The following is a 288,358-nucleotide window of genomic DNA, read 5'->3' on the forward strand; positions in this document are numbered from 1 at the left end:
AACTTTCTAAAAAACTGAAAAAGAAAGTAAAAGCCAATTTTGAGGCCTTAGATGAAAGAACCCGGCCTAGAAAATTTGAATTTTTGGAGGCCCTATCAAACTAGGTTTTGTCAGCAATCCAATCAACTCCTCAAGATGTACGTCCACGTAAAATTTCAGCCCAATCGGACAACCAAGTCAAAAGTTATGACCTCGCAAAGTCTCTGCATCATTCTCCTCTGGTTGAAAAGAACGCAGCTCCTGCAAGTGGGTGTCCTCAAATTGTTGCCACTGACCTCAATCCAACTACTGCAATTCCCACTCTATAATCCATGTGCTCTCTGCTGGTGCTAATCCATCCCATTGTACCAAGTATCTATGGTATTCTCCTTGCCAAGTGCGAACAATCTTCTTGTCGAGAATTTGTGCAATCTTCTCCCGTTTCTTACTAGGGAGTGTCTGTTGCCAATCTACTTCCTCCTCACCGCCATCATCATGAATGTCACCATGAAATGTGTATAGATTAGAAATATTAAATACATGAGAGATATCAAGATCAGGTGGTAAATCGACCTGATAAGCATTGTCATTGATCTTCTTGAGAACCTTGCAAGGACCAACTTTCTTATATTTTAACTTGTGGTATGTGCCTGTAGGAAACCTCTCTTTCCGCAGATAAACCATTACTAAATCACCTTCCTTAAAGACTTGATGTCGTTGACCAACATTGACTATAGATTTGTACTTCGCATTACTTTCCTGCAACTTCTGTCTCACCTCTTCCTGCAATTGGTGAAGATGTTCTGCAAATGCTACTGCATCATCACTGATTCTTTCGCCAAGGGGCAACTGCACCAAATCTAGAACACCCTTAGGATTCCTACCATAAACAATTTGAAATGGGGATTTACCTGTAGATCTGTTCACTGAGCTATTGTAAGCAAACTCTGCTTGGGGCAATGCCAAATCCCACTGCTTGGGCTTCTCTCCAACAATGCACCTTAACAGGTTTCCCAAACTATGATTGACTACCTCTGTTTGCCCATCGGTTTGAGGGTGATAGGCACTGCTAAACTGCAATTTAGTCCCCATCTTCTTCCATAAAGTTCACCAAAAATGACTTAAGAACTTTGTATCTCTATCAGAGACAATGGTTTTTGGCACACCATGCAACCTAACAACTCCTGAAAAAAATAATTCAGCCACTCGTGTTGCATCACTAGTTTTCTTACAAGCAATAAAATGAACCATTTTTACAGAATCTGTCAACAACCACAAAATAGAATCATTACCTCGTGTATTTGGCAATCCCAAAACAAAGTCCATGCTCAAATCTGTCCATGGTTCTAGAGGTACGAGAAGTGGCATGTACAACCCTGTATTCTGTGAGTGTCCTTTAGCAACCTGACAGATCCTACACCTTGCCACATATCTGGTTACATCTCGTTTCATCTTTGGCCAGTAGTATTTATCTTCGATTAAGGCTATTGTCTTATCCTTGCCAAAATGTCCAGCCAAACCACTGCTATGAAATTCCTTGATGATATTCTCCCTCATGGAACCAACTGGAATGCACAACCGTTTCCCTTTGAAGAGATAGTCATCTTGCATAAAGTATTCACCTTGAATATCAGACATATGTCCAGCTATTGGGTTCTTCAACTGTTCCACAATCTCCCAGAAGTCATTGTTAAGACTCATACAAATCTTTGATTGCATCAAAACCAACTACCTCATTCTCCATTGTTGTTAGAAGTACAACGCGTCTGCTCAATGTATCTGCAACTTGGTTTTGCTTTCCTGATTTGTGTTTCAAAACAAATGTATAGCCTTGTAAGAATGAAACCCATTTCGCATGTCTGCTACTCAACTTCTTTTGTGTGTTCAGATATTTTAATGCGATGTGATATGTGAACAAGACAAACTCCTTTGGAACTAAATAATGCCTCCAATGCCGCAAGGCTTGCACAAGTGCATAAAACTCTAGATCATATGTGGAATAGTTCTTCCTTGCCTCATTCAACTTTTCACTAAAAAAGGCGATTGGTTTATCTGCTTGGCTAAGAACAGCTCCAATACCTACATGTGAGGCATCACAATCAACTTCAAACACTTTAGTCTGGTAATGCTAATATGGGAGCTTCAGTTACCTTCTTCTTTAGAAACTTGAAACTTTCTTCAGCCTCATTGGTCCACATGAATTCCTTTCCTTTGGTACAATTTGTTATGGGTGCAACAATACTGCTAAAATTTTGAATAAACTTTCGATAAAATGTGGCCAGACCATGAAAACTTCTTACCTCTGTTATGCTCTTAGGACTAGGCCATTCCAAAATTGCTCTAACCTTCTCTGAATCCATCTTGATACCTTCTGTAGAAACAATAAATCCTAGAAATACCTGACTCTCTTGCATAAAACTACACTTTTTCAGGTTTGCATAAAGTTTCTCTTTCCTCAACACATCCAATATGATCCACAAATGCTGCAAGTGCTCCTCTTTGCTCTTACTAAAAATTAAAATGTCATCAAAATAAACTACAACCAACTTATCAATGTAAGGTCGAAACACTATCGCATGAAGGTACTGGGTGCATTAGACAACCCAAATGGCATCACCATCCACTCATATAATCCATCTCTAGTCTTGAAAGCAGCCTTCCATTCATCCCCTTCTCGGATCCGAATTTGGTGATACCCACTTCTCAAATCAATTTTACTAAAATACTAGGCCCCTGCAAGAACATCCATCATGTCATCCAAGCGAGGTATAGGGAACCGGTATTTGATGGTAATTCTATTGATTGTGCGGCTATCTGTGCACATCCTTCATGTACCATCTTTCTTTGGTGTTAATAATGTTGGTACAACACATGGACTCATGTTTTCTCGCACAACACCTTTCTTCATAAGCTCCATCACCTGCTTGTTGAGTTATGCATGTTGTGTAGGGCTCATCCTATATGTTGCCTGATTAGGTAAAGATGCTCCCGGAATTAGATCAAGATGATGTTGAATATCTTGCTTCGGTGGAAGACCATCAGGTAGCTCATCAGGTATAACATCACTATATTCTTTGAGTACCTTTGCTACTTTAGCAGGTATTGGTATCCCTCCTCCTTCCTCCTTTTGTACCATTAATGCATAACAGAATCCTATCACCTTCATCTCCTTAACAAGCTCTCTTTCAGACAACATATTCTTAGCTTCCCCTACATCCTTAAGGGGTAATAAGATGACTTTTGATCCCTCCTTCCAAAATGTATATGTATTCCTTTCCCCATCATGCGTGACCTTTCTGTCATATTGCCAAGGCCTCCCTAATAATACATGACATGCATCCATTGGGATGACATCACACTAGACCTCATCTTTGTAAGTTTTGCCTATAGAAAACTTGATCAGGCACCTCTTATCAACAATAACTTCATTCCCCTTCTTAAACCATGCAGTACGGTAAGGGTGAAGATGTTTCTCACACTGTAAATTCAATTTATCTACCATCTCTCTGGAAACCATATTCTCACAACTACCGCTGTCAATAATAACTTGACATACCTTTCCTCCTGAGGTGCATCTGGTTCGAAAAATATTGGTTCGAAGCCATGAGTCATCAGAGCTTTGAATCTGTGTTTTCTCCTTCTTTGGGATTATCAAGATTCTCCTTATCATGAGGTTTTCTCCTACGTCTGGGAGAACTTCTAAATTTGCTCCATCATTTTCAAATTTAGCTAAAATCACCCTGGATGGTCCTCCTTGATTTCTATCTTGCATGTTAAAATTTGAGCACTCAAATTCTCTGTTGCCTTCTTCCCCACACCTAAAACAAGTGAATGGTCTCCTTTGGCTTTCCCATCTCTACCGCCACCATAACCTCTTCCTCTTTGAAACCCTCATCCTCGTTGTAGATTAGAGGACTCTGGGCGGGTATCATCTTGCTTCTCTACTCCTTGGGATGAATCTCCCCTACCATAACTTGAACCGCCACGTGAAGGAGATGAAGTACCCCTTCTTCCTCCTCTATTCCTTTGAAAATATTGTATGTTATGCTTTTCTTCCGCCTTTAGAGCCAGCTGATAGGCCTCTTCCATACTATCGATCTGGTGCATGCTTAATCCATCCTGAATTGAAAACTTCAATCGATTTACATACCTAACAGCCATTTGTTCATCAGATTCTTGATGCTCAACCCGAATGGACAATTGGTAAAATTCATCTGTGTAATCTTGTACAATAGATAAGTTTTGCTTCAGATTTTGAAATCTGCGAAGGAGAGTTTGTGCATAGTCTAAAGGCAAAATCTTTTTTCTTAATTTCTTCTCCATCTTGCTCGAGGTTTTGATCTTCTCTTTTTTTTTCCTCGTTCGCTCCTTTTGTAGATGATCCCACCAGATCATTGCATGACCCTTTAGCTTAGTGCATGAAAACTTAACTTTTTTTTCCTCTGTCATAGATTTCCACTCAAAAAATTTCTCCATCTCATTCAGCCAATCAATCAACTCCTCTGGTTTAAGATTACGAGCTCAAAATTAACTAAAAAACCAACTTTCTAAAACACTGAAAAAGAAAGTAAAAGCCAATTTTGAGGCCTTAGATGAAGGAATCCGACCTTGAAAATTTAAATTTTTGGAGGCCCTACTGAACTAGATTTTGTCGGCAATCCAATCAACTCCTCAAGATCTACGTCCACGTAAAATTTCAGCCCAATCGGACAACCGAGTCAAAAGTTATGACCTCGTGAAGTCCCTGCATCAGGTAGAACTTAATTAAATGAACAATTGTCCTTTCACACTAGTTAAAAATTATTAAATCACAATATTCCAAAATGTTTTATTTTATTTTTTCTCATTAATCTTTGTTAAACATCATATTATGAAATGAACTTCCACCTGCATCAAATAAATATTAGTTCATCATTCACCGGTGCTTTTTATGATTATCATGTTGAGATGCTTAATCTATGGTAGCAACAAGGGCATGTAATGTCTTGAGTTGAATTGGTTTGAATATGTTCACAAAAACCATTATGAAGCTGACATATGTAAGTTTTTATATAGAGAGTGTTGGCTTTTATGACTACTATGTCAAGACACTTAACCTACAATGGCAACAAGCTCAAGTATTGGCTTGAATGTGTTAACAAAAGCTATTGTGATGTTGAGTTGATGTGTGTATCTGAACACATACATGCATGCACATGCATTCACAAACATGAACACGTGAATTACAACAAAAGTGTTGGCCAAAGCTATTCTGGCTCCAAAATAGACCTTTCGTACAGCGTGATAGTGACGTGTTAGTCAATCGCAGCTGTTTATTGCAAATCGACGATGTAAAACGCATGACTAACACACGTGTTAGTCAATCCATACTATCGTTTTGGAGCCAGAATAGACGCGTCCCTCCAAAACAGACCTTTCGTACAACGTGTTAGTCAATCACAGCCGTTTATTGCAAAATCGACGGTGTAAAACGCGTGACTAACACGCGTGTTAGTCAATCCGTACTACCATTTTGGAGCCAGAATAGACGCGTCCAAAAGTGTTCAACACACACGAACACGGTAATTTCTTTCAATTATAAAATAACAAAAAAAAGGTATAGTTGTCTCTAATTGACATATGCCTTTGGTAGGACAATTTATGAGTTAGAGATACTAAAAACTTTTTTTAAATCTAATAGAACCAACATTTTTTAAATCTCATTATGGACCACCAACCATCAAGGGCCTTTTGTTTTACATTTTCTCCTTCAATTGTGCTTGTCTTTGGTCATCTATGTCGTGTCTCCATTCCAGATCTAATAAGTGTGAATTGATTATTAACCTATTTTAGTTTTTTGTGGGTTAATAGTAAATAATAAGGAAAATCATTTATTTAATCTTGACATTTCACATTTTACATGACTATTAACTAATAAGCTTAATATATCAGCAAGTGGGTACTTTGGAAATCTCTACAAGCATTTGACATTTATTTTAAATTTAAATGGAGCATCTTTTATGATAGTTGACATTCACTATTTTTGGCTGATGATTCAAATATTTTTCCCTCCAAACTAGGGTGAGATTTTGGGTGCCCAAGTTTGGCTAACAAAATGTAAAACTTCAAAAATATTTCATTTGAAATCATCATCTTATGCCAATTTATTTCCAAGTGCACTTAGTATTCAAGTTTCTTCTATAGATAAAAACCCATAGGAGATTGTGATTAGTGGAGGAAACCCATTGGTTGCAGGAATCAAAGAACGAAAACCCTTTGGTTCTTGAGGGTATTCTCATTCAGGGATTGCATTGGAATTTCATAGATTTGTAGGACCTTTTAGTCATCCAATATGTATTTGTTTGTTCTAGGTTGCAACTGAAGTCTGTGTTATTGGAGTGTAGCGTTTGTGTCAATTTGTTGTTTTGTGTATTGTTCTAAGATCCTTTGTTGCTATTCTTTTTGTTACCCTTGACTCTTTCCAGGTGTTGAGAATATCAAACTTTGTGGGGAAGAAAAAGCTTTTAGTGCGTTGTTGGGAGGGTAAGTTGAGCATTGTTGCTTTCAAATTTCGTGTTTGCTAATGTTACTATTGAAATGATTGTCACATCAACCCATTATACTATAAAAATTAGAATTATATCATGCATGAGTTTCTAATTTAATTTATGCAATTTTGTTTTGACTAGCTAGTTTTATTAGTGGTGTTGGTGTAGTTTGGTGAACCTTATTTTTTATGTTCAAATATGTTATTATCATTGAAAAATCCAATTCAAAATATTACTATGGTATCAGAGCCAAGATATTGCTAGCTTGTTGGGTAGATATGTTCATTGATGATTTCAAGTGACAAAAAAATCTGGCACCTAAAAAAAGAGCAAAAGAAGTTGTTAGAGCAAAGCCCCAATGATACAAAAAACATTTGTTATATAGATGTAAGTTAAATGGTAGACAACTTGATTTTATCAAACACACACACACACACACACACACACACACACACACACACACACACACACACACACACACATATATATATATATTTTGAGGTGAAGTTGTAAATTTAATTAATACGATTATTGTCTTATGCTACAAACATGATTATTCATAAAATGTATTTATGAATATTCGCATTATATAAATTATGAATATTGTTTTAATGAAAAGCCTATATATATATATAGAAAATGGTTATTAAAGAATTTGTTGACAAGTTTAATGTTTAATATATATATTAATGAAAAGTCATTAATTATATATATAAATATAAATAAATTAAAAACTAAAAATTTGAAATAATGATAAGGTGGCGGGTTAAAGAAAGTTATTAAAACAATAACTAGGGTGGCCGATAGTAATATCGACCACCCCCCTTAATTAAAGGGAGGGGTCGGTATTACCACCGACCACCCCTCCTCCCATTTAAATAAAAACTACGCCACATGGAGTTAAACACCGACCACTCCTCCTTTTTTTACGAACACCAACCACGTTGCAATATTAACACCAATCACTCTTTTTTTTAATGAAAGGACATAAACGTTGCAAGCTGCCAAACATGTGGCATGCGTTAATGATAATGTGGTTTACCAGCCCACGTAAAACCACCGATATCCACCGTGATCGACATGTATAAAGTTAGTTATATAACCTGCATGTTTTAAAGAAGTCATTTTTAGTAAAGTCGACTTAGTATTGGAGTTAAAGGCCACATGGATAATATATAATTATGGAATTAACAACTTTAGTGGTTTGGTGTCACTAAGTAGGTAATGGATAACGTTGCATGATGCACACATAAGAATTCAAAACCATTTAGGACTATTATGTTGCAATAAAACCATGAGTGGTGTCATTCAAAATCAATCTACCACTAGGAGAGATAGCCCGAAAGTAGGAAATAGGGTAGATGACAACCCTATATATAGACCATTGAGTTGGAAGAGAAGGGAGGGGGAGATGGAACGAAGGATTAGAGAATGGAATGAAGAAGAGAAGGTAGGAAAAGATATAGAGGAAGATAGCAAATAGCAAGTTGGAGCAAAGAGAAATAAAGAAAAAGAGAGCAAGATAGAGGAGAGCAAGAATGTAGAAGAGTGACAAGAGATTAGGGAGAATGGAATAGTGGAGATTTTGATGTGTTTACGATCAAGTCGTAAAAGATCAATGATGATCATCTCTGATTTAGTGTCGAACTTAGGGAATTACGCTGTTGAATGAGTGTTAATTACTTTATTATTTGTAAAGCGGAAAAATCGAACCCTAGTCGTTCTCCCCTCCCCAACTCCGAGGAGGGAGAAGGGAGAGTCACTAGGGTTGATGGTTTTCACTTAGGAGGGACTTTACATTCAAAAGAGGGGTTGAAACCCACAAGATCCAATTCCACGCAATGCAAGATTGGATTCTATATGAGTTTCAAGGGTTGTGATAGCAAGGATACCCTCTTTTGTAAAGAATGTAGATAGAAAGATTAAGCTAGGAATACATAGAAAGTGAGAAAGATTCGCTTATAAACTGAGTTAGGGATATAGGATGAAGCTGCGGACCTGGAATTAGCAGTAAAATGTCGAGACGACGCTGTCCTGCAAATTTGAGCAAAAGTTGACGGGACGATGGTGCCCGGCGTGCACACGGTCCTCCGAAAAATCCGCGAAACGAAGGGGGATCTGTTCGTCTCTGCACAAGGATTCCAGATCTTCAATTTCAGCCGCGTACCTGCAACCTACACACAGAAAAGCGAAGACGATTGGGGGGTTAGGGATTAGGGGTTTGCCCTTAGGTCAAACCCCGGTTTTGGAATTAACCAAGAAATGAGAAATGCTGTAAATGTAATGTAAAACAAGTACTAATACCTTGTTGTAAGGATGTTTGTATCCTTATATGCGAAGGTATAGATGTTGTTGTTTGTTGTATGTTGTATGTTGTAGCATGTAATGTGTTGTAAGTGATCTCCTCTTCAATGGTTGAATCCTTGTCTTGAATGCAACACTTAGCCTTGAATGGAGACTTAGAATGATCAATTGCTTGAAGGAATGCTTGAATGCTTGAATGCTTGAATGTTTGAATATCGTTTTCCCCTTTTTTCATCCTCTTCCTCAAATGAGAGAGGAAAAGTAGTTTATATACTTGCCAATTAGGGTTAAAAGACTGATTTTCCCGACTTTAGGCCGACCAGGAAATGTTATTTTCCAATTTGCAAACAAAAAGGCCCGAAGTCCCATAGGAGACCGGGCCCAAAATAGGGCCAGGGACCAGGGCGCTGCGCGCCGTAGTCCTGAAGGACCAGGGCGCTGCGCGCCGTAGTCCTGAAGGACCAGGGCGCTGCGCGCCGTAGTCCTGAAGGACCAGGGCGCTGGGCGCTCTGGTCCCACCTCCCGGGACAGCAGGGTGCAAGGAGGATCAGGCCAGGGTGCTGGAAAAATGCAGTTTTTGGTGTCATGAGCAAGTTTCGGGGTCTCCATTCAGGTTTAGTGTTGCGTCGCCATCGTGAAGACCCAAATGCGGTCGAAATTGCAAGTGTCACAATTTTAGGATGCTACATTTAGCCCCCACTTTAGTAGGAGTATAAGCGTACGCTCATACTTCCGGTAAAGTACAAGGAAACAACATTGAAAAACTTTCACCACGTCAAGGAGGCAAGATACACCAAGCCCCCAGTGGACTAAGGATCTTACGACTTCGATTGACAAAGTAAAAGGGAAGATCACGAGGGAGAACCATGACTGTCAGTAGTAAGGTTCCCTCACTATGAGTCATGCAAGAAAGATATCAAAAATCTTCAAGGCAAAATTTGTCAAGAAATTTTCAAGTATCTTGAAAAGATATGAACGGGATGTATGCCCCCCTACGTTAAAGCGATCGCACACGCCTCATCGGGGGTGATTTCTTTAAGGTAGTGATACATATAAGAAATGAGAAAGGAAAGGAGCACGTTATCGCAAGGATTTAGCCCCCAAGTGTGAGATAAGCCCAAGGATAATAGACACAAAACACAAAGCACGAGGTGACTTCGCTTTCCTCGGGGTCAGTATGTTGTATGATAATTCATGTATATCATATGTATGTATGCATAAATGTTCTTCATTCCCCAATCAAGGAAGGTCACCTAGAAGAAGGGAACACATGTGTCTTTTGAGTCAACATGAGAGAGATCGAGAGATCTCAATGCTTTACATCGTCCTCAAGTAGACAACACTAAGGACAACAAATAGAAGAATGAGAATAACACATAGAAGAAGTAACGAAAGAGAGGAGGAGAGAATCTGCTATGCTAATGAAACTAGTCTAGCACGTCATCTACCCCCCGATCTTGCTGATCAATATTTTGGGAAGGCAGGGAACACGCTAGAGGAGGAACATCCAACACAGCAGATGGAGCTATCACAAGATCCAAACAAGGACTATGTTCATATCCCAAGCCGCGGTGTTCTTGTCTAGGAGCTAGGATAAGTGTTTTAGAAAATTCATTAGATAGATAATTATCAACATCAACATGTTCATATTCACTATCAGAATGAACAGGAGAAGTAGCATTTTCATCATGAATAACATTTTCATCTATATCATCATCAAGATTTATAAAAATAGGATCTTTAACTCGCACAGGATCAAGACCATCATGCATCTTATGTTTAGGAGATTTCGGCTCAATCGTCGGCTGAGGAGAAAATGGAATAATGCTTGTTGAAGGTGTTTTTGGGGATTGCAAAGTTTGAGCTCTAAGACGACGCTTTCGCCGGCGTTCACGTGCAGAACGATTTCGTCTAGTCTTAGTAGGAAGTTGAGAAGATTGAGGAGGAGGAATGTTCTCCTCCTTATCACTTGGGTGTTTAGGTTGTGGTCTCTTAGGCTGAACAATAGGAGAAGAGGAAGGTCTCTTCTCTCCATAAGAGGAAGGAGGAGGAACTGCTCCATATAAAGGAGGATTATTTGGTTTTGGAAGGAGACCAAGTCCATCATGACGAGGATGGATAGGTCTACTTTTAGGAAGTTTATTAATCATAGGCATAGTCACATCCATAGGGATGGGTTGGGAATCTTCTTGAGGAAAGACATTAGTTTTATCTTTCAAAGGAAGAACTTCCTTCTCAAGAATGATAGGAATGTCAAGTTTGGGTGTTCTAGGTTCACTTAGAGATAGGATCATATCTGTTTTCCACTTTTGATAAGATTTGAAAAGATGATCACTTCGCGGAGGAAGAGATTGGAATTGTTTAGGCCAAAAGTAATCAATAGGAACGCTAGAAGTTCTTTCAGCTGGTTTAAAGAGACTATGATTGACAGTAACAACTTCACCATTATGGGGAAATTTCAAACACTTGTGAATAGGAGAAGCAATAGCTTTCATGGAAGATAGCCAAGGATAGCCTAGCTTCACACGAAATTGTTCGGAAGATGGAATAATAGCAAAGTTCACATCGAGGGATTTGTTACGGACTTCAATAGGTAATGTAATAGAACCAATTGCAGAAGAAGAAAATGCATCAAATAGTTTCACAACCACATCTATTTTGTCATAGATAACTTGATTCAATTGCAAAGTAAAAAGAAATTCTTCAGTAATGACATTAATTATACAAGAAAGATCAATAAGCACTCCACGGCAAGGTGTGTTCTTGACTTTTGCAACTATATATAAAGGACCATCAGGTGCCCTGATAGTTTCACTGGAATCAAATGTGATGGAAGGTTCTTTAGGGATTTTCTGCTGCTCCACAAAGTTAATCACATTCGGAGTCATAGACACAAGATCATCAGGTGAGACAGAGGAATCAGTAGTATCAATCGCATTAGAGGTATGAGAAGGCAATGGATCAGTAAAAATCTGAAGATTTTGGTTAGGAGGAGCTACAGATGTATTGCCTTTATCATTCACACCAGAAACAGAGATAGTATTATTATCAATCAAATCTTGAATTTTACCCTTTAAAGCAAAACATTTTTCAGTATCATGCCCAGGTTGACGATGAAATTGACAAAAAGATTTGTTATCAAAATAGGGTGAATTAATCTTTGCAGGATCAATTTGCCTTATAGGAGGAAGAGTAAGCACATTTTGTTCCAATAACTTATTCATAATACTATGCAATGATTCATTCAAAGGAGTAAACTTTCTTTCTTTCTTGAAAAACCTAGAAATAGGAGACACACCTGATGCTGCATTCACATTGTTGTTGATGATGTTTTCATTGAATTTAATGGACTCTCTGTTCGGTTTAAACTTCCCAAATGGTTGTTGACTACTATCACCCTTATCACTCGGAGTCATAGGATGTGATTGTTCCATTTGACTCACAGTCAGTTGATAATTGTGAAGAGTTGCGCACAACTGTTGGAAAGAAGTAAACTCAGAAAACAGGAGTTTTTCTCTAATGTCTTTTTGTAAATTAGAAATAAAGATTCTTTGAATATCATTGTCAGGCACTGGAAAAGAAATTTGAGCATACAAATGCTTATATCTACCAATGAAATCAGTCACTTTTTCTTTAACACCTTGTTTACAATGCATTAAATCAATCAAAGTAACTTTAGGACTTATATTGTTTTGAAATTGTTGAATGAAAGCATTTGCAAGTTGTTCGAAAGAAGTAATAGAATAGGAAGGCAATGAGCAATACCATTGTAGGGCTTTGTCTCTTAATGTTCTAGTAAACAATTTTGCAAGCAACCTTTGGTCATAAGCAAAATCAGTACATATTGTTTGAAAGGTCTTAACATGTGTTAGAGGATCACCCTTACCATTATAAAGCTCCAAATGCGGAATTTCAACATGTTTAGGGGGAATAGCTCGAACAATGTCAAGAGAAAGTGGACTCGCAGCATCAAATGTGGGCACACTAAACTTAGATTGATTCATAGAGGCAATTTGTTGCTGTAAAGAAGAGACAGTTTGTGCAAGATTGTTAATGGTCGCTTCAGTCAAAGAGTTCATATTAGACGTGTTAGATTGTGATGGAGGTGTTATGTTATTGAAAGAAGGTAGAGAGTAAGGTGGTGGGACACTATGATAGTTAGTCATAGGAGATGATTGGACAGGAGGAACACTACAAGGAGGAATGGAATGATTAAACGAGTTGCCCCCTTGCGTCATGTTCATTTGTGGTGATATAATAGGAACACTCATTGAAGGAATGAATGAAGAAGTTGGATTGAATGAAGGAAGAGGGTTAATTGAAGAAGAGGGATTGCCCCCATGACTGGTGATCATAGGAGGAATGTCTTGTGTTGAAGTAGTCATTATGTTTGATGTAAAAGTAGGTATACTAGCAATAGGAGTCGTCAAAGGAATATAATGATTGACTTGAGTAGGAGGTTGTGTATATCCTAAGGTTTCGGCACAACTTTTCATAGGCATCACATTTGAATCCACAATGTGTGCAATACCACGCAAAATATCAATTCCATTCTTATCACTTTGAAGCATACGTTTTAGACCCTCAATTAAAGGAAGAGCTTGACTATCAGGGTATTCTTGAGACATCCATTGTCGAAATCGTCAAATTGGTTATCCAATTTTGAAAGTTGTTCTACAGAAACCTCATGGAGAGCTTCTTCATCATTAAGAGGATTAGAGGAATTACCCATGTCCTCGTTAAAAAGACCATTCAAATTAGGTTCCATCTCCTCAGTAATTAAACCTTGGAAGGACTTAATTCTGAGGCTTCGTCTAACGGGAATAGTGTAAGTAGGACTTATTGTTGTAAAACTCATGCACTAAAGAGAGAGAGAAGATTTTGAATTTTAGAGGTAGCAAATTTCAGTAAAACCAGCCAATCTCCTAGATTTAAGCTGTTAAATACAATCAGGACAATCTCCCAAAATTTCGGAAAAAATGTCCGGGACCCTGGCGCTCGGGGTGCACACGGTCCTTGCAACTTTTTTCGAAATTTGCAGGGATGAAAGTTATGATGATTTTACAGCTAACCTGAAAAAATTGAGTGATTTTACGATCCGTAGATAGGCCAAATTAAAGTTGCAATCTCAAAATTGAACCCTACCAAGATTGTCGAAAAATGCAAAATTTGAATTTTGAAAAAGAGAGGGAAACTGAAATTTTGAATTTTATGATTTTAGAGGGAATACCAAAAGCAATGCAAGTTTTGAAATTTGAAAATTGACTCAATTTCACGCAAAATTCAATTCTGAAAGCGGAAATCAAAGTTGTTGTAATTAAGCACTTAATTTCAAAAGTCACAAATTGCAAAAATTTGAATAAATCACTGAAATTTCGAATGAATGCTAACACACTTTTCAGATTTAGGACTGTAAGAAACACAATTTTGACACAAATTTCAATTTCAACAATTTTTGAATGATTAGAAGCCTCAATCCAAGCAATCACTAGACCAACTTTGACTGTAATTTTGAAGGTGTTAAAATTGATAAAATCAGCCAAAATTCTGGATTTTAGTAGGAAAATACAGTAAGATCTCGCTCCCGAAATTTTGGAAAAAATGTCGGGGACGATGGTGCTCGGAGTGCACACGGTCCTCGCAACTTTTTTCCAAATTTTCAGGGATGAAAGATATTATGATTTTATTGCGGAATCCAAAGTTACAGCCGATTTGTAGATGTTTTGATCAGTGAAATTATCAGTCAAAGGTTGAATCAAGAGGGTTTCGAAAATTAGGGTTTTGACACTTAACCACTTAATTTTCAAAATCAAAGCACAAATATGAATTGATAATTTGTAATAGAAGGGCAGATCTGAAACAAGCATCAACAATTAAACATTTCACAAGTTTAATTACTTAAAAAGAAAATTTAGGGTTTTTATGTAATTAACCTCTAAAATTTTGCCAAAGATCAAACATGGAAATGTAATCAAGGAATCCAATTTTCAGATCTAACTATGAATAATCAGAAAGGATGTTCACGTCAGGTTCACCAAAATGTAAAGCGGAAAAATCGAACCCTAGTCGTTCTCCCCTCCCCAACTCCGAGGAGGGAGAAGGGAGAGTCACTAGGGTTGATGGTTTTCACTTAGGAGGGACTTTACATTCAAAAGAGGGGTTGAAACCCACAAGATCCAATCCCACGCAATGCAAGATTGGATTCTATATGAGTTTCAAGGGTTGTGATAGCAAGGATACCCTCTTTTGTAAAGAATGTAGATAGAAAGATTAAGCTAGGAATACATAGAAAGTGAGAAAGATTCGCTTATAAACTGAGTTAGGGATATAGGATGAAGTTGCGGACCTGGAATTAGCAGTAAAATGTCGAGACGGCGCTGTCCTGCAAATTTGAGCAAAAGTTGACGGGACGATGGCGCCCGGCGTGCACACGGTCCTCCGAAAAATCCGCGAAACGAAGGGGGATCTGTTCGTCTCTGCACAAGGATTCCAGATCTTCAATTTCAGTCGCGTACCTGCAACCTACACACAGAAAAGCGAAGACGATTGGGGGGTTAGGGATTAGGGGTTTGCCCTTAGGTCAAACCCCGGTTTTGGAATTAACCAAGAAATGAGAAATGCTGTAAATGTAATGTAAAACAAGTACTAATACCTTGTTGTAAGGATGTTTGTATCCTTATATGCGAAGGTATAGATGTTGTTGTTTGTTGTATGTTGTATGTTGTAGCATGTAATGTGTTGTAAGTGATCTCCTCTTCAATGGTTGAATCCTTGTCTTGAATGCAACACTTAGCCTTGAATGGAGACTTAGAATGATCAATTGCTTGAAGGAATGCTTGAATGCTTGAATGCTTGAATGCTTGAATGTTTGAATATCGTTTTCCCCTTTTTTCATCCTCTTCCTCAAATGAGAGAGGAAAAGTAGTTTATATACTTGCCAATTAGGGTTAAAAGACTGATTTTCCCGACCTTAGGCCGACCAGGAAATGTTATTTTCCAATTTGCAAACAAAAAGGCCCGAAGTCCCATAGGAGACCGGGCCCAAAATAGGGCCAGGGACCAGGGCGCTGGGCGCCATGGTCCTGGGGGACCAGGGCGCTGGGCGCTCTGGTCCCACCTCCCGGGACAGCAGGGTGCAAGGAGGATCAGGCCAGGGTGCTGGAAAAATGCAGTTTTTGGTGTCATGAGCAAGTTTCGGGGTCTCCATTCAGGTTTAGTGTTGCGTCGCCATCGTGAAGACCCAAATGCAGTCGAAATTGCAAGTCTCGCAATTTTAGGACGCTACATTATTATCAGAGAAATTCTCAAAATATAGAAAGGGTAAGGACTCGGAATAGAGATCTCGTGAGATAGAAGAGCGCCAAGGTGGAAAGTATTGGAACTAAGACGTATTGCAGACAGTTTGAAGTTATCAAGGATCGTAATAGCCATGGATCACGTTTCTTGAGGTAGGTTCAAATCTAGTATGTTTTGTTGAAAGGATTTAAGAGATTAAGAATGATCTAGATTTGTATTTATGAAATAGTTAGGGTCACAATATCAATCAATTCATAATTGTTTAAATTACGATCATGCAAGTATAGATGCATTAATGATATATTTCATGAAAGTTGGTTGATTAAACTTAGTGAAACTCTTAGAAATTGATCACCCAATCCTCTAGAAACAGAGTCAGAGGATAGAGAGAGAAACTCTGAAATTGAACTACGAAAAAGATGAAACATTAGGTTTATGACTTATTAAATAGTGTATTAATATAGTTGTAATTCTTATTTTCTAGAAGTCTTAATTTGAAAGCTATTTATGCATTTTGTTGTTTTAAGAAAAGATTGCTTGTATTAGGATCTTGTGTAAATGGTGTTTTCAGTCAAGTTTACATTTCGTTGCAATTCTGGTTGAGTTGTCATTGTGTCCTATGTTATTATATTTCCTTGGTCAGGTGTTGATGAATAACCTTATTGATGTGAGCCATTGTGTGTTTTGTCCAAATGGTCAATCTTTGGTTAGTGATTGTGTATCCTTCACCTATGGTTTGTCAGGATTAGGTATGGCTGTCTGTTTCACCATAGAGTTCTCGTAGAGAGACCTTTCCTATAGTGTCCTATTAGAGAGAGTGGCTTTCGAGCGAGGGTCGTGCTCGAAGTGGATGACAGGATTACCCGTCGGAAGTCAGATAAAAAGTGATAACCTAATAATTGATTAGGGGGTGGTTAGAATAAATATTAAATAAGATAATGTGCCTCGTGCATAGGTGTGGTGCTTGTACAGGGCTCATAATGTTACGAGAAGGCCTGGAATGGCAAACTTTCCACCTTGTCTTCATGAAAGGATTGGTAGGGTCCGCATGAGACTTAGTTGGAGCCGGAAGCCGAGAGAGGTTACCAGGACAGAGAGCCGGAACCTAGGAGGTTGTATCATGGTATCCATCTTAAGCTATGCGATGACACTCTCTCCTTAGAGTCACTAGTGTTTGTGAGTTGAGTCACATGGATGTTTGCGGAGTCTTGTAGTCCTTTCGTACTTGTCTTACTTTGCTTGCTTGAGGGTTTTCTACTATCTCCTAGCACGGTAAGGTGGTTCCATTTCGGGATCACATGGTCGGGTGGTAGTGCCACTTCCCATCGGATGTTCTAGAATGTATCTTCAGGCGAGGAAGGGCTTCATTGGTGTTCTTGATTCGTGGTTCATGTACCAGCTCATGTTCGTGATCATTGTTCAGTTGAGACCTTGTGGTCATTGTATCAAACTTTTATGTAACCTTGATACTATAACTTTGTAATTTGTGGTATTATTGGAACCCATGTATTTATGGATATTGTAAAAGGGAATCATTGGAATGCATGTTAATTCAGTTGCTTTAATATTTTGTGTATATGATCTATGGGAGATGAATGCATTGGAGTACTTTGATTCTTTCATTATGGAATTTAGATGTATGTGTAGATTTTATCTTAAGCAATTAATTTTCCTAATTAGCTAAACAATAGGATTAACTGTGGTGTTAATATAGTCTACGAAGTAATCTTTGTTGGAAACCCTTAGGAGATCATACGTTAGACTTCCGTTGTGTCATTAAATGTGGTGTTGATACAATTATGCACTTAATCTTTAAAAAAAATTATTACGCCCTTTTAGTGGCCTAGTTGTACTGTTTTCCTTTAGGGTTTCTGGCGGGGCATTACAAAATGTGAGGAGAAGAAAAAAAAAAAGGCTTAGTGTTGAAGATAGAGAAAAGTTCGTCCATGAAAATGTGATCAAAATGAAAGAGAGACAAGATGCATCAACCGCTTTAATGGCGAAAATATCATAAACCCTAAATCAATTGAAGAATGTACAATTAAGTCGAGCAACTTAGGGTGAAGGAATAACATCAAGAAATAGTAGATCTATGGGACATTCCATTCTAAAATCTTCAAGTCCAATGCTTCTAAGAAAGCAAAGAGTTCAAGAAGCTAATGAAGATCCTTATGGTGATGATCTTGAAAAAAACATTGAAGAATACAACCAAAAAACTTTAAGCTTTTAAAAGAAATGTATCATCTATCACTTCTTTGAAAAACTAAGATAACAAGGCTTCAAGAAGAAGACATCATAATGATCATTAGATTGATGAGAAGATCTCTAGTAAAGAAGTACAAAATTAAGTGCACCCATGTTGATGAAAGATAAAATTTGGGCAAGGGCTTGGCTACCAAAATTAAAGTCATTGTTTACGCTCAATCTCATGGTATAAGATACTATTCAATTTGCTACTTTGCATTTGGAGGGAATTGTTTATAATTGGTGACATCATGGATGAATTACCCAAGATAATGATCATGTGCAAACATTTGAGGAATTTTGTAAAATGATTCTAGATTGTTTTCAAAGGAAGGATGAAGATGAGAACTTTGTAGAGCTTGCAATGATTAAACATGATACAATTAAAGCATGTGGTTGAATTTTAGCATGTTATAATTATGGTACTTGATGTTTTAGAAAAAAGAAACACGTTCCTTTTTATTGAAGGTTTGGTTGAACCTCTCAAGGGAATTGTGAAGGCCTTTGCACTTATAGCATTGCAAGAAGTTATTAAGAGGGTTGTAACCTTAGAGCCATCTATATAGAAGACTACCTTTTCTCATCATTCCAAGGCATTCACCTCATGGTAGTTAAAAAAGGATTCTGAAGGAAAGATTTTCATGGCCAAGTCAAAATAAGTTTGCACGACCAGTTGCAACAAAAAAGATGGATGAAGAGATAAAAAATGGTCAAAAGATGGATGAAGAGATAAAAAATGGTCTTAGAAGAAAGAAGTTATGTTTATATTGTAGAGTGTCATAGACTCCTAGACATATGTGCTTGGGTGAAGGACAAGAACATTACATTGAACTAATGTCAGATAAAGATTCAAAGTTGGAGGATGAACCTAAAGTATTCATGTAGTGCCCTTTCGATTTGCATCTAGGAGATGTGTAGTGATCTTGGCATTGGTTTTATGATATATCTAGAGATGCACATGTTATGATTGTATTTTGCTTCTTAAGTGGTTATTCTATTCTATATTTAAGCATGCTTTTATGTATGTGGTGCATTTATGACTCATGATGTGTATGGACCACCTACATGTTCAAGATGGTGTTCCTCAACATGTCGGCCTTTAGTGTAATTTGCATTGAGATGTGTGCATAATATTGTGCCAAGTTCTTTGTAAGGAGTTGATGTATACTTTTGTGATGATATTTCATATGATGTATGTAAGGTCGTATTATGTTTGATTTTACCATGCTTAATTTAATGATGTTTGAAATATTGGCTAAATGTGGATTAAATATGACTGTCACATTAAATCCATGTTGAGATAAAATAGTAACGTGATGTTGATCTACTATGTGAGATACTAATGTTGATGTTAAAGTTAAATGCCAATATGTTTTAAATCAATTAAATGCAATAAATAAATATATGTGATATTGCACCCTTTTGAGAAATTGTATGTGCAAGTCAGCTATATATAGATATATATATATATATATATATATATATATATATATATATATATATATATATATATATATATATATATATATATATATATATATATCCACAAGTACCTTTGATGTGTGTTGAGTGGTTCCAAGTACCGAGTATCAACTTCACCTAGCTACACAAGTCTGAGTGTACCTTAATGATGGTTATAAGGGAGATGTCACATTGGTCGTAACTAAGAGCCCTTAGTTGTTGTACTTTGTTTGAGTATGTTTTTCTATGTGATTACCAATATTATACCCCAAATACCATGGTTGGTAACATTATGGAACCCTAACCCCTATGTAGATGCCCAATAAAAGAGTGCTTGAGTGCTTTGGTGCTAATTTATATTCCTTGTGAATTAAATTACAAAATTGAGTTGTATAGCTTAAATGACAATTTTCCGTAATTTAATGTTGAAATGAGCTTCATGGTTATTTTATGTTTCGAATGTTTAAAATGGCTTATTAGTACTTTTGGTTACGCTAGTACTATTGCAATCACTTTTTCTTAACTCATTATGATTTCTAAGTTTCTAAATTATAGAAAGAAAAAAAATCTCAAATCTAATTGGCTCAAAAATAGCTTCATGGTTATTTTATGTTTCAAATGTTTAAATATGACTTATTAGTACTTTTGGTTACGCTAGTACTATTGCAATCACTTTTTCTTAACTTGTTATGATTTTTAAGTTTCTAAATTATAGAAAAAAAAAATTCAAATCTAATTGGCTCAAAAATTTTACATCTTATTCTAAATACAATTTTTTAGATTGTTTTTATTAAAAATTTATTGTCTCGTTATTAAACTTTCACGCAAATTTCCTTTTTAATATATTTTACTTTCACAAGTTGTATAAAATTAACTTATTTAAAATATATAACAACCATTGTTTCATCAAATATGTCCTAAAATTTTAAGCTTATATATGACAAAGAAAAAAAATTGAATTTTTAAGATTTTATCTTATTAAATAATTTTATTTATCTTAAAATTACAAACTCTAATTGTATATGAATTTTAATATTAAATTTATGAAATTACATGTAAAAAAATATATATTTACTTTTAATTTAAAAGTTATTTTATTTTCCAAATAAATATCCTATTTTATTCTAGTCTAAATTATTAATAGATTCATGAACACATAAATAATTAAGTTGATAGATAAGAAAAAACATGAACACTATAAATAGTTATATAATATATTTTTCATGATTCAATTCATTTTTTATTTTTTTTAAATATATATCATTTTTATTAAAAAATAATAAAATTCACTTTTAAATTATTAGTTTACTTGCAAATATTTAGACAATTTTTTAGGATTGTAATAACATAACTAAAATGTAAATAAATGGAAATGGAAATTTTGTTACACAATTTTTTAATGCTTTTTATTATTACATTATAGTAATCTTTTTTATGTCTATATGATATAAGCTTCATCTTTGTTGCTTTATTATTATTATTTTTGGTTGGTTATTCAAATGTAAATTGGTATCTACATTATCGCAGGTAAATTGGTATCTACATTATCGCAAGTACAATTTTGGTTTCCTATTATCATAACTATTGTTCAATTTAACAATTTTAAGAGTTCAGATTCATACTTTGCTTTCAGTATATATTTTATTTTCCACTTTTCTCTCAATCTTATTCTTATGGTTAAAACACAAATAGTTAAATGTTTATCTCTAACTATTGATATTTTATAACTAATCTATTAGCTAAACAATTTTTTCTTTATTGCAATACTATAAAGATGACAAGTACTAGTTATATGTTGATGCCAATTTCCTTTACAATTGGCAAATGTTCCATTAATCACTTATAGATTTCAATTTGCCATTTTTGGTTTATATAATTTGACTATGGATTATTTTTATTTAAAATCTTAGATCAATATTATGACTATTACAAACTTCCAAATTTATTTGAAAGAGCTAAGTTGTTGCATTGTGCCTTCATTAAAGATAGTGAAGTGTTAAATACTCATAATAATATTGGATTCATTTTCATAAATTGAAAATAAAGTACAAATTGATATATAATTTTTTAAATAAAAATTAACATATTTATTGTTAAAATAGAAACATAATTTTAGCTAATGCTCTGCGAAATGGGGGAAGGTTTAGACTAGAACCTGTGGTGGAATAACACACAAAAAACACAAGAAACAATGATCAAAGTTAGTGTTATTCAATCAAAGACTAATCTAAGCAGACATATCAAAAGAGACACCAAAAACAAAGTAAAGCATTTAACTGCGAATGTAAATGCAAGAAGACATCTCCAAATGCCTTCTACCATGCTCTTAGCTCTTTCTCCTTTGTTCCTCTCCTCTCCAAGTTCCAAACTAGTGTAGCTCTCAGCAGCTTTTTGCACTATGGATGCTTATGGAGGTTCAAGATTGAAATGTTTACTCTAAAATACTATGCAAATGTGAATAAAAGCTAATATTAGATGCTATGATGCTAAAATGATTTATTTTAGGCCAAAATAACAAGATATTAGTGATTTATGCTAAATGCTCTCTAGAATTCTCTATAACTTAGATGCATACAAGTTTTCTTGGATTATGAAGAAATGGGCTCTATTTATAGGAAAAATGGAACAATGGATGGTTGAGATGACTAATCTCAACAAGGGTCAGGATTGAATGATATTCAATCCATGTGATGGATTTCAACCCAATCTCAGGATGACAAGTGTCCATATGAGATAGGTTGAGAGGAGAGGGAATAAGCATTAAATGCTTGACATAACCTGGGAGTTAACTTGGGAGTTAAGGTCAAGGTTAGGTTGAGTGAATAAATTCTTTATTCAAAGAATAAAGCTTTTATCCAATGGATAAACTCTTGTGCAAAGGCAAAAGGGATAACCATGGTCAAAGCAATAAATGCTTGAGGAGACACATGAGTGCAAGTTGAATTAACCATAAATGGTTATGTAAGAGCCATTAATGGTCATGTAAGAGCCATTAGTGGTTTGGAAGACTTTAGAGGTTAGATTGTTGAACACGCAAAGCATTAAATGTTTTTCAAAGAGTTTGAAGTCTTTGAGAAGTGACTCCAAGTTGCTTAGGAATGTGACAATAATTAGGGGATGAATTAGGTTAATTAGGAAGGGTTTAGAAGAATCTAGAAGGGGTTTTAGGAATGCAAGTGGATTTGGTGGGTGAGGGAAAATAGGATTTTAATTAAAATAAAATTCATTTATTTCAATAAATGTGTGCAAGTTGCATTTGTAGGAAAATGCAAGTGGGGGGGAATAAATGATTTAAATAAATGTTTTATTTAATTTATTTAAAAGAGAAAAAGGGGATTAAATGAAATTAATATGATTTATTCATTTAATTGATTTGTGAATTTGGTTGAATTAATTAATTAAAATAAATTGAATAATTTATTTAATTAATAAGAGAATGTTTGAAGATGAATTAATTAAATATTAAATTAATTAACTGATGGCTAGTGGGTTTTTAATCAAATAAATAGGAAATATTCATTTAATTAAACTAGACAGATTTATGTGACTACATTAGCTAATGACAAATAAAATGAAACATGTAATACATTTGCACCATCCTTTAAAAAATAGTCAAGCAAAAACATGTGAATATATATTTTAAGCAATGCTAACTTATAATGATCATTTAAATTGTATTATGACAACATTAAATTCTATAAGTGACTTAAAAATAATATTTATAAACTATCATTTCTAAAAACAATTATTAAACATGTTTCTCAAAAATTTACATAATTTCAATTCCCTTATATTATTTTACCTCAAAATAAATATTAGTGAATGGGTAATAAAATTCCTTATTTAGATTTCAATAGACTTCACAATTATAACTTTAATGTTTTTATGGAATTTGATCATTGGAGTTAAATTTGGACTTTGGAGAATTTAAGTTTAACTTCTAATTTATTTAATGTTGATATGATTTTTTTTGTGGCTTATTGGTTATTTAATGTTTTGAGAATATTTTTATGAGGTTTATTTATGCTCATTTTAATATGTGTTTAATTGGGGCGAATTTATAAATGTGGGAATTAAAAGTTTCATTTATTTGATCTAATTTTTTATTTTACTTTCAAAAAATGAAGTGGGTTTTATAAAGGGTAATTGGTCTTTTTGACACGGTCAATTTCGGAGTTTTTAAGAACATGAAACACTCTTTGTGCGTGAAATTTTGGATTTGAATTGCAAAGCCATTTTTGCATAGATTTGGATGAGATTTGTTGCAATGGGATAGGAATAGGAAGAAGTTTATGCTACTCCACAGATTTTGGCTTTTGTTTGGTATGCTTCGAGTATTTGTATTTTCAAATGTGGGGCAAAAGACAATTAATAATCTCATTTCCCCCTCTAGTCTCTTCCTTTTTGTTTCTAAATGGTTTTAAATGAATTGATTGATGAAAATAAGTATTTTGTTTGCTTCAATCATTTCATTTTAGTGATTGTGTAAATTGTGATAGACAAAATTTATGAGATTTCTAAAATATGGAGTTATTATGCCCAATTTTTTTAAAAATGATTGAAATGTGAATTTTATGTTTAAAAAGAAGCGTTGGGCACTTTTAGAACTGAAGGGCATTCTTAGATTTTTTAATTTTATTTTTGAAATTTTCATGGGTTTTTAAGCTATTTTAATGGTGGAATTTATTTATTCACTAGTTTTGAGAAATTTTTAGGAAATATTTAAGAAGTTGATTTGGTGTAAAACTTTGATGGAAATTTTATGGAATGATGGAATTATAGTATGCAATTTTTATTTGGATCAATTTGGATCTCGTTTCATGTGATTATTACATTTTGTGAAAATTGGTTGATATTATAAATATAGTGGGAAAAACTTGTGAAAAATTGAGAAATTTGCATTGTTTGATTTTGTGCCACATATGTTAATGAATGTGTTGAGCCTTAGATGTAGGTACTAGAGAGGGTTATGGGAGTGGATCCCAACATGACCCGACCCAAAGTGGCTGGTGTGGTTATCTCACGTGGGAGTCATTTAATCAAGTGAAAAATAAAAAAATATGGGTAATTAACTAATCAAGATAATGTATGCTACACACATACCTTGAGTTCTAATAAAGGCTAAAGATGTGATTGGGAAGACAAGTTCGCTCTAGGAGTTGTGATACTTGTATGATCAAACTTCCTCATTCGTATGAGAGGGTCTTCGATTCCACGTGTTAGGTAAGTTTGTGCTCCATGATGACACTACCTAACTAGCTCTCTAACATCTAGTCTTAGTATAGTTTGAGTAGCACCCAAAAGATGTATTATTCATTTCCTAACGGTATTGACTCCATTCTTTCTTGTTTAATGTTGTGTATTCTTCATGCTTGGATGTTCTTATATCTTCTCCCCGTGTTTCTTAAATGTGTGAGTGATTGGTTGTGCCATTGGTCATTTTGCCCAATGACAATGCATTATGTTCCTCCATTGGTGAATATGCCTAATGTGAGTGTTTGATTGTGTCATTAGTGTCCACACCCAATGAGGATTTGTACTTGTCACTTGATGTTATTGATGACTTCCTTGTATGATTTGTCTAAGCATGTATACTTTGTGTATGGTGTGTGTGTAAGCCCTCTCCCTATGTGTTTCGTGTGAGTGTTCTTGTGGCCAATGTGACTATATTCTAGCATAGAGGGAGTGGATCTTTTGATTGCATATGGTTGGGTGACATATATACCACAATTGGGGTCTAGAGGATAGTAGACTGAGATGCTTAGTGGATCTATTTCTCATGTTTTTGCTTATCCTCTTCAATTGGTTTAGTAAGTGTATAATGGTAGGACATTTAAGTCCTTTCACCATGTAATATTATTTCATGGACCTCTCTCATTCAAATCGATGCCATTTAATTGGATGCACCATAATAGTATATGTAAATTGGATTATATGGATCGATGTTGGAACCAAGCATGATTGTATAATGCTTGGTCAAGGTTCTTTTATTCTAATGGCAAGGTTGGTTAATGATTATAGGAACATTTATTTGGGTTTCAAATGAATCTCCTATCTATATCATTAAATCCTTTTAACACTATGTTCTCAGTCTAAAAAATAAAATTTGTCTAAGTGCTTTTGGCTTCAAGGTATGGGGTTGAGCCTCATAAAGTTAACCTAGGTAGGAACAAAGTATAGTGCACCCTTGACCCAAGTCTCTTCTTTGCCTTAAGTTTTCAAAGTGTATCGGGTTTCATGTATCAAACCTTTGTGCTTCGGAGTTCTTTTAGTGTGGATAATGTATAAAGAACCTTGACCCCTAAAACCATCTTCTCTAAGCATCAATTTTGTTAAGTGTGTCAGACATTGCGCATTGGGTTTTCATTGCTCAATTTTTGAACTTGGAAGGTCAAACCCCCCACCCTAATGCCTTATGAGAACCTATCAGGCATCAGACATCAGATGTCCTAGGTTTGTTGAACATCAGATGTTGGGCCTTCACAATTCCTTGTTCGATCTTTGGTATGTCAAACCCAAACCATCAATTGTCTTTCAAATATCAAACCTTGAGCTTCCTTGGGTTGAGTTTCCTTCTTGTAGCGAATGAGGTAAAGTGTATCCCCAACCTTCAAACTTCGATAGGGTTGAGAGGGGGGGAAGTCTCCCAGTTAGACAACCTATTGTATTGTAGGTTGACCCTTTATGTGAAAGATTATTTTAGTCCTATTGAGTGGACTAGAGGTGTCACTTTCCTTGTCCTTCTCCTTGTCTAAAAAATTGATTATGTCTTTATCTATTTGAGTTGTGTTAGCTCTTAGACAACCTTTGTTGGTGTTGGTTTTTAAGTGTCTAAAGTGTTTCTTAGTATGCCTTGGTATGGATTGGACGTTGATAATTCCCTCATACTATCATTGTGTGGTGTCATGAGAGAATGGGATTGTGAGTTTGTACCCTATCATCCTTTAGGCTTCTCTCTGGTAGTTTTGTCATGGTGGATTTGTCTAGAGACTATTTGATCTTCTGCTTATACCACCTTGTATGTGTGCTATCCAATTTTATTTTTTAAGAAAAATTGGTGTGACCCCGCAAATTTTTGGCCTATTTGTGGTTTTTGGCCTATTTGTCATCTCATGCGTGGTCGTCACTTGGTTTTTTCCCTTATTTTTGTTCAACTTTGATTTCAAGGTGTCAATCGGGCCTATAAACCTGATTTACACCAACCTTGAATTCTAGGTGTGAATCAGTCTATAGGCCTGATGTGCACCTCTATCTATCCCTTTTGCACTAAGGTGCAAATCAGGTTTGTAAACCTGAAATGCACCTTGACAAGTGTAAATCGTGTTTACAAACCCAATTAGCATCTATTTATGACACTTGAGTTATTAATTGTTTCTTTTAAAAGTTTGTTTATGATTCTTTCGCCATTATTTTAAAGTCTTTTTCTCTGCATTTAGTTTTGACTTTTCTTTTTGAGCTGAGCAGTGCGTGAGAGGGAGCTTAACTTTACAAATTCATAGTTTTCTTTCATAGTGGGTAAGTCTTCTTATCTTTTTCGTTTTGGTATTTTCCTTTAGATACGTCATCTTGTTTTATTAGGGTTTTTGGAAACCTTATTTTCTTATCACCATTAGCTTTCACTATTAAATATCTTTCCATTTTAGCTTGTTCGGGTTGATAAACTTGAACCACACCAAATGTGGTGGCGTTCGAGTTTATCAACTCGAACTTTCACTGCTTTTTCACTACTTTCCATAGTTTTTGGCGTCACCAACTATGGTGATGTTTAGGTTCGAAGGCCCGAACAACACTACTTTTGTGGCGTTGCTCGAGTCTATGAACCCGAACTACGCTATCCTTTGGTGGAGTTTGGGTCCATGAACCAACAATCCACCCCTTTACCATTGCCTTAAGTATATGAGCAATGTGTGTCGATGTTGTAGGCACGCCATGCACCATAAGCCATTGCTTGGTTCATGGCAGGTCTACATACCCGACCTGCACTGTAAGCCATTGCTTGGCGCATGGTGGGTCTACAAACCCAACTTGCACCGTAAGACATTTTGTGTATCGCCTTGGTGTATGGTGGGTTTGTGAACCCACCTTCACCAATAATCTTGCCATGGTGTATGGTGTGTTTATAAACCCACGTTACACCAAGTTTTGAGATCTTCCCCTTTTCAAGTGTATGGTGAGTTTATAAACCCACTTTGCACTTTGATCTACCTATTTTTGTGTATGGCGGACCTATAGGTTCGACCAACACCTAATTTTGATTTGTACTCATTAAGTGTAGTTCGGACCTATAAGTCCAAGCTACACCTAATCTTATCTTTTCCTATAAGTGTAGTTCGAGTCTATGAACCCAAACTACACCTATGAACCACACTTTGCTAAAAGCGTAATTTGGGCCTATGAACTCCAATTATGCTAATTGCACACACAGAAATAGGGTTCATAGGCCTAAATTACATTTGAATTGGCTTGATACAAGCAGGGGTTTTAAAACCTTAGTGACATCCAATGCATCTCATTCAGGAGCCTGTTCTGATTCAAAGTGAACATAATGTTTGATGTTTGCACTTCTCCAAGTACTGATGATTTTTCCCTGTTATAGTGTTATTATTGTACAAATGACCAAGGCATCTCCAAGCAAGAAGGCCACATGAAGTTCAAGAAGCAAGACCCACATTTGGTCTTCCCGCCTTCGCTAGTTTCATCAAACATAGACTAGATAAGGGACACTGAGATAGGCCATGTTAACCTAACTAATTTTATTAAAAGGATTGAGAAGCCTCCTCTATACTACAAGATGGATTCCATCATCAACATTGGTATCCATTTAGTTTGGTCTTTTCCCATGTCTGCTCAAGATCTAGAATTCATCATGGCAGATGCAAGTTACTTTGATCCTATTAGTAAGAGCATGAGGGACACTAGTGGTAAGAAGTTGATCAAACTGGATGAATATTTCTTTGACACTATCTTCAAGTGTCCAAATATTGAAAAATAATCAAATATAACTATGCAATGAACTCAAGCCTGCTATGATAAGAATTCTGACAAATGTAAAAGGAATATGAATGACAATCGGTTAAAGACCCCAAGGCCTACAATTGTCAGATGGTTGAAGACTTTTCCCATAAGTGATCTCATTGAAGAGGTGAATGATTTGGTAACTCTCTTGAGTAGGGTAAAAGGGCTTTCTACCTCTAACACCTATTATGAATCAACGTATCATTACATTCATGTCATTAGATATAATAAAGAGAAGATCTTTTAGGGTAAGCAAATCAATGATGCAATATGTGAGCAACTTACCAAAGTGCCCACCACTCTTAAGTTCTACATGACTACCTACATAGTATATGCAACAGCTTCAATGAGGCATTTTCTAGGACTATCTACACACATATCTACAATAAGAGACATGAGGTAGGCCGATGTATATGAGTATTACTCCCAATTGGTGTTGAAGAACAATTTCAATCATTTCCAGAGAGTGAATGATGTGTTCTTCGAATATCACATGTGCATGTTGAATAAAGACTTTATAACAAAAGAGTATTTGATCATGCTTGGGAAGTAGTGAATGAATATGGGTACATGTTCTTGCAATTCCCCACTTTTACATATCTCAAGGTAGGATGTTTCAATGGGGAACCCTTCATTCTCCTGAGATACCTGTCAAATAAAATTGTTTTGATGGAGTTGGCTCGTTGAACGATGGCAGTTCATGAAGCACAATCGAGTTCTCACAAACCAAGCTTATAGTTCTCTTTAACTATTAGTAGATATTCTATAAGCTTGATCTTCAAAGCTAGGGCTATGGAGGAAGAGATGAGGAGAGTAACTATGAAGTTCTTGAAAGCATCAAGAGACTTTGACTATAGGGGTATGAGGAAAAAATTAAAGAAGGCATATTTTCACGTTCATGGCATTGAAGATGTTTGGATTAATTGCACGATTGAACATGATGTTAGAAAACTTGATTACTGTCAACTCACAATAGATCAAATTTGAGAATTTGATCTTGCCAGATAAACTTGAAGAAGACGGTGATGTTCTTGATCTTACTTAGAGTGAAAGGAAAGTTTCATCAACCCCCTTGCCTCTTATTCAATGGTCATGGAAGGAGTCAACTTCAATTAGAGATAGATTCCAGAGTATTCTTGCAAATACTAATGTCTGGATTTCAAACAAGGGAATTCACTTGAAGCCTTTCTCTTTTAGTTCCACTGATGATACAGACCTATGGGAAGGAGATCAGAGATCATTACAAAGAACAAACATGATTTTTCTACTCCCTCTAAAGGTCCTAATTTGATGTTCATAGTTAGGGCAAACAAAGAAAAATCCCAAGGAGAATCATCCACTACGAATGTTCCAGAGACAAAATAGTCTAAATAAAAGATGAACAATTGGATGATTAAATATCCTGATCAGGAGCCCATCAATGATGATCATCTTCAAAATGAGCAAGAGGATAATGAAGAGCATGATGAGTATGATGAAGAAGGGTTGCCACAATCAGATAAGTCCCATGAATCCCTACCCCGGGTATATCTCTCTTCTTCTATTATGATGCATGCTCATGTTTCTACTACTGAGTCAGAACCCTTTGGCTCTACTGTTATATCAGTCCTAGCACAATTGTACATGCTTCTTTCACTAGTCCTAGTGATTTTTCCCTAGATACCCCGCATGACAATATTAAAAATGTTTTCTCCACTTTTCCAAGTTTGTATGAAGTGTCAGCCACCATGATGGATGATTTTGATAACTTCATGACGGAGACAGGTCCTAGACCCAATAAGTCATCATTAGAAAATCATTCCAATGTTGTTACCACAACTTCACCTATTGTGACTACTACCCCTCAAGAGCCAATGAATCCCTCTCAAGCTCTAGTTATCGGTGATGATGATGATTCTTCCTTGTTGCCATGGCTATTCATCAATGCTCCCAAGAGGAAGAAACAAGTTGTTTCTCCTGATGACTTTGATTTTAGTCAACTTGTTCCCACCAAGCCTAAGAACACCAAGAAAGCTAAGACTATATCAAGGGTGAAGGTGGATAAAGCTATAAATAAGTATGTAGAGATTGTCATTCCTCCTCCCTATAAAGATATTGATCAGATTCAAGAATCATATTACATCATTAACAGGATTGAATTGGGCAAACAGACTCATGATTCTACTTCAAGGGATGTTCAATCAACTTTGGATTCTCTTGTTTCTAGGTATGATGAAGACAAGATAAAAAAGGATAATCTCAAGGCACAGGTTGAGCAGCTTACCACTGTATTAATCAAGGTGACCAAGTCTTCAAAGGTCATTGAACCAATGACTTCATCACTGGATGAGCAAGTTATAAAAAGGGCTAAGCAAGTAGCATCACGAAGTAGAGCAGTGGGAGAATGGATGGACAGGATGCTCAGTTAAGGTACACGGCTCCTAAGCTCAACCTTCATTGTTGTCAGTAACCTTGATGTCGTAAAGAAAGAAGTGGACAACACCATATAAATCTTCTCTCAAGAATTAGAGGTGCAAGAAAAGGAATTTGATTCATGGTTGAAATCAGAAGATTAAGGTTTAAATGATCTTGTGCAAGATGGTGTCATTCCTTCTTGGCATATGCATGTGGAACAACAAGAAACTCTAGAACATCAAATGAACATTCAAGAGTGGCTTATCAATGATACGAGTAAAGCTTAAAAGTAATGTGTAGATAAAAATAAGGAAATTGTTGATAATATTTCAAAGACTCCATGTTCTTTCCTTGATGAGAATTAAAAGGTTCTTGATGTGGACATGATCATCAAGGAATTCAGTTTATTGTTAACTTTTGAGATTGAGAGAGAGGACTTCTCTTTGTCCTCTATTATCAAATTGCTTTATCTACAGTTTATTCTGGATTCACTTCTAAAGAAACATAAGAGATGTTGTGTTGATTTAGAAGATTCTATCACATGGGTCAAAGTTATTACCAGTCATACCCATGGACCCAATGAAGCTCAGATGAAGGTTATTCTACATAAATTTGAATACTTCTAGAAGTGAGATCAACATGAAGAAAATGATACATTCATTTTTGTGATTTCCTAGTGGCATTTTGTAATATCAAGCGACATCTTAAGTTCATTTTGTATATGTTGTAGTGCGCATGTAGGATTGCACATGTCCTAAGTCAAATAGGTCTCTACTATTGACTTAGTCACAATTAGTTGTACATTTTCCTAGTTTTATGCATCACCCCTCTTCTATATATATGAGGGTTTTTATTGTAATAAGGATCTATTTTTCCATCATTATTTAATGCAACAAAACTCTGCCAAAGTGAAAAACAAAGTGAGACTAGGTGTTCATATTGTGCATTTACAAACGTAATCAAAGAGAAGACAAGTTTTCCTTTCAAACTTTGTGTTGGAATCAATCTTTTGCATGATATATGTTCTTATGTCATTTATGTTGTACATGTGCTTATGTCTTTGTGTTACTTTGAGAATTCAAGAATAGGAGATTGGTGTGAATAATATTGGAAAGTATTTGAGCTTTTATTTATTATCTCTGAAGTTATATTAAGTGGATAAGAAGGTAAAGTCTTTGTTATATACTGAATTATCTTGTTAGAGTAGATAATCTTAAGATATATGTGAAAGTCTTTGAGCCAACAATATATCGATATTTGGGTCATAGTGGTTGATAGGACTTAGGTATTTGAAAGAAAATTTGAGTTCTTTATATACATAAGGCCCATCCTTAAGTCATTTTTAGAAAAGAGAAGTAACAAAAGACTTTGTTCTTTCATAGACACTTTACTTCCTAATTAATGTAGTTTTTGTATTACTGCAAATTTGAGTTGTTTAATTAAAGAAAGAAGAAATTTGTTCTAAATAAAGAATTGGATAAAACTTGTTTTGAAAAAATAGAACGAAGTTGTTGTGTCATCTAGAATTAGTGTAAACTTAGCAGGTAGGATAGGAAACATAGAAGTTGCAGTAGAAAGGGTGTGCCTTCCTTTATAATTAGGAGAGATTATACGTGGCCTTCTAGAAGTATTATCTCATGTACTGTCATGAAACTCACATTTTGTAAGCCTTCACCAATTTACAAAATTTTCACCCAACAATGTGCAATGGTGAGGCTATTCTAGTTGTCATCTCCATTGTGTCATAACAGTCTATATGATAGTTGTGTGCATATTGTAGTGCAATTTTAGTCAATAGTTGTTGTTTCAAAAAAAAAAAGTCGTTCCATTAGGTTTTGCCTTGGTCCTTCATATGGGGAATTATAATTTGAGGATTTAGTTGAACTTATAACTAAAGAGGTAAAGATTTATCTCACAAAATAGAGCATATGTGTTTATCTCTTAGGAGCTCCAATGTATTTTCCTTTTATAGTTCATGGAGTGTTAGCAAGATAGTGGATGACTATTCTCATTGATGATGTGGCTACCCACAACTTTATTGTTGAAGGTTTGGTGATGAAGAGAGGATTAAAAAACAAAATAATTTGAAAGTTTCAAATTTATAGTAGTTGGTGGACTCACCATTCCATGTACATAAGTAATCATGCAACTCAATTTAACTTTGGGAGACCATAAGGTATGTAGTAACTTTTATGTTGTTGGATTAGGAGATATTGATATGGTTTTGGATGTAAAATGGTTATATTCTGTTGGGTAGTATTTGTAGATTAATAAACTATGGAGCTAATCTTCATTGCAAATGAAAATAATATTATAATTGGAGAGATCTCAAATAGATGGAGAGAATATTTTGTAGAGGCTAAGTAGCATGGACAATAAGTTTTTTTATTGTTCCCTCAAAATATCCATTAAATAATAAAGGTACTACTCAACACATTGATATTCAAAGAGAATTAGATAAGCATTAGATGTTTTTCAATTATATACCTTCACAACTTGCATTGGATAGAAGATTCCAACATGTTATAAAGTTAGAACAAGGGGTTGAACCTATTATAACTACACCATACAATCATCCAAGAGGATAAAAATAAGATATTTAGAAGGATATCAAATAACTTTTTGAGATGGGCTTCATAAGACCTAGCTCAACTACATTTACATCTTTGGTAGTTCTTGTTAAGAAGGATGACACTACGTGGATGTGCATTGATTATAAGGCCTTAAACAAGAAGACCATCAAGAATATATATACTATTCCAAGGATAGATAATCTCATAGATCAATTCAATGGAGCCCTGTACTTCTTCAAGATTGATTTGAGATCAAGATACAATCAAATTCGCATGAGAGATAAAGAAGTTGAGAAGATAACTTTTGGTTGAAAATATGGATACTAAGAATTTTTCAGTCATTCCTTGTGGACTCGTTAATGCTCCAACCACTTTCTAATCATGCATGAACTAGGTATTTAGTAAGTAACTTAAAAAAAACTATGTTAGTTTTCTTTGATGATATCTTAATACATAGTAAAACGCAAGAGGAGTTTATGAAACATCTAGATACACATTTGGGTATTTTGGAGCAACAATCATTCTTTACAAAGTTGTACAAATGTGAGTTTGGTTTGATAGAGATTTATATTTGGGTCATGTTGTCAATAAAGGTGTTTAGATGAATCAACAAAATATCCAAGTTTTTTTAGATTATCCACCTTCCACCAACCTACCACAATTAAATGGATTCTTGAGATTATATTGTTATTACATGGGATTTGTGAAAAGGTTCTCTCAATTGGCTATTCCTTTGATTTATTGGAAAAAGAAGGGATCTTTTGAATGGTCTAACGATGTTGAAAAAACTTTTGAAAAGTTTTAAGGAGTTAATGAGCTTGTGCCTTGTTCTTGTTGTTCCTAGTTTTTTATTGCCTTTTTTTTTAAGTGTGATGCATCTAGAGAAGGTATTGGGTTTATCCTAACCCAAAAATGACACCACGTTGCATTTGAAAGAAAAAATGAGTAAATCGGTAAGGACTTGTTGGCAATAATGCAAGCAATGGAAAAGTTTAGGCAATACTTGGTTTGTAGGAGATTTGTTGTGAAGACTGATCATTATAGTCTTAAATTATTTTGAACCAAAAAGGTTTGAATAATGCAAACAAAATTTGGTAAGTTTCAATGTTATGAATTTGAAAGGGAAGAAATGAAATGTAAGAAAAATTTTGTGGGTGATGCACTCTCTAGAAGGCCCACTCTATGTTCTCTTTTTACTTTTTTAGTTGATTAAATTTTTTTCATGATTGTTGAGTATGTTGAAAACAAATTTATTATTGACATATCTGGTGAGGTTGTAAAAATTGGCAGAGATATTGTGATGGAGGTGTTGATCCTCCAGAAAATAGAATCTTTTGGTGATTGAATCTAAAATCATGTAAAATATCTTGAAAGCTTTCCCTGATACTCCACTAGGAGGATGCTAAGGGTATTGCAAAACAAGGGTATTACAAAAAATATAAGCATATATGATAAAGCAATGATAGTTGTTTAATTCCTTGTGGGTTTGGATGCTAGTGATGGTAATTAAATTATAACATTTCAACTACCTAAACAATATGCATGTTTTAAGCTAATTGTTGGAGTTGATTTATGTTTTTATTTTGCCCTATGAAATTCTAAATTAATATGAATCACAAATCCTTAGAATGGGTTGGACATGGAGGTCTACTTCTATCCACTAGGCTCTGTTTGAACCTCTTATTCATATATAATGAAAGGGGTAGGTGCTCCATCCACTTGTGTGTGCAACTTATTATGGAGTCAAATATTGAGAATATTACTTAGGTGGTGTTTTGTTTTCAATTAATGATTCTTTGTTGTATCATGATATTGAATTATTTTTCACAATGTAGGTGGCATATCATCAATAAATTTTTATTAAAGATGTGGTTATATATTTCACCTTGTGCGATATTTGACATACCTTATGGTTATTCAAGGTGATGTAGGGAAGGCTCTCAAATAGACTACAATGAAGATAATTTTACATGGAAAACTAGATGTCTTAAGGTCTTGGGAAAATCCACAGTGAAATTACAACATATACATTATAGGAAAACAAATGGGAATTATCACTATATTTGGTCGGCAAGACCTACAATTAAGAAAAAAATTTGGCTAGTCGGTGGTGATGTTTATAAGGTGGTGTGGATTTTCATTGTGTTGGTGTTTCCAACCGATTACTTCAAATCCCTCTATGAGAATCCAATGTCAATCTTCAAGGCCTCAGATCAGTGGACTAACTAATAGAGTAATGACTAGGGATAAGAAACTAGTCACTCTCTCTACACTTTAGGCCCTGTAAGACCTAGGTGGGTGTCCCTTTTAACAACACCATTGATATTTCAGATTTGTTTGATGCTGAAACATATATGTTCTCAGCCTATTATGTGATTCATTAAACTCTTAAAACCTTTAGGATGTAGCTTTCACCCATAGATAATTCTGATCACAATGAGAACTAATTATCCTAATTTTTTCAAAGTAAAATGAATAAAACAAAAACTATAATTGAATTGTTGATGAGATTTTCTTTCTACCATAATCAATTAATACAATACCATGATCAATGCTTTATCCATTGGGCTAGATGAACCATTATTGCAATATAAAATGTACAAACTCTGCACCATATTTTGCCTAGTATGACTGGTACCTGATATCAATCATAGCATAAAATGAATCTCCCAATTACAACTTATTACTTGCTCTCTACATAGAATCCCTTTGAACAGAGTTAAAAAATTTAATCTTCCACTTTAGAAGAAACTGAAATATAATCAAACTCAACAAAACAGTGTAGGCATATGAACCAAAAATCCTTAATTTTATTGATTCATATAAGATTTTAGCTAACAGGTAAAAGAAACAACTTGGAAATCATTGAATGTGATTTCAAGATGTTTATATAATTGAAAAGTCCTTGCACATATCTTTTGCAAAATTTACTACAAGTAGGAGATGGGACTAGATTACAGTACTGTATTGCAAAAAACTATGAACTTTTTTACATATTATTGACCCTTAGTGAATGAGTATACAAGCTTCTTTCTCAAAACTTAATAGTATTATCTATATCCTGAAGAAAAAAAAAATAAGGCCTTGATTATCCTCTTATATAAAAACTAAGGATGCAACAAGCTTCGAGACTTTTACAATGTCAAAAATTAGGTAACCGCCTAACAAGAAAAAGACAAACAAATTTTTGAGTTCTCTGAAAGGGACACACATTCCTCTATCTTCCTCCACATGTGGTAGCTACTGGAGATAATTTGGAAACCTCCTTTTCTTTGCTTGAACTCCCTTTATCAAGTTGAAAAGTGTAATAACCCTACAAACCTATTAAATGCACCTTGTCAGAGAGAAGCTTACAAATCCTTCTCAAGGACATGCATTTAATCGAAATGATAAAAATAAATATCTTCACAAAAATGTCATAGATTTGTCCTTCATTCAAGTGATACATCTTTTAAATCTTATTTCATTTGAATAGAAATAAAATAAATAATATTTTCAAAAAGACGGGAAACTAAAAATTCAAAAATTCAAAATTTTAAAAACTTCAGAAACAGAAGAAAGATGGATTAGGAGAATTCAAATCCTTTTCGATTGAACTCTTGTAGCTTCCCGATATGTTGTATGTAGCTATCATCTTCTATCTCCGATCTTGTAACCTCCATCTTTGTCATCCCACTATCAAAGATTGACAGTGCATCCATGTGTGACTGCATCTTCCCTTGTATTTGTGTCTCATCTGTGAAGATGTCAATCAATATTGGATCCAAAATTGCCCCAATTTTTTTTCCACTATCTTTGATCTCGACACCTTTCTTCCTTCTGTGCTGCTCTGTTCTCTATCAAATATGGTTGGCTTATGGCTTGTAACCAGGCACTGGAAACTTTTGAGTTCAAGCTTTATCCTACGAGTTTACATCTTATGAATAATAAAGATTTGCTTTATTATTTCAAACCTTCCACTAAACTGAATTAAAATGTCATACAAATAAGCAGGAAGAGGCTTGACCAAAGAAATCTCCAATACTGAAATTATTTTACACATAAAACAATGAGAAAGGCAAAAACTTTTGCCACTTTAGATGATCTTCAAGGAATCCCAACATCTCTCTATGCTCATCCCAAGAAGCATCAACATGGGCCAAGACTGTAACAATATTTGTTTAAAATAAAGACTGGACCATCTCAGTGGTTTCCCTCTTCTCTATCCTTGAGGTATCTTATTTCCATACCTCAATTTCATTATTCAATCTTTTTATGTCTATCCTAGCCTCATCCAAATCCTTTCTCAATCCCATTGCCTCATTAGAGGAATATTCTATCATACCAGGAGGTTTGTATGTTGGTCTTGCTTGCAATTGCTCTTGTAATGTCTACACTTTACCCCTTAGGATACAAACGTATTCATCCACCTTCATTGCAACCTTGTGGGCAAAATGCCACATTCAATGTCATAATTGTAGCCTCTTTAGTAGTAGTGTTTGATACTCACTTTATAAGAAAACCCCCAAATAACTAGTCCATCTCATGTCTTAGCCCTGGCCTCCTTGTAACAAGATGGAGCCACCAAACAACTCATTGATAAAAGTGATCATCGAAGATTGATCTTGAGAGCACCTTATTTCTTTGTTGTGGATCCATTATATCCAAATCAATGTCATGTCTTCTTCTTAAGGCATCAAATGCCACTGCTGAGTATATATCCCATCCTTCCAGGAGAAGCACACCACTTTTTTTCACGATTTGCCTTCCCATCTCAGGGGTCATGGTGGCCATTTGCTCCTTAGCAGCCTTGAGTAATTTATCCTTTAACCTAAATCTTTTATTATCACTTAGGCTATCAAGCCTAATTCCCTTCCTCCTTTCCAGTTCATCTACCATGTTCCTTATTACGAACTACCGAAACTCCCTTGTATTGATGAACTCATCATCATCCATGAAATAGTCATAGGAATTTAGCCTTATATCTTCATTGAGGTTACCCCCAAGCTTAAAAGCATCAAATGCCCACATTTGAGAGGTAATTTGAATCTTAACACCTAACCTGGTGTCAAACCTATGTGGAGTTAGAGGTGCATCCCCTTGATGTTCAAAACCCTCATAATTCTAAAAGGGAATATCTCTCCTTGGGGAGAGTGTGTGCAGTGGAGTGACAACTCTTGGGCTCTTTGGGTTTTGATACGATGAGCTTCTTGAAGATGGGGCAATCATTGGTTTTTTCATGGTAGCTTCTCCAAGAAACCTATGTGAAGGGAGGGGTTTTGATGTTACATGAACTAAAGTAGGGACAGATGGAGGCTCATTTGGGTCAAGTCAAGGAGATGATGTAGGGGAAACATGACCAATAGGGGAACCAATGGACTGAAGGGAGTTGGGTCTTTCCTCCTCTACCTCCTAAACTGGCGGTGCAATATCCAATCTAGGCCTCTCATGAGGCAAGGGGATCCTATCAACATCAAGATAAGCACCAAAGATGGCCTTTACTCTCACCTTTGGAACCAATAACATTTTCCATGATGGGGAATATGTGTTATCCTCCCTCTTTTTCTTGTGTTCCTCATATTGAATTTTATACCACCTTTCCTTCATTTTCAAAACATCATTATAATCCTCAACATTTCTTATAATATCTTCTTCATCATGCCACTCATGATTTTTAGGCTTTGTCACTCCAAGGCCTTGACTAAATCATTCAAAGTCGTAGTATTTGTATTCAGCCAGAGGAAGACGATACTTATTCAGCAAAGAGTCCAAAATTTTAGAGGCCTTTCTATTTGCAAAGTGGTACATCCCTATCACAACTTGTGATGGGAGTAATGAACTCTTCTTATGAGGCCCTTTGACTAGGGACTTCTCTACTTCGATCAATTGATGCATAATTTCAAGGAAAGAAACTCTATCCTAAAGAGTGATAGACAAAAACCTAGGAGTAACAGGGCTACCAAAAACCCTTATAATTGTGTGGTCCTTAAAATAGAACCATGATCCCCAGTTATGAGGAATTCCAAATTCAAGTGCTAGGTCTTTAGGCCTTAAGAAGTTCTTCACTTCCTTACTCAGACCCCACCTTACCTTTCCTTGGAGGATACTCAACAACTTTGTAACGAACAAATTTTCAAAATCCATATAGCTAGACTCATCCATATTCATATCCCAAATTAAGTCCATTCCTAAACTGGAAGCAATTCCCCTTTGCCTATAGTAGTAATATGTAATTCTTTAGGCCAAACCTTAAGACCTTTATATAAAAAGATATGCATCAATAAAGAATAATATCTGAAAACTATTATTTTTCCACTCTTAAAATCATAGAGGGCATTATGGAGGCCCTTTGCCACCAAGGTTGCATAATCAAATGGTCTATTAATGTCTCTTCTTTAGATATCCACACATAGCATCGACATCCAATTTAGAATCATGGTCCTTGCATCTGCAACACACACTTGACACAAAGCATAATATATGTTGTCAACAAAATAACCAACAAACAAATTGACATTATAAGGAGCAATTTGCCTTGAAGTTAAGGCTTGAAAGAAGCCAATTTGTCTTTGTACAACCCTTCATTATTCACTCCATTTCCAACTCTTCTAGATTAATAGGCCAATCCATAGTAGGGGTCAACACAAAGACTTCGTCAATGACATCCTTGGTGATGGCAGTTGGTCTACCTCCTCTGGCCAAGAATTCTTTGGTCTTTGATCTATAATTTATCTCAATAGAAGCAATTATCTCAATATTCACATATCTATTAGGGATTACCAATCTAGCCAGATTGCAATTCCATATGTTAGACATAAGAATTTGTTCCTTTTTCTTGTTGTATCCTCTTCTTCATAGGCTAAAACCCCGAGGTGGGATTAAAGCATCTCTACACTCGAAAAAATGGTCGATGACAAATTCTTTAGGTCTTGCCCCCAGCCTAGATCTTTTATGTGTTTTCATTGATCCTAGGAGTTGTGCCATTATCTCTTCAAAAAAATTCCTCTTACCCAGGCTAGAAGATTCTGCCATTTCTAAAATTAGGGTTTATGTAAGAAAGTATAAAACAATTAGGGTTTATGTGAATAAAGACTAAGGCCTAAAATAACCAAGTTTCTAAGACCATAAGTCATGAATTGAGCCTATAGTAATGCAAATGACTCAAACATAAGGCAATTTATAGATATAATTGATGCAACTCCTGTTTGCACATGAAACCCTGGAATATAAACCCTATAGCAGTGTCATGAATTTGCAAGAAAGATTCAAAATATTTTTAGAGTGTAGTAAGTGCAAGATTGAGCTGTAATGAAGCTAATATAGTTGAAATTCTAGATTGCAACAAGAATTTGGACACTTTAATTCTAGGCACGTAAGGTGGTTTGGTGGCGGGAGATAGCCGTTAGAATTCATATTTGAATGTTAGGGCCCCAACAACAAGATCCATGTCGATCAGTGGTGAATGAGAAATGAGCACGTGGAAAGCTTTATTATTTTTTATATTTACCACCACTTATAAAGTCTCTCGAAATTGCGAAGTTAACCTCTCCAATCACTTCCATCTAATCACTCAACCGCACAGAGATCATGATCATCAATCTCCTAAAAGTTAATCACTCATTAACTTGCCAAAGAGTCGAGAAACTTGGATCCACATGCTCACCACATCATTTATTCCTCCATATGTCATGCATTTAATGGTTCACCTATATGCCATCAGCATTGGTAGGGTCCACCTGCCATGTACACAGGCGTAGTTGCAGAGTTAGGCCTTATGAGCACTTTCAATTAATCCCACAACTCTGCAATGATCCAGGCCATCAGATGCATAGAAGACAATCATTCAATAGTGTGACATATGTTATAAAATCATCAGACCCACCTCCTCAATGTGTCCACTTATTGAAATGTGGCGACTGATCAGCAAAGTACTGTACACTCAGCAAGTATCCTTGCTGAGGTCCGGGCCCCAGGCGGGGGTTTGGGTGCAGCAGCCCCCAAAGCGGGCGAAACCTGCTACGGGGTTTCGGGGGTGGTAGCCCTCAAGAAAAAAAAATTTGCCATTTTTTGTTGATGAAAATTGACATTGTAATAAAACCCTAAAAAGGCCAACTTTGTTTGTTGCCCTAAAAAATGCATGTTATAAGCGGCTGGGATGCTTAAAGCATTGTAATGTTGATTTACTATTTTTGCTGGATAATAAGAAAGATTGGATGACTGTGTATGGTGGATGTAACCCATTTTTGGGTGAACCACGTTAAATCTCTGTGTTATCTGTGTCCTATTTTATTTCTTTATCTTTTGTATTTAAATTTGCATATAATTGTTAGTTCATATTTGCTTCGGATCTGCTTGAAACCCTAACACCACTAACATCCAAAAGACAAAAATTCATTGGTCCACCTAAAATGAGAAATGCTTGTGTGGGGCCCATGCACCAAGTAAGTAGGCAGGGTTGTGGGGTTAAGGTAAGATAACACTTTAGGTTAATCTCACAATCGCAAGATCATCTGGGCCATTGATCTTGCAGAAGATGTGCCACATGGTAATGGTGTAGAAGGCCAAGACAACCAAATGTCTAACGAAAGAGGCCTATCACGGGAACAACAAGATAGGCTCAATTCATAACTTAAGACATTGGGAACCAATTATTAGAAGTCCTTAAGCAGTTAAAACAAAAAGAAAGAAAATTAGCGATCGCTCATAGGGTTTAGGGTTTAGGGATTTTGGACTTAAAACATATAGAAGACCTAAACCCTAAACCATACTATAGAATCACACGAGACAAAATTTCAGGGCAAATCCCAACATGTTGATGGATTTAACTTTGATATAGACTGTGGAGGAAAATAAATAAATATTAAGCATGAATTTGAGATTTGAGTTGATGATTGGAAATTTAGGTTGAATGGGAGAATGTTGGACACATTGAAGGTTGGCAAAGGCTTTATTGGGTGGTTAGAAACATAATTTCCAACCTTGCATTGTGCCTTTGGATCTCCAAATTTAGAAAGTTGATAAAGACGTGAGTCTCCTTGAGCAAGCATTAGGGAGGCTAGGAAAGACCTTCTAGAGTCATTCCAATCAATAGCGTGCAAATTTTTTCTTGGCATAGCTTGATTCTTAAGCTATGCATCAATTTTATCGACAGTTGTTAAGTTCTTCCTTCTTCATAGGGATATTGATGGGGTGACAAACTAAGTGAATAATTTTGATGAAAGTACACTAGAGCATTTTTCAATTTCTTGAGGGCCAAAACAATCACCTATGGGTGTTCAAAGATCATAGAGGGAATTAAATTCAAGATTACAAATGATGTCATCATTGATAATATCTTATGTTGTGATGATAATTTAAATGATTAGTGTTAATAAGATGAGAGGGGGGGGTGAATCATACAAACTTAATCTTCAATATATTCAACAAATTCAACCTCGGTAGCTTTAACAGATATATGTAACCAAAACTGTAAAACATGTAAACTCATAAACAGATAACACCACAAAACATATAACACTAGATTTAACGTGGAAACCCAAATAGGGAAAAAAACCATTGTGGGATTTCGGACCCACTAAGAAATATACTCTTCTAGAGTATGCTCGATTAAAAGCAAATCTTGTTAAAGATTACAAACACATTGCTAGATGTGACCCGGTTAAGGGATTTCCCTTAGATCTGTTAGGATCTTCACCTTGTTAGAAGTGAACTTATTAAAGGGTTTCAAACATTCAATCAGAATGTCACCTTGCTAGAGGATTTACAAATAAGACTGTTAAGTCCACTCGGTTAAGAGATTTTCTGTCACTACAAATAAATAACAGTAATAAAATCTATCTGCAACTTCACATCTAAAATGCTAAAGTAGATTCTTATTTGCTCAATACAATCTAGTCATAGGACTTATCTTGTCCCTCTATTGGGCTCCTTGCTCTGCTATTCAAAGAGGTCTTCAAGCTTGTGTGCTCGGTAATCACTATGTAGAATCCTTGTGCTTACACTTGCCCGCATACATTGTTTATCAACAGTTCCTTATTTATAAACAATTTGCTAACCGCTTAATCTCCTTGATCACATTTCCCATGATCAATCATAGCCATTAGATCTTCAATCTTGACCAGGTTCAATGTATCCTTCGATCTGAAAATGTTTTACCTCGCCTTGGAACTTGCATACATTTCTTGGAACTTGTGCTAGGGTATTGCGGTTCAATATGAGTTGTAGATCTTCTTGTCGATCTTCCATTGTCATAGATCCTTAACAAACTTCATACACATTGTATCAATCATTTAATCATTTCCAGCTCATCAGCTTCCATCATTAAATAACGCATGCATTCATCCAATGCATTTTGTTATTACTCGGTTGCAACTCGGTAAATACTAAACTTCACTTGGTAGACATTCCGCCTTCATTAACCGATAGCGATAACCTTAGGGTTTACCGACTAGGTTCCTTAGGGTTTACCGACTAGGTTCCTTGCTTGGTAACATAGTATAGTATTTAACCTTACAAATAATAGCATATGTAGGATATCAAAACAATCTAAACATCATGATCTCATCATTGTCTAACTCGGTAATAGTTGCCCATTGAATAACTTATTCTTGCCCTTATTCATCACATTCTTTTTGTGTCTTTTACCGACATCTTAATTCTCTTCAAAACATACTTCTTAAGATATGGCAACATCATACTAAATCAGAAAATCAATTTCTTGACATCAATGACAAAATAATATTGTTAAGACAGTAAACATCCTTAATCAGTTATATCCATAATCATCAACAACCTTCTCAATATCCTTATTGAAATGCCAACAATCTTCTCTTGTCTGTTATAATGCTAACAATCTCCCCCTTTGGCATTGATGGTAAAACCAATTGATTTGACCTAAAAGATTCAAATTCAGATTGCTGTGATTGCTTAAATGCTCTCCCCCTTTCATTAGTCTTCTCCCCCATACATTAGTCTTCTCCCCCTTTGTCAACAATGCCAAAAGAAAACTAATACATAATTTCTTCCTATATGAAGTAATTCCTTTGTTGTTCGGTATCAACTCAGTCTCGGTCAGAGCATTTTGTCTTCAATTCATGTTCCCTATTATTGTTTCCTACACACCTTTAGAAAACCTCCTAAAGTGTGTAAATCAACATCAATTCCTAAAAGGTATTCTTTAGAGTCATCGAATTGATGCTTTCACCGAACTCGGTCAGTGAGTAGAAGACAGGGGTAGGACCCCTAACTTACTTCTGAGATACTCAAAAGTGTCCCTTGGCAGTGGCTTGGTGAAAATATCTTCTATTGGTTCCTTTGAGCTAACATATTCCAACGCCACTTTCTTCTCTTGAAGTTCTTCTCTAAGATAATGATATTTGATAGAGATGTGCTTTGTCTTAGAGTGCATTACAGGATTCTTTGAAATGTTAATGGCACTAGTATTGTCATAGAATATAGTTACTGGCTTGGTAAATTTCTCATTTATGCCTTCCAACAGTTGTTTGATCCATGCTTTATTGGTACAATTCAATGTTGTAGCAACATATTCAGCTTCTGTTGTTGACTATGAAATACATCCTTGTTTCTTGCTAAGCCAACTTACTAGTCTTTCTCCTAAAAAGAAAGCTCCTCCACTTGTGCTTTTCCTGTCATCAATGTTGCCTGCCCAATCAGCATCAGTATAAACTTTTAAATCAAAATTATTCCTTTTTTCATATACTAAGCCATAATCCTCAGTGCCTTCCAAGTATCTAAAAATTCTCTTGATTGTTGTCATATGTGTTTCCTCGAGATCTGCAGAAAATCTTGCAACTATACCTACTACATGTGCTATATATGGCCTGTTGTGAACAACATATTGCAACTTTCCAATCATAGATTGGTAAAGTGTCTCATCAACAGATGCAGATTCATCATTCTTTGATAGTTTACAGTTGGTAGTCATAGGAGTACTTACTGGTTTTGAATCCTCCATTCCAAATTTCTTCAAGAATTCCTTTATGTACTTGGATTGAGTAATGAAAATCTCATCTTTCATTTGCAGTATCTGTAGACATATAAAATACTTTATTTCACCGATTAATGACATCTCAAATTCTTTGCACATTTCATTTCCAAAGTTCTTGCATAAAGAGTCATTTCCACAAAATATAATGTCATCAACAAATATGGCTGAGATCAATATTCCATTATCCTCATCTTTCTTCATGTACATATTGTTGTTTTCACTTGTCCTTATAAAACCAATCTTGATTAAATAAGAGTGCAATCTTTCATACCATGCTCTAGGTGCTTGCTTTAGACCATATAAAGCTTTGTTCAGTTTACATACCTGGTCGTTATTCTCTCCTTCAACAAATCCTTCAAGTTGTTCAATAAAAACAACTTCTTCTAATATACCATTCAGAAATGCAGATTTGACATCCATTTGATATACTTTGAAATTCTTGTAAGCAGCATATGCCAACAATGTTCTTACTGCTTCAAGTCTTGCCATGGGTGCAAAAGTCTCACCATAATCAATTCCTTCTTCTTGAGCATAACCTTTGCAAACTAGTCTTGCTTTATTTCGAATGACCTCACCTTTGTCTTTCAGTTTGTTTCTGAAAATCCACTTTGTACCGATTACATTTTTGTCCTTCGGTCTTGGGACCAATGTCCATGTGTCATTCTTCTTGATTTGATCAATCTCTTCTATCATAGCATTTATCCAATCTTCACTGTTAAATGCCTCTTTCACTATCCTTGGTTCAAATTCAGATATCAGACATGTGTCCTATCTCAGTTTGTTCCTTGTCATCACTGGATCATTCTTATCTCCTATAATCTGACTTGATGCATGCTTTCTTCTGACATATTTGGCTAATATAGGCTCAGTAGGTTCTGTATGATCTTCTTCATCTCTCAGTAACTGGATATTCTCTTCATTTTCTTCTGCAGTTTTCTCGGTAGGACTTCTCGGTTGAACATATACAAATCCTTCATAATCTTCTGGTTCTTTGGAATTTCCTTCATCATTTCTTTCTGAAAATTCATCAATTTTCACATTTGCACTTTCTACTATTTTGTTAGATGATTTGATCAAACATTTAAATGCTTTGCTTCTAGAAGAATAACCAAGAAATGTTCCTTCTTCACTTTTCTGATCAAACTTACCATTTTTATCATCTTTGTGAACATAGCATCTACTTCCAAAGATTTTAAAGTAACTTACATCAGGTTTCTTGTCATACCAGATTTCATATGGTGTCTTCAAAGTTCCTTTCTTCAGTTGTACTCGATTCAGGGTGTAAATTGTTGTGCTTATTGCTTCTCTCCAAAATGTTTGTGGCACTTTCTTTTCAATCATCAGGGTTCTGGCACAATCCACAATAGATCTGTTTCTTCTCTCAGCAATTCCATTTTGTTGTGGAGTTCTCGGTGCAGAGACTTGTCTTTTTATACCATGATCATTGCAGAATAAGTTGAACTCATCAGAGGTGAACTCTCCTCCTCTATCAGATCTAAGACATTTCAGTTGTCTTCCTATTTCATTTTCAACTCTTACCTTGTACCATTTAAACATTTGAAAAGCTTTTGATTTTTCTTTTAAAAACATTACTGACATCATCCTTGAGTAATCATCCACAAATAATATGAAATGCTTATCACCATAATAACTCTAAACTTTCATAGGACCACAAAGATTAGTATGCACAAGATCTAAAATTCCCTTAGAAGTGTAGGAGTTACTTGTAAAGCTTGATCTTGTCATCTTACCCATCTGGCATCCTCGGCACATAGCATTCTTAGGTTTCTCAAGACTCGATAGACCTCTTACTTGGTGCTTCTTGCTTATTTTGATCAGATTATCAAAATTTACATGACAAAACCTTTTATGCCATAACCAGGTATCATCTATCTTTGCATAAAGACACTTGTTCCGAGTTGAGTCAAGATGAAATGTATTACCTTTTGTTTGTGTCCCAGTAGTTGCTAACTTTCCATGCTTGTCATGAACTTTGACAATTCCTTTTTGAAACTCTATTTGGTATCTTGTATTGTTTAGTTGTGCTACACTCAACAAATTGTATTTCAAACCTTCAACCCAATAAACATCATTACATTTAGCATTGTCAAGAAGTGTTATAGATCCTTTACCTCTTACTGGACATGGTGCATCATTACCAAATCTTACATAACCTCCATCATAATCTTCTAATATAACAAACTTGTGTTTGTCACCTATCACGTGATGTGAGCATCCACTATCTATGATCCAAGAATCATTAGTATTTATGTGAGATATTAAAGCTTTTTCTTCATACCTTTCTTCATCTGATCCATCTTTGATAGCCACATAAACAACTTCCTCTGTATCAGTTTCATCTGATTTAACATCATTAGATTCCTCATCAGCTATTAGACATGTCTTTTTATCTCTTCTTCTGAAGTCTTGGTGTCCTCTGTAATGATTATCTTTCTTTCTGTCATCTCGGTAATCTCTCTTTTCACTGGATTCTTTATCAGGACAATTAGAAGCCATATGTCCTATTCTATCACAGTTAAAACATTTCAAAGGCAACTTTCCTTTGTACTTACCTTTTCCTCTCGGTAGCCTTCTGGCTAATAGTGCTTCAAACTCTTCTTGCTTTCTGATTTCTTCATAAAGTTTGTGTACCTCCTCCATGTTTTTGCGAAATCTTTCACTTGCTCCACTGTGATTCCCTTCAGAATACTTATATTTTCTATCACTATAATCATCAGATTCATCAAGATGAAAATAACTAAATGCAAACTCAACTTTAGTTACCGAAGACCCATTGTTATCAAAGTTACTTAACTCAAATGCATGTAGCTTACCAATAGTAGCATCCAAAGAAACTGGCATATTGGGTACAGACCTCAATTCTTTGATTGTAGAGACTCGGATTGCATAAGTAGGTAGAAGGGTTCTTAATAACTTACTTGTGACATCCTTCTCTTCAATGGTTCTTCCTGTTCCTTTGATTTGATTGACAAACTCCTTTAACCTTGTACAGTACTGGGTTATGTTCTCACCTTCATTCATTCTCATAGATTCAAGTTGTCCTCTTAGACTATCCACTTCTGCTCTTTGAACATATTCATCACCACTATACACAAATATGAGCTTGTCCCACATTGCCTTGGCATCATTGCAGCCTTCTAGATCATTAAACTCTGAGTCGGTCAATGCAGATGTTATTTCAATCATTGCTTGAATATGTTCTTGCTTTGCCTTTATCTCTTCCATTGTCAATGGATAGGTGCTAGGTGTAATGAAATCATTCTCCAGATAATATACAACATATTCTCCAATTCCTGATAGGTGCAGCTTCATCCTTTTCTGCCATGTAGAGAAACTTGACTTGTTTAGCTTCGGTGCATCCCTCTTATACATCTTTGGATCTTTACCTCAAGTACCTTTAAACTTTTCTTCCAGAGTCCAAAGCTCTGATACCAATTGTTAATAAGATGAGAGGGGGGGGGTGAATCATACAAACTTAATCTTCAATATATTCAACAGATTCAACCTCGGTAGCTTTAACAGATATATGTAACCAAAACTATAAAACATGTAAACTCATAAACAGATAACACCACAAAACATATAACACCAGATTTCAACATGGAAACCCAAATAGGGAAAAAACCACTGTGGGATTTCGGACCCACTAAGAAATATACTCTTCTAGAGTATGCTCGGTTAAAAGCAAATCCTATTAAAGATTACAAACACATTGCTAGATGTGACCCGATTAAGGGATTTCCCTCAGATCTGTTAGGATCTTCACCTTGTTAGAAGTGACCTTGTTAAAGGGTTTCAAACACTCAATCAGAATGTCACCTTGCTAGAGGATTTACAAATAAGACTGTTAAGTCCACTCAGTTAAGATATTTTCTGTCACTACAAATAAATAACAGTAATAAAATCTATCTGCAACTTGACATCTAAAATGCTAAAGAAAATTCTTATTTACTCAATACAATCTAGTCATAGGACTTATCTTGTCCCTCTGCTAGGCTCCTTACTCTGTTATTCAAATAGGTCTTTAAGCTTCTGTGCTCGGTAATCACTATGTAGCATCCATGTGCTTACACTTGCCTGCATACATTGTTTATCAACAGTTCCTTATTTATAAACAATTTGCTAACTGCTTAATCTCCTTGATCACATTTCCTATGATCAATCATAGCCATCAGATCTTCAATCTTGACCAGGTTCAATGTATCCTTCGATCTGAAAATGTTTTACCTCGCCTTAGAACTTGCATATATTTCTTGGAACTTGTGCTAGGGTATTGCGGTTCAATATGAGCTGTAGATCTTCCTACCGATCTTCCATTGCCATAGATCCTTAACAAACTTCATACACGTATCAATCATTTAATCATATCCAGCTCATCAGCTTCCATCATTAAATAACGCATGTATTCATCCAATGCATTTTGTTATTACTCGGTTGCAACTCGGTAAATACTAAAATTCACTCGGTAGACATTCCGCCTTCATTAACCGATAGCGATAACCTTAGGGTTTACCGACTAGGTTCCTTAGGGTTTACCGACTAGGTTCCTTGCTCGGTAACATAGTATAGTATTTAACCTTACAAACAATAGCATATGTAGGATATCAAAACAATCTAAACATCATGATCTCATCATTGTCTAACTCGGTAATAGTTGCCCATTGAATAACTTATTCCTCCCCTTATTCATCACATTCTTTCTGTGTCTTTTACCGACATCTTAATTCTCTTCAAAACATACTTCTTAAGATATGGCAACATCATACTAAATCAGAAAATCAATTTCTTGACATCAATTACAAAATAATATTGTTAAGACAGTAAACATCCTTAATCAGTTATATCCATAATCATCAACAACCTTCTCAATATCTTTATTGAAATGCCAACAATCTTCTCTTGTCTTTTATAATGCCAACAATTAGTCCATATACAAAATAAAGACATATAAGTAATCTATAGAATCTTTTAAGGTGGAGTACAATGTTCTTGTGTAATTTTCCTCCCCAATCTAGGTTCTTTTTTTATATTTTCAAGGCTAAGAGGGAGGGCCCCAATAATTTGCCTTTCCATCACATTGAATTATACCATGTAGATTACAGAGAATATGGAAATAGTATAGATGGTGGTATAAGAAGAATATCAAGTAAACATAAATTTGTTTTCTTGTTGTTAACAATAGGATGGTTAAACCTTTTTGTGTAACTAATGATCATATGCTAGTAGAATCTTGCATTTCACATTATTTTTTGTAGCCCCTAGTGTCTAACCTAAGTTGTTATAACAAATATGTATAATATTATATACATATTAACTATAGATTATAAACATACATATGATATCCTTTTCGAGTATTAGGACAACTTTTGGTTGTCACAAAGAGAATAAAAAAACAAATCAAATGGAGAGCTACACAAGGCTTAGATTAGCCTAACTTAGCTAAATCCTATGCATATATTCAAAACTTAGTATACAAAAATGGTGCTCCTTGAGTGTTCATTTCTTTTATTGTCAATATTGGTATGGAATCTATCAACTAGTAGTTTGTTTATGTAGAACACATGTTTACTAGTGAGAGTGGGGAGGGTGAATCAATAGTAAATAAAAAAATTCTTATCTGATTAATTCCTTTTGTTAAATTGGTTTTAAACCAGAAACTGAAATGAAAGCACCAAACTGAAATCTGAGAGATACACCACACAAAGAAACCAATGCAAAAAAGATTACGTGGAAACCCAAGATGGGAAAACCACGGTGAGAAATGATGCTAGGATCTACTGTCCTAATCCAGCCTCATAGTTAAAAAAATTACAAAATTTTAGGGAACCAACCCAAGGAATCACCAAATCCCCTCTAAGAGCAGCAAATCTCTACACAAATCTCAACATATCAAACTAAGCACCAACTCAGTATCCTTGAACATCAAACAAAAGAAAGTTATATATCAACCACCTTATCAGTATTTTATAATCTGAATAATTATAATTATAGTACTGAATGTAGATACATGAGATTTTACAAACTTAATATTGGTCTAGTAAAATACTCTTAAATTCCTTTCACTTGATAATATTAGTATTCTACAAAACAAAATGTGTATGATCTAAAAACCATTTGTACCTTCAACAACCCTATCTACACAAACTTGAATCCAAAAGCATTAATAAAAAAGTCAATAAGTCACTGTTGTTATTCACACTTCTCAACAGTCTATATCTACATGCATGTATTGCTCAGTATAATTCTTAAACAATTCATATATGTCTTTTGAAACCGTCTCACAAATGAAATACGACTGCAAAAAACTTATCAAACATTCATGAATGATATTACCCTTATTTATACCGTTGTCAACTACAGAAAAGTTCTATCACGGTCATTGTATTTGAATCTCTTCAACAAACATTGCCACATGTTCCTTCTATTCGAAGCTATAAAGGCTTCCAATTACAAAAATGTCATCTCACCCATGTTACAACAACTCTTCTTAAAACAATGCCCAGTCAGTTGATAGTTATAAATTACTTTTGAAGGTAGTTTGCAACTATCTAAATAGTTATGGAAACTAATCAAACCAACTACTTTCATATGCTTTTCATAAAATAAATGAAATATATTCTTCTTTCATCAAACTTGAAATTAGCTCTAAAGTAGTTCTAAATGATTGGTTGGTTGATAGTTACAACCAACTCTTTAACCACTAAATTCTTTATCACTGGATATCTTCATTTGAAGAAGTAGTCATAAAATTATCAATTCCACCATAACCCAAGTTTATGAGAATGGTTTGAACATCATGAAAAAACACAGATAATCAATCTGAAATAATTCAAATATTAGAATACACAATATTTAGATCTGCATGTACAAAACCATGAGGTATACAAAAATCAATTGCAAACTAAGGTCCTTCACACACTAGAAATCATAGTCTAAAGCAACCTAGCGATATGTACAAAATAACAATTATTGCTATCAACAATATTAAGAACATAATTCGATGATACTCATGTGGTATTGATTGGTAAAATAAATGTCAACCCAAAAACTTTGATATAAAAAATCAATGCAAACAATGTGTGAAGAAATAGATACATTTATTTGGTCTGCTATTGTTTTGACATCAATGACAAGTTTGCTAACAATATCCTCCTTTGGCATTGATGTCAAAAAACAAAACTATGAAGCAACATAAACAAACCAAATACATCTACAAAACTTAGAAGTTACTAAAACTGATAAGAAACAATCATCAACACATGTACTGAAATACTGAACACTACAAAACATTCTCCCCCTTTGACATCAATGACAAAGGGTCGAGGGCAAGAAATATGAACAATAGAGGATTCCTCCTAAACAGATTCTGAAATGTGAACAAAATTAGAGTGAAGACAAAATTTTGGGCTTCCATCTATGTTGAAACCAACCTTCACCAATTTGCCCAAACAAATAGTGTACACCTTGTACCTCTCTTAAATCATAGATATTACTTTCTATTCTTGTCCCTTGAGCAACTAACCTGCTTGAATAAACCTTTTGATTGCACACCCATGAGCATTAAAGTTCACAAAATATCCATTGTCACATAATTGGTTGACACTTGGCAAATTATACTTCAAGTTCTCTACATACCAAACATTACAAGCATCGAAAGTATCATTAATACTTACAGAACCTTTACCTTGAATTTGTTTGGACGATTTATCACTAAAATTTACTACACCACCATTCCAATTAGTAAAGTTAATAAACTTACTCTTATCACCTTACATGTGATTCAAAGAACCACTATCTATGATCCAAAATTATGTCTATTCACATGGGGAGAAAACTGTGCAATCATGGAGTTTTCTGACTTGTCTTGTTTCTTCTTCCATACTTTCTTTGTTTCTATCCTGAAGATGTTGTTCCCAGTGCTTTTCTCTTTTGCAAAATCGAAATAACAATTCCTTGCAATATGACCCACATTCTAACAATCAAAACAGATTATATAGAAATCCTTCAAGGAATCAAAAGAATTCTGATTAACAAATTTGATTTTCCTTCTCGAGACAACCCTACAATTAATTGGCTTATGACCAAAGTAATTACACAGATTGAAATAATCTTAGAAGTAATAAAACCTATTTGTTATCCTTTTTCTTGTCGGAAGATGTCATTGTGGATACCCTTTATGTCACTGAACTTTAACAAACCCATCATTAGTATCCTTTTTATTGAAAGGGTTATTACAATTCTAACCTTCATCGAGACCTAAATATGATTTGTGCTTATCAAACCTCTGTCTAGCTAACATCTCATCCAACATTTTAGAACTTTTAACAAATTTGGCTTTTCTATCTGACTCACTTTTATATTTTTCTAAATCATGTTGTAATACCACTAATATATCTTCTAAAACCATAAATTCTTCAAATTTAGACATAAGTTTTGAATGTATTACCTCTTCCCTTTTCTTACCTTCTTCAATTTCATTTTTAACTTGATTATTGTTCGATTTCCTTCTTCAAGTTCATTCTTTAGGACTTCAACTTCTTTCAATACTAAATCCTTGTGCTGAGAGTTCTCCTTCTTCAATCTATTGATTTCTTCAAGGGCACATAATAGTTCTACATCAAGATCCATTTCACCTTCTCTGACATCATCTTCAGCACTCTGATTTGGTGAACTAATTGCCATGAACAATACGTCACCAACAAGATTCATTATTATCCTATCAGTTTGAAATTTCTTCATTAACACAGAAACTCTTCTTCTTCTTCAGGAACTTTCATTGTTTGTAGAAAGGTTTGCCTTTATTCTTCTTCTTGAAATATTCCTCATTCTCTCAATCATCTTTGGTATAGGGACACTTAGTAGCCAAGTGTCCATCTTTCCCACAATTGAAACACTTGAGGGGTAGTTTCTCTTTGTACTTTCTAAAACCCTTTTAAAGTTTCTTTATAAGTTCTGCAAGGTCTTCACTATCCGACTCTAAACTTTCTTCTTTTGCCTTCCTTGTTGCTTTGAATGCAGTTTCTCTTTTGGTAGTTTCTTCATCAATAGTTATCATCTCATAAGTAGTTAGTATTCCATGTAAATTATCAATAGTAAGTGTTTTACTATCCCTAGCGTCTTCTATAGTAGAAATATTATTATACCTTGAGGGTAATGACCTTAGTATCTTATGTACTATTTCTTTGTCCTCCACTTCTTATCCAATACCTTTAATAGAATTCACTATCTCATCCACTCTTAACAAATACTTTGTGATTTGTTCATCGTCTTTCATATTTAAACTCTCAAATCTAATTTTGTAGGTTTGTAGCTTGGCCTGTTTCACTTTGTCATCTCCTTCATAAATGCTCTTCAACTTGTCCTAAATCTCCTTGGTTGTTTTACAATGCATAACTTTAACAAATTTAGTGTTAGACAAACCACATAAAATAGCATTTTTAGCTTTGGCATTGTTTTCATAAACCCTTTTCTCTGCATGATCAATTAAAGGAAGTTTAGGCATAGTATAACCATTTTCTATCGCCATCCAAACATCAAACCTGAAGGAAGAAATTATAGCTTTCCATTCTAATGTTCTAGAATCCATAATTAGTGCCATCAAACAAAGGTTCCTTATTTGATGTAGAACCTTATAGATTATCCATGTGTTCTCTGGCATGATTTGCTTAGATTGATTGGGTCTTTTTAATAGGCATTGGCTTTGATATTGATTGTAGAACATAGGTTTACTATTGAGAGTGGGGGGGTGAATTTGTAGTAAATAAAACATAAATTATTATCCAATTAATTCCTTTTGTTAAGTTGGTTTTAAACTAAAAACTGGAATGAAAGCACCAAACCGAAATCTGAGAGATACAACGCACAAATAAACCAATGCACAAAAGATTACGTGGAAACCCTGTCGTGCCTGTGAAGTGTGATACCTGCAACTGCAACACAAAACACTCAATAGATCATTACAAGCATGGTTAGCAAATTTAAAACAAATAAAGATAAAACCATAGCAAAGTGATCAATCGCCTCCTAAGAGATGCGAGTGTGGATTTGCTCTTAGATCTGGATAAGCAAATTCTAGTGAATTGACTACACCTAGATGGAGGATTTGAAATGATAATGATGCAATTAAACTAGAAAAGATAATGATTAAGGTACATGATTCAACAATTATGCTAGAAAATGATCAAATTAAGCTAGATCTAAGATGCAATTGCCTATAGTAACAATTCTCAAATGATATGCTAAGAGATATATGCCTATAGTAACAATGCATAAGATGCAAATGAGATGGGATGATTATTGCTCCAAAATGGGGGATATTTATAGGATTTCCAAGGCCAGGGCTGAGGTGGCAGGAATCAACAGTCAAGATTGAGTCTGAAGATATCAACGGTGAAATTGGAGGAGGTCGGTGAAGAGGTTGGTGGAAAGGGAACATTTTCCATCTCTGTGGTGACAAGTGTCGAGAAGAATTGCTCGTGAGAGGGCAAGTGTCTAAGGAAAGGGGACATGTGGCCCAATAATGCCACGTGTCTCAAGGGAAGAGTATCCATGCCATAGGAGGTTAGGATAAGGAGGTTAGGATGTGCAAGCTAAGATAGGTTTAATTAAACCCAGAGTTAGATGGAATGGGTTAGGTTTAGAAGTGGTTAGGTTAGGTGGTTAGAAGTTAGGAGGCATGTGGGTAATTTGAATATAAAAATTCAAATAATAGGAAAAGACTAATTAACTTTCAACGACTCATAAATTGATTTGTTTTAATTATTTAGGGATTAGAAAAAATAAATTTAAATGGGGAGGGATTCAAAAATCAAAGGGGACTATTGAAATGAACCTATTAAATAAATTCTTAGATTTATTAATGAGTAGATGAGTGGAAGAATTTAATCAAATTGCTAATGAATTCAATTAAATTGGGGAGGGGGGATTAATTAAATAATTGCTTATTCAATTAATTATCTTCAGACAATTTTTAGGTGTATACATTTTGCCCCTCTTTGAAGCGAGGTGTGATGACGCGTTGATTCAAAGAATAATCTCATTTTGATGATAATATTGGTTTGATAGGATGCCCCAACTATTGATTGATAGATTGTGGTATGATGATGTCCCCTCAGGAGATCAATTGAGATAATTGACCTTTGGAGTTTTGCGATTTTTTGCGAAATTGATATCTCGATTAGAAATGATTTGATTTCTACAACTGTGTTTGATGAAAATGCGAGTTCTACAATCACGATGATGTGGTTCTTGATTATTGATAAATCTTGATTGATTAGATTGATAAGATCAAGATTCAGTCTGGTTTCAGGAATGACACCTCCTGTATAAGACAAAGATAATCAAAGCGTCTAGTTTCAAGAATGATATATCTTGTATAAGACATGATCAGAATGTCTGGTTTCAAGAAAGATACATCCTGTATAAGAAAAAGATAGAATCAATTAAATTTGATTTATTGATTGAATTGATAAGGTTAATTAGATAAAGAACTAGCAGTTTGTTGATATCAAGTTGCAGGAAGATTCAGATATGCTGATGTTGGTTCTGTTGAGAGGGTAGCATAAGATTTTCGTTGGGTCTACAATATCTGGAGAGATATGAGTCATCAGTCTGATTGCGTATACACTTGTGATGATACCTTGATGATTCCTGCGATAAATTTAACCTTGGATAAAATGAGCATGCGGGATCCCATGCAAGAATGAAATGCAATCTAAATGCAAAGCTACGACCGGACCAGTCATTGGATTATTGCATTTTTGTCATCATTGAGCTTTTTGAAATGTGGGAAGTGAGTGCAAACATCGATGGTATAATTAAACCATGATGACCTGAGCACTGCTTTCCTGGCTTTTGATATGGCAAGTTAGCACAAGCATCGAGGTATAATTGAACCGAGATGACCTGAGTGTTGCTTGCATAAAACAGACAGTATTAACCATTTTAATACGTAAATCGGAAATGTCTTCGATGATACTCCGATGATCATGTCTTGAGACAAATTTGCACATATTAATGATTAATTTATAGACAACAGACAAGAAAAATATCATGTTCCTTCCTTGTTCCTCTAGTCAAAGATGTCCTGGAGTCACTCAGAAATCATGATAGCGAAAATCAAGATAAAAAAGTTGAACAATCATGTTAAAATCATTATTCAAAAGATATCATCCATGCGTTTAGATTGACTTTGTGATAGTTTGATGGTTGATAATTTGATCTCGTGTTCAACGTTGGATGTGTCACAATTTTCGTTTGATAAGGGTTGTTTAACTGTTGTTCTACCTATTTGATTAAGCTCAAAATGATCAAGAATTTTGCCCCTAGCTAGGTGCAGGATTTTGCCCCAAGCCTAGAAACAAATTCGTTATGATATACTCAATGATCCAAACCATGGCGAGAGATTTGTTGGGATGCCTGCATATGTACAAAGGCTTCATGATGGATATGAACAACGTTGAATGAATGCAAGAGGAATGATGCACGAACTAATAGATGGAAAAGCTAGCGAACAGATAGCGCCTGTTTGCCAGGTTTTCACCATCTATTTTTATTGCACTTTTTCTCATATTTGCTTTTTCTTTTGGATTTTCTGCTTTTTCCCTTCTTCTTTTTTTTTTTTTGCTTTTTCACTATTTTTGATTTTTTTGCTTTTTCACTTTTTTTTCTGTTTTTTTCTGCTTTTTCAGACAAAATTTCTTCAGATGCATGCTATTGATGGGTTCGTCGAGCTGATCTCAGTCCTATGTTGATAGTTGATATTCTCCTGATCCAAATACTGTTGTGACCACAAACGAACCTAACCAGTTTGGTTCAAACTTTCATTTCTTTTCTCAATCTGCCTGGTTGCGTGGATTTTCCTTTAGTACTAGTTCCCCTACTTGAAATGTTCGTGGTTTGACCCTGTGATTATAACTCCGGTACATTCTTTGCTGATATAGCTTTAAATGATCAATTGCATTTTGTTTTCATTCATGGATCAATTCTAACTCCTGCAGTCTAGATACTCATTGTTCTTCATCTGGAATGAGACCTTTTAATGATACTCGTAGAGAAGGTATCTCTACTTCTATTGGCAATATTGTTTCTAATCCATAAACAAGAGAAAAAGGTGTGGCACTTGTTGCTGTGCAGATACTGGTACGGTAGGCCCATAGAGCAAGGTTTAATTGAATATGCCAATCTCTTCCAGCATCATTCACTATCATTTTGAGGATTTTCAAAATAGTTTTGTTTGATGCTTATTGCTTGCCCATTTCCTATGGATAGTAGGGTGTGGAGAATCTGTGTTGGATCTTGAATTTCTCACATAGCTCTTGTACATCCTGATTCTTGAATGGTCACCCATTATCAGTGACAATGGTCATGGGTATTCCATAGCGACAGATGATGTAATTCAAGATAAATGCATCAATTTGTTTTCCTGTGATATTTGTGAGAGGTACTGCCTCAATCCATTTTTTGAAATATTCTAAAGCTACAAGGATGAATTTGTGACCATTAGATGAAGAAGGATTTATCTTTCCTACTAGATCAAGACCCCATTGACAGAAAGGCCAAGATGTTGCTAAAGCACAAAGTTCTTGTGTTGGTGCATGAATCAAATTCCCATGGATCTGACATTGTTTGCATGTTCTAGCTATCTGAAAAGAATCTCGTTCCATAGTCGACCAATAATAGCCCAAGCGTATGAGTTTTTTCGAAAGGGTAAGACCACTTGAATGAGTTCCACAAATGTCGTTATAGACTTCATGTAAGGCTTTCTCAAATTCTTCTTGCTCGAGATATCTTAAAAGAGTACCGTCTAGACCTCGTTTAAACAGGGTATCCACGACAAGAGTAAAATGGAAGGATTGGCGAATAAAGCTTCTATTTTGATTTTTTGATAAGTCGAGAGGTAAGGTGTTATCTTTCGAGTATGTGTAAGTTTGGTCATAACGGGAGGAATCATGCCCAACAAGGTGACAAATAGTTTGGGAATTAAGACAATTATGAGCAGGGTACAACAACTCTTCCACCAGGAATTCATAACACTGTTGATTTTCCTGTGTCTGAAGGAGAGAAGCAAATGTAGCCACGGCATCTGCTGCTTTGTTGTCATTTCTTGGAATCCACTGAAAAGTTATTTCTAAAAAGTATTTCTTGATATCATCAACCATCTTTTTATAAGGCATCAATTTTTCGTCCTTTGTTTGATAATCATCATTAATTTGATTGATGACAAGCTGAGAGTCTCCAAATACTTGAAGTTGTGTAATGTTCCATTCTATAGCCATTTTGATACCTATTACCAAAGCTTCATACTTTGTTGTGTTGTTGGTGCATGGAAAGCTTAATTTGTATGTTTTTGGAATCGTATGACCTTGTGGTGTGATGAATAGAATGCCTGCTTCCGATCCATGTTGTGTATATGAACCATCAGTATAATTGCCATGTTTTGTGGTGACTGTTAGGATATCAGCATCAGGAAATTCAATCTATAAAGGATGATCATCTTGTAGTGGTGCCTCTACTAGTTGGTCTGCAATGACTTGTCCTTTTATAGCTTTTTCTATCAACATACTCAATATCAAACTCACTCAGGATCATGATCCATTTTGCTAATCGTCCTGTCAATGTTGCCTTATTGAGTAAATATTTCAGAGGATAGATTTTAGCTATTAACTTGATGGAGTGAGATAGTTGATAGTGTCATAATTTTTGAGAAGCAAAAACTACTGCCAAGCATGCTTTTTCCGTTGGTGAATAGTTGATCTCGTATCCTACTAGTGTTTTGTTGATGTAGTAGACAGCTCGTTCTTTTCCTTCATTGTCCTGTTGTGCGAGCAAAACTCCTAATGATGCTTCAGTGGTTGATACATAAAGTAACAATGGTTTTCCTGGAATTGGTGACATTAGGATGGGTGGTTGCATGAGATAGGCCTTGATCTTGTTGAATGCGTCCTCACATTGATGGTCCCACTTGAAATGAACATTTTTATGCAATAGATGAGTAAATGGTTGACATTTATCTGCTAGTTGAGCAACAAATCTTCTGATTGACTGGAGTCTTCCTTAGAGTGATCTTAGTTGATTGATATTATTGGGCGATGCCATTTCCATGATTTATTTAACCTTAGTTGGATCCACTTCGATACCTTGAGCTGAAACAATGTATCCCAATAGCTTGCCTGAAGTGACACCAAAGGCACATTTCTTAGGGTTTAGTCTTAGCTTGTATTGTTCTAACCTATCAAAGATCTTTTCTAGTATCCCTATATGTTCTTCTTTGTTGTATGATTTAGCCAACATGTCATCCACATAGTCTTCCATGAATGTATGCATCATGTCATGAAATATAGTTGTCATAGCTCTTTGATATGTAGCACCTATGTTCTTTAATCCAAACGACATGATGTTCCAGCAAAACGTACCCCATGGACATGTGAAAGTTGTCTTTTCTTGATCTTCAAGTGCTATTTTGATCTGATTGTATTCGAAGAAACCATCCATTAAAGAAAACATAGAGTGTCCAGCAGTTAAATCTACAATGATGTCGATGTTAGGCAAAGGAAAGTCATCCTTTGGACATGCATTATTAAGATCTCTGAAGTCTATGCATATTCTGATGCTTTTATCTGGTTTTGAAACATGAACAATGTTGGATACCCATTGAGGATATGCTACAGGTCTGATGAATCTGATATTCAATAATTTTTTTAGTTCTGCTTTGACTAGAATAGCGATATGTGGATGCATTTTCCTTAACTTATGTTTGATTGGTTTGGCTCATGGACTAAAATTTAAGTGATACATAATAAGATCTCGATCTAACCCTGGCATGTCTGCATATGACCAAGCAAAATTGATTTGTCGTTGTTTGAAGAATTCCATATATTGTTGCATTTCTTGCTCAGACAAAGAAGTCGTTGGATGAAGAATCTTTGGTTGCTCTGTTGTGCCAATATTAACTGCCTCTATTGGTTCGATCAAAATGGATGAACTTTCTTGATAGTGCTCAGGTAAAGTGTCAAATCTCCCCTCTTTTGGCACCTCAAGGAGGTTTTCACCGCTAGATGCGTCCTTTGTTTTTACTTTTTCCTGATCTAATGTTGCCAAGAAATGGTTTTCAGCATTAGACTTGATATTCTTTTTGTGATTTTCACTTTTGTGACGAGGAGATTTGGCACCCACCTGACTTGAAGATGTGTTGCTATAATTCCTAGTGAAATTTGTTACAGGTTTGATTGCATTAAGATATACAAATATGGCATGGTCATTCAAAAAGGTATCAATGGCAGTATGTCCTTCATTTTCCCAATCAATAAGCTCAGGGTGGAGTAGAGGTAGGGGGTCTTCGGGTTGAGATATTTTGAGGGTATCAAGGGTCATGATAGATGTATAAAAGTTTTCAATATGTATGTCGATGTCTAGAATGGTACTCTCATCAGAATGACCTCGCATAAGAAACTCATGATCGTCCTCGGTTAAGTCCAAGTCAGTCGAATGTGATTCTAATTCAAGTGGGCTAGTTCTTGATGTTTGCCCTGCATACGTGTGAACTACATCGACTCCTACATCTCCTTCAAAGAAATTTTATTTAGTTGATTCTTCAGAGTGATAGGAATCCCATTCCCATTCATTAGAATCTATATCAATTGCAACCTGCAATCTACAGATTTGTTCATATAGTATTTGATTTGTTTCTTCAGCTTTTCTTGTTATATCTTTTCTTCTTTCATATTCAACCTCTTCAGGACTGAGATTGAGTTCTGTCAACCTTGTTATGAGTTCTCCTTGACTTATATTAGCTTCTTTCTTGTTTTGATTGAGATTTAATGATGTTTGAGAGGTGCTTTTAGTTTGTTTTTCCCGTTGATTTGAAGCTTGCTTCTTTTCCCATTTCATGTGTTGCTTGTGTTTGTTGCTTAGCCGATGTTTCTTCTCTTTCAATTGCCAGTTGTTCTTGTCTGTTTTCATATTCCTCTTGTTGTTGACTAAAAGATGTGTCTTCTGGTAAAGTAACTTATCCATACCCTAAGCCTATTTTGTCTGTAGCCTGCTGAGTGTAAGGTTGGATAGGTTCTGAGATACCTTATTTTCTTTTTACTATAGGATCTATTCCAGTGTATCCCATTTTTCTGAGAATGTTAAATCCTTTTCCATACTTTTCTGTAGGTATGCGGACATTGTTGATCTTTTATTGAAATTCTTCGTCCTTGTATAGCCACTGTAGCACATCTTTGTCTTCTATTTCCTCTGACAAGGTTCCAACACTAACAAATGCTCCATCAAATATCAGAAGATGTTTTACAATTGGTTGTTGTTTAGAGTTTGATGGTTTTCCAAAGGATTTAGGAGAAAGTGGTAATTGTGATATTGAATATTCTCTATTCCCTCGTTCTCTTAGTTGCATTTGTTCTTCCATACTTGACAAAATAGAGGCAAATGATTGTTCCTTGGATTGTGTATTCGAAGATGATGCCTCCCTATTATGAGGAACAATGACTTCTTGAACTAGTTTAAGATTACTACAATACTGAAATGGATTTGAATCTGCTGAGATCATGATTTCCTGCCCATTGTAGGGAAACTTTAAGCACTGGTGGTATGTTGATGGAACAACTTGTATGTCATGTATCTAGGGTCTTCCCAAGAATATGTTGTATGATAAATCTAAGTCTAGAACTTGGCATGTTGTGTCTTTCTGCAAAGGTCCCACTCTGATTGGTAACATCACAATTCCTTTAGAGGAATGTTCTTCTTCATCATAGGATTTAATGGTGATCTTTTTCTGAGGATCAACTGCATCTTCTGAATAACCTAGAGCACAGACAAGACTCAAAGAGCAAATGTATAAACCAACTCCTCCATCTATTAGGACACGTTTAACCCATGTCTTATGAATGATGACTTTGATATGCAAGGAAGCGTTATGGGGATGTTGCAGGGACATGTCGTCTTCTTCAGTGAATGATAAGTAGTGAGGGGTTGTGAGGTGTCCCACCATGGTTTGGAATTGATCGATATCAAGATCTTTGGACATTGATGTATCTATTAATGCTCGTTCAAGAATTTCTTTGTGTGTGGGTGAAAGCTTTAAAAGTTCTAAGATGGATATTTGTGCGGGTGTTTTCTGCAATTGATCCACTAGATTGTATTGTTTGGTAGTGGATTATGTGTTTGTCGGAGGACTTGACGAAACAACTTTGGCTTTGCTTCTTGTGATAGCATGAGCAGGTTCTTGATTTTGCTTTTCTTTAACTACAATCATGTTTACCACATTATCATATGTATGAGCGTAGTTTACCTTCGCTTTACCCTTACCATTATTTGTTGTTGATGATTCACCTTTCCCATAGTTTGGAAGTGGAGTTTTAAAAGTTGTATGAGATTCATTTGTTGTATGTTCATCCATAGTTATTACTCCATTATCAATCAAATCTTGGATGACATGTTTTAACCCTTGACAATTATCTGTGTGATGTCCTTTGTTTCGATGGAAATCGCAATAATGGTTATTATTCCACCAAGGTGGTTTTATTTGAGGTTCGTAGTTCCTTTCTTCTAGAAAAGTGATCAATTTGTTTGCAAGAAGTGTCTTTAGTGCGGATCCAAGGGGTTCACCAATGTTTGTAAATTGCCTTCGAAATAAATTTTTAATAGTTGCTTTTTGGTGATGGTTGTTTTGTTGAGAATTTCTACTTCATCTCTTTTGGGAATGTAAGTTTCTTCATTGATTCGGTGTTACTAGGAATTGATGTGTCATTCATTTTGAGACCAAAAATATCCTCATATTGTTCATTACTAGGAGGAGGATCACTTTTCTTTTGTGTCAATTTGTTCACATCAAAATCTTGGGGGAGTGTAGCACCAGATTTTGCTAACATTAGGAAATATTTTTCTTTTTCTCCCTCCAATAATTTCTGCACAAGTTTATTGAATTGAGGATCCTTTTTGATGTCTCTGATATTTTGTTATGTTATTTCTCCTTCAACTTGTATTTCATCTTCATGTTTCATGGTTCTACGCTCTTTAGTTATTTCCAATGTTTCGATTTCCGTCTCTGCGATACTTCATCTCTGAGCTCTAGTTAGAATGGGCATACACATGTGTTAGATATTGTGCTAGAATTTGATTATCCATTTTTTTTTTTTGATAAGTGATCAATTGTCAATGTAAATGTGATAGCGTGATATGACATGAAAAGATGATTCAAGTGTTTAAAAGTTTGCAAGTTTTCCGATCTTCGGTTTTGGAGTGCAATGGTGATGATTTGATAAAAATCAAGTCCAATAGGAACGCTATATCCTACGAAGTGGGACAAGATTATTTTGACCAAAATTTTCAATTTCGTGATAAAGGATGATAGATCCTGATGAGAAACTATGTTTTGGATGATCAGTTTATCAAATAGGTTGATAATGCACTTCAAGATGTTTAGATCTTGAACTTGTTGAATGTGAGCACTTGAAAACCTTGAGGTGTTTATGTTCTAAAGTTTGATTTTAATAGATGATAACTTGACCAAGCGAACAAAGGAGACAATCCAAGCACATAATGATAGAGAATGTGTGTTTATGATTACTGTAAACTGACCGAGCAAATACGACAAACCTGAAAAAGATGTGCAAAAAGACAGTTCTGGACTAATAGAGATAGAATTTTGTATGATAGTTTAAGCAGCCTTAGACGACAATACGTATAAGCCCATACGACAAATCAAAAATTTCATATGACAAAGCACAGGCTCATATGACAATTCCCTCTAAGTCAAACGATAAACAAAAGGCCTCGTACGACACAACTTAATAAGCCATACGACAAAAGATTTTATGCTAATAGGCTCGTACGACAACTTTCACCGGCTCATACGACAAACTATATTCCTTGTACGACAAATAACAGAACAAAAAAAATATGCTTGTTTGGCAGAATTTTGATTAGTGAAGTTTGATTTTTTGCTTATGTTTTCTAGTCTCGAATGTCTGATTTTCTGTTTAAGGGATGAATACATAGCAAACACACGATATGATTAGTGACCTTCAAGCACATTATGCTACCTAAGGAAGTTGGTTGAGAGAGAAAACCTTTGCTTGCAAGCTTAGGTACACACCCAATAGCTAATCAGAATACGACCACTGATTCTCACGCAATGGATTCTCAACACTGTATTATCCGACTCCAAATGCTAATGGGGGCACGATATGAAAAGTGTCTTGGGAGAGTTACTATCTCTCTTGTACAAAGATTATCACCCTTTCGGAGGTGAATCAGGTAGCTTCTAATTTAACTGGAACTAGTAAGGGATCCATTTAGCGCGTCGGGGTATAATACTCAATTCAGAGGTCTCCCAGCCTTGAAAACCAAGGTTTGATATACCCGAAGGTACGGAGGAGAGCTATTCCTGAGCATTGTCGTTGACTTGATTTTCATCAAATCACATTTATTTTATAGTGGGTTGGATTACTTGGCATTAGTCATTCCCACTTAGGTCATTCCCCTCTCACTGGCCTTAATGGCTAAGAATTATTAGCTCCTCGGGAGGGTAGACCCGCTAAAGAAATGCACTAATGAAAGCAAAGGATGAGCCTAGCTTTCTGATCACCTAAGAAAAGTGAGAGCATACTCGCCTATCATCAAAACACATAAAATATGATTGTTCATTTCCATTAGCAAAATCAAGTGTGCCTAGAAAGATTAAAGAAGACATAGAGTTTAGTTGAGTCCTCCTAGGCAACCTGCAAAATAAATGCATTAGTAGTCATGATGTGTTTTGTTGAAATGAAGCTTTGACAAGCATAATCTTCGACAATCATCCTGCAAAAACTAGTCAGGCTGCCAAAAAACTCACAAACAGACCAGGGTTAGCATTAGTAATAATCGAATCAAAGCATGAAACCCCAAAAATGCAGTTTATTTTAAAAACATAGAAGCAGAATGTCGTACGACACGATTTACCTGTTCGTACGAGAATATTTTCGAGATCGTACGAGTGTAGAAGTAGGATCGTACGACAAATCAGAAGCTTGTACGAGTCAGGATGGATTGTCGTTTCAGTTCACAAAGGAGCTCGTACGAGCCAGAAAAGGAGCTCGTACGAGATTCTAATTCCAACCCGACCAAAAATGAAGATTTGATGATGTTTGAGAGGCCAAAAATCAGATTTTCGGCCCCACGATGGGCGCCAAAATGTCGTGCCTATGATGTGTGATACCTACAACTACAACACAAAACACTCAATAGATCATTACAAGCATGGTTAGCAAATTTAAAACAAAGAAAGATAAAACCATAGCAAAGTGATCTATCGCCTCCTAAGAGATGCGAGAGTGGATTTGCTTTCAGATCTGGATAAGCAAATTCCAGTGACTTGACTACACCTAGATGGAGGATTTGAAATGATAATGATGCAATTAAGCTAGAAAAGATAATGATTAAGCTACATGGTTCAACAATTATGCTAGAAAATTATCAAATTAAGCTAGATCTAAGATGAAATTGCCTATAATAACAATGCTCAAATGATATGCTAAGAGATATATGCCTATAGTAACAATGCATAAGATGCAAATGAGATGGGATGATTATTGATCCAAAATGGGGGATATTTATAGGATTTCCAAGGCCAAGGGTGAGGTGGCAAGAATCAACGATCAAGATTGAGTCTGAAGATATCAATGGTGAAATTGGAGGAGGTTGGTGAAGAGGTTGGTGGAAAGGGAACATTTGCCATCTCTATGGTGATAAGTGTTGAGAAGCTTTGCTCATGAGAGGGCAAGTGTCTAAGGAAAGGGGACATGTGGCCCAAGAATGCCACGTGTCTCAAGGGAAGAGTATCCACACCATAGGAGGTTAGGATAAGGAGGTTAGGATGTGCAAGCTAAGATAGGTTTAATTAAACCCAGGCTTAGATGGAATGGGTTAGGTTTAGAAGTGGTTAGATTAGGTGGTTAGAAGTTAGGAGGCATGTGGGTAATTTGAATTTAAAAATTCAAATAATAGGAAAAGACTAATTAACTTTCAACAACACATAAATTGATTTATTTTAATTAATTAAGGATTAGAAGAAATGAATTTAAATGGCGAGGGATTAATTAATTTGAATTAATTAATCAAAGGGGACTATTGAAATGAACCTATTAAATAAATCGTTAGATTTATTAATGAGTAGATGAGTGGAAGAATTTAATCAAATTGCTAATGGATTCAATTAAATTGGGGAGGGGGATTAATTAAATAATTGCTTATTCAATTAATTATCTTCAAACCATTTTTAGGTGTATGCAAACCCAAGATGGGAAAAATAGAATGAGAAATGCTACTAGGATATACTGTCCTAATCTATCCTCATAGTTAAAAAATTTACAAACTTTTAGAGCACCAACTCAAGGAATCACCAAATCCCCTTTAAGAGCACCAACTCTCTACACAAATCTCAACATAACAAATTGAGTACCAACTCAATATCCTTGAACATCAAACAAAAGAAAGTTATATATCACCCACCTTATTAGTATTTTATGATCTAAATAATTATAATTACAGTACTGAATGTAGATACACAAGTTTTCACAAACTGAATATTAGTTTCATAAAATACTCTTGAATGTCATTGCACTTGATAATATTAGTATTCTGCAAAACAAAATGTGTATGATCTGAAAACCGTTTTTACCTTCAACAACTGTGCAACAACCTTGTCTACACAAACTTGAATCCAACACCATTAATAAAAATGTTAATAAGTCACTGCTGTTATTCACACTTCTCAACAGTCTGTATCTACAAGCATGTATTACTCAGAATAATTCTTCAGCAATTCAGATATGTCTTTGGAAATCGTCTCACAAATAAAATATGACTACAAAATATTTATCAAATATTCATGAATGATATTATCCTTATTTATATTTTTGCTAGCTACAAAAAAATTCTATCACAACCATTGTATTTGAATAGATCTTCAACAAACATTGTCACCTGTTCCTTTTATTCGATGCTACAAAGGTTTGCAATTACAAAAAACATCATCTCACCCATGTTACAACAACTTCTTTGCCTAGTTGGTTGATAATTATAAATTAGTTTTGAAGGTAGTTTGCAACTGTCTAAACAATTATGGCAACTCATTGAATCAACTACTTTCATACACTTTTCATAAAATAAATGAAATACATTCTTCTTTCATCAAACTTTAAATTAGTTCTAAAGTAGTTCTCAACGGTTGGTTGGTTGACAGTTACAACCAACTCTTTAACCACTAAAGTCTTCATCGCTGAATATCTTTCTTTAAAGCAACAGTCATAAACTTATCAATTCCACCATAACCTAGGTTTATGAAAATGGTTTGAACATCATGAACAAAACATGGAGAATCAATCTGAAATAATTCGAATACCAAAATGCACAATATTAAGATCTGCATGTACAAAACCATGACCTGTATACAAAAATCAATTGCAAACTAAGGTCCTTCACACACTAGAAGTCATAGTCTGAAGCAACTTGACGATATGTATAAAATAACAATCATTGATATTAGTATATTAAAAAGAAAATCATTTGATGATACTCATGCAAGTATTTTTTGGTAAAACAAGTCTCAATGCAAAAACTTTCATATAAAAAATCAATGCAAACTGTGTATGAAGCAATAGATACATTTATTTGGTTTGCTACTGTTTTGACATCAATGACAAGTTTGCTATCAATCTCCCTGTTTGGCATTGATGTCAAAATCAAAATTATGAAGCAACTGTGGAGCAATCTAAACAAACCAAGTACATCTACAAAACTCAGAAGTTACTAAAACTGATAAGAAACAATCATCAACGCCTATACTGAAACACTGAACATTACAAAACATTTCTCCCCCTTTGACATCAATGGCAAAGGGTCAGGGGCAAGAAGTATGAACAATAGAGGACTCCCCCTAAACATATGCGAAAATATGAACAAAATTAGAAAGAAGATAAAATCTTGGGCTTCCATCTATGCTGAAACCAACCTTCACCAATCTGCCCAAACAAATAGTGTGCATCTTGTACCTCTCTTAAATAATAGATATTACCTTCTGTTCTTAAAAGTTCACAAAATATCCATCATCATATAATTGGCTGACACTTAACAAATCATACTTCAAGTTCTCTACATACCAAACTTTACAAGCTTCGAAAGTATCATTAATACTTACAAAACCTTTACCTTTAATTTGTATGGACGATTTATCACCAAACTTTGCTACACCACCATTCCAATTAGTAAAGGTAATAAACTTACTTTTATCACTTGACATGTGTTTTGAACAACCACTATCTATGATCCAAGGGTTTTGTCTACTCGCATGGAGAGAGAGATATATGTAGAGGGGAAAAGATTGAGAGATAAAGAAGGTGATAGAGACAAGTAATAGAGAAGGAGAGAGAGAGAGGGGGATAGAGATAGAGACAAAGATAGGGATGGAGAAACAATGTGTGTGTGTGTGTGTGTGTGTGTGTGTGTGTGTGTGTGTAAGAGAGATATAATATGTGATTTACATGACTATAAATATTTATACTAATAATACTTGGTTGATAACAATATAAATATTTGTGCGAAAAATACTTTTTTGACAAGACTATAAATATATTCCTCAACACCAATATTTTTGGTTTTGTTGGCCAAGTATTACACAAATATTTTGTTGATAAGACTACAATTATTTGTACCTACAGATTGTTTGATAGCAAATTTAGGCAAAAATATAGATAATCCACTAAATATAAGTTGAGATAACCATAAATATTGTACTAACAACTATTTAATAGTATTTTTAAAATATTTTTACTAATATAAATTATTAGAATTTTTTTTATATACTTATAGACATAACCATAATGATAGGAAGGAGTGGAATTGATGATGCAAACATGTTCACAAGAACTATTAAATTACTCACATAAAAAAAATTAAAATTAAAGAAATAATCATATATTTTAATAAAAATTAACAAATAACTATTTATTTTAGTAAAGAGAATAAAAAATATAATTTTTAAAATAATTATATAATTATAAAATATCTTTATATTACAATTGAAAATAAAATATATTCAATAAATAAAAAATATAACATATTTAATTAATTATATAGTTAAATATTGATAATATAATCAAATATTAATTTTTAAAATAGTTATATGATTATAAAATATCTTTATATTACAATTGAAAATAAAATATATTCAATAAATAAAAAATATAACATGTTTAATTAATTATATAATTAAATATTGATAATATAATCAAATATTAATTTTATTTAATTTATAAATATTTCAATGATTTAAATTTAAATTTTAAAAAATATAACATTATATACTAAATTTAATAACTCCCTAAATTAAAATAAAATAAATTTACTAATTTGAAATTTACTACATATCTTTCACTAATTGTAGCTTTAATACACAAGTGTATTACATAAGGCTCATGTTTTCAAGAAATACAAAATGTAAAGCCATTGAAATATTTTGCTTTGTGCTAGGGGAAGAAAAGTAAACATTTTTGTAATTTTTTTTTTCAATTTTTAATAAAAAAATTAAAAAAGTGAAAAAAATAGGAAGGATCAATAAAAAATAAAAATGAAAAAAATAATTTTAATAGAAAAATAATCTTTAATTATAGAATTACAAGAATAGCAAATAGCAAATGGTGATATGAAAACATCATCTCATGTCTCCATGTTGCCGTTCAATGCAATTTCTACTTAAAATTAAGCAACTAGCTTGTTCCCATGCAATTTTACTTTAAAGGGAGAGGGACTAATGCTGGGTCTCAAAGGAGAGAGCTTAGTAAAAAATAGAGCTGGAGTTGCTGAGATTTTTTAAGAAAATTTTAAAGTTGGTGGTAATTTTGTAGTGTAGGGGAAAGGACCTAGTAGTTGAGCACGTTCCAATTTTTGTGATAGAAGTTGTTGATTTAATGCCCAACCTTTGTATAACATTGCACCAATTGTTGTATGATAAGTACCAATAATTGAATGAAATATATCATTTGTTGTGAAAAGTAACCAATAATGCAAGTAAGCTGCATGATTAAAAATTTAAGTTTCGAAATCTAAGGACGCTGGTAGTCCCATGAATATAATATCTTTGTATGTGCATAACAAAAACAAATAAAAATACTTTATTTTTCTCTAAATCATTTTTTAATACAAATTAAACTTACCCATCTCTTTTTCACCAGCATTTCAAATAAAGACTTTTTAATTATGATTCTTTAAAAACAGAGCTTAAGCCCTCTTCCACAAAAACAAACAATTCAGAAAACACAGAGCCGCCGCAAAAGCGCAGCGGAGGGAAATCAGAATTTCTTTTCATTCTGAAAGGTATTCAAGTATCGTGGAAGAGAAAAAACATTCAAACTGGATACTCGTACATGAATGGCGTCTTCTCCAGCTTCTCCCCTTCCCATGTCTTTCAGTCCCCACTCTCACTCACAAGGCAAGCCCAAGCGTTCAAAACACAGATCAAATTCCCCTGCTAACGAGAATGAGAAGCACAAGCGAAAGAAAACCCCTTCTCCATCACTGGAATTGCCGTCAAAGGAACAGTTCGTCCAGCTTGTAGGCGTCTTGGCAGTTGCAGTGCTAGTCGCCACTTCCACCACTTATATAATCGACTGGTATTTCAAACCATTCTGCGACTCAGATGCCGAATTGCAGGTCTTGCCAGGTTAGGGCTTTAATCTAATGCAGTTCACAAATAAAGATATGCAGCTTCGATTTCTTTTTCTGTTTTCTTTGGATTTTCAAATGCGTATAGTATTGAACTATCATTTCATGTACTTTGTTCGTTTGTGGCTTGGGAATTTTAATTTCTTTTTTGATGTGTTAATTCTCTTCGGGGTTTCCTTCGGCGTAGCTGCATTTTTTTTCTAATTTTACCCATGACTTACATCTGTCTTTTCTATTGTGGTACTGTACATGTAAAACTGGACGTGGTAGTTTATTTGATTTAACATTTAAAAATATTGCATCCAGAATTGAATGTGTTTGTTCATCTGATGTAATTTTGTAACACTTAGGATGTGAGATAGTTTAGCCGAACTCGAGTACACCATACCCAGATTTGGTTGTGTTAGTTTATATTCATAAACATCTGGGTATGTCACACCAAAAACTACATGTTAACTAAATTAAACATTTGGGTATGCCAGACACAGAATTGAATGCGGTATTCAACATTTTTGTATTGGCAGATATAATATGTCTTGTGGTTATTTGAATACGGGTTTCCATTATAGAAACCTTATGATTTACCATAAGCATTCTTGTCAAAGAAAAAATTAGTCACAGCTTAGTCATTTAAGCAGCTGTAATGTTCTCTTTCAAAAGAAATTTATCAATGTTAAATTTTTTTCTTGCATTATTTATTTGAATTGCCAAGTGAGATTTGCAAAATCACAATCTTTTTATGTTCTAAAATTACTGAATGGTTAATTTAATCAAAGAAGTAAACATAATTATTTAAATTGAGTCAGTGAAACTTATATAAGCTTGTATATAAATAAAAATTATTGTGTAAAAGTTAAAACTGTAGTTAACCAGAAAATATAACCAACTAACATCTGCTTGAAATTTTGTTTCTAATATTAAACCTAAAACATGAAATACAGGATAAAGACTGTATATGTCAAATTTGAACTCTCAATATTGTAAATCTTAACAAGTTTCAACCACAAAAACCTTAGATCTACAATGAAACCCAACACAACATCAATGAAGAACCATAAAACATGCAAAATTATGAAATAAATCAAATGATATCTTCACACATTTAAATGGGTTTGATTTTCATTGTTCTCCTATCTCCATTGATTTTGCCTTTGATATGATTGCTCTCAGGTTTTTATGCTTGCACAAGAGCTCAATGGCAAATGGATGTTGTTGTGATGATGCAGCTTGATGTAGGCTAAAGTCAATTTGGCAGAATGTAAATATACTCCAAGGTTCCTATAAGGAAAGGAGAGGGGAGGACGTATCTTTTTATAGATAACATCCTAAAAACGAAGGGATAGGATTAAGAGGTGAAAAGTCAAATGGTTGGCTAGGATTAGAGGGTAGGTAAAGGAAATAATAAAATAAAGGAAGTGGCTAAGATAAATGAAGGGAAAAAGCTAAATGAATTAATTAAATAAACTTAAAAACTTAGTTAATTAATAGAGGGAGGGCCACATAAATTAAATAAATGAAATTTGGGAAAAGAGAATTTAAATAAATAAAAATATTAATTTAAATTAGGATAGAAAATGGGCTGAAAAAGGATAAGCGAATTGATTAAATAAATAAAAGTTCATTTAATTAATAGAAAAAAGAGAATAATATAAAAATATTTATTTAATTAGGTTAGGACAATTTTAGGTGTCTACAAAGACCATCAAATTGCAGGCCTAGTTCCATTATATGATTCTAATTGAATCTACGAGACAGAAAACATGTTTGTACCACATGTCATAAAGTTGCACCATCCACGCAGGTGTCTTTTTTACACATTTTTACCAAAAGGAATAGAGTGAGATTTCTAACATCCCTTTGACTGCTTTGGACAGGCAGATGTTTTGCTATTGATTGGGATCAAGAGTTCTCTTTTCTATTAATGACTTTTTAAATAGTTTTGACACGTAACCAAACTTTTCACTTTTCTATTATCAACATTTCAAATAGTTTTGACATACAGTAGACCTCTGTCAGTATAGCTAGCCCAGCTGAGTACTTGTTTTTTTCTGTTTTTTCTCTAGGATGTACTTACAGTCAGCTTCTTACTTTGGTTATATTGGAAGGTCTGGGCCATCTTAAAGGACCTTCAGTGTTGGATTAATATTCAACTTTCTGTCATCAACCACAAAGCTTAAACAGACCAATGATTCCCTTGTAAATTCATATTCCTCAAGTTGAGCAACAATCAATTGTTCTTAAATGTCTCCCATATTTGGTGCAAACGATGCATATATTCTTCCTGTATGCTGTTGCAAATGCAGATACCATCTAAGTACACTATCACACAATTATTGATGAATGGAAGGAGGATATCATTCATCAGTCACATGAATGTGGTAGGCATATTGTATAAAATGAACGGCAGTACAAGCCATTCATACAATCCTTGCTTTGTTTTACAAATTGTCTTCTCTATGGCCCCTTCTTTTACTCTTAACTTGATGGTAACTTGACTTGTAGTCTAGCTGTGTAAATAATTGGTATGTTGCAATTGTTTAAGAAAATTGCTGATCTTAGGTGGAGGGCACCTACTGTTGATGCTGATCTTGTTGAATGTTCTATAATCCTTTTGACAATTCAATTCCTTGTTTTTTGTTTTAACACGGAGTCATCTAATCATAGTACCTTTTTTAACCATTGTCACCAAATCTCGTGGGATCAGTCCTAGGTTCTTTAGCATCTAGATTTATCATATATTTGGAGTTGCTTTGGTCAGAACTGGATATTTGATTTTACTTCTCAATATTTATTTTTATTATTTAGGAAAAAATTAGGTAGACGGCAGGTGAATGTGGTGAAGACATCTTGAGTCTTTTATCTGACTAAGCTGCAAAAATTGAACTCATCACCAGGAAATTTGTTTTGAGTCTTTTGACAGATTTTTGTAAGAATGTGCCAATTTGGAGCGTTACACTTTTTCCTGGATGCTTGACTCAACATGATATACCAAAGCAGAAGACTTCTCTTAATGATGACCATATCAACGAGTCTCCTACTCAACAACAGATTTTGAGGCTTTTTATCTTGCTCTCATGGGGAATGCTACTTCATTTTTAACAAGAGTAACTGCACAACCCTCTGCGATGCACCATCAGTCATAAAAAATTGACAATTTTTATTGCCATATCCTCTTGGATCTCATTCTTCTATTTCCTCAAGTTTAGAGCATCCTCTTTGGTGGCAGATAAACCTACTATAGCCCATCCATTCGCTGCATCAGTTGGCTTCTTTTTGTTGATGATTATAAGGCTCTGCTCCACAATTACTGCAAGTTTGCAACTACAATCTCTTCATCATTTTGTACTGGAGTCGCAAATTGCATCCTTTATTATGAAAATAATTGTATAACCTTCTGGACAGTGAGTTCATTCTTTAAATAACTGGAAAGTTATATTTCATGATTGTTCTCAACTTCTCTCCTATTCATTTTCCCCAAGTTTGGAGCATCCTGTTTAGCGAGAGGTTATTGGTTTAGCATGACTCATCCAATCTTTTCTTGTGCATACCAAGGCCCATTTGCATTCACAGTCTCCCATCCTTCGGCAGCATTCATTTTGTTTTTTGTTATTATTTATGACATAACTGGATTATTGTTTTTTCCATTTGAAAGAGTGGATCTATTATGTATAATCTGGATAAAATCTGTTGTCTCTTGGGTTTGCAGCTTTTACATTTCACCTTTTCATGCTTCTCGTTTTACAGATTCTTGCATACCTTGTCCAAAGCATGGAAGATGTGGGGGAGGTAGGTTGGAATGTTTTCCAGGATTCATAAAGCAGGGGAGAACATGTAAAGAAAACAGAGAGCTTGATAAGAAAGCTCAAAAACTTGTATGTGGAATTTATTACTTAACAAGAAGTATGTAATGATGTTTTATAATTGCATGCAAAGCTATATATATTATAAAATAGGTTTTATATCCTGTCTTGATGTGCAGGCAGACTGGGTCAAAGACCATGCTTGTGGTTTATATGCTCAATCAATGTGTAACGGAGCTGGAATATTTTGGGTTGGGTTCTGCAACTGGATTCCCCGATTTTTATGAAGTTCTCATGAGCTGATAACTAAGAGATAGTAGTACTTATTATAAGGGAGTTTATATTGTTTCGAAGCAGTCAATTGAAGGGTTTCATCATTCCTGTTAAGTTTTTAACTTTTAATAACTTGATGCCAATCTTTGGCATTTCAGCTCCCTTGGGAGAACCTGAGACGAGAACTCAATCAGAACGACCTAATGGAAGAATTCAACTTGAAGGTTGATGAAATACCATTTCTGCAAGAGAAGGCAATGGATATTATCTATGGCTTGTTTGAGATGCGAACAACACTTGATGGGTTTGTAACTTATGTCAAAGCAATTTTCATGTACATTGGCTTATGGGAAATTGTTTGCATTTGACAATTGGTTATAAAGAAACACAGGTCTCATGTTTCATATTTTATGCAGTTTGGAGGAATTCAAGTGTCCTGATTGGTTGGCGGAAAAGTATAAACCACTTGGTTGTCGCACTCGAGAATGGATCTCCAATAATTATTTATTTTTATTTATAGTTTTTCCATTGGTATCATCTCCAATCTTGATGTATGCCCAGTTTTTAAATTTTAATCATTCTAGCTCTTAGATATTTGTTGGAAGTTCTCTATTTATTGGAAGAATCATCTGTTCTGCAATCTGCAGGCCTTGGTAGTTTTTAAATTTCTATGGGGATTATATAAAAGAAAAAGAACAATGGCTAGAGCTGAGCATCTATATCAGCAGGTAATGATACCAAATTCCAATCCTATGCTTTGCTCATTGTTTTTATTACTATCGGTAGTGTTTTTTCAACATATAATGCATCATAATGGAGGTACAATGGACCATAATATACTTTTCTTTTCTGTAAATGTACCTAGGTTTAGAGGACCCTAGACCTGGTAAATTGTTGGGTGTGAAGGGCACACAATATACTAAGAGGTGGGGAGGGGTGAATCAGTATATCCCAAATTTAACTTAGTTAAACATTAATCCCCATAAATAACTTCTCCAAGCACAAACCTTAAAATATTGATGCAGCTCATTCAAATCTTCTTAGTGATGTAGTAATTGAACAACACATGAAAACACACATTCACACAAAGAACACTAGATATAGATGGAAACCCAAGATAGAAAAAACCACTGTGAGAATAGCTGCTTGGATCTACTGCCCAAATCTAGCCTCATAAAGAAATAATGAATCACTTACAATATGAAGTAGGCACCAACCTGTCAGAGACGCTAATTCCCAATTATGTCTGCAAAAACCAACCTACTGGAGACACAAATCTCCAACATAAAGATCTGAGCACTAACTCAACAGGTAAGACACTAGTCCTACCAGATTACAAAGATATGATTTGCGGACCTTCAAGATTGATAACACAACTTGCGCTTGATCTGACCAGCCTTTAGACACTCTCCCACATTGCATATGATCTTCTGGTGGTGGTGCACAATGATTGGAATGCAACTCACATTACATCAAATCTGACTGTACATCAAGCATTTGGATATTCAAATGGAAGCCCTAATTACATAGCATTCCAACTACAATTACTACCTAGGACAAATCCTATATCACTATATGTATGCATTACACTTACAATTACATTCATTTGTTGGCTCAAAACATAAAAAAAAATATCCGCAAGTTGGCCACAACAAAATCATAACTGAAACGTGTGATAGGCTAGGTTCAAAAGCCCACACATTATGCGGTTCCCAATGTAGCTAGGGGGCGTGGGTGGGGGATGGTGGGGTGGGAGGCTAGGGTGGGGTGGGTAGGCTAGCAGTAGCAGTAGCAGTAGTAGGCGGGTGGGCTACTAGTAGTAGTAAGCTTGTCCCCGTTATCCTTTGGGCCAGAGCCCCTTGAGGGGCGGAGGGGTCCCTTACCTCGCATCCAACTAGTCCCCCAAACCTTCCTTAAAAGTCTTGTTTGTTTGTTCCAGCCTTCAAATAAAAAGAATCTTGTTCCTTATAGCCTTCATGTTGATTAGCGTGGGCCGGAGCCCCTTGAGGGGTCCTGATAGGGAGGCAACCTAGTTTGCCATCAATTAGATTTCTTGACAGTTTACTTCTATCCCCTTCCGGGTTCCAAGTCTACCCCTCTAGACTTCTAAGTGCTTCCCTACCAATATTTGCTTAACACACTTGATACTAGCTCATAAAGAAGCTTGTTCTCCATGCTCCTAGATTTTGTCACTATGAGTTGCAGAGGTGTAGGACTACCCTTGCTTACTCGCAGTCTGTAAAGTCATCATCCTGTCTGATTTTGCAATCAGACTTCTACACCAGTCCTCCCCTGCACTTACTCCTTTACGGTTACTGAAACCTAGCCGGACTTCTTCCAAGCTCGCCTAGGCTCAGTATGCAGAAATGGCAATTGCCATTTCCTGGTTTCCTCCTTTTGCTACTCTACTCTTACTGTACATTTTTGGCCCTTCCTGAAGAACTCCAATGGCCGTGTGGATCCCACGGTGGAGGTTCAAGACAGAGCCATATCTACACAGTGAATTCAAAACAAAGAAACGAACAACAAAGAGGAAACTTTAATTACAGAGCTGTAATGAAAAACGTAACAAAAACAAGACAATACAACACTCACCGATAGAAAACCAAAAAACAGACTTGTATGTATTTCTCTTGTTTTTTTTTGTAATATCCAACCAATCCAACGCCTTACAATTAGACTTTTATAGCTCATCCATCCGTCGTGAAACACAGACAGTTACAAACTGGAGAACACGGTTTCATAACGGGTCATTGGCGTAGCCTCAGAACCTGGCTTTCGATGCCCGTTGGTGACTTGCAAAGTTCGCACTTTTCCATCGGGTGATTGGGGTAACCAAAACACACCTTCGCCGATGGCCGATAACCATGTCCACCATTTGCACTTTTCCATCGGGCGTTTCCTTCGGGTCATCGGGAAGACAACCAAACAGCTACCCCGATCGTCCGATCTTGCTCGATCTCTCTTTTTGCGCTTCGCCACGTGGCACCCCCTAATTGGCTCCGGGGTCCCTACCCCGCCACCTTAGCACGACCTCACTAACCGCCCGGAATGAAACTCTTCTTTGTCGCTGGGTCCCACCATGGCCGCCAAGTCGTGGGGAATAAACTTCGTGCATCTCGCCATAGTGGTATAGCGACAGTCGTCCGATCATCCCGGACTTGCTCACTTGTTAACTTGCCTGAGCTTCTCTCTTGCCGGGTCCCACCACTTGGTCGCCAAGTCGCGGGAGATAACTTTCGAGCATCTTTATCATGCGGTATAGCGACCGCCGTTGATCCACCTTCAACCTGCACGGTCGTTAACTCGCCTCTTTTTTTTGCATGTGCTTTGTCGCCAATTCGTGAGAATTATCTGGCGATCATCTTCCCATTGCGGTATAGCGACAGCCTTAGGATCATCCGCGATCACCGTCCGAATATAGGTCAAGTTAATCATTGGGGAAACTTGAAACTACTCCTTCTGATACCCGATACAACCACTCCAAACTCTGGCGAACTCATTGGGGTAAGACTTGCCGACCGGGGGTAGGTCTTGCCGATAAGAGAAATTTTAAAAACTACCATTAAACAACCAAACAAATGGACTAGAGCCAGTCCTTATGTATTTACATGACCACTGGAAGGTCGCACAAGCCAAAATTGGTTAAGGGCATTTCAACCCTTATGTGCTCCTGCACCAGGTCCCTTACCTAGCAGCCAACTAGTTGCATTAAGAGATTTGGTGCCAATGGTAGCATGCTTCCTTTGGTGAGCGCATGTCACAAGCCTCTGCCACATCAAACCAGAACAACATTAACCAACACAGTGACCCTTCTATCACTTAAATCTTTTTGTCCGCTAAGCATCACTTCTGAAATCTTTCGAATATGATGAAGCATGTGTAGACATACTCTCCTTTCAAACCGCAGGACACAACTCACAAACATGAAGAAACGTAGATCATAACAAGTTACCAGTGCAAGTTCACTGTTTGGGTAACTTATCTCATACATTCCGAATCATACTTTTGGATCACTTCCACCAACATGAATAGATGCAATATGATACTCCGATCATCTCTCAATTGATTCCATCACCATAGCTAGCCACAATACATCTGCGACTCAAAATGCTTTGATATGACATGACAATATTATAAATCTATACATTCTTCAATCTTCCGGTTGCCATTGCATGAATGACAGAACTGACTAGCACATCTGACACTTTTCTGACATCAAAGGCAACGCTCCTTTGGCATCAACGACAACATATGTCCAACAGGGTAGATGTCAAGTTCTAGTTGGTGTTAACTAGTCAAACTGGGAAAATAGAATTTTGACAAAGAGGAAGCTCATTTGCTGTGCCATAGCCTTCTGAAATTAGCTTTATTGCTATGGAAGGCAAGGATGATTATAAACCATCTTGCTCAAGTTTTTTACCTTCCACTTTGCCTCTAAGTCTGTCACCAAATTTTCTGCTCTCATGATAAGTTGGTACGAGTTCACAAAATTCTTTTTCCTTTACTAATTTCTTGAATATTATTGTTTACTTGTTAGTTAATATACTTCCCCTATTTTGACTGCTTCAATAGTTAGCATATTACTTCCATGTGAAGTTTTTATGAGCTTTTTTCCTTGGACAGTTTTATTATTTCGAAGATAGCCATTTCTTCTGGCTTACTATTTGTATACAGTTGCAAGTGGACTTAAAACATTAACAGATGTTGTTTATCATGATCTTTGAGGAGCCCTCTGCCTCCTGCTATTCCTGGGTTTCTTTTCATAGCTGCATCGAAATTGAGCTCAAACAATTCTCTAGGAACTTTCTCTTACACATCCCTAGGATTTTATAGCCCCTCCTGACCAAACTTATTATTGGGTCATGACATCCTTATCTTCTGTTTACCAATAGAAGAGATGAATGTATAAGTATTACATGCCGTTTTTTGATGTGTTGGTAGGGATTCTGAGGTTTTCTCCAGCCTTGGGTTGGTCCATTAATTGCTTGATATTGATCCCTATACCTATAGTTTAGTTTCTTACCTCAGATCTTAGAATGTAATTTTCTCTGATTTTTTTGTTTTGTTTTGTCTTCAATTAGTTTTTGTATTGCAATCTGGTGCTAGTGCTGTAGTATTGATAAAAGGATACAACCCTCAGATTAGTTAAATGAGCTTTTATAAAAAATACACTTAATTTTTTAAAGATATGTTCATTTAACACATTGCTCATGACATAATTACCTGGTATGATTAATTTACTTCTAAATGTAAACCCTGTGACATTGGCTATACCTTCCCCAGAAGCAGGGTATAAATTGCCAAACCTCAAAACACAATTTCTGTAAAGATGTTTGATGACTTGTTGCTGACAGGAAGCTCTGACATCCAAAGTGTAACTTGGACCATCCAAAACAGTGTATCTAGGATTGTATTCTAGAAGGCCTAATGCAATTCATTATAATTCTTCGCACTAGTTAAATCTGGTGAAAAGGTTGCATCTCTAAATTTCTAAACCCCAAAATCACTTGGTTTAGCTTACGTGTCATCTCTAGCTCAGACTTATGCACTGCAATTCTATCATCTTCTGCAAATCTGAGTCTTTATGATTCTGCAAGTGAATTCAATTTACTCTCGTATGTTCTCTTTTCCTTAACTACATTTATTTGACATTTCATAAGGATTTCACCTTTTGAGATTTTCGAAAAATGTGCTAGTCTTACTATGCAGACATAAGCGGTGGTTTCTCATAAGTTTACAGTTTTACCTATTCGCAGTCTTCACAAATATGCACGTTGATTGCTCATTATTATCTCTTTTAATCATTCTCAATCTTAATGTGCCTTGAGGATATGCCATGTGGTGAGCTCTTGGTTGCTTGAGACTTTATAGCATGGAAAGTCATAGATGGAGGACCACCAGCACTATAAACCGAGAATATCAGTATGAGAAGCTGACAATCTGATGGAGTGCCACTGGTCCTATTGACCATGTGAATGCTTCTTTAAAACCTTTATCTTTTAACACTGAGTACATCTTTTATCAGAGTGTTGGAAGATAGAGCACAATGAGAAATGGAAGGCATATGGCAAGGTCTCTAATAGTCTGAGTGCCTGAGATGGTGACATCTGTTGCAATCTCACTCTGTCACGCCATCAACATATTGGGGTATCGAGAACATCATAACAATATGTTTGAATGATTCTGGATTTTAACTGTGTTTATCTTTTTGAATCACATAACAAGTAAGGTGTAATGTAGCATTAAGGTATCAATAGGAAAGGTTCACATGGAAATTTAAAATGATGCAAGGCAAAAGGCTATCAACACGACACACATAAAGAAAAATGATTTTTCGCTAAAACAATAATAAAACCTTCAACAGGCAATTATGATGCAGGTCCTGCTGAGTAAAACAAAACAACAATAATATAATCATCAAAAGGTAGATCTAAAAAGGTTACACAAACACACAAAGCTCCCATTCTTGGAGTATTGACATATCAGAAAATCAGGAGGAAATAAGGAATACAGAAGACTCTCAAGCTTCAAACATCCAAGGCTGATTTCATCTACCAAACCGCATATGGAAGCTCCTCATTAGATTGGACATGGAAAAGGCAGTAACACTGAGTATGAAAGAAACCATAAAAAATCGTAAAGCTTAACCACACAGGACAATCTACTACATGCAACTGCAAACTGCCAAATTAACAGTGGCTCTGATCTCAAAGAAATTGGATGTGTTGGTCACAAAAGTTTGGCAGTGAAGGTTAGAAATACTACCACAACCAAACTTAGCTTGCATACAAAAACCACGTTGTTGCTTTGCATGATGAGAATCACTCTCTTTAAATATTCTTATTGTTGTAATAAGTTTTTTAAAGTGCCATCTGTCATGCAAGCACTTTTTTGCTAGTCCAAGCAAACTCTAAGCTAGCTACATGCCTCTATGCCATATTACAACACTCTAAGCATGCATAACATTCATCTACAAACATGAAATACACATCTAAGCATGCTAAACATAGAAATGGGAGACATAAAATATCATATGACTATTCAAAATATCTCTACTAAAACTTCATATGTCATGAAAGTGATAATATAATATCAAATGTTTCTTTGAGTTTTCAGGATGGAGGGATACATTATTGTAGACATCAGAAATTTCTTGTATTTTAGATCAATTGGGTGTGGATTTTAAAATTATATATAAAAAAACAATTATAATCTTTAAAAATCAGATTACAAAAAAAAAAAAAACCTTAAACAGAATTAAAATTTTATCTTTAAAAAACTGAAAGAAGCTGAAATTGAATAACATCTGTGACATTCTCACATTAGAAAGGGCTAGAGATTTTAATTGAAACTTCAAATACCGGTGTTTTAACTTCAAATTATAACAAGGGCCATCCATTATCAACTACTAGTCTACACGTAGTGAAAATTGAATCGCCAACATGAAAATGTTAAGCTTCATGGAGCAACAAGCTCAATATTTTGAGTCCTCATCAGAAGGAAATCTGAAGAATTGCTTTTGTGATTGGAACTGTTGGACTCATCTTCTTAGCAGTAAAACTAGAAATGTGTGAAAAGAGGTAAACGGTAAGTGTTTGCAGCAATAAAAAACTCCCATATAGCTGCAACAAGTTTGTCTAGTTTGCCTGTGCCATAGTGAGTCGATCTGTCTAAGCTGGCAGCAGCTGAAGTCTTTTAGCTTTGGAGTTACCAAATTTGGTCTGCTGATTCTTAATTATTACAACATGATTCACCTTTTCTTGAGGGCCCTCTTAAAGCCCTTCTTCACTTTCTTGTTGTCAATGGGAATGACTCTACCATGCATCTCCCTAAACTGTTTGGGGTTACTATATATACTAAAGTTTGCCCACTTTAGCTGAATGATGGGCCGAATATGGTTATCAGTGCACTCATACAATAAACATGGCATACAATAGACATGATGTATTTGACATTTGACCAAAATGAATTTCTTGATGAAATATGCAGCTAGAATCAGATTCTAGTTTAAGTTATTTATGTAATCATGGGCGGCAGCATGTAATTTGTGTAACTTGTAAAGCATTTAGGTCTGACCCTAAATGGGCGAACCCCTTGTGCAATTATGTAACTTGTAATTAGGGCCGACCTATATGTAACTTGTAATTAAAGGTCTGATCCTATTCTTGGCGCCAAAACTACAAGGCCGACTATGATCTATTGGAGGCATTAATTCATATATATACAAGATGATTTGTGATCACTCTAATATCAATACAATCAGCGAATTTCCTATCTCTGCAATCAGCAAATCACTGAGGGTTCCTGAATCTGTCTAAAGGCTGGCAAACTTGTATTCCAAGCTGAGCGAACATCCTTCAGTGCTGCCGAATGAAGTTACAGTGACAGCGATCTGCATTTGAAGGATTGTCAGCATTTCAGATAAGTCTGCCCTAGCATGGGAATGTTGTAATTGTGCTACTGTGTTTGATCTAATATAAACTGAGATAATTGTTGCTGGGTTTTTCACCTCCAAGAGGGAGGTTTTCCCAGGGTACTACTGTGTTATGTGTATTGCGTTTATTGTTTTATGTTCTTTGTTATCAGTTTGATCATAAAATCAATATGGTATCAGAGTGGGTTCCTTCTATAAAGCCTAACAGCTTGAAGGTAGATCTTGTAAATGTTATTGCAATTTCCAATTTAATGAACAAGTTATATGCTAGATTGTGTATTTACAATTTTGGTATTATTAGTATGACAATAATATTATTGTATTTCTTTTCTACAAGTCTGAAGGATGAACATGTATCGATTTCAATGTCATTCCTTTTCTTTTGAATGATGTATATATATCAAGGCAGCCACGACCAAGTGGCACCTTGATCGGACATGTCTTCTAGACATGTCCGACCAAGATGTCACTTGGTCGTGACTGTCTACCGATTAACTTCGGTGTTTATGATAACAAATCAAGGTGCCATTTGTATATGTTAACAGATCGACATAAACACACCTGATAATGAATCGGTGTTAAAGCAGGTTATAATGGATCGATATAAACACACCCGATAATGAATCGGTGTCTAAGTAAACAATAACTAATAGCATTATATGCTATCGGGTTAATACCCGATAGTATATTAATGCCGATTTACAAGTGAATCGACATTAATATGCTATCGGGTTACTAGCCCGATAGCATTTAGATCGACGTTTAACTATGTTAAGCAAGTCGTCGATCTAATTCATCTTTATCCAATATCAATATCATAATCAAGATCAAAGTTATAGTCTGATAAACATATTCAGTTTGGAAAGCATAAATCAGACAATCTAATATCATAGATGAGTAAATGAAAACAGGATAAAGGAGATTAATGAGTTAGGAAAATCTTATCTTGCAGAAGCTACTTAATGCATTAACAGATCTGATATCCTTTTTGCAGATTGAGAGATCAAAGCAGTGTCCAGACTTCAAACTAAGTTCACACTCTTGTGGCGAGAGTATTTATGAAGTGCTTATAGTGATGGTATGATGAAAGAATAAGTATCCGGTAGAATACTGAGAGGGGGGTGGTGAATCAGTATACTGAGAAACTGATACAAAGTTTCCAAACTCAAAAGCAGTGTTTAGACTTCAAACTAAGTTCACACTCCTATGGCGAGAGTATTTATGAAGTGCTTATAGTGATGGTATCATGAAAGAATAAGTATCCGGTAGAATACTGAGAGGGGGGTGGTGAATCTGTATACTGAGAAACTGATACAAAGTTTCCAAACTCAAATTCAATCACACAAAGTAAACATATCTCAGTCAAGATCAATATTCATAAGAATACTTGACATCAACCGGTTTCACTGTTATGACAATTTAACAGTAAACAACTTCAATCTTGTAAACATCAACAATGCTTAATCATAACTTAACATATTCATCTCTCAATGCTTCTAGTTATCATGCCTTATCAGAAGTTAATCAAATCAACAAATAAGATCATAACCACAAAAACATTCACCACTTGACACAAATGTTTATACGTGGAAAACCCAAATAGGTAAAAACGACGGTGAGATGAGACTCACAAAGATAGCTATTTGAACTCTTCTGAAGTTCGCCCTGTTAGGAGCCAAGCCTGTTAAAGCTTTACAATAAGTCTTGTTAGGAACTAATTCTGGTTAGGAATCACTCGGTTAATGGATTTAGAAATATGCCTTGATGAAATGCACAATACCCTGTTAGGAGTAACCTCGCTGGAGGATTTAAAGAATCCAAGCTAATGGACCACCTTGTTAGAGGATTTAATAAGTAACCAAGCTGGTTAGATTTTACCCGGTTAAGGGATTTCACTTCTGCTGTAATTGTTAGAAAACAACAAATTTTCTTGATTTGTCTGAATAGCACTACATTTGCTTGATCAAATCCTTTTAAGCTTCAATCTGCCTTACTCAAAGTGCAGATCCATTCACTGGGTAGGCAACAACGCACTCAATAGGTTTCTGCCAATCTTGCAACAACTTTTTCAAGAAACTTCATCGACCTTAAATACAAATCAATTAGGTCGGTAACACAACAAAAACCTAATTCTTATCATCGAGATTACAAACAAGTCGGTACAATCTTGACCATTAGAAATCATGACAATCTCTTCACATTCTTTAAGAAAATTCCAACCGCTCCATGATCACCGCTCCATCGGACTTTGTAAGTCATCACGTGCCGTGCATTAGATGCAATCCACTTTGCTCCTTCCCTAGACAATAAACAAACGCGCCAAAACAATTTGAACTTATCCCTATACAATGATTACACGTGTCTCCATCATTACCGCTCATCAGATAATAAACCAACAAACTTGATCGGTTAGGGTTTAACAGCTGATAGGTTTTACCGGTTGTAATGCATAGAAAAGTTTAACCCTTCACACCGGTTTACCGGTTCAACTCACAAACTTAACATACTGGTTTACAACATCTTCCACAAATCTCTTCTTACCGGTTACTAGCCAATATCAAAAACAACAATATCAGCAATAACATGAATACCATTACCGGTTCAATTGACATCAATGACAACATATCATTAATGCAATCTCTATGCAAAATGCCAACAAACTTAAAATGCCAACATATAGATGAGAATGGATTCTGAGTGATGGCGAGGGCCGAAGGCCACGCAACCATCATTAGATGATTCAGTGTGATCTAATTTGATGGTTATGTTGAAAACTAACTTATAAAGAGATAAGTATTTTTTGAATTTTTCACGTTGTTATCAATTCATTGGATTGCGAATCATGTATGATAGTCTTAAACTATTGGTAACCTCTCTTGAATGTTTTTAGGACGGAGATTGCATTCTAGGGTGGATGAGCTAAATACATCCCATGGGAAAGTCACGCAGGCTGAAGAATGGAGATGCAACTTGCTGCCATGAGACTAAGTTGGTGGCTGAAGATGTTTTCTCGGAAAATAAGGCTATAACATTCAGAGGGAGCTTGTTAGGCTCAGAGGGAGCCACTTTCTTTCAGCTTCAGAGGAAGACTCATCTTTTGTGTAATAGTTTTCGTTCCACCCTCTGCGAGTAGGCATGGTGGTGATGCATTCTTCTCTGGGAGAAGTTTGAGGTGAAAGCCCTCGTTCCACCCTTTGCGAGTAGGCATGGTGGTGATGCATTCTTCTCTGGGAGAAGTTTGAGGTGAAAGCCCTCGTTCCACCCTTTGTGAGTAGGCATGGTGGACCCACCCTTTGCGAGTAGGTATGGTGGGCATCATTGAAGAAATTCCACCCTCTGCGAGGAGGCATGGTGGTCCCACCCCCTGCGAGTAGGTATGGTGGGTATCATGGAAGAAATTCCACCCTCTGCGAGTAGGTATGGTGGTCCCACCCTCTACGAGTAGGTATGGTGGGTATCATGGAAGAAATTCCATGATGAGTTAGTTCACCCTTTGGGAGTAGCTATGGTGAACGTATCATGTGTTTCATCCATGGGAGTAGCCATGGTGGTAGCCTCTATGTGACTTGATTATTCATAAAATCCTCTCTAGCTAAGAGGGAGTGTTGAAATATGTAGCTAGAATCGGATTCTAGTTCAAGTTATTTATGTAATCATGGGCGGCAACATGTAATTTGTGTAACTTGTAAAGCATTTAGGTCTGACCCTAAATGGGCGAACCCCTTGTGCAATTATGTAAATTGTAATTAGGGCTGACCTATATGTAACTTGTAATTAAAGGTCCGATCCTATTCTTGGTGCCAAAACTACAAGGCCGACTATGATCTATTGGAGGCATTAATTCATTTTTATACAAGATGATTTGTGATCACTCTAATATCAATACAATCAGCGAATTTCCTATCTCTGCAATCAGCAAATCACCGAGGGTTCCTGAATCTGTCTAAAGGCTGGCGAACTTGTATTCCAAGCTGAGTGAACATCCTTCAGTGCTGCCGAATGAAGTTACAGTGACATCGATCTGCATTTGAAGGATTGCCAAGGTCATAGCATTTCAGATAAGTCTGCCCTAGAATGGGAATGTTGTAATCGTGCTATTGTGTTTGATCTAATATAAACTGAGATAATTGTTGCTGGGTTTTTCACCTCCAAGAGGGAGGTTTTCCCAGGGTACTACTGTGTTATGTGTATTGCGTTTATTGTTTTATGTTCTTTGTTATCAGTCTGATCATAAAATCAAGATTTCTAACCACCACATCCTTCACCCTTTTATTATTCATTATGAATCCCTCCCATCTAATCTACTCCCATGTCATAATCATTAGTTCCAAAGAATTTTGCAACTCAAGTGCCTTATTCAATAAAATAAAGTAGGAAGCTAAGTGGATTTCAATTGAGGAATTCCTTCCTTGAAAAGAACCTAAAGACAATGATAGTGAGATGCAGTGATTGCATTTAAACATCTGCACCTCCTTCGCGCTTGTTAGTAATTTTCGCTATGTAGTTAGGTGCATTGTTCAAGTTGCTGGAACGAACTTCTCTACTGCTTCGTAACCAAATCCTTCATCTGGAACCACCTATGTCATATTGGAAATGAAATTCAGCACCTTGTACTTTCCAAAACACTCAATAGTCCTAAGGGAAAACACTTTCCTTACACATCACAATAACAAATGAATGAGCGCCAGTCCGTGATGACAGCATACATAATTGTTATCCAGTTCCACATAACCTTTAACACCTTCCAACAAATTAGTTTTTGAATATTTTTTCTGGTGGTTCACAATTTGGTTTTCTTAATGACTCACTTAAAATGAACCTGTTTTGTATTCGTTGGTGAATGGTTTCATGTAACAAGGAGATAGAGCAACAAAAAACAAAACATTGGAATACCAATGGAAAAGAATAATTTTCTAATGGCATCATCCTCATATTTTGGGTTTACACATTATATGCATCTCTAACTGAGTTTGAAGCTTACCCTTGTGGTCTTTCTTTTCCTGTTGGGTTCCATTGTGCCACCTCAAAATGTGGAACCTTAGGAGTTGTAGCACTAAAAACATGCCCTGAAGTTCTAGAGAAAGGTACATTAGCAGATGGTTTACAAAGCATGCATCAACCTTAGTAATGTTGCCCTTACAAGTATGGTTACAAATATTATATTTCTAATGCTGAATTCTTCCAAATTAGTTAACCTTTTTGCAATGATTGTTTTGGTTTTTGCTGAATAACCCTATTGCATATTTGGTCAATATTTTTAATGCACAATCAAACATTGAACTTTTGTTCATTGTTTCAATATGTTGAAAAACTCACATCATTATCATTTGTTAATTTAAATTTGTAGGAAAAAAACATACGTTTGCTACGACATAAACTTTTAGCAAGAAATGGAAATATATGCTTAGCAAATGCGATGATGTGGAAAAACAATTATCAACAGAATCAATCTAGATTCTTACTCATACTTAACTAAAGCCTTGATTCAATTCAATGATCATTATAATTTTAGTTGACCTCTAGTAGCGGTAGAGGCTAAGATACCAATTCTCAAGGTATCCAAGTTGTCCCCTCTTAAATGTTGCTACTCAATGGGCTGGTTAGAATGTATTAACTTCCCCATAATAAGTCTCAGCTCTGCCATGGATCAAGCTTGTTCATGTAAAGGCTCATACCAAGGCATAAATAATATCATTCCTATTAGATCTAGGCATACACAAAGGGACCCCTGCTGGTACCATAGATCACTTTTGGTGATTAAACCTGTATCAGTACCTAACTTCCTCCAATGCAGCATTAATTAGCAATCAAGTCTATTCATATAACACATCGTAAGTTACAACTCTTTTGTTAAGATTTGTTATGATCACGAGACTACTGCAAGATTGGACTTGTATGTGAAATGGTTACAGTAAACCAAGTCTGTTTAACAACAATTAGGAATCCAAATGAGACATCTCTTGACCTATTTCACCCACAATAAACTAAATCATATATATACAGGTATTACTTAATATAGTAGCATTTGAGGATTCTATGAATGCATTAACTCAGACTTTAAATCATCTCCTTGTATAGAGATATCATCATAAACACTAAAATTTTTTGTTGTTGGCTGCCTCTACAGGTCTCAGTAATTCAAATTGCAAGTCTTTGAAAGATCTAAACAAGTAATAACTATTTACAGCCCACTGCAAATGATAGTATACTTAAGCATGCTATTCAACATTTGAATGAGGAAGTGCAATATTGCAAAATGCCTCAAATATTCATTGCAATCATTTTGATGCTCAAAGGCATCCTTAATACAAAGTGTTCCAACTTGATGATCATATGAATCCTAATGAAACTCAGACAAGCTTTTTCAACAATTGAAACACAACAACTGACCACTGTTCTGACAAGTATGACTTAGATATGTAACACTTCATAACACAATCTACACTTCTTACATGGATTATGATCAGATGGTATAACATCTATTTAGGCAATTCTATGATTACACAACATATCATCTGTTTTCATAATAATCACAATCATGTTCCTAGATCTCATAGGTACTGTACCCAAAACTTTGTAAACAAAACTAATTTCTCTGCTATTATATGTTCCCAAAGTTCAGAAACATTATAATATACAGCTTCTAGTACTAAAGGTTTGGAAATTCAATCTCTAACCAAATAATCAATCAAAGGATGAGATACAAGGCTTGGACTACTACAACATGAAAATTTGAAACTTATATGCAAATATGAAATTAAGCTTCCTTAATATGGAAAAACCATGATTAGATCCTTTTTCTTTATGATGCTAAAAATCAGCCTCATATCATGCTTATTAACACTAATTTATGTGAGCTTCTAACAGCAATAAACAAAGCATACCATCACCATAAGATAGCAGCAAGGAGGCACAAATCGACAACATAAGAGTATCACATAACACAAGATTTACGTGGAGAAACCCTTGTGAGAAAAAAATCCACCAAGAAGAGAGGCCGAATGTGCATTATCAACAAATAAATGTAATTACAATATATTCGTTTTCATTTTCCTCTTTGCATCCAACATAATAGCGCTTTTGCACTTGTGAACAACATCCTTATGCCTCCATTTGTCCTTGTTACTGTGAGTTATTCTATATTCAAATGTTTCTCTCAAATTCTACATCCAATGAGCTATTTATATAGACATGACAAGAGCTCTAAAACACCAAACAAGGCATCCAAAGAAGACTCTTTATTCCAAACGTCGTCAATCGTTGGATTGCCTCCATGGAACGAGAATGGTCACCAGTTTTGGCTCCAATGCTTTCCTTCTAACTTGGATGCCCAAACATGGAAGATAAACATTATATTAAAATGTAATAATTGACAAAATATCAAGAGACATCTTTTGCCTCTTACAAGCCTCCACTTGGAGAAGTCCAAAGGTTACTCGTTTGCCCTCTTCACATGTCTTTCATTATCCCATACTAGGCGTTTACATGTGGGAAAAACAATATTAAATAATTGTGTTCACATCCCACCTTTATCGCTGTTAGTACTACCCATCACCACTTATGAATGCATTAGAAACAAAAGTGAGAATAAATATTACGAATTATTTTTCCAATGCATCCTAAGTGCCTTGGGACACTTTCCAAGGATGTTGGAACCATGACATAGGATTTACAAGTTAGATGGCACCTTATCCTAACATTCTCTCACTTGACATCATACATTGTAAATACATCCATATGAATCACAAACAAATGAAAAACATCCATTAGCCAACTATGTATCATCTGAATCTTCACTATGCGCTCTCATGCTCCAACAAGATAGCTACCATCAAGCAAAAGCAACCATGATAACCACCATCAAGCAATAAAGTCCTCACATCCTCCAACATGCCACTTATGGAAGAAAAAGGAACATGCCAAGATGAATCATATCAACTTCACTGAAACCTGCACCAATCTCTACATGAACACAAGATCAAATTGAAATGATAACAAAGGCTCTGATTAGTTGCCTTACTTACACCAGCTAGAACAACAACCACAACAAATTGCAATTCATCCAAGCTAACCATACCTCAAATTAGGGCATACCAACATAGATAGAACTTTATGCAATTGACATATCAACTCTAAACTGCGATCAAGTCTTTGTATATCTATTTGTCCATCTCAATGTAATATACCAATGTACAAATGACCATAGACAAGGCCAACTAACAAAGTGTGCATCAACATTAAAACAATCTCGTGGATACATATAGTTTACATCTGAGTCATCCCACCACACCTACAAACTACATAACTCATATATCTTAATTCAACAAAACATGCAAACTTATCATCACATCAGTAATCAACAAGCCAAGATATCAAAGAGGATGACCAAACATATATCCAAAAACTCTTACTACATGCGTAATGTCAAATCTGAAAATAAATCAAAGCATACCAAGTCTATCTATAATACTTCACATAGAGGATGTGGCTAACTCATCTATTGCATAGTGTCAAGGAAACATACAATGATATGCAAATCCTGCAAACATATATGTTGCAATACCTCTCACCACTAGTATCCATAGCTCTCTCAAGTTTTTCACACTCAACCATGTGAATACAAACATCCAAGAAGAATAACAAGACCAAAGAGAGAACGTGCAATCAAAACATATCCTTGTTCCACACTAACATGTGCCAAGCTGTGTAAAGTAAGATCTCCTTCACCATCCTGTTGTGACGTTTTCACACATCGCCCCATTGCAAATGGGGAACCCTGCTTTTTTGCTTTCTAGGGTTTGTTTTCTAGGTTTTCTAGGGTTTTGTCTGTTAGCCTTTGCATTTTGAGTGTCGCCAAGGGGATCACCTGGATAGCAGGTTCTGCTTGAGTGAGGTCAAGTTGATAAGTGATGAAGTCTAGAACGTCCTGATCCTGAATTTGACTAAGTCTGGAATGTCTTGATTCTGAAATTTGACTAAGTCTGGAAACTGAAAAACCTCCAAAAACTAGATTTTGCAATATAGCTCCTGGAGGTCTGAAACCACTCTCAAACATCCTGAAAGTATATATGGAATATAACTTAAAGTATAAGAAACTTATACTTAAATGTTATATTCCATAAAATTATCCTGACGGAGAGTTCAAAAAGTCAAATTTCGCTCTTGACCCTTCCTGTGGGTCCAAAGCGAATTTCGCTCCTGACCCTCTCAGGAGGTCCAAAGCGAATCTTGCTCCTGACCCTTGCTGAGGGTCCAGAGCGAAATTCATTATAAACTTCATTTGCCACCTTGTTTGAGCTTGAAACCTTGTTCCTGGCCTTGAAAATGATCTTACCTCGCCCTGTGAAGTGGTTTGAAACTAAAAGATTAAGCAGTTTAGCCTAGATTGTAAAAGTCACTCCTGACCCTTGCCGAGGGTCCAGAGCGAAATTCTTATTGGAGCTTATTTTTCACTAATTTTGGCTAACTTGTTTTGTGCAGGGTCTCCCAGAAGGAAGATTGGACGTCACTTGATGCAATTGAAGATTTGAAGGCATGAAAATTGATGAATTTTGGAGACTAAAGGAAAAAATCGCTCCTGACCCTCAGAGATGGCCCAGGGCGAGATTTTGATTTCCTTCATTTTGCAATGAAAAGAGACTAAGTTTTGAGCATGAAAGGGAAATGAACGACTTTCTCCACCCACCTGAAGAAGTTTTGACTTGAAATGATGGAGTACCTTGATGAAAACAGAAAAATCGCTCCTGACCCTCAGAGAGGGCCCAGAGCGAAAAATCATATAGGAGTCATTGCTAGCCTTATTTGGTCAATTTGAGATGTCAAAGGCATGGCGAAGGATAGAATGAGCATGATAAAGTATCCAAACTTGATTGAAGATGATGAATTGAAGGAGTTTTGCCCAGGAAAGGTAAAATCTCTCCTGACCCTCAGAGAGGGTCCAGAGCGATTTTCTTTGTGTGCACATTTTTTGGACCTTTCTTGGACATGAATTTTTATTCATAGCAAAAAACAAGATGACATCTTCCTTGGCAAAGTGATTTTGAGATGAAAAGTGAAGCATTTTGGTCCAGGTAGCAAAAATCGCTCCTGACCCTCAGAGAGGGCCCAGGGCGAAAAACCTAATATGGGAACTTTTCATCCAAGTTTGAGGTAAGCCAAGGTTAGGGATGGGTTTGAAACGATGTTTGAAAGGCCTTGAAGTGAAAAGAGATTGTTGAGAGTCAGTATTTTGAAGACAAAATCAAAAATCGCTCCTGACCCTCAGAGAGGGCCCATAGCGATTTTCCAGGATTCTCTCCTTTGTTTGAGGAACTGAGACAAAATCTTGTGTGGATGGGAGGAAGATGTGATGTTTTATGCCTTAGAGGCGATTTGGAATCCAAAAGATGAAGGAATTTGCCTAGAATGAAAAAGTCGCTCCTGTCGATGAAAATTCTCATTTTTCCTAACAACAACGAAGCAAATTTGGGTAGAGTGCTAAAGCAAGGTCATTGCCTAGTGGCGAATAAGGTTTTAATGAAAAAGGATGGAGAATTAAGCCCAATATGCAAAAATCGCTCCTGACCCTTGCTGAGGGTCTAGGGCGAAATTTCCAAGAGTTCTCACTTCCCTTGTATTTCGAGATGCTATTTTTGTTTCCAAGACTCAAAAGGGAGTGAAGAATGATATTCTACGCCTTGAAGGTAATTTGAAGTTGAAGTGATCAAGAATTTGTGCAAAAAGACTCAAAATCGCTCTTGACCCTCACTGAAGGCCCAGGGCAAAATTTGCAAAACCAACAACTTCCCTTCAAGATTGCGCTAAGGCAAGGTTGTGCTAAGGTGGAAAGGTCCTCCAAAACGTGATGAACAAGGATTTACCTCCAAAACTTGATGATCCTAGCCTAAATTGCAAAAGTCGCTCTTGACCTTCACTGAAGGTCCAGGGCGAAATTGGTGATATCCTTCATTTTTACATTATTGAGCGTTGATATTCCTTAAAATTTACCAAGTTGCTAACTTTGAGGCCTTTGGAAAGGCTAAATCAAATTCGCATTAAATTAAAGGCATTTTAATTTAATAAATTAATTTTGTACCTTGAAATATTCAAAATAAACATCTTAGAGTTAAAATTAATTTAAATAAATTAAAAATTTACAAGTTGAGCGCACAAGGTATTATTTTGTCTTTATTTATCAAGTCGGCCTTCTTAGTGTTTTTTTAAATTTTATTTTAAGGCTTATTTGCTAGGTCGGCCTCATGGTTGAAGAAGGTGAGCGCTCTATATAATAGAAGGGCATTGTTTCAAGTTCAAATCATTCATTCATCCCTTCTAAAGTGCAAAATTGAGGAGCAATTTGAGGGGCGAAATCCAGAGGATTGAAGGCGAATTTCCAGATTTTGAAGAAGCTAGTGGAAGGTGGAACCCTTTTGGAAGGCTAAGGGAGGCGCAATTCATCTAAGGGAGGCGCAATTCATCTAAGGGAGAACTTTCATCTAGACTTTGCCTAGTGAAATCCACTTTTTCTTGCATCATTTTTCACAAGTCTTAGAGTTTAATACTCAAGAGGAGGTATGGCGAAATCATCTTAACACCCTTGTTCAAGGTTTGATTTTTAGTAAGTATTGCATAGTTAATTAGGAAATGATAACTCTAGATTTATCATGAAGTTTCCTAACTAATATCTTAAATCTTCCTTTTGAGTCTTATTTTCTACCCTTTAATGCTCAGGGACTAATTTTGAAATGTTGTGTAGGTATCGAGATGGCGACTCCTAAGGCCGGAGGATCTACAAGTTGGAAGGCTCTCATCAAAGAAGAGCCGGTCTAGGACAAGGATGATCTTCTCCAGCTCAGTATCATCAAAGAAGATCAAGCAAGGATAAGAGCGACCTCCTCTAGTCTAGCATCGACAGGGACGGCCTTCTTCGGTCAAGCATCATCAGGAATAACTTCTTCTAATCCAGCATTCCAAGGCGAGGTACATCAATCATCCTGCACATCAAAGACAAAAGAAGCTAGAGCAAGGGTTCGTTGAAGAAGCAGATAGTTCCAGAAGAGTTAATTAAAGCTAGCTTCTCAACATCATCGAATTGGATATCTGCCAAGTTGCAATTGTTAAACGAGGTGGCATCCTAGTCATCGCTCCTCCAGTCGGATTAGTCCACCTCAGCATGTCCAGATTCAATGTACCTAACTCATGGGAGGTGGCACAAACTTCGATGTACCTACCCCAGCTATCCATTGGTCGAATTTTCTAGAGAAGACATGTGTCCTAAAGATGTAATTTTATCATTGGTCAAGCATTAAATGTTATGTAATGGTTGTAACAAACCCTAATTAAGGTTTTCATTATTGAATCTTGGCCATTGATCTCAAATGGATCTTAGCCATTGAATTGTATTAAGGGCACTATATAAGCCCCGGCTCTTCATTTGTAAAGGGGAATAGAAAGGAGTTGGTGAATAGAAGGTAGTTAATAGTGAGTAGATAGAATAGCAATTAGAGTAGAATAGGAGGACAAGGCAAGAAATTGTTGCCATTGATTGTAAATAAACTCCATTTTCATTGAAGTAATGGTGAAGTGTGTCGTTTCTTGCAATATGCATGGTTTCTTGTTGAATCTTCAATTCTAGATGGTAGATGATTAGATTGAATGAAGGAAATTGTTGAATGCACCTGTGTGGAATCCGTCTAATCCAAACCACTAGCCTCTTGCTGATGGTAAGTGCGCCTTGCGTGGTCAACTGGAACAAAATGAGCTTAATCTTAAATCGTTACACGTCCATTGTTCATGCATTGTCTTGAATGGTGATCATTGTCAGATGGTGTACGATTTGAACATATTGGAAGCATCCCTTAGAAGATCGCACTGAGTTGGTGTTGAATTGTTCAGCCTCATGGTGAGACCCAGCCCAGTAGGACTCCACCTAGTCATTCATCCATCTTCTCGCATTCTAGGTAGTAGAGTAGACTTCCTAAACCTTGTATCTTTTGCCATTTGTTTGTCTTCCAGTTAGTTAGTAGGACTTGTGATTCCAGCAAATTAGACGTTCAGGTCATCAAGTGTAAGTCCCCTTGTGATTCCAGCAAATCACATCATACCACGGAGAGCTTATCCACACGTAGAGATCCTACAACGAAGAACTTTGAAGTCACCCTGATTGATCCTTTTCGCGATATCTTCAGCATTCAGAGGCTTTACTCAAGAGAGGATAAGGTACCCTTGGGCATTTTATTCTGTGTTTGATAGTGTACAAAATACACGTCAACATATCCCAAACTAAAAAGATATCAAAATCTAACATTCAAATCAAATAAAATCATGACAGCAATAGATGTAAGCCTCTGATACCAAATGTAGATCAAACAAACCAATCATTCCCACAACAAAGAGAATATGCCCAAAGCCATAAACCATTTCCTGTACCTCTTTAAATAACTCAAAACTATATCCACAGCTCAAGCCCAAGAAAAAGGAGAACAACGAAAATCAATAAAACCATGCATCTTCTTCATAAAAAGTCTTCAAAACTTAAATGTTCAAGACTAAATCATATGAAAAGACAAGATACAAAATATAGAATGCATCTGACAATCAGGAAAATAATACCTCTTAGATTATTCACCTGCTGAGTAGACCAAGAGTTGTATACAAGATTGTTATGTGCACATAACACCAAACACTTTAAGCTTACAATAAATGACAATGTTCTCTTTAGGTCCATAATGGATTCACATCTATAACCAGGTGTAGGTTCCTCAATCTTTCTGCTGAAATCCTCATCAAAGGGTAACCATCTCAACACATGATCCCATAAACAAGAGATCTCTTTGCCTCATCCTACAATATCCTTAACAAATGTTTTTCAGATTTGACTGAAATATCCTTAGCAAATATTTTTCAGATTTCATGCACATTTTGAGATATCCGAGTAGCAAGCACAGAACTCATACGCAGATAGTAAAAGGAGAAACTATATCTGAAATGTTCTGCTCAGAATAACTAAATTTGTTTGCATAGATATCAAAAATAAACAGAATACTCTAGATGTATGCACTAGTACAGATACTTTGCAAATCTAATCAAATATTGATGCCCAACAATATCCTTAGTTGATCAAATCATTCAATAACATCATTATAATCATACTTCGAACTAGGCTCTTAATCAGCATAATTAATCAAATGACCCACAATTATAGAAAGGATTTCCAATCAGTTCATAATCAATTAAATATACAGATCTAGCAAATGTTGGCCAAGGTATTCATACTTGATAATCAGTCTGACTCAATGAGTCTTTGGCTCCACAATAATGGTAGCCAACTGATGTATGCACTCTGGGAATGACGCTGTAAGTAGTTTCCTATCTGAACTCCAATGCAGAGAAATAACGTTGGCAATAAGCTTGATGACCTCACAGGCATTCAGATACGGCTTGATTTCTTTAAACAACTTAGGGCTGAAGATTCGTTGCTTGAATTCACTTTATCTATTTCCCTTAGAATCGTCCTACTTTATTGATGTCTACAGACACACAACAAAGGAGGGACAATGCAATCTTGTCCAAAGGAGTAATGCTGATAGTTATTCGAGAGTATGCTCAGATCTGAAATTTGGTGTTTGTCCACTCTGTGTGACCTCTCCTGTCCTCTTATCTCCTTTGTTCTTGCAAGATACTGAAACAATATTTTATTATTGATTGATTGTTTACAAATGGAGACGCAGTCTCCTTATATAGAGAAATAACTTAGAAAGCAAATGAAAACATTCTAAAACAACTAATAGGGAAATTTAGAAACTGTCTAAAAGACCAAACATTCCTAAATGACATAAATGACCACTATAAGGTAAATAATCTAATATTATTCTAATACTCTCCCATAATGGTCAATTTATTAACTAACCACCCTGCAAAAAAACATTAAAACGCAAAGAAGGCTGACTCCTCAGAATGCTTTGCGACATGAGCCTCCTGCTAAGACTCTCCTTGGTTGGTCTTCTGATCTGTCAACTGCTTTCTGCAAAACCTCTGGATATGATCAAGCTTCCCGCAATAGTGACAGGTGAAATTCTTCTTGGAACCATTCTCAGATGTGCGCTGGCCTTTCTGTTGAGTGGACTCACCTTTGCCTTTATCCTTGGTAGTAATCACCTATTCTGTGCTGACCATGTCACTGGTGCTGGTGCTTCCAAACTATTGTCTCCACCAAGCTTGCTGCAATAGCTTAGTGCACAACTCTTCAAACTTCAAGTCAAAATTAGTGGAGGTAATGTTGAGGGTCTCGATAAAGTGTTCGTAGGAGCGTGGTAGACTCTTCAGCGTAATCACTACCATGTCCTTCTCTTCCATCTTGCGACCAATGGCCACCAGTTGATTGCGTATATCCTTGGTCTTCATAAGATGCTCTTGCAGAGAGATCTTCTCATCCATCATCATTGAAAACAGCATGTTCTTCAAAAAGAACACTCGGCTCTTGTTTGATATCTCATGGAGATCTTTCAGATGTGTCCATATCTCCGCAACTGTCTTACCAATTGGCACCTCTGGAAGCATTTTGTCAGTGACTGATAGTTTTAGCAACATAACCGCTTCTTTGTTATGTTCATAAAACTTGTCTTGGTTTTTGCCCGCCACTGTGGGATGAGTATATGTACTCAAAACAATTTGATTGAGACACTGGTACTCAAAAATTGAGAGCATCTTTTGCTTCCAGGTATTGTAGTTCTTGCCATTGAACTGTTGATTGCCCTCCAACGTGATATTGGTCAACGATGCCATCCCTCCCATTTTGTTATGCATGAAAAATGAGGTCAAACACAAACTTCAAAAAATCTGATTTTTCTGTCAAAAATCAATCAAAAAACCTTTAGCAAGAGCTGGTACAAACTTAAAAAAAATCTGATTTTCAGGTCAAATTAGTCAAACTAGTCTGGCACAAATATCGAGACAAATTTGCACAAAATACAAAACTTTTTTTTTTAAGGAAAAAATGGTAAAACCCTAAAAAACCCACACTTTTTACTGAAAAATTGTTCAAAAAAGAAAAAATTGTAGAAGACCCACAAAGTTTTCTGCAAAACCCTAGGTTGAATAAGGCATGGATAAAAAATCTGTGGTTGCAGACAAAACACTTGTGTAGAATGCCAGTTCGCATAGAAAAACCAAAGCAAAAACGCAAAACAAACTAGGAGATCGCGACCAAAAAACCCTTGTCAGATTTGGAATGCCATCGTTGAGGAGAAGAAACGTGTGCAAAAAAACCCTCAGTGTGGAAAAAAACAACAAACTTTGCATGGGTGAAAATTTTGTCTCAAGGAAAAACCGGTGCGCTAAAAAAAAAAGTGACTCAGAGAAGAAATAAATTCGTGCTGCTGCCAAAACACGAAATTGCAGGCAAAAAATGAAGATTGCCGTTGCCTTAGGAACACAAAAAATGCAGAAATCCCGTGCGGGTCCTAGAAAACACGGAAAAAAAAAGACTTCGCGAAACCCTTTTTGCAGAGAAGAAATCATGAACGTCGCAGAAAACGAGCACGAAGACAACCCTAGACGGTGAGCGAGCTCAAAAAAGAAAAGTCAGAGAGATTTCGACCTAGAAAAGCACCATGTGCGAAAAAAATCGCGAAATACAGAGAACGCGGTAAGAGCAGAAACAGGGCACGATTCTTGCGGAAAACACCCGCGAAAATTTCTAAAAGCCCACACCACACGAAAATCTGCAATGCAACTAACCAGCAAAACACGACGAATAAAAATTCTAGAAAACAATTCTAGGTAAAAGGGACGAATTAAAAAATTCGTCAAAGGATCTTTTTTCGCTTTGATACCATGAAACAATATTTCATTATTGATTGACTGTTTACAAATGGAGACGTATTCTCCTTGTATAGAGAAATAACTAAGAAAGAAAATGAAAACATTCTAAAACAACTAACAGGGAAATTTAGAAACTATCTAAAAGACTAAACATTCCTAAATGACATAAATGACCATTATAAGGTAAATAATTTAATACTATTCTAATAGATACGGTATTCAGATGGCTAGAGAAAGGCAGTATTGAGTTGTGAAGAATTTATAGGTAGAGTTATCGTTGTACTTATAGTGAATTTTGAGGTTTCTATCGTAGAACTCAGAGCATTCGTTTAATGCTATTATGCAAAAAAATAGACTTCCATCCCTTGCCACCACGCGACACACATATATGTACAAAATCTAACTAGGCCAGCCTCAAGAGAGGAAATTACCACAAACAATAGGTCAGCCTTAGGTGAATAACTGATCCAAGGAAATAATCGACCCCTAGGTAAACAAAACTGGCCTTTATTCAAAATTATTTAATATTTTTATTAATAAGCGATCCCTAGCTAAACAAAGTCGCCCTTTATTCAAAATTATTTAATATTTTCATTTGTTTATAAATTCAATTTATTTATTAATGGGCTGGCCCTAGCAGAAATCGGGGGCATTACACACCCAAGTCTCTCTAGTCTTCATGTGCATCCACCAATCAATCCATGCCAACTTAAAATTTAGCCCTTCAAAATCATGAAACTGAAGCAAATGATTAATACTCAAAACCAAAGAGAACAAACAAAACCATTGTGAAAGTTCCAACTATAGAATCAGGAACATATCATGACATTATGATCTAACATCTCCTCCTAGGAGATGATATGCTAAAAGGAACATATCATAAATTGATGCCTCACCAAAGACTCAAAAATCCTCCTTGGTAAACCAAGATGCCATCATTTTCAATCACATGAACATAACCATCCATCATTAAATGATTAATTCATATCATTGCTAAAGCTCCCACTAAATTATCTCTGGCATCGTGATAATCATCTCCTAGTTGAAGATCCTCTATGGCCTCAACACTATCAAAGAACTCAACACCAAGATCTTCCAAAGGGAAGAGTCAAATCACGATTTCCAAACCAAGAAGATGCAATATTGTAATGTCCCCATTTTGAAGAAGAATTAATTAATTAATTTTATTAATTAAGATGTCCAAATTATTGATATTTTTTATGGATAGCTTGATTAATTATTTTAATTAATAATATTAAGTTAATTATTTATAAAGTTGTCAAATAAATTAAAAATTAAAAGATGACTTTATATTTAATTAATTTAATAAAGTGACTAATTAAATATTATTTCATAAAGTCACTTCTAGAAGCTTCTGGATGCTGGGGTGAAAAAGTATAAAGGGAGATCAAATTGAAGCTTCAAGGCAGCCTGGTTGATTGTTTTGATATTGATTGGGTTTTGTAGAGCCAGGAGGTTTTTGCAGAATAGTGTCCTTGGGAATGAAAACTCCCATCGATAGCATAACTAGGGAGTGAAAGACCTTCCAAGGGGTTGCATTAAGGAGGTGATACTTCAGTCATCTCGATTGTGCTTAATTGTGGCCAAAGGCCAACTTGCTAGAGTAAGATTTTGGAGGAGACAAAGGGAGACATTTGGGTGGGATAGTCTTCATTGTTTGGACTACATATATGCTGATTACACCTTGTGGTTTACTGGGTTTATCTCAGTCATTTTCAGACCTGCCATGGCTAAGGTGAAACCCATGGCTTTGCTCATAGGAGATTACATTGGCATCTATTCATTGTGGGATTCAAGGCGATATCCTCTTAGAATGTTTTTGAAGGTGAAGAAGTAAGATGTAGGGGTATACTTAGATCTGCAGCAGTTCGAACTACATCTACCTTTACCACGATTTTGACAAGATCTTCTTGTTTGGGCAACAAACCTAGCATTGGATGAAAGCACTATTATTGGGAATGATCAGCGATAAGGTTGAGGGATTGAAAGAGATCTTACATGCTGGTAATAATTTGTTACCAATCTGCAGACCTGCAACAGTCAGTCGTACCCTCGATTTGGCTTATTGTGTTGGTTAGAAGCCATCGAACTCCACCTTTGAAGGTAGTGCTACATTTGGAAGGAGGCATCAATCAGTTTTAGGAGTTAAGAGTGGACTTAGAAGCTGATAATAATTTATTATCAGACCTACATTTGGAGCAGGGTCGATTTTGGTGAAGGCTTTGATTTGGCACAAAGGAGGCACAAAGACAGTCGATATTGCTTGTTTCTTCATCTACACTTCAAGGCGCTCCATGCAGTTTTCAATGATATATGAGTGAATTCTTGCTGCCATTAATACTCAGAAAATTCTGAGTCATGCTTCATTTGTAAGCCAAGTTTTGGCCATTGTTTTGATATTGTAATCAGTTTATTATCTATGATAAAAGGGAGGAATAAGGTTGTATTTAGTTCTTATGTTGTGGTTTCAATCTCTTAGATGCATACCAACTGTTTGATAAAATGACAGTCAGTTGTTGATGCACATTCTTACTATGAAAGTTATGTATATGCATTGGAAGGGTCAAATAGAAGTTGTTCATGTATTGTGCTTCTAGTTCAAACACTATTGAGGTCGTTTTGCAATCTTTATTGGGGCTGTGGTGTCAATAACATGCATTGTATCAGACTGAAACTCAAACCAGCAGATTGTGACTTGTAAGTGAAGTATTTGACAATATTCCTTGCGTCAGAAACGAGTATACCTGTCATCAGTATACCTGTCATATTCTTCCAGCTTCACAAGTGTATTTCTATTGGCATTTTCACCCTCAAGACTTGAACCTGGTGATCCAACACTTGGAGACTTGTCTTCAGAAGTTCTCTCATGTATAATAGCAACAGTCTCATAAGAACGAGGAGGAATATCACTGTCCCAATTCTGATTTGTGGAACCTTCCTTTTTATTGTAGTCATCAATTACTATCAAGTCTTGATTTGTCTCATCTTCTTCTCTAGAAGTAGCTGCTACAAGGGACTGATTTTCCAACTGTCCTTGGCTGCCATAGTCTGATTTTTCATCTTATGAGGGTGAAGAAGAAATATGATCATCCAAGCCATTGCCACCCATGTCATTAACATGCTCTCTACTAGCTTCCAATGTAGAAGTCTCAAGTGAAATTTCTCGCACAAATGATGTAGACAACTCATTCCCCATGGTTGTCCTTGAATCAACATGTCTAACAAAGTCTTAATATAAATTTCTGCCTATTATGGGTGAAGTAACTCTATTCCTTTTTGATTTCCCAAACATTCTTCAAATTCCCTGTTGTGTTTCCGGATCACTCAATAATTCAGACAAGTTTTGCATGAAATCCATAGTGGATTTATCGAAGGCCATCTTTCCTTTTGTTCTGGATGTAAGAGACTTCCCCAATAGGATGGCAGGATCTTGGCTCTAATACCACTCTAATATCCCCTGCTCATATAGGTGTAGAAATGGTTGTTTTTGACGCAAGGAATATTGTCAAATACTTCACTTACAAGTCAGAGTCTACTGGTTTGTGTTTCAGTCTGATACAATGCATGTTATTGACACCACAGCACCAATAAAGAAGTGTGTCTGCTGTTATTAGTATACCTGTCATATTCTTCCAGCTTCACAAGTGCATTTCTATTGGCATTTTCACCCTCAACACTCGAACTTGGTGATCCAACACTTGGAGACTTGTCTTCACAAGTTCTCTCATGTATAGGAGCAACAGTCTCATAAGAATGAGGAGAAATATCACTGTCCCAATTCTGATTTGTGGAACCTTCCTTTTTATTGTAGTCATCAATTACTATCAAGTCTTGATTTGTCTCATCTTCTTCTCTAGAAGTAGCTGCTACAAGGGACTGATTTTCCAACTGTCCTTGGCTGCCATAGTTTGATTTTTCATCATGTGAGTGTGAAGAAGAAATATGATCATCCAAGCCATTGCCACCCATGTCATTACCATGCTCTCTGCTAGCCTCCAATGTAGAAGTCTCAAGTGAAATTTCTCGCACAGATGATGTAGACAACTCATTCCCCATGGCTGTCCTTGAATCAACATGTCTAACAAAGTCTTCATATAAATTTCTGCCTATCATGGGTGAAGTAACTCTATTCCTTTTTGGTTTCCTAAACATTCTTCGAATTCCCTGTTGTGTTTCTGGATCACTCAATAATTCATACAAGTTCTGCATCAAATCCATAGTGGATTTGTCGAAGGCCATCTTTTCCTCTGTTCTGGATGCGAGAGACTTCCCCAACAGGATGGCAGGATCTTGCCTCTGATACCACTCTAATATCCCCTGCTCATATAGGTGTAGAAATGGTTGTTTTTGACGCAAGGAATATTGTCAAATACTTCACTTACAAGTCACAGTCTGCTGGTTTGAGTTTCAGTCTGATACAATGCATGTTATTGACACCACAACACCAATAAAGATTGCAAAACGACCTCAATAGTGTTTGAACTAGAAGCACAATACATGAACAATTTCTATTTGACCCTTCCAATGCATATACATAACTTTCATAGTAAGAATGTGCATCAACAGCTGACTGTCATTTTATCAAATAGTTGGTATGCATCTAAGAGTTTGAAACCACAACATAAGAACTAAATACAACCTTATTCCTCCCTTTTATTATAGATAATAAACTGATTACAATATCAAAACAATGGCCAAAACTTGGCTTACAAATGAAGCATGACTTAGAATTTTCTGAGTATTAATGGCAGCAAGAATTCACTCATATATCTTTGAAAACTTATTGAAACAATGTCAAAAAAGAACCTGAATGGAGCTCCTTGAAGTGTAGATGAAGAAACAAGCAATATCGACTGTCTTTGTGCCTCCTTTGTGCCAAATCAAAGCCTTCACCAAAATCGCCCCTGCTCCAAATGTAGGTCTGATAATAAATTATTATCAGCTTCTAAGTCCTCTCTCACCTCCTAAAAATGATTGATGCCTCCTTCCAAATGTAGCGCTACCTTCAAAGGTGGAGTTCGATGGCTTCTAACCAACACAATAAGCCAAATCGAGGGTACGGCTGACTGTTGCAGGTCTGCAGATTGGTAACAAATTATTACCAGCATGTAAGATCTCTTTCAATCCCTCAACCTTATCGCTGATCATTCCCAATGATAGCACTTTCATCCAACGCTAGGTTTGTTGCCCAAACAAGATGATCTTGTCAAAATCGTGGGAAAGGTAGATGTAGTTCGAACTACTGCAGATCTAAGTATACCCCTACATCTTACTTCTTCACCTTCAAAAACATTCTAAGAGGATATTGCCTTGAATCCCACAATGAATAGATGCCAATGTAATCTCCTATGAGCAAAGCCGTGGGTATCACCTTAGCCGTGGCAGGTCTGAAAATGACTGAGATAAACCCAGTAAACCACAAGGTGTAATCAGCATATATGTAGTCCAAACAATGAAGACTATCCCACCCAAATGTCTCCCTTTGTCTCCTCCAAAATCTTACTCTAGCAAGTTGGCCTTTGGCCACAATTAAGCACAATCGAGATGACTGAAGTATCACCTCCTTAATGCAACCCCTCGGAAGGTCTTTCACTCCCTCAGTTATGCTATCGATGGGAGTTTTCATTCCCAAGGACACTATTCTGCAGAAACCTCCTGGCTCTACAAAACCCAATCAATATCAAATCAATCAACCAAGCTGCCTTGAAGCTTCAATTTGATCTCCCCTTATACTTTTTCACCCCAACATCCAAAAGCTTCTAGAAGTGACTTTATGAAATAATATTTAATCAGTCACTTTATTAAATTAATTAAATATAAAGTCATCTTTTAATTTTTAATTATTTGACAACTTTATAAATAATTAACTTAATATTATTAATTAAAATAATTAATCAAGCTATCCATAAAAAAATATCAATAATTTGGACAACTTAATTAAATAAATTAGTTAATTAATTCTTCTTCAAAATGGAGACATTACAAATATTGCACATCCTTTGTCAACAAAAACAAAGATGTCAAACTTTCAGTGCAATCTAAAGGTAGAATCCAAGAGCATCACATGATATCAATAACCATTGCAAAAGACAATCCATCTTCTAATCAATAGAAGATTATCCATGGTTCACTACACACTACAAGAACAACCACTTAGAACCAAAATCTGTAAACAAAGAAGAGAACACTTTATTTAATTGGATAAAGTTCTCACTAAAAGTGATACCGAGTTATACATGGCATGATGGCCAATATCATTACCAACAGTCCATTGGAAGTGAATTGAATTTCTTATGCACCATAAACTACTGGTAAGATTCAAATGAACATCTGTATCATGTACTCCCAAAAAATCCTTTTCTTAGTGCAATTAACATACCAATGTAATAATGGTGACCAAAAATAAGGCCCACCAAATAGAAGTTACAACAGAAATTTTTACAAGATCTACACATATGCAATGTGTTAGAGGAGAAATACATAGTTAGTGTTCCAATTTTAAATAATTGAAAAAGATTCAACCCCACATCTGTATGATATAAAACATAGATAATCAAACATAACATGTGGATTTATAAGACTCAAACACCTGGATCAATGCTAGACCTAATTTGCCAAACAAACCCACACAAGAGCAACTACAAATCAATGCAAACCTTCCAAGCAGCAATGCAAACCTTTAAGTATCTTCATAGAAAACACCTTGAATATAGTTTTATCACAGATCTACATACCACAGATTTTATTTGACACATAAAACTTGCAAAACCATCTATGTATATCTGAAATCCACTTAAACATCCAAACATTCACATCAAACATGTCATTTGAACAATTGACTAAGTACATATCTATAAAAGACACAATTGAAAACAAGAGAAAACTGCAACCCAATAGGAGCTTATAACATATGAAACATATCAGCTCCACAACTCACAAAGAGGTCAATAGCATATCTTCTAGTGCTTTCATGAAACCATGGGCTAAAACCATGAATCCAACATAAGCACTCCATTCTGTAGTTTAAGTAGCCAGTGTTTGTCCATGTAACTAGGGTGTCAAAAGTATCCGTCCGACATGAACAACTTCTCAATGCACATGACCAAAAGTCTAAGGAACAAAACCACCAAACAAGAGGATGCACACATATTGTCAAACAAGAGCTCCAAGATATCAAAACATAACCAAATCTATAAAGATCCACAATCATGAGCTTCCAATGCCCAACATGGATGATGTTGGTAATACCCATGGCTTCCAATCTCACAGATCTATGAAACAAAGTTATCTGACATAACATTCATTGCAGCATCACAAGCCTTCAACAACCTTTAGTTCCTTCTAATAGATCTCCATAAGCTTGCCAAGCTAAAAAATCAATAATAGAGAAATACCTAGAACTAGTTAACTTTTGGTTCTGATGCCAAATGTTGTGAAATATTCAAGTTCTAATACCACAGATTTGGAAATTCAATTTCTATTTAACTAATCAATCAAAGGATGAGATACAAGACTTGGACTACTACAACATGAAAATTTGGAACTTATATGCAAATTTGAAATTAAATTTCCTTAATATGGAAATACCACGATAATATTCTTTTTCTTTATGGTACTAAAAATTAGCCTTCAAATCATTCTTATTAACACTACGTTATGTGAACTTGTAACAGCAATAAACATAGCTTAACATCACCATAAGATAGAAGTAATGAAGCACAAATCAGCAACATAAGAGTATCAAACAAACACAAGATTCTGGGAGAAACCCTTGCCGGAAAAAATTCCACCAAAAAGAGAGGCCAAGCATGCATTATCAATAAATAAATGTGATAACAATACATTCGCTTCCATTCTCCTCTTTGCATCTAAAATGGCAGCACATAAAGGTGCCCAAACATGGAATATAAACACTACATTAAAATATAATAAATGATGGAATACCAAGAGACACCTATTGCCTCTTTCAAGTGCCCACTTGGAGAAGCCCAAAGGTCACTCATTGCCCCCTTCACATGTTATTAATTACTTATCACCCCATTCAAGGCGTCCACATGTGGGGTAAACAATATTAAATAATTGTGTTCACAATCTACCTTTACCGCTACTAGCGGAACCCATCACCTGTTATGGATGTATTACAAACAAAAGTGAGAATAAATATTACAAATTGTTTTTCCATTACACCCTAAGTACCTTAGGACACTTTCCAAGAATGTTGGAACAATGACATAGGATTTACAAAGTAGATGGCACCTTAATCCTCACACCCAATAGACACCATCATAAGGATTGAATATTGATTGCATATGTAAATTGAAAGTCCCATACAATCAGTCCCATAATTAATCACTCAGCTATTTCAAGCTGTTGCACATATAATAGTAATGAAAACATGCTATTGATTTAACCATAGAAGTATTGTTGTGACATTTTCAGACATCGTCCCATTGCAAATGGGGACCCCCTAGTTTTTGCTTGCTAGTCCTAGGTGTTTTGTTATGCTTTGTGTTTTGTTAGCTTGGTGATGGTTTTTGTCTCCCAATCTTGGCAATTGAGGAAAGGTAAGTCGTCTTGACAAGCCAAGGAATGCAATGGTCAATGTATAAAATGATGGCAGTTCGAAGGTTTGTCAACAAAGGAGTGATCAACTTCAAAGTCTAAATTCATGAGTGAACTTTAGGACTGAATAGAAGGTGAAAATGTAAGTAAGTTTGCATGGAATGTCAAAATTGCCAAAAATGTACAATGTTGTCAAAATGCACAGGTTGTTAAAAATGTCAATGTTGTCAAAAATTTTCAAGGTTGTAAAACATTGTCAAGATTGAGGTATGATGTTTATGCGTGAGTGGTGTGAATTGCCACCATTGAAGGTGAAGTTTGGATGAAGAATGTATGGGCAAGTGTACATGTGTTTGATCAATGCATGCAAATCGCAAAACCACAAAATGATTGATACATGTATGAGTCAAATCCATGAATTGAACAATGAAACCCCAAAATCCACGATTTTGTTCAAATGCATAATTGTTTAAACTAGTGAAATCAATCAAATTTAATGCATGAGTAACTTGGAGTCAATGAATTTTATACATGAATTCTAAATCAAAGGTCAAGTTTATGCATGAATTTTAAATGAATTTATGGACGCGTTAGAAGAATATGATCAATTATGTCCATGATTTCAAGTGAAAGATCAAATTAATATGGAAGGAGGCAGAATTTCTGATCTCATTGATACAGTAGCAATTGCAATTTTAACTTGTTTCATAGTAAATGAGGAAGTAGAATTTCCACCCTATCAATGCATGAATGAAGTGAATTTCCTCTTTGATTTAGCTATCTCATGTATGAATAGTGAGAATTTCTGCCATGAACAAGCCCCCTTCAATGCATGCACAATACTAAGTTCCGCCCCTTAATGCATGACTGCCTCAAAACTCGCTAGGGAATGCACAAACATAGTAAATCTCTGGCAGCCAATGCATGTGCATAGTAAATCTCTGCCAGCTAATATATGTGTGTGGGTAATTTCTGCCTTGAGCATTTTGTGCATACAAGAAGTGAATTCCTGCCCTAAAATCAGACTTAGAAATCAGATAAATCAGATCCTTAAAAAAGGAAAAATTGGACCTAAAGACCTAAGAGCAGACCTAATTCCAAGGGACAGACTTTAAAAGAAATGAAAATCAGACTTAAAAATCAGACCTGATTCGCATGTAAATAAAGAGTAGAGAAAATAAATGTCCAAGTGAATTGTGTGTTGGAAAATTGAAATGGTAGACCTCATACTTATACCCCTTAATCCTGACAAGGAAGACTCTAGGACTAGGTCGGCCTCATGATGAAAATCAAGACCTTACAAAAAAAAACGAAAATAAATGTTATTCTAAGGCTGTTTGCAATTTCAAAAAAATTATGAAATAATTAGTGCCTAGGTTGGCTAGGTCAAAGAGAGATTAGTTGAAACATTGGAAGCGCTATGAGGTTGGATTTCATCCAAAACATCAATTGCAATCAAATTCACAGTGAATAATCAGCAGAGCAGCCTCAGGGCGAATTGCAGCAGGCAGAGAAATGCAAACAAGGGCAAATTGTAGCAGACCTGAACCAAATTTCAGATCAGATTTTTAGTGAATTTTAATTGCAGACCTAGTGCGAATTGTGGCAAACCCTTATAGGAGACCTAGGGCAAATTATAGCAGGCCTGTGAGGCAGACATTTGCAACGATTTTTCCCATATTTGAAATCAAAATGAGGCGAATCAGGAGCAGAAATTCAAATCAGACCTAAGATTATTTGCATCAGATTATGAAAGATGATTTGCATCAGATTATGAGAGGCGATTTTTCCTAGCACTCGAGTGTGAATTGTAGCAGCAGAGCAAGGCAATTTTACCATAAAAAATCAGACCTAAGAGGGTAAATTTGCAGAGTGAATTTCCAAATCAGACCTAAGAGGGTAAATTTGTGCAATAAAGATTGCAAGTGTAGGGTTCAACTATGCAGATGCAGGTTAGATTGCCATTGAGAATGCAAGGAAGGGTGATATTTCCGCCTTACAATGCAAGACTACCTCTGATTTCTGCCACTTTGTGCATGCACAACCTAAATTTCCGACCTACAATGCGTGCACTAGTCTAACTTCCGCCTTACAATGCAAGACAACCTCTGATTTCTGCCCTCTTATGCATGAGAGCATGTTAATCCCAAAATATTATGCATGGAGGTAGGTAAAACCTGGAATGAAGTACAAGAGGTCCTCTAGTTTCTGAAATTCATTAAAAGAATCGGTGAAAAGTCTGATTCATATGCCTTGTCTTGTTTGCAAAACGTGTAAGGGAGATGTTTTGAATTGGTGGTATTGCCGTTGATACTGTTTTACAGAACATGAAAAAGTAATGTACGGCTTGAACTTTCATTTTATCATAAATTCTTTTCCTTGCACTTACATAAGTTTCATTTGCAATTGAAATCTTAGGTATTTTGTGAGGAGTGTTAGATGCAAGGTTTGATGCAAGGAAAGAGATATCTCAACGAGATGGTGGAAGATTTTGTTGGATATTTTGTCATTGATGTCAAAGGATGATGATCAAGGTTGTGTTGTGCGATGCACATCATGCCCTGGTTCCAGATAGGGGACCCCCGGTTTTACCCTTTGGCTGACCTGAATGAAAGAGATTTTTGGGAGCTCTATGCCCAGGGGTTGGGTTGTTTTTTTTATGTCTCTAAAAACCCCCGATTAAACCTGAAAGTGCTAGCGAAATGCCAAATGAGAGGGGGTCCAGTCGTTTTCGTTTTCCCCGTGCCCTTCCAACATTACTGATAAAGGTCCTAGTAGCGCCAAAGTTTAGCGGATGCCAACAAAATGATGAAATCGCGCCTTCAAAAGACCAAAATATCCCCGCGAAAATGCTAAAGTCTTCAAAATGTAGGCTTTCATTAAGTTCGTGTCTTCTCCATGCCCTCCAAATCGTCGAGGAAAGCCCATAAATATTCCGCGAAAAGGTAAATTTGAAATCGCAGGGCATAAATCAAAGCCGGAGTTTGCATCAAAAAGGCTGAGAAAAGCATCCACGCAAGGAACAAACAAGAATCATGCCTTCAAAGCTGAGAAAGAGCCCCAAAATTGTCAAAGCATCGGGCATTCATCTATTTTTTGTTTTTGGCAATTGACCCTAAATCGCCAAAAAATCCCCTGTATATGCCTTCATGTCGTCCTTATTCATTCTAAATAGGGGAAAGTTCGGTGATTTTGTTGCTCGATGTCAACCTGAAGTCAACATTTGCCTCTTCCTTTTCACCTTGCAATAGCCGAAGAAAACCCCCTAACCTCATTAATGAAATAATAAAACAAAAGGGGAGTCGGGTTTATGGGAATTCGTATGCTTTTAAAGTATGACACTTTGTTCAGTTCTCATTTTTGGCGCTTTACCTTTAATTTGTGTAACTTTTTCCCTTCTTTGAAGTAAGTGTGAAAGAAACAAAAGAAATGGGGATGGGGTGTTCGATTAAGCTTGAATCATGAAATGTTTTTCGCATTTGCACCTTCAAGGCCGATCTTTCTCCTTAAGTTGGGGAACTAAGGAATCAAAGAAAAGGAAAAAACTTTTTTTCGCATTTCCACCCAAAATCACCTAAGTTTTCCCTTAAGGAGATTGAATGAAATTATGAAATGCTTCTAGCACTTTTCGTCCAAATCGCTTAAAAATCCCCTTAAATGCGAAATGTTAAGTTAAAAGAATGGTAGAAAAGGGAAAAACGTTTCTACAAATTGGCTTCCAATTGCCGAAGTTTACCCTTAAAATGGCGAAATGCGAAATCTTAAAATAAGGGAACTTTTTGGCACTTTTGTTCTGAAATGCGGCACAATTTTAAGTCAGAAATGAAATGAAGTAAAGGAGGTTCAAATTGTTTTTAAAAGTAAACTTCTTTCATTTTCTCTTCCTTTTCGTCGAAACGAAGGCCGACATTGCTTTGACAGCATTTAATATTTGTTAAAATTACTTAATTTTTTCGAGGTGATTGATTTAGGTTGAACTTGCTTTTGTAGGTTGATGCTGCTGCAAGGAGTCAAAGGTGAACCTGAAATGCGGATTGAAGACATGGTCGCAATCAAAGCCGAAGGATGAAGATGCAACACACAAAATCAAAATGGTGACCATCGAGATTGAAGAGCGTGCCATAAAGTCAGGACCAAAATGATGTTGTCGTGAGTCTTTGAAAGGCATCAATCGAACATTCAGGAGATGCACAACTAGAAATTCTAGAAAATCAATTTTTGTATAAAACAGAGGTGACTTTATTGTAAAATAGCTACCTGTGGGTCCTTGTCTAATGCAATTCAAACAAAAAGGGACATAGGTTAGTTATTCCTCAACTACCTGATTGACCAAATTGATGTAGAACAGTGGCCAGTAGTTGAGGAAGTGGTTGAGAAAGCAACTGGAAAGTTACAAGAAATTACTAAGCATGGGTTAAAGCTACCAGGCTTCTAGAAGGCAAGTTGCAGCCATTAGATGGTTTAAATCCCGGCCCTTGATCTGAAATGTAAAACTATAAAAGGTAGAGCCTCTCTTTTGTAAAGGGTTAGAAAGTTTAGACTTTAGATAGTTAGAAATTTGGAAGTTAGATAGTTAGAATTTTAGAACTAGCTGTAGTTAGTAGATTAGGTGTAGAATAGAACTGTTGGAAGAAATTGTTGAAATGGTAGTTGAAATCAATATATAAACATTGAAATATGGTGTTTGTTATCTTTGTTTTCTTTTGTTTGCATGGTTTCCCTTAAGCTTTTTAAGTAGAGTTTAGTGGTTTTAATGGTGAAATGTGGGTGGGGGGGGGGGGGTGTATTTGATGCATTTCAGGTTCATACCATTGGGGGCATGTTGATTGTAGGCCACCATGTATGGTTAGTCTGAACCCATAACTGTGCTTAGTTCAACTGTAGGTATTTGTCTTGGGTTGCGCCAGAATTGGGTGCCTAAAAGAGTACTTCCAGTCTGAAAACCCTTCATTCCCTTGGAGCTTGCACTATCCCTGTGAAGTTGTGAGTATATCTCTGGCGAAGCAAGGGTTAGTTTATTTGAAATTTGTCTACCCGCAGTACCAGCCATTACTAGCATTGTAGTTAGGATCCCTAAACCCTTTTCTTTTGTTATTTACTTTCCTTAGTTTGAGAATCACAACATCGTCGGATGCAGGCCAGCTTGTTGTAAACGTAATCCCCCTTGTGTTACCAACAAAACACATCAAACTGGTAAGTTATCTCGTAGTCAAGACCTGATATTTGGAACCTTGAGGTTGTCCCCTTTGATCATCCAGAACAGCATTAGGGATTTCCTTATTCAAGAGAGGATAGGATACTTAGCATTCTATTCTGTGTTGACCGAAAAGAGTCAAAGTGCGACTTTAGCCACATCAACAATTGTCTAGCAATTATTTGGTTGAGCTACTTGGTTGCTTGGTTGAGCTACTTGGTTGCTTATTTGAGCTACCTAGTTGTCTGGTTGAGCTACTTGGCTGTGTGTTTGAGCTACGTGGTTGTCAGCTTGAGCTGATTGCTTGTCCAAGTCACCTACTTGTTGTCAGCTTCTCTTGCCAAGTCAGATTAATTATTTGCCATGTCATTCTTGAAGGTTGACTCTTCTAGACAGCTGAAAATTAAATAGAAAGGCATGATTCATGGGCTGCGTCAAAATTTATGATAGACGTTTTCTTTATTTCCTTCATCCTTCTCTTCGTGCGATGGTTTGTTTCTGACAATAGCTGTTTAGTAACATTTTTTTAATATAAGTGGAAGGTCTATTTTTGGGGGCGGCTTTACTTGGAACATTTTCATTTTATTGGTTCATCCTTTTTGTTGCGGTTTGATAATAATCCCATTAAAAGTGAGTGGAGGCGGTGGCTAAGGTTATTGCATGTAACGCTTCTGTTTTTGATATCCCATAGAAGTCAGATTTGAAATTGGAAAAGTCTCATATATCATCGCAACTATTCAAGGCTGGCTGTAAGAAGTTATTGATACTCTTGAGTGCAAATATTTTTTGTTGTGCTTGAATACATATATGTATGGTACATCTTTTCTAAAAATATATATATGTATGCTGTGAATTTGAATTGGCTATGTGTGGTGAAGGTATTTTCTGTTTTGAAAGATCATGAGGAGTTTTTTGAAGCACTGCAAAGCTCAGTGGATAGAAGGGGTTGACTTGATAATTGATGATTGCCAACTAGTGATTCCAGTGATTTTCAACGTTGGGAATTAATGCCTTGATAACGTTGCTTTTGGTGTTTCAATAGTGTGAGCTCTCATGTTTCAACTTGTGCCTCCATTAATGTTGATATGTTTGAAGATTCATTGCAGACTTGTTATTCACTGATTGGAATCATTTTAGGGAATTCAAAATAAAAAAATTAGTATTTGAAGTGCTGAGCATGATATTAAATTTTAGAGTATTTGAGTTGGTGCTTTAGCTGAAAAAAGTTTCTGCTTCGAGGAGAGGAGAGTTGGTGCTCCCAGTGAGTTGGTGCTCACTTTTGTAATTTGGGTTGTGTTGTGACCATTTCACACATCGCCCCATTAGAATGGGGACCCCCTCTTTTTGCTTTAGGTTTTGCTTTCTTTTTGCTTGTTTTTCTCTCTGCTTTCTAGGTTTTTTGAGTGAGTGAGTGATTTGCCGGGGCTAGCTAGATTAGGGCTAATCATTGGAAGCTCGTTTTAGGGTTTCTTTCAAGCTAAGTCTAGTCTTGTTTTGGGAGGTTGTTAGTCCTCTGCCTGGAACCTCAAGTTTGCCATAGTGAAGCATGCCTTTCAGGAAGGTCAAGTTGGTTGGATCAGGGGATAGGGTGAATAGGTCTCATGTCAGGTTAGGTCTAGTTTGAAGGTTTTCTTGTCGGAGTAATGTTTGTTTCCCGGTCTGAGTCAGTTGAGCAGAGTCAGTAATCAAAGGAAGGTCGAAATGGTGAATGATAAACGAATGCACCTGATGATGACTGGAGGCGTTTTAGAAGGGTATGACCAAAATTGTTGACTTTTGAGACATGATGGAGAAAGTTGTCATCTTTTGCATTAAATGAAAGTTTTAAGCTTTGATGTGATGAAAGCCAGTCAAGGACGAGATTTTCGCTCCTGACCCTTCCAAAGGGTCTAGAGCGAAATCTCTCCTTCTTGCCTTCTCTTGGCCCTGAAAACCTAGTAAAACCCTGCCTAGACCCAGTTGGGTGATAGATTTGTCCTGATTGTGAAGCAAGGGAGTTAGTTTGATCAAGTTTGATGAAAATGAAGTGAACCAAGGTAAGATCTGGCCTGAGAGGACAATTTCGCTCCTAACCCTCCCAAAGGGTCCAGAGCGAAATTTTGAAAAAGCTCTCATTTTTGCCTAGTGAAAAGCAGGATTTTGATGGGGATGCGTGAAGGAAGGTCTTTGTTTACTTCTCAAGGAGATTTGGAGTTCAAAATGTCCAGAATCAAGCCTAAAATAGGATTTTCGCTCCTGACCCTTCCAAAGGGTCTAGAGCGAATTTCATCCTAAACCCTATTTCCTGCCTTGGATAGACGTGCAACCTTGTTTCTAGCTTGGAAAATGATCTAACTTTGCCTAGTGAGGTGATTTGAAACTTGAAGACTGAGCAATTTGGCCTGGAATGGAGATTTCGCTCCTGACCCTTCCAGAGGGTCCAGAGCGAAAATCTTATTAAAGCTTATTTCTTTCTAAGTTTGGCCAACTTTTGATGTGCAGGGTATCTTGGAGGAAGGATTGGACATTATTGTTACTTTTGAGGATTTGGAAACGTGCAAAATGAAGAATTTTGGACAAGAAGGGAAATTTCGCTCTTGACCCTTCCAAAGGGTCCAGAGCAAAATTCCCAAAAGCTCTTGTTGTGCAGTGAAGGAGGTCAAGTTTTTAGCATGAATGAAACAAGAACAACTTGCTTTTTCCTCTTGAAGAGGTTTTAACTTGGAAAAATGAAGGATTTTGCCCAAAAGGAGAATTTTCGCTCCTGACCCTTCCAAAGGGTCCAGGGCGAAAATTCCTCAATCACCTATTTTTCTTGCAAAATCAAGTCACTTTTTGGTTTTTATGGCTTGGATGAGAGAGGAGTAGTGTTTTCTTCCTTTGAGAGGTGAATTCAACTTGAAATGATGATGGAATAGGTCTAAAATGAAAAAAATCGCTCCTGACCCTTCCAAAGGGTCCAGAGCGAAAATTTCTATAAAAGGCATTTCTTGTCTGGTTTGGTCAAATTGAAGTGTCAAAGGCATGAAAAAGGGAAGAAAGAGCATGTTGAAACCCTTGGGCATGTTTAGAAGTCATGAAAATGAAGGATTCTGGCCAGGAAAGGAAATTTCGCTCCTGACCCTTCCAAAGGGTCCAGAGCGAAATTCCTTATAAACCTATTTTTTTAGCCTTTCTTGGACATGAAATCCTATTCCTAGCATGATGAAACATGAAATCCCACTTAGCAAAGAAGTTTCAAGGTGAAAAAATGAAGATTTTTGGTCAAAAGGAGAATTTTCGCTCCTGACCCTTCCAAAGGGTCCAGAGCGAATTTTCTCAAAATCACTTTTTGCTATCAAATTTTGCTAAGTATGGGATAAGGTGAAACATAGAAGGAATTGCCCCTGGGAGTGACTTGAGGTTGCAAGAAATCATTAAAAAGTGAAGGAATTGAGCCAAATGGTGAATTTCGCTCCTGACCCTTCCAAAGGGCCTAGAGCGAAATTCCTAAAAACACCTATTTTCTTTGCAAGGTCAAAATCACTTTTTGGTTTTTATGGCTTGAATGGGTGCGAGGAAGTGTGTTTTGCCTTTTGAAGATGATTGAGATTGTCAAGAGGAAGCAATTAAGCCTAGAACATGATTTTCGCTCCTGACCCTTCCAAAGGGTCCAAAGCGAAAATCCTCAAAACTATCCTTTCTTCCAAATTTTGGGCAAAACTAAACTTAGACAAGGGTGTGAGAGGACTTTTGAAATGCCTTAGAGTTGAATTGGATTGCCAAGAATGGAAGTTTTGATGCCAAGAGGGAAATTCGCTCCTGACCCATCCAAAGGGTCCAGGGCGAAATTTCCAAATCCTCCTATTTTCCTTGCAGTTCAAGATAAGATTTTGGTTTTCAGGACTCAAAGAGGAGTGAGGCATGATGTTCTATGCCTTGGAAATGATTTGAAGTTGAAAGGATGAAGGAATTGCCCTAAAACCTAATTTTCGCTCCTGACCCTTCCAAAGGGTCCAGAGCGAAAATTCTAAAATAATGAGTTCCTTTCAAGTTTGTGCTAAGACAAGACTAGACCAAGCTGGAAATTGCTCTTGAGACCACCTTTGAGTGGATGTTTGTTTCAAAAAATTGATGATTCTAGGTCAGAGGATGATTTTTGCTCTTGACCCTTCCAAAAGGTCCAGGGCGAAAATCTCAAAATCCCCTATTTTGCCTTGCAAGAACAAACCAAGCTTAGGTAGAGTGAATGAAGAAGACCATTGCTTAGCCTCGAGGGGTGGATTGAAGACAAGATGATGGAGGAGTAAGCCCAAGCAAGAAAAATCGCTCCTGACCCTTCCAAAGGGTCCAGGGCGAAAAACATCAAAGTCACCTTTTCCTCCAAGATCTAAGTAAAACTAGGCCTGGGCTACAGTGATAGAACCCATTTAGAATGCCTTGGAAAGATTTGGATTTTCAAAAAATGAGAATTTTGAGCTCAGGAGAGAATTTCACTCCTGACCCTTCCAAAGGGTCCAAGGCGAAATTCACATTTTCACCCAAATTACTCATGTGAAATGCTAAAATTTGGAATGCAAGACTTTGTCAGGTCAAAACAAACACGAGCTCGCCTTCCAGGAGATTTTGGAGTGAAAGGAATAAGGTATTCAAGTCCTAATTGGAAAAATCGCTCCTGACCCTTCCAAAGGGTCCAGGGCGAAATTGTCAAAAGGCCTATTATCCAATTTTGTTAAGAGTGAGTCGAGGATAAATTGCAAGGTTGTGAAGACAAAGACATGGAAACTTGCAAATATAGGTTGTGAAAATTGCAATTTATGAAATGAACAAGCCTTGAAGTGGTTTAGACCTTCATCATCCTGGATATTTCAATGCCCAAGGGAGAAAGGAAACTTCATTAAACCTCAATCAAATCTCAATATTCCTCAATTTTCACCAAGTTTGCCAAAATTAAGACATTTGGGGAAGCTAGATCAAATTCGCATAAATTAAGGCCTTTACCATTTAATTAATTAATTTTTAAGCCTTAATATAAATACAGAATCCACCTTGGAAGCCTTGAAATTAATTTTAAAATTTAAAAATAATGGTGAGTGCTCAAATTCATTTATTTGCTTCTACAAGCAAGTCGGCCTCCTTCTAAAGGGGATTTTATCTTCTTTTATTGCTAATTTGTTAGGTCGGCCTCATGGTTAATTAGGGTGAGCGCCCTATATAAGAGAGGAGTGTTGTAGCATTTTCAAATCATTCATTCATTATTCTTCTCATGCGAATTTCAAGAGCAGATTGGAGGAGCGAATTATACCAGATTGGAGGCGAATTTTTTGCTAAATTGGAGGCTAATTTCTAGAATTTGCTAAGTGGTTGGAGGCTAGTGGAAGGCAAACTTCTTTTGAAGGTTAATTGAGACATAATTCATCCAAAGGGAGATCAAAATTCAATCCTTATCCAGCAAAATCCGATCTTCTTTCTTCATTTTTCCAAGGTTTATAGTGAAGCTTTCAAAGGAGGAGGTATGAAGAATCAAATTTTGAAGTTCTTATTCAAGACTTATTTTGATTTCCATAGCAATCTTTTAAAGTCTAAGTCTTGAAAAATCTAATTTCCATTCATAATTAATTTGAGAATATATAATTCTTGATTTATCATGTCTTTTTCAAATTAATGTTTTAAATTATTCCCTTGAAAGGTCTTAGATCCTATGCTTTAAGATATTATACTCAAAGACTAACTTTAATCTTTTGTGTAGGCATCAAATGACGACCCCCAAAGTCGGAGGATCAACTACTTGGCAGACTCTCATCAAAGAAGATCAAGTCAGGACAAGGACGATCTCCTCCAGTCCAGCATCATTAAGGACGACCTCCTCCAGTCCAGCATCATTAAGGACGACCTCCTCCAATCCAGTTTCATTAAGGACAACCTTCTCCATCTGTCTTCCAGTCCAGCATTTGAAGGAAAGCATCACCAAATTGAGCATCAACCAAGTGTTAGACAAGGTGGCATCCCAGTCATCACTCCTCCAGTCGGGTTGGTCCACCTCAGCATGTTCAGATTCAATGTACCTGGCTCATTAAAGATGGCACAAACTTCGATGTACCTACCCCGACTATCCATTGGTCAAATATTCTAGAGAAGACATGTGTCCAAATAATGCAATTATTTCATTGGTCAGAATTAAGTTTGTTGTAACAAACCCTAATTAGGGTTTCATTGTAAAATCTTGGCCATTGATCTCGAATTGATCCAAGCCATTCATTGTATTTGAGGATGCTATATATGCCCTCACTCATTTCATTTTTAAAAGGTTAGAAAGTTAGAAAAGAGAGAGAGTTTAGAAGTTTAGAAAGTTAGAAAGTTAGAGAGAAATTAGTCATTTTTTGTAGCAAGATTGAGTAGTGAAGAAAGAATTTTGAACAATTGTTGTCCATTTGGCTATAAGATCAATAAAATATTGAAGTTATGGTGTTTTATTGCAATACTTGTGGCTACCTTCATGATTGTTTATCTTCTTGAATCACTCTCAGTTGAAGTAGCATTTAAATTTTAAGTTTGAAGGACGAATTGTTGTGCTTGATCTTTGATAAGATTCACATTCCAAACCACTAGCTTCTTACTGATTGTGAGGACGCCTTGTGTGGTCAACTGGAAACATTAAGATTGATTAAGAATTCAATCATTATTGGAAGTATTGATATGTATCTCTATGATAGTATCTATATCCTTGATGATTTGAAAGTTATTGAATCCCCTTAGAAGATCGCATCAATTCCAGTAGAGTTGTAATTTCTTGGCGATACCGAAATTGGTAGAATCTTATCAAGTCTAGCCTTCATTGAGTCATTCTTAGGACCAGTTTAAGTCTCCATTCCTTGAAACCCTTATCTTTTGACATTTTTTGAAAATCTGTTAGTGTTAGGAAAATCCTGTTCCTTCATTTGGAAAGAGAGTAACTCGGACAAGCTTTCTCTGAAAGTACGCAAGGCCCCTTGAAGAAACAACAAACACAACGACCACTGGTGCTTATCCACACGTAGAGATCCTACAAAAAGAACCTTGAAGTCATCCCGATTGATCCTTTTCGCGACATCTTCAGCATTCAGAGACTTTATTCAAGAGAGGATAAGATACCTCTGGGTATTTTATTCTGTGTTTGGTCGTGTACAAAATACACATCAACAGGTTGGTGCCCATTTGTTAATGAAAGCTATTGCGTGTCTTGGTTTTTTACTTGAAAGGGTTTTCCACATGAAATTTCGTGTATGCATCTTGATGATTGCTTTTTGTATATTTTATGTGGTTTCATGTCTTTTAAAAGTTTAAAATATTGATTCACGCCCCTTGTCAGTATTTTCTATGTGCTTTTCAGACTCAACAATATTAATGCAAAGCGACATCAAAATGTACAAGCAAAGAGGAGCATTACAACATGAAGGATTACATGATGATGAAGGGTTCTACAACTACTACAAGAAGATCAAACACATTAAGGATTGACATCATGAAGATGGCAAATGAAGAGGACTCATCAACTCAAAGAAAGCTCAACATTACAATGATGAAGGATATTTAACAACAATCTTGAATTTCCTTAGGAAATCCAAGATCAAGGTCAGTACGACAAGGAAGTAATCCCGGTAATGGATATTGAGATAGATGATGACAAGAGAAGAGTATTGCAAATGCAAATGGAGGATACATTTGCAATGACTACACATGAAGATCGAGCATTGGCATCATGAAGGTGAGAGAAGAAGAAGATGAATAGTAAGGAAAGCATTTCTTGAGCAGATAGTTTCAGAAGAGTTAATCAAAGCCCCAAATGATGCAATTTGGGAATATGCCCACCAGGATCAGTCAAAAGCCACATGATGATGTTGAGTATCAAGAGATATTGCTTGTGATGAGGTATCTGAAAAGTACATCGAAAATACTGAGAGTCGGGGGAGGGGGGGGGGTTAATCAGTAATTTAAATTTTTAAAAGACATTAAACCACATAGAACATTGAGAGAGCAAAGATCAAGATGCAAACATTGAATTTCATGTGGAAAACCATTACACAATAGCTTTCATTAACAAAAATGTGCACCAACCCAGATTACACATGTGAACACCAACCCTCATAGAAGCACCAACTTTGTCCAACTGAAGCACCAACTCCAGTTTAGCATCAACTCAAATGAAAGACTTTAAAAAAAAATCAAAATCCACTCAGCACTTCAAACATTGTACCGAGAAATACACAACACCCATTTTCACAGCAATTAAGGTATCAAAAATAAACTTGTAGCAGACTGAATCCGAGATATATTTTTTTCACCTCCTTATTTTCATTAGTATGCATGATGCATGCATATCAAGTTACATATTATGTGAGCATTCCCAATTCAAAAGAAAAAATATTTACACCACACAAAAGCCATGAGACAAGAAAATGTATTTATCTTGCCCCTATCCATCAACGCCAATAATAGGCTCAATGATAACTGCTGTGCTAGAAGTCTATGCCAATAATAGCATCCACGGTAGAAAAACATGATAGGGAAAGATAAATTCATCCAATCACCACTGTGGTAGGAAAGGTGTTGCAAAAAAATGGCAGAATAAAGTCGCTTCATTTACCAAAGGCGTTTCACATCCGCTATATAAAACTCATCCCGTCGCACAAGGAGGATATGAATTCTGACACCGCTGAAACATATTAAATTCGTTGCCATTATCCAAAGACTATTGCAGCCCATAAGAGCTTAATTTGATTCCAAAAACAAAACGTCCTTTTGAACATTTAACGGATGACATGTCAATCTGATTTGGCAAGATAAGCCAGCAAGTAGGTGAAGTGGGCAGGTAGCCAGGTCAAGCAAACATCTAGCAGCTCAAGCATACAACCCAGTAGCTCAAGCACACATCAAAGTAGCTCAACCAAGCAGCCAAGTAGCTCAAGCACACAACCAAGTAGCTTGAGCACACAACAAAGTAGCTCAAGCACACAACCAAGTAGCTCAATCAGGTAGCCAAGTAGCTGATGAAAATCTGATGAATAATCAGCAACTTGACTAGTATTTCATTCCAATCCTTTTTACAACAATCCTTTGACATCAATGACAAAATAATCAACAGTATCAAGTCTACATGGCATGCAAGTAGCTAAGGTGGCATCTAATCATCCTCAAGCCAATCAAGTCATGACAAGTTAGGGCGTCTAAGTGCATTGAACTTGACTTATCCCAAGAAGGATAACTACACGTGGAAGGCACTAAATTTAATGTACCTAATCTCATTTCTTATTGGTCCTTCACCTAAAAGGATGTGTAAGCAATCAAATGAGAGACGTGTAAGCAAGCAAATGTAATTTTCTCATTTGTGAAGAAGGGGTTAGTTATAACTAACCTTAATTAGGGTTTCATCTTGTAATCTTGGCTGTTGGTTTCAAATCAATCAGAGCCATTCATTTGTAATTCAAAGTCTATAAAGGGCTTGCTCTCCTCATTTGTAAAGGTTAATAAACAATAGTTAATAGTTTAGTAGTAGAAGTTCCTAATTAGAAGATCCAAGTTAGAGTAGAGTAGAAGGGAAGACAAAGATTGTTGCCAAGGCTTGATGGAATAAACATACTATTTTCATTGAAAATATGATGAATTTTTGTGTGTTATTTCAACATGTTGCATGGTTTCTACTTCTCATTTTTCAATGCAAGTTTTAGATAAAGTTCATTGATCTTAATGGAGCAATGGGATGATATGTGATGAATTCTTTGGTTCATACTTTTTGTGGTTTGCTGATTGTAAGCTACAATGCAAAGTTAGCCTTAACCTTGTTATTGTGGCTAAGTTCGATTGCGGATATTTGTTCAAGTTGCGCCAGCATTGGGTATTTGAATGAATGGTTCGCAATATGAAAATATTTCATTTTTTTGGGAGATTGCACTAGCATTGTGTAGTTGATGTTATCACGATGAAGCAAAGTGTGGTTTGAAGGAATTTGTCTATCAAAGCATTATTCTATTATCATCGTTGTCCTTAGGATCAGCATAGATTTCCTAAACCCGTTCACTTTTGATCTTTGTTTGAGTTTGAGTAAGTTAGTTTGCAAGTTTCACGATTCATAAACGTAAGTCCCTTTGTGATACCAGCATATCACATCATATTCACCAAGTCTATCCATGTGCATTGTCAAGACCTGAGTAAAGAAACCTTGGGGTTATCTTATTTGATCACATTGTTTAGCATATAAGGTTTCCTTGTTCAAGATAGGATAGGATACTTAGTATTTTATTCTGAGTTTGAGGTGTTATAAAAAATACATCAACAAGTATCACTGTCAAGTGTCAACACTCTAGCATTATGTAGAGTGTGCACTTAGAAATAGTATGGTCTGAGAACAATATATACAACCATTATCATCAATCTATATCAGCTAGAAAGATAGAGTTAAATAACTTAAGGTCTATGTGCCAGGATGTAGGCTTGAGCCTTGGGTTTCACCACAAGAAGAGAGCATCATGGAGGTGCTTTTCCTCCAGCAAAAGATCCACAAACTTCCTTGCACACTTTATGAATATTGGAGATGGCTCTCCCCTTCACAAAGGGTTTCAGTGAGGTGAACTATTAGGGAGAGGGATAGATGACACCAAGTGTAATGCTCAAACAACAACAATAACTTAACTTAAGAAAAACCAATAGTCAGTCAAATGTATCTAAAGTTTGTGGGAACAGCCAGGAAATGTCCCAGATATATTAAATTTTTTGAAACATCCTCAACACTGGGTTCTAAACCATGGAACAGTTTGGGGAAATCTGGTTGTTCTTGATGCGGCCAGGGATGTCTGAAATGTTCCTCATCCATCTTGGAAACAGCCAGATGCCCGTGGACAGTTGGTCAGAATACATGAAATTTAGAAAACAGAAAAAAGAAAAAATGTATGAAAGGGGTTCTTGTATCATATCCTAATTATTTCTGTTAAGTAAATGACACTATCATTTTCAAGCCCCATGTGAAATTGGACTTGCTGTAGTTAAAACTCTATTCAAATTGCAGCGGTCGTCAAAAGGGAAAGAAGATAAAGAAGTCTGGATCAGCATTTGGCATCATTAATTTGACATTTTGTAGCCTTTGGGCTTTTTTTGTTATATATTTGTAGTGAAAATGTTGAATTTTTTGTTGCTGCTATACTTGAATTAATGAGTATTTAATCTTGATGCATCATGTCTAAACTTGAATCTTAATTTTTTTGTACAGCTTTAAGTGTAATTATAATTTCATAGATTTTAATTTTATTATTTCAAATTCTCCCTATGTGTTCAAAGCTTAATATATTACTTACTCCTTTAGTCCCTGCAAAATGGCTTCTTGTCATTGCTGTCCATGTCCTTGCGTTTTGTGTCATCCTCTTAATGGAAATTCTGCATAACTTGGTTTTCATCTAATATGTTTGAAGTCTTTTCTATGAGTGCCCATGGGCCTTAACACCTTTGATGTGGAGTGATTAGAGGTTACTGATGTAGTCTTAATGATTCAGTGGGTGCACTACATTGGAACTTATTGAGCCAATCCCTGAGAATTTGTAATTTTGTTAACATAAAGGAAAATAGTGTACCATTAAGGATGGCTGTTATAAATGCACAAGGATGAGAAATCTGAAACACATAACAAAAACACTCTAAGAGTGGCTTTAACACCCATTTCTACTCTTAAGAATTGGCTATCTCCTCTTAGTAAATGAACCAAAGGCCTTCACATTGATGAAACGACATGTGCAGGTTTTACAATATTTGCCTAAGGAACATTCCCCCAACCTAATACTGGAAGCAAGTGTTGTTGCCCTTAATTATACATTATTATAATTGTATAATTATAAAGGTAATAATCATGTTTTCTCATGATTATTGTAGGAAGCACTTTCTCATGTAGAATTTACTTCTTATATATTAGTGGTAATAGTCCTGAGAAAAAAATAATGAAAAAAACCATTTGCTCATGTAGAAAACCATCAGTTACCACATGGTAATAATCATGTTTTGTACTTGTAATCTGTAATGGTTTTGTCTTCTTAAATGGTTCTTTGAATAGCGTACAAGACACACCACCCTACTGACACTACTATGTGCACTTGGATGTTGCTCAGGGGAAGGGAGCTCTCACAGATTGCAATATCTAGCTGTACCATAGCAATGTTTACTAATAAAATGAAATGAAGAACAGATTCTAATTATTTTGGGTTATTTGCGATTGTTTGTTTGTTCATATGTTGAATGATTTCTATTGAAAGTTATTGACATAACATCCCATGCCCAAGGTTGGTGATATAATGGATAAATTTCACTGTAACAGACTTTTTACAATTCCCCACTGCTTAAAATACTACCAAATTTTATTCCAATTAGAAGATCATGAAAAGATTACCCTTAGACACATGAAATCATTACTATTCTTGGTTAGTTTGTTTGATCTTTGTAACATTGGTTAAGACTACTTTTGGGTTAATCATCTTCATGGACTTCGTAACATTTGTTGTTGACTGATTGCATAGACACCTTTGTAAATTTGTATCAGTTATTTATGTAATATTCTTTTGTAGAAAATTTGTTGAATATCTTAGGTTACTTTCAGTAGTATATTTTTAATCATAGGTTTTGATGTTTTTCTTAGACTGCATAAAATGATATTTCTTTTTCTTTCTTTTTTTTATAAAGTTGGACAATCTTTCTTTATAAAAGTCTCACGCTCTTTGTCCTTATAAAAGTTTCAGGCTTATTTACAACTATAGAGTAGCATTCCATTGATTTCTTTTGTGATATGTAACCTTTAAATTCTTTTTGGTCTAGTGGTAGAATATCTTGCTGGTTATGTTAGTGTGATTCCTTCATTTTAGGTCAAGCTATCGTGTCTCGAAATATAGAAACATTAACAGGTAGTCTTTAGAGTTAGACTGACTTGTTATCCATGTATACATCTTTTATTATAGTGATTCAAGACTAGGGATATACTTAGAAACGGTTCTTGAAGTTGATATACTTCATTTGGCCAACTTAGGATGAATATGGCATGAGTCAGGTTTTTGTAATCAATGGAGTTTATCATTTTTTTTCATACAAAAGTATCATCGGATTTCTTTGTGTCTGACAAGGCTGATGATATACATAGGTTTGTGAGGCACTTGAAGAGAAAGCATTCATGGAGAAGTCGAAGGGTGGTGCAGGAGAGCCTTGGGTAGTTGCTTCTCGACTACGGGATCATCTGCTTTTACCAAGGGAGAGAAAGAACACTTCTCTTTGGAAGCAGGTAAATTATGCCACCAATCTGTGATTTATGTGAATTGACAGGGATCTATAAAATCCTATTATATGTAAATTTATTGCTAATGGGAAGACATAAGAATTTCTGATTTCCTTTGCAACTCTCAACAAATTTCTGCATCTGATAAACAATTTAGCATGAATTCTGATGACTGGTATGTTCATGATTTGGGCGATATTGAAGAAGATTCTGAACATGTGTTTTGTTAGTTGTTTCCATGGTTTGTACTAGAAACAGGTTAATATCTAGTAACATTACACACATGGATTGAAGTATTTTTGAGCGAAAGCATTGGTAATCCTATGTCTTGTCTGTTTATTTTTCAGATGTACACCGTTGTAATCCATATCCACTTTCAATATTTTTTTGTTAATGCTAACCTTAGAGATATATTTGTTGGGCATTTGTGTCATTGATGTCAAGTTTATTATTAGTTTATTTGAGCTGCTTATGTGTCTGCCTGATAGTGTTGCTTGAGCTGGTTGACTTGTGTATATGCCCACTTGTTGGAGGTGTACGCTGATTGTCTCTTTGTCAGCAAATTTATCAGCTCTTTTGCCACATCGTCTGCCAGCCAATCTTGCTTTGACTATTCTATGCCAAGTCATCAAAGGGACCCACCTAACTTGAGCGATTCTTTTTGTAATGCCTGGAGTGGAATTTGTATTGGGACTTGTAAAATTCCCTTATTTACTTATTGGATTTTTGTCCAGTTTACCAGTAATATCTTTTTTAACATGGCCAGTGAGTGATTGGCAGACTAATGGATATGTACAAACAGTGATATTTTTTATAAACACAATCTTATTTTCATTCCATTGGCTAGTATATAAAACAAACATTCATCATTCTGGAAGAATATGTAATAATGCACCTGGTGGCCATCGCATAACTGTAGATGTCTTCAGGATTTCACCATAAGCATGATAGGCATTCTTCATGGTTTTATAATTCTGCTCCTGATCGCTTGACCTCCTGTGTGTTGAACGCCTATATTACTTCTGCTACTCCACGATATTGTTTTATTAGTGACTGCAGTATATCATTACCATTCCTCACGTGTTGCAGTGTGTCGCTGTTGTTCCTTCGTGACTGCAGGTTTCGGAATGATGATCCTCTTGGTAGCTAACTCCGTTTCACTTCCGGCAGGGGTACCTCTGTTACACCACCAACCACGGCGCTTCTGTCACTTTATTTAGCCTTCGTGAATGCAAAACGTAACCAGACGTCAAGCCTCTACCTCACGCGAAAGAACAAGATGTTCGTATTGGTCCAGCCTTCGTGAATGCAAAACGGAACCAGACGTCGAGTCTCTTCCTCACACGAATGAACAAGATGTTCGTATTGAACCACACCACCCGATATTGGGTTCTATGAACGCGATAGGAAGAATAAGTTATGTGCTTCTCCGCTGAATCTCAAGTAGTCTCTGCAATGGATGAGAGTGGTGTGCCTTCTCTGTGAACCACCCCGTGATCCTTGCTTCCAATAGGCCAGTTAAATCTGGCGAAAGGAATTGATATCTCACAAATTATCCAACTTCACTTCATACATTTCTTGTATAAAAAATCCATCCTCTTCCTCTCGGGTGCCCATCCCTTATTAGCATCAATTGGTTTGAGAATTCCTGTAAGAATTCCCATAATAGTTAGTAATAGTTAAGATTAATTGTTGTGAATATTAATTATTTATATATGTGAATATTAATTATTTATATAAGTGAATGGGGCTTTATATAAAGTAATTAATATCTTTATGCATTCGACAATTACTTATTAGGGGACATGACAGTCTCCCCTGCTTCGTGTTGCTTGCCCTCAAGCAACTCCAAAACTCTTTCATTTTCCCAGGTGGCATCATCCTGAGGCAAATTTTTCCATTTGATGAGATATTCCTTGATAGTTTTGTTCCACAATTGCTTGTCCCGTGTTTTCAAAATGACTTCTGGTATCATCTCGAGCTTCCCTTCATCATTCAAGGGAGGTAAATCTTCAGATACAGACACCTGCTGGCCCAGAGCTTTCTTGAGACAAGATACATGAAATACATTGTGTATTTTGCTATCTACCGGTAAATCAAGTTCATACGCAACTGTACCACCCTTCCGTACTACTTGATAGGGACCATAAAACCGAGGCTTTAGTTTTTCAGAACCACTACGTTTGAGAGAAGATTACCGATAAGGTTGCAACCTGAGAAATACCAAATCTCCCACTTTGAAATGGCGTTCAACTTGCTTTTTATTTGCATAGATTTTCTTTTGATTCTGAGCACATTGCAAATTCTCCTTAAGAGCTGTCAAAATGTCTTGGCTTTCTTGAAGCCAATCGCGAGTTCTAGGTACATTGCTCTGTTCAAAAGCAAGGTCAAGAAAAGAGAGTACATCATAGCCATATAATGCTTTGAAAGGAGACATACCAATTGACATATGAAAGGTAGTATTAGTTACCAAGATAACCTTCGATCCACTTGTTCACTATTTCCGTCTGTCCATCAGTTTGCGGATTATAGTTGGTGCTATGATTCAACTCTGTACCTGTTAATCTGAAAAGCTCTCCCCAAAATATGCTCAGAAATCTGCTATCTCTATCACTGATTATAGTCTTGGGTAAACCATGTAAACGGAAAACCTCTCTGAAGAATAACTCTGCAATCTAAACTGTTGTAAATTCTGTAGTGATAGAAAAGAATTGTGCAAATTTAGTTAGCCTATCAACTACAACAAAGATACAATCTTTACCTTGGGATCTTGGTAAACCTGTGATAAAATCTATTGATATACTTTCCCATTTTTGATCTGGTATAGGTAGTGGCTGTAATAGACCTGCAAGATACGTTTGCTCTACTTTATTTTGTTGGCAAGTGGTGCATTCCTTGACATAACGTAGGACACCGTTTTTTAATCGTTTCCAAGTGAACCTTTCTCTTACTCGACGATACGTTTTGAAGTATCCAGGATGCCCTGCTAGAGGAATATCATGCATAGTTTGGATAATTTTTTCTTTCAATTTCGAACCTGGAATTAAATAAATCCTGTCCTTGTAATAAATAACACCATTGACAACTTTATATTTATCATCTTGTATATTACCATCTAACAAATCACATGCAAAAGAATCCTTTGAATACTCGACCAACAATAGAGATTTCCAATCAGCTGTTACTACAGATATCACATTGATTTCGGGCCTTCTAGATAAAGCATCTGCAACAACATTATTTTTACCCTTTACATATTCAATCTCAAAGTCGTAAGCTTGGATCTTACTGATCCATTTCTGTTGCCTGTCATTTAAATCTTTTTGTCCCAAGAAATACCGCAGACTGTTATGGTCCTTTTTCACTACAAATCTGCTACCCACCAAATATTGTCTAAATTTTGTCAGTGCATGCATGATTGCCAACATTTCTTTATCATAGATGGAATACAATTTCTCAATGCTATTAAGTTTCCTACTTTCATAAACTATAGGATGCTTATTTTGCATTAAAACTGCCCCTATTCCATCACCCGAAGCATCACATTCCAATACAAAAGGCTGATCAAAATCTGGAAGAGCAAGTACCGGACAAGACCTCATTACCTCTTTAAGTTTCTCAAATACCTTTTGAGCTTCCTCAGTCCATCAGAATGCCCCTTTTTGGTAAGATCTTTCAAGGGTGCCCCAAGCTGTGAAAAACCTTTGACGAACCTCCTGTAATAACTGCATAAACCAAAGAAACCCCTTAATTCTGTAAGGTTCCGGGTGGTGGCCAATCCAAAATGGCTCTTATCTTTTCTTGATGAACCTGTACCCCTGATGCACTGATCATATGCCCTAAATACAAAATTTCAGTCATTCCAAATTCACATTTAGACGCCTTGGCATACAATGATTGTGATTCCATAATACCAAGAACTATATCAATATGTTTCAAATGCTCTTCCCAAGTTTTGCTATAAATCAATATATCATCAAAGAATACTAGCAAAAATTTCCTTAACTGTTTGTTAAAAATATGATTCATACAGGACTGAAATGTTGCTGGAGCATTTGTTAGACCAAACGGCATAACCAAGAATTCATAATGACCATAATGACAACGGAAAGCAGTTTTATGAATGTCTTGTTCTCTTAGTTTAATCAGATGATACCTTGATCTCAAATCAATTTTAGAAAAGTAAACAGCACCATGCAATTCTTCTAACAATTCATCAATTAGAGGAATTGGATACCTGTTTTTGATTGTTTTCTTGTTAAGAGCTCTGTAATCAATACACATACAAAGAGTTCCATCCTTCTTTTTGACCAACACTACCGATGATGCAAAAGGACTAGAACTAGGTCTGATGTGCCCCATATCCAATAATTCTTTAATTGCTTTTTCTATTTCATCCCTGAATGTTTTAGGGTGTCTGTAAGGAGTAGTAATAATTGGTTTAGCACCCTCTTCTAATTCAATAGTATGTTCAAATCCTCTATGAGGTGGGACTCCTGGAGGGATATTATCAAAAACCACATGATGTGAATCTAATATTGTTAACAAATCATTTCCATAAGATTTGGATTCAAAACCTGATACCTTGTTGGAAATTAAACATTGTGTTGACCATGCCACATCTCCATGTCTGAAAATAGCCTCCATTGTTTTAGCACTGACGATCTTGGAACCACCGTTAGACATACCACAAAGGATTACTTTTTTATCATCAATTTTAAAAGAGAATTCCAATCTTTTAAAACTCTGTGTATATTCATCTAATGTTTCCATCCACTGTATGCCCAAGACAACATTAGTGTTAGCCAAATCAATCACATAAAAATCATCAGTAATAGTGTAATTGCCAAGAGTAATATTCAATTTAGGAACTGTTGACGTGTATTTTGTACACGATCATACACAGAATAAAATACCCAAAGGCATCTTATCCTCTCTTGAATAAAGTCGCTAACTGCTGAAGATTCGCAAAAAGGATCAGTTAGGATGACTCCAATGTTCTTTTTGGTAGGGTCTCTACGTGTGGATAAGCACCAGTGGTCGTTGTGATTGCTGTGTCATCAAGGGGCCTTACGTTACCGAAGATTTTGCTAAACTAAAGAAGCTTTTCAAAAAATAACAAAAGGATAGGGTTTGCAAGAGATCTAATCTAGTCTAACCCTAAGAATGACTCAATGTGGACAAGACTTGGCAAGATTCTACCAACTTCAATTTTGCCATAAAATAACAACTCAATTGAAATTGATGCGTTCTTCTAAGGTAACAAATGATTTTTCAATACATCAAAGATCAAAGACACTACCACGAAGGTACATATCTAAGATACAACAATGATTGAAGGTTAAGTGATTCAAGTATTCTCCAGTCGACCACGCAAGGCGTTCCTACAATCAGCAAGAAGCTAGTGGTTTGGAAAGCGAATCCTACCAAAGATCAAGTCCAACACTTTGTCCTTCGAATTAACACACTACTTTGATTGAGAATGATTCAAGAAAATTGAACAACCATGAAGATAACCAAGAAAATTGCAACAAAACACCATAACTTCAATATTTCATTGATTTCAAAGTCATCATGTACAACAATTGTTTGAATTCTTTCTTCAAAGCTCAATCTTGCTACAAAAGTAAATTGCTTCTAAACTCTAATCTCTCTAATACATCAATAATCTAATCTTCTTCTTACATCTAATTTCTTATGAAAATGAAATGAAATGAGGGTATAAATAGCATCCTCAATTACAATGAATGGTCCAGATCAAAAAGCTGATCAACGGTCAAGATCATGACACCTAAACCCTAATTAGGGTTTGTTACAAAAGTTCCCCTTTTATTGCACAACATTAAATGCATAGCCAATTATTAAATTTGGCACGAAAATCTAGGAGACATAAACCAATGACAACTAAGGTGCCATGTCATCTATAACAACCTCTCATCTAGAATCTTATTCCCTTTCCAATTCTCTTTTTTAGCATATGCAATGAATCTTGACACGATTCCTTCGATCTCAGCAATTGGAATCTCGGGAAGATTCTTCATTCTTTCTTCCAAGTGGATGACCTGATCAAATGCATCTAGAAGAGCTGCGTCCCATGTAAGTTCAAGTTTTTTAGTCTTTTCAATCAGGAGCATGGTAGCAAACATCTGGTCCTGTTGCTCATCTGTGATATTAGCATCCTTGCAAAAGATGACCTTGATTCTATCCTCCAATTCCTGCAAATCCACATCTGTCTCAACTTCGATCCTCCTGCCAAGAATGGTACGTAGTACCTCAAATACTCTGTCCTGGATCGGATTGATCACCTCCTCAACATGGCTACATCTAGTACTGATGTCCTCAAAGAGAACTTCCTTCATCTGGAGTAAGGTTGACCACTGAAGCAAACTATGAGGTCCTCCATCCATGATCTTTTCCTGTGCTAAGACCTTCCTCGATGTTTGTCTGATTACTTTCAAGACAGGAATGATAACCTCTTTGGTATGAGCAAAAGCAGCTACTGTTATCATCAAGTTGTGGATAATCTCAAGAACCTGAATAGCCCTATGAATAGTCTTCATCATCCTTGTTACAAATTCTACGGCAACTGTATGAGATTTGTCCATCCAAGTACTCATACGCTGGACCATACTCCTGAATTTCTCTGCCTCACCAATTGATTGAAGGGGAAGTGCCTGTATGGGTGATCTTGCTGGGTCCTGACGTCCTAAAGGCTGATTGAGATGGCTGAAATATGTTCTCCATGCACCTCTCTCTCTCTCAAGCTTTCTACTCTTCTCCATTTCTTCTCTAAGCTTGTCCTTTAATGCCTCAAATGAATCGGTGGCATCATCAAGTGTCTGCTCGGCTGTGGACGGACCTAGCTCAAATGTCTCTATATCATATTCCTCTGCTAAGATCTCACCTTCATACTTGTCCACTGCCGGTGTAGCTATCTGCAACTTTCTGGATCCAGTTTCATCTCTAATCATCTTGGACATCTTGGTAGCCTTCCTCTTTTCTGCCACTTCCTGGGAATGTCCGACAAGGCTCTCCAAGTCAATTACATTGTCTTCGTCCTCAATCACGATCACCTTAGTTAATCTTTCCTTCAACCAATCTGGGATGGCAGATCTTGTCTCTTTAACTTGTATTTCTTTGGGCAATTCTTCTTCTCTGGGAGGAGATGTTACTTCATTATCTTCCCCATCTTCATGCAACTCATTGTCTTGAAGAGATCCACCTGTTGCCTGTCCTTCTTTATCATTCTGTACCATTGACTCCATAGAATCTTCCACTTCAGTGTCCTCTTCTCAGGTCGAGAAGATGTGCCAGATGAACGATCTCGGTTGGCCCCTTGCTTCTTTTTGGAAGATTCTCTCTTTTCAGGTCTCTCTTTCCTCTTCGAGCCTCTTGGATGGAGATCGCCTTCACTTGCACTTTGAAGGTTGCCTTCATTTGTATTTCTGGGATTAGGATTACCTTCGCTTACACTAGCTCCACCTTCGGCTGGTTTCTCTTCCAAAGTGAAAGTCATAGCTATGTCTTGCTCTCTCAACTTCTGATGCTGCACATCAACCCATCTGCGAGTACAAGACAAGACTGGAGCCATCAAAGCATCTAGATCCACGACCTCGGGCTCATTCCAATCTAACCTTACTGATTTGCTTTCTCGGTCATAGGATGACTGGAGATGTCTGCCACTGTCCTGAGCTTGGTCGGCCACTCTGTAAATCTTGCATTTCCTGATGAAATCCAAAGGCAATCTAGAATGCATCTTTCTTTTCACTTCAAGATCGTCTAAGAGATTCATCATAAAATCTTCTATCTGAAATTCACGCTTAAACTTCCTACCGACTGTCTCCTCTATATATCCATGTGGATCAAAGCTTTCTCTCAAGGCAAAGGATGAAAAAGAAAACAAAGCTAACTCCTTCTCTGCGTCATCCATGGCTAAAGCATTAGGACATACCTCAACTGAATTGCCTAAGATGATAGGTACAGGAACTCCATTTCCATGTCTGTGTCTGAATGCCTTTGCATAAGCTGCCAACTGTCTTGTTACCTCAAGTAACACTATTCTGTCTGTCGGATATCTTGGCAACATGTATGGAGGTGAAGGACATCCATGAACTCTGATATAAGTAAACTTCGGAAATTGGATAAACCAAGCACCGTACCTCTTTACTAGTTCCTGTGCATCCTGTGATAATCTGTTGTGAATCCCACCTTGCAACGTCCTCGTGATGTTCATCGTGAAGGTATCATTAACTAACTTGTAGTTGCTTCCTGGCGGATGATGCAAGTGGACATAGGAATCACAAACTCTGACCTCACCGGGTCCTCTTCCAATCACTCCTCTGTGAGGTAGTCCTGCATGCTCAAAGCTCCTAATCAAAGCATATATGACGTATGAACTCATGTGGAAGGACTTGGTAGCTTTTAGTCTCCTCAACTGTACGTCCAAGCAATGGCTAATCATCCTAGCCCAATGAATTGTTCCTTTTCCCTGAACTATCACCTGGATAAAGTAGAACATCCACCTTTCAAAGTAGAAGGCTTGAGGGGCTCCTGTAACTCGGTTGAGCATTGTAATCAAATCTCTGTACTCCTCCTGGAAATCAATCCTATGTGGTGTGTTCGGGATCTTGCTCAGGCGAGGACGACTCTTGAGTAACCAGTTCTTGTTGATGATGCTTAGGCAAGCATCTGGATCATCTTCGTACATGGACCTGGCTCCTTCGATGCTCTTGTATATCATATCCCTGTGCTCTGGAAGATGGAAAGCCTCACTTATAGCTTCCTCTGAAAGATAAGCTAAAGTGTTTCCTTCCTTGGACACGATTGTTCTGGATTGAGGATCATAATGACGAGCACACTCGATCATCAACTCATGGCACTGAACTGCTGGAGGGAAGCCGGCCGCCTTAATGATGCCACTTTCAATTATTCTCCGGGCGACAGGTGATGGCTTGCCAATGTAAGGGACCTCTCGAAACTTCTTCGTACTGAAGTTACCCAAGTTGGTATCTCCAATGTTGCTCCACTTAGACACGATCTTGGTCTCCACTTCTTCGGTCTTTTGATCTTCCTTCATGAGAGCTGGACGACTGGTGGATGCTCCCGCCTTCGGGGTCGCCATACCTACACAACATTTCATAATAAGTAACTAGATATTGCAATGCATAACATAGATTAGATTAAAGATTAGGAAACTTCATGATAAGTCTTTGAGTTATCATTTCCTAAAAACGATTGAGCTACTGGAATTCAAAATTTCAAAATTCAAAATTTTGAAGCTATGACGATCAAAATTCAAAAATCAAGGGATCCTCGCCATACCTCACTTGAGAGTTTAACTCTAAAATGCAAAAATGAAGAAAATCGCCTAGGCAAAACTCGAAATTTGGTGGCTTCAATCGTGGTCTCTCTCAAGCTAGCAACTTCGCCACCTTTGGGGGTCTTTGATGTGATCTTTAATGTCTTTGGCAAGTTCGCCTTACTTTAACTTCAAGTTCGCACTTCCTTGATGATGTTTGCGCCTTCCTTGGAATGGAAATTCGCTCCTTGTAAATACAAATCGCACTTCTCCAAAATCGCATATGAAAGATGATAAAATGATAATGTGAAAATGAAAATTTTCACCCCCCTTTTATAAGCGCTCACCTCTCATTTACCTCTAGGCCGACTTTGCCAAAATAAAGAAATTAAAATGATTTTTAAATAAATAGCAAGGGCCGACTTTTATAAAATATTTAAATCCAAGCGCTCCAATTTGATTTTATTTAAAATAATAATTAATTCATTTAATGCCTTTGCAATTAATTAATTCGATTTTTAAAATAGGCAAAATTAATTAATTAAATATCCAAGCGCAATTTTTAAATGCTATCAATTTGATTTATCGATTTTTTCTAGCATTTAATAAAATTTAAAAAATTGTTTTAGCGCCAAAAATTTAGGAGAAGGGAAAGATACAAACCCCATCGCTCTGGTCCCTGACTGAGGGACAGGAGCGAACTTCATTTTGGCCTTGATTCTTGTGCCTTTGACGTTCGAAACCTCCATCTTCATGTTGAAACTGGCGTTTTTGCTAAGAATTTCAAACTTGATTAACTTGGTTTTGTGGATGAGTGCCTTTTATGACCATTATCGCCCTGGTCCCTGGCTGAGGGACAGGAGCGATCTTGCTGTTTTCTCCTTGATCTTAGCTTCTATGATCACCAAATTTCATCATGAGGAAGAAACAACGTTATCTTTTCGTTCCATGCTTGTTTCACTTGTCTTTAACAAGACATTTTGATGCTTAAATGGATTATCGCCCTGGTCCCTTGGTGAGGGACAGGAGCGAACCTTGTATCTTAGCCTAAATTTGTCGTTTTGTAACCTTCGTTTCTTGTTTATTGCCTTCCAAACGATATCCTTGATCTTGTGTATCCTTGCCTTGTCATGATTTTGAAGGAAGATGAATGATTTTGCGAAAATCGCCCTGGTCCTTGACTAAGGGACAGGAGCGAATTTGTCTCCTTGTTCAAATTGATCACCATTTGACGTTTGGTTTCCTCTCATATCATCTTCTCAAGACGCCTTAGACCTTGTGCAACCTTGTACAATCTTGACTTGGCGTGATTTTTGAAGGATTTGGCCAATATGGTAAATATCGCCCTGGTCCCTGACTGAGGGACAGGAGCGAATTTGGGCATCCTGGGCTCAACCTTGTTTGTATCAACTTGCAATCACTTTCACCATGTAGAATGAGGTCCTTTGATCCCTCTTGGACACTTGAAACTTGATAAACCTTCAAAACCCAAGCCTTCATAGAAATTTCGCTCTGGTCCCTGACTGAGGGACAGGAGCGAATTTGGGCATTTGGTGCAATTCTTTCAACTTTAGCGGTCCTTGTAACTTTGTTCTTCGTTGAGACGCTTCAAAACGTCCTTGCCTTCATGTATCCTGACTTGGAGTGGTTTATACTTTGAGTGAAAGGCAAGATAATCATCATTTCGCCCTGGTCCCTGGCTGAGGGACAGGAGCGAATTTTCATGTGCAAGCTCAATTACACTTTGCCAACCCCAAAATTTATCTTCAACGATCTCGTTGTGCATCCCTTCATTCATCCAAGGCTTGGAATTCATTCTAGCTTGGCAAGAAATTGACCTAAGGCAAAAATCGCTCTGGTCCTTGACTGAGGGACAGGAGCGCCTAGGCCAATTTGAGTCTCCTATTGATGTCTTGTAATCTTCAATTTGTATTCAACGGGTTCATTTCACCCTCCTTTCTTGCTTCAAACTCAAAACTTGCTTGCTCTTTACCCAAATTTTGCCCTATGAGGAATTTCGCTCTGGTCCCTGGGAGAGGGACGGGAGCTACACTGAATTTCGCCCTGGTCCCTGACTGAGGGACAGGAGCGAACTTTGCATTTTTGGTCCGTTTTGCCTTCACGAAGGCACTTCAAGTTATATTCAATTGATAAAACATATCTCCTTTGATCTCTTCAAATCGTCAAGTTGTTCAAATCCTGCAAGGACAAGGCAATGTTTGATTTTGAGCTCCGGTCCTTCACTGAGGGACAGGAGCGATTTTTACTCCTGGCACATTTCTATGCTTGTGAATTTCTTCAAATTATATTCAATGGAAAGATCATCCCTCCCTTTATCACTTCCACTCGAAAGATCATCTTGATCCTGCAGGGACAGTAAGATTTTTGAAAACGAGCTCCAGTCCTTCACTGAGGGACAGGAGCGATTTTGCTCCTACAGGCCAAAATATCATGATTTCGGGATTACAATCACTTCACACGGCAAAAACAAGACCTTTCCAATACCCGGGATCAAATATCAAAATTTTCAAAATTTGGTCAAAATCACTCAATTGGACAAAATTCGCAATTTCATCATTCATACTTAGACAAATTTAGACTCTTCATTCAAAATTCCAATTGAAAATAGACCAACTCACTTAGACTCTGGCGAATTCACTTTATTCAAAATTGCATCCTACGAGAGGAAGCTCGAAAAACTCTCAAGATTGACTGGACTCTGGCCTGAAAACGACAAAACAAAAACCCTAAGGCTTGACCCTAAATCCAGACAACTGACAAACTACCAAAACCCTAAAAGGCAGAGAAAAAGAACAGGCAAAACGAGCAAAAGAAGGGGGCCCCCATTTGCATGGGGCGATGTGTGAAATGGTCACAACAGGAACTTTATAAGTGCTAGATAAATTAGTTCCACCTGTTACTCTAACATCAAATCCCTCATGTTTCTCAGTTTGCAAGCCACGTCTTCCCACAAGTGTTGCATCTATAAAATTATGCGTTGAACCACTATCCAACATAACAATCACACGCTGTCCATTCAAAACGCCTCTTAACTCTGAAAATATTATAATGGGGAGTTCCTATCATGGATGCTTTTACTCCTTCTCCTTGTTTGGTACCTGTTTCTAACTTTGTGTTCTGTGGTGGTCGTTCTATATTAGGATCAGCATTCTCTTCATCGTCACTGTCAGACATAACCTCAATATAATGGATTTTTCCCTTCCCTAAACATCCATGTCCATGCTGCCATGCTTCCCTACAACTGAAACATAGTTTTTTTCTTCTGAGCTCTTCCCTTTCCTCTTTATCTAACCTGTTTTTAGGGAAATTATCTTTGTTGAAAGGTTGTTTGTCTTTTTTTGGCTTAGGAGGTGGTCCTTTGTTAAAAAAATTTCCTTTTGAAGATGGTTCTAATTCTCTTGCTCTTTTGACAACAGTTTGCAAGGTCAGAGGGTTTAAGGACTTAACCCAACCTTTGAGGGAATCAGACAATCCATCTATAAATATCACAATCTTGTGTCTTTTTGAAATTTCAGTAACTAAGACAGCTAATTTTTCAAATTCAGAAATATATTGTTCAACAGTTCCAGTTTGCTTAAGCTGAGTCAAATCCTTAAGATGTAATTCTGGATCTTTAGAATCAAATCTATCAATAAGTTTATCAGTGAACTCAACATAAGTGCCTATCAAATTATGACCCAAGGTTATTTGTCCGTTATGCCACCATTCATGTGCTACACCGTCAAGATGTAACGTAGCATATTTAATTGCCTCCTCTTCCATCATAGGGTTTAATTGGAAGTATGTGTCTAATTTTTGCACCCAAGCCCGAGTAGTTGTTCTACCTGAACCATCAAAATAAGGAATGGACATTTTTCCAATTTTCCTTTGCAATTCACTGTTGTTTCCTCACTGTCCTCTTGGCCTATGTTTCATTCTGACATCTAAATATTCTCTAAATGTCATTGTTGATCTGAATTCTTCTCCAGAGCCTAACCAATCCTGATGTATTTCTTCCTGAATTTCTCTTATTGTAGGTTCATTTTCAGGTGGCTGGTTTCTAGCAGTAAATGTGGGCATAAATGGTCTAGCTGTTCCTGTTCTTTCTGGCTGATTATTAACTGACTGTTCATCTCTACCCCCATTGTTTCCCCCATTATTTTGATGTTGATTATTATGTCTACCAGTATTTTGGTGCTGATTCATATTATTGGCCATAAATTGGGTCACCAAATGGGTCATTTTGTTAACATTATCTTGCATATCTTGCTGACTTCTGATTAACGCAGCCAATAAGTCCCTATTGTTATCCGGGTCTCCCATGTTGGTTTTAAAAATAATCTCCTTGTCAGTTTCGGTGTGACTATCTTCAATTTCAAATGGGATTGATGAACTACTTTGTGTTAAAGGAGAGTTTGGAAATCTGTTTTGACGGGCCTTAGTACTTCTAAAATTATAATTTCCTTGGTGCATACTCAACTGTGCATTAAGTTTTCATGAAGTTTCAATACCCTACAGGTTGGCAAGATTCAAAGCTCTGATACCACTGTAAAATTCCCTTATTTACCTATTGGATTTATGTCTAGTTTACCAGTAATATCTTTTTTAACATGGCCAGTGAGTGATTGGCAAACTAATGGATATGTACAAACAGTGATATTTTTTATAAACACAATCTTAGTTTCATTCCATTGGCTAGTATATAAAACAAACATTCATCATTCTGGAAGAATATGTAATAATGCACCTGGTGGCCATCGCATAACTATAGATGTCTTCAGGATTTCACCGTAAGCATGATAGGCATTCTTCGTGGTTTTATACTTCTGCTCCTGATCGCTTGACCTCTTGTGTGTTGAACGCCTATATTACTTCTGCTACTCCACGATATTGTTTTATTAGTAACTGCAGTATATCATTACCATTCCTCACGTGTTGTAGTGTGTTGCTGTTGTTCCTTCATGATTGCGGGTTTCGAAATGATGATCCTCCTGGTAGCTAACTCCGTTTCACTTCCGGCAGGGGTACCTCTGTTACACCACCAACCACAACGCTTTTGTCACTTTATTGAGCCTTTGTGAATGCAAACCAGAACCGGACGTCAAGCTTCTACCTCACGCGAAAGAACAAGATGTTCGTATTGGTCCAGCCTTTGTGAATGAAAAACGGAACCAAACGTTGAGTCTCTTCCTCACGCGAATGAACAAGATGTTCGTATTGAACCACACTACCTGATATCGGGTTCTACGGACGCGATAGGAAGAATAAGTTATGTGCTTCTTCGTTGAATCTCAAGTAGTCTCTGCAATGGATGAGAGTGGCGTGCCTTCTCTGTGAACCACCCCGTGATCCTTGCTTCCAATAGGCCAGTTAAATCTGGCGAAAGGAATTGATATCTCACAAATTATCCAACTTCACTTCATACATTTCTTGTATAAAAAATCCGTCCTCTTCCTCTCAGGTGCCCATCCCTTATCAGCATCAATTGGTTTGAGAATTCCCGTAAGAATTCCCATAATAGTTAGTAATAGTTAAGATTAACTGTTGTGAATATTAATTATTTATATAAGTGAATGGGCCTATTTATATAAGTGAATGGGCCTTTATATAAAGTAATTAATATCTTTATGCATTTGACAATTACTTATTAGGGGACATGACAGGACTAAATTCATAACAAACTGGAGGCCGTATTTTCTGTCATCGAGATTAATTTCTTGGCAGATGTTTTTTTATCATGATTTTTATTCCTACACTGTCGATAATTAGTTTTTGGCCTGGTTGTGGCGGCAGAGAGAAATCGTGGGAGAACCTTTTTTTTAAAAATCTGGGCGATTTTTAATGCCTAACGACAGTAGTTGTGGTTAATGACCACAGTGGTATTCAATCTCGAGAATGGAAGAAGCGTAGTCGTTCGAAATTAAGCATTAGAAACTTTTTTTTGGAACTTTTGTATTCTATATCTGGAGCGAGTAACAATCGAATACGGCAGTGTGGAGTTCGGTTTTTTTTAAGAAATTGGAGTCAGGCTTGCCAATAAAAAATCTACTCTTTTGTTGTGGATGTGTGATAGATTAATTAATGGTTCGAAATTTTTTTTTGCCTTCTGTGCATGGTCTTAATTCCTTGTTGGGAGACAATTGTGAAAATCATGACCTACTGCGCGTGGGCTTTTATGAGCCATTTTATGTGATTATGCGGGTAGTCGGCAAATACATGAGTTGCATGTTATGAAGTTGGTGTGCGATGAATTTCAAGTGTAGCCGTTAATTTTCTTCAGTGCGGTATTCTAAGTCATGGTCTGGCAAATGCTACAGTTGGAGGTTGATACAATAAAGTTCTGGTTGTTTTGACTTCGACTTGCAGATTTCTTTAATTTGTAGTGGAGTTGTGGTAATGTGAGGGACTGAAAAATTAGTGAGCCGTTTTTCTATGCTCCTGTATGGATGTATATTTCCTTTTGGAATCTTCTGAAGTAGATGTTTTTTCAGTTTTTGGAGTTGCGGGAAATTTTAAAATGTTTGGCATGCATATAGTGGAAGGTGGAAAGAATAGAGTTATTTTTTTTTGAAAGTGTGTTGGGAAGAATATAGTATAGTCTCTGAAGCTGGAAAAAGGTTGTACTATTATTTGCAGTATAATTTGTGTAACCACAAGATTACAGCTGAGACATATCAGTAAACTTGAAGGGTTATGCTTTGTCTTTGACCTTGCATATATTCAGTTCACTGTGGGATTTAACTGTGCATTACTTTTGTGCGTCAAGTGCTTTGTTACAGATCATTCAATCTAGAGTTGCAGGGCAGAACAAGTGCTGTACCACTTTCCTTAAAATTTTCTTTTTGTAAGAGAGTTGGTGCTTGTTATCACAAAAGCTTGCACCCTTGCTGAGCTATCAATTGAGCAACCTTGTGAAACAACCCCAAAGTGTGGCACCTTGCGCAAGGGGGTTGAATCTCCGAAGAAGGCCGACTTCCTTCCCAATCCAGGTGCAAGTGTTGAACCAACTCAACACTTCAAAACTTACTCCTAAGCCTATCCTAACAACTTGTAGAGGAAAAGAGAAGAGAGAAATGCTTAAAATAAAAAGAGGTGATGCACCAAGAAGAGATTGTTTCTTTCCCTACCCGAAATGACAGAAAGAATCAACTGAAATACCTAGGAGATGCACAAACTTCAGTTGTATGAGTGACCCCAATGCATTTATGGAGGTTAGAATTCACTGAATGTCAAGTGGGGAGAAGGTTTCCCACAAGTCACACTTAGAAATAAATTAACACAACATATATGAGAGAAGAGCCACAAAACATACACTTATGATGAAGGTAAGGAAACATAGACAACATACATAAGTTGAAGGAAGGCAAGAATGGTGATTTCAATTCATTATAAGGCCAATGGCCAAACTTACAATTGGATAAATGCAAGATAAATACAAGAGAAGTGAAAGAGCATAGGATAGCTCAAGTCAGCAGGGAGAGAACCCTTTACAACGAGGCTTAACAACCTTTATATAGAAAATTGGTTACAAGACTGATCATGACCCCTGTGTGTGCAGGGAAATGTCAGTCTGGGAATGCAGGGAAGTGCATGCACTTGACTTTTGTACATGCAAGCAACCTAGCCATACCTTGAAAATGCAACCCTGAGAAGGGTGGATTGACTGACCTTCCAAAGTCAGAGCATGCAGACATGACATAAGTTACCACAACAAGCATGGCCCTGTACCTCTCTTGATGGAAATCCTGCCAAAAACATTAAATGCACCCCTGTGGCTCTACAAAAGAAGGTGCACAAGTCACAAAAGTCGTCAGAGCATTTAAAGCTTTTAGTGTTGATCACGCCATCCGAAAGTGTTGCAAGCCGGAAAGAAGTTCGAGGACTTCGGAAACTCGGGTTCCTGAAGTGGGGAAGACAAGGAACTTCGGAACCTCAAGGTTCCGAAGTTCTAGGGAAGGGAGAAAAGACGAAGCAAAAGAAAAAGGGGAGACCTAGCAATTCCGGAGAACTGAAAAAAGGTTAAAGAAGGAATTTTGGAACCTCGGGGTTCTGGAGTTCCGGGAAAAGAAAGGGGCTAAGGGAAAGGAACTTTGGGACCTCAGGGTTTCGGAGTTCCGGGAAAGGAAAAGGCCAAGGGGAGGAACTTCCGAACCTCGGGGTTCCGGATTTCCGGGGAAGGGAAGAAGAAGAGGAGGGAACTTCAGAACCTCGGGGTTGCGGAGTTCCGGAGAATGTAAGGAAAAGGAACTTCGGAACCTCGGGGTGTCGGAGTTCTGGAGAACGGAAGAGGAGGGAGAAGGAAAGGCAGGAACTTCGGAACCTGGGGTTCCAGTTCACTTCTAACTTTTCTACTAGTGACCCTACCCCTTCTATCCCTATCCCTGGGGAAGGGAAGAAAAGAGAGGCAACAAAGGGAAGGAACTTTGGAACCTTGGGGTTTCGCAGTTCCGGGGAACATGAAAGAAAAGGAAGCAAAGGGAACTTCAAAACCTGGGGGTTTCGGAGTTCCGGGGAAGAGAGAAAAGGCTAAGGAAGGAACTTCCTCCAGACAAGACAACACTTCTCACCTCATAATTCTTCTCCTTTTCTCCTTGATCAACTGGGGCAGCACTGGTGCATGGATCGTATCTCTGATCGGTTCTTATTGATGTTCCAAGGGTGTCATAAAATGACAACAGTGCTCTCAAAAGTTCTGTGTGTTTACCATTCCCAGTCGGTGCTGAGCAGAGGGTTGGAGCCCTCCTAATGTTTTGTAAATTGGGTTGGTGCCTACTTTAAGATTTTGAAGAGACCTTTGTGTCGTGGTTTTTTACCCGAAAGAGTTTTCCACGAGAAATTTTCTGTCTATCTATGTGCTCAGTTTGCATTCATATATTTATTTTGAAGTGATTTTAAGTGCTTGTTGAAAGTTTTAATTTCTCCAATACTGATTCACCTTCCCCCACCCTCTCAGTATTGGCTGTGGGCTTTTCAATATTTAAAAGAGAAGTCATCGACTACATTTGAAGTATTGCAATTAGTAATTGGTAAAAACTTTGAATATATTAACGAATAATCAGAACATCATTAAATAGAGTACAAGGGATCGATGTTTCTAAAAGAAACAATCGATAACGAATGAAAAAATTAGAAACTTCTAATATGTACAAAATTACATTATATTGGCCATTAATTACTAAAGACCAAAATATTATTCTAATACCCTCCCTTAATGGTCAATCTATCAACTACACCAAGCTGCCCCCTAAATTTTACAAACTTGTCCGAGCTCAAAGACTTGGTGAGGATATCTGTAGTCTGATGCGTAGTTGGAACATACTGCAATTGAACTTAGTCATCTTCAACAAGCTTCCGAATAAAATGACAATGAGTTTCCACATTGGTTCTTTCATGGAAGCCAAGATTCTTGGCAAGTTTGAGAACTCCCTGATTATCACAGAACAATGGAGTCAGACCTGCTTGAGATATTTGCATATCCGCAAGCATTCGGCGAAGCCAAATTGCCTCACAAGCTGCCTTAACTACTCCTCGATACTTTGCTTCTGTCGAGGAGAGTGCCACTGCCTGCTTCTTTTTACTAGTCCATGTGATTGCACCAAATCCCAAACTGAACACATACCCAGATGTTGATTTCTTGTCATCAACTGAATTGGCCGAATCTGAATATGTGAAACCACTAAGTCTAGGATCGTTACTTCTAGTGTAAAGAAGTACATAATCAGAAGTGCCCTTCACATAACGCAGCACACACTTTGCTGCTACCCAATGATCAACCTTGGGGGCTGTCATGAAGCGTGAAATGTAGCTCACTGCAAAACTGAGATCAAGTCTAGTGGAAGTGATATAGATGAGACTGCCCACTAGTTGCCTGAATGTTGTTTCATCTACAGGTTGAGAATCAGACTTGGCTGACAACTTCACTCTTGTCTCCATAGGTGTGGAAGCAGGTTTACAATCCTGCATTCGAAACTTGTCAAGCAAGTTCCTGGCATACTTAGACTGAGAAATAAAAAATGCTACCATCAGTCTGCCAAACCTCAACACCTAAACAATAATGGAGAAGCCCCAAATCTATCATGTCAAAAGCCTTGCATAGGTCTTGTTTGATTTCTGCAATCAAATGTGCTGAATTGCTAGTAATGATCAAGTCATCAACATAGACAACAAGAAAGAGAACTTAATCACCAGAGTGTTTGATATGTAGATTTGGGTCAGAAGGACTACGTTGAAACCATGAGCAAGCAAGTACTGATCAATCTTGATGTACCACGCTTGAGGAGCCTGTTTGAGTCCATAGAGTGCTTTCATGAGTCTACATACTTGATATTCTTTGCTGGCAACCTTGAAACCAGGAGGCTGTGTCATGCAAACTTCTTCTTGCAATTCGTCGTTGAGAAAGGCACTCTTAACATCCGTTTGATGGACTTTCCATCCAAACTGAGTTGCAATAGCAAGAAGAAGACGAATTCTACTCAATTTGGTAGTAGGAGGAAAAGTCTCCTCATAATCAATGCCCTCCTGCTGTGTGAATCCTTGAGCAACCAATCTGGCCTTGTATTTATCCAAGGTACCATCTGCATGATACTTGACCTTATACACCCATTTGCAGCTAATGGGCTTCTTCCCTGGAGGAAGATCAGAGAGAACCCAGGTGTTGTTTTTCAGAAGGCTCAAAGGTCTGCATCCATTGCTTGTTCCTACTCTGGAATCCCTTTTGCCTCTGCATATGTCTGAGGCTCATAAATACTATGAATGTTGGCCATAAGAGCAAAATTGACTATATTTTGCTTCTTGCTCTTGTTTCTAGAAGATCTACCCTTAATGAGCTCATCAGGACAAAGATCATTGATGGTCTTAGCCCACCATTTAGGCCAGAGAGTAGAAGAGCCAACATTAGATGCAGGAGGAATAACTGGAACTGGAGGTGGAAGATTAGCATCATCCGGAGGAAATTCAGGTAGTACATCACCAAATTCAGAATCTGCATCATCCCTCCCATTAGGTGAACCAAATGGAAGACGAACACCTAAATCAGAAGCCTTCAAAGGTTGATCCTCAGAATTCTGCTCAGACGAGGAAAGCTGAAATCATCCTCGTTCTTCATCAAAGACAACATCACAACTGAAGATAAGATGATTGGTGTCTGCATCAATTAGCCGGTAAGCCTTGTGGTTGTCATTGTACCTCGTGAACATAAGCTTCTGACTCTTGGAATCCAACTTGGAGTGCTTGGCATTTGGAATCCATATGCTAAAGAGCCAAAAACTTTCAAATGGCTGATCCTGGGTTTGTGACCAATCTAGGTTTCTATTGTCACAAAAGCTTGCACCCTTGCTGAGCTATCAACTCAACAACCTTGTGAAACATGGAAACAACCCCGAAGTGTGGTACCTTGCGCAAGGGGGTTGAATCTCCGGAGAAGGCCGACTTCCTTCTCAATCCAAGTGCGGGTGTTGAACCAACTCAACACTCCAAATTTTACTTCTAAACCTATCCTAATAGTTTGCAGAGGAAAAGGGAAGAGAGAAAATCTTAAAATGAAAGGAGGTGATGCACCAAGATAAGAGGCGTTTCTCTCCCCACCCGAAATGGAACAAAGAATCAATTGAAATACCTAGGAGATGCACAAACTTCAGTTGGATGAATGACCTCAACGCACGTATGGAGGTTAGAACTTGCTGAATGTCAAGAGGGGAGAAGGTTTCCCACAAGTCACACCCAGAAACATGTTGACACACATATATGTGAAAGAAAGCCACAAACATACACTTACAATGAAGGTAAGAACACATACATAGCATGCATAAGTTGAAGTAAGGCAAGAGTGATGATTTCAATTCATTAGAAGGCCAATGGCCAAACATACACTTGCAGAAATGCAAGATAAATACAAGTCTTCAAGAGAAGTGAAAGAGCATAGAATAGCTCAAGCCAACAGGGAGAGAACCCTTTACAATGAAGCTTAACGACCTTTATATAGAAAATTGGTCGCAGGGGAGAGACCATTGGTCAAGGAAGAGAAGCCTTGACCCTTGTGTGTGCAGGGAAATGTTAGTTAGGGAATGCAAGAAAGTGCATGCACCTGACATTGTGTACATGCAAGCAACTCGGCCATACTTTGACTAATGCAATCACAAGAAGAAAGGGACTTCCAGAAGGTGGATTGCTTGACATTCCAAAGTCAGAGCATGCAGGCATGACATAAGTAACCACAAATAAGCATGGCCTTGTACTTCTCTTGATGGAAATCCTACAAAAATCATTAAATGCGCCCCTGTAGCTCCACGAAAGGAGGTGTACAGGTCACAAGAGTTGTCAGAGCATTAAGAGCCTTGAGTGTTGATCACGCCATCTGGAAGTGTTGCAAGCTGGAAGGAGTTTGGAAGCCTTCGGAAACACAGGTTACTGAAGTTGGAAGGACTTAGGATTGGGACCTTGAGATTCCGGGATTTCGGAGTTCCGAGGGGGGGAGGACTTAGGAACTTGAGGGTTCTAGAGTTCCGGGGTTGAGGAAGAAAAGACTTGGCAACTTGGGAACTTCAGGGTTCTGGGGTTAAGGAAGAGAAGACTTAGGAAATTGGGAACTTGGGGGTTCCACGGTTGAGGAAGAGAAGACTTAGGAACTTGGGAACCTGGGGGTTCCGGGGTTGAGGCCTTAGAAACTTGGGAACTTTAGGGTTCCAGAGTTCCGGGGTTGAGGAAGAGAAGACTTGGCAACTTGGGAACTTCGGGGTACTGGAGTTTCGAGGTTGAGAAGACTTGGCAACTTGGGAACTTCGGGGTTCCGGAGTTCCGACGTTGAGGAAGAGAAGACTTAGCAACTTGGAAACTTCGAGGTTCCGGAGTTTCGACAAGACAACACTTCACACTTCATGATACCATTGTTTCCTCTTTGATCAAACTGGGGCAGCGCTGGTCCATGGAACATATCTCTGATCAGTTCTCACTGATGGACCAAGGGTGTCAAAAAATGAGAACAGTTTCCTTAGGAGCCTTCCCCTTAATAGCATGTGTGGGAGACCGATTACAGGGATAGACTGTAGTGTATACTGCTTCTACCCAATACTTCTTAGGAACATTCTTGTGTTCCAACATTGACCTAACCATTTCTGTAATGATGCGGTTGCGATGTTCTACAATGTCGTTTTGTTGAGGGGTGTATGGTGTGGTTAATTGACGTTTTATGCCATGTGTATCACAGAAGGTGGAGAAAGTAGTAGAACAAAACTCCCCCCCATTATCAAACCTAAGAGTAATAATAGAACAACCAGACTCTTTTTCTACTAAGGCCTTAAATTTCTGAAATGCAAGAAACACATCTGTTTTCTGTCTAAGAAAGTACACCCATATTTTACGTCTGAAATCATCAACAAAAAGTAAGAAATATCTGTACCTAGTAACAAAAGGTGTATTCATTGGACCACATACATCAGCGTGGACCAGCTGTAGTACCTTAGAGGCTCTCCATGAGTCACCATCCTTGAACGGTGTCTTGTGCTGCTTCCTAGCCTGACAAGCTTCACAAACTCATTGATTCTGAGTTTGTATTTCGGGTAGACCATGTACTAAATCTTCTCGAACAAGTTGAGCAAGGTAGTGAAATTCTAGGTGACCATATCGTTGATGCCATAGACTGGTGATAGAGGAGGATTTAGCTGCAAAGGCATGCTCAAGAGAATCACCCGTATCCACAAGTCTGTATAGACCATGATCCTCGATGCCAAAAACTACAGTAGTGCGTGTTGCACGATCAACAATCGAACACTTGTGGGAACTGAAGATCACATCAAGCCAAGGAGAATGCCGCATAATCTGACTCATTGAGAGTAGGTTTAGTTCCATGCTAGGAACATAGTATACATTGAGGAATATGAGATTCCTCCCTCCAGACTATATCTGAACGTTGCCCTTGCCGACAACGGAATACTCTTCACCTCCTCCAAAAATGACTAAATCAGTGTAGGGAGAGAATTCTGTAAACCACTCATGCCTGTGAGTAAAATGCCGAGATGCATCGGAATCTATATACTAGGCAGAAGACTTCACATGGTCTGCAGGTCTTTTAGCCATGAAGGTGTAAAAGGCAGACTCTTTTTGCTCTGTGTGCTCAATGATATTGGCTTTAGGCTAAGACCCTCCTTGCTTCTGCTGTTCAGGAGCTATCCGAGTGCGACAATCCTTGATCATATGGCCATATTTATGACAGTAGTTGCGTTGAACCTTCTTCTTCTTAGGACCATCCTAATACTGGCTGGAGCCCTTTTGCTGAAATGACTGAGATTTGCCTTTATCATTGTGAAAGGATTTGGTTGCAAAGGCTTGCTCTGAGGAGGACGAAGTGGCACTGCTACCAAACTATTGTTTCCAACGATCATGTTGCAGAAGTTTGGTGCCCAACTCTGGAAATTTCAAATCAACATTTGTTGAGGTAATGTTGAGAGTTTCTATGAAGTGCTCATAGGATTTTGGCAGTCTCTTCAAGGTAATGACTACCATATCCTCTTGCTCCATTTTTAGACCAATAGATTTGAGCTGATCTCGAATGTCCTTAATCTTCGTGAGATGCTCTTGTAAGGACATGCGTTCATCCATCATGATGGAGAACAACTAGCTCTTTAGGAAGAACGCTCGACTCTTGTCGGATGTCTCATGCAATTCCATTAGGTGCTTCCAAATTTCTGATGCTAACTTGCCAGAGGGAATCTGAGGCAACTGGGCATCTATGATAGAGTGCTTAAGGAGCATGAATGCTTCGCGATTCTTGTCATCAAACTTGTCCTGATCTGGTTAGCCTATATTAGGATGAGACTCTTTTCCCAAAACGAGATCATCAAGGTAGCAGTATTAAAAAATTGTCATCACGTGTTGCTTCCAAGTGTTATAATTCTTGCTGTTGAATCTCTGATTGCCTTTCAACATTAAGTTGGTCAATGGCGCCATTGTGCATGCTTCCGAAGGCACGAAAAACGAGAAATTTGAAAAGGCGTGAAATTGAAATAGAAGCAAAATTAGGTATAGACTTTGAAAAGGACAAAGTACGACTGACACAAATCTCGAGGTAAAATTTCCGAGGACCCAGAAAATTTTGATGAAGATCGAGTAAACTTTGCAAAAAACCCACAAAGTGAATTTTGATTCCGACCACAAAATTTGAGGGTTTTGATAAAACCCTAGTTGGTTGAACCTTGGCCGCTGAAACACAGAGAACTCGTACAGAGAAACTGTAAAAAAATCGTGGGTTAAGAGGGTTGGAAAACCCTAGGGCGGCTAACATAGTCACAAAGCACCCAGATCGTGCGGGTATGGGAAGCGCAAAATAAAAAACGCGGAAGAAGATCTGAAAGGAGCCGTTGGCACGAACAGTCACCACAAAAAAATGCGTCATGATTTTTGTTTGTTGTAGAGGAGAAAATTGTGAAATTGCATCGCAGAAGAAGTAAAGAGCCGTCAGAAAGAAAAAACCCAAATCGTGGGAGGTCGCAATCGAAGCACAAAATCACAGGAAAAAATCGTGTTGTCCAGAGAAATTCCGATGTTGGAAGTTGCAAAGAAAATTGTCACACGGGTAGAGACAAGTTGCGTCAAGCGGAAAAAATGCCACCTAAAAAAACGGCAACGCGATTTAAAAAATCGCGCAGAATAGACTGCACGAAGGTCTCCACAAAAATTCGCAACTACAAACTAGAGAAAAAAAAGGCGAAAAATATTCCACATGTTTGTAGGCTCGAACAGAGGTTGCTCGGGAATCACAATCATGCCCAGCAAAAATGCGTTTATCAAAAAATTTTAACAGAGATTGTTTTTCAAATTTCTTAAAAAATTCCTTCCAAATTTTTTTGAAAAACAGACTTATTTTCTTTCTCGCTTTGATACCATATTATGATTAGTAATTGGTAAAAACTTTGAATATATCAACGAATGATTAGAAGATCATTAAATAGAGTACAAGGGATTGATGTTTCTAAAAGAAACAATCGATAACAAATGAAAAAATTAGAAACTTCTAATATGTACAAAATTACACTATATTGACCATTAATAACTAAAGACTAAAATATTATTCTAATATGAAGATAGTCTACATTCAAGTACAAGATGTAGCAGACAAGCCATAGTGACATCATTTGATATTAACAGCCTAGTTATAACCCTATGAAAAACAATGTGAATCTAGCAATAGAAAGTTAATATTTCCAATCATTGGGACAATTTTGCGTTAAGATTTAGCATAAATGATCATTATCTTTTGACTGGGCAACAAGGTGGTCATGACTGCTTCATTATTGCATGCAGTGTTTTTACATTCTGCCATTTTCACCTCATTGGAGGACCATTAACGCTTCTAGTAAGCAGCAAGAGGAGTATCCATTGAAGAGAGAATCTGCCTTGGTAATAGTGCAAGAAATTGGTGTAATGTCCCCAAATTTTAAGGTAATGATTAATTAAAATGATTTTTAATAAATAATCAAAAAGTAAATAAAATATTCAATAATGACTTAATTTTAATTAATTTAATTAAATAATAATAAAATAATAAAGTATTTTAATTAAATAAAAATAAAATAATAAAGTACTATTATAAATTCACTTTATTAAATTAAGTTACTTCTAGAAGTTTTAGGGAGGTTAAATAAGACCTTTCTAGAAGATCCAGCTGAACCTTTTAAAAGAGATGAGAGCAAGTCATTTGGACATCTTGGATTTGATCTGTTTCAGAGAAATTTGGAGGGTTTGTTCTCGAGGTTTAGTGTACCCTAGGACGAAAACCCTAGGGTCTTTTGGTTGGTTGGATGAAAACTCAATCCTTGGTGAATTCATATCAGGATTCACAATTGCAGTTCAATGGTCAGGTTGCGAAGATTTAGAAATTTGGGGGTCTTTCTAAAAAGGCAAATAGTGGGTTTCAGGCAGATAAGAGAACTAAATATTATTCCTGCATATTTGGAGGAAAAGGCACAAAGGTTTGCAAGCTACAGTACCCGCCACCATTGTTATCTTATTTCTGACATTGAGAAAGGAGTGCAATCTGCTAACCTGAAGTTGAGGCATCTGGATGTTTACAGGGGAGTTGCAGTCATTTCTTGAAGGCTTCATAGGCCAAACCCTAGCCAAATCAGACTCGGACTTGGGACTCGGCGTCAGACTCGGCTCCAGACTCGGCTGGACTCGGGAAAGTGAAAAACTCAAAAAATTTAGAGATTTTTTAAGATTTAAAACTTGTTTCATGCACCCTTTATTGAATAAGACACAATAACATCATCAAACTTGGCTCATTTCATTACATAATACATACACAAGTATACATCTATGATCTATCACATAAGCATAAACGCAAATTGTAGCTGAAGGAAATAACAAACATAGATATATAAATATTGTCAAATGTATACAATATTACAAAACTCATGGAATAAAAAATCCATGTCATCATATGATCATCATCAAATGTTCCATACAAATAACAAAGGTAAATACATCTACAAGCCTATGGCGCAGAGGAGTCTGCACCCTCCGGCCCCGACGTCGGCTCCGATGAAGGCCCCGCACCCCTACGAAGGCGTCTAAGGTAGGTCATAGATGATTGGGCAGCCATGGCCGCTCCTCGTGACACCACGCCATGCTCACCAACATCAGGAACATCTGTGTCACTGTCACCATCTCTGCCACTATCACCATCTGCCTCTGAATCTCCTCTCTCTGCTCGTGCTCTCTGCTCCTCCTCTGCCATGGCTACAGCCTCAGCCTCTATATCTACCTGGTCGATCCAATCAGTGTCATCATCACTAAAGACAGCCACAGGATCTGTCTCAATGGCCCACTCTGCCTCAGGATCAACCTCATCTAGAATGATAGGAGAGATGTCAGCTAATGCATTCTTTCTCATTCTCAGGCGGAGGTTATAGTGAACAAAGATAAGATCATTCATCTTCTCCACGGATAATCTATTGCGCCTCTTGGAGTGTATGTGCTCAAACATACTCCAATTGCGCTCACAACCAGATGCACTGCATGGTTGGCTCAAGATGCGAATGGCCAACTTCTGAAGATTTGGTGTCGTTGGGCCAAAAAAGTTCCACCAATTATCTGAGTTTGAAATGAGAAAAATAAATAAAATCAGTCTCTCATAAACTCATTTAACAATATACAATAAAATTAAAATTAAGCCTTACATTACAATTTATTTTTACCTGGCATCATAGTTGTCCTACTTTCTTTGGCGATAGGACGAGAAAAGGTCTCCCCTTGTGCATTTGAGAACAACTGTAGCTCTCGCATAAGATCTGACTGAGTACAACCAACAGGTGCCATCTTCTCCATGACTGAGTATAGCCCATCAAGGACCTCCGCATCAGCCCTGAAAGTAGGGCTAAAATGGAATGCCGGATTCAAATAATAGGCTGCTGCATGGATGGGCCTATGAAGCTGATGATGCCATCTCTTATCAATGATCTGCCAAATGGGACCATACTTGCTCTCATCTCCTGCATAGATAGATTTGATGCCCTCTTTCGCCCTATCCATGCCCTCATATATGTAGCCCATTGTGGGCTTTTCTCCATCCGCAACTCGCAACAAAACCACCAAGGGCTTAACAAACTGTAAAATTGAAAATATTGTGTAATTTAAAACATGAGCAAATAAGAGAATATGATGAATAAGTTATAAAACAAAAAGTTAAATAAAAATTGTAGAATTTATAAAAAAATTACCTTCACTATCTCATCACAAGGGCTCCAAAAGCCTCACTCATCAAAAATGCAGTCTGCCATATCTTTTCCTACTGGGGTGGCAGCATAGGATGAGGAAGACCACTCCTCACCAACAATCATACGTCTCAAGGCCATCTTACAACGAAGCATGGACTGCAATGTGATGAAGTTTGTGGCAAATCTTGTGATTCCTGGACAAGCTAACTCCTTATGCTCTGTGTATTGTCTCATAAGAGCCAACACCCATGAATGATTATATACAAATTTGCACACATTTCTTGCCTTTTCTACACATGTCTTGACCCATGGAAGTTTTCCAATATCCTCTAACATGAGGTCAATGCAATGGGCGGCACATGGAGTCCAAACTATAGATGGGTGCCTCTCTATCAATAGTCTGCCTGCAACAACATAATTTGTTGCATTGTAATTAATGAGGTTACAAAATAGAAATTAATTTGCAAACAAAATTAGTTTGTAATCAAAAGTTTACCTGCAGCAACATAATTTGGTGCATTGTCAGTCACCACCTGTACCACGTTCTCTTCACCCACCTCATTAATCACCTCCTCTATCTGCTCACATAGGTAGGTGGCATTCTTGCAATGGGCGGAGGCATCAATAGACTTGATGAAAACGGTGCCCCCTGAAATAAAAAAATAAAGCAAGATCAATGATCATTCAATAAATCATTAAATGAAAAATAAAAAATTAATGCCTAAATGAAACTAAAATTAATCAATCACCTGCGGAAGAAACAAGAAAATTAAGGAGAGTTCTATTTCTTCTGTCTGTCCAACCATCAGTCATGATGGTGCAACCTTTAGTGCTCCATATTTGGCGTTGATCACCCAATTCTTTCTTCACATCATTCACCAATTCAGTCAAAATGGGTCCGCTCAAATCAAACTCAGAAGGGGCTTTGAACCCCGCCCCACAAATGGTAAGGGCATCAACCATTTCTTGCCAATAAGGTGACCTGTCACAAATAATTTTAATGAGATAAGTATGTACCATGTATAATGAACTATATACAACAAAAATTAATACGAACAATCAAATTATAAAAATTAAAACAATCAAACATAAAACATTTACCTGGCTGTGAAGAATGGAATACTGCCATAGATCCAAAATCTGCCAACTGCCATTTTAGCAGCATCATGGACCTCCTTGTTCCAACCCATGCTCTCAAGTGACTGTTGGGACCCAGGAGTAGTGCGAGGTGCAAAAAAGGTATCCAACCTAGATTTACGAATCCTAGGTCCAATGCTAACATTCCCACTACCACTGCCAGTGCTAGGAACATGAGAAGGGGCAGAGGCACTGGCACTAGCACTGGCACTTATAGAAGCAGAACCGGAAGCATGAGTAGTAGCAAAATGAGTGGGACGATATGAAGGTAAGGAAGAAGGCCCTCCAACACAACCTAATTGTGTCCCTGTTCCTAAAGGTGCATGTCTCCCAATGACTGTGAGATCCTCTTTTTCTTTCCTTTTCCTTTCAATTTCTTCAACCATTACATAGCAATCACGTACGGCCTCAGTGACTGCTTTTGTGCATGGGTCGGCATCATGCCCACGCACACCAGCAATATGGTATTTCAATCTATATATGCCTCCATGGAATATTGTTTTGCAAAATATACACTTTGTTTGCCCTTTTCTTTGCCCTGGAAAATCCTCATGATATTTCCAAGCAGGGTCCTTTCTAATGGGAGGTCTAGAAGAGGACATTGTATGATTGTTTTGTGAAACTTGAGGCAAATAAGAATGTGAAGGTTGCTGCAATAAAACATTACAAATGCAAAAATAAATTAAGAGATTCATTCTATGTTGTGCATTCATAATTTCATTCTCATTGAACATTTTTTTCAAAAAAGCTAAAGTAGGGTAACTAGGGTTTGCAATTTTATTTTTTTTAAATTGTAGGGTTTGTCAAACCCTACTTTAAAAAAAATAAAATTACAAACTCTGGGCCTACATAGTAACATAGAAAAGATTTTGGAATAAAATGTAAAACTTTCAAAAAAAAAAGAATAGAAAAATGAATTTTTGCATATAAGAAACAAAAAAATCTCAAAAAAACAATGTTACCAACTTACCTCTTAGAACTCTTGAAGAAAATTGAAGAAATTGAAGAAATCTTCCTTGCTGGTTTTTCTTCAATGCACCCTTGTTATTCTTTTTATCTCACTTTACTCCTCCTATTTTTGCAAATGAATGAAATGAAAGTCACTTTTAGGTATAAAACAAAAATAACACAAAAAAAAAGAGTCAAAAAAACCATTTAAAATTGTTTTTTTTTTAACTTATCTTTCACATCGCCGCCGGCCGAGTCCCAGGCACGGGACTCGGCCAAACTCGCCAAACTCGCCAAACTCGGCGAGTCTGGCGAGTCTGGCGCCTGGACTCGGCCGAGTCCGAGTCCGAGTCCGAGTCCCCAGGACTCGGCGAGGGTGACTCGCACTCGGACTCGCCGAGTCCAGGCGAGTTTAGGCGATTTTCGTTTCTCTGAGAGAATTCCAGTTGATGGTGCAAACAGGTATATTTAGTTCCATATTTCTTAATATTTTGATTTAGTATTATTACAAGTAATTGCATGAGTTTAAGGTGCCCAGTCGGAGATATTGATGTGTGAAGAAGTGCAGATTTAGAACAGTCATTGGTTATGTTCAGAAATTTTTGTAAGGTGCAAATATCAGGCCAGATTACTTTCAGTTCTGCCCTAGTTTTGTAAGAGGTCAGAATTGCTCCAGTTAAATGACAGGAATTCTATTTGGTTTGCAAGCTAGAGTGAAATCTGAGTTTAACAGAAATGCCCTTTGTATGAATGATACAATTTTTGAAGCACTTTGGCTGATGACAGACCTGCAGATTTAGAGACATCTGTACTTAGATTTATGTTCAAAGCCATTCTCAGACTTCTGTATTGTATGACAGCCTTTCATGACAATAAACAAGGTCAGATTTGGATTGTTTAAATAACTTTTGTTTTCAGAATAATAGTTGCAGATTTCATTATCAGAATGTTACCTTGTCTTTCATTAGTGAATGTATGTCATTTATACCAAAATTGCAAAAAAAAACCTCCTAACCTAAGGAGGCATGCAAAGTGTTCGACAAAATGTGTATGAGGAAGAGTGCATAATCTTTTGGTGATAGTTTAAGGGTTTTTACAATTGGTAAGATGGTTGGTTATTGCAGCATGCTATGGAGGATTTGTTTACTGTTGTTTGACCTGTAAGTTGATCTTTGACATCAGCATATTGAGCTTGATATTGGCAAGTGATGAATTTCTACTGTAGCTGACTGACTGATTCAACAAGTACTCTATGACCATAACTAAATGACACTGTTGTTGGAGGGCATGCCTCTGATCCCCTGGGACATGGTTAGAGACGTCATTGTTTGCAGGGGACACTCTGCCACTGTCTCCGAAGTCTCCTGTCGAAAATGAAATGTTTCCCACTCACATGAAACAGAAAACCTAAGTTAAAACACAATAAAGGTAAAGAAAGTCAATTCCAGAAGACAACAACACGCAGGAAAAGTGCCCTCGAGCCAACATCAAACTCGCAGGAGTCAATGCAACGACATGTATTTGTTATTTGATGTTTTTGATATTTAGATTTTTTCCTTTTGCATGTGGATTTGTTTCCACTGCAATAAATCCACAATCTTCATTCCTATGCCACATCCAATACACACGTGTTGCATTCATTATTATTGATTCACCGTACTTGAAGTTTGCTTCTCCAAACAAAGGTAGCCCAAACTGGTTTGGCTCAAACCTGTGGTAACTAAAAAAAAAACTTATACCAAGATGCATGAAGTAGCACTATAAGCCATGGTTTTCTTTCTCTATTCACTTTTCCAAGGTCCGCCTTATAGTACATGCACAATAATTCTTGTTATTTCAATGAATTACATTACAAGTTACAATCTATTTTTATGGCACTTTTAAGTATGTACTAAAGAAGCATGAGTATGAGCGTTCACAATGGGGTTAGCATACCTGCAGCCGTATGTATTTCTGAACTTGGGCCAAAGGCTCCATAGGAATGAAATTGGGCTGAAACAAATCAATGCCATTTGCAAGTTCACTTGATTGGTTTATTTATGGTATTTCCCAATTCACATTTTCTGGGATATGCTGCTAATATTTTTTTTTGTTCATGTAGAATTTCAAGTGGGGGAAAACAAGGCTTGTATCCATTGTGGTAGTGTTGTGATTGTGTTTTGGAGCCAAAGGGTATAGGTGGAACAGCCACAATCACATGTAAGCTTTGTCCGATGTCATGGCAAGGTACTTACATGAGGGTGAGTGCTCATTTCCTTTGCATACCTAGAAAAGGTGTTGATACTTGTCCAAATGAGGTACAACAATATGATGCTATGAGGGGTCAAGAAAGGATTGATGGGGAGGTTTCTAAATTGAGCTCTCATGCTTCAACAATAGGGCCAACTGCTACAGCTCAAAAATCACAATAGAGAGTCCAAGGTAGATGTATCTTCTAGAGATGTGCTAACAAAATATTCTCACAAGAGACCACACATTGGCTGCTCAAACCATACATATTCTCATCTTTAGTTGATTGTTTCTTATGTCAACTGAAAATAGCATCTTACTTTGCAAACTAAAAAATGAATAATAAAACTTGAATTGTAATTTGAAATATAAATAAAACTGATAAATCTAATTTCCATTTGTACAAACGAAAGTATATTATTACTTAACCACTTGTACTAAAAAAGAAAAATCAATACTTTTCATAAATATCAGATATAAAATTCAAAAATAAATTCGAAAATCTTTAATATACGAGGATAATTACAATATTAAAAAGGATTTCAGTTTTACAATTTGGTATGTTTCCAATATGAGAAAAAATCTAGGTCTTTTAAAATCATTAAGAAGGTAAAAAGTAAACACGTTGTACTTATAAATCCTCATTTTCATCTTTGATTGATTGTTTCATTATTTTTCTCAGACGTTTTATAGCTGTTGCCAAAGTCTCCGTGTTTGATAACCAAACGTTAAATATTGGCAGTTTCTTTTTTTGTCTAAAAATAGGTAAATCTCCAATCTTTTTTTCATGCACTTTTTTTTCTAGCTTGTACCATGTCTTCTAACATATCTGGTACAAAAATAAACAAATTATTTTATAAAGAGGACATTTTATTTATAAATTTCCAGATTCAAAATTTTATTGAAAAAGATTGAAAGACCATTCTAAATTCGTAATTTGTTGAATCAAGTCTTATAGATCTTTCATAAATATATCGAGTATTATAGTTTTTCATTTAATCTATATGTGTGTCAAGAATGTTAATTGTTTTTGTAGCAATTAACATTTGTGTCATAATTAGGGATAGGGTTATTGTTAGTGTAAGAGTTACAATTAGTGTTAGAGTTAGGTGCAGGGCTAAGGTTAGAAGTTAGAATTAGAAGTAGGGTTAGCGTTAGGTTTACTATTTAATATTTTTATTGATAATTAATTTAACATTAGTTAATTTATCTTTAATATGTTCTGCTGTCATTTTATGACACCCTTGGTCCATCAATGAGAACTGATCAAAGATATGTTCGATGGACCAGCGCTGCCCCAATTGATCAAGGAGAAAAGCAGAGGAATCGTGAAGTGTGAAGTGTTGTCTATTAGAAGGAAGTTCCTTAGTCTTCTTCTCCAAAACTCCGGAACCCCGAGGTTCTGAGGTTCTTTCTCTTTGCCTTCTCTCGCTTTTCCTTCTCGGGAACTCCGGAACCCCGAGGTTCCGAAGTTCCTTCCCTTTGCTGCCTCTCCTTTCTTTTCCTGGAACTCCGGAACCCCGAGGTTCTGAGGTTCCTCTCCTTCTCTCCTTTTCTTTCCTTGTCCCCCGGAACTCCGAAACCTCGAAGTTCCTTTCTTTTTCCTTCCTCGGAACTCCGGAACCTCGAGGTTTCGAAGTTCCCCCCTAGCCTTTTTTTTTCTTCCCTTCTCTGGAACTCTGGAACCCCGAGGTTCCAAAGTTCTCTTCCTTGCTTCCCCTTCTTCTCTCCGGAACTCCGAAACCCCGAGGTTCCAAAGTTCCTTCCCTCCTTGCCTTTTCTCTCTAGTTCTCCTGGAACTCCGAAACCCTGAGATTCCGAAGTTCCTTTCCTTCTCTTCCTCTCTCTATCCCGGAACTCCGGAACCCCGAGGTTCCGAAGTTCTTTCCTTAACCTTCTTCTAGTTCTCCGGAACTCTGGAACCCCGAGGTTCCGAAGTTTACTGCTGCTCTCCCTTCTCCTATCCCGGAACCCCGAGGTTCCGAAGTTCTTCCCTTGTCTTCCTCACTTCAGGAGCCCGAGGTTCTGTTGGTGTCTGTTTTATCATCTACCAAACATTAGAATAGGATACCCGAAGGTATTCTATCCTCTCCTAAAAAATCACTACCGATTCCAAGGTCTTTATGTGCGAACAAGTGACTTTAGTGGAATAGCTTCTTGGGTAGTGTATGCTGAAAATCTCAAGGGGGACTTACGTTAACAAGTACCTTTTGAACTGCTGGACTTAAATAGATTTAGCAATTTTAGGTTCTTTCTTTTTTTGGATTTTTCGAGATTTAGACTTTCAAAAAGGAGAAAAGAGATAGGGTTTGAGAAGGCTAATCTAATCCTACGAACTTTGGAGACGGTATCAATTGGGTGCTCTTGGGAAACCAAACTTTGCTTCGCCACACTAGGGACAACTACACAAAGCCGGTGCAATCTTCAATGGATTGTGCTTATGATCGAGATATTAGGATGCACAGAGGATAGGCTCAGACTAACTTTGCACAGTGAAATGGAAATCATCCATTCACCAAAAGTATGAGCGGAGATACACCATCAATTAACACTTATCAAATCCTTCATTCAACTCTAATAACATGAAAGGAAATCTAAATTAATTTTAACTAAGTGTTGAGGAAATTGAAACCATGCTAATCATTCAAACAATAGGGATTACAAAGCCTTAAGAGAAAGCACACATGCAATATATTATTCGAAAATGACCTTCATGCAACAATATGTCAAAAACCTCACACTCTCCAAATGAGAGGAGGTAGCCTTATATAGTTTTCAAAAATAAATGAACGACCGAGATCAAACAATGATCAAGGGCTCAGATTGAAAGCTACAAACCCTAATTAGGGTTTCCCAAAATTCTACTAGTTTGAAAGAATGAGAAAGTGACATGTGGCACAACTGCTATTCTCATTGAGGTGAGCGTCCAGTTTCCTCTTTCGCAGATTCGATGTACCTAGACACGATAAGCCTAACCTCCTCCATAGTGACATTTGGCAAGCTACTAATCTGGAAGTCGATGATGTCCACATCATCGGTACATGTGGCGAGGATGCTTTCCCACTCAACTGCTTGAGCAAGAAAGTTCTCATCGATGAAGAGAAAATTTGCAATCCTCGAAAGATCGCCCTTGTCAATCATCCCTGAGTCCTTGAAGAAGCTTGACTGAATCCTGGCTCTCAGGTTCTTTGCCTGCAAATGCTTCTCCCTTATACTCTCCTTCTTCTAGATCTCAGACGCTACATGAAACACCTTACTCAAAATCTCCCTGACACTCTCCTCTGTTTCAAAGCACTCAGTCTCGGATTTCTTCAAAACTTCAATCCAGGTGACCAAAGCATAATACTAGGTGTTGAAGTCATACCTATCCCAGCCTGTATGACACCTGCATCCACCAAACTTCTCTTTGACAAGCCTCGGATAACCTTCATATGTGGAAGTATTTCATCCTGAATTTCCTCCACGTCTTCCCAATTTGCAGCTAGGTCTTGGATACGGCTGACCAACGAAGAGGTAGACTCATGTGCTGACACTAAATTTTCCACAAGTATATCAGCCCGTGCTGAAGCATCTGAAATCCACCCCTTGGCCTGCGTGAATGTGCCCTTCATATCCTCGTAATCCTTCATTGACTCCTGTTGGAGAGGCTGTGGAGGGGTGACCGGTATCTCATGGTTGAGTGGCCTGGTAAGATGGAGAACATACTTCCTCCATTGTTGATTTTCTTCCTCAACCTTCTTTCTCTTCTCTCTCTTGAGCTAAACTCGCCTTGAGGGCATTACAAGAGTCGTCAAAGTACTGGACCTCTTGGTCTTGGGTAGGCTTACCCAACTCTATAGTGGTGATCTTATAGTCCTCTGGGGCAATATTGTCCTGAGTTTTCCCTTCCTTCAGCACAGCTATTTGAACTATCCTGAATCTTGCACTATCCCTTTGAATCAAAGAGAACTTTCTGGCTGGCTTGACTATAACTGGCTCATTCACCTTCTCCAGAAACGTTGTTATGACCTCTTCAAAATGGGCTTCCTTAGGAGGGACCTTAGCCCTTATCCTTTCCCTCAACCAATCAAGGATAGTTGACTGCTCCACAGTGTTTTGATCAAATCCATCATCTGCCCTTCCTGGTTCAGTAACTATACCATACAAGAAGACTAATGGAGATCCAAGCATTTCAACTTCTATAGCTGCATTTAAAATTTGCTCTCTGTCCGGACTTTGGACAACTGCTTTCATTATTTCCTCAATCGAAGGGGAAGACACTGTCACTCCCTTATTAACCATACATATGTCCATCTCCTGCTCCTCAATTGCATTCTGATCAGGCACGACAGATGCGGCACTCAGGATGGAATGACCTTCGCTGGACTCCCATCTCTCCCCTACAACCTTCTTTCCTATGGCCTTTCCAGAGCTTCCAACCAACTCCTTCCTCTTTCGGGACCCAACACTCTCTGGATTTTGAGCATTGCCTGTAGAGATACAAGGGTTGGAGGGTAGAGAGTCATCTACTCCCATCAAGTCGTATGTCAGGGCCACACCTTTAGACTTCAATGGTTTCGTCCTTTCAGAGGTCTACCATTTAGAATATTTGACCACCGACCTCATGAGGTTTGCTAAATCTGATTTCTCTCCTTTTGACCAATCTATCAAGGCTAGTGGTTCATTTTTCATCTTTTCAAAGCTTGGCTGCTGAAGCTCAAGGCTATCTTCTACTTGGTCAGCAACTCTAAACACCTTCGTTGCTCTTACCACGCTCAAGGGAATCCTTGACCAAAATCTCTTCCTGATCTCGAAACTATCGGTTGCGTTAGCCCAATAATCTTCTAAATCAGCTCTGTGCTCAAATGTCATCCCTTCGACCCTTTTTATTTTGTGGACGGATCAAAATTCTTCCTCGCCTTGTACTGATAAAAAGGGTACCAAGTCAGCTCCTTCTCAGCAGTGGCGGTAGCTTGTGACGACGGACATGTTTTCAGTCCATTCCCAATCATGAGAGAGGAGGTTCTTGCCTTCTTTTGCTTATCTCTTTGAATTGCCATATACCCCTCCAATTGCCTCACAACTTCAAGTAACACAACTCGGTTGGTAGGGTAAGCTGGAGGCTTATAGGGAGATCTGGTGAACCCCTGAATTCTAAGGTAAGTGAACTTCAGGTATTGGATATACCAATATCCAAATCTACTGATGAAGTCCATAGACTCTTGAGAGAGTCTTTGATGTAGTCCTCCTTGCAACGTCCGTGTGATGTGCATCAGAAATGTGTCATTCACCCTTTTAAAATGGAACTTTTCTTCCATGTGAAGTTAGGGATAACAGTCATAGATTGGAAATTGATTTTCTTTGTTTCCCATTTCCCCTCTGCAGGTGAGACCTCTGTATCCGTAGGTTCTAGCTAGGGAATAAAACAGGTATGAACTCATGAAGAAGTTCCTATTTGCTTCTAGGTTCTTCAGCTAGCTATCCAAGTTATCACTTATCATTCGAGCCCAGTCTATCATCTTCACTCCGTTCATTATTTTATTTATACATCCAGGGTTCGAATGGAGCACCTTGAGGATTCCCCATTATCCTGTTCAGCAGGACGATCATATCTTCGATAGCTTCCTTGAAGTATGCTCTCACCAAGCTCTTCCTTTGAAGTTTGGAGGTGCATTTCCTTGGCTTATCCAGCCAGGAATGATTGACGATGGCGTCATACTCCTCCGAGTGGTCCTGATACATGCGATCAGCTTCATCTTTGGTCACATACACGACATTGTGATACTCCGGAATTCTGAAGGCTTCCCTGATGGCCTCATCGTTGATGTTCGCCAATATTCTCCCATCGAGTGCAACAATATCCCTATTGGCGGGGTTGTAATGCCTAGCACATTCAGCTACTAATTCGGTGCATTGCATGGTGGGAGGAAAACCAACAACATGCACAATGCCACTCTTCATCATCTTTCGTGCGATTGTGGTAGGCACGAGGTTGTCCAAACCAAACATCCGTTTCTTGAACTCCCTCAGATTGATGTGCCCGAGGTTAGTGTCACTAACGTTCTTCCATTTCGAAGCCATCCTTGACTCGGGAGGAGCATCTTTGTCCACTTGAAATTTCATCGTGCTTAAAATCTGCAAGTAAAAATGAAACTTAAGTTAGCAATTGGTTCGCAAATTGAAGAAAATAGAGGCTGCGAATGGCTAAGTGTTTGGAGACTTTATCTTATTTTCATACTTAGCCAAAAAAAAAAGGATTTTCACATGTAGACTCTTCAATCCTAGGGATAATTGTGATTGCAGTCCAACACCAAGCGTTATAGCTTCAAAACTTTTCTTTACTAGCCAATAAAATGATTTTCCTTCACTAAGAATTCGATTAGATCCACTAAAATCACTTTCAATGACTCTGAAAAAACTCAGAAAATGCAACAAATCTGCATTGTAAATTCAACTTTACCTTCGAATAGATTGAAATAAGGCTAGAAGTTTCTCAGAAAACTCAGAAAGAATGAACAATTCTCCCTTATACCAGCTGGCTCTACTCCAAAATCTGTGAATTCTTTGTCAAGAAGCTTGCCCAATTGCAAGCAATATCAATATTTTCTCCAAATGAACTCCAATCTGCAAATACTTCTTAATGTTTTCCTTAGCTTGCTAAGGAATTTCGAACTTCTTGGTGTAAGAATGAAGTTACAAAAGATGCATTTGTAGTGAAGTTGATTTCCTAATTAGAAACACGCAAAAAATCATCCAACTCATGTTTCTAAATCCAACTTAAATCTTGGGAAAGTTTCTCATCCAATTCTGAGTTGTGTTGTCATCTTCTTTAGTTTGAAAATCTTCTACTTGTGCAAGTTTCTAAATTGTTTTTGGTTCATAAATTTGAACTAGGCTTATAAATTAGTATCTTCCAAAAAGTTTCTAATTTGGAACTTAGTTTGAAAATCATCTTGATCTGCAAATATCTTCTTTCTAATTTCAATTTCAAATTTCCATTTTGATTTTCCAGCTTGTTGATCTTTGAAAATCTCAGTTTCCAACTTTCTAAATTGATTATAAGTTCGATTTTTGGGAAGATTTGATGACATCACTTGGCTTCTTGTTGACTTTATTTGACTTCCAAGAGTAGGGCAGAGTTTTAAGTGTTCAACTTCATAGTTGGGAGGACTTTGGAAGGACTCCAACATGTTTGTTTGCCTTCAATTTCATGCTTGGGCGGACCTTTAGAGCTCCTCTTCATGGTTGGCCTTTCTCCTTATCACCATGCATGGCGGACTTTTAGAACTTTACCATCTTCTCTATCAAGTTTGGGCGGACTCTCATTACCTTCTCAAGGCATAGGTCGGAGTTTTGAAGCTATGCAAGGCGGACTTTTCACTACCTTCTCAAGGTATGGCGGACTTTGGATGCGTCTCCAAGGGCGGACTTTGGATGCGTCTCCAAGGGCGGACTTTGGAGAGTCCACAAGACATGGCAGAGTTTTGAACATATCACCAAGGGCGGACTTTTGGTGCATCTCCTAGGGTGGAGTTTGATGTTACCTCAAGCAAGACATAGGGCGGAGTTTTATGCTTCCTCTTCATAGCCTCTCCAACATACATGGCAGACTTTTGATGCGCCTCAACACATGGCGGAGTTTGGAAGGCATTCTCCTTGGGCGGACTTTTGATACATCTCTTACCTTGGTCATGGTTGGGCGGACTTTTGACTACCTTTACATGGCGGACTTTAGGCATTTTCCTTGATAGGGCGGAGTTTTGTGCTTACTTTTCAAGGCGGAATTTGGAGGGACAACCTTTAAGGTGGAGTTTAGGAAGGTCTCCAACATGGTGGACTTTGAAGGCTTCTCAAGACATGGTGGACTTTAGAGTGACCTCAACCAAGGTGGACTTTCATACTCCCTCTTCAAGGTGGACTTTTGATGGTCCCTCTTCATGTTCTCTTTACCAAGGCAGACTTTAGGAAGGTCTCCTTGAGCGGACCTCAGACACCTCTCCAACATGGCGGACTTTTGATGCCCCTTCCTTAAGCATGGCGAAGTTTTGGAAGGACACCAAGGGCGGACTTTCTTCCCTTCCTTTGCATGGCGGAGTTTTGAGTGTTGGCCATCAACATAGGGTGGAGTTTTGTGCTCCCTCTTCATGGCCTCTTCAACATGGCAGACTCTCTATCACTTGCTATAACACTCAACATCACTGATTAGGTAGACTTAAAAAATTTTGGAAAATTCAAAATTTCACAATTTAACCAAATTTAACCAGATTAACTTGAAATTTGAAATCCATACTCAAGCAAACCATCTGAAGCATCATGACCCCTAAAATGTAGGAAATTGGCTTTTTAGGTCAAAACTTGGAAATTTTGGATCACGGTCGAAGTAGGTCAGTGGTATCAGTGCAAACCCTAGGTCCTCATTCCGAAAAAGCAAAAAGCAGACATCCCTAAAAAATAGGGAAAACTTTCTAAAAATAGCCATACCGGGGATTGGGCTAAAAATGCCAAAAACGAAACTTCCTAAAAAATAGGAAAAAGCAAAAAAGCAAACTTTCTAGAAATAGAAAGTTGTTCAAATTCGTCCAAATCAATTGCGATCTTCGTCCCTTGGCCTTTCTAGGCACTTTGACGGTATCCGCTAGGCACTTTGACGGTATCCGGACTCTAGAATCACTTGGTTTGCAAAAACTAACTTTCAATCTCTAGGACTCGAATTGTTCAAAATTGAGTAGGGCTTGACAAAACTAAAGCGGAAGGCCACGAGACCTTAACAAAAAAACCCTAGAAAGCAGGAAAAGAGAGAGTCCCCATTTGCACTGGGGCGATGTGTGAAAAAGGTCACAACAGGTTTCAAAGTCCCCAGACTTCCTTCCGACTAGCGACACTTCCGGATGGTGTGATCAAAACTCAAGGCTTTAAATGCTCCGACAGTTTTGGTGACTTGTACACTTTCTTTTGTGGAGCCACAAGGGTGCATTTAATGTTTTTGGTAGAGTTTCCATCAAGGGAGGTACGGGGCCATGCTTGGTGACTTGTGTCATGACTGCATACTCTGACTTTGGAATGTCAGTCAATCCACCTTCTCAGGATTGCCTTTTGTGGTATGGCTAGGTTGCTTGCATGTACAAGTCAAGTGCATGCACTTCCCTGCACTTCCAGACTGACATGCAGGGGTCATGATCACCCTTGTAACCATTTTCTATATAAAGGCTGTTAAGCCTCATTGTAAAGGGTTCTCTCCCTGTTGGCTTGAGCTATTCTATGCTCTCTCACTTCTCTTGTATTATTCTGTATTTTGCAACTGTAAGTTTGGCCTTTGGCTTTTGAATGAATTGAAACTACCATTCTTGTTTTACTTTAACTTATGCATGCTGTGTATGTGTTCTTACCTCCATTATAAGTGTATGTTTGTGGTTTTCTTTCGCATGTATGCTGTGTTAACTTGTTTTCTGAGTGTGACTTGTGAGAATCCTTCTCCCTTCTTGACACTTAGCAAATTCTAACCTCCACACATGCGTTTGGGTCACTCATGCAATTGAAGTTTGTGCATCTCTTGGGCATTTCAGTAGATTCCTTGTGCCTTTTCTGGTGGGGAGAGGAACAATGTCTTCTTGGTGCATCACCTCCTTCTATTTCAAGCATTCTCTCTTCCCTTTACCTCTCCAAGTTGTTAGGATAGGCTTAGGAGTGAGTTTTGAAGTGTTGAGTTGGTTCAACATTTGCACCTAGATTAAGAAGGAAGCTGGCCTTCTCCGGAGATTCAACCCCCTTGCGCAAGGTCCCACACTTCAAGGTCGTTTCCATGTTTCACAAGGTTGCTGAGTTGATAGCTCAACAAGGGTGCAAGGTTTTGTGATAACATGTTCCATGGAGACGCATCCCCTGCCCTTTTTCCCTCGTACTCGTACCGAGGATGAGAATTTGCCGTTTCCTAAGCGTCCCCTTTTTGGCAAAAACACAAGGGATGTTTCGGGGACGGCCAGTTGTCTCCGGGACAGCCAGGGGACGCCTCCCCTGATTGTCCCTGGGACAGCTGGCCATCCCCTATGGCCTAGAATTTTTATGTCCAAAATAAATAAATAAACACATTTTTAATTTACAATAGAGGTTTGGCTGCCCCCACCAAGACCCCAAATAAACATTAAAATATAACAAACCCTAATCTAATGCATAAAACAAACAAAAGGAAGAAAAAACACTCATTTTGACATTTGTAAAATAGGAAAAGAGCAGCAAGAAGAGAAGAAGCAGCTGGTTAAGGAGTGAATAGCAAGTGAAAGAAGAATTGCTCTAGTTCCTTTGCTGCAGAGAGGAATTGGTCGACATATAGCTTCATCCAATTAGTCAAGAGGAACCACCTTACCTCTAGATGATCAGAGAAGTTAGTGGCTGTTCATAGTGCATTGTGGCTACAGGATCGCCAAACTTCTGAGTATCATTAGACTCCAGCCAATCTTGAAGATGCTATGCAAGTTGAGGAGGACAAGACACCTCCAAGATTGCTTGGGGTTCCATTGGTTGAGGAGGCAGCCCCTCATATTCATAGTGACTTAGATGGAGACTCTAGCTCTCATCTTGATTTAGAATCTTAGTCGTAGACCTACCATGTGCTGATTATGGACAGCCATATATTTTCTTAGTTTATCTTGAGTCTTGACATTATGATGGACAACTGATTATGGACTTCTATGTTTTAACTTTTATATTTACAGTTTATGTCATCTCATAGTTATGGATGTTTATGACATATGTTTGTTGGCAATGATTGATAAAAGCATTTGAATTTTAGTAAAATGTTAGTCAATTCTCTTGTGAAATCTCAATTCAAGTCTAATGCAATGTATTAATGTCTATGATGAATGCTTTGCCATTGTCATGATATGCATATTTGAAATTTCTCTATATTTGTAAAAACTCCCCTATTTTTTTAATAGCCGTCCCCCGCCGTCCCCCAAAAATGACCCAAAAGTACCCCTGTACCGGAATCACGTCCCAGCGTCCCTTGCCGTCCTCATCCCCGAAACTCCGTGGAACATAGATAATTTGCACTATTCCACGAGGACACACCCCCCAAAAAAACTTGGTGTCCTCGATATGGGGATGTTTTCGAGACTTGGGGACTTGGGGGAAACATCCCTCGATAGAACCACCATGTTTGCCACCTTTGTTGAGGACGGTGCTTGGTCACTTGCTATATGACACGTGCCATTACATACTGATTGCAACCTTTAACTTTGTGAAAACTAGTTTGCCTTTCATGGGGCACTCACATAGATGTTATATTGCAGATTTTGCCTTAAAGATTTCATTCACCTCAATTTGTATATCAATGTCGCTCCCCTAGTGATGCTTTGCCTTCAAACACCACTGCCCCCTTGCTGTCCCTAAATTTAGGCCCTTGGTCCCCTTGTACCCAAAAATCATCCCTGCGTCCCCCCGATAGGAAACTTTGTGGAACTATGATAATTTTATACATATAAATATAAATTTAACTTTAATAAAGCTAGCTCTAATAATATAAATCCCTTAATATAATTCACATTTAATCATAAGCCTAATTATAATATAACCCTAAACTAACCATAATTTTTAATTATACCCTAATTGATTCTTGTGCCTTATTCAACTCTAATCCTAACTGTGAATTGGAAATAAGAATTTACCCTAATTGAATTGTAATTAAACACTAATTTTAACTCTAATTTAATTGCAACCATAATGCAATTGTAATGGGTAACCTTGAATCTTAATTCAAATTGAACTCTAATGCTACTAATAAAGCTTGTTGTTAAGGTTACAGTTGGGGTTGAATAGGGTTAGGATCAAGGGTAGTGCTAGGGTCCATTTAGCGTTGGGAATAGTGTTTAGTTATAGTTACCATTCAATTACAGTTTGGGTTAGGATTATATTGTAGTAATGGTTTTTAATAGGGTTAGGGTTAGATTAGGGTTAGGACTTAATTTGCATTGAAGATCATGGTTAGAGTTTGTTGTGCAAATCGCACACCCATCCCCGTCTTGGACAGGGACCCCCAGTTTGTGCCTTTCTGTCCTGCCCTGAAATTTGGCTAAGTCCGGAATTTCTTGACCCTGAAATTTGGCTATGTCTGGAATGTCCTGATCCTAAAATTTGAGGAAACCTCCAAAAACTAGAATTTGCAATATAACTCCTGGAGGTCTGAAACCACTCTCAAACATCCTGAAAGTATATATGGAATATAACTTAAAGTATAAGAAAGAAGAAGATATAAAGGAAATGTCGCTTAGTTATATTCCATGAAATGATCCTCCGGGGAGATCTTGACAAACTTGCCCAAGTGCCCAAGCTCGCACTTCTTGAAGAAAACGTTTAAAAACGCTTGAAATGCCCAATTTCGGACCCTGGGGCTAAAATGTGAAAAAGTTCAAAAGTTGCGAAAATGCCCCAGAGGTCCGAATTTCACTTAAGTTGTCCAATTTCAGACCCTGGGCCAAAAAGTGAAAAAGTTGACAAAACTGGCAGGAGGTCTGAAAAAGTGAAATGTTGCAAAAGTGCCTTCAGGTCTGAATTTCACTTAAAACACCAATTTCGGACCCTAGGGCTGAAATTCGAAGTTTCTTCTAAATTTGCAAAACGCGTTTATAGGTTCGAAATTCTTCTAAAATTGCGAAATATGCCTTATGGTCCGAAATCTGGGTAAATTTGCCAAAAGGCGTTTAACGTCCGAAAATTCCAAAGTTGGCAAAAATCGTGAAAGCCTCGAAAATCGCTTAAGGTTCTTATTTTCGGACCATGGGGCGAAATCGAAAAAAGGTATAAAGGTGCAAAATCTTGCAAAGCTCCTCCAGGTCCGAAATTTACCTTAAGTTGCCAAAAGACCCTCAAGCCCCGAAAATCACTTGAATGTCCATTTTCGGACCCTGGGGCGAAATGTTTAAAAAACGCGATTTTGCAAAATATGTTACAAGGTCCGAAAACCACTTAAGCGTCCTCGTTTTCGGACCCTGGGAGGTAAATGGAAAGTGCGTCGAGTTTAAAAAAAACGCGTTTAGCTTCGAAAACTCCCAGTTTGCCAAAAATGCTTCAAAGGGTCCAAAGTTTTCTTTAATTTGTAGAAGGGTTCAAGGTCCGAAAATTACCCTTCAGCTAGAACAAAAACCCCAAGCGCTCCGAAATTCGCCAGAGGGTTAAAACGCGAAATTCCAAACATGCCCAGTGGTTAGAAGTTTTTGGAAAAGTTGCGAAACATGTTAAAAGGTCCGAATTTGGCCTAAAAATGCAAAATTCCAAACAAGCAAAACGTCCGAAACACTTCCAAATTTGCAAAAGGGCGTGAATGCTCCGAAGATCTTTCAAAATCACAAAATATGCCAAGGCATATGAAGTTCGCCCTTAGGATTGGAAAACGCAGTTTAAAAATTGCAGAATAGCGTCTAAGTTCTCCGAAATTCACCAGAAAAGCATGAGAGTTAGAGTTTTAAAAATTTGCAGAAGTTCTTCAAACCTCCAGAATCGCGCTATAAGAAACCATTCAAACGCTATAAGAAGATTTCAAAACGCCTAAGACTCCAAAGGTAAAATCACGCAGAAGTAAATCGACCAAGGATCAGATTTCACATTCGAAGAGAAAGGAGAAGCATTTTCAAGATACATCTCACAAAGAGCTTCTCAAGCCAGACGTCGTAATTAAATTTAATGTTTGTTAAATTAAATTATTTAATTTTTCAAATTGATTTAATGAAGTGAAATTGGTTGATTGATCGTAGGACGTCATCGAAGAACTAGGAGAAAAACCTCAAACGCAAATCAAGGAAGGATCGCAATCCAAAGCCAGGCGCTGAAGATTGGAAAAGAAAAGATGCAAGAGCGCGAGAACAACCGAGCATTGGGAACCGTGCCGCTGAACAAAGATGAAGTCCACCACCGGGACCGAAGACCAAAGAACTCTCTGAATGCCGCAAGTTTATGCCTTCTCGAGAAAAGACACACAGCTGGATTTAAGTCTAGAAATTCAGTTTTAAAACTGAAACTGCTTTATTGTAAATTGCCTATGGGTCCCATGCAAGATATTTTTGTGGATAACTATTCCCAACCACCAAGAAGACCAGATAAACCTGAATTAAAGCCAAAAGTGGCAGGTAGTTGAAATTGTGGTTGGTTGGATAACTGAGAATTGATTAGGCATGGGTTAAAGCTGCCAGCTTCTGGAAGACAGATCATGACCCTTGGATGCAGTCCATCCTAGCCTTCAATTCATTATTGTAAAATCTATAAAAGGCAGAGGCCTTTCTTTTGTAAAGGGTTAGACAGTTAGATAATTGGAGATTGTTAGATGGTTAGATAGTTAGATTTTAGAGTTAGAATAGGTTAGATCTTGGCAGTAGCATAGAGATGCTACAGAAATTGTTGTAATAGGCAGATGAGATCAATATATAAACATTGATTTGGTGTTTATTGTCTTGTTTTCATCCTGTTTGCATGGTTTCTTTTAGTATTTTAGATAGATCTTTCTGTTTTGGGTGTGCAGGTATTTGATAGATTCGGGCTCATACCACTGAGGATATACTGATTGTGTATCCTTTTGTGTGGTTAACCTGAGCCTTCAATTGTGCTTAGTTCAATTGCAGATGTCCATCTAAGCTGCGCTAGAATTGGGTGCTTATCCATGCGTCTCCAGTCTGAAAATCTTCCAAGTCCCTTTGAAGATTGCACCGTTCCTGCAAGGTTGCGAGCTATTCTGGCCAAGCAGGAATTGGTTATGTTGAATCCGTCTACCCGCATACCCGTGTTGTTAGTTTTAGATCTCCTAACCCTTTCCTTTTGCTCTTTATTGCGTAATTCGAGAATCACAGCAGACTAGCTTGTTGCAAATCGTAAGTCCCCTTGTGTTTCCAGCAAAAACACATCAAGCCACTGAGAGATCCCGCAGTCAAGACCTGACAAAAGAAACCTTGAGGTAGTCTCCTTTGATCAAACTTAGAAAATAGCATTAGGGACTTCCTTATCTCAAGAGAGGATAGGATAATCAGTTGGCTATTCTATTATGCATTGGCCGTATGGAGTTTGCAGCAATGCGACTTCAGACACGTCAATAGAGTTTAAATAGGAATATTGCACAATTATGATATGAGTTCAATTATGGTTATGCTTCAATTAAAGTTAAATTAATTCTAGGTATACGCATAGGGTTCAATTAGAATAAGTTTACAGTTTAATTATGGTTATGCTAATGATGTACTTTTTATTATTATTATTGTTATTTTATATTAGTGGGATGACTAAATTTATTAACAGTTAACTCATATAAACAAAGATAATTATAATATTTAAAAATATTTAAATTTTAATTTTGCATATATTGGTTATATAAATTACTACATTGTACATTACAAAAGAGTTATATTATATGCTATAATACAACCCATATTTAAATTGAAGTCATAGCTGGTTATTTATCAACAACAAAGAGTATAACTGGTTCTTTTGTTGCTTCAATATCATTTATTGTCATTATTCCATTACAATTAATACATTAATCCTTATATTATTAGCATTATATGAATTTACAGTATTACAATAATTTGTGCAAACTGAATTTGATTGCATTATGTATTCTTGGAATATATATATATATATAAAATTTGCCTTTTCAACTTACCTTATATTAATTGTCAATAATTTGATTAAGAATATCAACCTTAATTTATATCCATTGATGCACATATAGTATTTTAATATATATAATATACTGCTGATATATCATTAGCCCATAACAATTAATATATTATTCCTTATATTATTAGCATTATATGAATTTACAGTATTACAATAATTTGTGCAAACTGAATGTGATTGCATTATGTATTCTTGGATTTATGTGCATATATATATATATATATATAAAATTCACCTTTCCAACTTACATTATATTAATTGTCATTAATTTGATTAAGAATATCCACCTTAATTTATATCCATTGATGCACATATAGTATTTTAATATATATAACTGTAACATACTGCTGATATATTTTAATGTTAACTCAGAAAATTGCATGTATACATACCTGTCACTGCTCTTAGTGTAATAGTGGTGGAAAGCCACGATGCTTCTTATGTGGTAGCGCCCCTTTTTGAAGGGTCACTACCCTCTCACCTATGGAACTCTCTATGAAACGACTTTGGAGATATTCAAACAAGCCACCGTTTCATATGAGAGATTATCGGGCCTTTGGGGAAATTGGTCAGCAAATATAATACATGTATTTTTTTTTTGGTTAGTAATAAGATTATTTTATTAATAAATCCGGGATTGAAGCTAGCTCGAACCAGTGGTGGCTACAATTTGGGAGCCACCTCCCTAGGAACACCTCCACCCTCCAGCGGAGGGACAATACAGATACTCCCAACCAAACCCTTCTTACCCTTCTTCCGTTTCACCTCAATCCATCCATCCACTTGAACATTCTCCAGTAACTTCAAATTTTGGACCTGTTGCCCCCATATTTAGCATACCTAAAATTTGAACTTCAAATCGGTCTCAATGTTGAATGAAGATCCAATAGGTGTTTATGCGTAAGCAGTGAGCACGTGATCCAAGGTCGTTGCCAGTCAAAATATGAAAAAATGGATGAATTTTGGAAATTACCAAGAATTGAGGGAAATCATTTGATAGACATGTCCTTAGCATCATTTTGTGTCATGTGGCCAATTTTTGCTTGAACCCAGTTCATAGTTTGTCATATTTTAAACTTTCAAATTTTGATGCCCCTTACCCAAAAATGATTAAAATCTCTCATCCTAGGTATCATCATGAGGAATAAATTATGGTCTTTTCTCATTTCCCTACATCGATATGTGTTTCAAATTTCAGAGCTTAATTCCTTACCATTTGGAAGATATGGCCATCTTTCCTAAGTTTGGGCATTAAATTTAAAAAATTTAAATTATTTTTCAAAAGATAATTTAATATTTTAAATTATTTTAATATTTGTGGTCATTTGAGGAGGTATAAGTTGTCTGAAAACTTCATTTTCATTTCTCCTTTATTTTCCTCCGTGGTCGATGGTTTCTGAGGTCGAGATCAGTCTTTGAGAGAAATGGTTAAAGATGCTCCGTTTTTGGAGCATTTTTAACCCATATTCCTAACCTCAAAAAAGAAAAAAAAGAAAAAAAGGTTAAGAATGCTCCAGAACGGAGCATTTCTAACCTTATTTCCTAACCTTGTGTGGGCCCGCTTTGTCAAGAAGGTTAGAAATGCTTCATTTTGGAGCATTCTTAACCAAAGTTCCCAGATTCGGACTCGGCTCTGACTCGGCAAGGCTGACTCGACTCGTGACTCTGCTCGGACTCGGCAACGACTTGGCAAAATAAGAAAACCCTTGAAATTTAGAGATTTTTAACGATTTAAAACTTGTTTCATACACCCATTATTGAATTAAGCTTAAAGACACTATAACATCATCAAATAGAAGCTAATTTGATCACATACATAAACATACATCCATCACATGCGTAGAAATGTAAATTGTAGCTGAAGGAATTAGAAAACATAGATATATAGAGTTATAAATGTTGTCCAATGTATATAAAATCCATGACTTCAAATGTTCCCAAACATATATGTAACTGTAAAGTGTAAACAAAAACAAGTCTATGGCTCAGGCTCAGGCTCAGCCTCGTCTATCTGCCTCCTAGAAAGGCGTCTAAGGTAGGTCCTGGATGACTGAGTAGCCATAGTCTCTGCCTGTGATGTGCTAGTCTGAGTAGCCATAGGTGTTGGGGACGAGGGGACGTGTTTCCGGGACGGGGGGACCAAGGGCCTAAGTTTGGGGATGGCAGAGGGACGGCGATGGGGGGGTGGCGGGGTGGTGGTGCTGATATAGTTATACATATACATATAGTACTTGAAAAACTAGTTTTGAAAAGATGTATGACAGTATTACAATATAAGAATTACATTTTCAAATGAGACTATAGGAAATTTGAAATACTAAATCTAAATACCAATTACCAAGATTTCTAAGTTGTGTTGTTATATGGAGCCTAATCAGAGTCGGAGGTTAGATTTTCCCTACTTCTATCGGTGCGGTTTCCCCCTATATTTTTCAACGGGGGTTTGGGGGCAGTGCCCCCAACTTGGGGTCAAGGGGCAGCGCCCCTTGCGCGTTCCCTGTCGTGATACAGGGCGGGGTCGAGGGGCAGCGCCTCGCGAGGCCAAAAATACTTTTATTATTTTCTAAAGGCGTCGGGTGTTATAAGAAAGGGAAATGGCGAAAAAAGTCATTAAAAAATGTTATGTTTTTTTTTTTTTTTTTACTACACTTTATTAAGTGACTCCAGCCAGGTCACAACCCTCGGACTCGGCGAGTCAGGCGAGTCACGCCCTCTGACCCGTCCAAGCTCGGGTCAGGGTCACCGTGACTCAGCAGGGGTCACCCAGCCCGCTGACTCGCGTGACTCATGTGACTCGCCGCGAGTCACGGAACTCTGTTCTTAACCTTCTCCATAAGAGATATAAAAAAAATGCTCAAATGAAATGCAGTCTCATGGCATTACACAGTATGAAGAATATGGAAACACACACAAAACCCGTGAACTGTTTACCAGATTGCGTCAAGGAGATGGCATCTCATGTAATGCAATGATTGCAGTGAGTGCACAAAATGGATTTTGCAAAGGAAGCTCTCAAAATCATTGAATTAATGCAGCTAGACATTATAAGCTTTGTTTATGTTCTAAGCGGTGGATGAGAGTTGTAGATGTTTTAATCATATAAACTATAACATTTATGTGGGAGCCTTGTTCTTGTTCACTTTCCTGCTACCCCCACCTGCCTGATAGTAGGCTTCTCTTCTCATGCCCCCCACCTCCGATGTTGACTATTGAACCCTCGGTGGAATCTGCCTAGTTCTGGGCCAACAATGCCAGTCACGATCCAAGGACAATCGCCCGATGATAACTCAAGTTGGGGTGATGACGGGTAAACAGTTGTTCAAAACAGGACGGGCCTTTCTCATAAAATAAAATGGACAACCATAAGCAATATCGATATAATGCTGCACGAGTTTGTTGTAGGTGGAGGCATTTAGCTTCAGACCCTTGCATGTGGTTGCGTGTGGATAAGTCTAGTAGTGCTTTATGTGATCCTGGAGTGTTCTCAACAATTGAAGATGCAGTTAGTGTTGCAAGGCCTGGAGATACCATATTGATTGATGCTGGAGCAGCCCATTGGGTCTATAATATTCAAATAAACAAGCCTCTTTGCCTGGTTGGTGGAGGTTCTTCACCAGATGATACTGTGCTTGTTTGCTCACGGGGTTATGACAGTACCTTGGAGTTTTTAACCACTGGAAAAATTGCTAATCTAGCAATAAAGGCAGAGCTTGTGAGCTGCTTACTTCATAGGAATGGGCGTCTTACAGTTGAAAGTTGTGTACTACAGTGTGAGGAACATCCTTTGGAGCACTTGTGTTGTCCAATTGTGAGCACTGCAGAGGCCCTACCTGCTGCACCGAGTAGTGCATTGGCCTCTAGCCTTAATGGAGAAAGTTGTGTATCTGATATACATATTCGAATTGAAGGTGGTGCAAAAGCGGTTATAACCAAAGGGAGTCTTTCTCTACAGCAAGTTAGAGTTATACACTCAGACTGCTCTATTTTTCTGGTTCAATGTTTCACAGAAACGTCTGACTGATATTGATGTTGTACCATTTGCATGCAAAGCTTGAGGGGCCTATATGTTGTAGCTGCGAATGCTCAGGGGCAGAACCGTGAAGCATGGCAAAGATTGTGGAAGCATTGACATTGCACGTGAACTGTTTGATATAAGGCAGCTTGTGCGTATAATTCAAATCATAATGTGAGTGCGTAGACAGAGCATGTGAACTGGTTGACAAATGCCTCAAATCGATGTCATCTCATACAATGCCAGGACTGCATGATACACATTTGATACATATGATGCAAACGTTTTAGAAATTTCAAGCAAATGCATTTGGCGGGTGTAAAGTCAACCACCACAACCTCTCCTTGCTTTTTCTTTCTTGCACAATAATAGGAACTTTGGAGCAGAACACGGACATCTGTCAAAACACAAATGTAGAGGGATTCAATTGAATGTTACTACGCTCTGGGACATACGCCAACTATGGAAGCAGTGGCATAGAGTATGAACTGTTTCATAACGTGCCTCATGGAAATATAATCTCACAGTTTGCAGCAATTACAGGATATGCATAGAGTAGAGTTCGATGAAAGTTTTTAGAAACTTTCAAAATGATAAAGAATCTTTGCCAGCCGTTGTAGTTGTAATTGCCACGATAGACATGCATGGAAACTATCAAAGAAGAAGACGTCAAATTGTTTGACAGAATGCCACGTCAAAAAGAATGCAAAAGTGGAAGCTTAGACACAGCAAGTGAACTGTTTGACAGAATGCTTCAAAGAAGGTATCATCACATGTAATGCAATGATTGCGGGATATGCACAAATTGGATTTCCTAAAAAGATTTTGAATCTTTCAAGCTAATGCAATTGGTAGATGTAACGACGAATTCCACAACCTGTGCTAGTTCCTTACGTGATATGAACACCCACAAAGCATAATAGAATTCAGGATTTTCCTGAGAGGTTATAGTTGGAAATGCTCCCGCAAGCATGCAATGCAAAATGTTGAAACATGACTCGGGTAAAATGCATTTTGCAGTGGAGCTATCAAGATCTTTGAATCAATGAAGGACTCTCGAACCATTTTGTGTGGCTTATTTAGTGGAAGACGATTGCACATACTTCAATCACATGAATAGTAATATTCTTCGAAATATGTTGATGGAATCCACAACATATGAATGCAAAGAATCAATCATGCCATCATGCAACCTTCCCATTATGAAGAGATGTGTTATGAAATTAAAGAATGCTTGACAGATGTAGATGCAATTGGAGAGAATGTTCTTGAAGTCAATATATTTGTGGGCAAGTATTTCTTTTAAGTCAATGGTCAAAACATTAATGTGTTAGTATACTGCAATTGTTGGTACTTTGGGATAATTACAAATGCGAATGAAGCAAATTATGATGGAGAACTACTTTAGCAAGATCCATAACTTGAAAATTACAATGTTTCAAGTAGTTCAATTTGTAAATGTGACTTTTGTTACTCATTATAACTAAAGGTTAGAAAGTGGACCTTATTCACGCAAAAGTGAAGTAGTTTCTAACTAAACTCTTTTTTGCATAAAAATGAGTTAGTTACTAAGGTGGTTATTTTGGGAAGCCTATAAATGCAAGGCTATTTCATTTGTAAAGGGGAGACTCCGACAGAGGGGGAAAAACTCTGCAGAATTTTGTAGAGGAACTAAGTGAGAACTTTTGATGTTGATACCTTTGTACTAAGGGGTTTTTGAACTTGTATATTTTCAAAAAGAGTAATGAAGAATGCATTGAGTGCATGTGTCTTGAATGTATTCATGAGTTATCATTACTAATTTCTTGTATGTTGAATTAGTAATCCCTTTATGTATTGGTGAAATCTATTGATGAAACACATCATTTCATGGTATCTTGACTTACATGTGCTAGTACAACCTATCTCTTTGTGTGTCGAGGTTTATTGTACTTCTTTCATCATCGTTGCATGACTAACCTATTTGGCGGTGACCCCTTTTGTAATTGTTATCATTTATGGAATCCTACTTGGTATTCGTATGTCTTTTAGTAGGGTTCCTGTTATTAATCTTGGTTTAAGTTCTATGTTTTCTCCTTTATGTACTTTCAGGTTAAAAAGAACACAAAAATCCTAAATATCCCATCATATGAGGGAGCTGCCCCTCTCAAACGCAGAGGAAGATTGTGGTTTTGCCACAATCTCTCCAACTGTTGGAACGTTCGTCACTGCTCATCGGGCAAATAGGGTCAGTTTCAGATAAACAACCGCAGTGACAAATCTGTTTACCAACAGGACCCCAACATTATCAAATTTTTGAGAGCAGCTTGTTGCCCATCCCTAAAACCTACAACACGACCTCCTTGAGAACCAAACCCACCCTCCATCTTCTGTTCAGACACTGATTCACCTTCCATCTTCTGCTCAAACGCACAACCAGCTTGTGTAGAGCTGCCACCCAAAAGAGAACCTCCTCTTTCTTCACAACCCAATCCTCTGACTGCCCTTTGCATATTATTAGTTGGATCCAAGGCCTTTTCACTAGTAACATTTGTAAGCTCCCCCACAACTTGGGGGGAGGGGGCACGGATTTCTTGCCTCCTTATCCATCGTATAAAATTGTGGAGTAACCTCTTTCCACCAAGACGACATATGCTTCACTCTAAGCCTAGTGCAAGAATCAGCATTGTCCAGTCTTAAAACATCTCCTACATCTGAAAGGAATCCCTTCATAATCCACATACTGAAGCCAACTCCCTTTGGAGGATGTAATATAAATTTCTAAAGGGAGGCCCATAGAAACATCCATCTCAACCAACAAACAAGCGAAAGTAGTATGCAACAGATTTAAAGAGTCATCATTAGCCATTAAAAACGTACCTAAGGAGTTCCCAACAGCTTCAAAACAAGAGTCAAACCAATACTGCATTGGAAGGTTTGGAAGTTTGATCCAAAGAAGAGTTCGATCAAAGGACTCCGACTCAGGGTTGAAAGCCGAAAGCCACGGTTTTAGCATCAACATGTGTTTGTCCTCCCAACTCCAATGACCACTGCCAAGAACTTTGTTTCTGTCTGCTACATTTTGGAAAACCACAACAAAAAAGCCATGAGCATGCGGGTGAATCTGCACACATTCCTCCACCAAGGGTTCCCAATTCAATGAAATCCATTTGTGCAAATCACCAAGACTCGGCCAAATGCCTCTAAAGCGCCCAATAAGCCCTAACTCTGAAAAAACCACTTCATTTTGCTCGACTTTCTTCTCAACCTCCTCCGACAGAAATACAGAAACCGACTTGGCCGTGGGAAACCAAGTCGCAGCAGCAAGGGTCGGGTTACCCGTGCCATGAGACACACCTCCTGGAGGTAAACAGTAATCCCTCCAAACCAAAGCACTCCTATCGCTTCCCCCCACCCACCTAGCATTCTCTGAAATGGGTCGAGAGCGGGAGTGAAAACCCAAACCTTGGCGAAAACCTTCATCCTGAGCATCAAAACCATCCCAATTTCAAGCCGCCGCAGATCCGCTGTTTCTACCGCATGTAGACTCCACACCCAGCCGAAATCTAACACTACCACCCTTCGCCACAGATGCCCAACTTAGGGCCTCTCGACCAAGGGAAAAACTAGCATGAAAATGCCCTTGTGAAGAAACCCAAGCCCACGAAGCGACTCGAAACGACATCCCGTTGTCTGACTTAGAGTACTAATATAATATATATTTAAATACAATGGCATCATTTTCATATAATGTATATTGTTAACATCATTCTTAATATACATTGTTAATATAATAACATCATTCAATATATAAAATGTAAATTGATAATATAATATAATTTTAATATCAATGTAATATAATATGATTTTAATATGATTTTAACATATTATTTTATATGGCAAAAATTATATTAATTATTTTTACTATAAATGGGGGGGACATGACAAATGAACTAAAAAAATACAAATATTTCTAAATACATCATTTTAATCATATAATCAATTAGGGTTAGGGTTAGGTTCAATTATAGTTAGCATTAGGATTATAGTTCAATTGTACAAAATTGAATCCTAACCTCAAACATAATTGAACACTAAACCAAAAATGCTAATACTAAACCAAATTGAACCCTAACAATTAGAGAATAATGGATGTCATTCATTCGTTTATAATACTTTATAGTATCAGTGAATGAGTGTCATTATTGGATACCACTTGGAAGAAAGGTTTCTCCATCAATCCATTTATTAAAGTACTTTTGCTTATAATCAAGACCATCAACTGCTATTACAGTGAGGGAAGGGGCCACAAGCAATCCGGTTTGATGGAATATCATATGTTAAAATTTTGAGAGATTGTGTCATTAACTACAACTTGAATAGACGTCTATGGGAAGGCTTTATTCATCTGAATATTGGATCATATCCTAGTCAATAAAGTAATTAAACAAATCGTGAATATTATGGAAAACAAAACGAGATTGTGAATGCATTGCAAGACCTTATGGTATCCATACATGGATTGTGTACTAAAATTAACATATTACAACAGTAACAGAGATTATGCTTTAATATGTTTCTAACTTTGTTATGTGCTGTATGGGTGTGAACATACTAAGCAGATGTTTGAATTTTGTAAAAAGTGTGTTGTATTTTTGGTGCCGAAGTTAGTCATCTAAATAATTGATGCATAGGTATAATTGTCATACTTGTCCTTAGAAATAATATGTGCAGATTTTTAGTAGGGTTTGTATGAACTAACAAGACTTTGATTATGTGTTTATTTTCTTTTCATATTTAAAGTATTTTGGCTGGTGATTTAGTAATTTAAAATTTGGTTTATAGTGTTTTTCTCTGGGATTGGAATCTAGTAGTGAATAAACATGTTTTGCTAATTTTCTTTGGTATGGTTACACATCTTCACTTGCTGCTTGTGCTTTTCAATCAATGGCCAATGCCTGGATGGAATTTTTTATTAGAACCACTCTTTATTTTTCTAATTATTTTTCTTGCACTTTGGGGATTTAATAGTTCTCTTCTCAGAAATCCTTTCTAATATGCTTAGCATTTAAGGAGAACAGTGTTTTGCATATCTGCTTTTGAGATGTATTTCAAGAGGAGAAACCTTTACATTTACATCTTGCTCTACTATAATACTTATCAGTTATCGCAGGTTGAGGAATTGATCCAAGAAGATTCTCGCATTGATCAATATCCTAAACTAGTGAAAGGGGAGTCTAGAACTGTGCTTGAATGGCAAGGTACTTTTTGTCCTCTTGGCTATTATTTATGCCGACACATTTAAATTTTCTAGTTTTAGTTTCAGAAAGGTTATATAATGATAACTAATTTAGATTTACATGTCAAGTGCCATTTGTATTAAGGGCTGGTTAATAATATGTAAATGCTTTTCTCTGAATATATATCTTAATTAATATAGTTTAAGGTTCCAAAATTCAGACCTGAAGCAGACATCTGCATGTAAATAATATTAGCAGCCAAAGATGCAAACAGCTGAGAGATCATTAGGCCAACTTAAACAACTATAGAATATAAAATATTTGTACTTATATTGATATGAGCACAAATAAAATCTGTAGACCCTGGTGACAAAGCTAGATGAGTTAGAACTAATACATTTTACACTATAAAAACTATATCTTGATACAGATTGTAAACAAAATCTGTAGACCCTGGCAACAAAGCTTTATGAGCTAGAACTGGTACATTTTACTTTAAAAAAATATAGGATTGATGCGGCTTAGCTTCCTAATAATCACATTTGAGTGTTGCCACATTTGGCCAGTTTTGAGTAAACTTTGAGTATTGATGAATTAACTAAGTCCCAAAATACCCTGACAAATGTCAGATCTCAAAGAAACAAACTTCTGGTAAGATAAATAGAATGATCAATCATTAATCATTTCGATTGAATGCCCAGTAAAAGGATGCCAGTAAAGAGTGAAGTTGCAAGAAAAAGCTCAATCCAGAACTCCCAACAGGGCAGTGATTGCATTCACTGATACAAAAGAAGAGTTGAGATCAAGAAAACCTTAAAAGTAGACCCTCAAGCTTTGCATTGATGTCAACATGTTTTGAAAGATCTTTTTCACTATGATACATAAGCGATTGCTAATTTAAAATTTTCTCAATGCACATTTTCAGTTCTATGCAACTAGGCACTGTATGTCTCTGTTATTGGGACATTCATAGGAGGGATAGTAAACGTGGTAGGAGAAGAGGGATATGGCATCTGCAAAGGAGATGGCACCATGTGAGAACGATTAGAAGTCATTCTTTGTGCAGAGTAATATAGCATGAACTAATGAAGAAGCTTTTTTAAGTTTGTATTATTGTCAATTTCTGCTATTAGCCCAAACAAAAAATGCTTGTGTAAGATTAGCTAGAGTGTAGAGTTGAGTTTCTTAGCTGTAAATAATAGAGCATTTTCATTTGTAAATATCTTGGTATATGATGTGTTCCTTTTATCAATCCTAGCTGTCTGTTGACACAAACATGGGAAGGGAATGGGAGTTGGACGGATTTGTTATATTAGTGCATGAGGAATGGAGATGACGCAGATTAACTGCTGTTAGAATTTAGGAGGATTTACACAAGGTAGTGTTAGACTTAAGTGATGATTGAACTTTAAGGTTGGTGTAGGCATAGTGGTAGAGATAAGACACTGTTAGTCCTTGCTTTTTTTCACCCAGAGGATGATACAAAACAATGTAGTATACTGGGTAAACCTGTCCGTTTTAAGCTGAAATTTGGACTTGCATAAGCTAAGGCATGGATGCCTTTGTATTCAAACTCAGAAAGAACAATAACACACATTGGTTTGCGGTTTCACATAATCACATTTTCTTATGATCCACACATCCACAGAGATTAAGTATGAAGTAAATGTAGTGGCAAAGTATTGATTCCCAAAAAACACATAATTTGAATTCATCTTTGTGGTACATATTCTTTGAAATGCTTATGATGCACTGGTCACAAACATCCCCAAAATCTGCTAGAAATTAATAGAGGACATTTCCAGCATCTACTGAAGCAATATATATGAAGGCTTTGGATCCTTCCTATTTTATTTCTTTGATGCTAAGTCCATTGAACTAGATATGAGGTATGTCAAATCATTTTGAATGACAGGATCACTTGATGCTTAATTCAGTTTTCAGATAATGCTTTGTGTTCAATATTGTATTATAATTAGTTTAGATTCTGTCAACTTAGTTTAGATAGAATGTTTCTATTTTTGCTTTTAGTTGTTAGTTTCTTTCAAAAACTCTTGCAATGTAATTGCCTATAAATTGTTTCTCATTTCTCATTAGTAAACAAGCAATTACCAGTGTCTCATTTGTGTAACATGGTAGTAGAGCAAGAAAACAAAATTTGTTTGGATTTTTTTTAGTCTTTTTGAAAGACAAATTTTCTGTTTTTATTTGTGACTTGTGAAGTGGAAATTTTTCAAGGCTTTGTAAAAAATCGCATAAGGATTTTCACAGTTCATTTTGAAGGGTTGCGGCTCTGCAAGGTCATGTTTTCGTGGCGTGACTGGGTCTCTGCTCATTTTACGACCCGTGCAGTCTAAAAAATTCGATGCGATCTCTCGTGTTGGTGTTTGGAAGCCGCGACAGGTTCGCGTGGGTCTGTCTATGCACATCGCATGAAACTTTCACAACCTTCTGCAACGCATTTGAAAGCTTTTCAACGTGTTTTTGGATGCGTTTTTTCATTTGTTTTTGGCACAATTTGTGGCTGTGACTTCTGTGTCTTTCTGCTCAAGATTTCACCTACGACCTTCATTTGGGCACGATTTCTCTTTGCATTGTTTTGTGACCTTATATTTCTTCGGTCTACATCTTCTGGTGCTGTTATTCAAACCCTCTTGTAACACTTTGACTAGTGGCTATTGTTTTTTTGGTCATTTTTTATTTTCTGTGAGCTAGGGTTTTATTTTAACTCCCAAGGCCAAGGCACATTTTTTTCTAAGAAATTTTTTCTGGGTTTTTATTAAATTTTTCTAGGTCTTCATTAGAATTTTTTGGGTCCTAGCAAATTTGAACCTTGGGATTCGTACCTCGTTAGATTTTAAGTCTGAAGCTTTTGCCTTGATTTTTGTGCCTTCACCAGTTTGACCTCGAGGTACGTGATGGCATCTTTGACAAATATTATGCTTGAAAGTAGTAAAAAATTCTATGGGAAAAACTATAACACTTGGAAGTAGCGTGTGCTGACTATCTTTGAGTATAGGTGTCTTGATGCAATTGTTCTGGGCACGTCTCCTCCAACAATAGGAACCGGGACAAATGGGATGAGCGCAATCGAGAAACTGTCATGCTCATAAAACTTTCAAGCACAGATGATCAGCTCCCTCAGGTGCCCTCTTGTAAAACTGCTAAGGAAATCTAGGATCATTTGAAACCTCCGACAAGAGCAAAGTGTTCTTTCTCAAGAACATGCTGTTTTCCATCATGATGGATGAGAAAATGTCCTTACAGGAGCATCTAACAAAGATTAAGGACATTCATGATCAGTTGGAGGTGATTGGTCGAACAATGGAGGAGGAAGACATGGTAGTAATCACTCTAAAGAGTTTGCCAAAACCTTATGAGCATTTCATTGAAATGTCAATATTACTTCAACAAATGTTGATTTGAAGTTTCTAAATCTTTGCACTAAGCTTCTTCAGTAGGATCATTGGAGACAACAATTTGGAAGTAGTGCCAATTCGTCTTCAACAAAACAAGCATTCTCTTCTAAATCTTCTACTAATGACAAAGGGAAAGGTCAAACTTCTCAGCCAAAAAGCACAGGTCCTTAGGATAGAAAAAATAAAAAGAATGTTCAGTGTAATTAATGCCACAAGTATAGTCACATGAAGGCCAATTGTTGACATCAGTTGGCTTCTAAGAAAAAGAAGCATGGAGGCTCTCAACCCAAAGCAAATGTTGTAGAGCACTCGAATCAGAAAGAATCTACCTTCTACACCTTGATGGCCAAAAGAACTGCAGGTCCAGTAAAATCTTCTGCTTGGTATGTCAATTCAGAGGCTTCTCGACATTTTACTCATTGTCGGGATTGGTTCATAAAATTTGAAACATTCTCTGATTCAATGATCTTTGGAGGAGGAGAGGAGTATACTATTGCTGGTAAGGGCAATGTGTAGATTCACTCTGGAGGGAGAAATTTGATATTTCCCAATGTATACTATGTTCCAGGTATGGAACCTAACCTTCTTTCAGTTAGTAAGATCATGAGATAGTCGCCTGTTGACGTGTATTGTGTACACTGCCTAACACAGAATAAAATACCCAAGGGTACCTTATCCTCTCTTGAATAAAGCCTCTGATTGCTGAAGATATCGCGAAAAAGGATCAATCAGGATGACTCCAAGGTTCTTTGATGTAGGGTCTCTACGTGTGGATAAGCTCGCCGTGGTATGATGTGATTTGCTGGAATCACAAGGGGGACTTACATTTGATGATTGAACTTCCGATCTGCTTTGCTAGAACACAGGCTCTGACTAACTTAGATTTGAAAAAATGGAAAAAGGATAAGGGCGAAGAGAGGATCTAATCCTAATACTAAGAATGTAGGAGCAATGATTGATTTTTGATGAAACTCTAACTAGGTCTTGTTTTGACATCAATGGACCATCTACACAAGGCTAGTGCGATCTTCTAAGGGAAGCTTTATGATGTTCAAATCATCACTGTAGGCATAGACACCATCAAGTTGATGCATATCAATGAAGAAGCGACAAATTGAAATTGAGCTTAAGCTAAACGATTCCAGTTGACTACACATGGCAAGTCTATCAACAAACTGCTAGTAGTATGGATATACGAATTCCACCATCAATCAATCACATTTCCTCCATTCATCTAATCATCTACCATCTAGGATTGAAGACTCAACAAGAAACCATGCAAATTGCAAGAAACGACACACTTCACCATTACTTCAATGAAAATGGAGTTTGTTTACAATCAATGGCAACAATTTCTTGCCTTGTCCTCCTATTCTACTCTAATTGCTTCCAACTATTCTCTAACTATTCTAACTATTTACATACTATCTCTAACAATTGCTAATTAGCCTTTACAAAATGAAATGCCAGGGCTTATATAGTGCCCTCAATACAATTCGATGGCTTAGATCAATTCAAGATCAATGGCCAAGATTTTACAATGAAAACCCTAATTAGGGTTTGTTACAACCATTACATAACATTTAATGCTTGACCAATGATAAAATTGTATTGCTTGGACACATGTCCCCTCTAGAAAAATCGACCAATGGATAGCCGGGGTAGGTACATCGGAGTTTGTGCCACCTTCCATGAGTTAAGTACATTGAATCTGGACATGCTGAGGTGGACTACACTGACTGGAGAAATGATGACTAGGACGCCACCTCATTTGACACTTGTAACTTGGTAGATATTCAACTTGATGTTGTTGAGAAGCTTGCTTTAATTAATTCATCTGGAACTATTTACTTCTTCAACGAGCCCTTGTTCTAACTCCTTGTGTCCTTGATGTGCAGGATGATGATGTACCTTGCCTTGGAACGCTGGATTGAAAGAGGTCACCCCTGTCCTGGCTTGATCGTCCCGACGAAGATCGTCCTTGATTCGGCTTGATTTTCCTTGATGAGATCTCCATTTGATGCCTACACAACATTTCAAAATTAGTAACATGATTTTGCAATATATAACATAGATTAGATTAATTTTTAGGAAACTTCATAATAAATCCTTGAATTATCATTTCCTAAAAAAACGATTGGGCTACTGGAATTCAAAATTTCAAAATTCAAAATTTAAGCTATGACGATCAACGTTCAAAAACAATAAATCCATATCGCCATACCTCTCTTGAGAGCTAACACTAGAATGCAAAATGAGGAAAATTCGCCTAGGCAAAATTGATATTAGATGGCTTCAACGTGATCTCTTGTTCAAATTAGGAACTTCACCACCTTTGATATGCCCTTGACGTGATCTTCAATGTCCTTGGCAAGTTCGCACTCCTTTGATGATATTAACGCCTTCCTTTGCTTGAAATGAAATTCGCACCTCTAATACACAATTCGCACTACTCCTTTGTCTTCCTCAAATCGCACTTGAATGATAAAATGGTAATGTGAAAGTAACAATCTTCACCACCCTTTATAAGCGCTTACACCACCAATTCACTTAGGCCGACTTTTATAAAATAAGACAATTTAAATGATTTTTAATAAATAATAAAGGCCGACTTTCATAAACCAAGCGCTCCATTTAATTTTTTAATTAATTAATAATTAATTATTAAATGCCTTTATTATTTAAATTGTCAAATTCGATTTTTACAAAGGCAAAAATAATTAATTAATGATCAAGCGCAATATTTAAATGCCATTTTTAATTAAATTTTCAAATTATCGAATTTTCTAGCATTTAAATAAATTCAAAATGTTTGTTTAGCGCAAAAATTGGAAAAGTGGGAAGATTCAAACCTCATCGCCCTGGTCCCTGACTGAGGGACAGGAGCGATCTACCATTTTAGTCTCGATCCTTGTACTTTTGACGTTCAAAATCTTCATTCCTACGTTGAAATTGCCATTTTTGCTAGGGATTTCGGGCTTGATTGACTTGTTTTTGCAAACGAATGCCCTTTAGATGTGATATCGCCCTGGTCCCTTGGAGAGGGACAGGAGCGATCTTCATGCTTTCTCCATTTCAAACTCGAATTAGTAACATTTTAACGTTCACCTCCTTTGTATCGCCTTCCAAATGATGTTTTAAACCTTGTGCAACTTTACATTAACGTGATCTTTAAAGGATAACGAGCGTTTTGGCAAATATCGCCCTGGTCCCTTGGAGAGGGACAGGAGCGATCTTGGTCCTGTAGGCATCATTTCAATTTATCACCTTCAAAAGTTATCTTCAACGGATTCGTAATGTACCTTTTCACTCATCCACGCCTTGGAAATCTTTCAAACTTGGCAAAAAATTTGTCTAAGACAAAAATCGCTACCCTGCCTGAGGGACAGGAGCGAACTTGGGCATTTGGGTCCCTTGTTGACGTTTTATAATCTTCAATTTATCTTAAACGGGTTCAATTCACCTCCTTTCTTGCCTTCGAACATAAAACTTGCTTGATCTTTGCCCAGAACGTGCCTTATGAAGAATTTCGCTCTGGTCCCTGGGAGAGGGACGGGAGCTACAATAGACTTCGCCCTGGTCCCTGACTGAGGGATAGGAGCGATTTTTGCATTTTGGTTCATTTTTCTTCACGACGGCACTTCAAGTTATATTCATTTGGTAAAATGCATCTCCTTGGACCTTCTCAATTCGTCAAGTCATTAAAATCCTGCAAGGACAAAGCAATATTTGATTTTAAGCTCTGGTCCTTCACTGAGGGACAGGAGCGAAATTTGCTCTCTAGGCCAAATCGTTACAATTTTCATCAAAAAATGTCTTGGCTAAGGAAGATATCATCTTACTTAATGCTATGAATAAAAGTTGATGTCCAAAAAAGGTCTAAAATTGTGCATATAAAGAAAATCGCTCTAGTCCTTCAGTGAGGGACAGGAGCGAATTTGACCTTCTAGGCAAAAACTTCATCATTTCATTGTTTTTGATCAAGTCTGGATGCTCTATCATGCTCATTTCGTCCTTCACCATGCCTTTGATGTCTCAATTCGTCCAAACAAGGTCAGAAATGACTCCACTAAGCTTTTTCGCTCTGGACCCTTGGTGAGGGACACGAGCGATTCGCCTTGGACCCTTGGAGAGGGACAGGAGCGCTTTTCGCTTTGGACCCTTGGAGAAGGACAGGAGCGAAATTTGACTTTTCGAACTCTCTATCAGGATAAATTTTATGGAATATAACATTTCCTTTTATGTTTTTTCTTTCTTATACTTTAAGTTATATTCCATATATACTTTCAGGATGTTTGAGAGTGGTTTCAGACCTCCAGGAGTTATATTGCAAAATCTAGTTTTTGGAGGTTTTTTCAGTTTCCAGACTTAGTCAAATTCAGGATCAGGACATTCCAGACTTAGCCAAATTTCAGGATCAGGACATCACTCAAGCCGGACTTGCTATCCTATTGATCACCTGGGCGACACTCAAAATGCAAAGGCTAGCTAACAAAACCCTAAAAGACCTAGAAAACAAACCCTAAAAAGCAAAAAACATGGGTCCCCATTTGCAATGGGGCAATGTGTGAAAACGTCACAACATCGCCCCAGTTGGATGTTGCTTTCAGTTCCCACACTTGCGACATTGTTGGTAGGGAGACCCACACTACAGTTGCTATGGGACTTGAGGATCATGGTCTTTATAGACTAGTTGATTTAGGTGATTCTCAGGAGCATGCCATGACAGCCAAAATTTCTTCCATCAGCAATCTTTGGCATCAACGTTATGGGCACTATCTCTCTCAGTTATCTCGAGGGGGTTTGGTTGCTGGTCTACCTAAGATCCAGACTCAGCATCATGGCATTTGTAGAGCTTGTCAAGCTGGGAAGCAGCATCATATACCATTCTTAGATGGCAATTCTTGGCGAGCCTCCAAGGTACTTCAATTGGTTCACGTTGATGTATGTGGACCAATGAACACACCTTCTGTTAGTGGGTCCAAGTACTTTTTGTTATTTGTTGATGATTTCAGTAGAAAAATGTGGGTGTACTTTATTAAAAATAAATGAGATGTGTTCAATACATTTCAGCAGTTTAAGGCCTTAATTGAGAAAGAGTCGGGTTCTCAAATTGTTACTCTAAGGTCAAATAATGGGGGAGAGTTTTGTTCATTTGATTTCTCCTCCTTTTGTGCTACACATGGCATTAAGCGCCAACTTACCACACCATACACCCCTTAGTAGAATGGTGTCGTTGAGCGTCAGAATCGCACCATTACTGAAATGGCTCATTCTATGTTGGAGCATCAAAATGTTACTAAGAAATATTGGGCTGAAGCAGTTTATACTGCTGTTTACCTTCTGATTCAATCACTTGCACAGGTCATTAAGAAGATGACTCTTGAAGAAGCCTAGTCAAGACGAAAGCCTAAGGTGGGCCATTTGAAAGTCTTTGGTCCTACTGCTCATGTATCGATTCTAGAAGCCAAGCATGCCAAGCTGGATTCCAAGAGCTAGAAACTTATGTTTATTGGTTACAGCGACAATCACAAGGCATACATGTTGATTGATGTGGAGACAGATCGTCTCATATTCATTCGTGATGTTGTGGTTGACGAAACCATTGGTCCTTTTCTTTCTTCTACTACTATGAGTCTTGAGGATTAGCCTATGAAGGCTTCCTGTTTGGGTGTTCTTCATCCCTTAGGATCACTTGATGGGAGAGCTTGAGATCATTCCGAATCTGAAGATGAGGAGCCTCCTAGGCATGATATTACACCACTTGACTTTCCTTAGGATCTACATTCAGATGACTTTGTTCCAACACCCCCAAGAGATGTTGTTTCTCCTATGCTAGATGTTGGTACTTCTACTCTTCGGCCTAAATGATGGGCCAAGACTATAGGGGATCTTCATGATGATGAGCTCATTGAGGGCAGATCAGTTCGTAGAAAGAGCAAGCAGCCAAACACGATCAATTTTTTCTTATTGCCAACATACACAATATCTTTGAGCCTCAAACATATTCAGAGGCTAAAGGAATTCCTGAGTGGGAAAAAGATATGGAAGCCAAATACCATCGTCTTCTAAAGAATAACACACCGGTCCATTTTGATCTTCCTCCTGGGAAGAAACCTATTAGCTGCAAATGGGTTTACAAGGTCAAGTATCATGCAAATGGTACTCTGGATAAATACAAGGCAAGGTTAGCAGCTCGAGGATTCACAAAACGGGAGGGCATCGACTATGAGGACACTTTTGCTCCTATTGCCAAGATGAGCACAATTCGCCTTCTTCTCGCTATTGTAGCATAGTTTGGATGGAAACTCCATCAGGTGGATGTCAAGAGTGCCTTCCTCAACGGTGAGTTGCAAGAAGTCTATATGATGCAGCCTCTTGGTTTCAAGGTTGCCGATAAAGAACACCAGGTATGTAGACTAGTGAAAGCACTCTATGGCTTGAAACAGGCTCCTTGGGCATCGTGCATCAATATTGATCAATACTTGGTTGATCATGGTTTTCAGTGCAGCCTTTTTGACACTAATCTCTATGTCAAACACTCTGGTGATGATATTCTTTTTCTTGTTGTCTATGTTGATGACTTAATCATTACTGGTAGGTAGTTCAACACATTTGATTGCAACAATCAAATAGGATTGTTGCCAGGCTTTTGACATGACAGATTTGGGGCTTCTCCATTATTGCTTAGGTGTTGAGGTTTGGCAGACCGGTGACAATATTTTTATCTCACAATCTATGTATGCCAAAAGTCTGCTTGACGAATTTCGGATGCAGGATTGTAAACTTGCTTCCACACCTATGTCAGCCAAGTCTGATTCACCTATGGTGGATGAAACAACATTCAAGCAACTAGTGGGCAGCCTTATCTACCTCACTGCCACTAGAATTGATCTCCGTTTTGTCGTGAGCTACATTTCTCGCTTATGACAGCCCCAAAAGCTAATCATTAGGTTGCAGCGAAGGGTGTGCTACGATATGTGAAGGGTACTTCAGATTTTTGCATTTTGTATAGCAGGTGCAAGGATCCAAAGCTGATTGGTTATATAGACTCTGATTGGGCAAGTTCAGTGGATGACAAAAAAACCACTTTTGGGTATGCATTCAGATTGGGTACAGGTGCTGTAACATGGACCAGCAAGAAGCAACAGGTAGTGGCTCTTTCCTCGACTGAAGCAGAATATTGGGGAATGGTTAAGGTAGTGTGTGAGGCAGTTTGGCTTCGTAGGATGCTCTCTGACATGCAAATGTCACAAGCAGGTTTCTCTCCCTTGCACACTGATAATCAAGGGGTGCTCAAACTAGCCAAAAATCCAGTCTTCCATGAACATACCAAGCATTTTGAGCTTCATTGTCACTACATCCGCAAGCTGGTAGAAGATGGATCAGTTTAGCTGCAGTATGTTCTGACAGAGGATCAGACTGCAGATATTCTCACCAAGTCTCTGAGCCCGGATAAGTTTGTCAAATTTAGGGGGTGTTGACGGGAATAATCATTATGTTATGTTGGTATATTATGTTTATGTTGTCGTCGGTAATAATGAGTTATGGCGGTCAGTTAGTTAGCCGACGGGTAGGTAGTTGGAGTTGCGACGGTTGTGTCACACCCCTTCGGCTGTCATATATTGTACCACCTCCGGGTGTTGGAGGACATGGAATGTGGACGACAGATTATAATATGAACATCTTTTGACATTAATGGCAAGCTTATTCTGGTACTTCTTTTGTATTTGCATTGTGCATTGCTGTTCAGTTTCTGTATTCTTCCTGTTTACCCAGTGAAGTAAACATTTAGCGCCGTTGCCGAAATTATTTCGGGAGGGACGGGAATATACTACATGGCACAGGGATAATGGGACAACCATTGCCCGAGGGGACGAGCAGTAACCCTGACGAGGATCACCAAGAACTGTTCGAAGGAGAACGAGCACTCACAAAAGATTTCTCTTGCATCCTTCAAGCGGCCATCGAAACACACGTACGGAGGGAAGCCACCATTGAGGCTGTTCCAGAGGATGCTGTGTGGAGCGTGCTTGGTGTAAGCCCGGTGGTGAATCGGTTAATGAGCGATTTGCCTAACCTTCTGGCTCAAGCATTTTTGGCTCTTCAAAACCGCATAGAAGACACCTACCGTGAGAACCGACGACAGCAAATCTTACGAGAATTTCATGAGCGCCAGGATGACGGACGTAGGGAAGACCGACGAAGGACAAATAATCCTTAAATTGTGAAGGGAGAGAAATAAAGAACACTGTTAGAAGCAGAAGAATTATGTTGATTGTATACAAAAGAATGAATTAATAAAGACGTGTTGTGTTTTGGTTTATGTGTTGTGAAACATGAAATTGTACCACAATTAATGCCCAATTTACTGAATAAAGATAGAAATAAGAAATTAGAAACCGACGAGTGGGAGGCTGCGCAGAAGGCTTTGATTCTGGAACAACGTGTAGAACGTAGACGGAGGCTGAGGCAACTTGCCGAAGGACGACCTGCCGAAGGGTTGCCCGAAGGGAACCAAGGAGGTGTCACGGAAGGTGCAGAAGCCGAGGGGAATTTCTACGCGTCGCCAGACTACTGTAGAGCGAGAAGCCTCGAAGAGTTTCTGGAGGAAACTAGGTTACGGAGAGAACTAGTTGAAGAGACTTGAGATCGGTTCAAAAACTTATCTCTCACGCCACAAAGGGAGGATCACCGAAGGGAGCCGGGCATGGGTGACGGCGAAGGGGAAGCTAACCGCACGGTAGTCGCTCTCACACCACAAAGGGAGGATCACCGAAGGGAGCCGGGCACGGGTGACGATGGCGAAGGGGAAGCTAACCGCACGGTAGGTACAAGGCAGAACACCGTACCTTTGGTCACCACCACTAAAGACATCAGCGGCATCGGAGGGAGCAGCGCCGGAGGGCAGACACGGCCACAACCACCTCCAAGTGGACGACTTCCATCAATGGCGACCAAACAGAAGTTGCCCAAATTCAACGGGGATAGCAAAGATGATCCCACACGGCATTGCCGTACCTGCGAAACCATCTGGACAGCCAACGAGGTGACTGACCAGGATGAATGGATGAAGCAGTTCCCCGCCACACTGAGAGGAGTGGCTATTGACTAGTATTCAGACTTGGATAAAACCGGGGTAACTACGTGGGATGAATTGAAGAAAGCATTCGAGAAGGAATTTCGGCTTCTCCGAGATGATAATGAGATAGTCTTGGAAATCTATGGAACAAAGCAAGGAAAGAAGGAGACCGTACGGGCATATGGCCGCCGGCTGAAGGAATTAGTCGGAAAGATGGAAAGCCAACCGGCTGATGGCTTGAAGAAGCGGTGGTTTGTCGAGGGTCTGAACCCTAAGCTACGACGAAAGATGAAAATTGTGCCTCCGACATCCTACGATGATGCATACAATCGGGCCATGGACTTGGAAAGTGAAAATAAGACGGCTAAATAGAAGAAGAATAGATCTTCGTCATCCTCTGAAGATGATACGTCGGAAGAAGAGAGTAGCAGTGATGAGAAGCCGAAGAAGAAAGTCACGGCCCTTCAGAAGGATATGGAACGAATGTTAAAAGAGTTTAAGACAATGAAGGGGACCACAGGCAAGGATGATGAATTGTGGTGCACGGATTGTAAGGAGAGCGGCCACACAAAGGGTGTCTGTCCCAAGAAGGCATTCTGTGACATCTGCCAGATCATGGGACATTCTACGAAGGAATGCCCATACAATCTGAAGGCACGTAACCAGCAAGTGCTCTTTGCCCAGGAGCAGCCCTCCACATCGGATTCAAACAATAATGCATCTTCCGGAGGCTACCGAGGAAACCGACAAGGCGGACGGGGGAATAATAATAATTCCACTAGAAACAGGGTCCAATACGATGCGAAGGGACGCCCGATTATCCAATGTAGGGCCTGTAATCAGTGGGGGCACTTCGCCCGTGATTGCACGAAGGAAGCCACCCCTCAGCACCTCTGCCGTTGGTGTGGGCCAGGCGACCATGAGGACGCAAATTGCCCACAGGCAGGGGTTAATCTCCTCAACATTGAGAAGGCTGAGAAGACTGGTGAGAAAGAAGTACTGGCGATCACCCGCGCCCAGATGAAAAAAGCCACTTATCCCGACCCCCGTATGGAGAAGGAGAGATGACGGGAGGCAAAGGCCAATATTGAACGTGAGATGACGACTGAACGACGGGACAACGAGGTGGCGAGTACATCATCCCGTACGGAAGCGGAAAATAACATCATTGGGCAAATCTTGCAGATGGAGGTGCCGATAAAGGTAAAAGACCTTCTAGACTCTATGCCACAATTGAGGACTGCCATCCTCACCAATGTGCAAAGCACCGCAGCGTCGAGTGCACCACAGGTACGGGTTCCCGCCACCGCATCGTCGAGTGCACCACAGGTAGGGGTTCCCGCCACCGCTTTGAAGAGTACACCACAGGTGGAGGTTTCCGTCAGCCCTTCGACTGACCCGATGTTACTAGCCTTGAGCAGTGGTAGACACCCAGTTGTGGTAGAAATGGGTATCCGTGGGACCATTCTGAAGGACACCATTGTGGATGGTGGATTTGGGGTGAATGTACTACCAGAAGAAACATGGAAGCGGCTGGGGAAGCCCACCCTATGGCCACCCACATTCAACCTGGTGGGAGCAAACCAACACGGCATTAAGCCACTCGGCCTGTTGATGGCCCAGCAAGTGACGATTGGTACGCAACCATTCTTGTTAGATTTCGTGGTTATTCCCTTGAAGAAGAAAGGCTATGACGCCATCCTGGGGAGAATGTGGTTGATCAACGCGAGGGTAAACCACAACTGGAAGAAAAATACCCTTTCCATGGAGAAGGGAGGGTGGAAATATACCATTGACCTACACACCCAAGATGTCAACGAAGAGCTTGCCTCTTCAGACTCGGACTCAGAGGATTCTAATAAAGGGGAAGGGGGTCCCGATGAAAGCAAGGGCAAGAACGCGATGGAGCCGAACAGTGAAGGGGTGCTAGAATTGGAGGGATGTTCTGAAGATGAGGTATGCTCGACTAACGGGCTCTTCCACTGGCAAATGGAGGATTATGAAATGTTCCAAAGCTACAGGCTCGAAGTAGAGGAACCAGAGCAACCAACAGAGGTGTACCTGCCGGAATACAGAGAATATTGGAAGGGAGACGCCCCAAACCCTAGCGGCATAAATAATCCGAAGAGTGTCGGCAACGATTGGAACCCTGTATGGAAGACCGCAGTCTTCAAAATCTTTATTATCCTTCTTCTTCTTATGTACGGGAAGGAGGTCGTGGTCCCTATAGAATTTGTGGTTCCAGGTCTTCCGATGGCCATTGAAAATAGACTTGCCACCAACGGGCCCAAATTGAAACCCTACCACGCGAAGCGCACAGGGGACCCGAGAGGCCGGACGGACACCCGAGAGCCCGAAGGGGGACCCGAGAGGATGGAAGGGGACCTAAGAGGCCGGGCAAGCAACTCGAGAGGCATGGGACAAAAGCAGGAGACTTTTGGGCGAGAAAAACTGAGAAGGATGAAGGGCGATCCCAGAGACAGGGGACCCGAGCCGAAGACTCTCTAGACAACTTCAAAAAAAAAAAAACCGCACGATCGTACGACAGCGACCGTATGGTCAAAAAAAAAAAAAAGAAAAAAAAAAAAAAAGAAAAAGAAGGGGAAAATGGCCACCGTACGGTGGGACCAAGGTGACAAGGTGACACCACCGTGCGGTGGACGGTGCACCACCGTGCGGTGGAAGCACCGACGGTGGCACCACCGTGCGGTGGCATCACCGACGGTGGAACCATCGTGCGGTGGACGGTGCACCATCGTGCGGTGGAAGCACCGACGGTGGCACCACCATGCGGTGGAACCACCGACGGTGACACCACCGTGTGGTGGAACCACCGACGGTGGCACCACCGTGCGGTGGGAGCCACCGAAGGCGGTCACCAAGCCAAGACATCAAAGATGCCGCACAACACCACCGCGACGAAGAACAAAACAACCCCGCACACCGCCATCACCGCACAGCAAGGGGTAAAGGGAAGAAGACGCCGAACACCACCACGTGATGCGAAGGGTAAAGCACGGGCCGACTGCCACAGGTAGACCAAGCAGCCGCACGATCGGAGGTGCCAATGCTGTTGTTGACCGTATAGGGAGGTTGTATGGCCGGGTAGCCATCGGGGACATTACAGTGCCCTTAAAAAAAAAAAGAAAAAAAAAAACGACGACGGCCAGATTTAAAATGATTTGCTGACATGTGGAGCCTGGACACTGAAAATATTAGAGTGTAGAAGAAGGGTTTTGACATCATAAAATATCACAGAAATGATGTGCGCCATGGACCCCGCGAGGGGCGCTGCCCCAGACCCCGCGGGGGCGCTGCCCCTCGACCCCGCTGGGGGCATTGCCCCTAGACCCCCAGTTTATTTTGAGCTACAGAAGACCACGGGAAGTGTTGTGCCTACAGCTAAGCATTGGCAGGGAAGCCATAAGCCGTAGAGGGAGACGGATTTGGAGGTTGGGAACAAACAGAGTTTGACGGAAGGCATTGCAAGTCTGTGCAGCTGTATGACACCAGGGAGTTATTCAGTTTAGTTTTTAGCCTTTGGGGAGTGTGATGGAGGATTTGAGGTGGCTCCTAGCATTTGTGCCAACGGATTGTGGCCACCTCCAGGCATGACTGGTACGCTTTGAGGAACTCGGAGTATGTCTCGGCTGGACGTGAGGTTGCCTTGGTGGATGCACAGAGGGCTTGGGAGGAGCTGACCACCAGGTTGGAGGCAATAGTCGCGTGAGACTTAGTTCAGCGTACCCAGGAGTTGGATGCCGAGAGAGCAGCACGGGTGGCTATCGAGGACAAATTGGCTAGGGAGACAGAATCATTTGAGTAGCAGTTGGTGGAAGTTGAGACTGAAAAACGTGTTTTGCAGACAAGTTTGGGTTAGGCCCAGGAGAACTGTGATGGCAAAGGAAGCAATATTGGTGAAATCCGCACTTGAGCATCAGATGGTAGCAGAAAAGGGTTTTCAGGCGAGGACGCAGCAAGTGTATAAGATCCGGGCCCGACTGGCGTCAGTAGTTCCTGCCGTTCATCTCTATTTTGTATTAAGTCGTCGGAGTCGACTTCTTTTCTTGGGGGGGATGATGTTGACGGGAATAATCATTATGTTATGTTGGTATATTATGTTTATGTTGTCGTCGGTAATAATGAGTTACGGCGGTCAGTTAGTTAGCCGACGGGTAGGTAGTTGGAGTTGCGACGGTTGTGTCGCACCCCTTCGGCTGTCATATATTGTACCACCTCCGGGTGTTGGAGGACATGGAATGTGGACGACAGATTATAATATGAACATCTTTTGACATTAATGGCAAGCTTATTCTGGTACTTCTTTTGTATTTGCATTGTGCATTGCTGTTCAGTTTCTGTATTCTTCCTGTTTACCCAGTGAGGTAAACAGGGGGCAACTTGGTGTAGTTGACAGATTCACCATTAAGGGAGGGTGTTAGAATAATATCTACATATATTAATGGTTAATATTGTATTATAATTAGTTAAGATTCTGTCAGCTTAGTTTAGATAGAATGTTTCTATTTTTACTTTGAGTTGTCGTTAGTTTCTTTGAGAAACTCTTGCAATGTAATTGCCTATAAATTGTTTCTCATTTCTTATTAATAAACAAGCAATTACCATTGTCTCATTTGCGTAACAGATCAAAGGTGAGATCTGAATTTAAATAGATTAAAAAAGTTCTACCTACACTAAGTATAGTGTTCCCGAAGGTTTTCACACCAAATTTTCACTTTTTCCAACCAATTTATTTTGACAAACATTTTGCAAAGAGTTGAATTGATTGTTTTGATAAGCTGTTTGATATTCTCAGCTAATGAATTTGTTCTTTCAACAACTCAGGAAAATGTTCACTATACAAATGTAATAACGAATAGTTACAAGTCTTGCAATATTAAAGTCTGAATTGCATTCTATCAATTGATATCAATTTCTGAGATGAAAATCAGAGAACTGGTATAACATTTAACTCTCAGAAATTTAAAGGATACGCCTTAAAAAAGACTGACCGATCTGCTACAGGAAGCTGAAGATACTGCCATGTAATTGCTTAAACAATACACAAGCTATGACCTTGAACAGGTTTGTCATGAGCTGAAACAATATACAGATGTAACATCAATGCTATCAAGGGAAAATTGAAAAGCACACAGAAAATGCTGAGAGGCTGGGGGGCGGCAGGGTGAATCAGTATTTTAAAACCTTTTTAATATGTGAAACTTTATAAAACAGAGAGGAAGCCGACATCAAGACAAACACAAATTTTCTCTTGGAAAACCCTTTTGGGTGAAAAACCATGGCATTCAAAGCTTTCATTAAGAAATAAAATGGGCACCAACCCAAATACAAAATTCAGTTATCATTGAAACTAAGAAAACAGCATACACCCAACACTTCAAATAAAAAATAACACACTTAGCAAAATTCCTGCTCCTTATTTGCACTACTTCTTCAGCTAAGGCGTCCTTCACAGAGCACATACATCTCCATACCCACTTTGAAGGTTTTTCATGCCAAAAAGAGAGACTTGAAATATATCTTGCAACTTCATACCCATCAAGCAAGGGAATGAGTAAAAGGGACCCATTTAATATTTTTTGTCTTCATAGTTGACCAATACTATATCCCCATCCTCTTGCAGATATGTTCACTAGAAATGATACAAGAATGTGTTGTGAAATATGGATTGAAGAATAATGACAGCGATTCTGGAAGACTGATTGCCGTGAGTTATTGATCGTCTCCATCATTGAATCCGGTTTAAATACAAGAGGAAAGGTTGCCTACGTAGGGACATGTCCATACGTGGCAGTTACCACATATGGACATGTCCCTACGAAGGCGACCGTTCATAACAATTAGTTCATACGTGGCAGTTGCCACGTATGGACATGTCCCTACGAAGGCAACCGTTCATAACAATTAGTTTGTTTATGTTTAATTTCCAAACTGTATGCTCTGTTAATATATCACTCTCCAGATAATAACTGATTTACCATTAGTTAGATTCATGAGGGCTATATCTTAACACTCCCTCTTAGTAGGAGTGGATCTAAGTAATTTTCTTGGGAGCATATTCTGTCATGACTTCCGACACAATTCGGGACAACATTTAATAGAGTCTTGTGATGACAATAAACTCAATATCATGATATCCGGCTCAGTCCGGAACAATCACTTAAGAAGTCAATCATGAGATGATCACATACTTTAGGATCAAGATATCCGGCACAGTCCGGGACAACAACTTAATGTAGTCAATCTTGACACTTGGTCAACTATTGTCAAGATCGTCACCTTGAAATAGTAACCTTAAACATAAGAAGATCGTCATCTTCTTGAACACAGTTAGAATATTGCAATATACATTTTATTTATTTATTCATGAACAAATTACACATGGTAGGAATTTCATCCTAATAATCTCAATTATAATCTAGTCATACCAAGTTTACTTCTGAAGTATTCTATCTTCAATCTTGCAAGTGGCTTGGTGAAGATATTAGCATTTTGTTCTTCCGTACTGATGTACACTAGTTTTATGACGTTTCGATCTACCATATCTCTTATGTAGTGATAAGGGATCTCAATATGTTTGGATCGATTGTGAAAACTGGATTTACTGAGAGCTTGATACAGCTCTGATTATCACAGTGAATTATTGTTGAATTCAGAGTTTTTCCAAATAATCCAAATAATAACTTTCTTAGCCATATCGCTTCACGAGCTCCCATGGAGGCTGCCATATATTCTGCTTCGGTGGAGCTTTGTGCAACTGTTGACTGTTTTCTGTTGAACCAAGATATCATAGCAGAACCAAGACTGAAGCAACACCCTGTAGTACTTTTACGGTTAGTGGTACTTCCGGCCCAATTAGAATCAGAATATCCTTCAAGTTGAATCTCAACATTTTCATACTTTAAGCCAAGTCCGATTGTGCCTTGTAAATATCTTAGAATGTGTTTAGCAGCCATTAGATGTATCTTCTTAGGTTCACACATGAAGTGACTTAACACATTTGTAGCATAGCAGATATCAGGACGAGTATTTACCAAATACATGAGTGAATCGACGATTTGTTTGTAGAGTGTGGGATCTGTAGGTTCTGAATCTTCTGCCTCAATTTTCAGCTTGTGCAAATTAGTTTCCATTGGTGTAGCTAATGGCTTACACTCCATCATCCCAAATCTAGTTAGAATATCTGTGGTGTACTTTCCTTGATTTAGGAAGATGTAGTTTTTCTTCTGCCATACTTCTAATCCCAGAAAATAATGTAGAAGCCCTAGATCCTTCATATCGAATTCTGCTGCCAGATCTTGCTTACACTTCTCAATGAGATTATCCTCTCCTGTTATCAAAAGATCATCCACGTAAAGGACCAATATAATCATATTGCCATTTGAAGCCTTGAAGTAGATGTTGGGATCTGCTAGGTTCTTGGAGTACCCTAGTTTGGAGAGATAGTTGTCTATCCTTGCATACCAGGCCCTAGGTGCTTGTTTTAACCCATAGAGAGCTTTCTTTAGTTTACAAACATAGCAATTTTTATCACGTATGGTAAATCCTTCTGGTTGTTCTATATATACTTCTTCAATTGAACCATTTAGGAAGGCAGTCTTTACGTCCATTTGGTGAATTTTCCATCCTTTAGATGCTGCAATTGCAATGATTGTTCTTACTGACGTATACCGGGCAACTGGGGCAAATGTCTCTTCATAATCAATTCCTGCTTTCTGAGAGAATCCCCTGGCCACAAAGCGAGCTTTATGTTTTTCAATGCTGCCATCAGATGCATATTTGATCTTGAATAACCACTTGGATGAGACAACTGATTTGTCTTTTGGTCTAGGCACTATATCCCAAACATCATTCTTTAGTGTAGATTGATATTCTTCAACCATAGCATCTTTCCAAGCATGTTTTGATAAGGCTTCTCTGACATTTGTTGGTTCAGAATTTGTGAGTTCGGTTAGAAGTGCAGCATAACATTTTAGAGTTCTTGTTCTCTTATTTTCTTTGGAAATTTCATTTGGTTCTACATTATTCTCTTCAATCATTTTCCTTGCCCATAGAGGTCTTTTCTTGTTATTGAGTGTTTCAATATTTTCATCAACAAGAGGTTCAGAAGCTCTTATGATGTCCTCCCTCTCAGTGTCTGAAGGTTTGGAATTTTCTATGATATTCTCCCTCTCAATCTCAATTATGTGATCTTCTTCTTCTTTAGTAGTGTTATCATCCTGAGGTTCTTTGAGTGTAGTGTTTTCTTCAAACTTTACATCTCTACTTATCTCAACAGATTTTTTCCCTGGAATGTAAATGCGACATCCTTTAGTATTTTCACTATAGCCAATGAAGATACCTCTTTTTCCGGATGTTCTAGTTTTGTCCTCTTTTCTTTAGGAACATGTATATATACGGGACAGCCAAATATCCTTAAATGACTTAAGTCTGGTTTGTTCCCTGTAAAAACTTCTTCAGGAGTTATGTTTTCTAGAACTGAGTGCAGACATCTGTTTTGAATGTAGACTGTTGTATTTGAAGCTTCTGCCTAGAATGAAGTGTGTAAGTTTTGGTCATGCATCATGGCTTTTGCTGCTTCAATTATGGTTTTGTTCTTTCTTTCTGCTACTCCATTCTATTGTGGATTATATGGTACAGTATACTCCCTCTTAATCCCAACAGAATTACAAAAGTCTTTGAAGTTGTCAGATGTATATTCTCCCCCATTGTCGGATCTTAACACCTTAATTTTCTTCCTTGACTGGTTTTCTACTAGTGCCTTGAATTCTTTGAACTTAGATAGTACTTCATTTGAGTCTTTGCACTTTAGAAAATATATCCATGTTTTTCGAGAGTAGTCGTCAACAAAGATTATGTAGTATAAGGATCCAGTTAGGGATGGTGTTGACATGGGACCGCATAGGTCTGAGTGAATTAGTTCTAAAATAACTTTTGATTTGTGCTCGCTTGAGGGAAAAGAAACTTTCACATTCTTTCCCAAGGCACATCCTTTGCAAATGCCTGTGTGTTCAGATTTTAGTTGGGGCAGTCCTGAAGTAATCTTCTTTATGTTGGATAGAGCACTATATCTTAGGTGTCCTAATCTTTTGTGCCATAATTCATTATTATTTGAAACTTCAAGATTTAGTGCATCCTTTTGATCACTGCATAGTTTGTATAGGCTACCATCTCTTGAACCTACTGTTATGGCATTTTTGATATTTGTATTTTTAGGCCAGAGTAGAACTTTATCTTCATTGAAGGTAACCCGATATCCTTGATCAGCTAGGTCTGAGATTGAGACTAGATTTCTTTTTATTCCAGGTACAAACAGAACATCCTTTAATTGTAGAGATACTCCATTTCTTAGTTTGATAGTATAGGTCCCAATTCCTTTCACAGGATATGTGGAGTTATCTCCAATAGTAACCTCTTCACTTGAGTGCCCGTTAAGTGTTTCAAATTGATTTCTGAATCCAGTTATATGCCTTGATGCTCCACTGTCTACGATCCAAGTGTTTTTATTTGTATTTATTTCGCTTGATAGGGCTAAGAAGAAAAGTGAGTTTTTTCCTTTGACTTCGGCTAGACTAGCTTGTGTTTTCTTCCTTTCTCTACAATTCCTGTGAGTGTGCCCATATTTGTCGCATTTGTAACACTGAATTTTAGACATATCACTTTTCTGATGGTTTTTATTTCCTCTCTTCCGTTTGGAGAACTTTTTTTTTTTGTTGAAGGTATTTGTATTAAGTGCTTGGATTTGTCCTTCTTTATTTGTCCCTAATCCTCTTGAGATTAGTCGAGATTCCTCTTGAATGCACTCATTCTTAGTTGTTCAAATTTGGTTAAGGGGGGTGTTCTGCTAATACATTGAATGTAGGATTCCCATGAAATTGATAATCCTCTTAGGGCTATGAGAGAGATTTCTTGATCATCTACCTCATTTCCAATAGTTTGTAATTGGTCTTTTACTTCAGATATCCTTGAAAAGTATGTAGATATTGTATCATCTTTATTCATCTTTATGTTTAAAAGTTGTTGTTTCAAGGTTAACATTCTACTTGAATTGTTAACTTCATATGTATTTTTAATGGTTTTAAATACTTCATATGCTTTAGGCAGTCTAGCTATAGATGGAAGAATATGATCTTTGACTGAGTCAATAATTATTTTCTTTGCTTTATTATTACGCCTTTTCTAGGTAGATTTCTCTGGTTCATCATTTGGCATGTCTAGATTTTCTTCTATGTAAGACTCTAATTCTTGTTCTTCAAGAATGGCAATGATTCGTATCTTCCAGGAAACAAAGTTGGAGGCTCCTTCGAGTCTATCTTCCACTCTCATATTACTTGACATTTTGAATATTTTCTTAGTCGGATATATCCTCTGCGTATATAGCGTCTGCGTTGATTTGTTATTTACTTCCGATAAATGCTTATGAGTAATATGGCTGTCTAATTTGTTCTCTTAATATGCTGGCTCTGATACCATGTTGTGAAATATGGATCGAAGAATAATGACAGCAATTCTGGAAGACTGATTGCCGTGAGTTATTGATCGTCTCCATCATTGAATCCGGTTTAAATACAAGAGGAAAGGTTGCCTACGTAGGGCCATGTCCATACGTGGCAGTTGCCACGTATGGACATGTCCCTACGGAGGCAACCGTTCATAACAATTAGTTTGTTTATGTTTAATTTCCAAATTGTATGCTCTGTTAATATATCACTCTCCAGATAATAACCGATTTACCATTAGTTAGATTCATGAGGGCTATATCTTAACAGAATGCCCATGGGCTGATAGCAAACAAACCACTCCTACAAGCCGTTAGCAATCCAGTTTTTCTAGAAAACCAAAAAAATAAAGATATGGAAACTAGAAACAATTCTCATGAAATATGATCATGAATAGAAGTAACTTGAATATTCTCAATTTCAATGCACACCCGCACTACCCCCTCCATTCAACAACATCGTATCCCCTTTTTAAGAGTTCGCCTATACCAGACTCCACCAGATGCAAGGAATGTCATCTCGACCATGTGACAATCACTGCTACCTAACTATATTCAAACTCCACAACAACATACTTCAAAAATGAATTCCTTATTTTCAAAGAACTTTAAAACATCATCCACGTCACAGCCAAGAAAATGCATGGACTAAACACGGAATAATATAACAGCCCACAATCTCCACCAAGAAAGGTGACAGACCAAAAATATCTTATTCTCCAAAATTGTCTAGAGTAACAGCAGCTTTATCAAATGTCAATCAACACGTCCCATTAGCAGTCTTGAACAAAAAACGATAGTCAAAGTGATATTATTACCATGTTTTCTCCACAAGGAAGATTTGTTCGATACAAAAATAAATAAAGGCGTTACACAAGGCTGTCCAAGGAATTGTTATTAATAAAAATGCCAAGAAAAAATTCTGACGCACATAGAGGAATAGCCACCATATCCAACACAACCCATGAATAAGGAATAAAGCTGTCAAACTGAAACAGTCAGGAATCATGTTCTTCTAATATTATCAACTTCATTCTAGTATCTTTAGCAAATGCTTGCCGCCTTAAATACACGATGCCTCAAATATAGTCAACACCTTTTGAAAATACAACTGATGACATGGCACATGATCTGACTTGGCACAGGTCAGCAGGTGAAGTAGACAAGTAGGCAGCTGACATAGACAAGCAACCAGCTTAAGCTGACAGACAATCAGCTTAACCAGACATGCAGGCAGCTCAAGCAGCCAACCAAGTAGCTCAAGCAACTCAACTAATATTTCAATACAAATCTCTTTTCTGAAACTCATCAACTGACCTTTGACATCAATGACAAAAACTGCAACAAAATACTCAGATTTTCAGTATTTGGACAGCAGCAAATCTATTGCAGATTTGTCCACAAACAGAGTATCCTCCATGACCATGCACTTGCACCTGATCTGGAAATACTCAAACATGCTCAAGGATTAAATTTTCAGTCAGCAAGTGAGTTTGTAGCTTATTAAATTAATCAAGGTAAGTTTTGTGATTAGTGACTTGTACAATTCAAAGTGATCATCTTGAAGTTAACGGGGCCCAGTCATTTTTGGATCAGCGTTTAGAATAAGACATTCATATTCTGGGTCTCCTATAGATTCAGTTGACATTCCCAAAATTGAAATCAACATCCATGTATGACATTGAGTTGTATAAATCAAATATTAATGTTTCATTCTTTTGAATCTTATATGTATGAAGCTTCTTGGGACACTAGCCTCAGGAGTTAGGACTACTATTTTGTTTAGATTTCAGATTTGGAGGGTGTGTATTTAGCCAAACTTAACACATTCTATGCCTGACCTTATCCCTTTTAACTACCATGTCATTTGTTTGTAGCAGCTACCATCAATAATGGAACTTTGGTGGGCTTAATTGCATTTTGGTAAACTCAACAGTGAAAGATGTTCTAGTTAGACTTTTTGCAGTTTTACTGACATTTGTTCACCAACCAGAAAGCTGATGATTCCATTCTAGTTCTTTTTTTTATTTTCGGAAGTTATCTGGCTTATTGATCATATATAATGAATAACTGTATATGCATGAAATTTTAATATGTATCTGTATTTTTATAAGGAACTCACTAAATTTTGTGTGGAATCTTCACCTTTTCCCTTTTACTCGCTGTCATTATTATTTCAGCTACTTTTATTTTCTTTCAAGTTTTAATTATTAAATTATTGATCAAGTTTTTGCAAGCATTTTTGAGTCCCATCTTTGGAATGTCATATCTCATGTCGGCCTCCATATATTCTTATACTTCCTACTTATATTGCTCACTAAGAAAAAGCAAGAATTTTGTTCATCATTTAGTGGGTTATTCTTGCATCTGATCTTCTAGTAAATAACTCTAGTTGAATCTGGTCTTGTAGTTGAAGGAGCACCATGTTCAAGAACAAAGCATAGGGATATTAACAACAGAACCTTACCAACGAAAGATGACTTCTCTGGTGGTTGAAAATCTCTCTTCAGCGCAAATGTGACTAGCAGGCCTTGGTGACTTAGTTCTCATCAATCCTTTTTGAAGACTCAATTCTATAGATGATCTATAATGTTTACCAACGGTACCATGTTGGAGAGTGCAGATTCTTCCGTAAGTAAAAAATAGCTATGGTTGCATGGTTAGTGACTTGCTGTTTCTTTTCAGTATTTTTGTTGCGTGCTATTTATCTGGATGATCAGCTTGACAATGTCACAAGCATATTTGAATTTCTTCATCATATAGATTGCAGGTGCAAGGAAAATTCATTGTAGTAACTCTGTTATGTACAACCTTGGATCTGATTCATGAAACAGTTCGCAATTTGTGATTTCTGAAGCTAATTGGTGCTTGAAAATTTCTGTTGCTGGCTGTTATTCTCAATTCTCGGCTTGACAATGTCATGAACATATTTGAACTTCCTCATCGTATAGATTTCAGGTGTAAGAAAATTTCATTGTAGACAGTTTGATATGACATAACTTGGATCTGTTTCATGAAACAGATTGCGAATTGAGCTATATGAAGCTACTTGGGGCTTGAATGTATTACTACGTGGATTGGTAGTAATATTTGATACAAGAAACACAATGCATTTGATATGTTGCACAAATTTTAGGTCTGCAACATGTCTACATCGTGAACAGCCAACAGCCCGTTTTTCACAAAACAAAATGGGACAGTTTCCATAACTGAAACTGCTCGGTTTCGGGTTCATTGCTATCCATTGTGTGCAGCTTTGTTGCAATTCTTTGAAGATATAGAGAGCACATATTTATTCAGAACATGAGTATATTTCAGTGTCTGTTCTAAAAGATAAGCAACTTAATTTAGAGTCAGAAAAACAGCCTGATCAAAGCTTATTTTCAGCTCTAAATTTCAAAATAAAATCAATTTATTTAGTATTTCTCTTATTTTACAAACCCTGCAATTAAGTCTGTGAGGTGGCCAAAGATCCCACAAACACTTTCTCCCTTACCAAAATTATTTCATTTTTCTTTAAATGTCTTTATATTTGATTACTGCATTATTTCATTTTCTTTAAGGTCTAGAAGATTTGCTCAATGCCTTTGTTTTGACAAGAATACTAAATTGAATGTTTTAAACATGACCACAATTATAGAATATAGCCCTAAAATATATCAGTTCTAGAGAGTATTTAGCGATCGTTTTAATCATGGATAATAATACATTAGCCATGTTGACATTGAAATTGATCTTGTGTGTTTATTGTAGACATGTTTTGCTTCTCTAAAATATTTGTGAAACATTTCTAAAGGAGTCAATAAATTTAAGTGGTAATGATTCATACATTTAAGGAAAAATGGGACTATATTTGTATATATGCATATGTAGTGTGTGTATAACTGTATATGCATATTGACGCAGTCATAAACATGAGATCCAATGAAAGATTATTTAACCATATTGAGTAATGGATAAAGTAAGGGAATTTTTTTTGGAGTGATGTAAAGCTGCCCTTACAACCTAGGATGCTCCTGCATTAAATGCTTGGGAAACCAAGATGGTCCACCATAGCCTTAGAAATCTAAGGCGGATGTTATTTAGGCCTCTCTTTCCACTTCACTAAATACTCTTCATGCTATTTGTTTATAGTGCTCCTGCCAATCTTACCATCTAAAATCTCCTCAATTGCCTCATTTGTTGTTGTAGTATCTAATTCTTCCATTGGGCTTCTAATACTACTGAACCAATTGACCTAGAATCCCCTCACGATGAAGCACAAATCAATACTTTCAGGAACATGATTTCTATTATAAATTCACATCCTACAATAGGAGATCCAAGTCTATGACCACATTTACACCAGAAGAGATTATTGACAGTAACAAACAGAAATTACACATCAATGGACTTATTGATAGAAATCATGGTGAAGGAATCCATATAGATTCCAACTCATGATGTAATGTAGTCATGAAAGAATATCTTTATGATATATGAACTTCTCATGTCAACTACCCGTTTGTAGGTATGGCGTCAAAAATTTATAATGGTACATTCATCAAAATTTTATGAAACGTCATATTACCTATTGAAATTTGTCCAAAATATACCCAAATCTAGGCACATTTGGTGTTACTTTGAAATTTTTTACTTCTTGGATGACCATGGGTAAATGAGTGTTGAGTTATACCTTGTGTCCCAATTTGCCATGTGACCACCAACACTTAGAAGGAGCCATTGGTGTGGCATGTGGCCGTTATGTTGATCTTTGGGATCAGAAGGCTAATTGCTTATCTATCCTATGATAAGCCTAAAGTAATGCAAGGAGAATAGAGAGATTACAAAGAGAAAATAATGCATTGAGCCACTTCTTCAATTAGTAATGATAATTTAGATAATAGGTTTCAACCCTATGAACTACTTTGTAATTCCGTATATAGACTAGATTTTGCTTACAAGGATGCACGGGTTCAATAAAACCCTCTCCTTTGACTGTCAAATTATAGGGGTAAACTTCCTTTGACATATAAATCATGCACAATGAGAACCATGATTGAAAATTTTACAAAGTTAGTTTACTCCAAACCTTATTGGCTCTTGGGTATAAATACAACTTCATAACTTATTTGATTCCTAGGCTTCATGAAATATTTTTGGCTTCATATCTACAAGTCTTTAGTAGGCATGTGATCAACAAGCTATGTGCCACATGTGACTTGTCACTTTTTGTGCTAGCATCTTTGAGCTTTCATTAATATAGTGAGGATGTTGCTCCACAAAAAAAGGTGAAGGATCTAGGCGCAAGCATTCAATACAACTGGTAGTTTTTAATAGATCAAATTCAACTAAATTCTTGATTTGTGCACTAGTCACAATGGAGACTATTGCTCTACAATAAAGGGTGTATTATTCATGTATAATTTCATGCAACTCTCTTGAGAGAAGAGGGAATGCAGACTAGGAATGGCTAGTAGGGCAAAGGAAAACGAAGGAGCTCAATTGAAAATGACACCTTAAGATCTTTCTCCAATTAAATATAATGAAGTAACGAAGAGCTTACAAACATAGCAAGGCACTTGCCTAAGGGCTACATCCACATGGTTAGTTTTTGCTAAGTGAGAGAGAAAGAAACCCTTAGTCAAGCTTTGCATTATGTCCAACTTAATCCCCTGAGGAACCCATGTAGTATTAACCATTTAGCATGCTTTCAAAATAAATTTTTTCGACAAAGTATTCTATAATAATCTAACTATTTGCATGCATTTTCAAAGTCTAGAGCAAGAAATATATCATCTAGAGGAGATTTCAAATTCTCACCTTGTGAAAAATCTTGAGACAAATTTCCAATGTTTCTTCAAGGATGGTGCCATCATGTGACTTGAAAACTAACTGCTTCAACATTAGCAACTAAATCACTTAGTAACCAAGTGCTCTAACATTAATAGCTTAATTTAAATGTCTTTATGTAAGGAAAAAGCCCCATGACTAAGAAAACCTTGAGATAAAAACATCCCACTACACTATTAACCCTTTTAAATAATGACCATCCAAAAAGAAGAAATAAAGCAATTAGACATTATTTTAGAACATATTTGAAAGGTTAGATATATTGTTGTGTTTTCTAGCAACTATTTTTAGGGAACTAGTAATTTAAGGCTTTACTCTTAACATATTTTTTCAAACTGCTTCATTGTTTCTGTAGTGTCAAGAATTTTTTAAAGAAAATGAATTGGCCATGCTTTAGCTTTAGCAAATTCAAGACTAGATTATACAACTTAAGAACAACAATAACCTTGACCTAGGTCATTGAGTTTTTCAGCTCAATCATTAACTCTTTGTTTCTTTTAACTTTCACTCATCTATAGTCATTGTAATCCATGGGAGTGTATTTTAAACCTCATTCAACTACCTATTGATAGCTTCTATTTTTTAAATTTTACTCTATTCAAAAAGGAAAAGCTAAACCAACCTCTCCCCTATATCAAACTTCCATTAAAATTTACAATATTTAACATGCAATCACTACCAATGTATGACCAAAACCTTACTCCTAACAAATAAATTAATAAACCAAAGCATGATGCAATAATAATAAGGAAAAATACACAAGTGGAGGGCTCTCTACTAATGTTGTGAACATATCCAAGTTACATGTGATAATGAAATCATCATAAGTTACTGATAAAATAAATAAGCAATTCAATTAAGTTCAATTCAGTTTGCCATGATGGATGTGAGAAACTAAAAATGGGAAGCATTGATTCATCTTCATTCTCACCATTGATAGGGGCAAAGCATGGATTTGGTAGTGGGGTGGTGAATGAAATGAAGCTAAGGTGCGAAAAACGCTTCCTAACACTAATCTAGTGGGGGAGAGTGCAAATTTTCTTTACAATCTTTAACTATTACAGAATCAGAAACACATTCATAAGGAGATAATAAATGTGCGTAAAGATAAACACAATGAACACAAGATATATCGTGGGGAAAACCCTTTCGAGTGAAAAACCCCACAATCTAAAAGCATATCACTTTGTATTCTAGTAAACTAATGGTTACAATACAATATCAACACCTAGCTTCTTAAACAAGAGTCAACAACTGACAACCCACAATTTGGATTAATTCTGGCAATATAACACTTCACCTGCAAACAACAACATGACTAAAACTCTCCAAGGCTACCTTTTATAGAGAAATACAACTCAAAAGGAAGCTTCTAGATGAAGTAAGAAGATGGGGTCCTGCAAAACATTTGGCCCTATTTTTGGCCACAAAAAAGCATGCAAATGACACATGCACGTCTCCAAATGACTCCCCTTTCAAACCTCTTAGGTTGGGCACCCAAAATTTACTATTTTGAGGTATGATAAATGCTCTTACACATGTTACAACTATCATAACTTACAACACTTATAAAAGAATTTGTCATAAATGACTATTATTAACTTTTTCTCTTACAACTTGTCATAACTCAAATTGGGCACCCACCTTCTCCATGCTAAAGGTATCTCCTACCACTTGTCCATTTTGTCATAGAATCTGTCATAGCACAACACTTGTCAAGATCCTCAAAGTGGGATGCCCACATCCACATGTTGAACATATGTGTCATAAGGTCACCACCAAGTAGGATGCCACCCAACCTTTGGGTCTCACTACACAACTAGACATTTGTAGGCAATTAAGTAATTAAAAAAAAAAATCAAATAAATTCTATAATCAATGTGAGGATTTGCAAAGGTAATCTCAACATTCTCCTACTTGTCAAAGACCTTTCAAATAACCCATAGATCAATTGCTAGGGGCCGAGAGGCCCATAGAACTAGAACACCATCCGCACTACTCTGTGCTCACCGGTTTTGTCAATGCATTTGCATTATTCATCAAAGTGTCAACCTTCTCCAATTTTACCTTCTCATCCTCTACCATATCTTGAACAAAATAAAACTGAACATCAATGTGCTTTGTTCTGGCATGGAAAGTCAATTTTTTTTGCTAAGTAAATCACACTCCAATGGTCACAAAAGATAGTAATCAATCCTGCATCAAATCGAATATCTAAACACAACCGTCTAAGCCAAATGACTTCTTTACAAGCATGAGTAGTTGTCATATACTCTGCTTCTGTCATGGACAAAGCGACTACAACTTGTCGCTTATTCATCCAACTAATAGCACCACCATTCATAGTAAAGACATAACCACTAGTGGATCTTCTGCTACCAATATCACTTGCCCAGCCTAAATCCACATGTCCATGAATACTTACAGAATGTCGAGGTCCGATAGCATAACCATGATAGCACAAGGAATACTCAGGAGTACCCCTCAAATATCTGAACACTCTTGATTACATCCCAATGCACTCATCCAGGATTAGCAATATATCGATTCAGGACTCCCACTACTTAGGCAATGTCTAGTCTTGTATAGACTATGCATACATGAGACTGCCAACCACACTCACATATGGTACACTGGCCATGTCCTCCACCTCAAAAGGAGATTTTGGACAATCCGCCATAGATAATTTTATTTCCAATGAAACATGAACTATCATAGATGTACAAGTTGTCATGTTGAATCTCTCCAACACCGAATTCACATACTTAATTTGGCTTAACCAAAGCTTTTTGTTAGATCTATCTCTTTTGATCTTCATCATCAAAAGGTACCTAGCTACACCTAAATATTTCATCTCAAAGTGTGCTAAAAATTGAGACTTCAAGTTAGAAATCAAATATCCATTCCTTAGTAACATATCATCCACATATAATGCAATAATGAGAATGTGACTATTATCAATTTCGAAGTAAACACAATGATCAAATTTAAACCTTTGAAATCCCAAACTCAACACATAGGTATCAAAATTTTGGTACCATATCCTAGGAGATTGTTTCAAACCATATAAAAAAAAAATCAACTTGCAAACAGAACTATGAAATGCTTTGGCTATGACATATAAATCTCTTCCTTGAAATCACCATGAAGGAATGTCTTCACATCCATTTGCTCAATCTACCAATCATGAACTGTAGCAAGTGATAATAAGAACTGAATGGATGTTAGCTTTGCAATAGGAGAGAAAATATCACCATAATCTATTCCCCCAACTTAGGAATACCCCCTTCGTGACCAACCATGTTTTATGCTTCTCAACATTGCCATTGGGACCCAACTTTTTCTTGAACACACATTTGCATCCCACGGGCTTACGTCTTTCAATCAAAGGTACTAGATCCCAAGTATTGTTCTTCTTCAAAGATGTCATCTCGTCATTCATGGCTTCCATCTAAGAATCCGCATCACTCACACCCATAGCCTCTCTAACAGTCCTAGGATCATCAGTATTAGCAATCAAAGTATAAATGCAATTGGAATCTAACAATGCATATCTATTAGGTTTCCTCTTATCACAAGTAGACCTCCTCAAAGGCTAAGGTTGGAATTCTTCATCTTCTTCTGAAATTTTAGAGCTTCTAGAGCTCTCCTCATCATTAGAGTTCTTCTTTCACAACGATAGAAGGAATCTGTACTACATCCTTATTTTGTTTCTCCTTTTTCTTTGAGTATAGCTCAATAGTAGAAGGTTTCATCTCTTTGAAAATAACACTTCTTCTATAGAGAAAATTATGTATCATTGGATCCCAAAGCTTGTACCCTTTTACACTAACACCATAGCTGATAAGGATACACTTCACTACCTAAATCTCCTTTCACTCAAAATATGAGCATAAACTTCAAAACCAAATACTCAGAGATGTCTCATTAAGGCCTTCTTTCCTAACCACACCTCTATAGGTATCTTATCAACAAGTGTTGATGCAGGAGATCTATTTACCAAATAGTAGGCAGTGGCTATAGCTTCAACCAAATGTTTTTGTTCAAGACTAACACCACTAAGAATACTATTATCCCTCTCCATCAACGTCCTATTCATCCTTTCTGCAACTCCATTCTATTGAGGGGTGCATGAAGTTGTCTTATGCCTCTCAATCCCATGGTCCTTACAGAACCTATCGAAATCTGTTTGTTGAACACACACCAGATGCTGAGAGGGGGGATGTGAATCAACATAAACCAAAATTCCAGACTTCAAACCATCAATTAACAACTTTATAAAAAATCATAAAACCATTCACATCAATTGAACAAGAACACTAGAATTTATACATTGAAAACCCAAACTGGGAAAAACCATAGTGAGCGCCAACTCATAGAACCAATCCACTAAAGAATAATATTTTACAAAAGAGGGATCTCACTGCCTCGAACTTGCAAATCAAGGCTTATTGCTCTTGGGGAAAGATACATAGGAGGACTTGCAAGCCTGAAGCTAACTGCAACAGGGTAAGATACAAAATTACAACTTTTAGAAAAATAATTGTATGAATAAGAGCATCTCAATATGCTTATTACAGTCATTGTTATAGCATAATCTCCGACCTTACTGAAATATCCAAACCACTAGATCTTTTGGATCACTGCATCTACATCCACTGTTAATTCTACATTGTAATACCATCTGACATTGCAACTCAAATGACATCGTCATCCTTACATCAAGTCACATGTACTCACTGTCGAATTCCACACACATATCGCACATATTCATTATCATCAAACTTACTCGCATCTATCTCATATATTCTTTTTAACAAGTCATCATGTATATATACTAAGTTGGAACAAAAATATTCTCATCAAGTCAGGCAAAAGATATATTATAATGTGTATGCACATTTCTGACTCGATATACAACCAGACCAAATATGAAACACATAGAACATAAACCGAACCTAAACCAACGTCTAGTGTGCAACACTAGACCAAAATAATACTTCACACGCAATCACCTAACATGAACCAATCATGTTATTACACAAATGAAAGAGTCCGGACTAAAACAGGCAACACTCAGACCACACAGATAAAGCTTCCAACTGTCCTTACCATAAAAAAATTTGATATCAATTAGATCAACCGCCAACACAAATTGTTTACATCCAAACCATAGAACCAGTCAAAGCAACCTTTGATCCAAAATCATAACTGCAAATACATCAACATTGTATCCAACTCAATTGATGTCTGGAACGAAACCCATCTGGACCACACTGTTTGACATCAATGACAACAAAGCATACATCTGTAACACTACTGAGAAAAACTCACCACCATTGTTAGTCCTCAAACACTTAATGCTTCTATTAGTCTACTTCTCAACAAGAGCCTTAAACCCCTTAAACTGATGAAAGACTTCAGATTTACTCTAAGAAAATGGACAAATGAATGATACAAAATATAAAAATTTTAAAATTGAAGGAACATTAACAGGACCAAAAACATTTGAATGTATCGAGTCCAACAACCTCGAAGATTTGTGAGAACTAGAGTAAAACTCAACACAATTTTGTTTACCATAAATGTAGTGTTCATAAAAAATGAGCTCAAGATTACTGTCATCAAGCCCCTCTGCAAGGCATTTTTTTTAGGGTTTTGAGACCGTTCTTACTAATGTGACTAAGTCTTTGGTGTCATAACAATGCCCTCTCCGCTAGGAGTTTCATCTCCAAAGAATTGGCACCCTTAGGTACCCAAAAAGCATGTCCATTAGATGTAGAAGCAACAATCCTCTTTACAACTCAATCTAATGGTGAGGATGAAGAATTTAGAGCCCTCTTCTTGGACTCCATTGAAGCACTATTGCACTGTATAGTTCATGCATCTAGCTTATACAAGGTGCCTATCTGAATACCCTTAGCAAGAAGCATAGAACTTCTAGCCATCTTACATCCACTTGCGAGAAAACAACCTGCACACCCACACCTTTCAATTTACCTACAAAGAGTAGATTATGTGCCAAACCTAGGATGTGCATTACACCATTGATCTCCTTCACTCTACCATTAAGGAATCTAATCTTGACTCTTCCATGACCAACAAACTTCATATGAGAGTCATCATAAAGATACACCTTCCCACCATCATATTCTTCATACTTTGAAAACCAACTCCAATGTGAAGTCGTGTGAAAAGATGCACCTATATCTATCAAACACACATCTTCTAATGCATGTGTTGCCAAGGTTTCGACACATGCTTCATTGTCATCTTGAGAGGATTTGTATGAATCTAAATTGGAGGGTCTCTTCTTCTTCTTTTTCTCCTTCTTATATTCTTTATGGAAATGATCGGCTCTGCCACAGTTCCAACACTTTGCCTTGGAATTTCTAGGAGACTTAGATCTCTCACATGATTTGAATCTAACTCTATGATCTTTCTTGTCCTTCTTATTAGCTTTCTCTTTTGATCCATCACAAACTGCAAGAACCTCCTTAGTTGATTTAGAAGCCTTCCTCCACATCTCTTCAAAATTTAATGATGCTACCACCTCATCCATCTTGAACTTGGTGGTTGTACTCCCAATAGCCATAATAAGGTGGTCCCATGAGTCAAACAAATAACACAACAAAATCATGCAACAATTCTCCTCCTCGATCTTGTCATCAATAGAAACCAACTGAGAAACAATCATATTAAATGCATTGTAATCATCAACAACGAATCCTCCATCTTCCATCTTTAGAGAATACATCTTATTTCTTAGGAAAATTTTGTTTACTAGGGATTTAGCCTAATAAACATCTCCAAGCTTCTTCCAAAGATCTTTTGCAATCTTCTCTTCATGGATATTTAATAATATGGAGTCTCTCAAATAGAGCCTTATGAGCCCCTTATCTTTTCGATCCATTGTATTTCAAACATCCTACACTGCATTTTGAGGTTTTTTTCCGCATATTGTAGCCCACATATCTCTATCCACGCTCCATTTTCAACTTCCAAAGTTTGAAGTTGCTACCATTAAAATTCTCCAGATGAACTTTTATGGATGTTCTTGTCATCTTCTTCCTACAACAAGATTTTGAAAACACTCTGCAAAAGCTCCCAGTCAAACTGATAATAGTACAAAAAACCCGCTACCCAACAACAAGAACCAAAATTAGCCAAGCTCTAATACCAATTGAAATGAAGCTAAGGTGTGGAAAACACTTCCTAACTATTACAGAATTAGAAACACATTCACAAGGAGATAATTAACATGCATAAAGATAAATACAATGAACACAAGATATATCGTGGGGAAAACCCTTTCGGGTGAAAAACCCCACATTCCAAAAGAATGATACTTTGTATTCTAGTAAACTAATGGTTACAATGCAATAATAACACTTACCCTCTTTAGCAGGAGTCAACAATTGACAACCCACAATCTGGATTAATTCTGATAGCATAACACTTCACCTGCAAACAACAACATGACAAACTATCCAAGGCTACCTTTTATAGAGAAATACAACTCAAGAGGAAGCTTCTAGATGAAGTAAGAAGACGGGGATTTGTAAAAAAATTGGCCCTATTGTTCAGCCACCAAAAATAATGCAAATGACATGTACGTCTCCAAATGACCCCCCATTCAAACCTCCTAAGTTGGGCACCCAAAATTTACTATTTTGAGGTATGACAAATGCTCTTACACATCCTACAGTTGTCATAACTTACAACACTTACAGATGCAAGCGAATCTATCATAAATGACTGTTATTAGCTTATTCTCTTAAAACTTGTCATAACCCAACTTGGGCACCCACCTTCTCCATGCAAAAGGTATCTCTTGCCACTTGTCTATTTTGTCATAGAATCCTCAAAGTGGGATGCCTACATCCACATGTGCAACATATGTGTCATACAGTCACCGCCAAGTAGGATGCCACCCAACCTCTCGGGTCTCATTACATGACTAGACATTTGTAGGCAATTATGTAATTAAAAATAATAAACAAATAAATGCAATAATCAATGCTAGGATTTGCAAAGGTTGAGACACCTTAATCCCAATACAAAAATGATAGAACACAGGTGGTGGAAGTAGGAAAATATGTCATTGTGAAATGGATCACCCTTCTAGCTCGGGACCTCCATGTTATAGACCCTTTGCTATCTTATTCCTCCCTCATTCTTTGCCAAAAGCATGTGATTGCCATCAATTTGGAGCATATTAAGGCCATTATTACTACTTACCAACTTCTGCTCTTTAATTACATCGATTTTGTCTCTTCTCCCTTTGTTCCCCATGTTTAGAGGATTCTTTTCAATGGTTGCAACCCCTGCCCTCACCAGGTTTTTTTTACTAAAAATGTTCTTATTTTCATGTCCTCAAAATTCTAATTTACGATTGACTTGTAAGCTATCTTCTTTAATTTAATTTCTAGGTAGAAAAATGAAAGAGAATGTTTCATGTTTCTACAATTTGAGGCAAAGAGAATGAGTGAGGATGCTTTTTTTTGTGGAATTGAAGGCTCTATGGGTACATTTGTGATGATTTGATGTTAACAATAGAAGATTCAATGCAATTATTAAAAATCCCATATTAGACTTTATTTTGAGGATTTAAATTTGAATCTTACAATTAAACCTTAGCATTTGCGTCAATAATCTCAACTCCTTAATTTTGATATTATAATAGTATATTCTTACATAAGAATGTTTCATATAATTTGACTTTTACAAATAAAATAAAAGGAATACCATAAATATCATGATGCTATATCAAGTATGGCTATTTCTCAGATAAAGTTGGCTCCAAGATTAACAATCAACTTAGAATTTAACAATCAAATTAGAATCTAGGTAATGAAAATATAGAAAATATGGCTCAATTGAAATTGAAGGGTGAAAAAATTAGATATATTATTTCAATATATATTTTATTTTTGATGGTGTAAATTTCACAATGGAGGGCATATCTTAGGATTTGCACGGCTAGTCTTATACAACTTGAAATGTTTGCAAATAAACTGCCAGAGCTTAGTCTAGACTAATCTAATAGAATACATACACATAAGCATTATTAGGGTTAGACTTAATAGAGAACTAGGACTCATAATTTGATAATTTATAATATCTATTTCACTAAAGCAAAGTGTGGTGAAATAAAAGTAGCATGCTTAATTATGTTACCAAAAAATATATGCAATCTAAAAATAGTACATAAATATAAACACTTATGGGTTTAGAACAAAAGGTGATAACTAGTTGTTTGCCTCAAATTAAAAAATTCTATTGTCTTTATACAAGAATGATTTTGATGACCTAGGACTATTTTGTGATTGTGGATTTGGACTACACCTACCAACTTGTATTGTGGGGTTTACAATCCTTTTGTTCTTCACTTCACCTATCATCTAAGTTTTTCATATGTTCGCTAGCATTTGAGGATTAGCAATATTTATAAATACCTTGTTTGGGCTATCAATATATTAGGAGACAAGTTATCAAAATTATGTATGAAGAATAAAATATAATATCCTCCAATCATGCAATCTCCTATAACGAGGGTGTAGATATAAAATCTTTTGATTGTAGCAAATTGAAACATTTCTTTCCTTGAAAATGAATGATAATGCTTAAAATGATTAGAGAAAGATTATTAAAACGAATGCATTAATTATCTTTAAATACAAGGATAGATAAACATATCACACAATTTTGTTTAGTTGGACCTAAGTGAGAGGATAAAGGTAGGAATTAACCAAATTAAAATTAAAATAATTTAATTTAGGAAGGATGAGTTTGCTATCAAAAGGATGTCCTCGTGACTACAAACTATTCATAGAACATGAAAATATGTCAAATCAAAGTGGGTAAAATTGTAAAGCACATAGATATACTAAGAGGGGGATGAATCAATGTATGCCAATTTCCAATTGATTAAACATTAATTATCATTAATAACCTCTCCCAACATCAAACCCAATTCATCAAAGTAGCATTTACTAATTTTTCCTTAATGATAAATAAAATCATCAACACACGCACGCACACACATCCACACAAATGAACACCAAAATTATGTGGAAACCCATAAAATAAAAACCACAACGATAAAAGTTGCTTGGATCTACTGCCCAAATCAAGCTTCACAACAATATAATAAAAAATTTGCAATATTGAGTAGGTACCAACCTACTAGAGACACCTATCCCTAAATTCATTCACATTCACCAACCTACAAGATACAACAATCCTCTAATCCAAGATTTGAGCACCAACTCAACATTAGAGATATCAAACTCCTCATAAAATCAAAGATATGAAATGCGGGCTTTTAACGATAAATACTCATTTTTTATTGATTTGATCAACTTCAAAAATTCCTCATATTATGCATAAGATATTCAAATTAAACCATGCACAATGATTGAGATGTTACTTATATAGCATCACCCACATACTTGCACATCCATCACTCCTTTTGAATGCCATATTAACTGTCACGCTAAGAATGAACCTAGATCAATGATATATGTGTTACAATGATAATTACATTCACAAGTCAACCTAGAACAAGATTGCTACATCTACAAGTTGACCACAAGAATAAATGTTAAACCAAATGTGTAATAGGCAGGTAATCCCACAATAGTGGGTTATAAACTTTGATACATCTAGATTTTTTTTAAATCACATATTTTTTAGAAAATATAATGATTTAAGTCTTGAGAGGTCTCATTTGAAGGAATTAATTGAAGAGTGTTAGATCAAAGCCTCTTAGATTGGACCCCCTTGGATGGAACCTCTCTAGTGTTAAATCATACCTACAATGGAGTCTCTTATGCACCTATCAAAATGTTGAGAAAAAGCCACTTTTACATTATCTTTTGGGGGGTCAATAAATTCATTTAGAAGTTTTGTTTATATCTATGTAGTCCTTATTATAATATTTTCAAAAGTATAATTTTGAATATATTTAATTGCATTAATATATTTATTTTTATTTCTTATGAATGTGGTTTTTTACAAAACAGTAAAGTCTTTGTTTCACACATGTGGGAAAATAGGAAATTAGAGATTTTTTTTCATAAAAAAGATCTTTTTGGTAGGTATTGGTATCCTCATTTTGTAGTACCCCTACTCGTTTGAATTTATTAGACTCACATTTTATTATTGTTTATTTTTAGTGGATACATTACCATGATGTGTTATTCAAACTTATATGACATTATTTCATGTTTTATCTGGATATGAGATGCATAATTTATTTGTAGTATTTCAGTACTTGTGATTTATGATATTTTATGGATTATTGCTATGTACTGACACTTTACTTTATCTATGCAATGTGAAATTATATGTTGCATGTCTGCGAGTGTATTGGATGCAAGGGGATGATTTTCCTTCACTCATTTCAGCGAGACAGAGAACGTTGTGATTCTCCTTCATCGGTGTGTATGTCATGTTTTCTATATTGTATATATGCATGTGTGGTTCGGTGATGTAGGATATTGCAGGTACACGTACCGGGTAGGTACGAGGTATCGTCTCCACCTGGCTTCACAGGTCTGAGCATGCCTTATATTTTCTGATGGAAGTGGAGGAGATAGTAGTTGACCCGATTTTACATAGTTACACTCTTGTAAGTGTCGTCAGTTGGTCGTCCTATCAGTTTGTTCGACCTTCGTATTTTGTCGTTTGATTTTTTTATGAGTATTTGCTTGAGGTTTTCTCAGTTTGTGTGTTTAGTGGTTTTAAATTAATTAATTAAATTTATGGAGTTATCTCATAGTTGGTATTTTTGAATTATGTATTTTATGCATTGAGATTATAAATTTAGTTAATTAAAAGAAGTTATTAAATTAAGTTGCAAGCTGCATGATATTAGAAATATATTTTATTTAAATTTTAGTAAAAAAATAAATTAGATTAATTTCATTTACTGTTTCCTAGAGTTTTAAATAAATAAAAGAATAAATAAATAAATGAATAAAAGAATTAATTAGAATTATAGTATTGCTTTAATTTCTTTATTTAGAAAATTAATTAATTTGCATGAGAAAAGAAAAGAAAGAAAAAAGATTTTTTAATTATTGCATGTTAACTTATCCCTTTGTTAGAAAATTAGAAAAGAAAAGAAAATTGCTTTTATTTACTAAAATTAAATATTAGGGTTTTGAGAAAAATATATGCAACCTAGAATTTTAGTTTAAAAAGGGGAATAGATCTTTATTTTAGGGAGACAAGAAACAGGTCAGAGATTTAGGTGAAGAGAAATTTATTTGGAAGTTTGTTGAAGGATTGGTTCTCTTCTACAAATTTCTTCCAGGAAAGCTATACCAGGTTGGGTGGCTTCTTTTGATTGTTTGTTTTAAAGAAATTATTTCTATTTCTTTTATCTTTCTGAATGATGTGTGTTAAGATGCTTGTCAAATCTAAAATCTTGTCTGATTATTTCTTGTTCTTGGCTAAAGTCCATTTTTGAAGTTAATTTTTGGTTTATGGAAAGAAGTTATTTCCTGGGTGTTTTTAGATTAAAATTTTGAGAAGATCAGGAAAAGTTATTATGACAAATTTTGCCAAGATTTTTATTGTGCATGAAAATTGCAAGATTTGGGAGGAATGGGATTACCAGAGAAAATATTCCTTCTTGTTTGATTTTTGTTTCGATACTTGGCTATGGTAGTCCTTTTTAATATTTGTCTATCTCTGTGAAATTATTTAGTTATTTTAGAAATAAATTTAATCATTAATTAAATTTATTGTGTTATTAAAAGTTAAGGGAAATTGTTTTATTATATTATTTTGGAGAAATTATGTATTAATTAATTTCCCTTTTTAATAAATTTGATTGGAAATAAATTTTGGTTGAAAATGGAATTTACTGGGTTTTAGGTTATTGTATGTTAAATAATAATAATAATAATAATAATAATAATAATAATAATAATTATTATTATTATTATTATTATTATTAAATTTAAAAAAAAAATTAAATTAATATAAAAAAAATAATAATAATAAAAAATAATAATAAAAAATAATAATAAAAAATAAAATAAAAATTAAATTAATAAAATAATAATAATAATAATAATAATAATAATAATAATGTTATTTTGGAAATGAAAGATATTTCAAAATTAAATCTTCTTTTTATTATATATTTTAATGTGATATAATTATATAATATTATATTCGTAGAATATATATATTTTAATGTGATATAATTATATAATATTATATTCGTAGAATATATATATTTATGTAATTATATTATATTATTATATATAATTTTTAATTTAATTTAAATTATTGATATAATCTAATCGGGTTTATTTGTAAATTAATCATGAACATATAATTAGGGGGTTAATTTTTATGTGATTTTATTTAACTTTATTGGACAAATGACAGATTGATTTCTTTGTATTAAAATAGTTGTATTTTCTTATTGTCTGGAAAATCTTTAATTGCAAGTTATTTATGCTTTTAGCTGTTTTAAAAAAAGATTGCCTGTATTAGGATCTTGTGTAAATGGTGTTTACAGTCAAGCTTAATTTCATTGCAATTCTGGTTGAGTTGTCATTGTGCCATATGTTATTTTATCTCCTTGGTCAGTGTGTTGTTGTATAACCTTGTTGATGTGAGTCATTGTGTGTTTTGTTCCAAATGGTCAATCCTGGGTTAGTGATTGCGTATCCTTCACCTGTGATTTGTCAGGATTAGTTATGGTTGTCTGTTTCGCCATAGAGTTCTCATAGAGAGACCTTTCCTGTTAGTGTCCTATGAGAGAGAGTGGCTTTCGAGCGAGGGTCGCGCCCCGAAGTGGATGGCAGGATAACTCGTCAAAAGTCAGTTAAAAAGTGATAACCTAATAATTGATTAGGGGGTGGGTAGAATAAATATTAATTAAGATAATGTACCTCGTGCATAAGTGAGTGCTAGTACAGGGCTCATAATGTTGAGAGAAGGCCTGGAATGGCAAACTTACCACCTTGTCTTCACGAAAGGATTGGTAGGGTCCGCATGAGACTTAGTTGGAACTGGAGGTTTAGGAGAGGTTACTAGGATAGTAAGTCGAGACCTATGGAGGTTGTACCATGGTATCCATCTTAAGCTATGTGATGACACTCTCTCCTTAGAGTCACTAGTGTTTGTGAGTTGAGTCACATGGATGCTTGCAGAGTCATGTAGTTCTTTCATGCTTGTCTTATTTGCTTGCTTGAGGGTTTTCTACTATCTCCTAGCATGGTGGGGTGGTTCCATTTCGGGATCACATGGTTGGGTGGTAGTGCCACTTCCCATCGGATGTTCTGGATTGTATCTTCAAGCGAGGAAAGGCTTCGCCGGTGTTTCTTGGTTCGTGGTTCATGTTCCAGCTCATGTTCGTGATCTTTGTTCAGTTGAGACCTTGTGGTCATTGTATCAAACTATTATGTAACCTTGATATTGCAAGCCATGTATTTATGGATATTGTAATATTATGTCAATGGAATGTATGTTAATTCAGTTGCTTTGATCTTATGTATAAATGATTTATGAAAAATTGAATGCATTGATATACTTGAATCTTTCATTATGGAATTTAGATGTGTGTGTAGTTTTTAACTTAAGCATTTAATTTACCTAATTAAGTGGACAATTGGATTAACCATGGTGTTAATATAGTCTGTGAACCTAATCTTTGTTGGTAACCCTTAGGAAATCATGTGTTAGTCTTCCAATGTGTTATTAGACGTGCAATGGTGATAATTAATGCACTTAATCTTTAAAAAAAAAAATCATTTCACCCTTTAGTTGCCTAGTTGTGTTGTTTTCCTTTAGGGTTCCTGGCGGGGCATTACACATTTCAACACAAAAAGATGTTAATTCAAATGCATACAATTTTTTTTATCAATAACATAATACACCTTAGTCCAAATCATAATTAGCTTGACCTAAAAAAATATATGCAAAAAATATTGACAAATTATCCATACACTAGATATTGATGTGAAATTTTATATTTCAAAAATTAGACTTTTATTTTGTATAAAAAAAAATTTATACATGACATAATAAATTTCATTTCTGAAAAATGTTGATTACTATAAAAAATAAGTTGTTTAAATATGCATAATTTATTTCTATTTTTTAAAATATTTAGAATCTAAACAAAAATATCACAAATCGATAATTTTCTCTCTCTTCAAATTCTTAACCATTTAGCTACTATAAGTGTTACAAAGTGAAGATCTAGTGCAAAATGTTGATTTCAATGTCAAGTTTGACCAAAAAGTGTAACCCATTATTGTGGGATCACCCAGGTGCAGTCCAAAAGCCCACACATTACTCCAGAAGAATGGACATGCTATGCATTATCCAACATACACTCTATTGGATCCAATGAACGTCAACATGCTACCTTTGGCTAACACACGTTACAACCCTTTGGCACATCAATTTGAAACATCGTCACAATCAATCAACTAGCATGATGAGCACTTTGTCACATCTAACTTTATGTCTCCTAAAGGTCAATCTATGAAACTCTAGAATATGACATTGCATGTGTAGTATTACTTAACTTCCAAACCACAAGCCATAATGCTTCAACTGCAATAGAATGTAAAACCAAACACCATAGTAGTGCAATTGAGTGCACATATTGTTTCTAACCAACAAAGCTTAGGAACATATCACATATATTTCGAAACAATGTCGCATGTGATAGACAATCAAGAACTACTCAAACCATAGCATAATGATAATATTAAGAGAGCTATCTGACATACCTTGTCATCTCGAAACTCAAATGCTCTGTTATGTCTTGTCAGAAGAAATTAAAATTGTTGTATCTACCAAACATATGAGATCATGTACAATTACTTCTAATTTCTATTAATCTACTAAATCGTGAATTTTTTGACATCACTCCTTTGACATCATGACAACACAATGTTCAACAAGAATGTGTATGGAACTATTTGCATGCATAAGTATAATCAATAAGTAGATAGGAAAAATGTATAGAGATGTGTAAACATATGGATGGGGGTTTGTGGTAATTGTATAGGAATGTCTATGATGGATAGGTAGGTGACATGGATCAAGAGAATCAACTTGGATGGGCCTAAAACTAAATTGAAAATATCATGAATATGCAAATTTCACCATTATATTTTGCCTCCACTTAGGTGCATATGAATACCTAAATAATCATGCATCTCAAAGAATGTAGCACTACAAAATATATATGCAAGGTTAATATTTTGACATTAAAAATAATATTAGGGGTCCATAAAAAGTAATGGACCTTCCAAGTTGTCACTATGTAGGTTTGCCTTTTGTATATGTCCCCTAGTGGAACTAAAGGTGGATTTCTACAAGCACGTGCAACTATATAGAAAACTTAAACACCAGAGTGTTAATGTGACAAGGTGTGTCCCTTAATAGTTTGTCACATTCAAAAGATACACATAATTATAAGAGAGGGAAAAAAAAAAAAAAAAAGCATATGTAATCTTTAGATTATAATCTTTAAAAGTGTGTAAGCATATGCAATATTGACTATAAAGGAATGCATTGTGTAATAATTATGTGAAGATAAGTATGCTAAGAACATGAGTTAGAGATGTTATTAAGAAAATATTGTTTTACCCAACTTTGGCAAAGAATGGTGACATGGCTCAATTGGTTACTTTTTGACGAAGCTCAAGATGGATCCTTTAACACTTGTCTTTTCAATATACTCCTATATTGCAATCGTAACAACAACTATTAGATTTACAAATACTCAAGTCAAATTTCTTATTACCTTCCTTAAGTGTGTCTTTTCCCTTCTCATGTTTTGATTTAGGTGAATAGTTCCTAATATCTACATCCATATTATGAGGCTCAAGTTAGTGGTGGTGTTTCCTTTGTGTATTAAAACACAATAATTATTGCTTCCACAAATAATGCATATAATATGAAATTTGTAATCTTGTGCTCTATTTCCATTCCTTTTGAAATTAAAAAAATATGGAACCCTTGCCCATGTGCTCAATTACATCCTTAGGTTTGGATAGTGGTGAGTGCTACCCCATGTTGCCCATATATGCTTCATACCTTATATTCTAATGAAAATGGAACACAACTACTGTTTTACTTTTTACAAATGCATAAATGGATGATTTATGTGAGATATTCATATACATGTTTTTATTTTTCTTTTAATTTATTGCTAAAAAGTGATATGCTCATTCAACTACCATCTATTAAGTTGATAAAGACATCATTATAACATTAAAAGATGTGGGAATGCAAAACACAATTATCTTAAGGTGAAATCCTTCAAGGCATACGAGATATTTTTTGGTTAAAATGTCGAACAATGAAATGCATACAGTTCTACTTCGTGCTCCTAAACCATTGATTAAAGACATTGTTCATTATAATTGCATGGGAGATCAAACACTTCCAAGACTGATGCCTTATATTAGGTTGCAAAGTAACAATTAGCAAATAACACACACATAGAAACGATATAGAGATATGAAATTTTAACAATTGAACATGCTTAATAATCTCTCTGTAAACTTCCAAAAATACATATGCAATATTAGAAAATAGCATTACAAATATATTTGTTTTAATTTATTAAAGCAATATTACATTCACACCAATAGATGTGGCAACAGAAAAACCTAATCTAGGAAGAGCTTATCACATTTTATCATTTGAAATTTTCCCTAAAAATCTAAAATTGGATAAGGAGACATTGTTGAAAACTTGACTTGTGTTGTCATTGATGTTAAACTTGTCTTTTATTGTCATCGACGTAAACCTTTCTGGAGTTGTCATGGGTTTTGTCATTGGTATCACTATGTGTGCTAGTGGAGAGGAAGTTTCGACTGTTCAATTGTGTGAATGTAGTACAGATAGTCTTAAAATGAGTGTTTAGATGTTCTTATGTTATTTGGTGGTGATATTATGTAAGTATGAGGTGTTTCTGGAAAGCTACAATTGTAAAATTTATAATATGTAGGAAAGAGTATTTTATGTCTTTATGGAAGATGCTCTTCATTCCTCTTGTTCTTGATCTTCATGGCTTGGAATTTTGGATATAATGTCTATGTTCTGTGGATGTTGTACTATCATGTTTCCAAGTCTTCATTTGCTCATATGATGAAGTTGGTTGTGACGGTTTGCTAACAGAGAGGTTGTCTATTAGGAATAGTCTAGAGAATGCCTTGCATTTCTTCATTATGTTGATTCAAGTGTTGCGACTTGGAGTAAATGTTCATATGGTTCATGTAGTGTTCCAGTTCAGATTTCTTGTGTTAGTTTGATCAGTGAGTGAAGTTATGTTGTTTTGTGCTCGGTGTTGTTGTATTGGTCTCTAGCTGACTCAGTGGATTTATATTATTTGGATCATACTCTTTTGGTTCGAATATACTTTGGAGGTTGAGTTAGAATGTTGATATGGGTCTCATCGTAGCGTGTGTGGATCCACATTGAGTAATTAGCATTGGAAATGATTTAGGATTGATTGGTTAACGTGCTTCATTGTTTTTCTACATGTTACATTTGATGTCAACTTTGGAGAAAGAGTTAGTGTGTGCAATTAGCTGGAACTGACTTAGGAAGATTTGTTGTGATGATTTTGGCCCCCTTTATCTCTTGGATTCGACCGTATTGTGTTTTATTCATCTGGGTGGTTGACTTCATGCAATTAATATCTATTTTGTTGGTGGTGAACCTAGTTGAGGGTTTTAACGAATAAAATTGTATAAATGGAAGTGTAGATGTGTGAATTGGTGTGTGGGTCGTGGTGAATTGTATCTGAATTATATGCAAGTGAAAGTGAATTGTAATGAGCTTTAATGATCATAGCTTCAATGTGATAGTGTTTTTGAGACAATGAATGAAATGAGATGTGTTTGTCATGATATTGTTCGCTTGACACAATGGTTTAAGAATAGTTTCATGATTAGGAGATCTTGTTCATTTCAATTCATTACTTCCCTGTACCAATCGGAAGATAGTGAGTCCTTTGACATCTTGTGCAGTCTTTGTATCTTTCCCTGATATTGTGCATCTCAGTAATGCAAGTCCCTTATATCTTGCCCTAAAGTTGTGTGCCTTAGTTTTGCAAGTCCAATTAGGTGTAGTGAGATGCTTGGACTTGAGCCTATAACTTTGTAATCAATTATTCATATTGTGAGTGTGATTCTCACTAGGGTTTTTCCCTTCATGGTTTTTCCATGTAAATTTGGTGTTCTTGTGTTTGTTGTTCTTTGTGGTTCATGTTTCATATTTGTAGAGATAAGTCAACTGTGATTTGATATTTAAACGATTATGAGTAAGTTGTTTGAAGGTTCAGACTGATCACCCTACCCTCTCAGTCATGTGGTGTGTTCAATAATTGGTATCAAATGAATGTTCCTTTGAAATAAGCTTAACTACTTGAGGAAGGTCTAGGATGGTGCAAGACATCTATTTCAAGTTACCAAGGTTTGATGACACAAATTACTCTACTTGAAAGTCACAAATGAAATATCATTTGAATTATCTGTCACTTGGAAAATGGAACATTATCAAAACTAACTATATTTCTCTGAATGGTGGTCCCACTACTCTGGGTGACATCAAGAATCATGAAAATAATGCCAAGGCAAGCAATGCACTCGTTATTAGTTTGAATGACTCAAAGTTTTTGAAGATCAATGGATGCACAAGTGCAAAGAAAATTTGGGATAAGTTGAGCAATATTTATGAAGGAGATGAGAATATTAAGCAATTCTAAATTGAAATTCTAAAGTTCAAATTTTAGACTTCAGGGATGTCTGAAGATGAGAACATTTAAGGGTAGCTACACTGAGTGAATGAGATAGTCAATGCAATTAGAGGTATTGGTGGAAAAATGAAAGAAAGTGAAGTATTGACAAAAGTGATGAGAACATTTCCTGACTACTATAAGCCTAAGAAGTATTCCATTGAAGAAATTCATGATATGAACAAGTATACTTTGGATCAATTCTATGGATTTCTCTTTGTCTTTGAAATTTTAGAACTTAGTGAGCAGTGCAATGATAAGAAGGAAGTAACATTCATAGTGCATTGGTGTGTAATTTGGAATTAGGGTCTCAGTTAAGATAATAAAACCACTAACAAGCCAAATTAGCCAACACATTGAAAGAGGGGTGAATCCAATATATCTACCCATAATCCAAATATGGAAAGGGCTGAAATTCTAATTAGATTCACTAGTTATTATTAGTTACCCTTTTTCTGAGTTGAAATTGGAAGGTAATTGTAAAATTAGGGTAAAAAAATGAGTAAATTAACTTGGTGAATCTAGACTACTACATATATCTCATAGAGCCACAAACTGAGATAGGGAAAAAGAAAATGTTCGGAACTTGTTCCTAGAAGTTCAACCTGATTTTTGAGGATTGGGTAGTACAAATTTGAACCGGTCCTTTGAATTTCGTTATCAAACACTAAACCTATTTGTCGTCATCGACTCTATTAAAATCCTTGAGTACAACTCCTAAACTTTTTCCCTACACACAAAAAGAGAGGAAAGTTGTTGTGGATAGGGTTTTCCTTAGGTTAAACCCCAATTTAGGAATTAACCTTGAAAGTGAAATAATAATTGAAATGGAAATTGTAGAAAGGTGCTTTCCTATTGAGGGAAAGGTTAGATCTTAAACAAAATGCTTGTAACTGAAATGTATGCCTTGTTGAATTTTTGTTTAATTGTCATGCAAGGGTTTTAGTATGTCTTGCAGAATGTCTTCAAAGAAGGTTGATCATGGATGCCATCTTGAATGCATAAAATTGACTTCTCCTCTTCTCCAATACTTGATAAATGACTTACTGCTTGCTCACTTGAATTGAATTTGCAATTATGATCACATAGTTGTTAGATTAGGTTCGCTATATGTCTTAGGAGATTGCTTAGGATTTCAAATGAGAGGGGTAGACCTCCTTTTGTACTTGTTTGCCCAAAAATTAATTGATGTTTTGGAGTAGGGTGACACGAGATCAAAATTCCTACTCACTTGAGGTGACCGTTGTGAGGGCCAAATTTGGATCCTAATTAACAAGACCAGAACGTTGGCCACCCTAGTATTAGATTAAGACTAGGGTGCCCAATGCCCTAGTCCTAACAATCAGGACTTAGACTTGGGGGGAAGGCAAGGAAGAAGATGGAAATGTGGGATTGTAGGTGGCGTGAGCAGAATCAAAATAGGCATCGAGCATCAAAAGTTAAAGTACCAAGGTGAGGTCTAGGTGAAGACAAAATTGTATGCAAATACAATATATGATGCTACACAAAGTTACCAAGAAAATTGAAGATAAGCATTAAACAAGAAAATAAATGGATGAAGTGGAAGCAAACTCTGTGAGAAGACTGAAGGAAGGATCTAGGAAATACAAAGGTAAGTTATCCTTTAAATATTTTAATTGTGGAGGAATTGGTCATTATTCTTCTAGATGTACTTTCAAGGAGGATAATCACAATAATTCACATGATGATAATAAGAGAAAAAGATAATTATAGGAGAGATGACAAAAACAAAAGAGTATATGTCAAAGATATGTCTAAAATGAGTTTTTTTTTCAATGGAGACCTACTCCTCTAAAGATGAAGATGGTGATGACTCAGATGAAGAAACATTGTTTTTAGACAAAGAAAAAAATGATAGTGAGATTTCTAGTACTTTGCATGATTAGAATAAGAACAAAATATCAATGACTGTAAAGATTGCATTGCATGTAAAAGTGGAACCCAAATCTTGGATAATTGATTCTAGATGCCCAAATCATATGACAAGTGATAGAAAGAAGTTCATAGACTTTGAAAAGTATAATGGTGGATCAGTGAAGTTTGTTGGTGAGGAGGATATAGCTATTTGTGGTAAAGGAACCATAACTATTGATGGAAAGCATAAGACAAATGATGTTTATTATGTTAACGGTTTGAGCAAGAATATTTTGAGTGCGAGTTAGATGTATAGTAAAGGCTATAAGCTCATATTTCATGGGTTCAGATGTGAGATTAAAAAAGGAGGTTTTGAAAGATTGGTTGTAGAAGGCATATGAATAAATGGCTGTTTACTATGTGAAGGAAAACAAAGGAAGTAGTTATTTATTGGTGCAAAGTACTGAATGTTGGTTATGGCAAAAAAAGTTGTGACATAATAATTTGGCAATGTAGTTCTAGTCATGTTGTGAGAGATTTACCAAAGGCTATCGAACCTACTAATACAATGTGCAAGGAATGTCATATGGGAAAGCAAACAAAGAACAAATTCAAGAACACGGATTATTCTGCCACAAGACCTTTGAAATTGATTCAAACACATTTATGCGGACCTATAAGGACAAGAGGACTAAATGGTGAAAGGCATTTTATGTTACTTATTGATAATTACTCTAGAATGACATGGGTTACTTTATTAAAAGAAAATTCTGAAGCATTTGATAGATTTGAGGTATTCAAATTGATGGTTGAGAATCTAATAGATCCCAAATTCAAGTGTTTGAGGTCCAATAGAGGAGGAGAGTTTAAATCAAATGAATTTGATAGATTTTGTGAAGAACACAGTATTAGAAGGCAATTATTTGCACCTAGGAATCCTCAACATAATGGAGTTGTTGAGAGGAAGATTACGACTGTGGTTGAGATGTCTATAACAATGTTGAAAGATGATAACCTTCATAATGTGTATTGGAAAGAAGTTGTGCATATTGTGGTATATATTCTTAATAGAGTACAAGTAAGAGTGAATCACACAAAGACACCTTATGAGATATGGCATAGAATAACACCTGCTATCAAGTATTTTGGGATATTTGGACATAAGTGCTACATAAGAAGAGATGAAGAAGGCTTGGGAAAGTTTGATGTAAGATCAAATAAGGGAAAATTATTGAGATACTCTAAAAAGAGGAAGGCATACATGTGTTATAACAAGAGGCTAAAGAAGATTATGAAAAGTATGGATGTCAACGTGAGTGAGGAATATAATCATATTGTACTTAAACCTAAAGTTGAGATAGAGGATGCTCTTGTTGTTGTAGAAGAGAAGGAAGTTATTGAAGACAAAGAAGAGACAAACATAGAGATAAGGAACTTGAACAAGAACCTAAGGCACCTGCAAAGTATGTGTAGAAGAACCATTCCAATGATCAGATCATTAGAAACAAAGACAAAGGAGTTCAGACAAGAAGAAGACTTGTTGAGACTAATGAACAAGAAAAATCATATTTCCTACCTCGTGTGGGGTAAAAACCTTTTGTAAAAGCTAGAAAGGAAGAAGATTAGATGAAAGAAATGGAAGAGGTGCTAAATGAAATAGAAAATAATCAGACATGGGAATTAGTAACTAGACTGGTGGATAAGAATGTGATAGGAACAAAGTGGGTGTTCTAAAATAAGCTAAATGAAGATGGAGAAGTCACAAGAAACAAGGCATGATTGGTTTGTAGGCTATTCAGAAGTTGAAGGTATATACTATGAGGAGACATTTGCTCCAATAACTAGCATGGAAGCTATAAGGATGTTTCTTGAATTTACTGCATATAATCTAACTTTAAGGTATATCAAATGGATGTCAAGTCAACATTCTTGAATGGAGAACTTGAAATAGAGGTTTATATTTAACAACCGGATGGGTTTCAATTGTCAAAAGATTTGGATATGATATGTAGACTAAAGAAGACATTCTATAGACTAAAGCAAGCTCTAAGAGCTTGGCATGCAAGGTTGGACATATACTTGTTGTAGTAGAACTTAAATAAAGGTACAACAAATAGTAATCTTTATTTTAAATTTGAAGGTGATAAATAGTTAGTAGTTGTTGTATATGTTGATGTTATCATTTTTGGAGGAGATAATAGTGTTTGCAAGAGATTTACAGAAGAAATGCAGAAAGAATTTGAGATGTTGATTATTGGTGAGTTATCATTTTTTTTGGTCTACAAATGACATAGTCAAAAGATGATATTTTTATTTCGCAGACCAAGTATATCAAGGAGACATTGAAGAATTTTTTTATGGAGATTCATGAACTATTTAGAACTCCTATGGCTACTTGTTGCAAGTTAAGGATGATGGATCTCCAGAAGTTGATCAAAAATTGTATAGGTCTATGATTGGAGGATTTTTTCTTCAAGACTGATATTATGCATGTTATTTTTTTTTCAAGTATCATGCTAATCCAAAATAATCTCATGATCAAGCAGTGAAAAAGATATTAATTTTTTTGAAATGGACTTTGAATTTTGGTTTGTGGTACAAGACGAATGATGATTTCACTTTGATAACATAAACAAATGTTGATTGGGTTAGATGTGTTGATGGTAGAAGAAGTAAAAGTAGTGGTGCATTTTTCTTGGGAAGCAGATTGGTCTCTTGGTTGAGAAAAAAAAAAAGATTCAGTGTCATTATCTACTTCAAGACAAAATACATTGCAATAGTATCTTTTTGCACACAAGTCATGTGGATGAAAAAACTCTTACAGATATCAAGGTGATGTATGATGAGGTAATTCCTATTGTGTGACAATACAAGTACAATTAATATTTCAAAGAATCCGCAAATGCATTCAATGACTAATCACATTTCGATCTTATATAACTTCTTAAGAGAGAAGGTTGCAGAGAAGGAAGTTAAATTGAAGTATGTGCGTACAAAGGATCAGATTGCAGACATCTTTACCAAGGCATTGGTGAAGGATACCTTTAAGTATCTCCAACAGAAATTAGGGGTTATTGGCCCTGCTTCAAAATAGGTATATAGAAGTGGTGCATCTTTCCAAGGGGAGAATCAAAGTTTATCTTTTGTCTCTTGGATTGATGTGTTGACTTCTCTTAGGGGAAGCAGTGAAGGTTGTTGTTTCCTAGTTGTAGGAAAATAGTTGCAAAAGAGAGATATCTGTATCAAAGGGAGTGTTGCAATTATTAGAGTTGTACGAGAGAGAGAGAGAGAGAGAGAGAGAGAGAGAGAGAGAGAGAGAGAGAGAGAGAGAGAGAGAGAGAGAGAGTTTAATTGTCTGGGAGAGAGTTATCGTTTGTCTAGTATTATGCCCTTTGTCGTCGATGTCAAAGGGAGAGAAAGATGTCGTAAGAGGTATTGGATGAAAATTTTGTACACCTGGGGGATGTGCAAAATTATGGTTTCAACCACAGTGTGTGAGTATAAAAATCTCCTAATTTAGGGAAGGCTCCCCCTATCTATAAACTAAAGTAATCTAATATGGGTGAGATAACACTCTTTCTTCTTCTTTCAAGAAAGACTATATTATTTTCTCTTCACAGAAAAGTAACATCAATTGGAAATAAATAATAGTAGAAACTTATAAAGTAAAATGAGAGAGGAAATGAAGTTTCCTAAAAGCACAAAGACTTTTGTCACCTCCTATGGGACGGGAAAACAATATCAAGCACACAGTCTTGAATATATGCAACACTATCTACCCTTTTATAATGATAACTTTAAGAACAAGTGTAGTGTATAGCAGTGCAAATTCTGCAAATATAATGCACCCTAATGCTACTTTTTTATGGGAATTATTACAAGAACAAATTCTTGCAACACTTATCAACTTCAAATCGCAAACTTAAAACTAATTTCACCCTCAATATTTGCAACACAAAGTCTGTAATTATTTGGAGTGAAGCTCTTTTTAACAACATTCCACAATCTCAAGTAAGCACAAAGATATATCCCAAAATGACACAAGAACACAATGGGAACAAAGCAATATTTCAACACAAAGTCTGAAATCCCACACTCCTTTATATTACTCACAAGATGACAACTTACAACTATAAAGCTCAAAGTCTTTATGAGTATAAAATCCTGTAGTGTTTACTTGCTTGTCAAAAATATATAAATTACAATAGACCCCCTCAAGTATTTATAGGAGAGAAGGCTAGAGAAAAAGGTTGGAGGATCCCAACTAACTTGAGAAATTTACTGAACCATAATGACTTATTCCAACTACAATCCTAATTTAACTCAACTTGTAGTTGTCTTACATGTAATTACATTTTATAAAGATGCAAGTGAAAGTGACACTTGCAATTACAAAACTTGTAAAAACAAAATTACAAATGCATAATTGAAACTATTCTATGTGCTCGAAGACACGACTCTAACTACATCATCATTTGTCTGTGATGATCTTCATGCCGCTTCAGGATGCGAGAACTTGAAGTATTCAAGATTGGTGAAGACATCTCGAACTGAAACGAGAATTTGCATCCTCAATTATCTTTGTGTCCTTGGACAACGAACTTCAATCTTATCTTCTTGCTTGGTGTAGAACTAGCTTTTCAGGAGGGAAGTTCTTTGCAAGGCTGAAGTAAGAAGCCTATCTCTATCTTGAAAGCATTCTATGCTCTCAATCATTCATGTCATTTATCCATCTCCTTGTGTGGCTCTGTCATGTTGATGTTCTTTCTCCAATCTTGGAATCTTCTTAAAAAATAAAGCCCATGGCTTAATTTATTGATTTGGTAGGCCATGTGTGCAAACATGACTAACATGGGTGAGACAAAGGGACTGCAAAAGTGGGTCCAAAGCTCAATTTCGGGTTTTAAAGACTGCATTGCATGTGTGGAAAAACAAGAGCATTGACTTGCAAGCAATTATGGAGAACGAAAATGCAACTTCATATGTGTAATGGGAAAATACAAGTTTGCACTTGTAATTGGATCCTAGAGCCTCATTTTCACGTGTTTTTGAGTGCATTTTGGACCAATTTCGAGTTTTGGAAGGCTGGCTGCAAGTGCAAGTATACACATGAGGCTAACTTTGACATTGTGAAAGACCATACAAACCCAAAATTAAGTATTTTCTTGATAGGAAAAGCATGGACTTGTCAAATATCACTACTTGTAATCGGGTTTCAAAATCCCAATTACAAGTAAAATGCAAATTTACTTGAAGGGAAGAACACAAGCTTGTCTTATTGGGAATGCATATAGACATCTCTATCATGGCCATGATTGGTATGAGAGGCAAATTTAACTTTTAATGCAATGGGAAAAACTTTGCAAATCATCCATAATGGGTGTGAAACAATGGAGATGAAGAACTTTGACATTTGGAATAAAAGAAGCTTGCAGTCGCCTTGTGGAGATTTGACCATGGAGGAAAGATACAAAATCTTATTTGGAAAATCATTTTACTTGCTTTTACTTATGGATAATTTTTTTTTTTAGTAAACCATAAGTGTTTGGGCAAAGAAAGAAATGCATCAATAAACTAACAAAAAATTCTACCATGTCCTAGCAAATTTGCTCCTATAACTTAGCAACAAAGAATCATCTCTTCCTTAAAACATGAAGAGAAGATGAAAACGCAGACCAAAATGCCTCCTCTACACATGTGGCCATGAAAGAAGAGGAGAAAACCAACTAAAAATCTGCCAAAGTGTGGTGTGAATAGGGCGAGAAACAATGATTCATTGAAGTTTTAGATTTGCCAAGTGTTCTTCATGCCAAAAATCTCTCCAATTGGGGTTCATATGAGAAAGAGCAAGTAAAAATCAGTTAGAAAATTGATTTCGGGTTTGAAAAGACTCCTTACAAGTTTAAAATGACTTGTAATTCTTCAAGCAAATAGGGTCTTTCATGACTCAGTACAAGTTACTTTTTACAAATAACTTGTAATAGGGCCTTTAAAATCACTTTACAAGTTCCTTTTAACAAAAAAACATAAAACTCACCATAACACTTGTAATTAGGTTTTAGAAACCCGATTACAAGTTTTAAAACTTACAAAACAAAGAAAAATAAAGGAAAGAGTAGGAACTTTAAAGGGTAATTACAAGTTCTTATTCACTTGTAATATGATAAAAAAGTCCTTTCAAAGTAACTTAAAAGACAAATAATAGGAATGGAAAAGAAACAACAAGTTACAAGTTACACATCTTTAAAAGATTTCACTTGTAACTATTAGAAAAAGTTCCTATTACTTTGAAAGTAAAAGTCTCTTTTACTTGCAAAAGAAGGAAAATTTCCCACTCGAAGTTTAGAGATCAAAACCCGATTTTGCAAGAAAGACCAAGCAAACAAACTTAGAATGTGATGAAATTTGAAACGTGGATCAAGGATGAACTGAAGATTAGTCCAGTTTAGAAAGAAGCAATAATTTTACCTTGAAAAGTGTGCCTTAGAGTAAAATCTCCAACTTGTAGTTACAACTCTGAAACCTGAAATTGCATAGAAAGCTAGGAAAATGAAGGCCAAAACTTACCAAAACCTAGACAACGATGGCAAAGACAAACCTGATGATTCAACAATAACAAATGTGATTTTTTCACCTCATAAAACATGTCTTGGAGACAAAAAAAACACATTTTAAGCAAAAATTTGTAGGGGTTGTCACATTTTTGAAAATTAAAAAATGAGGAGAACAGTTGGCTCTAACTGGGGAACTTTCTTTGAGTGTTGGAATGACTGAAGGTAGAAGAATCCTAAACTCTAAGTGCCTTAATATCCATTGGGCTACAGAGTCAAGCAATAAAGACATATATGACAAGAAGGATGATATGATTGACACAAAGGAACTACTTAAAATAAGATGCTAACTTGTGCAATTGCACTTATTGGAAATCAAAACCAACCTATCCTAAAGTAGCCACAATGAAAACCTTTCAAATGAAACCATTCACTAGCTCAACAAAATAGTTGTCACTTTTTAACAGCTTAGAGTACCTTGCCTGATCATGAACAACCACAACCAATATAAGGACAAACAATTGTACCATAGCTTGATGCAGTGCTCCATGAAAAAGATGAACAAAATCACCTTCCTCTTGAAATGAATCATATGTACTACTGCTCCAAAGTATATTTTTGAAACCATAATGCTATTCCTTAGCTGAGAAATGCATGTTTCGGATCTTCCTCAAGTGTATCTTCAAGCTCATGTAGAAGTGGAACCTCTGGCTTTCCATTAGCTCCCAACCAAGCAAGATGTTTGATTTGACATCCTCTTGATCGTACAAAAACTGAATCCTTCTTATTAGCTGCAACTTGAACAACTGGTTTTTCAACCATGACAACCTCATGCTGAACAAAAAGATCTCCTTCACGTGATTCAAATGAAACATGGCTGCACAAATTGCTTCATCATGCTATTCACAAACTTCTGATTGGAGAGAATCGTCAACAAGACTTGAACAAAACTCTTCTATAGTACTCATGAAATGATCTCCATCAAATTTCTTGCTATCTTCATGCATAATATGCTCAAGTTCATGACCTTGAAATATTGATGCAGTCACTAACTCATTTGACTGCAAAATCCGACAAAAGATGCATAGTTAGATGTATCATTAGATACCTATGATATTTAATTTGAAAATTTCAATTTATTTAAAATTTATGCCCGACGTTCGTCAGAATTTCGACGAACGTTTGTCAAAATATCGACAAATATTTTTTTAATAAATAAAAGTGAGCTCAACGATTTATAAATGACTAATTTGATCATCAGATAAAATACACAACTAAACATTAGATTTATGCTTGGACAATAGTTATATGTATGTACACATATATATGTATATGTATGCATATACATATATATGTGTATATACATATATATACACATTATATATATATGTGTGTGTGTGTGTGTATAAAAATATATATATTTATATTTTTTAATATAAATAAATATATATTATATTTATATATATTTATATGTTTATATATATATGTATATGTGTGTATATATAAATATATATCTTTAATATAATATATATTTAAGTTACACCAAGTTATGGGTACCTAACATCATGGTCCCACACTATGATGCTAGTCATAATTAATTATTTTAATTTCCATAAAAAACTTCAGCCACAATCCTAATGGGTTGTGCAAAGAATCTCATTCGTTAGATTATTTTAATCTCTACCGTTGGATCTTAGGGATTCAAAGGAAAACCCTAACATATATTAAGATGGAAAGTAACCCTAATCTCTCATTTGAACATTTTCTCAAGCTTTCTAACCCTAGCCTTCTCCATTGAAGCTATTCTTGCAAGTTTCTCAAAATTGCTTCATCAAACAAGCTATGGAATCAAAGCTCTAATTTTTTTCTTATATTGTTTGCAGATTTACAGGTTGGGAAGAAGTGGCTGCCATATGCATTTGTGGGACATTAAAATCTCCATTTTATTTGTTTTGGGTTTGCACCAATTTTATTTTGAGATTTTTTTTCATTCCCTCTTGTTTTCTTAGAACCCTAGATCTAAATTTTCTCTTATATTGTTTGCAGATATCTAGTTTGGGAAGGAGTAGTGACCATATGCATTTTTTAGGAGATCAAAATCTTCATTTCATTTGTTTTGGGTTCACACCAATTTTATTGTAAGATTTTTTTTATTTCCCTATTGTTTTCTCAATAAAACCCTAGATCTAATGTCATTTTTCTTTTGTTTGCAGGTGTAGATTTGGAAAAAATGGTGACCATTTGATACATGGAAAATTAAAATGTCCATTTTTTTATTTGTAGATATTTTTATTTTGATATTTATCATTTTTTTAAAGTTTTTTATTTGGTTTTGGGAGGGTGTGGGGAGTCGAGGCTCTACCCATGACCCCCCTTGGGGGCAGGGTTGTGGGTTACCACAACCGTGGCAACCATGGTTGTGGTTTACTACACCTGTAGCATCCACAATAGTGAAAACCTTGACTGTGGGTCTCTACAGTCGTGGAACCCACAGCCTGTGGTTTCCCATAAAGTCGTGGGGTTTCCACAGCTTGTGGCATCCACAGTTGTGGAACCCACGACTATGGGTCTCCACAACCGTGGAATCCATGACCTGTGGGTCTCCACAACCATGGAACCCATGGCCTGTGGTTTCCATAGAAGTAAAATGTATTTTTTTTAATTATTTAATGTTATATGTATGTATGTATAGGTTTTAAAGATGAATGAGTTTTTTGTGAAGTTTTTTTTATAGTGTTTTTTAAACTCTAAATTTAATAATAGTGGAAATTATAGTAACAATATTACAATATTCAGAATTAAAATGAATTTGACCAACATTTCATATCCAGATGACATTCAAACTTATGAATAATTGTCACTATTTCTTAACTGTTTTGATACAAATGACTAAATATACTACCGATAGACATAGATCAATTGGTATTTAAATGAAAATTAATTATTACAATGACTAAATAAATGACTACCATGACTAAGTAAATGACCAGTTAACAAGAATCAATGACTAAATTAACCACTAAATATATTAGTATACTACCAAATTGATGACTAAAATATATTAGTTTTCGTCAATTTTTCGATGAAAACTGGTTCGTCACTTTTCTGATGAAATTTTTGTGACAAAATTTGTAAGGGTGTTTTGTCGGTAATATGACAAAAGTTTGTTGATATTTTAATAAACATTCATCAAAAATTGGTGCCAAATACAGTAATGAGTCTTCTCATCTTGTTCAACTTGAATGGTTCCTTCATGCATGCTCATCTTTTCATATCTCATGATATGACTGTCCTCCTTTACCAACACCTTGGAAAAGTGGCCTTCAACCTCTTGTTGTGTATCCCCCATGGTATCTGGCATGGTCTTTTCTTTTTGTTCATCACTTTTCTAGTACTGCATAAACCGGATATGAGAGTCGCCAGCTGTGTTTGCCTCCTCTTCTTGGAAGAGACCAACAAGATCACTTTGTTCAAGTTCAGAATCCTTCACTCTTGCATTTGTTGATGGTGCCTCAAGAGAAAGAATTTATGGTGTTGAAGGAGGCTTGTCTTGATTTTTAGCTACATAAATAGGAGCATTAATTGGATACAACCTCCCTGAAATGTCTTCATAAGGGGAAGAAAATGCACCTTGAGCTATTTTCTTTTTGACGGCAAGCAACTCATTAGCCAACCTTTTCACCATGGGATCCGTTCTCTTGGTAGACCATGACTCCATATAAGAATTTTCTTTGGACCCATTTGGTTCTATCTTTATCTTACCCACAAGGATAAGATCATCTTCAACCTCAAATGCTAAGGTTTGGTCTACTGCAAGGTCTCTTGGAACAACCCTTCTCAACATAAAACTTACCTCGGGCACTTGAGCATTGATGAAGAATCACTTCAAATTTATAGAAGTGGGTTGAGAAACACTTGGAATTTTGTTAGACAACTAATTGAGTTTAGCCACAAAATCTCGCATGTGTTCATGTGACTTGTTTTTTATTTGAGTCAGTTGTGATAACAAAGCATGAGTATCTTCTGCAAGCTTGAACCTCTCTTCAAACTTTGTTATGAGAGTAGTCTAGTTTGTGATGGTCTATGGTGCGAGGTGGTAAAACCAATTTGCAACAACACCTTGGAGTGTCTTAATGAAAAGTCTCACTAAAACATCCTCATGTTCCACACCAAGAGTACCTCATGAAATATAGAAGGCAACAATGTTCTCATTTGGATGTTGTCTTCCATCTCCAAAGAACTTGGCAAAGTTCTTCCTTGAACCATTAGGAAGAGCATATAGAGGTAGAGTCAAATTCAATGGAAAAAAGCATTCCCCTAAGGACCTTGAGCAACCATTTTACATGTCCTTAGTGAAATCTTGAGAAATTACAAGAAAATAAATTACAATGAATAGGATATTGATATACTTCAACCAAAATCATGAGCCCTTTGGATGCATATCATATCCCCAGTAGAGTCGCCAAAAATTGTTGGTGACTCAGATGGGCCAATTTGTTATGTAACGATTCAACAAATTTATATTAGAGATTCTAAGATAGAATTAACAAAATATTTCAAATATATTGTTCAACAGAAACCCAAGAAAAGTTATTCTGAAAAACAACAAGACACTACACTTCAAACAAAATCATGAGGCTTTTGATTGCATTTGTGTCCCCAATAGAGTTGCAAAAAACTGTTGGTTGAAAATTTTGTACACCTAGGAAGATGTACAAAATTGTGGTTTCAACCACAGTGTGTGAGTATAAGCTCTTCTAATTTAAGGGAAGGCTCCCCCTTTTCTACTTTTACTTACTAAACACTAATCTAATTTGGGTGGGACGATGTCCTTTTCTCTTTTTTTTTTTCCTTCAGAAAAGACAATATTCTTTTTCCTTATTCCAAAAAAGAAGTTACAACAACAAAATTAAATAAAAAAATGAGACTTTTGTAGGGTTTTTGGAACATAAAGGGAAGCAAAGTTTCCATGAAATCACAAAGACCTCCATCACTTCCTCAGGATGGGAAAATAGAAATGAAAGCACAAATTCTTCAACACTTCTACTGTCCTATCAACCTTCTAAAAAAGATAACAGTGTACAACACACAACAACTCAAAGTCTGTCTATATGATGCACTTCACCTTACCATCACAAGTCTTGAAAATAAAAGTAACATAAATTCTACATGTTATCTCCTTACTTAAGCTTTCTACACCAGCTTAAAAGGTGACAAACAACTCAAAGTTTGTAGTATCAAATCATAAAACAATCTAAAACTCCAAATGCAATAAGTAGCTCAAAGTCTGCAAGATTGAGCTTGAATCCCTCTTGTATAACACCTCAAAACTCACAATCAATGTACAAAAAATATCATCACATAACACCTTCAATCAACACAAATTTTGAAAGCAATTTGTTTCTTTTAATTGACTGCAATCTAATTTACAACTAAGCTCAAAGTCTTAGAGTATACATACAAACTGGCAGAGTCTTGTTCCATTGCCAAAAGATATCAATTACAATAGACCCCCTCAAGTATTTATAGGAGAGGAGCCTTGAGAAAAATGTGGGAGGATCATAACTAACTTGAGAAATTATCTCAACCACCATGACTTTCTCCAACTACAATCCTAATTTAACTCAGCTTGTAGTTGCTTTACAAGTAATTACATTTTATTAAAATGAAAGTAAAAGTGATACTTGCAATTAAAAAACTTGACATTACATGTAACTTGTCGAAACAAAATTACAAATGCATAATTGAAACTATTCTATGTGTCCGGAGACACGACTTTAACTACATCATCCTCTGTTTTGAAAATCTTCATGCTACTACAAGACACTCTATGATCAAGATAAATGACATCTTGAACCAAAACAAAAATTTGCACCTTTGATATTCTTTTTGTCCTTAACCAATGACCTTTGACCTTTCATATGCTTGGGGTAGTACCATTTCTTCAGGAGGGAAAGAGTTGCCTTCCTCTTTTCATGTCATGACCATATTTGTCTTGAAAGCATTCTATAATTTGCATCCATGAATTGTTGTTGTATCTCTTCTTCTTATGTTCACTGATGAAGAACTCATAACACCTTATTCAAGATGAAATTGTTATAAAATAATTCCCATGCCTTGATTTGTTGATTTTATAGACCGTGTGTGCAAACATGACTGACAAGGGAAGGGATAAATTGATGTAGAAATGGGCACACAAGTGAATTTCAGGTTTTGGGGACTGCATTATATGTGAGGGAAAACAAAAACATTGACTTGAAATTGTGGAGAATGAATATGCAACTTCATATTTGTAATGGAAAAATATAATTTTGCACTTGTAATTGGTTCTTAGAGACTCATTTTCAAGTGTTTTTGAGTGCATTTTGGACCAATTTTGAGTTTTGGAAGGCTGACTGCAAGTGAAAGTATTCACATGAGGCTAACTTTGAAATGGTGAAAGATCATACAAATCTGAAATTAAGTACTTTCTTGACGGGAAAAGCATAGACTAGTCAAATATCACTACTTGTAATCGGGTTTCAAAATCCCTATTACAAGTAAAATGGAAATTTACTTGAAGGGAAGAACACAAGCTTGTCTTATTGGGAATGCACATAGACATCTCTGATAGTCATGGCCATGATTGGTATGAGAGGCAAATTTAACTTGTAATGCAATGGGAAAAACTTTGCAAATCATCCATAATGGGAGTGAAACAATGGAGATGAATAACTTTGACATTTGGTATAAAAGAAGCTTGCAACTGCCTTGTGGAGATCCAACCATGGAGGGAAGATACAAAAGATTCTTTAGAAAATTGTTTTACTTGCTTTTACTTATGGATAGAAAACATTTTCAGCAAACCCTAACCGTTTGGGCAAAGAAAGAAATGCATCAATAAATAGTAACAAAAATTTGTACCATGTCTTAGCAAATTTGCCCTTGTAACTTAGCAACAAACACTCAAGTCTTCCTTAAAACATGAAGAGAAGATGAAAACGCAAACCAAAACACCTCCTCTATACACATGACCATGAAAGAAGAGGAGAAAACCAACTAAAAATCTGCCAAAACGTGGTGTCAATAGGGCGAGAAACAAGGATTCATTGAAGTTGCAGATTAGCCAAGTGTTCATGCCAAAAATCTCTCCAATCGGGGTTTATATGAGCAAGAGCAAGTAAAAATCAATTGCAAAACTAATTACAGGTTTGGAAAGACTCCTTACAAGTTTAAAATGACTTGTAATTCTTTACTTGAAGCAAATTGGGTTTTTCATGACTCATTACAAATTACTTTTTACAAAGAATTTTTAATAGGGATTTTAAAATCACTTTACAAGTTACTTTAAGAAAAATATATAAAACTCACCAAAAGTCTTGTAATCAGGTTTTAGAAACCCGATTACAAGTTTTAAAACTTATTAAACAAAGAAAAATAAAGGAAAGAGTAGGAACTTTAAAGGGTAATTACAAGTTCTTATTCACTTGTAATATGATAAAAAAGTCCCTACAAAGTAACTTAAAAGACAAATAATAGAAATGGAAAAGAAACAACAAGTTACAAGTTACACATCATTAAAAGATTTCACTTGTAACTGTTTAAAAAGTTCCTATTACTTTGAAAGAAAAAGTCTCTTTTACTTGTAAAAGAAGGAAGATTTCCCACTCGTAGTTCAAAGATCAAAACCCGATTTTGGAAGAAAGACCAAACAAACGAACTCATAATGCGATGAAATTTGAAAGGTGGATCAAGGATGAATTGAAGATTAGTCTAATTTAGAAAGAAGCGATAATTTTGCCTCGAAAAGTGTGCCTTAGAGTAAAATCCCCAGCTCGCAGTTACTTCTCTAAAGCTCAAAATTGCACAAAAAGCTAGGAAAATGAAGGCCAAAACTCACCAAAACCTAGACGATGATGGTAAAGACACCCCCTAATGATTTGACACTAACAAATGTGAGTTTTGCACCTCGTAAAACATGCCTTGGAGACAAAAATGACACATTTTAAGAAAAAAAAATTTAGGGGTTGTTAGATTTTTTAAAATTAAAAAATGAGGACAATAAGAGGGAGAGAGATACAATTTTTCCTTGATGTCCTTTGTCCTTTGTCATTGATGTCACTGTGTATGTTAGTGGAGAGGAAGTTGTAGTTATTCAATTGTGTAGGCATAGTAGATGGTCGAAAAATGAGTGTTTAGATGTTATATTCTTTGGTGGTGATATTGAGTAAGTATGAGGTATTTTTGAAAGGCTACAATAGTGGAAGTTACAATATGCAGGAAAGAGTGTTTAATGTCTTTATAAAAAGTGTTATACATTCATTCGGTTCTTGATATTCATGGATTGTGGTTCTGATATAATTGATGAACACACCATGGGACTGAGAGGGGGGTGAATCAATCCAGACCTCAAACTACTTAATATCTTATCATTAAATTCAAACAACTAATTTTTTACTGCAATATTAAATCATGAAAGCACAAAGTATAACAAACACACGAACACCAGATTTACATGGATAAATCTAAGTAGGAAAAAACAATAGTGAGAATCACACTCATAATATAAATATAATTTATTACAATGTTGCCTCTAGAACTCACTATCCCTGACAGGACTTACATTACTAAGGTGCACAACTGTAGGGTAAGATACAAATGACTTGCAGGACTAAGACACAACGTCTTAGGGCAAGATACAAAAATCTTCCAAGAGACTCACTATCTTTTGATAAAGAATGGAATAGCTGAATTTCAATAAACAAGAAATCATGATCATGAAATTGTCCTTGAACCACTGTGTCAAGAGACCAATATCATAGCAAACACATCTGACTTCAAACACTATCTCAGAACACTATAACACTAAATATATAATCATCAAAGCTCTTCACAACTAACTTTAACACATCTATAACACCAAATCTGCTTGAATATAATTCACATTCACTAATCGTTAATTCACACATCTGCACTCCTTTAAATACAATATTATTCATTTGAACCCCTTGAATAGGTTGGCCACAAACAAGATTAAGTGAAGAAAGAATCTAATTATATATCACGAATCTCAAAAGAATGCAAATCCTAAAAAATATGAATTGAAAAAACAACAAATTCACATTTCATCGGGATAATTCACGATCCCATGTAAACTTGTGTAATATTTTAAAGTGAAGCAACCATTAATAGATGAAAAAATGCTCCTACACAGAGTTATTAATTCGTGTATTAATAAAAGTACATTGCCAGATTTATTTAGAAAAATTACCTCAAGTTTTCTCAACTCAATACTTTGCAAAGGAATTACAAGTCTAAAATTTGTTGTTGAAAAGAAACCAAAAGAGAGAAATTCAAAAGAACAACTTTTATGAGCTCTTCAAGTTATACAATTTTTAATTTGATCAAAATAACAAGGTGTAGCATCATAAAGTGTACACCCTTAGTTGGATGGTATAGTTCCATTCTTAGGTTAGCACCCGCCTTAGTATGTTTGCATCTTGCATTTCAGTTCCCCCTTAAGCATTTAATTAATTAATTAATTAAATTAAATTTAAGGCCTTCTTTCATCTCTCTACACATCATAAAATTGGACCCTTTACCCTAAATGTGCCCCTTTTTATTTCATTTCTCCAATTAATCAATGCATCAAATACCCTAATTATGTCTTATTTCGACCTTGAAGGCCCAATTTCGCATATCAAAATGTCACAAATTTCCACAAACTCCTGAAATTTGCTTTAAAATCACAATATCTTGCTTCCCCAAAAATTTAGCGAAAATTTGGTCGGATCGTGTGTTCGGACCATCTTGACTTTTTCTCCCCAAATTTTGGGAGCATGTTTTGGCGGTACTTTAATATCCAAATCCAAGAGATTGGCAAAAAATATTATTTCTAAGTCGGCCTCTAACTCAAAACAAAGTTAGGGTCTCCTACGTAAACCCTTTCTTTCCTCATTTGGATATCTAAGATCTAGCAATTGAAGGAGCTTTTTGTGCAGTGAAAGTATAGGTTTTATGAAGTCGACTATATCAAATCAAGTATTCATCAAGCATTTATCGAGCCTTCATCAATCATTCATTAGGAGCTTTGAAGACATTGAAGAATAAAAGGAGATCATCGATTGTTGATTGGCTTGTACCTCTCCCTTAGGGTTTGGTATGGTTTCATGTCTTTGTATGAGATTCATAACATTCATATTGAGATTTACATTCGTGCTTTAGGTCCATTGTAGCATTTGTGATTTGAAGCATTTACATACATTTACACTCATTTAGGGTTTTCTCTCCGAAGTGTAGGGTAGAACTCTAGATTTACTTTGTTGTTCATTTAGGATCTTGCATACACACAGGATTCTTGCACACACATTTTCATTATATTATCCACTATTTATGGAGGTGGAAATCACCAAAATAGGGGGTTTGACTAAGGCAAAACCCTATATAGCCACCTAGACCCCCGTTTTCAAGTTTCAGGTGCAGGTACAGGAATCCGACAGAAGCACGAATTTAGGGACAGACAGAAGACACATGAAAATTCTCAAGGCCAAAATATGATCTCAAATCTAAGAGTCAGGGGCGTGGTGCCTTGGGATAGGACCAAGGTGTGGTGTCCTGGTCCCTAGGGTTTCACAGTTTCAGGTGCCAGATCTGCATATCAGACCCTTGGGACCTTAGATCTAGAAGATCATATTTCTATAAGCAGAGGGATAGGAGTGCCCAACACCCTAGGATCTGCCATTTTTTCATCAATTTCAGTAGCAGGTGCACCTCTGAATCTATTTTCTTACTCTTCTTTTTGTCTCTTCGTTTTAGTTTCTGCAAAATCTGCATTTTCAGTTTAGTGTGCTTTGTTTCTCATCTCCTAGTTTGGTTGATTATTGAATTGCATTTTTCATATCTAATCCTCATTTACAAGAAAGGAATAGAAACCTCAGGAGATATTCCCTTACTCTCTCTTTCCTATATGATGCAGGAGCATACCTGGTTCTTGGCAATCTTGGATCACCCAAAAAACTATTTCCTTTCAATTTCTTTGTTCTTTTCAGCAGTTTTGTTTATGTGAGTTACCAGATACCTTGGCGTTGATAATTTTTCTTGTGAAGATGGATTTGAACTTTATTCTTGTTCATCTTTATTTTTCTCAATCTATATTTCATTTGGATCTCTTTCTGGCAATTTATCGCTTCCGGATTGGCTGGCAATTTCCTATTTTCCCCAGATGATTGAGCTTAACAGCTAGTTGGTGTTCTCAGATCTTGTGGAGTGATTCCTTGATTTGTGGATCTGACTTATCATATGTGGGATGATCTTCGATGCTTGGTTGACCCTCTTGTTGGTCCACGCTTCGTGGTAATCCTTTTCCGAAGGATTTTCATCTCATCTTTGGGTCAACCTATCTACACGTTTCATTTTCCTTTCTTTGGGGAATGTGATCTTTCCTAGCCGACTCAGATGTTCTCGGATGCTATATAATGATGTATTTGATCATAGTAGAATCAATATTTAGGATATAGAATAGTAGATTGTAATTTTAATCTGATTTTTTCTTCTGGATTGATGCATAAGGATGTATTTATGTAACAAGATAGTTGCCTGCATGTAAGCCGAATCTTACCAGCAGTTGCATTTAAATCAATGAATTGATCGATGACTGATCTGACATTCTCTCTCTCTTGTGTTGTATTATGTTGTTTTGATCTTGCTGCATAGACCAGACTTCCTCTTTGGGGATCCTCCTATCCGTGGCTGCATCAGTTGTTATTAGAGTGAAGGTTCGTCCTGTTGAATTTTATTGTAGGGTGGTGGATTGCAGATCCAACCTGCAGCTGTAGAGGAACTACTCCTATGGCCTGAAGTGGTAATGTGAGAGGTGGAAACTAGAGAGATGTTGATCTGGCGGTGATGGACATGTTGAGATAGATTGTAGCAGCTCATTTGGATGTTGTTGAGACAACACAAAGAAGGGGTCGACATAATGAGGATGTAAGTGATGAAGAAGGAGAACAAAATGCTGAATTGGAAAATGGAGGTCAACTAGAGTTGGCGCAAGATGATGAAAGATTGATTAGAGCTTTGACAAATGTGAATAGTAAACCACACTTTAACCCATTGGATTATAGTGGTAAGTTGTATTCGGATGAGTTGATAGATTGGATTACCGAGATGGATAAGTACTTTGATTTCGAGCATACCAGTAAAGAGAAGAAGGTGAAATTAGCTTGCACAAAGTTGGAGGGACATGGTTCCTTGTGGTGGGAACATTTGCAGACTGGTAGACAGAGGAAAGGAAAGGACAAAATTAAATCTTGGGATCAGATGGTGAGTAAGTTGAAGGCGAAGTTTTTGCTTGTATATTATCAAGTCAATTTGTTTCGAAGATTGTAGAATTAGAAGCAGAAATAATCTAGTGTGAAGGAGTACACCGAGGAGTTCTACAAGTTGAATATCAGATTCAGACATGCTGAAGATGAAGTTGAGAAGATTGTGAGGTATGTTAATGGTTTAAGAATGTCTATACAAGATGAGATTAGTATGGTAAAATTGCAGAGTGTGGAAGAAGCTTATTAGTATGCCTTAAAAAATGAAGAAAGATTGAATAAGAGGCATGAGCAAAGACAAAGAGGAAGAGGCGAAAGATTTTAGAGAGCTAGATCCTTTACCAGAGGTGACAGATCCTTTTTGGAATAGAATAAAGGCAAGACTAAAGACAAGAGTGATGAAAATTCAAACCGGAGGAACAAAGGAAATTACTACGGGAATGGTAGACAAGGTGGTTACTGAAATGAGGGTTTTAAGAGAGATGATAAGAGAAAGTTTACTGGAACCTATTTCAAGTGTGGTGGAGAAGGACACCGATATTTTGAATGCAGACAAGGGAATAAGAGGACTGAGAATGGTGGAAGAACCACTTTTGCAAAAGAAGAACCTACCAGATCATTGAACAAATTGAATGATGGTGAAGCTTTGATGATAAGAAGAGCCCTATGCCAAAATGAGACAGACAAGGACCCGTTGCAAAGGAAGAATTTTTTCCAGACAAGATGTAAGGTTAAAGGTAAGTTTTGTAAGGTTATTATTGATAGTGGCAGTTCAGATAATTTGGCCTCAGAGGAGATGGTGAATAAGTTTAAGTTGCAGAGGTTGAAACACCCTAAATACTATCAGATAGCATGGATCAAGGATGATCATAAGATCTTGGTAAGTGAGAAATCTTTGGTTAAGTTGAAGATAGGGGAATAATATGATAAAGTTTTGTGTGATATTATGCCTATGGATGTTTGCCATGTTTTGTTGGGAAGGCTCTGGCAGAATGATACACAGGCTCTGTGTGATGGGAGAAGGAATATCTATACTATTGTTGCAAATGTGAGGAAGCAAACTTTGTTACCTCTAGAGGAACCCCTAAGAGTTGAGATATGCGCGAGTGTCAGAATCTGTTTGGTTGATGGGAGAAATTTTTTGGATGGGTTGAAGAGTGAAAATGTGTGTTATGTGTTGATACCTAAGCAACCTGATTTGAAAGTAGAGGAAGACCAACTGAAGGAGATAAAAGAGTTGTTCATAGAGTATGAAGACATCATTTCAGATAATGTACCTAATGGATTACCCCCTATGAGAAGCATAAGTCATTGCATGGATTTGATTCCCAGATCTAGTTTACCTAATAAGGTAGTGCACCAGATGACACTGGTAGAGAATGAGGATTTGAATAAGCAAGTGCAGGAGTTGTTGAGGAGAGGCTTGATCAGAGAAAGTTTGAGCCATTATGCAGTACCTATTGTGTTGGCACTGAAGAAGAATGGGGAATGGAGGATGTGTAATGATTCAAGAGTAATAAACTGGATTACAGTAAAGTACATATTTCCTATGCCGAGGATGGTGTTGGCATGATTGGCATAATCGATGCAGATGAGTTGATGACTGTATCGGTAGAGGAATGATGATGACATAATCAGTTATTTGTGTTATCATTGATGGAAACCTATGTCAATTGATGTTTGATGATGGTTACAGATCAACTTTAATGTTTGACTTGTTGAATAAGTAATTTGGTCTACCAGATTTAGAATTTGTAAGTATGACAAGGTTTACCAACAGGACTGAGAATTAGGGCTTCAACCGATAAAAGAAAAGATTTTGATGAAATTGATAAATTGATGATGGTTGGAGACTTGTGGTTTGAGACATAAGCTTTTATGATAGATTTGTGTATGTGACCGAAACCGCATCCTGTGTTGATTACCAGAAGGCATGTTTTGAATTTCTGATGGAGTTGTGCTAAGGTTTTAGGACCGGTGATGAATTCACTCAATCGGTAATGATTTTTGATATAACAGTGATTGGTAGCGAGTCTACATGAAGTTGGTAACATGGCACAAACCACACAGAATATTTAATTGTTGATTTGGCATGATTTAAGGAAGATTTTCTTGGGAATCGGCAAAATGCTTAGTAAATTGTTTTGAGGATACAGATCGGATTTCCGTGATGGGTTATGATCAACCAATGGTTGATATTGCATTGTTTGTTGTAATGATCTGGATAATGATTTATAATGATCTCTTGTGATCAAATTGTAAATTCATGATGTAATTAGGTTTTGTGGCCAACCTAGTTGAGATGGCATTATAGGGCGACACAATTGATGTTTCAAGTGTTGGTGGCATTAGGAGAATGAGTTAAGCCTTCCCAAAAAAGAAAATAGATATTTGCCTAATTGTTGCAGACTGTGAAGCATAACTGAATCTAATATATCAAGCTGAATGTGCAAAGTAACATATCATTTTTCATTGTTGTTCTCTAACAATTATAACAGCATAAATCCCTTAATTGGGTAGGTCCTTGTCTACTCCAACAATAAGAATAATAACTCTAATTGAAGTCTCAACTTGAAGTTTGGACATTCATCTGGTAAGGTTACTATTTTCATGGCCAGTGCTCATTTGATTGTCAACTTAGGGACGTAATACTTGAAATGGGTCTGCACTATATATGCACTAAGTTCCTTCAATAGCTATTATGCATTACTGCAACAACTAACATTATGTGAAAAGGGAAGGCAAGAATGGAAATTATGGAAAGGCTACAGGAAAAACTACTGCATAGTATTCATAAAAGCAATGCTGGAAAGATCTAATATGGATAAAAAAGATTACTCTATTCTAGCTTGGCTGTAGGAACAGTCAGTGGATCTATTTCCAGTGGCTGTAGGTGTTTCCCCTTTTTTATTTTTCGTTTATAGCCTATCAAAAAAAAAGGGGTAATTATTTTCCTAGGACTTCAGTCTTCATTAAACGAGCTTCGTACTCATTCGTCGAACCTTTAATAAAGTTCACAATTCGAGTTCAAGAGAAATGCGTTCCATAAAGTTCTAAGTTGTCATTAGCATAGTCATTGAACTTGAACTTTGAACCTTTTCGGTTCAAGGTTCAAGGTTCAATCGGTCTCTTGTTTTGTGTTTTGCGGCTGTCTCTTTAGTACTAGTCTGCTGGTCGCTTTGAACTTGAACCATTGAACTTTTGTTTTGAAATGGTTCAAGGTTCAAGGTTCATTCCCATGTTTTTGAATGTTCCTTTTGTCTCTTTGTGCTTGTTCGCAAATGTGACTTGTTGTCATTGAACTTTGAACCAATGAACTTCTTTAAAAGAGTTCAAGGTTCAAAGCAGTGTTTTCAAATCAGCCGATGGTGTCTTGGAAGAAAAGGCGGCGCAATCAAAGCAGAATTTTCCTTGGTTTTCGTGATTTCAAATTATAATTATGGAAACAATCATGAGAAGGCATGTCAACTGTGTGGAGTTGATTTCTAATTAATAAGCATGTCAGAATTATATCAAATCACAAGTGATTTTACACGGATGAATGAGCTGGGCCGAAGCGTGTGTTGGTTCTTTTCAGTCTTTTCCATCTTTTAATATGGGGTGTCTCAGGTAAGATAATTATTGTTGCCATTGGCGAAGAGTGGAGACGCATAAGGTAATTTAGCTTACTTCTTTCGAGGGTTTCACAGTTTGATGTTGAAGATAGGTGAGTTCAATTGCTTATTTTCCCCTGCTCTGTTTTAGTTCTGAAAATTGGAAAGTGTAATTCTTTGCTTCGGAGTTGAATGTTGTCTGATTGACGCAATTTAAAGCAAAAATGAGACCAACTTTGCCGAAATTGGGTCGAACATCATGCTTAGTTAGTACCCTTCTAGAGTTAGATGATACAGCCTTCATTCAGGATGAGTTAGATAATTTTCTAGAGAGGGCCAAGAACCCAGCAGCCAATTCCATGATGGAAAGGATAGTTCATAGTGGTCTTGTTGAGGCTGCTGCATTTCCAATTGCTGCTCCTTGCCCAAAATTAGTATATGCATGCATGAACCAATATGATGTTGGTAATAGGTGTATTAGAGCCAATAATGGAGACATGCTAGTGCGGATTGATAGAGAAACTGCAATGGCTACAATTGGAATTCCTCACAAAGAGCCGTATGAGGATTGGTCCATAGGAACCTCATACGCATTTTTCTCTGAGAAGAGAAGTGTTTATCGGAGCGTCATTGCTAGAAATTGGCTCCTTAAAATACAGAAGGGAGGTTCTAGGTTGCCCAAACCCTTAACAAGAGAGCATTTCATCATAGAAGTTAGGGACATCATGATCCTTTTGAACAGGCTTAAGGGAAATTCACATGCCTTCTATTGGGAGGACTGGATGTATTTTTACATTTAGGTATTATTAGCTGGTGAAAAATACCTAGACTGGGCACAAGTAATTGCTGAGAGATTGCATGAAGGATTGAGTAATTTCGTTGGAACAACTAATTTTCACATGACTTCATACTTGTTCTATATTTTAGCTTGTATCAGAGAATGGCCAGGATTACATCAAGAACCTTGGGTTAATGGAATGAAGGTCTATGAGTGCTATCCACATTTGCAAATACAAAGGTACACAGAAAAATTCTTAAGATGGAATGATGTCTTTGTAGGAAGATTAACTTTTGAACTGCAAGGAGATTTGAATAATAGAATGTCACATGAGGCATTAAAGTTGGTCACCACATATGGGAGTTGTTTTATTCAATTTCCTAGATTTACTTACATCAGAATTGGAGGCTTTGAAGATGAACCTTTTAGATTACCCAGGTATGCTCTCGACAGTTATGTACTTTTAGAAGTTAGCAGACAACTAGCTCATGTGGATAAGAGATTTGGGATGAAAAGTGAATCTGAAGCAATTTTCCCAGTTGAACTCAGACATTATAGTTGCCAAACTATTTCTGATGCATTGAACTTAGAATTGGAACTCAAGAAGATGAATTTGCCACCGTATGTTGCTCGGCAGGGGTTCGACAACAAAGAATATGCAGTGAAGCACCTAAATGTTGATGTGAACTTTTCACATATACCCCAGTTAGAAGACTATTGGGAGGATTGCTGTGATGAATTTGAAGTCCAAAGAAGATTGTGGTCAAGGTTCACTTTACGGCAAATCATTACTTTGAAATTGCCAATGAACATTGCAGGCATACAGGAAGCAGAAGGTGAAGATGTATTGGACCCAGAGTTCAATGAAAGAGTTCATGAGCAACCTATTCTTGAAATTGATTGGGATAGAAGAGAAGAAGAAAATATTCAGTCTAGAACCTTTAATGTAATAAGGAGAACAGAGAAATGGTTAAGAGATCATAGGCCTAGAGTAAGACTGACCGCTGCCTCAGTCGAGAAATCAGTTGGGCAATCTCATGCTGCTGTACCAATTTCTTCTTCTAACATTATTGTTGATATTGTAGGTGTCACTGGTACTCAAGGTGAGAAGGTTCAAACCAAAAGGCTTAAAGAACCCCTGTTTGGCCCCTCAACGGTTCGAGTCACCCATTCCAGAAGTAAAAGGAAAGGTACAGACATTACAGGAAAAGAGACTATCATAGTTCTGGATACTGAGGAGGCGCAAGTGATTATGGGTGAACCGGAAGCAAACATCCCTACAACTCAAGATGCAGGTAAAGAAAAGGAGCAGCCCAGGGAAAGCCCCAATCAAGTAACTACTTTGGCTACCATGGATTCATCTGAATATCAAACGCCACCGGCAAAGATATCCTCAAACGTTTCAAGGTGGTTGGGAGCATCAATAAGTAAGAAACACAACGTAGTCCCTATCAGTGTACCCATGGAGGATATGGTGAGTAAATGCCTCGGGAAAACACCTAAGTCTAAAAAGCTAAAAGCAGAAGCTATGCTGGATGTGGATGAGAATACAGGGCACTAGGTAGCTGAAGTGGCTAGGCCGATTTCAAACAAAGATCCAGAGAATGCAACTGAGCAGGATTTTGTTGTTGAAAAGCTTGATTTAGGAACTACTTCAAGGGTTGCTGATGCAAAACACCTAGAGTCCTCTACTAAATGAATGTTGTCCAGAGCATGGAAGGATGAGAAAGACAAACGCGAGTTGAAACAGACCATGAAGAAGATGGTGGAGTACATTAATTCCATTCATCATCCCAGCCCGTAGCCCCTATCATAGGTTCCTTATAATTTTGATCCTAAATCTCCCATGAACCAGAATTTGTTGGATAAGGTTCAAAGAAATCATGTGCTAGCCAAAACCTTCAAGGAGTGGCTTGAGTTGATAATTCAGCAAGGAACAAAGTACATTGCTAATCTGGTCAGGGTGTACAAGGATGTTGTGACTGTAACTCAAGAGCTTGAAACAGAGGTGACAACATGGGAAAAGGAAAGAAAAAAATGGGCTGCAGTACTGGTTCAAATGAAAGATGTACAGAAGTATGGTGTCATGAACTTCCTTACAGGAAAAGGTAGTAAATGATTTGGATGACAAGGTATTGCATGTGGCCAAGGAAAACATTGAATGGAGGAATTCAATCGTAAAAAAAGGTCACGAAGAGTCCATTAAGTTGTTAAAAGAAATGACAGAACTCATTGCCGTGATGCAGAAAGACTTGAAATGCATCGATGTACAACTTCTAAAGGAAGATGGATAGAATATTGAGTAGGTAGTGGATATGGTGTAAAGTTTCAAAGGGAAAATCAATTCTGTTAAAGAATCAAAATCCTTCACCCGTGATGACTTCACCAGAGTGGCCCGCATTGAATCCGTGTTGGTTGTCTATTCAAATCACTTAGAAGTGCACAAAACTAAAGTCACACAAGTGGGTATGGATAAAGAAGTTTGGAAGCAATGCATCCTGCACATTGGGCTTCCACATTACCAAGTTGTTCATAACTTCTCCGCAGCTCACATGGAGTGGCGAAATATGCGTGGCACCACGCACACTCCAGAGACAATTTAGGTTGTTTTCTATTCTTTCCGTTATGGCTCTATTTTTGGCTTGTAGCCGATTTAGTTAATTTTAGTTATAGGCGGTTGTCTCTTGAATTTCATATTTGCATTTTGTTTAAAAAATACAATTAAGCCTGGCGGCTATATATATTTGTAAGGATGTTTTTGCGCGAGATAGATTTTTTTTGGTGAAAAATTGGGAGGACCAGACTAATCTCACTTGTAATTTCAGTGGAATACCCATCTTTGAGTGGAATGAAATATATGATACAACTTGAGAAACCTGTGTGTTTTGAATGCATAAAATTTTTGTTGGAATGATTATGTGTTCGTGTATCAGTTTCTTTTCTCTGATTTTTCATTTGAAGTCTGCAAATCAATTTAGCAAATGAAACTAGCTGTAAGCTTTTGAATTTTCTGATTCCCCTTGTCCTGTGAGACATGAGTGAGTGTCAATCAGAGTTCAAATATTCTTTTTATCATCCTATGAGTTAATTTCCATTTGAGATCAAATGTCTTGTTATGAATTTCATTATCCATCATTAAGCATTCATATTGTGTTGACTAGTGAATGTTGAAGCCTTTTGTTTACTTTCTGGTTAAAAGTGAATCACATAAAAAAAATATATTATTCAAAATTCATTGAATATCATATAGGGAGCTATACCTTAATGCAGAGGGTAAAAACAATAATTATTTACCCAACTACTGGTTATCATTGGTTTTCTATTTGGGCAACAGGAGTATTTATTTGTAAATTTTGAGAAATCCAAGCCGTTAACCAATAGATTTTTGGTGACTCTACTGGGGAGTCGAATAATAAGATTAGTTTTATAGCCATAAGTTACTTTGAATTGGTTCGTAGTTTATTTTGAATTCTGTAGGGTGTGAGCACACTAGAGACCAGAAGATATACTAGATCCCAAAGGCGAAAAGGATTAGTTGATTCAACTTTTGAAGAATTGCAAAATCTAAATTCCTTCCCTTCCTTTGCACCTCAAAGAAGGGCAAGAAGTAGGCCCCCAAGATCTCCTTCTGTTCCTTCCCAATCTTCTATTTGTCACTCCTTGACCTTACATGGTGTTGTCTTTCCTACTATGATTAATCCTACCCCTCTGAATATTATCCTTGTTATGGCTGCAAATAATCCCTGGGGTCCAGCAGTAGGACCACTTGCCCTTGGAGCAAATTTCAATTCCTTACCTAAAGGTTCTAGAGAGCATTTACCTAAGTTTAATGGTGATGGAAAATTTATAGTTGATGAGCATTTTAATGCTTTTAATGTTGCATGTGGTGTGTTGGCGGTTCAACATGAAGATGTAGCAATAAGGTTGTTTATTCAGACATTGACTGGAATAGCAGTTGATTGGTTTTACCATTTGCCGAATGATGTAATAACAAACTGGTAGGATTTGAAAACTAGGTTCGAGGATAGGTTTAAAGTGGCAGAAGATGACCATTCTTTTTTAGCCCAATTAGCTCAACTAAAAAAGGAAATACCTGAATCCATGAGAGACTTTGTAGCAAGGTTTGACAAGATTGTTCATAAGATTCCAGTTAATCGAAGACCTTCTGATGATAATTTGAAATGTTTCTTCATTAATGCAATGCTTGCTGAAATAAGTTTCTTTATTCGTAGACAAAGGGTCCAGGACTTAGCCACTTCCAAAACCACTGCAGTAGAATTAGAAGATGATTTGATCAATGCAGGCAAATGGAGAAGAGAAGTTCAAGCTGTTAACTCATAGCCATCAACTACCACAACTCCCTCTGATCCCGTAATCCAAAGGTTAGTTAATGATGTGATCACTCTCAAGAGATAGCTCCCTAAGGCTAACGCATCATATCCTCAACCTTATCAAGATATTCCAAGATGGCCTAATAATCAGCCTGTCGGAACAGGAAATAAAGCTTTACAATTGCCCCCAACACAGCAAAGACTAGCCATTGAAGCACCCCCTCCCAGGAGAAATATGTGCGTCTTTCATTTAACAGATGACCACGATGGTAACTCTTGTCCAGAAATGGTGAGACATGCACAGATGCTTAGCATAGAACCTAACTCAATAGAGGAAATTCATGGACAACTTGGCGACTCTGGAATACACTTCCTTGAATATGAATCTGAAACAGATAGAGGGAGAGATATATTGGTAACCCTTGAAGATCCCTCTTGTGCCATTTTCACTAGAAACCAGCATCAATTTAAAAATACAAGCACTCCATCATCCTATGAAAATTCAACTAAGGGTAAGGAACCTATGAACCGAAATTTAGAAGTAAGTTCAAGAGTTCAAGAGGTTCAAATATTGAAGCGACCTGAGTCTGATATCCCTTTTGATATTGTTGAGTTTTGTAAAACATCCAAAATTCAAATCTCTCCTATTGAATACCTCAGGCTAAATCCCAAAGTGCTGGAAAAGTTGATTAAGTATGTGCGGAAGGAAAACTTTCAGTTGCAACCCTCAGATGTATTGACAAATTTTGAGTCCTTACCATTCAATACTGAAGCCCAGTTAACAGAACAAACGAATGCTTTTACATCAAAAATGTTAGTGAATGAATCTATAGGACCATCACATGTGCTTGACTAGAAACCTAAGCCTTTCTATGTCTCCCTATTTATCAATGGTTATAAACTTAATAACTGTATTATTGATTCGGGAGCTTCAGATAATATAATACCTTCCACAGTGGCCAAAGCATTAGGCTTCACACTTACTAAAACTTTTGGCAAATGCTTCTCAATGGATTCTAAACAAATTCCTTTACTTGGTCAGATTAAAGACGCTCAAATGGCTTTAGTAGTTCATCCCAATAAAAGAGTAAAGCTCACAATATTGGTTGTTGATATTTCGACAAGTTATGGAATGTTGCTGAGTAGAACTTTTTATAAAGACCTAGGTGTTGAGATTAAAATGGATTGGTCTGAGGCAATGATTCCTATAGGAAGACAAAAGATCACTCTCATACCAGAACCAAAATCCAAATTTACAGTGTTTCCTTCAAAGGATCCAAAATCACAAATATTGTATCAGGAATGTGAATTTGGTAACTATTTGCTTTTCTCTGAGGACACTAAAAATATGTCAGAGGATGTGGATGATCACACTGCAGCGTTGTGGACAATGGAATTTGATGGGAGTTGTGCATCTGCTAGATCCGGTGCTGGAGTGGTACTTATTTCTCCACAGGGAGAAAATTTTCCTTTTTCATTCAAGTTGGAGTTTAAAAATACAAATAATACCGCAGAATATGAGGCATTGTTGCTAGGAATTGAGCAAGCCAAGAAGAAAGGGATTAAACTATTGTGTGCAAAAGGTGATGCAGAATTGATTGTTAATCAGGTACGCAATCGTTATTCTGTGAAAAATGAGAGGCTCAAGCATTATAGAAATAGAATTTGGGATGAAATTGAGCATTTTGATGCATTTTCAATAGAAGCTATTCCCAGAAGTCAAAATTCTCGCGCAGATTCTCTAGCGGTATCAGCATCATTACTGCTTCCACATCCAAATTTTGGTATAGATGTTTACAAAATCGAAGTAGTGTATCGCCCAAACGTCCCTGATAATTCAGACTTCTAGCAAGTGTTTGAAGATGATAAGCATATTAATAAGTTCTTACAAAATGCTTCTATGTTTGCTTCTTCTTATTTTGAAGGTTCAAAAAACCAATGTAATGAATTTTGTCCAGATGAGAAGGGAAGCTTCAGAGAGGGAGTAGTTCAGCTTAAGGGAAATCGAATTCCAAAAGGATTGGTGACTTTAGAGAGCCTGTTTGACCGCAATGACAAGTCTGTAAGAAGAACTGATTCCCACGATGCTTATACATCAAGTGAATATGAGAAGATTAATATTGGTGAGGAAAAGAATCCAAAAATGGTTAATTTGGGTAAATGTTGCACTCCGAAAGAAAGGCATTTGTACATCGAACTGTTGAGAAAGTTTCTTGATGTTTTTGCCTAGTCATATGAAGATTCAAAAGATTTCAGAGATGGTCAATTTCAGCATCATATTCCTCTAAAACTAGAAGTGACTCCTTTCAGGCAGAAATTAAAGAATTATAACCCAAAAGTTGCAGATGCAATTTTTAGAGAAATAGATAAAATGCTTCAGGCAAGGAATTATAACCCTTGGAGGTGACCTACACTGCATCAACTCGAGAACCATACCAACAATTATTTCCACCGTAGCCTCTAATTCCTCAATTCTATTATCCCTCTTTTCAATTTCTTTCTGTTGTTTATCAATAATCCCTTGCAACCTAGCCCTCTCTATTTCCCATTGTCTATAAAATGTTAAAGCAATAGATAAACTACTTAGGGATGAAGGAGGTCTAATAGGTGTTACCTTAGGCCATGATATTTCCTCAATAAACTCCTCAATCTGTGCTGGCATCTCTCCAGCATTTTCCTCGGACTACTGTGAAATATCTCCAATAGTTTCTTCAAGTTGTTATGCCAAAGAAGCAAGATTTTCTAATCTATCCTCATCAACTTCTAATTGGATTTCATCATCTGCAGGGCTTCCTTCTTCTGAAGTTTCCACCGTAATAACCTCTATCGGCTCACCTGCAGGATGAGCCTTCTGTGTCCTACTACGTGTTCTTCTAACATAAACCTTTGGAATGACTATAGGAGTTGCTTCAGTTGCTGCAAGAGTTTTTCTTTTTGTCCTACACCTCTTGGCTGCAGGAGGAATCTGAGTTACCTATGGTTGGGCCATGGGTTCTTCATCTGTTTCATCCCTTTCCAACTCCTTCCCTTTTCTTCAAGGAATTGGTGAATCTCTTTGAATAGAAGTAGAGGGTTGTTCCTCATTTTCTTCAGCCGTCTCTTCCTCCATAATAACTACGGCTCCTTCAGCAACAAGAAAATCCTCGTCTGCAGCAAGTACGAGGGAAGAGGGTTCTGCAACATTTTATTCTTCAACCGGCAGATTCTTTGCAACAGGGGCATCTTGAAATTGCAGTATATCCTCAAATACTCCCCATTCTATTTGTGAAATGTCTCTCAGGTACCGGTGTACAAGAAGCTTAACCAATCCATGATGGCTAACAAAGCAATTTCCATTTTTCCGTGTCTCCTTAGCACTTGTAGAAATGAGGTGGTATAGGAAATTAGGGACATTCACTCTCTGGCCATGCCGTAAATGACTAAGTAATTTAAAATGAGGTGAATGTAGATTTGAATATCGCCCCACATTTAATGTATTTCATAACATACAAAGCTACCTGAGGCCACTCTGCTGGCAAGGAAACCCTTCTAGTTCCTTGTTTGTCCACCATTAGGGGTCCATCCGTGGGAATTGTGAACTCTTCCCTGGCGCTCCTTGCATCTTTTGATTTTGGAAATAGTTATCCTTCCTGTGGCAACCCCATTACTTTTTCTATTCGTTGCTTCGTAGCAATAACCCTCAAGCCTTTAACTATAGCTTCTCCTTCATTAAAGGAATGCATAAATTCTGCAACAATTTCTTCATTATAATCTCTTATTTTCAAGAAGTAATCCAGCCAGCTGTGGTGTCTAAAATAATGCTCACAAAGAGCATCCTGCAGCAACACTTCATGAACTATTGGCTCATGGCAAATTGGATCACCACCCATCTCTTACTCTGCTATTTTTTTACTCTGCAGCTGAGAAACATAAGACTAGAGTACCTGACAGACTTGCTAAATTGAAATTTCCATACATATCTCAATTCTGGTGGAAAAATTTATTATTCCCTTGCATGAAATAATAGCATAATAAACAATGATGGCAAGAAATCAATTCGAAGTACCAAAAAGGATGGATAATCAATAACTTTGGAAACCGAACCATAAAGCACCCCCCAACTTAACCTAGCACGTGTCCATACAAGCTGACAAGATTTCAGGGAATGGAGCGGATTTAAAAAGGGGTATAATCATAATGAACTAATAAATGCACAATTAAAACAAAACACAATATATACATACCTGCAGTCGTATGATAAATGACGACGAAATGAAGGGAAATGACAAGTAAGAACGTGGGATGGAATGACGTGGATGGAATTTTATTTACGGAGAAGAATATTCCCATAAGATATGGAAATATTTTATTATTAAGCGGCAAGCATGTTCATTGCAGAGGCTGCAGGAACTTTACCTTTATTACCTTGCTCAACTGCAACAGGAAACAAATGAGTTGTTGGAGGATCATTGTTAGTTGCTACAGGAACCTTGTCAATTGCTGCAGGTACCTTGTTAGTTGCTGTAGGAACCTTTGTTTCACCAGGTTGGGCAAATTGTTGCAGGAACTCCTTTTTAGTGGCCGGCTTATAATATAGATGTAGTCGGTGACCATTCACCAAGAGTTTGAATCGAACAGGATCAATTATGGACAAACGAACAGCTCCATTCTTGAAAACTTCTTCTATCTCATACGGACCTAACCACCTAGTTTGAAGTTTTCCCATAGCATCTTTATATCTGGAATCATACAATAGTGCCCAAACACCAGCTTTGAATTTCTTTTCCTTGATATTTTATCATGCCATTTTTCTCTTTGATTTTGAATCAGTTCTGTCTGTTGAATAGCTATTTTCCTCCATTCATCTAAAGCATTCAATTGTTGAATACGTTCCTTCTATGCTTCAGATAATGTCCTATTTAATTGCAAAGCTATCCTCAAGGTTTTATGCTCAAATTCAATAGGCATCATTATTGTTTTGCCATAAACCATCTCAAAAGGTGTAAAACCAATTGGTGTTTTCCAAGTTGTTATGTATGCCCAAATTGCTTCTGAAAGCCTATGAGACCAGTCTTTTTTATGAATTGATACTATTTTTGTAAGAATAGCCTCAAGCTCCCTATTTGTAACTTCTACTTGTCCATTAGCTTGTGGATGATATGGAGTAGATTTTCTATGCCTTATATTTTATTCATTGACCAAAGTTGTTATTAATGTTGAGGTAAATTGAGGTCCCTGGTCTGAGACAATTTCCCTTGGTACTCCATATCTTGTAAATATATCTTCATAAAGAAACTCAACTACCTTATTATCTCTTGCATGTGTCATGGCACAAGCTTCCACCCATTTTGTTACATAGTCTGTACATACCAAAATATAGGATCTGCCATTAGAAGGTAGATAAATTGGTCCAACAAAATCTAATCCCCACTTATCAAATGGTGCAACTAATATTTGTGGATATAGTGGCATCTCATCAAATTTTGTAGGTTTTTCCATTTGCTAGCATCTGTCATATTTACGTGTGTACTGTGTTGCATCCTTATGTAATGTGGGCCAATAGTATCTTGTATTGAGTATTTTCAGTGTTGTTCTTTTGGCAGCAAAATGGCCTCCACATGGCTCATCATGACATGCATGCAGGATGTCATACGTTTCATCTTCTTTGACACATCTTCTCATGACTTGGTCAGGTCCAGTGTAAAACAGACAATCAACAATCCATGAGAAGTTAAAACTTTTTTCAACTAGCAACCTTCTTTCCTTAGGAGAGAAATAAATTGGCATCTTAGCAGCAGCTAAATAGTTGGCAATATCAGCATATCAAGGAGTGTGAGCTTGAATAAGAAATAAATGTTCATCTGGAAAAGCATCATCTATCACTGTAGAATCTTCTTGTAATTGAAGTCTTGAAAGATAATCTCCAACCACATTAGACTTCCCTGGTTTATCAACAACTGTGATATCAAATTCCTGGATCAACAATAACCAGTGAGCTAATCTACCAGTAATTGATGACTTATTCATGAGATATCTTATTGCAGTATGATCTGTATGCACAAATATGGGATATCTCATGATATCGTGCCTAAATTTGTTAAGTGCATAGATAACAACTAGCATTTCCTTTTCAGTGACTGTGTAATTCAACTCAGGTCCCTGTAAGTTCTTGCTAATATAATATATTGCATTTTCCAATTTGTCAATTTTTTGTCCTAACACTACTCCTATTGCATAATTAGATGCATCTGTATGGATTTGGAATGGTAGAGACCAATTTGGGCCTTTAACAACAAGTGCTTGAGTCAAAGCATGCTTAAAATTTAAGAAAGCTTCATTGCATGCTGGGGTCCATTTAAATTCCATATCTTTGGTAAGCAGTGAATATAAGGGACTTGCAATTTTACTGAAATCTTTGATAAACCGTTTGTAGTATCCAGCATGACCAAGGAAACTTCTTACATCTTTTTGCTTCATGGGGTCATTGATATGCTGAATGACCTTAATTTTTGCTGGATCCACCTTGATGCCTTCTACAGATATATGATGACCAAGGACTATTATTTCTTGCATCATGATGAAACATTTCTCACTATTTAATGATAAATTGTACTCTTCACATTGCTGCAAAACTTTCTTCAGATTACCCAATGCTTGCTCAAATTTAGAACCATAAGTTGTAAAGTCATCCATATAGATTTCCATAATGTCTTGAGAAATATTAGAAAAGATACTGATCACTGCTCTTTGAAAGTGGCTAGAGCATTACACAACCCAAAAGGAAGAACAAAATATGCATACGTGCTCCATGGACAAGTAAATGTTGTTTTCTCTTGATCCTGCAGGGCTATCTGGATCTGATTGTAACCACTGAACCCATCAAGGAATGAAAAGTATCTTTTACCAGCCAAAGAATCCAATACCTGATCCACAAATGGTAATGGAAAATGATCTTTTCTTGTTGCTAAGTTTAGAGCTCTATAATCAACACATACCCTCCATTTTCCTCCTTTCTTAGGGACTATGACCAGAGGTGATACCCATTGGCTGTCAGAGATAGGATAGATAAACCCAGCTTTTAACAACTTTTGCAATTCTTCTTTAATTGTCTATTTCAAGGTAGGATTGATTCTTCTTTGAGGCTATCTGAGTGGGTAACACTCTTCCTTTATATAAATACGGTGGGTGCAAACTATTGGATCTATCCCATTCATATCCTTGTAATCCCATACAAAAGCATTTTTATGAAATTTCAACAAGTCCACCAGGGCCTCCTTTTGAGTATCTGATAGATCTCTATTGATATTCAAACATTTATTCAACTCCACTTCTATCTTAATAGAAAGATCAATCTAGTTCATATCAGAAAAATGAGAAGAAGATAATTCATGTGGCAACAGAGTATGCAATATATCAGTGGTTGCAGGAAAGTCCAAACCTGCAATATTCGGAACCAATTAATGTAATTTTTGCTCTTCTATTAATTCATTTATCAGGATTTTATAAAGAATTGATTCCTCATCATGTAATTGCATGAAGGGCCCTTGAATAATTATCATAAGGTGATCAATAGAGTCAACTCCCTCAGATTCTTCTCCCAAAATAGGCCAAATGGCTTGTTGTTGTTCAAGCTGGGGTTGTGCTGGAGAATACAAGGCTAATGTTTTTGTAGAACTCCCATCTGAAATAGTCATATCCCCTGATCTAAATCCAATATATGCATCAGTTGTGGAAATCCAAGGTCTACCCAAAATCACCGGATATCCTCCCAATGTTGCTTTTGGAGATAAAATCATAAAGTCTGTAGGATATTCCCAAGAATCCAAAATAACTACTACATCTTCAATGATACCATCAAGTCTCATTGTAGAGCTATCAACAAGCTATAGAACTGTGGGTGTAGGCCTTAAACTATTGATCTCAAGTTGTTTCATTACTTCCCTTGTCATGACATTAATGGCTGCCCCTAAATCAATCAAAACATTTTTTATTTGACTGCCATTAATGACTATACTCACAACAGGACTACCTGGATCAAAATATTTTGGAATGGCAATCTTGCCTAACATAATATCTGCCAGTTGACCCATAACATGCACTATTTGTGGATCTTTTTTCTTCCTGCCATGTTTTTTAGACATGCTTCTCTCAATCCCTTACCATATATGGGAACATCTTTTATTGCTTGCAACAATGAAATTTTAACACAAATATGTTTCAGTTGATCTATAATATCAAAGCTTTGTTGTTGTTCTATGGGAATTTCCTTTTCTTGCAATCTGTGGGGAAATGGTGGCAATATTTGGTTATGAGGTATTGTATCTGTTGGATTAGAGATTTCTTGCTCCTCTTGTACCTCAGTGATAACTGGATGAGAGGGATTAGGCAGAGTTGTCCTAGATCAGAGGTGAATGTCATTTAGAGATAAGGAATGGGTTGGATATTGATTAACATTAGTTGAATAAGCTTGTGGTTATTGTTGAGACTTAATATTAGGATTTGGCAACTGCGTTGGTTTAGGTGGTACAACAATGGTTGCAGGAGGAGGCATTAGCGCAGGAGGCTGTGGCTATTGGCTGATAACTAGAAGATTGGGCATTCCATGGCTGACTTCCCCTCCATTGAGAAGTAGGTTGCCAATTCCCTTGAAACTGGTTTCCTTGGCCCTGAGGTGGGTACCAACTCCCTTGTGGCTGCTACCATTGTGGCATTTGATTACCAAAATGCTGCCCTTGGTCTTCAGAACCATACAAATTTTGATAATTACAAAATTTTTGAGAATATGGTGATTGTCATTGGTTATTTGGTGCATAAGAATTTCCACTATAACCAGAAAAAGAAAGTGGATCTGGAGGCATACCTTGTCTTTGAAAATTTGGTCTTCTTTGAGCAACATAGAAGACTTTCTTGTCCTCACCTTGAATTGGTTTGAAGTCAGGTACCTCCACATTTGCAACCATTTTACATATGCAGTCCTTCTTTCATTGTTTACAATGAGGGCAAAATTCTGCAAGAAATGCATCAGCTTCTTCATGCTTCTTCTTAGCTGCAAGTGTATCCAACTGGGTAGCCATATTGTTTATAATGTCCTCCTTTAAGTCCTTTAGTAGATGACTAAGTTCCAATCTAGAAACTCCAGTTCTAGATGCTGATGATGGTGCTCCTGGTTTAAAAAGCCTCTTCTTCTTAGAAGCAGATCTGGAATACTTCTTGCAAATTTGTCCTATTTCAGCCCAAGTGGACTGTGTAATGTCACCCCCTCCCATAAGATCCAAATAATCAGTGCATTCATCACTGATTCCCCTCAAAAATATCAATTTCAAGGAATCTTCATTGAGAGTACTATGCTTGGACTTCTTGACACTAAACATGAATCTTTCCAGATAATCATCAAGACTCTCATCTTCAGTTTGTGTCATTCTAAAGATATCATCCCCATGACGATAAGTACCTCTACAATAATCTTTGTATTTTATAAGAAATAACCCTTTCATCTCATCCCATGTATTGATTGTGCTACTACCCAAACTCATAAACCATCTCAAGGATGACTCCTTCAAGGTGGTGGGAAAATTTTTGAGTCTATGGGCATCTGCAGTATAGTCAAAACTCCTACAGAGAACATCAAACTCAAACAGAAATGTGTCCGGATCCTCTATCACCAATCCATAGAATTTAGGGAGTGAAGATGCTGGAATGTTCTTGAGATTAGCATTATCATGTTGATCAGATATGGGGAACTCAAATGTTGGGCCTGGTGGTGGTGGTGGATTATTCCCACCAAGAGGTGGGTTCCCTTGCATTGGACTTGTGGGGATTGTTACTATAGGAAATTCTTCTTCTTGAAGACCAAAGAGGAACTGAAGACTACCTTCCAGAAATTCAAATTCAGGGTGGTTCAAATTCCGTGGGGCTTGGTAAAGTTCAGCAAAAGGATTTATATCTAGGAAATTATCTTATGTATGATTAGAATGAGTGGGCAGAAATCTACCTCTGGGGTCTCTTCTTCTTCTATGCATGCAGATTCATGAAATTTTTCAAACGATCAGGTATACCAAAAAAAAACAATTAACTGAAAATTGAAAAGAATAATAACCATAGGAGGTTCTTAGTTTGACACCATCCCCGGCAACAACGCTAAAAATATCTACTCCAATAATAAGAATAATAACTCTAATTGAAGTCTCAACCCGAAGTTTGGACATTCATCTGGTAAGGTTACTATTTTCATGGCCAATGCTCATTTGATTGTCAACCCAAGGATGTAATACTTGAAATGGGTCTGCACTATATATGCACTAAGTTCCTTCAATAGCTATTCTGCATTACTACAACAACTAACATTATGTGAAAAGGGAAGGCAAGAATGAAAATTATGGAAAGGCTACAGGAAAAACTTTTGCATAGTATTCATAAAAGCAATGCTGGAAAGATCTAATATGGATAACAAAGATTACTCTATTCTAGCTTGGCTACAGGAACAACTAGTGGATCTGTTTCTAGTGGCTGCAGGAACAATCGAAGCAAGAACTTCTACTACGACTAAAGAAAGAAAATTAATTTTAACGAACACACACAGGATCACTCACCAAGTGGCCCTTGGATGAGAGACATCAAGCTTCCAAAAAATTACTTTTAATAGATCAGAACAACATAATTTTATTCATTGTTTCCTGAAAGTGATTACATATTTTGAAAAGAAACTCAAGAATGCTTATCAAAGATCCTCTACTCTGTTATTTTCTATTTTGTCTAACCTCTGAGAAAAAGAAGAGCTTATTATTAAAGAGAAGATCAACTACAATAGATAACACAAATCACGCCTAGAAGAAGAGGCAGATGAATGACCGATAAAGAAGATAACTAGAGCTTGGCTACATGAAACGTGGATCTAAATCGAACCACAGTCTTTGCATGTTGTGACGGTGTTTGTAAATTCAATGCCCACTAAAGTTAGACTTTGGTAGTGTCACTTGGCTACTCCACCTATGTCGTACCTTGCGCTTGCTCAGCTCCTCTTCAGTTTGATCTTTAGTTATCTCTTACATAATCTTTCCTTCATTAGGCGCAAAAGGAGAATATCCACCGTGACATCATTTATTACCTGCACTACAACAAAAAAAAACATACAAGGACATACATACACATTTTATTTAATTAACACATCTATTAATTCAAATATGGTATTACCCTAAATAATCCGCATGGCAACAGGAACAAATCACATGGCTGGAAGAGTAAATGGCATGGCTGCAGGAATAGACCGACAAAGTTCAAACATGATTTCATAAGTTTAGGTTTAACACATGGAATACATATAGTCAATTTACAATACATCACTACTATTATGCAAACCAAAAGATGTCAAAAACTTAAGAGTTCTAATGATAAAAACATGACAAAGTCTCAACTTGTCAGTCCTAACAGGCCTTTTCCATCTAAGTCCCCAAATAGGGCAGCTCACAAAAGAGTGTTTAAATCCTTTAACCAGGTTGATCCTAACATATCATTAAGCTCTTAGCTAGAGTGATAGGTAAATCCCTTCACCGGGTGACTCCTAACAGGGGCTACTCTTAACCAAGTGTATTGTAGGCTCCTTACAGGGTGAACTTTGAAAGAGTACAATTTATTGTGGGTCCAATCCCCACTATGGTTTTTCCCATTTGGGTTTCCACGTCCAAAATCTTGGTGTTCATGTGTGGAATGATTTTTCACATTGTTTATGTTTTCATGCATTATTTCTGATTATCGGTTATGATAAGTTTACTTTTGTTTATTAGAGATCTTATAATGCTTACTGGTAATGTTAATGAGTTGATAGATGAGGTATTCAGATCTGATAATAAGTCAATATGAATATGTGTTGATGAAGTATCTAGTTGGTGAATATTTTGATTAATAAGATTGCATAAGTGGGTGTATGAGATCTGCTAAAGCAAATAGATTCTTGTATTAAATGATTTCAGATCTATTGTGAATAGTATTTTGATTTGAAGTTATAAATTGTCTTAATACTGATTCACTCCCCCTCTCAGTATTAATTGGATCCTCATAGGATTAACAATTGGTATTAGAGTCGTGGTCCTTTGTGTGCAGAAAAGCTTAACCGCTTGAGGAAAATATTCTGAGGAAGACAAGACGATGAAGAAAGAGGGTCCGAAATTCAACAAGGATAATTATAAGATCTAGAAAGATAGAATGAAGATATATCTCAAAGATCTTAGTACTCAATATTGGAAACATGTTGAAATAGCATATGTGGCTCCTACTAAAACTCCCTTGACACCGGATGAACATAAAGATTAGCAAGAGAACAGACAAGCCCTTGAAGCTATTGTAAGTACTTTATCTGATTCTGAATATATTGATGTTCAAGGATTGGAAACTGCACATGAGGTTTGGGAAAAATTAGAAACAATTCATGGAGGAGATGAGCATGTCCAAAGAGAAAAAGAGAAAAGCTTGAGAGGGAAAAATGATATGAAAATGCAAGAAGGAGAAAACATTGCACAGTACGGTCAAAGAATTAAAGAAGTTGTTGGCAGTATAAAAGATGTTGGTGGTAAATTGATGATGATGTTGTGGTAAGTAAAATGCTCAGAACTCTTCAACCTTAGTATGCTATTAGAGTATCGGCAATCCAAGAACTGAGATCCATTTCAAAGGATAAGGTAATTGTTGACTCTTTGATTGGCAAGCTTACAACCTTTGAGTTAAATGGTTTTGACAATAGTGTGGCTAAATCTACTAAATCTGCTTTTAAAGCTTCTATTACCGGTACATCTGTTAGAAAAGGAAAGAATGTATGTCAAAGTCATGAGTGTAGATCTAGTCATGGAGGTAACCAGAAAAGTGAAGACAATGAAGATCAAGTAATGGAACTTGAAGCACTGTTAGCCAAGAGATTTCCAAGAGGCATTGGTAAGTATAAAGGAAAGCTACCTTTAAAGTGTTTCTATTGTAGTTATATTGGTCATATTGTTGCTAAATTCCCTAACACCGATAAGAAAGATAAGTTCAAGAAATTTAAAGGGAAAGGCAAAAAACACTATTATGTTGCAATGGATGAAGGTGTGACCGATGAAGAATCTGAATATGAAGATGACAATGAAGAGATTGTGTTTGTAGTTGTAAAGCACTGGTTTCTCATCTAGAAAATAGTAATGAATTGATTATAGACAGTGGTTGTTCACACCATATGACCGGAGATAAGAATAAGTTCCTAACTCTTAATGAATTTGATGGAAGTGTTGTTAGATTTGGAAATGACTCTCCCTGCATGGTGAAAGGTAAAGGTTCTATTTCTTTGAATGGGAAGAATAATATTGTTGATGTATTTTGGGTTGATGGTCTGAAACATAATCTGTTAAGTGTTTGACAACTCAATGATAAAGGTTATTTGCTTGAGTTTAATGGTGGAATCTGCAGAATTCTTGGAGAAAATGGTGAACTGATTGCTACCAGAAAACAAACAAGAGACAACTTATTTTATTTAAATTCTAATATCAATAGTTGTCTAGTTGCAAAGATGGAAGATAGTTGGTTGTGGCACAAGAGATGTTGTCATATGAATTTTGATAACTTGGTGAAGGTAAGCAAGTCTAGTGTTGTGAGCGGATTACCAAAAATTGTTAAACCCGATAATGTGATATGTAAAGATTGTCAAATTGGTAAGATGACATCTATTTCATTTAAGAGAAAGAAGTGTACATCTGAAAAATATTTTGGATTTGGTTCATATTGATCTCTGTGGTCCTATGAGAACAAAAAGTTATTTTTGTGATAGATATTTCATTCTTTTTACTGATGACTATTCTAAAATGATATGGGTTACATTCCTAAAGGAGAAGTTTGAAGCCTTTAGTAAGTTTAAAGCGTTTAAAGCTCTAGTTGAGAAAGAGACTGGTAAAAAATTGAAATGCTTAAGATCTGATCGAGGAGGAGAATTCACATCTAATGAGTTTATCAAGTATTGTGATGAACAGGGTATCAAAAGACAAATGTCTGCTCCAAGCACACTATAGCAAAATGGTGTAGAAGAAAGGATGAGCAAAATGATTGTTGATGTTGCTAGAACAATGTTATTGCAAGGTAACATGCCTAAGATGTTTTGCACAGAAGTGGTAAGTACTGTTGTCTACACATTAAACTAGATACTTGTTAAGAAAGACAATAATAAGACACCTTATGAGCTATGATATGGTAAAAATCCTTGTGTTGGTTATTTCAAAATCTTTGGAAGTCAATGATTTATTAAAAAGGATAACTGGACTGGAAAGTTTCATGCAAAATTTGATGAAGGAATTTTTCTTGGTTATTCTTCTAAAAGCAAAGCATATAAATGCTATAATAAGAGAACTAAGAAAATAGTTGAAAGTGTTAATGTGAAGATGGATGATTTGTCAAATAAATCTGAAGGATCAAGCAGGTCTGAACCTGAAAAAGATGATAATGAAGAAAGACTAGTGATCTTTGAATCAGAAGCACAAAATAATGATCAACTGACAAATGTAGTTTTAGGTGCTCAACCGGTAAGCGAGGACAATGAAGAAGAAAGTAGTGAATTGACTGATGAATCTGATGAGGAAGATGCAGAACTGACACAGATTATACCTAGATATGTGAGAATAAATCACTCTCAGGATCAGATAGTTGGTGATAAGAATGCAGGTGTGCAAACCAAAAGGAAGATTAGAGAAAATTATTGTTTGATCTCTACAATGGAACCCAAGATAGTTAAGGAAGCTCTCAAAGATGATGACTGGGTGAAAGAAATGAATGAGGAATTTGATCAAATAGAGATAAATCAGACATGGTCACTTGTTCCTAGACCGAAGGACAAGAATGTGATTGGAACTAAATGGGTCTTCAACAATAAGTTAAATGAAGATGGAAAAGTGGTAAGAAATAAGGCAAGGTTAGTCTGCAAAGGATATGCACAGGAAGAAGGTGAAGACTATGGTGAAACTTTTGCACCAATTACAAGATTGGAAGGAGTAAGGATGCTACTGACATTTGCTGCATATAAGGGATTCAAAGTCTACCAAATGGATGTCAAGTCGGCCTTTTTGAATGGAATTTTTGAAGAGGAAGTATACATTGAACAACCGGATGGTTTTTCCTTAATTGATGATAAGGACATGGTATGTAAATTGCATAAAGCTTTGTATGGTCTAAAGTAGGCACCAAGAGCATGGTATGAGAGATTACATGCAGATTTGGTCAAGATTGGATTCCAGTGTACCAATGAGGACAGTAATATTTATCTCAAAATTTATGGAGACAAGATGCTAATAGTTGAAGTATTTGTAGATGACATAATTTTTGGTGGAGATTATAATATGAGTATTGACTTTGTTGATGAGATTAAAAAGGAATTCAAGATGTCTCTAATTGGTGAAATAAAGTTCTTTATTGGATTACATATCCAACAACTAGATGGTAGTATTTTTATCTGTCAAAGAAAGTATATTAAAGAGGTGCTGAAAACTTTTGGCATGGAAGACTGTAAACTAATAGGTACACTGATGGTAACAGGTTGCAAGTTGACAAAGCAAGATGATTCACCTAATGTTAGTGAAAAAGAATATAGGTCTATGATTGGTAAACTACATTATGTTGTACATAGCAGACCAAACATTGCTCATGATGTTGGGTTAGTTGCTAGATTCCAAAAAGAGCCCAAGGAAAGTCACATGGTGGTTGTCAAGAGGATTTTTTTATATCTTAGAGGAACATTAGACTATGGATTATGGTATCCCTGCAAGGGAAATTTCACTTTAGATGTTTTTACTGATGCGGATTGGGCAGGCAATGTGGATGATAGGAAAAGCACAACCAGTGGAGCTTTTCTACTTGGAGGAAGACTTGTTGCATGGAAAAGCAAGAAACAAACTTGTGTTTCTCAATCTACAGTTGAAGCTGAGTATGTTGTTGCATCCATGAATTGCACGCAAGCCATATGGATGAGATATGTGTTAGAAGGATTCAAGATAGATATGTCTAAACCATTGACTATCTATTATGACAATACGAGTACAATAAATATTTCCAAGAATCTTGTACTTCATGCAAGAACCAAGCATATAGAGTTGAAGTATCATTTCTTAAGGGAAAGAGTTCAGGAGAAGTAGGTAAAGATGGAGTATGTGAGGAATAAAGATTAGTTAGTTGATATCTTTACTAAACCATTGCCAAAGACTACTTTTGAGTTTCTCATAAGTAAATTAGGGGTTGGACCCCTACACTGAAAGAATTAAGATGTTGGAGTTGCATCAATCCTATGGATTTCATGTTTATTCTTCACTAAGGATTGATGAAGATGTGAGCTACTTCATAGGGGGGGCGAGTCTAATGCAGTATGATATGATTTATAGTTTTGTTCAGATTGAAGTCAAGTGATGCATTTATTTTTTACTTTGGCATTGTTGTCAAGGGGGGAGAAGAAAAAGAAATCACTTAATCAGTTATGGAGAAGAAAAGGAAATCTGATGATCAGGCTTGAGGAGAAGAAAAGACATTGAAGACTGTCAGATGAAGAGACCGATAGTTAATGTGATATGATACAAATGATTGGCATATATGATTATGTACTAATTGTATAACTGATTGGTGTTTCCATCAATGCCAAAGGGGGATATTGTTGGCATGATTGGCATAACTATTGGAGATGAGTTGATGACTATATCGGTAGAGGAATGATGATGACATAATCAATTATTTGTGTTGTCGTTGATGGCAACCTATGTCAATTGATGTTTGATGATGGTTACAAATGAACTTTGATGTTTGACTTGTTGGATAAGTAATTTGGTCTATCGGATTTACAAATTTGTAAGTATGACAGGGTTTACTGGCAGGACTGAGAATTAGGACTTCAACTGGTAAAAGAAAAGATTTTGATGAAATTGGTAAATTGATGATGGTTGGAGACTTATGGTTTGAGACATAAGCTTTTATGATGGATTTGTGTATGTGATCGAAACCGCATCCTATGTTGATTACTGAAAGGCATGTTTTGACTTCTAATGGAGTTGTGCTAAGGTTTTAGTAGGGTTTTAGGACCGGTGATGAATTCACTCAACCGGTAATGATTTTTGATATAACGGTGATTGGCAGCGAGTCTACATGAAGTTGGTAACATGGCACAAACCACATGAAAGATTTAATTGTTGTTCTGGCATGATTTAAGGAATATTTTCTTGGGAATCAACAAAATGCTTAGTAGATTGTTTTGAGGATACAGATTGGATTTTCGTGATGGGTTATGATCAACCAACAGTTGATATTGTATTGTATTTTGTTGTAATGACCTGGATAGCAATTTATGATGATCTCTTGTGATCAAATTGTAAATTCATGATGTAATTAGGTTTTGTGGCTGAACTAGTTGAGATGGCTATATAGGGCGACACAATTGATGTTTCATGTGTCGGTGGAATTAGGAGAATGAGTTAAGCCATCCCAAAGAAGATAGAGATCTGCCTGATTGTTGTAGAATGTGAAGTGTAACTAAATCTAATCTAGCAAGTTGAATGTGCAAAGTAACAGATCATTTTTCACTGTTGTTCTCTAACAATTACAACAACATAAATCCCTTAATCGGGTAGGTCCTAACAGGCCTTTGCCATCTAAGTCCCCTAACAGGCCAGCTCACAAAAGAGTGTTTAAATCCTCTAACGAGGTTGATCCTAATAGATCATTAAGCTCCTAGCTGGAGTGATAGGAAAATCCCTTAACCGGGTGACTCCTAACAGGGTCTTCTCTTAACTAGGTGTATTGTAAGCTCCTAACAGGACGCACTTTGAAAGAGTACAAATTATTGTGGGTCCAATCCCCACTGTGGTTTTTCCCATTTGGGTTTCCACGTCCAAAATCTTGGTGTTTATGTGTGGAATGATTTTTCATATTGTTTATGTTTTCATGCATTATTTCTGATTACCGATTATGATAAGTTTACTGTTGTTTATTAGAGATATGATAATGGTTACTGGTAATGTTAATGAGTTGATAGATGAGGCATTCTAATCTGATAATAAGTTAGTATGAATATGTGTTGAATAGATATCTAGTTAGTAAATATTCTGATTAATAAGATTGCATAAGTGGGTGTATGAGATCTGCTAAAGGAGTAGATTCTTGTATTAAATGATTTCAGATCTATTGTGGATGGTATTTTGATTTGAAGTTATAAATTGTCTTAATACTGAATCACCCCCCTCTCAGTATTAACCGAATCTTGATAGGATTAACAGATAAATGACATAATGGACTATTTAAGTGGAGCTAGATATTTCACTGAACCAAGGGAAAACCTACGTGAGGGAAAATGGTTAGTCTAATCCATAAAAACATTCAATAACATTCAAAACAAGATAAAATGTAATTATACCTTCACAAACTTTCTCTTACCCTTTAGATTGAGCCTTTGATGAAGTGGAATGCGCCCAAATGCTCCGCTTGATTGGATTGGATTGAAGATGGGATGTGGATTTCTCTCCACCCACAACAAGATTAGTGGATTTGGATTAGATTTAGATTTAAATAATGATGGATATGGATTGAATCTGGAGAAATTTTGCCATTATGATAGCATGATAGGTGATTTTCATCCTCAAATGGACAACATGAGTGTATGATGGTAGTGCCTAATTTGTGAGGAGAGGAGACTCCAATTTATAGATTGGAGGAGGCCAAAATGGAGGCCCAAGATTGATTTCGGGATGAAGGGTTGAGATCAATTTGAGAGGGAGCACATGGATTGAGAGGACAAGGTGTGGGATTCAATAGATATGTTATAAAGGCATTTCTTGTTTCCACACCTCTCAAGGTTCATGGGGAAGAGCTCCCAAGTACATTGGGAAGAGAAAAATAAATAAAAAATTCCTTGGGGGAAGGAAGAAGGAATGAAAAATTGCAAAATAAGAGGATGCATGGGGAGATTCAAAGAATTTGAATTTCTTTGAAAGGATCAAGGTGATGTGAGATGAGTGGGGGAATATAAAATTGGAAAATAATGATAAGTATGATTAAGGAAGAATTAATTAGGCTAAGTGGGGATTAGGAAAAGTGATTTGTAGGAATCACATGATTTAAGTTAATTAATTAGAATTAATTAACTAAGAGGAATTTAGAAGAAATAATGGTTGAGGTGACTTTAGAAGAAAGGGGAAATAATTAATTTATTGATAAATTAATTATTGGACTACAGTGATAAGATTGATTAAATTTGATTTAATTAACCTTAAGAAGAATGGAATTAACATAATTAAACTGGTTAATTATGTTGACATGCTTAAATTAATTAAATTAAATTTAGGTGTCTACATTCACAAAGATTGATTTGAAGAGTGGATATCATCAAATTAGAATCAGAGAAGGTGATGAATGGAAGACAACATTTAAGAAAAATGAAGGATTGTATGAGTGGTTGGTAATGCCCTTTGGATTGACTAATGCCCCAAGTACTTTTATGAGATTGATGAATGAGGTACTGAAGAAATTCTTGGGTAAGTTTGCAATTGTATATTTAGATGACATTCTGATCTTCAATAAGACAAAAGAGGAACATTTGTCACATGTGAGACAAGTTTTGTAGAGACTTAGAGAAGATAAGTTATCGATTAATCTGAAAAAGTGTAGTTTCATGAAGGAGGAGCTTGTATACTTGGGTTTTGTGATATCTGTGAATTGACTGAAGATGGACCCTGAGAAAGTGAAAGCAATTGTTGAGTGGCCTACACTAGAGAGTATTGGAGAGGTAAGATCATTTCATAGACTGGCTAGTTTCTACCGAAAGTTCATAAAAAATTTCAGTGCAATTTATAGCCCTATGACTACGACAATGAGGGGAGACTAGAAGGATTTTAAGTGGACAGCTAGAGCGACCTGAAGTTTTGAGTTGTTGAAGTAAAAGGTGACTGAGCAACTTGTGTTAGCCTTACCGGATTTTAGTAAAGTCTTCCAGGTGGATTGTGATGCTAGTGGAAGTACAATTGGAGATGTGTTGATCCAGGAAGGAAGACTTGTAGCATATTTCAGTGAGAAGTTGACTGATGCAAGAAGAAGATATTGAGTGTATGATCAAGAGTTCTATGCCATACTTAAATCCTTGAAGAAGTGGAGACACTCTTTATTGCCTAAGGAGTTTGTGTTTTACATGGATCACCCTTCTTTGCAGTATTTGAGTAGTCAGAGTAAGTTGAAACAAAGACATATGAGATGGGTTGATTTTATGCAGAATTATAATTTTGTTTTAAAACACCAGAGTGAGAAGTTAAATAAGGTTGATGACGCCTTGAGTAGAAGAAGAAATTTGATAACAGAGATGAGAGTTGCAGTATTGGGATTTGATGAATTCAAGACCCTGTATGCGGAAGATCTTGATTTTCCAGAACCTTGGAGAGCTTGTGTTGAACCTGTTGTTGCAGACCGAAGTAAGTGGTTGGAGTATTTTATTCAGGATGAGATGTTTAGGGGAAATCAATTGTGTATAACCCAGAGTTGTATGAGAGACAGTTTGATCAAGGAGAAACATAGTGGAGGATTGGCAGGGCATTTTGGGATTGATAAGACAGTGGCTTTGGTGAGTGAGAATTACTTTTGGCCTCAGATTCATAAGGATGTCAAGAAATTTTTTCAGAGTTGCAGAATTTGTCAAGTTGCAAAAGGAAGTAGTCAGAATACCGGATTATATAAGCCTTGTCCCATATTAGAGAGACCTTGGGAAGACATAAGCATGGATTTCATAGTGGGATTGCCGAAGACTCTAAGAGGAAATGATTCTATATTTGTGGTGGTAGATATATTTTCAAAGATGGCACATTTCATACCTTATAAGAAGAAAACAGATGCAGTTCATGTAACAAATCTATTTTTCAAAGAGGTTGTGAGATTGCATGAGTTATCGAAGAGCATTGTTTCAAACAGGGATACTAAGTTTGTTGGTTACTTTTGGAGGACACTTTGGAAGAAGATGAAGATAGATTTGAAATTCAGTTCTACGTTTCACCCACAGATCAATGGATAGACCAAGGTTGTGAACCAGAGTTTGGGAAATTTGCTGAGATGTTTGAGTGGAGATAAACCTGGAAGTTGGGATTTGATATTGGCACAAACATAGTTTGCATATAATAATTTAGTAAATCGGAGTACAAGGAAGACACCATTTGAGATAGTTACCAGAGTGAATCCTAAGGGAGTTTCATAATTGAAAGATATCAGTCATGAAGCTAAGAGGAGTGCAGAAGCAGAAAAATTTGCAGATCATATGGAGGCATTGCATTAAGAGGTAAAGAAACATTTGGAAGATATGAACCAGAAATATAAGGAGAAGGTAGATGAGAAAAGAAGACGTAAGGAATTTGAAGTTGGAGATGAAGTAATGGTATATCTGAGAAAGGGGAGATTCCTGTTGGAACCTATAATAAGTTGAGGATGAAGAAGTTTGGACCATGTAAGATCTTGAGGAAGTTTGATTCAGGTAATGCATACGAAGTGGAGCTACTAGACACTGTGGACATATCACCTATTTTATATATTGCAGATCTTTATCAATATTATGAAGCATAATTCAGTGATAGTGAACCGGAATTGAAGCAGTTTCCTGAGAAGAAACTGGATGAGATTGAACAGTGAACAGGGAAAGTCTCAGGGCCAAAATCTGATCTCAGATCTCAGATTCAGGGGCATGGCGCTCTAGGATAGGACCAGGGCATGGTGCTCTGGTCCCCAAGGTTTTGTAGTTTTAGGTTCCAAATCTGCATATTAGACCCTCAGGACCTCAGAGCTAGAAGATCAACTTTCTGTCAGAAGAGGAACAGGAGCACCCAACACCCTAGGATTTTCTAATTTTGCATCAATTTCAGTAGCAAGTGAACCTCTGAATCCATTTTCCAGCTCTGCTTTTTGTCTCTCAGTTTCACTTTGTGCAAAATCTGCATTTTCAGTTTAGTGTGCTTTGTTTCTCATCTCCTAGTTTGGTTGATTGTTGTATTGCACTTTGCATATCTACTCCTCATTTATAGAAAGGGAATAGAAAACCTAAGAGATATTTCTTGAATCTCTCTTCCCTATATGATGCAGGAGCATCCCTAGTTCTTAGCAATTTTGCATCACCAAAAAAAAAAAATTCCTTTGAATTTCTTTGTTCTTTTCAACAATTTTATTTATGTGAGTTATTGGATACCTTAGCATTGATCATTTCTCTTGCAAAGCTAGATTTGAACTTCATTCTTGTTCATATTTCTTGTTCTAGATCCATGTTTCATTTGGATCTCTTTCTGACAAGTTATCGCTTTCGGATTGGCTGGCAATTTCCTACTTTCCCTGGATGCTTGAGCTTAACGACTAGTTGGTGTTCTCAGATCTTATGGAGTGATTCCTTGATTTGTGGATCTGACTTATCATATGTGGGATATGATCTTTGATGCTTGGTTGAACCTCTTGTTGGTCTGCGCTTTGTGGTAATCCTATTTCGAAGGATTTTCATCTCATCTTTGGGTCGACTTATCTACACATTTCATTTTCCTTTCTTTGGGGAATGTGATCTTTCCTGGCCAACCCAAATGTTCCTAGATGCTATATAATGATGTATTTAATTGTAGTAGATTCAATTATTCAGGATATAGAATAGTAGATTATAATTTTAATATGATGTTTTCTTTCGGATTGATGCATATGGTTGTATTTCTGTAACAAGGCAGTTGCTTTCATGTAAGCCAAATGTTACCGGTAGTTGCATTTGAATCAATGAATTGATCCACACTTGATCTGGAATTCTCTCTCTCTCTCTCTCTCTCTCTCTCTCTCTCTCTTGTGTTGTATTGTGTTATTTTTATCTTCCTTCACAGACCAGACTTCCTCTTTGGGGATCCTCCTATCTGTGGTTGCATCACTATAAGAAGTAGTCAAAGTGAACTATCTCCCTAGGCTCTTTCATATTCCACTGTGTGTACATAAGAGTAGGATTAGGTCTTAGTTACTTGGTTCCATTTTTATGCATCACATCTTTGTGAACCTGACGTGAATCCAATCTTCTTTAAATTTTCATTTCCTAGTTAGATCTAGTTATTGCATCTTTCTCTTCATTCAAACGCATAAAAATTCAAAAAAAAAAAGAGTTTTCATTCATTGGATTGTGTGCTTGCATTCTTCATTTCAGAAAAATGTCGAATCTTTATTTGCAAGACTTTCATTCCATTGACAATGCATTTGCTTATGATAATTATGAGTTTAGTAAGGAAGAACTAGATGAGGCTCTTGATGAGTTTATATATCCTAAACCTTCTAAACCTAAATGTTGCCCAAAAGTAATCAACCTTGTTACTATGTCATTTTGTAGTGATGAGAAAGATAAATTGAATGGTTCTTCTCATGAATACATTCCTATCAACTCATCCTCTAAATCTAGTAACATGGTGGTTTATAACAATCCTCTTTATGAGGACCTATCTCCTTTTGAGTCTAAGGACAAACCATTTAATAGATATGTCATGCTATGTTGGATGATGCCCTTGATGATTTCATGTCTTTGCCAACTCCTTCAAATAAAGACCACACATCTAAAAGATTGATTAACATGATAAATGTGAATGAACATGGAAAACCTCTCTTTGTGGTTTAAGGTGCTTTCCCTTCTCCAACATCGCAATCTGTAAACCAACCTCTCCTTATAGTTCAAGGTCATTATGGAAATGATCCTTTTCGCACTCCTCACAAACCTATTATCACTGTGTAAGGAGGATATCCCACTAAGAGTCCTTATGAGTATGATAAACAAATAACTAGAGATAGTTATCATTCGGTTGCTCATACCTATAACACAAGAAACAATAGGCAACCTAATCCTCCTCTGGTTATTCCAACCTCACTTCCTAATCCTCAACCCATTCCTATTCAAGCATCTCTCATTTTACAAGCTCTTGGTAAGGAGTATGATCTCATTGAACAACTTAAGGCCACTCCTTCCAAGATCTCCCTTTTTGAATTGATTCAAACCTCTTCAACATATCATGGAATATTACAAGATGCCTTCAAAACCTTGAATGTCCCACCAACAGGGACATCTAATAATGTGGCTTCTTTGATTGACTCAATAACCACACCTAAAGCTCAAATTGTGTTCACCCAAGATGAGTTACCTCCTCATGAAATTCAATGCTAATATGATCCTCTCATGATTGTTGTTATTATCAATCAAAATTCTATAAGATGAACCCATGTGGATAACGGCTCTAGCCTTAATGTCTGTAGCGTTAACTTGTTGCATAAGATCAACGTGGATGTTTCTCTCATCAAACTTGATTCC

The 288,358-nt window shown here is 36.7% G+C and overlaps 2 protein-coding genes and 1 pseudogene across 8 annotated transcripts; 2 read left to right on the top strand and 1 right to left on the bottom strand.

The window, feature by feature from the left end:
* Positions 1–72,042: 72,042 nt before the first annotated feature.
* Positions 72,043–212,443, top strand: LOC131031391 (uncharacterized). 7 transcript variants are annotated; one of them, XR_009103035.2, is made up of 10 exons: positions 72,043–72,495; positions 76,242–76,369; positions 76,477–76,548; positions 76,729–76,874; positions 76,987–77,101; positions 77,218–77,298; positions 128,687–128,824; positions 185,923–186,019; positions 211,429–211,649; positions 212,041–212,443. XR_009103035.2 is itself a non-coding variant. In XM_057962506.2 (9 exons), the coding sequence occupies exons 1-9, from the start codon at positions 72,204–72,206 to the stop codon at positions 211,512–211,514; spliced, it is 1,155 nt and encodes a 384-aa protein (XP_057818489.2). In that variant the 5' UTR covers positions 72,043–72,203; the 3' UTR covers positions 211,515–211,879. The 7 variants fall into 7 exon arrangements, 2 of the variants coding, with proteins under 2 accessions (XP_057818489.2, XP_057818490.2); XR_009103036.2 differs by lacking the exon at positions 212,041–212,443 and adding an exon at positions 211,782–211,879 and having other exon boundaries at positions 211,429–211,677; XR_009103034.2 differs by lacking the exon at positions 212,041–212,443 and adding an exon at positions 211,782–211,879.
* LOC131858090 (uncharacterized) lies at positions 157,242–159,171 on the bottom strand. Its single transcript, XM_059211055.1, has 4 exons — positions 158,931–159,171; positions 157,925–158,610; positions 157,573–157,805; positions 157,242–157,472 (listed from the first exon to the last, which is right to left on the bottom strand). The coding sequence occupies exons 2-4, from the start codon at positions 158,560–158,562 to the stop codon at positions 157,297–157,299; spliced, it is 1,047 nt and encodes a 348-aa protein (XP_059067038.1). The 5' UTR covers positions 158,563–158,610; positions 158,931–159,171; the 3' UTR covers positions 157,242–157,296.
* LOC131035311 (F-box protein SKIP5-like) lies at positions 178,349–180,822 on the top strand (annotated as a pseudogene).
* Positions 212,444–288,358: the final 75,915 nt, after the last annotated feature.

This window comes from Cryptomeria japonica, chromosome 9 (genome assembly GCF_030272615.1).
Source record: "Cryptomeria japonica chromosome 9, Sugi_1.0, whole genome shotgun sequence".
NCBI classification, from domain to species: domain Eukaryota; kingdom Viridiplantae; phylum Streptophyta; class Pinopsida; order Cupressales; family Cupressaceae; genus Cryptomeria; species Cryptomeria japonica.

Bases quoted from the DNA above. Each gene is read 5' to 3' on its own strand.
- LOC131031391 (XM_057962506.2), top strand. From the start codon at position 72,204: ATGGCGTCTTCTCCAGCTTCTCCCCTTCCCATGTCTTTCAGTCCCCAC. The intron at 76,549-76,728 runs GTTGGGTTCTGC...TTGGCATTTCAG, and splicing joins ACGGAGCTGGAATATTTTGG to CTCCCTTGGGAGAACCTGAG. The intron at 76,875-76,986 runs GTTTGTAACTTA...TATTTTATGCAG, and splicing joins ATGCGAACAACACTTGATGG to TTTGGAGGAATTCAAGTGTC.
- LOC131858090 (XM_059211055.1), bottom strand. From the start codon at position 158,562: ATGTCCTCTTCTAGACCTCCCATTAGAAAGGACCCTGCTTGGAAATAT. The intron at 157,806-157,924 runs GTAAATGTTTTA...TATTTGTGACAG, and splicing joins ATTCCATTCTTCACAGCCAG to GTCACCTTATTGGCAAGAAA. The intron at 157,473-157,572 runs GTGATTGATTAA...TTTTTATTTCAG, and splicing joins TTTTCTTGTTTCTTCCGCAG to GGGGCACCGTTTTCATCAAG.